Source organism: Oryzias latipes, chromosome 15 (assembly GCF_002234675.1).
Source record: "Oryzias latipes chromosome 15, ASM223467v1".
NCBI lineage: Eukaryota > Metazoa > Chordata > Actinopteri > Beloniformes > Adrianichthyidae > Oryzias > Oryzias latipes.
In genome coordinates this window covers 2031854-2320211 of record NC_019873.2, presented here as the reverse complement: position 1 = coordinate 2320211, position 288358 = coordinate 2031854, and the positions used below count along the sequence as shown (strand labels likewise).

At 44.4% G+C, this 288358-nt stretch overlaps 5 protein-coding genes across 8 annotated transcripts; 1 reads left to right on the top strand and 4 right to left on the bottom strand.

Moving 5' to 3' along the window:
• Positions 1–46673: 46673 nt before the first annotated feature.
• LOC111948807 lies at positions 46674–49365 on the bottom strand. Of its 3 annotated transcripts, XM_023963577.1 has the most exons (3): positions 47567–49365; positions 47419–47487; positions 46674–47116 (listed from the first exon to the last, which is right to left on the bottom strand). In XM_023963577.1, exon 1 carries the CDS (start codon positions 49018–49020, stop codon positions 47848–47850), a length of 1173 nt encoding a protein of 390 aa, XP_023819345.1. In that variant the 5' UTR covers positions 49021–49365; the 3' UTR covers positions 46674–47116; positions 47419–47487; positions 47567–47847. The 3 variants fall into 3 exon arrangements, with proteins under 3 accessions (XP_023819345.1, XP_023819344.1, XP_023819343.1); XM_023963576.1 differs by having other exon boundaries at positions 47419–49365; XM_023963575.1 differs by having other exon boundaries at positions 46674–47487.
• On the bottom strand, positions 49147–54823 carry LOC110016479 (retrovirus-related Pol polyprotein from transposon 412). The gene is made up of 2 exons (XM_023963470.1): positions 54511–54823; positions 49147–53707 (listed from the first exon to the last, which is right to left on the bottom strand). The coding sequence occupies exon 2, from the start codon at positions 51961–51963 to the stop codon at positions 49147–49149; it is 2817 nt and encodes a 938-aa protein (XP_023819238.1). The 5' UTR covers positions 51964–53707; positions 54511–54823.
• A 29518-nt stretch (positions 54824–84341) lies between these two features.
• valop (vertebrate ancient long opsin) lies at positions 84342–111681 on the bottom strand. Its single transcript, NM_001136515.1, is given in 5 exon segments — positions 84342–84578; positions 101224–101457; positions 103361–103478; positions 109391–109601; positions 111318–111681. Coding segments are annotated over 5 exon segments (1164 nt in total).
• Positions 111682–158803: 47122 nt separating this feature from the next.
• nkx6-2 (NK6 homeobox 2) lies at positions 158804–161431 on the top strand. Its single transcript, XM_023963802.1, has 3 exons — positions 158804–159525; positions 159939–160111; positions 160229–161431. The coding sequence occupies exons 1-3, from the start codon at positions 159096–159098 to the stop codon at positions 160478–160480; spliced, it is 855 nt and encodes a 284-aa protein (XP_023819570.1). The 5' UTR covers positions 158804–159095; the 3' UTR covers positions 160481–161431.
• Positions 161432–161981: 550 nt separating this feature from the next.
• inpp5a (inositol polyphosphate-5-phosphatase A) lies at positions 161982–276148 on the bottom strand. Of its 2 annotated transcripts, none has more exons than XM_011484012.3 (16): positions 275720–276148; positions 255674–255715; positions 238556–238656; positions 237636–237723; positions 214563–214626; positions 212357–212460; positions 207008–207060; positions 206245–206364; positions 196095–196179; positions 183887–183982; positions 182843–182917; positions 176164–176237; positions 168521–168632; positions 165290–165358; positions 163576–163663; positions 161982–163292 (listed from the first exon to the last, which is right to left on the bottom strand). In XM_011484012.3, exons 1-15 carry the CDS (start codon positions 275795–275797, stop codon positions 163583–163585), a joined length of 1242 nt encoding a protein of 413 aa, XP_011482314.2. In that variant the 5' UTR covers positions 275798–276148; the 3' UTR covers positions 161982–163292; positions 163576–163582. The 2 variants fall into 2 exon arrangements, with proteins under 2 accessions (XP_011482314.2, XP_020564898.2); XM_020709239.2 differs by having other exon boundaries at positions 163627–163663.
• Between the last annotated feature and the right edge of the window lie 12210 nt (positions 276149–288358).

Sequence of the window (288358 nt, the reverse complement as noted above, 5' to 3'; positions counted from 1 at the left end):
ACCTTTAGTCACTGTATGTTTGCAAGTAGGTCAGGGAGCTCCTCACTGCGCTGCAGATTCATCATTCTGTGGAGGCTGCAGACAAGCAAACAGAATTCAGGGTTTTCAGGCCTCTCATGAAACTTTACTGCAGAACATAGTTTCATAGCATTTTGGAGTTCTGACAAAGATTTAAATGCACAGGAAGAAGACAGTGAAAAGTATGCATTTATTGTTGGAAGTTGTTGAATTGTTGGTTAAAACCTCCATTTTTCCTGGGAGAAAGGCAGACATGTGAAGAAAATGCTCCAGATTCTTCTTGTTGAAAATATTAGGTTTATTCCTTTTTTTCTACAATTGTGTCGTTGAAGGAACAGATTGTAGATCTGAGCACTGAAACTTTGAAACCTACTCAAAGCTGTTTTGAAAGGTCTTTAGTGTTTAAAGGTGCAGGTTCCGACAGACCCCCCACCCCTCAGCAAGGCTATGCTAAATGAAAGTAGAGCTGGAAGTCTGACAGAAGCAAGGTTGATTGATGTACTGTAGCTCCATAAGTATCCACAGAAGGTCTGCTTCTTTATTCAAGGTCCACCAACCGCAGACCTGTGCTGAGACAACGCCGTGATGAACAGGCTCCTTCTGCAGCTTCCCTTCTCTTTATAAACCTGGTCATTGGAAAGAATCTGCAGGTTATTCAGATGGTTACAGACAGTTTGACCTCAGATGAAAGCATGATTTTGGAGTTTTGGACATGTACGTGAGGCATTTGTCTTATGAAAGTGAACAAATGTAAGAAAAATCATTTCATTTTTGCATTTCTGAGTATTTCTCCTTTCAATCCAATTGTTGCAAAGACGCTCGGTGTGAATCAATGAGCCGTTGTGATGTCACAATGTGCGTTGCACAAGCTCCCTGCTATCAGTTCAAGGCCAGCAGAAGAGAAGATGGCACATTGCTGCACAGCTCGCATGTATTTACATACATCCAATGCTGGATTTGATTGTTGGCCACACACATATTTCAAATTAAACGTAACGTTAAAGTCCCAAATGTGTTCTCCACATCTGTGTTTCTCTGACCGAGTTTGAAGGCTTGCTGTTAACCAGAGAGGAAAAAATAAAATCAGGGGACCTTTTTTATTATTGCCTCCATGACTAAGAAAACGATCATAAAGTTCAGGCTGCCTCCTCATCCTACAGCGGGTCTCTGTCTGGGCGCCAGCCGGCGTGGTGATCAGGATCGCTCCAGCTCCATGAACCCTGTGACAGACTATTCAGGATGTACGGGTACCAGATTGAACTGAAATCGCACTGCTGCTAGACCTTCCCGCCGTACCCGCCCCGCTGGACCTCAAATCCATTCTGTTGCATTGACTTGACATTGGCCGCGACTGCCGCGTGAATTGTGTAACTGTAACCCGTAATCCTAAACTTAACCCTTCCTCTGGGTCCGTGCGGCCCAAAAAAAATCTTCAGCACTGGCCGCACGTATTTGGAGAATTACGTGTGATATTAACTTTCTGGTATTCGTTTGATTTGCTGAGAGGGAATTCAACAATCTGCATGTGTTAGCATCACATCAGTTCTGAGCCACAGCAGTGCTGCTCCAATGTAGCCTCAGTTCTAATGTCATCAAAGTTCTTTTCGTGTGTTATTTTATCAAACAGCAGGGTCTGGAACACATTTGTTTTTGTTCAAAAATAATATGTCACTTTTCACAGTTTCTTTATCGCTAAAGATGTCATAACTTGAAGGATTGACAGACCCAGACGCTGAAACCCAGAATGACGACAAGGATTGGAGAAAGGTAAGTAATGAGTTTTATTTTCCTTCCAGGAAAGTTGGTGTGGCTTGGAGGGCAGCTGGAGAGGACAGCGGCTTGTGGCGTGGCTGGAGGTAATAGCGCGGCTTGGCAAAGCTTGAGGTTTCCACCGGACTGCTGGAGGACTCGGACTGACATCCACACTGGGGACACTTGGAGGCTGGAATCCTGAGACAGGGAGAGGCAAGTTAAACACGAGGCCAGACTTGAACATGGAAACATGAACTAGACTTGAGACCAGTTTTAGTCACCATAAAGGGCAACGAAATGACATTGGCTAATGGGTCTGGATCTCCTTAAGAGCAGAAGCTGATGATGAGGTGAATTGGTCCCAGCTGGTGGAGTCAGGAGCAGAGCAGGAGAGGGAGGGGGAGGAGACTGACAGGCACCATAACAAAAGAGAAACTTTAGAGAATAGAGACTGTCTGTCGTTGTTGTGCCCCCCCCTCTCATTTCTTTATTTATTTGTTTTTTTTAAATCATTTTTATTTAAGTAAGACAAAAGAAAAACTAAAATAAACACCAACAAACACTGGAAAAAAACATCTGACAAACACAGACAACTACCAATACTAACACATAAAGGCTGGAGATCAAAAAATAAAAAGGAAAGGTGTGTGTGTGTGTATGTGTTTGTGTGTGTGTGTGTGTGTTGTAAGGACAACGAGAGAGAATTCCATCCACAAGCTTGAACTAACCGTCATACATTCTGTTAACTATACATATTTAGGGATACATCATTAGAGAATCATATAGATAGACAGGAAAGGCTTGTGACATATATAACTATGCATATATTATATTCTTGACACTGGAAAAATCAATAGCGGTATCTATCCTGAAACCCACACTATAAATAGTTTCGAAAATAAATAAATACATAAAACAAACAAACAAACTTGAGAGTAATTACCCAAAACCATCAGACGCCTGCAAATGAAGTGAATAGGGCATTATAGAGAGAAAAAGGCGGGGACACAACACCCCATGGAGGCCAAGACAGTCACATATTTGATTCTCAGATGAAACTTCATGTTCGTTTAGGAACTCAATGAAAGCTGACCGTACAGGTAGTGGTTTGGTCGTTTCGGAGGGAGAAGGTAATAAGCTGGCTAAAGAAATGTATTCAAGAAATTAATTTTTCCATAAAGACAGGTTTATGGTGTTCTTTGATTTCCAGCTCGTTAAGATTGTTTTTTTTTTTAGCAACTGTCATTGCTACAAGAATGAATCTTATCTTAGACGGGTCAATATTCAAATGTGTTCATTCTGATAGGTCTCCTAATAGGCACAGTGAGGGTGATAAAGGGATGGGGCAAGGCAAGAAGTTAGATAAGGTTTGGGTAATTTCTTCCCAAAATTCTTTAACGGGTACAGCAGTCCCAAGTTGAATGAATAAATGTGTCGATCTCTGAATCAAATTCCATTCTTGACATTTTCTCTCTTGTGTAGTGAATTCTATGGAGGGTTTTGTATTGCATTAGTTGTAAGTTAGTGTAGAGGCTGTTGTTACTTTATAACATGGATGACTCTTGATAGATTGAGTTAGAAATGGGATGTCTGAGATTTGGAATTCTTTGCACAATTCTTTTTCACCGTCTAACCAGATGATGTCTGACTGACTCGGATGAAACCACTTATAAATATATTGCAGCTGGTTAGCTAGTGAGTAATAGTAAATGTTGGGAGCGTCTAAGCCTCCCTGAGATTTGGGTTTTTGTAAGGTGGCTCATTTTATTCGTGGCGTTTTATTTTTCCAATAGAATTTTGTGATTGTCTCATGGCTACAGAACAATAAAGACCCAGATGCTGAAACCCGGAAGAAGACACAGGACAGAACGGGCGAAAATAACGAAAGGATTTAATGATCAGGTAAGTAGGAAGGGCTGCAGGCTCCGAGGTGTCCACGGCGAGATAGGATGGTTCCTGTGGCGTCACTGGTGGATGCGTCCTTAGGATCCGTGGAGCGGCGGAGTTGGTGGAGGCTCGTGAAATGAGGATGATCGGCAGAGGCTTGGAGTGTGACCAGGTGGAGCAGACCGAGTGAGCTTTCCAGAAAGATCCAGGCTCAGGCGACCACTCGTGGCTATGAATTTCCTGGAGACAGGTAGCAAAAAGTTAGGTTCAGGCTTGAGGTAAAAGCGCAAACTAGAGCGAACCGTAACGACCAAATATGCACCATCAGGGGCAACGACTTGGCGTTGAATACTGGTCCTGGAGCTCCTTAAGAAGGCAGGCGGTGAGATGAGGTAAGTGGTTGCAGCTGAGATGAATTAAGAGTCAAGCAGAGAGAGGAGGGGGAGGAGTCTGACAGAGGCACTATAACAGATTGAGTCTAAAGATTTAAACCAGCTGTGAGGGGGCTGCACTGGAATAATTGAAAACAAATAATTTATTTTAGGAAGGATTGTCATTTTAATTACTGCTATTCTGCCCATGATGGAGATAGGTAGATTTACCCAGCGTTGCAGGTCATCCCTTACTGTTTTCAACAGAGTTGTAAAGTTGAGGCTAACCAGCTCTGAGGCCTCTGAAGAGATTTTAATACCTAAATAGGTGATGTGGTTTATGTATACTGGAATAGCTGAAGTATGGGCTGTATTTTCCCATTTAGTTTTATTCAGCGGAAGGATAGCTGATTTGTTGCAGTTAACCGAGTCATCTGCAATTTTTGAGAATTGATTAATTAATTGTATAACTTCTTGTAATGATGATGGAAGATTTTGTAGAAACAATAAAACATCATCAGCATATAAACTCATTTTATGGTGGGCTAAAGACGTCTGGATTTTGATTATGTTGAAGTTCTGTCGTATAGCTGCTGCTAATGGTTCAAAAAAGATAATAAATAAGGAAGGAGAGAGTGGGCATCCTTGTCAAGTTCCTCTGTGCAGCGTAAAGCTCTGTGATGTAATACCATTGGTGGTTATTGTGGCTGAGGTGCGTTGTAGAGAGTCTTAATCTGGTTAATGAATGACTCCCCAAAACCGAATTTTTCCATGACACTAAAGAGAAATGTCCAATTGACTTATCAAAGGCCTTTTCTGCATCTAAGGTAGCTACGATGGTGTTTTCTTGCTGTAAAGTAGAAAGATGTATTAAATTAAACAGTCTGCGTGTGTTGCTAGAGGAAAGTCTTCCTTTAATAAAGCCAGTTTGATCTGGGTGAATTATATGGGGGTTACTTTTTCAATCCTGTAAGCTAAAGCTCTGCTGATGATTTTTAAGTCTACATTAATAAGAGAGATTGGGCGATAATTTGATGGGCGGGTTGGGTCTTTATTAGGCTTTGGGAGCAGAGAGATGACTGCTGTATTCATGTGTTTCGGAAGTATCGAGGTTTGCTTTATTTCTGTAATTGCTCTGATGAACAATGGAGATATAATATTCCAAAATGCTTATAGAATTCAGCAGGGAAGCCATCCGGTCCTGGAGATTTATTATTTTCCATGCCATCAAGTGCAGCTACCAGTTCATTATCTGTTAAAGATTCGTCTAATTTGTCCGCTTGTTCTTTAGTGAGTTGAGGCAGCTCAATACTATTTAGAAATGAGTTGATGGCTTCTTGTCCAGTGTAATTAGTAGAGGCGTATACGTTTATATAATTTTCTCTGAATATTTCATTAATTTCTTGAGGTGAGGTTGTCAGCTTCCCAGTTGAGTTCCTTAAAGTAGACATCATTGTTCTTTCTTTATTTCGTTTGTTTAGCCAAATGTATCTACCTGATTTGTTTTCATGGTGAAATTTTTCTTGTCTTAATCTTTGAATTAAAAATTTTGTCCTTTTGTTTATTATAGTGTTTAATTGAACTCAATATTTTCTTGATTCCTTTTGTGTTTCTTCTGTTGGATTATTTGCATTCAATGATTCTTTAAAGAGCGATGTATTGAATCGCCATCTGACGCGGTGACTTTGTGTATTTAACGGGTTCCACTGAAATGTAACGGGAGCGTGATCACTGACTATGATTGAATGGATTTTTAAATCCAGAAGGGGGGGGGGGGTCTACTCAGCACAGAACCAACAGCCACGCCAATGTAGCAACAGAGTTTTCAGATAAAAATGAATATAACTTTTTAAGGCATTAAGGCTGTCGGATTTTGGTTAAAAACTTCATAACCATAATTAAAACACTACTGACAACTTTATTCATAAAAAAATAAAAAAATAAGGGGACTTTAAGGCCCACCAACAAATTTAGATTCCTCCTAGGGATTTTGATCTAACTCTTTGAGCATCATTGGGAAGCTACTTGGGGAGAAACTGGTGGAATAGGAAGTTGTAGTTTTTTACTGGCTTTAGCGTGGCAATTTCCCTGTTGTTTCCACATTTTCTACTGGAATATTGTGAAAATGTAAAACACGGATCCTTGGCTCAAGCTGAACAATATGATGGCGTAAATGGCATATACTTTTCTACCTACAAGGCCCAGGTCCGGATTCCCAGTGTTAAAACAAAACTGGACACCAGTGAAGACCATTTGTCTGATATGCTTCAGACAAATGGTCATACCATTTGTAATTACTGGTGAAAACACATTCATCTTCTAAACCCGTTTTGACCCTTTCGGGGGACCCCATCTCGGCCATTAATGGGCGAATGGTGAAAATACAATATTGATAATTTGCAGAAGCAGTACCAATAGTCTCCAATGTGCATTGCCTTGTGGCACAACATCTCTAAATATCAGTGGGACATTCCTTACCAAACAAAATGTCATGACTTGCTAGGCGAGACATACCCAGGCGCTGGAACCCGGAAGGTAAACACAGGTGAGTGATAAGGTAAGTAATAGAGTTTATTTTCTCCTGAATGCGGTAATTGGCGTGGCTTGGAGTCGTGGCTGGAGGTCTTGTCGTGGCTTGGAGTTCTCAGAATTTTCAGGGAGGATTAGAAAAGTGTGACTCAGGTGAACACTCGTGGTTTGAAGTCTTGTAGGCGAGGCATAAGACAAGATTAGCAAGGAGCAAAAGGAGCAAAAGAAGTAAACTCTAGTGACTAGGCTAAGCTCCATCAGGGGCAACAAACTGGTGATGAATGCTGGAACTGGATCTCCTTATGAAGGGCTGGTGGTTGATGAGGTGAGTGTCCACAGCTGGTCCAAATCAGGAAGCAGAGCAGAGAGGGGAGGGGGAGGAGAGGCTTCCAGAGGCACCATGACACAAAATGTTTGAATAGCATTTAGACCAATAGTATTGCATGTTTGGTCCAGGTTCATTCTGTTGGCAAAATTCTTCCATTCAAGATACCTGCAGTTGAATGAGTATATTCTTTCATTTGCCTCATTTTGGGATATGAATTTTTTAAATAATAATAATAATAAACTTTATTTGTATAGCACCTTTCAAGATAAAAATCACAAATTGCTTCACAGTAAAACACGGTAAAACACAGAATACAGAGAAAATTAAGAAAAAACTATTTTAAAAAGATAGGTTTTTAGCTGTTTTTTAAAAGAGTCTGCAGATCTGAGGCTGAGAGGAAGGGAGTTCCAGAGGGATGGAGCCACTGCTGCAAAGGCTCTGTCACCTTTAGTCTTTCACCGGGTTCTCTTAACGCCCAGCAGACCCTGGTCACATGATCTCAGGGACTTGCTTGGGGTGTACAGCTGCAAAAGGTCTTTTATGTAGTACTATTGAGAGCTGTGTATGTTAAAACCAGGATTTGAAAATGCACTCGGTAACGGATGGGGAGCCAGTGCAGCTGGATTAACAACAATGTGTAAAAACTTAGATGATTTAGTTAAAAGCCTTGCAGGGTTCTGGACAACCTGGAGCCGTTCTAAAGATTGTCCCAAAGCCAAATAGTAACTTTAAATCCACCTGCCCACACCCTCTAATACGTCGTGCATGATGTCGACAGCGTAATTGTCAGAGACATTCAAGTACTGCAGGTCATGATGCAAACACATTCGCTTCACACCGTATGAAAAGGACACAGTTAGGGCTTGGACATCATTGCAATCTGGAGCATGGAGTCCTTTCTTGCGCAGTGCTAAGTCTGGTTCATAATCAGTAAAAAGTATGTGACAGGTTTCTTTGTCTGCCAGACAAAAATGGCAAAAATAGGCGGCACCGAAGGATTCAACATATCAAAGTAATGTGTGCAAACCTAAATTGTCTTCAGTGACTTATGCCACTGTTCCGTAAACTGGGCCTTCGGAAAACAGGAGCTCAATTCCCAAGGACTCAAGGATTTTGAGATCATGTACCAGGGATTTCAAGATCATGTTTATGGCCTATTTTTTTAGTATCGTGACGGTGAAAAAGTAAAACAAGATAGATATTCATCAGAGCAGAATTCATTCATCAATTTCATAGCCCTGTTTCTAAGAACAAAGCAAATGCCTCCAATTTTATGGATTCCATGCTTAGACCCAAGGGGACTTGCAGTTTCAAACTCATCAAAGAAAATCTGAATTTGAAAAACATTTTTGTTCTTTGAGAAGAGGGGATGACTATTAAAATAATTGCCATCACAGAAGTCTTTGTAGAAACCATCCTGATCTGAGGGCTGAACAAATACGTCTTTGTTGGTAAAAATACATTTCAAAGTTTGCAATATGGGAATGTACACATTTTTTTGTTACTGGATCCTGGTCGTATGTACGAGAGGTTCAATTTCTTCGAGTCTCATACCGTATACCTAGAGCAATCTCAACAGGTTCTACTGACGCCCATTTCTCTGTAAAATGTTTGTTTCATTTTCTCTCTGCATAGATATTACTGAAAGGATTTTCATGGCTTTTAAAATAATCTTCCAATTGAACTTTCAAATTCTTATTGTGAGGACAAACATTTAGAACATCTTCTTTGATATATGTTTGAATTTCATCTACTAGCTCTTGCACGTTTTCCACAACTGACTTTTTCACATTAGTTGCTGCACCATATCCTAGGAGTTTTCCAATCAAGGATGCACACATCTCTTGAGTGTGTTGCCAATGTCTTACACTGCTCGTTGAACTCTGTGGTTGTTCTTTTGAACAAGGCTCAACTAAATGTTCAACTACTGGAAAAGAGTTAGGGGGTGTTTTCTCACTTTGATCTCCAATACTAGCTCTTTGTTTGCTTCGAAGATGTTTTCGAAAACCTGAAAATGTGCAAAATCTCTGAGAACATCCATCTATGTCACATAAAAGCTGAATTTCTTTACCAGGGGCCTCATTTATAAAACTTTGCGTAGGATTTGCGTCAGAAGTGGCGTACGGATGAAACATAGGATGTGCGTACGCACAGAAATATTCGGAGTTATAAAACCGTGCGCACGCACATCCTACGCATCTTTCCCTTAATAAATCACAACCAATTCTAAATGCTGCGCAGCTTTTGCGGCCTCGTGACACGCCTATAGTTGCCCATAAATAGTCCTTGAAACGCCCACAAATGAATATTCATTGATTGCGAAACCATACCAAACACGGAGAGAAAATCAAAAAAACGTCACTTCACTCAATGTGAAGTAGAAGTTATTGTTGGCGAGGTGGAAAAGAGGAGAATACTGTTGTTTGGAGGGCACAGTGTGGGCATTACTAATGCCAAAAAGGCACGTGAGTGGCAAACGGTGGCAGACGCCGTAAATGCTGTAGCCTCACAACCTCGGACCGTGGCCGAAATAAAGAAGGACTGGTCGGACATCAAAGTCGAGGCAAAAAAACGTCTAGCGCTGACCCCCCCCCCCACCCCCCACCTCCACACACACACACACACACCCGTGTCTGCCATGGGTGTGGGGGGGGGGACACCGGAGCTGACCCCTCCTGATGAGAGACTGGCGGCAATAATTGGGGAATCCCTCAGTGGAGTGGTGACTGAGGCGCAGGGGGACACCGACGAGCCAGATGCACCGGGTGACACCCCCCCAAAAGCCCGCAGAGGAAGTCGGAACCGGCTCATAAGCCACTCGTCCTCGTTTGCCAGCAAGTCTTCTTGCTGTCTAAAGATGCGTTCACTCCGAATTCTTCCATTTGCCACATCTTCTAAGAGCGCAAGATCAGCCATTGTGCGTCATTACGCATTGTGATGGGGCATTTTATTTCCTTCCATTTAATTACATCTGACAAGCTACAGATGTCGGGAATAATCGACGTGGAAATGGGAAATTGATCAGCGCAAATGTAATTTCTTGTTGCTTTCTGAATGGTCGAGACATACGCCATACATTGTTTCATCAAAAATAAAACAAACTAAAGGCATATGCATGAATAACATAATTCTGTAGCTTATGAAGAAATGTTTTACTATGAAAACAACTTTCCCTAGTGGACAATTAATGCATCTCTCTCGATCTATCCATCTGTCTGTCTGATTGCACCTCTATCTGCTCCGCCAGACGGACACATTGACGGGAATATCAGTTTTGTACATTATTTCGTTCTGTTAACTATATTATTTATGAGGATGAATTGCACAACATGCCAATATTGCAGAACATATTTCACTTTTCTTTTTGCAAATATGTGTTCATTTGAATTTCTGTTGTAATTTTCGTTTGATTTTTTTTTTGTTTGTTTCACTGCTGATCGATCAAACGGGTGTTGGTGTAGCTGTTAATTGTAAGACTTGCTTTGTGAAGTCTTCATGTTATTTCTGAGAGGCAGTATTGTCATTTTCACTTTTACGTGTTTCTTCCATCTGCTGACGGTGTCGCCGTTTCTCATTTCATCCGTTTTTGTGCGTACGCCTGAAGGACCGCACATTTTCCCGTCAAGTTTGCTTTTTATAAATCTCAACTATTGCGTAGAGAGTGGCGTACGCCTTCTTTTGTGCGTACGCAACGTTTATAAATGAGGCCCCAGGTCTGCACAAATGTATACATGTTCTGCATGGCATGGTTGTAGGAGATGCCAAACACATAGTGTGCTTTAAAAAGTAAATCCAAGGCAGAAAGTGAAGACTTCGCCTTGTAGAGGATAAGTTGACTGTCCACCACAGTGTAGAAGTCATTGATGCTGCCACATGATGTTCCAACAGCCAGAATGTAGGGCTGCCTGTCCTGGACTGAGTCTGTTACCTCATGGAGACTGTGACATGACTAAAACAAAAATTTAAATGGATAATGAAGATTTTCTTTTAAATTTGAACAACTTCACTTTGAATCACTAAAATCTCAGTAGGAGCCACTTACTCTGTGAAAATAGACAACACGATTTAAAGCTTCTTGAACAGTGATCTTTTCAGGTTTCTTCTTCCCACCAGGTGAAGCAAGAAGGAGACAAACCAACATTATACCATGGTCTGGGTGAATACTCGAGTCTGATTGGCTGCCGGGTGTGCATTAAAAAGTGATAACACACAGTGATATTTCTTAAAAAATAAGTTCCGGTCACCTAGCTGAAATGTTCTGTATCCCTGCGCTGGCTACTTTAAAACAAACTTTCATCTGGACAAGAACAAGCGGTTAGAGGTGAACTTTCTCTTTGAACTGATGCTTTATTCAACCCATCGGGATGACTAGCATATATATATCGCTTTCCTTTGCCGCTGCAGTCGAGATTGGAGCGCGTTGTCATGGTAAGATGTGAACCGCACAACAAATCGATCCAAACTGAAAAAAAAAAGAAGAATTGAGGACTAAAAACTGTTTGAATATTTCTTTCTTTTGTAAGTGACCATGGTATAAGCAGGTTAATGGCCTTCAAAGTGTGCATTATAAGGATTAATGCACTTGGTGGAAGCAACAGTCTGACGCAGTTTAGCGTTCCACATCATGATAATGATAATCCCCACTTCATCGGCCATTAACCCTTACAGTACGTAACAGTTCTACCATGTCATTGTCTCAAGCTGGAGCAATATAAATATAAATGGATTGCTTGAAACAAAGCTGGTCCTTTTTGTCATATATTCAACTAGTTAAGTTTTGATAAATAGCAACTTTGTGGAAAATGGTGTTAAAATTATAGGGCGTTTTCACTTCTGCACATTTATGGATGGCACGAATCAAACCACAACAAAAGAGGGAACAAAATGACCTAAGCTAGGGCTTACCTGATGATTTTTCATTTTCATCAGGGTTCTCCTCAGCAGACTGTGTCTGATTCTTTGATTACTTTCAGCTTCAATGAAGTTCCCATTTCTCCATGAGTTTTGAAGCGGTTTCCTCGCCAAACATCATTTGGATATCCTGTAACAGCTGAAATGAATCATAAAAATATAGACAATAAATCTTTACTTCAGCAGAACTTCAACAAATTGTGTATCAAAGACGCTGTGACAAAGGAAAGATTATCCTAAGTTTATTCATTGTTTTCACGTCTGTTGTTATCTTGAAGAGGAATTAGGAATAACTCACTCTATCACACTATAACCAACCATTCCACAACATCACAACACTCAAAGCTGACTCACAGTGTGTCTGTACTGCAAAGTTAGTTTTTTTTATTTTCATGAAGACCTGCCCTTCTTATCAAAAAGGATAAGGCCTCTATGCAGAGATCCCCATCCCACTGATGCTCTGCGGTCACAGGTTTCTCCAACCGTGGTCCTCTATTGCGTGATGAATCCCTGCCAGAGCTGCTGCTGCTCCTGCTGCCACTACTGAGTTCACGCTGCATGTGTTTAAGTTTCCACGCGATGTAGCCTTCATTACTCCTGACAAAAAAGTGCTCTTATGGAAACAGAAACTGTAGCTCATACTCCTCTAAAATTTATAGAGAACAGAAACAAATACTAACATATCCTTTCTCTGAGTATGGATCTTTCAGGCAAGGAAATAGGGTGACAATCCCTAAAGAAAAGCGTGTCCTTATATCCATTGGGGGGAGCCGTCCAAAGACGGAAAGGTGTGAAAATTAGTCATCTTTGATGGGAATATTTTTGTGTGTCACTGTAACAATAATTTTTACTTTGTCCATAATTAAAAAAAAGTTACTAAGTCATGATGCTCAGTCATAGCTGTCACAATTTTGTTGACTAGTTTCCGGCGTAATGCATCTGTAACCTCCCTTGTTTGTCTGTATTCTTTCAGATTTTTCTCTCTGCCTGACTTGGCTTCCAATAGTTTTTCAACAAACTTAAAAGGTGAGAAAAGACAAAAAACAAGTTTGTTCTTTTAATCATTTTCTATGTTGGTTATCAAGGATAGCCTTAACATGGTGTCAGTTGTTAATCAATCAGTCAATTTATTATTTGTATAGCACTAATAAAAACAGAGGCAACCAAAGTGCTTCACATAATATCAAATAAAATCAGAAACAATAAGACACAATAAAGATAAAATAAAACAATAAAAGCAATAAAAACAATAAAATAATAAAATCAACAAGCTGACCCACTAAATCTGTTCACTGGAGTTAAAAGCCTGAGCAAAAAGATGAGTTTTGAAAAAGTGTCTTAAAATCACTGACGGTTCTAGCAGACCTCACAAAAGAGGGGAGAGCAATCCAGTTTGGGAGCTGCTACTGAAAAGGTTCTGTCTCCCCGAGTCACCAGCCGAGTCCTGGGAACCATTGAAAGCATTTGATCTTCAGATCTTAGGCTTCGACGTGGACAATACACCTGTAACAGCTCAGAGAGATACAGTGGTGCCAGACCATTCAAACATGTAAAAACCAGAAGTATAACCCTAAAAATGATCCTAAAAGACATAGGCAGCCAGTGAAGAGAGCGTAAAAGTGGAGTAATATGCTCACGTCTGGTCCCCGTTAACAGGCCGCTGAATGTTGAACCAGCAGGAGACGGCGGAGCAATGGCTGGTTAATGCCACTGTAGAGAGAGTTACAGTAGTCCAGTCCGGACAATATCAAAGCATGGATCACTTGTTCCAGAGCTTGAGGAGGAAGATATGGCTTGACTTTGCTGATTAGCCTCAAGTTAAAACTAGACTGGACTACAGCATGACCTGCCTGTCAAATTTAAAATGCCTGTCAAGGTTTACCCCAAGATTCCTGAACAAAGGAGCATCTGAAGGGTCCAGGGGGCCAACAGCACTACAGCAACCTGTCAGCAGGTCAGTCTTTCCAAAAACAAACACCTCTATCTTGTTTACATTCAGACAGAGGAAGTTAAGCTCCATCCAAGATTTGATGTCTGCTAAGCACTTCTGCAAATTTTCGAGACACCCAGCTCCTCCAGATTTTAAGCAAAGATAGATCTGAATGTCATCAGCGTAGCAATGGAACGACCCATTATGCTTCCTAAAAATGGAACCCAGTGGCAGCAGGTAAAGCGAGAATAATAGTGGGCATAAAACTGAGCCCTGGGGTACACCACACTGTAAACTTAAACAGTTGTATTGGCTCATAACTGTTAAGGTTACACAACTTAAATGTCATTTTGTAGTTGATTCAACTATAAAGTATTAAGCTCTATTAACATTTATTCAAATTTAACAGAACAGTGCTCAACATTTTAAAGCTTATTTGTTTCTTTCACTCAAAAATTTTAGGAGCCTTGAAGTAGCGTCATGACATCAGCACATTCTGGTGGGAGGGTCTTTCATTTTCTCAACGTTAGCTCAGGTGGCCATGTTGGACTTGCCGAATGCGAGTATGCGACTGTTACGGTTTCTGTTTCTTTGCCCTTGTGGTTTGTTTCCTTTTGTTCTGTGATGTTTTGAGTTTCACTTCCTGTTTTATTTTGTAGTATTTCCTGTTCCGTTGTTTTGAGTTTGACCTTGCCCCATCAGTCCTGAGTGTTTCCACCTGTGTCTTGTTGCCTTGTATGTATTTATGTCCTGTCTTTCCCTTCCTCCTGTGCTGGTCCATATTGTATTGTTCCCCAGTTTCGAGTGTAATGTATTTCGAGTTTTCTAGCCTACCGTATGCAGTGGTTTTTGTTTTTGTAGTTTTGTTATTATTAAACCCCGTCCTCCTGCAACCTCCTGCCTCCTCTCCTCTCTGCGCCTGGGTACTCCCCTTTCCCCCCGTAACATTATGGACCAGCCTTACCAGTACCCAGCAGAGGGGACCTGTCTCTGGTGGACCCCTGGCTCTTCCCAGATCTACAGGGACTTCAAGGGGAGTCGCCTGGCCGTAAGGGGGGGTCGACCACATCACCACCGCCCCCATTCTAAGTCCTCCCCTGTTTCCTGGTTGGAGCAAGAGGTTCTCCGGCATCAGTCCTTCCTGGACCCTCTGGACCAGGACCTGTGGCTGTGGGAGGACCCTTACCTGGAGGAGGAGGGGGTAGAGTCCCAGTGGACTTTGGAGGGTCAGCTCCCCACCTCCTACTTCAACGGGAGTCGTCTGGCTGGAAGAGGGGGCCGCCGCCGTCATCGCCGCCGTCCTACTCGACGACCCGTCCTGGTTCCGGAGATGGACCTGGAGGCACCCCAACCCGGTCCTGCGTCCAGGAGGGCACCTGATGCACCCCAACCCGTTCCGGCTCCGAGGACGGTGCCGGACCCACCCCAACCCGTTCCGGCTCCGAGGACGGTGCCGGACCCACCCCAACCCGTTCCGGCTCCGAGGACTGTGCCGGACCCACCACGACCCGTTCCGGCTCCGAGGAGGTTGCCGGACGCCACACGTCCTGTTCCTGCTTCCAGGAGGGTCCTGGACAGGGGGAAGGCAGACCGGAGGGAACCGGAGACACCTCAACCCCGTCCTGCACCGGACGTCTGGCCCGAGCCCCCTGCACCGGACGTCTGGCCCGAGCCCCCTGCACCGGACGTCTGGCCCGAGCCCCCTGCACCGGACGTCTGGCCCGAGCCCCCTGCACCGGACGTCTGGCCCGAGCCCCCTGCACCGGACGTCTGGCCTGAGCCCGAGCCGCCTGCCGCGGACCCCGAACCCGAGCCGCCTGCCGCGGACCCCGAGCCCGAGCCGCCTGCCGCGGACCCCGAGCCCGGGCCGCCTGCCGCGGACCCCGAGCCCGGGCCGCCTGCCGCGGACCCCGAACCCGGGCCGCCTGCCGCGGACCCCGAACCCGGGCCGCCTGCCCCGGACCCAGAGCCCCCCGCCGCTGAGTCCGAGCCGCCAGTTCCTGACTGTGAACCCGAGTCACCAGCCGTTTGCTGGCCGGACCCGCCTCGCCGGACTGAATGGTCTCCCGGCCGCCCCCCGGACCCGCCTCGCCGGACTGAATGGTCTCCCAGCCGCCCCCCGGACCCGCCTCGCCGGAGTGAACGGTCTCCCGGCCGCCCCCCGGACCCGCCTCGCCGGACTGCACGGCCTCCCGGCCGCCCCCCGGACCCGCCTCGCTGGACTGAACGGCCTCCCGGCCGCCCCCCGGACTCTGCTGCATGTGGCAGTGTGTTCTCTGGACCCCCTCCTCGTGGGCTTCGTTGAGGAACCGCGGTGCGGTTCCTTGAGGGGGGGGGTGATGTTACGGTTTCTGTTTCTTTGCCCTTGTGGTTTGTTTCCATTTGTTCTGTGATGTTTTGAGTTTCACTTCCTGTTTTATTTTGTAGTATTTCCTGTTCCGTTGTTTCGAGTTTGACCTTGCCCCATCAGTCCTGAGTGTTTCCACCTGTGTCTTGTTGCCTTGTATGTATTTATGTCCTGTCTTTCCCTTCCTCCTGTGCTGGTCCATATTGTATTGTTCCCCAGTTTCGAGTGTAATGTATTTCGAGTTTTCTAGCCTACCGTATGCAGTGGTTTTTGTTTTTGTAGTTTTGTTATTATTAAACCCCGTCCTCCTGCCTCCTCTCCTCTCTGTGCCTGGGTACTCCCCTTTCCCCCCGTAACAGCGACGTTTGAAATTGAAAGTTGAGCATTTTATTTTTCTGCAATCCATTGCAATTTTGCCCCGCTTCAAGACACCCGAACCTTTTTTTTTTCCCCATCAGCCTCATCGCTGTTGTTTTCCTCAGTGGCGTCTTTTTTTTTTTTATTTACTTAAATTTTATTTTATTTTTTTAATAAGGTATAACACAAATGTACATGAAACAGGACAAGGACAAGGACATACCAGCAGCTGTTCCAGAAGTATAAACAAAAAGATTATGCAATGACCAAAAAGTTTTTATATGCAGTCCATCTGTCCCATTTTTCCTTGAATTTTCCTTCTCTCAGTCTTAAGGCAAAGGTAATCTTTTCCATGATGTAGATCTCCTCCACTTTTTCCGTCCAGTCTGTAATCAATGGTGGTTCTGGTTATTGCCTTTCTTGCTGCAACTAGCAATATTTTCACCAGAAACCGATCTTTGACTATGACCGTTTCGGAAATGTTACCCAGGTGTAGTACTAGCTGGTTGAAGGGAATTGTATAGTGCAGAATATTTGTTAAAGCAAGATGGATGGAATGCCAAAATGGCCTTATTTGTAAACAGCTCCAGAAAATATGGGAATGATTTGCATTTAATGTGTCACATTGTCTCCAACACGTCTGTGGATCTGCTGATTGTTTGCTTTTAATTGAAGGTGTAATAAAGAAGCGCATAAGATTTTTCCAGTTAAATTCCTTCCATTTCAGTGATGTGGTAGAAGACTGAGTTATTGCACACATTGAATACCATTCTTCTTTTGAAACAGTGATAGACATTTCCCTTTCCCACTTTTCTTTAACATATAAAGTTGTATTCTTCTGACATGAAATGAGGGTAGCGTACAGTTTTGAAATAATTTTAGATGTTTTCTGTTGGTATGCTCCAACCATTACCTCCAAGACTGAATTTTGTTCACTCCCTTCTTCTGATCTAACTTCTTTGTTAAAATATTCCCTCAGCTGGAGGTATCGAAAAAAATCCTGATTGGTGAGACCAAATTCCACCTTTAAGTCCTGAAAGCCCCTCATCTTGTTCTTTTTTATAATTGTGGCAAAGGCTGTAACCCCCTTGTGACTCCACTGCTTAAATGTGGAATCTTCTTTTGCTGGTTTGAAATCCTTATCAAGATGAATCCGTTTTAGTATTTTCCTTTCTTTTTTCAGCTTTAATTGCCGTGCTACTTTTGCCACATTTCTAAAGTAAATATTGTTACTGGATTTAATAGTAGGGTAATGTCCTTTGGTAAATGGTCCTCTCCTAGGAGAGTCTGAATTTGATATCTTGTTGTACATGTCTCAATCTCTTTCCATCTTGCATAATAATTAGAATCACACCAACAACAAACATAGCGCATCTGTGCTGCCAAAAAAAAAAAAAAATTAAATTGGGGAGGGACATACCCCCTTTCTCTTAGGGCAATTGTAATGTTGCATATCTGATCCTGGGTTTTTTCCCTTCCCATATAAATCTAGATATCATCCGATCCCATTCTATGAACTGCTTAGGTGGTATTTCTATTGGAAGTGACTGGAACAAGAAAAAGCCTTGGTAGGATATTCATTTTAACCACATTTATCCTATTTATTAAATCAAGAGGGTATGTTAACCACCTCTTAATATCCAGGTTTATGTTTAAATTAATTCCATTATAGTTTCCCTCTTACAGAAGTGAGGGATTTTTTGGTAAAAAGACTCCGAGGTACTTAATTTTTTACTGTCCCACTTAATGTTGTAGCTAGATGTGGTTTCTTTTGATGGGGAGTGATTGAAAAGCAGGATTTGAGTTTTAGAAATGTTTAGTTTGTATCCAGCAAGGGAGTTAAATTCATTCAGGAGTGTCATTAGTTTAGGCATGGACGTGTTGATATCTTTTAAAAACAACAATACATCATCTGCAAATAGTCCAATCTTTTGTTCCCTGCAATGAATTTTGATTCCTTCAAATTCCTCACACTGCTGAATAGCCTGGGCCAGTGGCTCAATGTAAAGGGCGAAAAGAGGAGGACTGATGCTGCAACCCTGTCTTGTTCCTCGTTTTAACTCGAATCGGTCTGTTAAGGAGCCATTTATTTTTATTCTTGCAGTAGGTTTGTCATAGATGGCTTTTATACAGTTTATTGAGTTATGTGTGAATCCAAATTTCTCTAAGGTTTGGTAGAGGAAATCCCAGTTCACCCTATCAAAAGCCTTTTCTGCATCAAGGCTGATTAGAGCTGCTTTTAGTTTGTTTCTAGTTATTGTGTGAATTATATGCAGGCTTCTTCTAATGTTATCCTGGGTTTGTCTGCCTCTCACAAAACCAGTTTGATCTTCATCAATTAGCTCACAAATGAATGTTTCAAATCTTTCAGTTAAAATTGATGTATAGATTTTGTAGTCCACGTTTAACATCGATATTGGCCTATAATTGGCACAATTCTGTATATCCTTATTTTCCTTGGGAATTAAAGTAATTATTGCTTCCTTCCATGATGGTGGGGTCCTACCTTCTTTGTGGATATAATTAAGAGCTCTTAGTAGAAGTGGCACTAGTTCCAGTTTAAATTTTCTGTACCACTCTATAGGGAAACCATCACTACCTGGAGCTTTATTGGTTTTAAATCTACCCATGGCCTTTTCAACTTCTTATTGTGTTATTTCCTTTGTTATTATTTTATTTTGGATTTCTCCTATACAAGGAAGATCTAATTTGTCTAAGAAGCTTTTAATTGCTCCCCTGTCAGTGGCGCCCTCTTGTGAGTACAAATTGCTATAATAACAGTAAAAAGTGTTTTTTATTCTTTGTGGGTCCGAATGGATTTCTTGGGAGACTGGGTCTTTAACCTTTGAAATTACCGAATCTACTTGCTGTTTACGTAGCTTTCTAGCCAACAATCTAGAATATTTTGGCCCAAGTTCATAATATGTCTGCTTCATGTATGGAGCTTGTTTTTCAATTTCATGATCTAAATATCTTTCAATTTGTATTTTCAATTTCTTGAGTTCCTTTTGGGATTCGTTGTTTTTATTTAATTTAAATTTATTTTCTTTGGATTTTAGATCATACATTAATTTATTGTATATTTCCAATATTTTCTTCTTTAGATATGTTGCCTTGGCGATCAGGTTCCCTCTCATCCCTGCTTTCAATGAGTCCCACAATATTGATGGATTTACGAGACCATTATTATTATCATCCTTAAATGTCTTAATTTCTTGTTTAACTTGGTCAACTATTGACTGATTATTAAGAAGACCCACATTTAGTCTCCAAACAGAGCTTTTCAATTTCCTTCCGAGATTTATAGTTAAATAAATTGCGCTGTGATCTGACACATCTGACATTCCAATTTTACAATCATTCACTCTATGATAATTTTCTTCCCCAATTAAAAAATAATCTATTCTGGAATGTACAGAGTGAGCTGCTGCATAGTATGTGTTGTCTCTATCTGTCTGGTGATGCCACCTCCAAACGTCTACCATCCCGATCTCCCTGAGTGTGGCATTAAGCCTTTTAGTCCCTTTTTTATTGCTTCTATTTATCGAGTTTTAAATCAAGAATTGCATTGAAATCAGCACCACATATACAGATTCCGTCAGCCTCTTTTGTTATTGTGTCAAATGTTGATTTATAAAAAGTCATGTCACTTTCAGGAGGTACATAAACATTGGCCAAAGTCACCATAGTGTTTTCAATACTTCCCTTAACAATAAAATATCGTCCTTCTTTGTCATTCACTTCTGAGTTTTTCTCGAATTTGATTGATTTAGATATAAGAATAGCAACTCCCCTTCTATGGCTCTGTGTGAATGAGCTATGGAATATATTCCTGTAACCAAATTTTGAAAGTTTCTCATGCTCTTTGGCAATTAGATGCGTTTCCTGTAGTAAAATAACATCAACATTGTCTTTTTTCAGCTTCTTCATGACTCTTGCTCTTGACAGGATTCTCTAGGCCATTAACATTAAGGGACATTACTTTTAACATTTGGCCATACATGTAATTTGGAAAAGCTTCTTTATTGGTTGGTTGCTGGTTATCATAAACAAACAATAAATTAAACTCTGAATAGAAAACAAAAACAAGTGTGAATGAATCACATTTAAGAACACCAAAAAGAAAAATAAAGACAAAAAACAAATTAAATCGACTCCCAAGGGTGGGTATTTTAAGTCCCCTATCTTAAACCCTTCTTCAGGTTTTGGAGAGCCTCTCTGAGAGAGAAATTGGCCCCCAACCAGAATCAGTGGTATTTCCCATCAGTTACCACCAATTCTACCCAAGGCAAGTTCCTAAAACAGGCATTATTAATTAAAGATGGGTGCTCATTGTTTATGGAGTTGAGAAAAGTCAACATTACTCACGATTGGAAATTTTAAACACTTTACACCGTCCTCTTTTTTTTTTGTTATTGCTTTTTTTTTTTTTTTTTTAAATCCAGCATCTTCCTCATGGTTTAAGCTTGCGCTGGAATTCCTGGAAGCGCCCCCGTGCTCGTGCTGCTGCATCTCTCTGACGACGCTGCAGGACGCGTTGCCATGGTGATGTCTGCTGAAGTTGAGGTTGCGATTGAGGATTGGGTTCGGCGGGTTGGTCCACCTCTGGCTGGTCCAGCAGCCCTCTCCGGCGCAGATCATTCTCGACCTCCTCCGCGCTGTTATACATCTGCGCTCCGTTCTCCCAGTGAACGCGCATGCGGGTAAACGGGGTCTGAAAGCGGATTCCTGTTTATTTCAGCACAGTTTTAACGTCTTTATACTCCTTGCGTTTCTGGGCCACTTCTGATATATAATCGTGGTCAAACGACAATATCTTGTCTCCCAGCTGGATTTTCTTCATCCATGCGTTCCTAATAATCGTTTCTTTCACTCTGTACTGAAGGAAAGTGATGATTATAGATCTCCGTGGCACTCCGGGGCCCGGTTTTGGGGCGAGAGAGTGGTGTGCTCGCTGAATTTGCAGATCCGTTCCCTCCTGAATCAGTCCTTCACTCATAATCAACGTTTCCACGAACTGAATCACCGAGCCCCCATCCGATCCTTCTGGCACTCCATAAATTCTCACGTTTGTTCTCCTGGATCTTGACTCCATATCATTAAGTTTTTCTTGCAGTCTCTGTTGTTCCTTCAGCATATGTTGAAACACTTCATTTGCCGCCGCAGACCAGGATTCCTGTTCATCAAGCCGGACTTCTGCCTCTTTTAGCTTCTGGCCATGCTCCTCTAGCATTAGCGACGTGTTGGCTAACTGCTGTTCCAGTTGAAGCTTGAACTGCATCAGCTCCTCTTTCAGCTCCGTTCGAAAATCTTCTTTGAATGTAGTCCACTTGGCAGTTAAATCCGATTTTAAGCCACTAATTTGTATACTTATTTCTCTCAAACTGTGCTGGTTTGAGTCTGTTAATTCACATCCCCGCTCTTCTTCGGTAGCATTAGCGTTAGCATCCATAGTGTATTTCGCAAAAGTTGACATCTGTGTATGTTTTTCAATCACCCGTTTGTTCTTTGATATAGTACCTCCACTCATCATTCGATTTTTTAAGCAAAAACTGGACAATGATTGTTGAGTTTAGGAGGGTTTTGACCACCTGTTTTAAGCAGCTCTCACTTCATGCATCCATCTCTGTCTGCTGCTACCGGAAGTGACGTCTTGTCTTCAGCCCCGATTAATTTTGATAAGTATCGTTCACATTTTATTTTGAATGAAATGCTTTAAAAATGCTCTTTTTTTTATCAACGTAAACGTGGTTTACTATTGTTTAAACATATGTGTTACCATCGTTTTAGAGCTTAATGTGACAAATGTACATTAGTTCGTCATAGCAGATGTATTGGTGGGCTGTTCAAACCCAAAAATGCATTTCTGCCCGTAAGTTACGACAGTGATGAGTTTTCAGACGTATAAATGATCTCAAATGCTGCAATCACACTAAACCTGATCCGTGTGTGAAATTAGCATTGGAGCCTTCTGTTTGTGGCTAAAGTTTGCTGCTGGACTTTTGCCCAACAATGTCTTCATGGACTCGATGCCCCTAACAGTTGTGTGGGAGGAGCTACCGCCAAAAGTTTTAAGCATGATTGCTTCATGGAAGCATTGAGTTGTGAATGCAGCTTTAAGCTTTATTTTTTTAAATCACTGATCTCTATTTTAATAGGTTTTTTGTAGAAAAAAATAAATAAATGTGCTCGTGTTGTGTTCAGGTACCGAACTACAGAGTGTTCAGTGTTTTACCGCCAATGATTTGTGATCTTCACTGGTGTCGATGGATTACATGAAATCTTTCCACCTTTATCCACCTTTGTCATGGTAGGGTGAACACGTCAATGTAAGGGGGGGGGTCATCTAAGATAGCACAAAGGTTAATAAAAATCATTGAGGAAGGATGCATTTGTTTATCTTCATATACTGTTTTAGACTGGATGGATTAAATAAAATAAACTCTATTGTGCTGTTTTACTTTTGCCTTGAACAGTATAGGCATCAACAAGGTTCCAGACAATGCCGGAATCCTCCCCCAGAAGATCACTAAACACGATCTTGTTAATCTCTGTCCCAGTTCCATCCACAACAAATATGTTTGTCTCAAGAGGGATCTCAAACTTCTCTTGGGCTGTGAATGAATAGAAACATTTATGGATACTGTTACTTTTTTCCAATTCCTGTTACTCATGTCAGAAGTCAGAACTCTGTCTCCCCCTCTGGTCACCATCTCCAGAGTTCCAGCCACCCTCCCTGAATGCTGCTCATCTGAATCTCATTCAGTCAATCAACCGCAGCTTACTGAAGCTCTGCACTGAGCTCTGCACTGAGCTGAGCTCAGTGTGAAGTATTGTTTGTGCCACTCGGCCTTCAAATTGAACTTCAACAATGGTCCCAAATGGATAAACAATGTATCAAGTTACTTCTTTAAATTTCAAATGATTGTTTTAGCTAGCAACCGATGTTAATGCAGCCTAGCTAGCTTAAAGGAAAATCAGGAAATACACTTCCAGTCAATCCGCGCCCAGGGCAGAGCAGAATGCCCTCCAGACCTGGGACACGGATTGTGGTCCCCGGTCGGATACAATGTCCTTGGGAATACCGTGGTGTCTAAAAACCTGGTGAACCAGGACGTCAGCCATCTCCGTCATGCTTGGTGCTGTGGACAGGCGCATCAGAAAATTCCTCAGACATGCTTTGCGCTGAATCTCCGCATGCATGGAACCTCATGTGCAAAGAACCGGGCCTCCTTTCAAAAGGGAGAGATCTCTGGAATTTGAGTAAGGATTTTTCTTTTTTTGTGATAGAGAAAGACGTTCATGGTAGGGACGTCCATAAGAAGTCCATAGTCTTTGGTGGCTACACAATGGGCTGACCATAGACGTACAAACCCCAGAGCCTTGATGACAATGTTGGTTAAAGCCAGAGCACGACAAAGCGTTGTTCCAGGTGGAGAACAGGGTGGAGGAGGGCTGTAAAAACGGGACTACAGAGAGATAAACAGATATAAATTTAATGTCATGATTGTTATTGGCTAAAAGGTTTAAAACTTAGCTATTGGTATAAAATGCCAGAAGGCAGTGTTGCATGGGAATGTCATATCCTGTGGCCAGAAAATTATTTTTCTATACATGTGAATGCATGTGAAAGACCCTGTATGCTTATAGGACATTTTAAACTGCAGATCCAGCACTGAAAAACTGGACAAATGCAGGATGAAGCACCAAGTAACAATCTCTTATTAATGCCAAAAAGCTGTTGCTGGAATAGCTTTTACCGCATTCACATTAATAATGAAAAACTGAAGATTCATCACAGATGAGAAAGGTAAAATCAATATAAGATCAAGCTTGCCGTGTCTACAGCCTCCGTGCCATCACATGAACAGACATCTCTGGGAGGAGGAATTTAGAGAGCATGTCTGCTCCATAAATGATAATTCACTCATCTCTTTCTTTATCAGCTTTGACATTTCAGTTGGCCAAACTGGCAGCATTGAAATATAATTATGATTTGCAAAAAGGGTGTGACTCACATCAGATGAAGACAGGATGACTAAGCATTTATTAGAAAGTTTAACAGGATGGGCAAAAAAAAAAACTATCACACATCCTTTTCCTAACCGGCTTTGAGCAAATCTTTTAACTTTTATACATTTAACAGATGAATGTCAACAGAGTTCTGGAGGGAGATTAGATTTTTTTTTTTTGTTATTTTGGAGCATGGAAGAACATTTTCTTTTGGTTTACAGAGATTTAACAGCTATTCTTAATCCAAGTCAGTCCTGGCCAGGCCGATCCAGGCAAAATGAATGCTGTCATATTTTAGGAACATTTTAATATATCCTACTTTTCTAAGCCTTTCAGAGTAAACTATATCCATATACAGTACAGACCAAAGGTTTGGACACACCTTCCCATTCATTTGAAAAAGATATTACCTTTGTCACACAAAAGAACAATTTTTAAATGAAATATCAGTTATTTTCACAGTTCATTTTCCAAGACGGCTCGATCTCTCAGGCTCCGCCTTTCTCTCCTTGTGGGTGCCGCCCATTTCATGACATCATCCTAGAGTCGGCCTCGGCAGTGTGTCTGCGTTTCTCCCACAAAAACAAACAACATCCAAACTTTTGTAATAGATGGATGTGCATAATATGCTTGTAAAATGAAAGTGTTTAGCTGATCACCTCTAGCTTAGTGGAGAAAGTGGGTGTGTGTTAGCCTGGGGGCGGGGCTGGCATGCAGACCCTTACTGGTTGGGGTTGTTCTCCCTGGTCTACGCCACAATCCGAGGACCTGCTCATTTATGTGGAATGGGAGGGGCTGGTTATTAGAGGTTTTTAGAGAAATACTCAGAAATGCATGAACGGATCAAAATACCACTTTGGCGTTTCTTTTTGGGAGGAATGAACATTTTAATACACGTAACCCTTGTGCTATCCTCGGCACTAACATTGGGAGTTGGGTCATCTAGACCCACTAGACAGTGCTCTGAACCTTTTTTCTTCAATGATTTGTGATCTTCACTGGTGTTCATGGATTACATGAAATCTTTTCACCTTTTTCCACCTTTGTCATGGTAGGGAGAACACGTCAATGGAAGGGAGGGGTCATAGAATAGGCTAAGGGTTGGAGCTACCAGGAAAGAGGACTACAGAAAGACCAAAGAGAAGGTTCTTGAATGTAGAGAAGGAGAATATGAGGAAGTTTAGTGTGAGTGAGGAAGATGAAGACGAGAGGGATAGATAGAGGTTGTGTTTCCCTGTAATGGAATTAATTATAAGATAAAGGCATTTTTTCTAGCCTTGGATGGATCTGTCAGATTAAATCAGCCTTTCACCGTTAAAGACAAACATCTGCAAAGAGTCAAAGTAAATTTTAAATTGAAGAAAAGTAAACATATAGTATAGACTGAAGACACACTGGATCAAGTTTAGAAAAGATCTAGAAAAAAATGTTAGATTTAAAACCTTTCCTTTCTCAGCTCTATTTTCCCATGAATCCCAACATGCATGATATTTAGAACATCCTGCAAAACGTAGCCATAACTGATAGATAAGAAATGCGCCATCAAATTCTCCTGAAAATAACTTAAACTCAGGCTCCGCTTTCTCAGAAAGAGATCTGCTTCCCTGGAAATTCTACTTATCAGCATATAGCATTCATTACAGAAGCTATCAGGAGAAAGCAAGCATGCTCCTGTGGCATTTCTACACATGGCGACTTATCGCTGCAGAGACGAGACCATCTCGTAGCATCTGCCTGGTGATGAGGCCCTGGGGCAGTGCTGACTGTCGGCCTGCATTAGTCTCACTGATTATCCAGCATCGTGTCAGTCATGGTGGAGGAGGAACAGCGTGTAATTGTGGTTGACACCGTGTGGATGGAGGACAAGCCCTCAGGCAAAGAGCTGCACTTGTGGCTTGCCTCTGGGGCTTTCAACTCCAGGTGCAGCCAAGCAAGCCACTGTCTTTCCACGAGCTCTAGTCACCGGCCCTCCTCCTGCCTCTCTGTGAGTGACGAATGGACAAAAAACTCCAGCTGCATGTAATCGCTGCCCAGGTCTGCCGTGAGAACCACCAAAAACCACATTCTCTGTCACCTGTCCTTGTTTTTGGACATATTTCTATGAAGAAGCAGGGAGGTTTGACAGTCGGAGTACAAATGCTCCATGGAATGTGCATTCTGGTGGGTTAAAGCATCTTTGAAAGCCTTCAACCTTTTTGGCTCTGTGACCCGCCTCTTTGGGGGGTAATACTAAAACAGATCTGCCACTGTTGTCTTTTTGCATTGTACCTAATACACTTAACTGTATTTCACAATTGTTTAGATTTATGAAGGACAGAGTCTTCTGAAGGAGCAAATGACTGAAAAATGACACGTCATAACAAGTAATGTCATTTAGAGCAGTGGTCCCCAACCCCCAGGCCGCCTGGAAATTTTGGCACCAGGACGCACAGAAAGAAAAAATAATTCCCATTTTACTGTTTGTTTTTTTTTACGAAAAAAACGTTTTATTTTGAAAAGTGACCGGATTCTCTCTGTTACATCCGTCACACTCAACGCACGTCAAAGTCGCGACACCAAACATCACGTAATACACCCCGCTATAATTAAACACACACACCGGTCCACGGTAAACGTGCCTTGCGTTGCACCTCAACCCCCCCCCCCAACCGGTCCGCGGTAAACGTGTCTTGCGTTGTACCGGTCCGCGGTGACAAAAAGGTTGAGGACCACTGATTTAGAGAAGCAATAAAACAAAAATTTATTCAACCAAGTCTACTATACTTTCAGTAAATGTATCTCTTTTTCATGCTGCTCTTTAGCCCCCTGTCACCAAAGGTTTTATTTGTGAGGTTTGTGGTGATTTCATTCCGTCTAGTTAGTTGCCACAGCTGTTCCCCAGATGTTTGATTACATGTGTTATCATGAGACTGTTTCTCATTTTGTTTCCACGTCTTCTTGTCACCTTTTGTCCCTGGTCATGGCTCATTTTACTGTTTTTGTATCTATTGTTTTTATCATCTGGTGCTGTTGTTGACTTGTTGATAGCGTTACATCCAGGCTCAGTGAGTGCAACATAAAAGACACAACCAAGGGCTTACGGTACAAAACAACCAGGTTTATTCCCACTAATGTGGAAACACTAACAACAAATATCTGAGAATTCAATTCAATTCAATTCAATTTTATTTGTATAGCCCAAAATCACAACAACAGTCGTCTCGATGGGCTTCGAAGTAAAACATGAACTGAAAAGGATCACGAATACAAAGAGTTCAATAGAAAAATACTAAAATGAACTAACAAACTGACTTAGCTATACTGGCATCCCTGCCCTTAGACCCCCCTTCGCGGTAAGGAAAAACTCCCAAAAAACCGGATTCCGGAAAAAACGAAGAAACCTCAGGGGTGCCCACATGAAGGAGGGATCCTCCCCCAGGACGGACAGGCGATTTACCAGAACTCTTAGAGAAGAATTAACTTATCTAAATCTACAACTACATATATAAAAGTCCAGCAGACGAGCTTCATCCAGCCGTGGTTGTGGGGACAGTCAAAGGCGCGAGTCGAGCCGGAGACAGGAACCACAGCCAGGTGTAGGAGCAGGAGCAGAGACGAGTTACTCGGTCAGGTACAGAGCAGAGACGAGCCAGAGACAGAAACCACAGCCAGGTGTAGGAGCAGGAGCAGAGACGAGGTACTCGGTCAGGTACAGAGCAGAGACGAGCCAGAGATGAGCCAGAGGCAGGATCCACAGCCAGGTGTAGGAGCGGGAGCAAAGGCGAGGTAAACGGTCAGGAACTGGAGCACGGATGAAACAACTGGAGTCTGGAAGCACTCCCACTCCCCAGGAGGGGAGAGGAAAAGAGGGACAATACATGAATCGCACTGCACCAAACAGAGGCATGGAGAACTAAATGATGAATAATGATCAAGAATAGAGGAGAGGAAGGGTAGAAGTAAAAACAGGAAAGAGGACAGAACCCCAGTGCACCATAGTTACCCCAGCTTCAACTTCTAGCAGCCTTTTAAAAGAAATAGTTATTATTAAGTTTAATTTAAACAAATTAACATTAAGTTAAATAATCTCTGAATACTAACTAGTCTGACAATAAGCCTGTCCAAAGAGGAATGTTTTCAGTCTAACTTTGAATGTAGAAACTGAGTCGGCCTCTCTTACATGAGCTGGGAGTTTATTCCATAAGACAGGGGCTTGGTGGCTAAACGCTCTACCTCCAACCGTACTTTTACTAATTCTAGGAACCACAAGCAGTCCTGCATTTTGCGAGCGAAGTGTTCTCATTGGATGGTAAGGGACTATGAGGTCCTTAATATAGGACGGGGCCATTCCATGTTAGGCCTTATAGGTTAACGGGAGGATCTTGAACTTGATTCTGCAATCAACTGGGAGCCAATGGAGCGAAACTAACACAGGAGTGATGTGATCTCTTCTGCTGGTTCCAGCTAACAATCTAGCTGCTGCGTTCTGAACAAGCTGGAGACTTCTTAAGGAACTCTTAGGACACGCTGCTAACAAGGAGTTACAGTAATCCAGCCTTGACGTAACAAATGCATGGATGAGTTTTTCAGCATCACTCTTAGAAAGTATATTTCTGATCTTAGCAATATTCCGCAGGTGAAAAAAGGCAGTTCTACACGCCTGAGATATGTGAGCCTTAAATGATAAATCCTGGTCAAGTAAAACCCCAAGGTTTCTAACTGTGGAATTGGGGGCTATACTTATGCCATCCAGGGAGACTATCTGAGCAGACAGAGCATCTCTGAGGTTTTTAGGACCAAGTATAATGACCTCAGTTTTTTCTGGGTTCAAGAGGAGGTAATTAATTGTCATCCAGGTCTTGATGTCACTGATGCAGGCGTTCAGTTTCTCTATCTGGTCATTCTGGTCAGGCTTCATGGATAAATACAACTGCGTATCGTCGGCATAACAATGAAAATTAATGCTGTGTTTCCTGATTATGTTTCCTAGGGGTAACATATAAAGCGTAAACAGGATCGGTCCCAAGACTGAGCCCTGTGGGACTCCATAGTTGACTCGAGTGCACTGAGAGGAATGGCCATTTACATTAACGAACTGATACCTATCGGACAGATAGGATTTAAACCACTGGAGAGCAGATCCTCTGATCCCTATGTCCTGCTCTAATCTATGGAGTAAAATACCGTGGTCGATAGTGTCAAAGGCTGCACTGAGGTCCAACAGGACCAGAATAGAAAGTAGTCCCTTTTCTGAGGCCAATAACAAGTCATTAGAGACTCTAACTAGTGCAGTTTCCGTACTGTGGTGAGGTCTAAACCCCGACTGAAAGTCTTCAAAGTGGCTGTTGTCCTGTAGGTGGCAGTAAAGCTGCTTAACTACAACTCTTTCTAGGATTTTAGAAATAAAAGGCAGGTTTGATATCGGTCTATAGTTGGCCAAGATGCTAGGATCCAAACTGGGCTTTTTCAGAAGAGGTTTAACAACTGCATATTTAAAAGACTGTGGCACATAACCCGTTTCCAGAGAGGTATTTATCACCGTTAATATGGGATCATTAATTAGGGGAAAAGTTTCTTTAAAAAGTCTAGTGGGAATTGGGTCTAACAGACACGTTGAGGATTTGGAGGACGTAATAATTGATGTTATTTCCGCTTGATCCACAGCAGTGAAGCAGTCTAATGTTACAGAGGTTTCTATGGAGGCCTCCACTTCTACCGCTTCAGCCTGTTCTGGGCTGATAGTAGGAATAACTTGATTTAACTTATGTCTAATATTTGAGATTTTACTATCGAAGAATGTAAGAAAATCATCAGAGCTGAGAGAAACAGGAACATGTGGTTCTACTGAGCTCTGACTGCGAGTTAATTTAGCTATAGTGCTAAAAAGAAATCTTGGATTGTTTCCATTCTCTGATATTAAGGTTGAATAGTACTGGCTTCTAGCTCTACGCAGAGCTTTTTTATCATTTAATAGGCTATGTTTCCAGATATCCAGAGACTGCTCTTAACCGGAGCGGCGCCATTCTCTTTCCAACTTACGGGTTTCTTGTTTAAGAGAACGAGTTTCAGCGTTAAACCACGGTGCTACTCGGTTTTGTCTGACGAACTTAGGTTTCAAGGGGGCAACAACATCGAGTGTACTCCTGAGGGCTTGTAAGGCATCATTAACAAAGTGGTCATTTATACTAGGACTGATACTATGGGAGCTGGTCTCAGAGTATTTTCTCAGAATATCACTAAGTACTGGCTGAACTGTGTGTTTAAACTCAGACACAGAACGGTCAGTTAAGGTTCTTCTAAGCTGTTTCTTATTCACTGGGGCAGAAGGATGTTCCAGTGTAAGCTGGAAGGTAATCATAAAGTGATCAGAAATGATGGGGTTAAGAGGAAGGACACTCAGCTGGCTGATCTCTATACCATGGGTTAGAACAAGATCCAGGGTGTGCTTATGACAGTGAGTGGGTTCATTCACACTTTGGGTGAAACCAACATCATCTAATAAAGCTGCAAAAGCATTTCCTAGACAGTCACTGGGGTCATCAACATGAATATTAAAATCCCCTAATATTATAGTTTGATCAGAATCTAAGACAATAGTCGATAGGAAGTCGGAAAACTCACTTAAAAATTCTGAATATGGGCCGGGGGGGTGATAAATAATTATGAGTAAAACAGGTTTTCGAGTTTTCCTGTTTGGGTGACTTAAAGACAATATGATGTTTTCAAATGAATTATAAGCATTTTTAACTTTAGGGCTGAGAAGTAAGCTAGACTGTGATATTACTGCCAAACCACCTCCTTTACCTGAAATCCTGGATTTCTGATAGTTAGCATAAGTGGGGGGGTTGCTTCATTCAATCTAACATAGTCATCCTGATGGAGCCAAGTTTCTGTTAAGGCTTAAGACTAAGGTTGTTATCAGTAATTAACTCGTTGACTGTGAGGGACTTGGAGGAAATGGATCGAATGTTTAATAAACCGCATTTAATTACATCATAATTCTGCTTGTGAGTACTGCTGTCTGTCACTGTAAGGTTTCTATGACGTGCTCCTTTCATTTGTCTTTCAGCACATAAGCTAAGGCTCGAACCTGCTTGACTTTCCCTGCATGGGTTTTGCACCAGCACTAACCCTAAGGGAGGCTCAGAGGAGCGTTTTACACTGCTGCTCTGTGCCCGGGTCTCGTCTCTGGATTGTCAGGTTAACAGACTAAGGCTAGCAGAAATGTTTCTAGAAAGAAGAGCGGCACCGTCCCGAGTGGGATGGACGCCGTCTCTCCGCATGAGACCGGGCTTCCCCCAAAACGCGCTCCAGTTATCCACAAAACCAACGCCGTTTTCTGGGCACCATCTAGAAAGCCAGCGGTTAAATGATGAAAAGCGGCTGTACATTTCATCACTGACTAAGTTCGGCAGGGGACCAGAGAAAATTACAGTGTCGGACATCGTCTTAGCCAGTTTACACACCGAAGCTACGTTTAACTTAACCACCTCTGACTGTCTCCGTTGGGCATCATTACCGCCTGCGTGAATCACGACTCGACGGAACCTGGACTTTCTCTGAGCTAACATCCTAAGGTTCCCCTCGATGTCACCAACTCTGGCCCCCGGATAACACCTGACTGTAGCCGCTGGGAGCTCCACGTTTCTAACTTCAGAAGAGCCTATAACCAGAGTTGAGTGGGAACCTTGAGAAGGGAAAAAGGCTGCTTTGTCAAGCATGAGTCATCCTGCTAGTGTGGCTGCCAGCCATGGGAGAAGGGGAGAAAGGGAGGAGCCAAAAAGGGCCTTTTAAACCCTCCTTAATCAGGTGCTTCTGGGGCAGGCTGGGAAACCTGGAGCTGGAATAAAGAAACTGAAAAGACAAGAAAATGGTCACATAACATCCCCTCCCATAAGCATGTTGGTCACCAACATGCACAACGTTTTCGGCTACTCATGACCTGGAAAGGGCATCCGCAAGGACATTATCATGTCCTCGAATATGGCGGATGTCCAAAACGAAACCTTGCCAAAACAGGCACCACCGCATCAGACGCTGATTAGAATTTTTTATGCGTTGCAGGGCAACCAGTGGATTGTGGTCTGTGTATACCACTACTGTTTGGGTGGAGGAAACGTAGACCTCAAAGTGTTCAAGAGCCAAAATCAGTGCAAGGGCTTCTTTTTCGTTTCGGGAGAAGTAGCAAACTGGATGCTCAACTCCTGATCGATCTTGAAGAAGGACAGCTCCAGCACCAACCTCACTGGCATCCACTGCAAGTTTAAATGGCAGGTTGAAGTCAGGAGCAACAAGAACAGGGGCACACGCCATCAATGATTTCAGGTTGCTAAAGGCCACTTGACAAGCCTCAAACCACTCAAAGGAAACCTTTGGGCTGACCAATGTGGTTAGCGGAGCAGCCACAATAGCAAAGTTTTTACAGAAACCCCTATAATAACCGGCCATGCCGAGAAAACGCCTGAGGTCACATCTTGTGCTAGGAACGAAGAAGTTCACAATGGCCTCAATCTTCGCTTCGACTGGACAGACCCGTCCACAACCAACCACTTTTCCCAAATAGGTGACCGTAGCTTGTCCAAACACACACTTAGCAAGATTCAGTGTTAGATTAGCCTTAGTCAACCTCAAAAATACATCACTGAGGTGTGACAAGTGATCAAGCCAACAAGAGCTGCAAACCACAACGTCATCCAGGTAAGCTTCACAACCTGATACACCCCTTAGGACTGTGTTTATCAGCCGTTGGAATGTCGCTGGCGCGTTTCTCATGCCAAAAGCCATGACCGTATACTGACAAAAATCATCAGGGGTAGCAAAAGCTGAAATCTCACAAGCCTTTAAGTAGGTCTAGTTTTGTGACATGAGCGGCAGATCCCACACGGTCAATGCAATCATCCAAGCGGGGCAAAGGAAAACAGTCTGGCTTAGTGAATGAATTAACCTTCCTAAAATTAGTACAAAAACGTGGTGACTTGTCAGACTTTTCAACTAGGAGACAAGGAGAGCTCCATGGACTGGAGCTATGCCGAGCAATCCCATGTTGTAACATGTACGATACCTCCTGTTGCATCATCCGACACTTCTCTAGGTTTATTCCATATGGATGTTGCTTTACAGGGAGAGCGTCACCAACATCTATGTCATGCTCTAGAACACTGGTGCAAGTTGGCACGTCCGAGAAAAGCTCAAGATACCTGTGAAGGATAGCAACAATGTCAGCTTGCTTTCACAGTCCTGGCAAGTTCACATGCCCTCAGAAGTTTGCACCTGAAACTACAGACATATTGCATTAAATCTGTCTTGCAAGTGGGCTCCTCCAACCACCTCTTTTTCAATAGTTTCAAAGGGCCCCGCACTGTATGTCCAAACACTAACTCAGCTGGACTGAAACCCAGAGACTCCTGAGTTACTTCCCTAGCTGCAAAAAGTAGCAATGGGACCCCATCATCCCATTCCTTCCCAAACTCCTGACAATAAACCCTCAGCATGGTCTTTAATGGTTACTGAAAACGCTCTAAGGCCCCTCAGGACTCGGGATGATAGGCTGAAGATGTGCAGTGCTTGATAGAAAACTGCTGCAACACCTGAGAAAAAACCCTGGACATAAAGTTTATCCCCTGGTCTGTTTGAATCACACGTGGGAGTCCAAACAGTGTAAAGAACTTGACAAGGGCCTTAGACACTGCAGTGGCTGTTATTGTCTTCGAGGGAACAGCCTCAGGGAAACGTGTTGCTGTGCACATCATAGTTAGGAGGTACTGATTTCCAGACTTGGTGCAAGGAAGCGGACCCACAGAATCAACCAAGACATGTTCGAAGGGCTCTCCAATAGCCGGAATGGGATGTAAAGGAGCCCTAGGAATGGTCTGATTAGGCTTCCCCACAACCTGGCAAACATGACAGGTTTTACAGTAGCGTGTCACATCAGATTTAACACCAGTCCAATAGAAATGCCTCGTCACCCTGTCTAAAGTCTTCCTCACACCCATATGACCTGCTAAACCATGATCATGGGCAAGGCGAAGAACCTCAGTACGAAAAATGACTGGGACCACAACCTGAAAGAAACTCCCCCAGCTGTCTTCACAGGTTAGCTCAGGGGGCGTCCAATTCCTCATCAGTACTCCATTGCTGATGAAATAAGCACGGGAGAGTTTGTCAACTTCGCCCTCCGGGACAACATTATCAAACAAAGAGGATAAACTTGTATCAGTAGCCTGGGCAGCTTTAAGGTCCTCATGAGAAGGAAAATAATCACCAAAACCAAACGTGTCACATTTAGCTGAGAAGGTGTCTGACAAATCAACATGGGAGTCCATATCTTTCTCTAAGGGCTTCTTAGACATGGCTCGAGTGACAGCACACACAGGGAAAACATCCGGGTACTCCTGCTCCAACTTATCTGGCCACTCCAGCTCTGTAGGGGTGGAAGTAACCACAGGAGCGGCTAACACTCTGTCCCCAGCCAAATTGTTACCTACAATCAGAGACACACCATTTGGGCATAGCTGGACAAACAGCCACAGAAACCTTCCCAGAGACTAAAACACTATTGAGATTGATTGAGTGCAATGGGAGTGTCATAAAACCCCAAAACCCCTGCACAATGGCACAGCACTTCAACTCAGACTGTTCAGAAAAGGGAGAATTACAAACTGAAAAGCGCCACTGTCTCTCCAGATTTTGATTGGACGACTAGCCTCTTGATTCGAGTCCGGACCAAGAGATACATACCCATCCATCCAAAAGGATGAAGTGCATTCAACCCCACCTTCTGTTGATGTCCCCTTACTCACTTTTTGGCCAAGGACTGTATGGAGAAGGCCAATAGGTTTAGGCTGCTTTCTACTCAAAACAGGGCAATCAGCAATAAACTGAACAGGCTTCCTGCAGTAGAAACAGACACGTTCAGTTGTTTCAAATGACCTTGTAGAGCTACTCATGCGGGGAGGTGAACTCTGTTGATGAGTCTCTGGTCTAGACTCTCCCGATGGTCTCTGAGAGTCAAACTTATGTATTAATATAAACTCATCAGACAAAACTGAGGCTCTAGACAGAGTGGTAACTTGTCGCTCATTCAGATAAGTGCATGTAGTTGGAGGAAGACAATTTTTGAATTCCTCGAGCAAAACAAGCTGTTTGAATTCCTCTAATGACTCCACTTTCTGGGATGTGCACCATCTATTGAAGAGTGTCTCCTTCTCCTTTGCAAACTCCACATAAGACTGGTTGCCCTGTTTAATTAGCCCCCGAAACCGTTGGCGATAGGCCTCAGGAACTAACTCATATGTTTTAAAGATGGTTTTTTTTTACAATTTCATAGTCCCCACTTTCTTCCACTGTTAGAGAGGAATAGGCTTCTTGAGCTTTCCCGACCAAAACACTTTGTAGAAGTAGTGTCCATGCTTGTTTGGGCCACTTAGACATGGTAGCCACACGCTCAAAGTGTGGAAAATACTTCTCCACATCTTTTTCAGCAAATGGGGGAACCAATCTAATATGTCGGGCCACGTCAAACTCTGATTGCTTCAAGCTAATGTGCATCGAAGCCCTCCTAAATTGTAAACCTGATAGAAAACGTTCATGTTCCAACAGAATTTGCTTTTCTTTTAGCTGTATCTCCCTTTCCTGCATACTTAATTCCCTGAGTCTCACCTCCAGAGCCAAATCTGTTTAAACTGTGTCAGGTGAAATTGAAGTAGTTTACTCCAACCTCCAGTGTCAATACCATAATGTGAGGCCAAACTCAACAACTGTTCTTTAGTAAACTTCTGAAGGAGCTCCTCAGAAGGCGACTCTATGAAGTCAGTGAGGGAAGCCATGCTACCTGCTATTAGCAAACAATCAGGATGCTTTAGCAAACAAAAAAACAGCAGGCCTACTTAGAAACCACGAGCAAACCTAAAGCCCAAACTGCCACAAGAAAACACGAGCACTAATTACTGATCTCACACAGCTTATTCTCCCTAAACAAACAAAGGGGCCCCTGGTACCTGCCTGATTAAAACTAAAGCCTAAACTATCTTCTGAGGCGTACCGGGCTTGAGGTGGCTTTAAAAGCAAAGCATCAGTGACTGCTAAGGTCCTGACTTGCTTACCCCTGACAGTGACAAAATCCCCACCCAGGATAACTTCAAAAATAAAAAAGGCAAAATAACAAATGAGTGAACCGATGGCAAGTCAAACCTGCTGGAACACTCCTTATTCTAACCAGGGAACTCAAACTAAACACCCCAAACAGATGCAGAAACCAAACCGGCAGCCTATCTCACACCAAATCCCACAATAACCAACAAGGCATCACAAACCTCACACCTGGGCCAAGAGGATCCCGGACGAGCGCCCATATGTTACATCCAGGCTCAGTGGGTGCAACATAAAAGACACAACCAAGGGCTTACGGTATAAAACAACCAGGTTTATTCCCACTAATGTGGAAACACTAACAACAAATATCTGAGAAGGGAAAAGGTTGCTGTGTCAAGCATGAGTCATCCTGCTAGTGTGGCTGCCAGCCATGGCAGAAGGGGGGGAAGGGAGGAGCCAAAAAGGGCCTTTTAAACCCTCCTCAATCAGGTGCTTCTGGGGTAGGCTGGGAAACCTGGACCTGGAATAAAGAAACTGAAAAGACAAGAAAATGGTCACAAAACAATAGAAACATAAAGAGTCTAAGATATACGCTTGAATGTGACCAAAAACCAAAGAAATAAAAGCTCAGATGTAAGAATTGAACTCAAAATTACCAATAAAGCAAGTAAATCTAACACAAGAGGCAGAATCTGAATGAAAAAATAAGAAAAAAAAAAGTTCTATAATGAAGTGGAAAAGACAAAAATAGTGAACACAAAGCGACATTTCTCAGTTCAAAAGTTTATTTCGTAAAAAGGTTTGTGCCACAAGAACAAATCTGAATCCAAATGCAGCAGGTTTATTAGCTCAGCTAAAATTCTGCAAAGCTGAATCAGGGTCAGGCGGGCAGGAGTTGATAACAGGCATAAGATCATCAGAGGAGAAACGGGACGGTCAAAATCCAGAAGAGGATCAGGACAGGCGGCAGGCAAAAAAAGTCAAGGTCAGAAGACAGAAGATCAGGTCCAGATATAACGCTCGGTAACAAAGGCGGCGTAGCACAAACAATACGTCAGCTCAGTGCAGAGGTTAAGTATGCTGTGATTGTGTGGCATCCAGGAGGTGTGCGCTGGGTGTGCCGGGAGATGAAGGGCTTTAGTACTCTGGAGACCGCCGGTGACCAGAGGGAGAGACAGAGCTCTGACTTCTGACAATTTAAATATGTTTGATTCATTTTCTGACCTCAAACTAGAAGAAAAAACACAGTTTATTTCTAATCCCAAAAAGCAAAATGTTTTGCTGTGGCTGTACAAATGTATTTTTTTCTTTAATTCTGCATAATTTTACAGGGAACACTGACCTTTTTTGCTTTGCTTGATGCAACAGCAAGTTGTTGCAGGAATGTCTGAAGATGTGAAGATTACAGAAAACAATTTGAAAGCTACCTGCTCTCCTCAGCCTCCAGCAAAGACTGAGACAGTGGATGCAATAAATGCACACAGACAACCCATTTGCCTGTTTAAGGGTTTAAAACATTTTTCTCTCAAAGCAGACTGCCACTTATGATGAAAAATGATCCCTATTTATAATTTTCTCTGTTTTTATTGTTTTCTCTGTTTTTATAGCTGTGAGTCTAACATACTCACTCTTTTCATTTAAAAGATGTTCTGTCACTTAGGTCATTGTACCTTGAGTTTTGGTTACAACTGTCCTTTCGCTTGGATACAGGGTGTCTGCAGGTGAAAATGGCAAACCCTACGGTGGCCCAGAAGGCTCACAACACAACACATTAACTTTACACACAACACATGAACTTTACACACAACACATTAACTTTACACACAACACATTAACTTTACACACAACACATTAACTTAACACACAACACATTAACTTAACACACAACACATTAACTTAACACACAACACATTAACTTTACACACAACACATTGACTTTACACACAACACATTAACTTTACACACAACACATTAACTTTACACACAACACATTACCTTTACACACAACACATTAACTCACAACACAACACATTAACTCACAACACAACACATTAACTCACAACACAACACATTAACTCACAACACAACACAATAACTCACAACACAACACAATAACTTACAACACAACACATTAACTCACAACACAACAACTCACAACACAACACATTAACTCACAACACATTAACTCACAACGGAAGTAAAGCTGCAATGGAAGTGCTTTTATTCTGAAATTTCCACTGGGCTGAGTGGCTAACTGCCTAACAGAAAGTAACGTCACAGTGAGCTGTGGAGGGAGCATGTTTCTTCTACAAGAGAAGCTAGCAGCAGCGTTGCCAGATTGGGCGGTTTTGGGTGTAAATTTGCGGTCAAAAATGCATAATTTGGGCGGTTTTAGGGTCGGTTCAGCGGGTTCTTTCCCACTCATGAATATATAATAGCGGCCTACGTTAGGCCGTGTGGCTTTTGGAGTTCTACTGAAGCTCCGTGTACGGCAGAGCTTAATGGACCGGGCTCTGGACCTGTTGTTGGGGGAGTGCAACGCCCAGCCTCTTAGAAATTGTGTTCATAAAAGCCTGACAGTGCGATCTCTCCACATTTGTCGTGTCAAGTGTTGGGGACCGCGTGCGTGTGTGAGAGGAAGAGGAAGAGGGAGCGGAAGAAAGGAGAGGAGCGCGTGCAGGGACTGGGAGGGTGTGTGGGTGGGTGGGGGGTGTTGGGGACCGAGTGAGTGTGAGAGGAGGGGGCTGAAGAAAGGAGAGGAGCGGAGCACGTGCAGCGACAGAGAGGGGTGTGAGTGCAGCACGGAGGAGTGTGCGTTAACATTGTGTAGCTTCTCTTGTAGAAGAAACATGCTCCCTCCACAGCTCACTGTGACATTACTTTCTGTTAGGCAGCCACTCAGCCCAGTGGAAATTTCAGAATAAAAGCACTTCCATGCAGCTTTACTTCCGTTGTGAGTTAATGTGTTGTGTTGTGAGTTAATGTGTTGTGTTGTGAGTTATTGTGTTGTGAGTTATTGTGTTGTGAGTTAATGTGTTGTGTTGTGAGTTAATGTGTTGTGTTGTGAGTTAATGTGTTGTGTTGTGAGTTAATGTGTTGTGTTGTGAGTTAATGTGTTGTGTTGTGAGTTAATGTGTTGTGTTGTGAGTTAATGTGTTGTGTTGTGAGTTAATGTGTTGTGTTGTGAGTTAATGTGTTGTGTTGTGAGTTAATGTGTTGTGTGTAAAGTTAATTTGTTGTGTTGTAAGTTAATGTGTTGTGTGTAAAGTTAATGTGTTGTGTTGTGACCCTTCTGGGCCACCGTACAAACCTCTACGGAGCACATCGGTGGCCTGCATGAAATATCCAGATCATAGACCACTCGGTGAAATCATGCGGACTGAGCAAGGGGGCCATGAGTGCACCACACGAGAGAACCGCATGCTCTTTGCATTGCAGCCTGACTGTTAGAAATGAGGAAATTAGACAATCAGAGCATAGTTTGTGTGGACATCCTACAGGTGTGCCATGGCCACTCCCATTTCTGTGCATTCAGTATAGGACCAGCACTCACACCTGGGGCATAAGGACACCATAGGAGAGTACATTATAAAGCGAGCAACTTACCATCCATCCATCCATCTTCCTCCGCTTATCCGGGACCGGGTGACGGTGGCAGCAGTCTAGATGCCCAGACTTCCCTCCCCCCAGCCACTTCCTCCAGCTCCTCTGGGGGGACCCCGAGGCGTTCCCAGGCCACCTGACAAATATAGTCTCTCCAGCGTGTCCCGGGTCTTCCCCGGGGCCTCCGCCCAGTGGGAGATGCCCGGAACACCTCTCCAGGGAGGCTCTACTCCGAGCTCTCCGTGGGTGAACCTGCTCCTCCCCCTATCTCTAAGGGAGCGCCCAGCCACCCTACAGAGGAAACTCATTTCAGCCGCTTGTATTTGGGACCTCGTGCTTTCGGTCATGACCCAGGGCTCATGATCGACCTGTAAATTGACAGCTTTGCTTTTTGGCTCAGCTCTTCTACATCACAACGGACCGATACAGCGTAGAGGTAAGATCTTAAGCCCGAGCCCGAGTCAGAACCCAACCCGACCCGAAATTCGGGCCGGGCTTCTCTCTCGCTGACTTTTTTAATAAATATATTTTAATGACTGCTTGGGTACGAGGGTTGTCTGTGCTGAGGAAGGATGAGCTCATTTTTTAAACATTCATCGGTTTCCTCTGGGAAAAGATCTCAGAGAAACAATTCAGGTGAAATGAACCACATCTTATAATCTATTTCAAATCCAGACTGCGAGGATCAGTTTTTTGGTTTAACTGCTCTCTCCACTGCTGTGCTCCCCACCTCTTTGTTCATCTCTATGGTTACATGGTTTTTTGGGACTCTTCTTTAGTTTCACTTTGTGAACCACGGACGGTGGTGAAAAGTCTGGAAACAGCTGCTTCCATGCTGATCAATGCCTGATAGTTTTTAAAACATCTGACACATAAACCCCTAGTCTGTCTCCATTTCTAAAGGTTTGTCTGTTATCTCAGCCAGTTCCACTGAAGTAAATGCTGATAGGTTATCTCGTCAGATATGTCTCCATTATTCAGGGCCTGCTGTTGTACCACGCAGATTCTTGTCTCCACAGTTTTGTTTCTTGTGCGATCAGAGCTGCTGCAGAAGGAAGTTGGATGACAACCATGGCAGCGCATTAACCAGAGCAGAAGAAGGGATCCGTGGACTGACTGAGATCTTGGAAAAGGAGCGATTCATCCGTCAGGTCTGCAGAGGATTTAGAGCTCCTGCTCTGTGTGCACCTCAGCGGATTATGCATGGCCCAAGGTCTCAGGGACTTTAATATGGCTGACTGAGGTTGTCTTTTCATTTCATGTTGTTGACCTTCCACATCAACTCCTGCACATAGTTAAAGCGCAGATGTTGCAGACAAGAAGTATTCAGACCGAACACAAGTTTTGCTGTATGCAAGTAAATCCAGTAAATACTGTGTCTTTGCTGGTTTTCATGTATTCATTATTGATGGTTGGTCTCTAAAAGTCTAAATCCTACATTAAATTGCTTCTGATTGATTTTTTTCATCATCTTAGGTGTTTGTATTTTATTAAAGCTTCTCTTATTGCATATCTTGTTAAATTTACTTGTATTTTGTATTTCAATGGAGGCAAATATCCTGGAAAACCTGGAATATTTGAAAACGTTCACGGATTTGAAGGACCAAAAGTCATAGGTGGAAAAAGCTGAAAGAGCTGAACATTCTAATAGTTAATAGTTGGGCAGGCCGTGGTGCAGCGGTAGGGCAGTCGACCCATGATCGTAAGATTGCAAGTTTGATTCCCGCTTTGCACGCCAATGAGTCGAAGTGTCCTTGGGCAAGACACTGAACCCCAGCTTGCCTCTGGTGGTAGGCGGGCGCCTGTGTTTGGCAGCAGAGCGGCCACCAGGGTGTGAATGTGTGTGTGACTGGGTGAATGCGTCTGTGACTGGAAAGCGCTTTGTCCTTGTAGGAAGAAAGGCGCTATATAAGTATACGCCATTTACCATTTAAATGGTTACAATAGCTGAGAAATTGTAGGAGATAAGCAGAAAAAAGTGGTAGAAATACTAGGGGAGATACTTGTGGAGCAGGAAGTAATAAAGATTAGTGAGGGTGAAATTGACGAGGATGAAGAGTGGAGAGGTACTTGGTTCTGATGATGTACCTATGGAGGTAAGTGTCTACGAGAGTAGGGAGTAGAGTTTTTGACTGGCTGGTTCAACAGGATCTTAGATGGTGAGAAGATGTCTGAGAAATTTTTGATTTGATTTTTTGATTTGAAATGGTTTATTTATTTAGGAATGAGGAGAACTGTGACGGTTCCCCTTTTTAAGAATAAGGGAAATGTGCAGAGTTGTTGAGAGGCTTTGAGGTGTTGAGGGATGCTGAAGCTCAACTGTCTACCTTTATTCTCTTTTCTTTTTGTTTTTTTTTCATCTCTTCTTGCAGCGATAGATAAACCTAAATCAGTGAGAGAGTTTGTTCTATCCTGACTTCTCTCTGACTCAAAGAAAACAGATTGTTGAGAGTTTTCACCCCAAGACTCCACGGACCCTTCCACGCTTCACACTTGGGTTTTATTTTAGTTTGTGGAGCACAAGTGTTTGTTGTAAAATACATTGGTGCAGTAAAAACAAGAACAGATGTGTGGCGATGCAGCATGATGTCGTTCTTGTAGGTTGAATTACAAATGTCATTTCCACACGTGACACATTCACATTTTGCAATGGATAGATCAAACAGTGTTTTTCAAAACATATTTACTGTCTGAAACCAAAAACCAAGAACCAGCATAAGCAGCATATAGATCCCGTGACTTCTGGGAAAGTATCTCTGATGGAGTTCAAGCAGATTCATGAAAAATGATTTTAAAAATGTTCCCAAAGGACTTTGTGTCAGCCTTTGCATTATCCATAATAAAGTATAGCCTTTAGACCTCCAAAGGCTTATCACAATATGACAGTGTCCTTAACTAGGGGTAAAATAATGTTCATTGGACCGTTTGTCTCCTCAATATTGCTTCTAGTCTTTTGACTAGATCCTAGAATTTTATTTGGGACAGAAAATTGTCATGAATGTTGATCCCTGCTGTATCTGTCTCAGCCACCTTTGAAATGACAACACAGTCTGAATCCTCCATGTTTCAAACATGTTTTTTATTCATTCATCTTCTGCTGTTTTTTTTCCTTTCGGGGTCACGGGGCTGCTGGAGCCTATCCCAGCCACTTGTGGGAGAAGGCAGGGGACACCCTGGACAGTTCGTCAGTCTGTCGCAGGGCCACAATCACACACCAGTTCACACTCACACCTATGGACAATTTACAGTTGCCAATTAACCTATGAAGCATGTTTTGGACAGTGGGAGGAAGCCAGAGTCCCTGGAGAAAACCCATGCATGCACGGAGAGAACATGCTTACTCCACACAGAAAGGCCCCAGTTCAAGTCCCCCAGCCGGGACCTGAACTGGGGCCTTCTTGCTGTGAGGCAAGAGCGCTGACCACTGTCCCACCGTGCAGCCCATCTGCACATTTTTAAACATCAATTCAATTCAATTTTATTTTTTATAGCCCAATTTCACAACAACAGTCGTCTCAATGGGCTTCGAACCGGTAATTGTAAAGTGAACATACAATCAAAAAGGACCATAAATGCATAGAATTCAATAGGATAATACTAAATTTTAACTAAACAGACTAAACTAAACTGGACATCCCTGCCCCTTAGACCCCCCTTCTCAGTAAGGAAAAACTTCTAAAAAAAAAAACGAAATCCAGAAGAAACCTCAGGGGAGTCCACATGAAGGAGGGATCCTCTGCCAGGATGGACAGGAGATTACCAGAACTCATTAATAAGAATTAACTTATCTAACATATATACAGGACATATATATATATACATATTTAAAGTCCAGCAAATGATCTTCATCCACTTGAAGTTGGGGGAAGGCTGGGGGCACGAGACAGGATCCACAGCCAGGTGTAGAAGCACTAGTAGAGGCAAACCAGAGACGAGGTACACGAGGGCTGCTGCTCTCCCTAATTACCTGGGATTCCAACACCTGGTTAATGTGTTCCTTCATAATCTGAAGGAGGGATGCGCCGGCAGCGTTGCCTAACCGGGACATCATCCAGCAGGGGAATCTGGTGGGTGATTAGCTCTGTACAGCCCAAAATCACCCTCATGTGCTGCAAAGACAGACGCATAGCGTCCCAGAAGCTCTGTGACCTTTCTCTGCTCCTCCGCAGATGGAGGGGATAGGTCAGGCTGATCCGGGGGTACCATTTCTGCATGCTGGGTGGCAACCTCGGACACCTCAGTGACTCCACTTGGTAAACTCACCACATTAGCTGGAACCAAGGTGCCCATTGCGGTGCGTGGATGAAGTCGCACCCCTGTGGATCCCACATTAATAATGGGGACATAGGCTGTTCCTCTCGCCACCTTGATTAACGCAGAGGACACCAGTAGGCCAGCAATCCAGAGGTTCGAGTAACATGGTGGGTTCTGCACACTGCTCAGAGCAAGTGGCAGCAACAAATTAATTTCATTGCCCCATCAAAAATCCAATGAGCCCTCTGGCAACGCACCCTGACCGTAAAATAGCGAACAAGTTCGCTTTTCAGGCAGCCAAACGCTACAGTCCCCCCCCCAGGGCGGTAGTTAATTAACTCACCTGTTCAGTGTTCTATTTAAGTCCAGGTGTGCAGCCGTTCATTCTCTTTCTTACCGCAGCGCTGCATTCGTCGCCCCACCCTCCTCCCTATCCGGCTTCCACCTGTGGGCTCCGTTCGGGGTTTTTTACCCCAAAGTTTATAATAATAATAATGGATTGGATTTATCTGCGCTTTATGGAAATTATCTCATGGAATTGTACGGAGCCTTATGCCAATCAAAGTTTATGAATGCCAACTAAGATGTAAATTAAGTATGTGAAAATAAATGTATTCTACTGCAAGAGTTTGTCTGATTGAAATGTTTTTGGAGGGCCCGGGTCATCCACCTGATGACACTGTAGCAATGCCACCACAATGGGATTTGGGGCTCCAGAAACCTCTGGTGATCCAAACAGGGCCTGGCCATGCTGACTGAAAACTGTAGCACCGGCAAATGATATTCATCCCTAGAATGCCTGAAGCCCTGGAACCACTATCCCCAGGAAGGTCCTTCACTACCAATACCCCACATTGTGGCATGGACTTGCCACAGAGCTTAACCTCCAGCTCTAAATAGCCAATGTAGGAGATTGAGAGTCCATTGGCAGCTCGTAACTGCAACCAATTGTACGATTGGAGCCTTTCAAGCCCCCAAGAACCAAAATGCTCCTGGAAAAGACCTTCAGTGATGGTGGACACCATTGAACCAGTATCCACTAAACAAGGCACAGAACTACCCCCATGATTACATTCAGGTAGGGGCAGGACGACATAAGTTTTGGCATCTCTACATGGTCACCTGAAGCCACACCTGAGCCACCCACTGCACCCCCTGAGTTTTGGCTCTGCAACTCGGCGGGCACTAGTTTTCCGCCCATGGACCAGATTGGGTCGGCCTATCCGGCTTCCAGACTGGCTTGACCACCCGGACAGCATCACAGTCCCGTGCGTAGTGTCCAAGCTGTTGACACTGCCTATACCTTACCTGGCTACGGGTTGAAGGGTGGGTGTTGTTGGAGTTCTGCAGGAGGGAGAGGTTTTGGGTGAGCTGACTGATCTGCTGTTGTTCCAGTTTCAACATCCCCATAATGTCATTTAATGCAGACTCCTTGGGCTGGTCTGGCACCATCTGGGTACTCCTGACACCATATTGGATAGACAGCCCTGAGGGGACAGAATGACTTCAGTTTCTTCTGTCACCTGGCAGCCCTTCACGCTCCCACCTGATTACCTCCCCCCTGACCTCCAGCATTGTAGTGGTGGGCTATCTCTGAGCGAACTGCTTCAGCTCCCGACGCAAGTTACCATCCAAAGCACGTTCGATAAATTGGTCACGCAACAAAACTTCTGCATTTGGAACTTCATTAGGTGCGCGTGCCTTAACAGAAGCCATCTGGCTTATTAGAGCCAAGAAAAATTCCTGCAGGGTTTCACCCTCCTGATGCCGTCGTGAGAAGAAAGCTTCCTGTAAAGCCACGTATGACTCTGTGCAGCCATAGAGTTAATGTCAGACGGCTAGAATTTTAACAGGATCCTCTCGCTCACAGCAGGGGCGGAACTTCATCTCCTCACGTGCTTCTCCTTCTAGGTGATCAGATAAGTCCAAGCATCGTGCCCTCATACAAGCCTGCACTTCTTCGAGCCATTCTGCTAGGCTTATGCCTGTTATCCCCCTAAACATGGGGCATTTCCTCTAGGAACATATCAACCTCTCCACTACAGAGGCAGAGGTGGGGGTCATTGGTGCCGCAGTTGAGGTGGATGCATTGCCAGGACCAGGCAAAGCTACATCTGGCTCCTGCCGCAACCTCTCATTTTCAACAGTTAAGTGGGCCACCAACTCCCTTAATTGTTGAAGCTGTTTGTAGCACCTTTGTCGCCGGAAGCTACCAATTGATATGAATAAGCAACTAAATGGCTAATGGGCTAGGGATCAGAAGTCTAGTTATCGTCTCAAGGAGGGAGGGGCAGGAGACTGGAATTGTTCATGGATTAGTAGCACCTTTAATGACTTGTACAGATGATTTACAGTGATAAATAGTGAAACATAGAATGGCCATTCAAACATATATATACAAAAGCACTTCAAGAAGTAAACACATCAGCATTACTATACTCTTGTTAAGATAGCCTTTGTCAGAGGGGAAGAGTCCAGTTTCTCTTTAACTGCACCACACAGGGAGAAAATGTTCAAAGAAGACTCGCCCACCGTTCAGAGGATATCCATAGCGGCTCAAGGAAGCCGTTGCGGTGGGGAGAGTCAAATGAAGGTCTGTCGAACCGTTCAGGGAAACAGCAGAAAACTGTGCTTTGACTTATGAGGGAAAGACAAGAAGAAACAAAAACCCTCTACCGGCCCGGAGGGAGGACGCGGCTCTTCTTAGTGTTCAGATTCCAAGGTCTAGCTCGCCACCTGGACCCGGCCTGGATAACAGGACCAAAGCCACAGGAAATCGCGTGTTAACACGTCAAAAACAATATAAAACATCATAACATATAGTGTGCACACAAAAATCATAAACACAGCACTAGCTGTGCTACATTCATGTAAAGACAAAGACAAAACATTAAACATATTAACATAACATATACCCATACTGAATGTACAATATTCGGGTCATACTATGAGTCATTATGCTTGGATATGATAGGTAACATTTAACGTTAACCACATCTGATACACAGTAGCAGCTAAAGCTACGTTAGCAAACAAATAGACAACTCACCAGATTCCGCCAACCACATATTACCAACGCTTTTATGTATGGTGGAACTGTGGACCGGATAGAGGGCTCCTATGACAACATTTTACCACATTAATCACTTAGCGGAAAATGGTGGTTAACGAGATGTAAATTCCGACCGATACCGTACCGCTCATGTAGCTTCCCCGCCGCGTCTTAAACCATTGATTCCCTGCACCCTAATAAGCGTACGCGACTGGTCGCGCCGTATCACGTGATGTCCTGATGACACGAGAAGCTTGGCCGTGATTGGCCAACTAGCCCACGTGAGGGAGTGACGTCGAAGGGGAAACAGAAGGTGACGAGAAATGCGCAGAAAGGAAACTAACAGACGGTTAAGGCAAAACAAAGTAGGTAAAACCACCTGGGCTACACCCACCCCCCTTAAAGTCCATGCCGCTCCGGTGCATGCTAGATGACGTCGACGTGGCCATAGGGGCTGGGCGCAGGTGTATGGAAAGCATCAGCCAGACTATGCAAAAGCGTCTGCACCACAGAAACAAGCGGCTGACCCAAAGCGGAATACTGCAAACGGGCAGGCTGGTGTCTGATCCTTGTGGGTCGCTGAACGGGCCCACTGGATGCCAGCCTGGCATCCTCACTTGTACTGTCTGGAACAGAGGCGGGAGCTATAGCTAAATCAGGCTCAGCAACTGCCGAAAAGGGTGATGTCCCTGCCAGGTGACCATCCTGGACAGAATCAGTGGGGCTTTCACTGGGTCCCGATTCCTCTTCAAGCTCCCCAGAGGCATTAGAGACATCCTCCTGCTCCCCCCCATGGAATGAAGGAGGTTCAAAGGCAACAGCCTCCTCAGGTGACCCTCTAACTGGCAAATCCCCCTCAGGTAGGAAGGCAGAGTCAGGCATTGCAGCATTACCGGTTGCTGGTGTGATCGGACGAGTGCCAGTGACATAAAATGTCTCAGGCTGGGGGGATGACACATAAGGAACTCTCCCCTCTTCCTCATCGCTTCGATACCCATCCATAACCCCATCAAACTTTCCCCGACTCCGGGTTCGGGGTCGGCTCACAACAGCAACAGGCGACACACATGGTTCCTCAGGTAAAAACCCACACGGAAGTAGGAGATCTCTGTGGAGGGTCCTGGTTCGACCTGAAGGATCCGTTTCAGGTCGCACAGTGTAGACAGGAAGATCTCCAACCTGATCCACAACAACATAAACACACTCCTCCCATACGTCCTTTAGCTTGTGTTTACCCCGAGAGCGCACATTTCGGACGAGCACTCGATCCCCCGCCTCAAGGAGAGATGGTCTGACCCGTCGATCAAAGCGGTCTTTGTTCCTAACAGCTGATTTTGCTGCTGATTTGGAGGCCAGCAGGTAACTCTCTTCGAGCCGAGAGCGCAGATTCTGCACATATTGGGAGTGCGAGGTTGATGGCGTGTCGCGAACGGGAAGGCCGAAGGCTAAGTCAATGGGCAACCGTGGAGAGCGACCAAACATGAGTTCATAAGGAGTGTAGCCAGTGACTTCATTTCTGGTGCAGTTGTAGGCATGCACCAGCGGCTTAACATACTCCTTCCACCTCCTCTTCTGCTCTGGCTCCAGAGTACCAAGCATGCTCAACAATGTCCGATTGAACCTCTCTACAGGGTTCCCACGAGGATGGTATGGCGTGGTCCGTGATTTCTCTATGCCAGCAATGACGCAGAGTTCTTTAATAAGGTGGGATTCAAAGTCTGGACCTTAATCAGTGTGCAGACGCTCTGGAACGCCGTAGTGCACAATAAAGTTCTCCCATAGACACTTAGCAACAGTCTTTGCTCTTTGATTAGCAGTTGGAATAGCTATGGCATACTTTGTGAAATGATCTGTTAGGACCAGAATGTCTTTGGTGTTACTTAGGTCCGGCTCAAGCGACAAAAAGTCCATGCACAATAGTTCTAACGGACGACTGGTTCTGATATTTACCAGAGGTGCGGCTCGTTCTGGTGGTGCCTTCCGTCGAATGCAGCGGTTGCAGGTCTTTATTTTCTGCTCCACATCGGCTGCCATTCGTGGCCAGAAGAATCGTGATCGCACTAGGTCAAGGGTCCTCTCGATCCCCGGATGGCCCATATCGTCATGGAGGCTGGTAAGGACCATGGGTCGCGACTCCTCCGGTAACACTAGCTGAAACGAGGCACGTTCTCCGTCCAGTCGTTTCCGGTACAGGAGGCCATCTTGGAGCTCGAGTCGGTTCCACTCCCTTAACAAAAGAGAAACGTCAGGCAATTCTTTTCGGACAGTAGGAGGAACTTTCTCACCAGTCTCGAGTTGGTGGATTATCTCTTGTAGGTTGGGATCTTCCCTCTGCTTCTCCCGGAGGTCAGAGTGGGACAGTGAAGACACAACTGGTAGCCCTAGAGGAAACTCGTCCACGTAGCTGTCAGGAATGGCTGTGATGGACGCGCTCAATGACTCAACCATGGTGACGCAGTTGGATGGAGAATCTCTCAACAGACTACTGTGACAAATAGCAGCCACAGCGTCTGAATCAAGCTGAACTGCAGTGCCTACATGGTCACGGGTGAACTGTTTGACCATGTCCCACTCTCTCTGGCCATACACATCAGATGGTTGCTGAAGGGGCTTACGGGAGAGAAAATCAGCATCTTTATTCCTATGCCCTGCTCGATACTGGAGCTTGAAATCATACGTAGACAGTGCAGCAAGCCATCTATGACTGGCTGCATCGAGCCTGGCAGACGTCAAGATGTATGTCAGGGGATTATTGTCCGTGATCACCATGAAGCTGGAGCCATACAAATAATCATGGAATTTTTCAGTGACGCTCCACTTCAACGCCAGAAATTCCAGTTTATGAGCTGGATATCGGGACTCACTTGCAGACAGCCCCCGGCTGGCATACGCTATAACGCGTAACTGTCCGTTTTGCTCCTGATATAGTGCAGCCCCAAGGCCTATGGTGCTGGCGTCGGTGTGCAGGACGTAGGTTTTCTTGGGATTGGCAAATCCAAGCACCGGTGCTGTTGTAAGTCGGTCAATCAGTGTTTCGAAGGCGTGTTGGCACTCAGATGTCCAACGTTCATTGAATGGTTGTTTAGCGTGACTAGGCGAAGGAGCGGATTCCTTAGGCTGATGGTGCTTCAAGCTATGGCCCCTAGTCAAGTCGTTTAGGGGTTTAGCAATAGCAGCATAGCCCTGGATAAATCTCCGATAATAACCAGCAAACCCTAGAAACGATCTTAATTCCTTTAATGTTTGCGGAATTGGCCAGGATTTGAGAGCATCTATCTTCTCTGGATCAGTCTCCACACCCCGCTCGGAAACAATATGACCGAGATAGCGCACAGAAGTTTGAAAGAGCTTGCACTTCTCAAGGGATAACTTCAGGCCATAATCTTTCAGGCGGTGAAGTACCCTCATGAGACGGTCTTCATGTTCTTCGAGGGTGTCGGAGAAGATGATAAGATCGTCCAGGAAAACGAGGACTTCTTTCAGGTGAAGGTCTCCCATACACCTCTCCATAAGCCGTTGGAACGTGCTGGGCGCATTGGTGACACCCTGCGGCATCCGGTTGAATTCCCAGAAGCCAAGTGGAGTCACAAAAGCCGTCTTAGGTTTATCTTCCTCCGCCATTTCGATCTGATAGTATCCTGACTTGAGGTCAAGGACACTGAACCAGCGGGAACCTGTGAGTGCTGAAAATGACTCTTCCAAATTTGGGAGTGCGTAAGCGTCTTTAATAGTGTGGAGGTTCAGCTTACGGTAATCAATACACAGCCTCACATCTCCGTTCTTCTTTCGGACTACCACAATGGGTGACGAAAAAGGGGATTCTGATTCTCTTATGACTCCTGCCTCCAACAGGTCACACAGATGGTTGCGGACAGCCTCGATGTCCCGAGGATGAATCGGTCTAGCCCGATGTTTAAATGGAGTCTCGTCGTGAAGGCGGATATGATGTTTGACTTTATCCGTTCGACCGAAGTCAAGGTCATGATGCGAGAATACCTCAGGAATCTGCTTCAGCTTAGCGATGACTCGGTCTTTCCACTCAGATGGTATTGGAGAATCTCCGAAATCAAATTTCAGCTGATCAGGTTCCTGGTTTACGTTGATGGAAACACGCTGAGACAGGACCAATGGAGATACGGTGAACTCTGCAAGGGTAGACAGTGGCATGAGTGTAATTGCTTTCTCTGATTCATTAGTAATTATAGTTGGAAGCTTGTAAGGTGAGTGAGTTGGTAATGTTACCAAACAGCTCTTCACACAAAGTCCTCCAGGTAGTGGTGTGGCTGGTTGCTCCAATAAAACGCTCTTACCAATGGGTGGAGGATAAGCACGGATAAGACCTTCCACAACCATGGTGTGGCCAGCTGGAATTAGGACGGGCGTCTTACCGGCCAATGTCACCACATTGTCGCTGGCCCCTTGAGTTCTCTGGCTCTGGAGCTGCAGTAACTCAAGCAGTGCTTTATAACCACTCTGAGATGGTGTGTAGTCTGAGTACTCACTCTTCCGATGCTGCTCGTAAAGCGGCTCCAAGGTGTTCATCCCTATCAGGATCTGGGAGTGACCCCCTGGTCTGACATCGGGAACGATCAAGGCAAGGGTGTGTACGCCAACATCTACACCAACAAAGTCTTTTGGAAAAACAACTGTTATCTCAATATACCCTAAATATGGTACCTCTTGTCCAGCAGCTCCCTCAACCTGTAGCAGTTCATGTATTGGTTTCACCGGCTGGGCTGAGAAATGCTGGTTATAACATGAGACAGGTATGGTCGTGACTTGGGATCCAGTGTCTAGCAAACACCAGAACGGGATACCAGCGATGGTAACTTGGGCTGTACATCTGGATCCAATCAACCCTCTCGGCAGACGAGTCTTTTCAGTTGAAGTGGAATGCGACGCTGTGCGGCATTTCACTTTAGACTGCTTATCGGGACATGGTTGGTCCTCCGCAGTTCCTGTTTGTCCCTCAACAGGAACTCGCACTAGTTTAAAGACGAGTTTCTGTGGGGTTTTTGCTGCCGCTTCTGCTTTTCTGAAAACTGTTTCTTTTTCATAGCCACGAGCGTTGGATTGGGATCGTTGTTGCAGTCGGGTCTTATATGTCCATCTTCACCGCAGTTGTAGCAGTAACCTGGCTTAGGCCCTGCGGATGATGATTTGTGGGGGGTGCGGATCGGCTTACTGTTTTTGGCAGGAATAGACTGGTAGGTTGCAGATTGGTTTCGGCTGGTTCGTCCGGCTGTAAGAGTCCGTAGCTGCTTCTGTATGTCAGCTAGTTGCTGGGCAAGCTGTTGCGTGATGTTGGTTAGTGCGTCAACCTTTTCTTCTTCAGGAGTGTGGGTGTAGGCGTATTGAGCAAGCGCCCCGGCCCTGGCTTTTGAACCGAGGTGCTGCTTCATACGCTGAGCTTTGGAAGCTTCTCTGTCTTCCTCAGTTCGGAGCAACAACAAGAAGTCAGAAAAAGATGGTGGACTAGACTTGCGTTGTTTTAATTGCAGTTCGGAAATAAGATTGTTGTCCCAACACCCACGACAAAACTGGTTAAGAAGGTGTCGATCCACATCAGTGGCTTTCACTCCTCCCCTCTTCAAAGCTGCAACGAGTGCAATTTGTAATCGTTGCAAATACGCAGATGGTTTCTCACCAGCGTCCTGAAACAGCTCCATGAACTTGGCATACAGCTCATCTCCATCCTGCACAGCTCCATAGGCAGAGTCCAGGATCTGCAAATAGACTTTGGGTAAGGTGTCTGGCTTTAGATGTTTTACCATGTCTGCCGCTGGTGGGAAAAGGCTTTCAACCAGTCTTCTGGATCTTTGCAGATCAGAAATTGCCGGATCCTGAAGAAGCAGATCGATACTGGAGCGCCATGTCTCATAGTCCGTTTCGTGTGGTGGTCTTGGAGCTCGGCCTGAGAAGGATCGAAGTCTCACAGCAGAGAGATGTATAGCGTTGTCATCATTTTTCATTATGTGTTCAACTACATAACGCTGAACTGTAGGGGGATTCAGATCAGGCATAGGTGGAGTTCCAGACAGCATACCATAATCAGAACGGCTCTGTGATGGTTCCTTCTTTACATCCTGCTTTTCTGCGACTGTTGCACCTTGTGGCCTGAAGGGGATGGTGTTGGGCACCTGCAATGATGCAGCAGCGGGAGGTGAAGATGTCGCACGATCACTTGCTTCTGGCTGGGGCTCCCCAGGTGGTGGTTGACTGAGCTCCCTGATGGACTGGCCTAGCAGAGACATCACCCCTCTGAGGACCTCTGCGTAGTCCTGTCCTGTAATTTTAGCCATATGTTGTAATTCATTCAAATACGTATGAGTCTTAACCGTCCCTTCTAATTCTGAACACTCCGCAGACAGATCACAAATGTCATATGTCACCCTTTCACCTTCACATCTGTGCGTATAAGTGTATGGCAAAATCTTTCTCAATTCGGTCAGTGCACTTCCTGACTCAAACTCAACAACAATTGTGTCTGAGAAAACGGAGTCAGGTTCAATAATGGGTTCAACCTTAGAAATTTTCCCATACTGGCCAAGAAAGTCAATGACCCCATCATCTGCTTCCGCACTCACACTATGTTTAACAACCACAGAGTTGGGAATCTTTAAGCCATGTTTCATCAGCACATCCATGTTTATGAAAGGGGGGGGGAAATTGAAATGCTACTTCACCATAAACAATACCCAGTCCTGCTCACACTGCCCTCCTAGCTAGCTCGCCAAATTATATGTAGCACCTTTGTCGCCGGAAGCTACCAATTGATATGAATAAGCAACTAAATGGCTAATGGGCTAGGGATCAGAAGTCTAGTTATCGTCTCAAGGAGGGAGGGGCAGGAGACTGGAATTGTTCATGGATTAGTAGCACCTTTAATGACTTGTACAGATGATTTACAGTGATAAATAGTGAAACATAGAATGGCCATTCAAACATATATATACAAAAGCACTTCAAGAAGTAAACACATCAGCATTACTATACTCTTGTTAAGATAGCCTTTGTCAGAGGGGAAGAGTCCAGTTTCTCTTTAACTGCACCACACAGGGAGAAAATGTTCAAAGAAGACTCGCCCACCGTTCAGAGGATATCCATAGCGGCTCAAGGAAGCCGTTGCGGTGGGGAGAGTCAAATGAAGGTCTGTCGAACCGTTCAGGGAAACAGCAGAAAACTGTGCTTTGACTTATGAGGGAAAGACAAGAAGAAACAAAAACCCTCTACCGGCCCGGAGGGAGGACGCGGCTCTTCTTAGTGTTCAGATTCCAAGGTCTAGCTCGCCACCTGGACCCGGCCTGGATAACAGGACCAAAGCCACAGGAAATCGCGTGTTAACACGTCAAAAACAATATAAAACATCATAACATATAGTGTGCACACAAAAATCATAAACACAGCATATTAACATAACATATACCCATACTGAATGTACAATATTCGGGTCATACTATGAGTCATTATGCTTGGATATGATAGGTAACATTTAACGTTAACCACATCTGATACACAGTAGCAGCTAAAGCTACGTTAGCAAACAAATAGACAACTCACCAGATTCCGCCAATCACATATTACCAACGCTTTTATGTATGGTGGAACTGTGGACCGGATAGAGGGCTCCTATGACAACATTTTACCACATTAATCACTTAGCGGAAAATGGTGGTTAACGAGATGTAAATTCCGACCGATACCGTACCGCTCATGTAGCTTCCCCGCCGCGTCTTAAACCATTGATTCCCTGCACCCTAATAAGCGTACGCGACTGGTCGCGCCGTATCACGTGATGTCCTGATGACACGAGAAGCTTGGCCGTGATTGGCCAACTAGCCCACGTGAGGGAGTGACGTCGAAGGGGAAACAGAAGGTGACGAGAAATGCGCAGAAAGGAAACTAACAGACGGTTAAGGCAAAACAAAGTAGGTAAAACCACCTGGGCTACATGTTCCTCCATCATACAAATACAAAAACAGTGTGAAACAGCAACCAGAGACCTTCAAAGTACAACACTAAAAATGACTGGGCAACCCTTAAGCCCACTCCTGCTTTGTTTGGCTTAAGTAAAAGAATAATAGAGAATAGACAGTTAAAACAATACAAAAAAAAAGCTAAAGTAAAACTTGGAACACACGTCTTGGCCAGACACTTTAAGGGATCCTGCCGACAACGCCACCTGTGCAAGTGGTTTGACAGACAAAAGGGATGCAACAACGCTACCCCGGGACAAGGTCTGAGGAACCTTAAGGCGCTTCAACCCAGACGCAAAGATTACTTTTCAAAATGAGGCCAAGACGTGGTACCAATTTGAACACAATTTTTTTTACACTAAAATGTCTTAAAAACAATGGACTCAATCATACTGGGGAGGGAGTAATGGGGGAGGAGACCCTCCAAGGGCCGAGGCTTACCAACGGAGCGCTGGGCGGACCCACATGGAGTAGATTGGCAACCAAATAAAAAAATAAAAATAAAAATAGCAAAGAGGGGTTGACATCACTCTGTTGGCTGCAGCAGAGGCTAAGAAGATGAATGTCCGGGCTCAGAGTGCGGCCTGAAGCCCACTGGCAGGAGCTGGAGAACCGAGGCCTAGACCTAGCAGCCCACTGGCTGAAGCAAGGTGCAACTGCTGAGTGATTAAAAATCAGGAAAGCCAAACAAAAACAGCAGTGTGCCTCTGCTGCCCCTGAGCAGTGAGGAGACACTCATCCACGTCTTAAGCTCACTGGGCGTCGTGGGGAGCCCCGGATGCCAGAGCTCTTTTCTTTTTCAGCTAAAGAACACAATTTGTTTAAAAAAAAACCCAAAGCAGATTCACCGGGAGACGGCACCACCACACTTACCAGGAAGCACAGAGGGTTAGCCACCAGGAAATGGGCGGGGTTTGAGCACCAGACACCAAGTGCTCAAGTGTTGGGCCAAACCATTATGAAACTGCTCCCAGGTAGTCAGGGGGATTGCCTGCAGCTGTGCAGCATCATCCTGCTACAGTAAGTTTAAAATAAGCAACATGCACAGGGAGAATATGCAAACTCCACACAGAAAGGTCCCCCATTGGTGTTCTGGTTCAGGTCCCCCATCTGGGACTTGAAGTTCAAAATGAGAAACTTAAAGTTTAGTTAGTGCATTCTGTCACTTTGATTTTAAAAAAACTCAAAAATGATCCATAAAATGAATGACCATGGGAGTGTTTCAGGTGGGCAACTCGAGCAGTGCGTTCACCTGGTTACTCCTCCCTTCTTTTTAATCAACTCACCTGTTCCACCTCCTAATTAAGTTCCAGGTGTGCGGTCCATTCCTTCTCTTCCATTTCCGTGAGCTCTGCGTTCGTCACCCCACCCTCTTCCCCGGTGTCCACCTGTGAGCTCTGTTAGGGGTAGTTTAATACCAAAAAGTTTTCTATGGAGATCTTTGTTTTATGTAACTGAACGGCGCCTTATGCCAACTAAAAGAAATTTGGAAATACATTTTCTTTACTGAATGAGTTGTCTGACTGAAACTATTTTTACAGTCCCCTTGACACTGAAACCTTTAATGTTTTGTTTGAAAACTGCAGCCAGCTGTACTTCTGAAGTGTTGTGTTGATGCTTTGCTGGTGGGGCTGCACATTTCCTGTCAGCCTCAGAAAAACAGACACCCATAATATTAGTGCTTTTCTGCTCCAGTTTTTAATAAATTGGACCTGATGTCAGAATGAAGCTTGTATAAGTGCACACTTGCAATTTTACTACTTAAATATGTTAGAGGCTGAAATAAAATAAAGTAAGGTCTCTGCATGAAATGCACTTTATTGTTTTTTCCAAAGTGATTTTGGGAAAATCTGCTATCTAATCCTTTCTGCCTTTTCCCTGGCTTACAAAGCTTAGATAACTTGGGCTTGTTTGATGGGGGGTTATTAGAATTGAGCAACAAACAGCAAAAATCCCTCCAAACATTCGGAACATCAGTTCAAATTACGTCCTCTCTCATGGAGGCCTTCTTTCAAACAGTAACCCTCACATCCAGGAGCCTGCAATTAGCAAAAAAGAACTGCACAAAGACAGAGAATACAAGGAACAATCAATCCATCTGTTCCGTCGTCCATCTATCCACTGACATTAAAAAGAGAAGGACTTTGCCACTGGATTCACATATTGGTTCAGTTAGAGACAAAGACTCAGGAGAACAATTAACTTCAATCTCAAATGTCTGCCTAACAGGTAATGATCGGTGAAAGGATTGGAACCTATCTGGTCATTGCTTTAACTTTAAGGTCCCTATCCAATCATGTTTTGATCTATTTTCAAAGGTTTCCCAGAGGTCTTCTACTTTTGATGAGGCTTTTTCCCCAAAATCTAAAAACTTTTTTCGTTTTCTCGGACATAGTTTATGCAGAGCGGCAGGAGTTTATTAGAAATTCACCTCTGAGTTGTTGTTGGGACTGTTGGTACACTCATTTCCCATGAGCTCTTTGTGTACACTTTCTACCACTACCTTACAGCCCCTAACAACCTCAAAAAAACATTTCAGTGCAATAAAAACTGGCGAGCACTATGGGAGCTGTCCAGCCGTACAGTTCAGATCCAGATTCCAAAGACGTACAGTACATGGATCTATTTGTCTGCAAGTGGATGAGTCAGAAAGGAGCGGAGCAGGAGCTTGTGGCTTGCCGATTATAACTTTCACATAATAGTCTGACATTTTCTTAAACTGCATTTTTTCATCTGCTCCTGATTCACAACAATTTCAATAAAGAAATATTCAGAAATGCAATTTTCATCTTAATTTTTTTTCCCTCTATCATGAGAAAATGCTACAAGACCATGTTAAAAACACCAAAAACATTATTTTCCTCAAAGTGAGTCTTTAAAAAAAATGTACGTTCAGTTAAAACACCACAATGTTACGCATACTGGATTTGTTTTAAAGATTTAAACTTCTGTCATTAAAAGTGAGAAAAACATAATTTATGTTTGAAATTGATTACTTGTGATTGAAGATGTTAATGGTTTTTATTTCAACCTTTATTTAAAAATTTAACAGTTCGAGCCGGTTTAGCTCGTGCTGGTTTGCGGCGCCTTCCGTCCGTGAAACCAGGGTTCGACTCCGGGCTGCTCCCTGTTCCCTTCTCTACCTCTGCCGGTTCCAAGCCCAGTTTGAGAAGGTTGCGTCAGGAAGGGCATCCGGCGTAAAACATTGCCAAATCTACCATGCGACTCGCTCGCTGTGGCGACCCCTGATGGGAGAAGCCGAAAGTGGAAGATTTAAAAATTTAACAGTTCAATTTATCACACAGCTCTTTCAATATTTAGTGGCAACGTTTTTGTCAGTCTTTTCTTCAGTTGTATGTTTTAAATCTACAAACTAGAAGTCCTTTGGCAGAAGTGGTTAACAAAAACACAAAATAGGACTGTGCAAGAGAAAACTAAAATATGTCTTATTTCTTTTTAACTCACACTGAAGGCATTTCATTTGTTTCCAGATTCACAGTCTTATGTTCACGTGTTGACTGCTTCCTATGTTTTCGAATACCTTTAATGATGTTGCTTAAAAAAAATTATGTTATTCAAATTTCTTTATCTCTTTTATGTTTCTTTTTACATTTATCTCCAGGCTGCACAATGCCACAGCGGTTAGCGCTCTCACTTCATGGTGAGAAGATCCCAGTTGGGTTCTTTCTGTGTGGAGTTTGCATGTTCTCTCCATTCATGTGTGGATTTTCTTCAGGCACTCGGGCTTACTGCCACCGTCCAAAAAGCATGCTGCATAGGTGAATTGGTGACTTTGAATTGTCCCTAGGTGTGAATGTGAGTGTGTGACCCCGAAACAGACGGGAAACCTTCAACACAATCTGGGTTAGGTCCACCAACCCTGTGATCATGAAGGGGATTCAGCAGGTTCTATGTACGGATGGACATTCAGTCTCATCAGATGCTTTTACAGTTTTTATCATCAGAGGCCATTACCATTTTTTCTTGGATTTTTATAGCTGTTTGTTATCAAATGCTTTGACATTTCTAGGATTGGAGGCTTCAGTTTATTTATTTATTTACACTTTTGAGGCATAAAGGCCTTGTCAGTACTGCAGGAAATGCAGTCAACACCCGATTTTGTGCAATCTCTGATTTTTAAACTCTTTATCTCTCAGTCAGACCATTCCATCAGTAGGACAGTAATAATTGGAACTGGTTTGTTATGATGAATGAAGATCCTGATGATGCAGGCGCCTGTCTAAAAGAGATGAACACAGGTTTTCCAATCTTACCACAAGATGACATAAACCACAAATCACACACTCCTTGTCCACGCCCATCTTTGAGCCAATCTTTGGAGATTTATCTGTGGAACTAGAATATGAGGGTGTCAGTAACTTGCAATGTGAGTTAGTGTGGATTTGTAGCATCAGGATGAGTGAGTCAAAGAGAGATTTTTAATTTAAAGTTTGAGTTTTAATGAGCGGTGCCTTGTTGAATTGACTGTGGTCCTGTTAATCCACATAAATTTACTGATGGAACTTATAGATACTGCTTCATTTGAGCTCTTACCAATAATTTATACTCAGCTGCTGCTGAAATTCTCATTCGTGCAGAAAGTCCTGCTGTGCTCTGGTAGTGTTCAGTCTTCTCATTTAACCCTTATGCTATCCTAGGCACTTTAACATTGGGAGTTGGGTCATCTAGACCCACTAGACAGTGCTCTGAACCTTTTTTCTTTAATGATTTGTGATCTTCACTGGTGTCCATGGATTACATGAAATCTTCCCACCTTTATCCACCTTTGTCATGGTAGGAAGAACACGTCAATGGAAGGGGGGGTCATCTAAGATAGCACAAGGGTTAAACACACACAAAAGGATATGAAAATTATCCAACTGCCGTTGGATTGTTCTGTTGTAGAATGTTCAGCAGATGCTTATAAGTGTATGAAGCACTAAATGTAAAAGTGAAATATTGTCATGGTCCCTCTGTCAGACTCCTCCCCCTCCCAGCTCTGCTCTGCTGCTCATTCATCTCAGCTGTGACTACTCAACTCATCAAGCCACCTGCTACATGAGGAGACTCAGCTTCATCATTCTTCGCCAGTTCGTTAACCCTGATGGTGCCTAGTCTCATTGAGATCCACGTCTGGCTCCCCTTGTCTCGTGCCTCGCTAATCTTGTCTTGTCTTTTCTTCTGTGCCTCAGGTTCATCTCATGCCACGAGAGTCACCTGAGTCCAACACCACCTCGAGCAGCAGCAGCCTCATTTCACTCAGGCTGACGCCTTCCACCTTCAAGAGCCACAGCCTCTGTGCTCCGCAAGAACTCCAGCCACGCCACTCACCAAGAACTCCAGCCTCGCCTCTCTCAAGACCCACAGCCACGCTCCTCCTCTAGAGCGCCAGCCACGCTCTGCGCCAGGATCTCCTGCCATGATCTACAGCCAAGTTTATCCACAGTCCTGCCTGGATAATTAAAAATAAATCATCTTACTTACCTACCACTTACCTGTCTCCTCCTTCCGGGTTTCAGCATCTGGGTCCATTTCGTGTTCTTATCATGACAAATATAAAGTTAACATACATTTAAACAGTAAAAGCCAATTAAATATACAAATGTTGTCTTCCAGACATCACCTGGATAAATGAGAACTTTCACTGTTAAATTGTTAAATCCAAATCTAAATAAAAATCTCAATGTTAAACCTAGTGGACTGCACAATGGTGTAGTGATAAGCGCCCCTTTCTGTCAAGAAACGATCACATCTGAGCCGGGGGTGTCTGTGTCCCTGAGGTGTGGGTTCTGGTCCTTGCCCCTGAGCGCTGGGCCTTTCCAAATTTACAACTGTGGAAGAGACTAGTCGGGCCATGTTTACAACACTTCCTGCAGACCCCCTCTTACCCTGGGTGTCCTCCTCCTGGACGGGGACGGCTGGCCCCTGCCTTGCTCCTTCCTGGACCAACTGTGGGCTGGTAGGGTGGCTGCCTGAAGCTCGGGGCGGGTCTCCCTTGGGGGGTCTTGGCTCGTACCTGGGGTTGGGGCGGGGGGATGCCCAGGACTCCTGGGTGGTGATGGGGTGCTCGTCTCGGGCTGTGGGCGTTCTTCTGGGGCGGGGCCCCGCGTTGGGCCCTCCCGGTGCGGCGGGGGGGGCTGCTCTCCTAGTTGAGCCAGAGCTGCACTCTCTGTCCCCCCGTGCCTTCCTTCTCTCTGGCTCTGGGGGTCTCGGGGCGGCCCTGCTGGCCCTGGCCTGTGTGGGGGATGTGATCACCCGGGAGGCGGTTGATCTCTATCTGCTACCGTGCGGGTGTTGGGGGGGTTCTGGCTGCCGCTGCTGCCGTGGCGGGGCTCTTGGTGTGGGGATGGCTGGGCACTTTCCCTCCTTCTTTTTACATTCCATCATCCATTTTAGAAGAACATAAACACTCATTAGAGCAGAGGTGTTAGCTCACCTAGTTTGCGTGACTGAAGGAAATATTTCACACTGGTTGGTTTGAAGGCATAAGTATGCGTGTCTGAACAGTATTTGTTTTGTGTACATGTTGACATGTGAACATTTTTTGAGCCAACAGGTGTGTTTATAACAATTGAGTGTGTGTGTGCCCTTATACACCTGTATTACATCTGAACTTCACCGTGTTGAGTATAACCATCCAGAAAACCTGTTGCTTCCTGCTGCTTCATGGTTTTACCCCATCTTACCATAATCACCCTTCTATCCCCCCCTCGCTAATATCCCTCTGTCTTCTTCCCTTCTTTCCTTTTGTGTCCGGTCCAACACCAAAGATTTTAAAATATGATTAAAATGAATAAAGTTTGGCCTCGATTACAAAAGGGGTTTATTCAGACATACCTCTGGTTTGTCAGAAGATTCATAACCCCTGTTGTTAACCCTTGTGCTATGTTAGATGACCCCCCCCCCCCTTACATTGACGTGTTCTCCCTACCATGACAAAGGTGGATAAAGGTGGAAAGATTTCATGTAATCCATGGACACCAGTGAAGATCACAAATCATTGAAGAAAAAAGGTTCAGAGCACTGTCTAGTGGGTCTAGATGACCCAACTCCCAATGTCATAGTGCCTAGGATAGCACAAGGGTTACAGTAAAATATGTCCAACACAAGAGGCCTTCAGCTCTCATCTGTATGCCCAGCTGTTGGACAGGACAAGTTAAAAAATAAGAAATAAGGAAAATAAACCGCAAAATAACTTTTGTTTGTTTAAAAAATATTGTTTTGTGTGCCAAAGGTACTATATTATCAAACACATGGGTATGGTTTACTATAAAAGGCTTTGGAATAGCATGGTACAGACCCTTTAAATTGTCTCTCAGCTGTGAGTGGCTGCATGTGTCTGTGTGGTATTACCCAACAGTAGGATAGGCTCCAGCATCCCAGTGACCCCAGTTAGCAGGTTCAGAAGATGGATGGACAGGAAGACAGCAGCAGTGTGCACTGTAGGGAGCTGTTGCAGAAACATTAACCCGTAAGCTCTGTTTTGTATTGTGTCACACTTATATCAAATTATTCAGTTACATCTCTGAAACACTGTAGGTATGTTCCAACTGTGCCTCAGTACTGCTGCTTTAAAAAAATGTCAGTGTCAAAGCAGGCAAAAGAGTCCAATATCTCTCCAGACTAATTATTTTACAGCCCAATTTAGCAAGCATTTAACTTCGTTAAATATTCTGGCTAAAATCTATCACTGACATTTAGATTTATTTTTAGGTTCTTTCATTTGAGGAGGAAACAACGCAGGAGATCCTCACTCAGGTCCATTTCATCAAGATCTGAAATGCTCTGCTGCTTTTTTTCTGTTGATCAAATATTAATGCTGAAGCCTTGACACAATGATATGTTATCAGTTAATGATAGGTTGAATAGTGGAGGGGGGAAAAAAAGCCCTAATATCCCTTTTGGTCATAGTACAAAATAAACGGGACATTGGGGCCAGTTAGAGCCACAGACTGGTGCTTGTTTGTTGTGGCTCTGCTTCCCTTTGGAGAATCGAACTTTTCAGGTAAAGATGACATCATGGGACTTCAGCTTTAACCCTTGTGCTATCCTATGACCCCACCCTTACACTGACCTGTTATCTCTACCATGACAAAGGTGGATAAAGGTGGAAAGATTTCATGTAATCCATGGACACCAGTGAAGATCACAAATCATTGAAGAAAAAAGGTTTCAAAGCACTGTCTAGTGGGTCTAGATGACCCAACTCCCAACGTTAAAATGCCTAGGATAGTACAAGGGTTACGGAAGGTTTAGGTAAAGCTAAAAAGGGTTATCAGGAACATCTGTAGCAGGCATTGATCTGCTTCCTGCAGTATAGTCTTTATGATCATGGAAAAATGTAGCAGAATAACAAAAATAGAATTTTAAAAAGTTGCATCACCAAATCTGACAGATATTGACTCTAAACAACATGTTTTTAACCTTAGTCTAACACAAACCAATGCTCATACTGAACATCGTTATAACATGGAAACTGTAACCCCTACTGATTGAATAATCCCTCACGTAAAGAAGAAACCCCTCCGTCTCCTTTAGGGGGAGCCAGGGCTGACTTTGTACCTTTTTTTGTTAAATCAAACTTATTTTTTATTTTAAAAAAAAGCGCCTCTCAAACATTGAGTAACTAGAAGCGCTTTTACCCTTGTGCTATTTTAGATGACCCCCCCTTACATTGACGTGTTCTTCCTACCATGACAAAGGTGGATAAAGGTGGAAAGATTTCATGTAATCCATGGACACCAGTGAAGATCACAAATCATTGAAGAAAAAAGGTTCAGAGCACTGTCTAGTGGGTCTAGATGACCCAACTCCCAATGTTAAGGTGCCTAGGATAGCACAAGGGTTAAAACAAAACAAACAAACAAAAAAACACACAATACTACAGTACAAACCTAAACCACCCTTCACCACCCGTTAACACATATGACCCATGACCCCGCACACAATGAATACTAATAAGAGTAACTACTGAAGGAAATGTAAGGCTTGGCTCTGCTGCTAGGAACCACTATTTAGGGATCCATTCATACCAGGAGCAGCTCGGCCATATAGGAGCATTGCCACAGTGCCCACCCAGACCGGGACAGCAACGGGGTCCACTCCACAGCCACAAGGCTGCAATGTTATACCTCAGCTGCCCCAGCAAGGGCAACAACCCCCACCAAGCCGGTAAGCCCTGGCATACAAGATCCCCACAAGAAACACTAGGGCTAAAATCATGATAAGATACTAAAATTAAATACATCAGATGTATGTAAAAACATAATATTAACAATAAGATGAAGTACATAAAATCAAATTAAATACCTAAAACAATATGTATTAAAACTAATAGAATAAATAAGCAGATAACATCAACTAAAAGCAAAATGATTGATAAAAAAAATTGTTTTGTTTGCATGAATCTGACAACTGTTCCTTCATTCAGTAGAGGTCTCATTTTCCTGGAGGTAAGAATCTGTTCAAGCGCTGCTTTGTCCTCGCCGCCAGCATTTAGGGGCACCTGTAGACACAGACACCAGTTAAGGGCAGAGCAGATGGGGGAAATGAAATCACCTCTACATGTCAGTAATGTGACCGTCTTGTACTAAATCATTCCAACATGACACACTTGGTCTCGCCTGGAGGTGAACCAGCTTTCTAGGAACTAAAGGGAGATTTTCTGAGAATGAACATTGCTCTAAAGAGAGGCTCTGGGCTCTTTCACAGCCTCTCAGACTTCTTCTTTCATACCTTTGACTATTTTCCTTCCAAGTCTTTGCAGGCTTGAGAACCTCGATTATAGAAAGCTTCATTGATGATCCATATCAGGCTGTCACTGTATCAGGAACTATGAATCTTTAGGCGGCCCCAACAGTTTCAGGACAGTTCTGGCAGTCCCTGAAGAGGTTTATCCTGACACCCCAGCCTTAAGGCCTGTTCACACCGGGACGAATTTCGCCCGCGCTTTTCGCCGACGTTTAACGCCTCATTACTAAACAAAGGGCACCAATGTGAGTGTGCACACCGACGCGAAAAAACGCCACGCGTCAAAGCGTCACTTTTTAAAAAACGCCTTGAAAACTATACGACCAATGAGAACAGCGCTTTTGCACACGTGTCTGGAGCTTCTGAAGTTACAGTAAAACACAACTTGGGGCCCTCAAACATCAAACTGCCTTGCTGAGCACACATACCAGCGAAGAAGATAGACGCCAAGTAGCGTCTACACTACCACGACGAAATAATGACGGACATTTTAAAATATCCCCGAACCAAGCACCAGTTGGAGCTACTGCTGCTTGAAATATTCATGTTTTCTTTGTATGATTCTGACAAGCGCGTAAATACTTGCGTGTGTACGGGCCTTTACTCTGTCATCCACCGGGAAAGCTTTATCCTACCGGCAGCAAAGGACTTGTGTGAGGTTTGACTTTCATTTGTTAGCAAACAAAGCCACATTGAGAGGTATAGAGTAGAGTCAAGTGAGAAGCTCATGAAAGTGTTCATCATTCAAGTAAAATGTGGGGAAGAAAGTTGATGTGAGTGATTAGCAACATTATTGAGTTCAATTACCCAGTGACCCCTCAGGCCAACTGCTAGGAGAATGATAGCACTTTTAGAGTTCCTGAATGCAGCTATCCAATGGTTGTTGAAGGAAAGCTCTGTAATTATTCAACCAGATAAACACAAATAGGCAGTGATCTTTCAGTTTTCCTCTGTAATTAAAATGTATTTAAATGTATTTTTTTAAGAAACCATTGACCTTTTCATCTTCAGAAGACGGTGGACTAATAAATAATCGTCAAAAATCGCTCATATTAATTATACTTTAACTTTGTGAAATTGATGACATCATATCCGCCGTTTAATAAAAAAATAAATAAAAAAAGTCGTGAGCATGGCGTCTGAATTGCTTTTAAGATTCAGGGCACTACAGCTCACCTTTGCACTAACAGTTTGTATGACTGAATGACTGAAATATTTCACACTAGTTGGTTTTAAGGCATAAGTAGGCGTGTGAACACTATCTGTTTTGTGTACATGTCGACAGGTGGACATTTTTGCAGCTAGCAGGTGTGTTTATAACATTTGAGTGTGTGTGGACAGGCTCCGCCCCCTTTTTTTGTTTTTTTTGTTTGTTTTTTGTTTTCTACATTTGAACCTTACCATAATGATTAACAACCAGTAAACTTGTTGCTTTATGCTGCTTCATGGTCTTATCCCCCTTCCCCTCCTATTATCACCCTCCTACCCCCCCCCCTCTCTAACATCCCTCTCTCTTCTTCCCCTCTTTCCTTTTCCGTCCGGTCCAACACCAAAGATTTTCAGACATGATTGAAATTAATAAAGTTTGGCCTCAATTACAAAAGGGGTTTATTCAGACATACCTCTGGTTTGTCTGAAGATTAATAACCCCTCTTGTTAAAGTAAAATATGTCCAACCCAAGAGGCCCTCAGCTCTCATCTGTCTGCCTAGCTGTTGGACAGGACAAGTTAAAAGAGAAAAAAAAAAAAAAAAAAAAAAAAAAGATTCAGGGCACTACAAAGGGCTGTACTATATAGTTTTTAGTATATAGGGGCTAGGGCAGGAATTCAGACACAACTTACTTAACTTACTGGTAACGCTTTCTTTTACAGTACAGTACTTACAATGTACTTAAGTGGTATTTACATTGATTCAATGAGGTTCATTGTGTCTATAAAATTATACTGCATATTTAAATTCTATAAAAGTTCTATAAAAACGTACCGTTTTTATAAAACAAACCAGTGTCTGATAAAAAAACAAAATTTAAATACGTGGTATTTACATTGTACTTATACTCTAACTACTTTAACACTAGAACGTCCAGGATTTTTCACTCCCCCTGCAGCGTCCAGAGCACAGCCAAATGGCTGTGCTCTGGACGCTGCTCGAGCCACCAAACTGCACGAGCAGTTTTGTCTTTCTATAATGTCATTCAAAGCACAAACACAAACGTCTCTACTTCCCTCCAAACCACTTGGTTTTTCTGTTATTTACACAACACATACTAGAAATCAGGGTTGAAGTTTCTCTGCAGGGGGATAAACAGTTACTGCAGCAAAAACAGGTTCTGCTGTTTTCTCTCGTCTTCATGCTCACCACTGTCATCCTCTGCACCAGCTGGAATCTCTAAACCTGTTCTAACAACATGGCTCTCCAGGAGGGACTTCTTCAAGCTCTCCCTCAGGGATGCCAGGCTAGACTTCTCAGTATGAGACCTGCCAACAGCACATCTGTCTTCAAATTTTAGAAGAACTTTGTAGACCTCACAGTGTGCTGGAAGTCCATTTACCCTTACTCAAGCAAAGTTTGTACGATCACGAAGAAAGTAAGAAGGACAAATATTTTTAAAAACCGGCACAGAATCTAGGCTTGCTGTCGACATCCGTTAGTGTCTCCCTCAGCCCAGGAAAAGCCATCAATGAGCAGAGGAACAAGAGTTCTGGCATTGTTGAAAAACATTAAAGTGCTTCACAGCAGAATGGCTGAACAGGAAAAATACATCCCACCTTCATTTGGTTTGCTTCTACAAACTCCACTCTTGCAGAGTGTGGAAAGGAACTTAACGAAAGCGTCAGAAAAAATCAATCACTTACAAACGCTGCTCGAATGGGGGCAGTCTCAGAAAAACAGATGAAACTTTGCCTCCTTACGGCACCGTGTTACCATTTATTCATTCAGCTGCACACATTCACAGGGACAGAACACCTATGAGGCCCCTTTTTTGGACTGTGGGAGGAAACCAGAGCATGAGGAAAACACACAGAAAGGTCCCAGCTGGGATTTGAACCATCCAGTGAGGCGAACAAGCCAACCACAACACAAGACCAGGGATTTAACTTGTCTGGAATTTTAAACCCACACACTGCTGCTATATTTTCTGCAGCCCTCCAGGGAAGGGCTTTTACAGATAAAGAATCACTTTTTGGGAGACCTGTTTAATGTGAGCATTAAAAAAACAGATCCTGGTCAAAGATGCTGAGGCCAAGCTTATGGCATTAAAAAGGGATTCAGTTGCTGTTATTAGTTTCTCTAGGGCCAAATTCCAAAACTTTCACAGCTATCCTTTTTTGAGAATTCAGTCTTAATAGTGTGCTTTACTGTGTGAAAAGCAATTCTGAGTGTATAAGGAGCATCATAGGAGCAGAGCCAGTGTCAGTAGGAATCAGGTTGTTTATGACTTTAATCAATGCAATTTCTGTTCTGTGCTCCACATCAGTCTGAAACTTCTCAAACGGTTTCTCTGGAAGTAAGAAAGAAGATGGTTAAAGTCCATAATTTCGGAACCATAATGAAAACTTGGATCTGTGGCAAACAGTCTGAAAAACAGTCTGAAGTTAGCTTAGGTACAGCAAGTTCTTTAAATTATGAAATTGATCCAATTTTTGGCGGTAGAATGTCTTTTAATACTTAAGGAAGAACTGAGCTCCACATAAAATGTTATTCCTGCCATCAGTTGAATCAATGCTGAAGAAAGAACTGAAGTAAGAACTATAAAAATGTATGAATTGCTCAAATACACAGAGAATAGTATGTGATGACCTCTTTTTCTTTGGTAGCCTTTTCGTGTTGCCTTTAGTTGCATTGTACTGGGGAGTCGACCTACTTTTCTCTAACGCTCTGTGAGAGAGTAAATGCTGTCGGGCTGAAGAGCTTTGAGCTGAATGACTTATTTGTAAGTGAAACATCCCATGAACAACATCTATTCAGAAACAGAACAAGATGAAAGCTGTTGAGTTTGTTTAAACTATGTTCTGAGAGGGACAATTGGGGCAGCATCCTGAAATCGAAAGCTTTGCTCCTAACCGGAAATTACAATTTTCAGTGTCTAGGCCTGACAGGAAGCAGCGGGGTCAAGGATGTGTGAAAGAGTAAATGAGTAAACTGTGTTGCTGTTTTGGTCACAGGGTTTAATTCTAATCAATGGTCCTTGGGTAGCACATGACCCCCATAAAAAAATAAAATCCGCTCCAAGTTGCTTTAACCATGAAGAACCCTAGAACAGTTTTCTTCTGGGCTTTCACAGAAAATGTGCTTTTTGTTTGTTCATTTGGGAAACAGCAGTAAACAACAACCAAAAACTGACTGCTAGATGAATATTTGATTTTATTAAAATTCTTGTTTTTACGTTAATGTCACTGGCAGGCACTGCTCTTCTTACCTCTCCAGTTTCATGGTTTGGATGTATTTGCCTTAGTTTTTGCTTCCTTTTGTTTCTGTCATGTTTGACTTCTGTTTCCTGTTTTATTTTTTTGAAGGTATCCTGTTTTGTCATTCTTTTTTAGTTTTGACTTCCCTGGTCCCCATCTCTCCTGATCGTTGTCACCTGTGTCTTGTCAGTCCTGTCTGTTTATAAGTCTTGTCTCTCCCTTCCTCTTGTGTTGGTCCATTACCCTCTCTTCCCTGGCTGTCATGTCCCTAACTGTCTTCTGCCATGTTTTCATGTTTAGGCCACAGTAAGTTTAGTTTTGTTTCCCTTCCCTGCAGCACATTTTTTATGTTAATAAACCCCTTGCCATGGAAGCGTGTAACTCCCGTCTCTGCATTTAAGGTCCTTTTGGGGCGGACAACTTGACCGACCTTGATGACTGGCCCGACCCGCTGGAGCCTGACGTCTGGCCCGACCCGCTGGACCTCAACGCCTGGCCCGACCCACCGGAGCTCGACGACTAGCCGAACCCTGACTTTGCCATGCCGGTCCAAGATTCCTTGCCTGTCCCATCAGCCAACTACTGGCCTTACCCGCCAGCCGATTGCTGGCCTGACACGCCAGCTGATTGTTGGCTTGACCCGCCTGCCCTCTTAAAGGCAGACTTTACCGACCCCAACGACTGGCCCAACACGCTGCCACCCGGGGACTGGCCCAACCTGCCGGTGCACCCTGACCTTGCCACGCCTGCCCCAGACTTCATGCATGACCCGCCTGCCCTGTGGACTGACGACTCAACCAACCCCGACGACTGGCCCAACCCGCAGGCGCCAAACTGCTGGTCCATACCGGGGTCTCTTCCCTGGCTGTCATGTCCCTGACTGTCTTCTGCCATGTTTTCATGTTTAGGCCACAGTAAGTTTAGTTTTGTTTCCCTGCTCTGCAGTGCTTTTTGTTAAGTTAACCCTTTTGATATCTTAGATGACCCCACCCTTACATTGACGTGTTCTCCCTACCATGACAAAGGTGGATAGAGGTGGAAAGATTTCATGTAATCCATGGACACCAGTGAAGATCCCAAATCATTGAAGACAAATTTTGATTTTCCTTTGGGTGGCAAAACCTCTTATGAGATGAGAACCACTAACGTTTATGATGTGAATAAGTTTTGGGTAATTTACATGTGCTCCCCTTTCCCCAACCTGTGCCCATATCTGGCCCCCCTAAAAATATTCTAGACCTGCTACTACCAAAAAGGAATACAGCAGGTTAAAAAAAAGGATGGAAGTTCATGAAGAGAACTGTCGGATCGATCAACTGTGTATTCTACCTGCTGTCACTGAAAATGTCTCATGCCCAAAGTTGAGTCCCTGATTAGTTGAAGCGGTGACCTCACCAGGGTTCTGAATTTTTAACTCGAGCTCCCCACGGAGAACTCATGGCTGCCTCCATAGGATGCAGATCAAGGTTCTGGAGTGGCCTGCCAGTCTCCAGACCTCAAGCCAAAAGAAAATCTTTGGAAGGAGCTCAAACTCTGTGTTTCCCAATGACAGCCCACAAACCTGACTGATCAAAAGGAGATATTTGTAGAGGAGTGGGCCAAAAAAACCCTGCCAGCAGTGTGTGCAAACCTGGTGACAAACTACGGGAAACATTTGAGTCACAAACAAAAGCTACTGTCCCAAATATTAACAAGGATTTTCTCCGGTGTTCTAATAGTGGTGGACAAAATTCTTGGTACCCCTCAGTTAAAGAAAGAAAGTCCACAATGCTCACTAAAATGACTTAAAACGTTCAAAAGTAACAATAAATTAAAAAGAATTGAAAATTCAATAATCAAAATCAGCCATTACTTTTGCGTTGTTGATTAACAGAATTATTTAAAAAACAAAACTAATGAAATAGGGCAGGACAAAAATGATGGTACCTCCAAAATAGACTTAGAACTGATTGCCCCGGGGGTCATGATGAACTCAGGTATGTCATTTAATTGACATCACAATTGTTTTCAAACCCATAATCAGTCAGTCTGCCTATTTAATCCTTGTACTATCTTAGACGACCCCACCCTTACTTTGACGTGTTTTTCCTACCATGACAAAAGTGGATAAAGGTGGAAAGATTTCATGTTATCCATGGACACCAGTGAGGTTCACAAATCATTGAAGAAAAAAGGTTCAAAGCACTGTCTAGTGGGTCAAGATGACCCCACTCCCAACGTTAAAGTGCCTAGGATAGCACAAGGGTTACAGTGAGACAAATAGTCACGTTGCTGTTTGGTGAAAAGGTGTGTACTACACTGAACATGGACAACAGAAAGCCAAGGAGAGAATTGTCCTGGGACAGAAACAAAATTATAGACAAACATTGTAAAGGTAAAGGTTATAAAACCATCTCTAAGCAGCGTGAAGTTCCTGTGACCACAGTGGCACATATTATTCACAAGTTTAAGACCCACGGGACAGTAGCCAACCTCCCTGGACGTGGCCGGAAGAAGAACACTGATGACAAATTGAGGAGACGGATAGTTGGAACTGTATCCAAAGGGCCCAGAACAACCTCCAAAGACATTAAAGGTGAACTCCTAGATCAAGGTACATCAGTGTCAGATCGCACCATTCGTGGTTGTTTAAGCCAGAGTGGACTTCATGGGAGACGACCAAGGAGGACACCACTGTTGAAAGGAATCATAAAAAAACCAGACTGGAATTTGGAAAAATGCATGTTGACAAGCCACAAAGCTTCTGGGAAAATGTCCTTTGGACAGATGAGACCAAACTGGAGCTTTTTGGTAAGGCACATCAGCTCTATGTTGGTAGACTCAAAAATGAAGCATCCAACCAAAAGAACACTGACCCTACTGTGAAACATGGAGGAGGCTCAGTTCTGTTTTGGGGCTGCTTTGCTGCATCTGACACAGGGTGTCTTGAAGTTGTACAAGATCAAATGAAATCTCCAGATTATCAAGGCATTCTGGGTAGAAATGTGCTGCCTAGTGTCAGAAAGCTTGGTCTCAGTGGGAGGTCATGGGTCTTCCAACAGGACAAAGATCCAAAACACACAGCCAAAAACCCCCAAGAATGGCTGAGAGAAAAGCGTTGGACTATTCTGAAGTGGCCTTCTATGAGCCCAGATCTGAATCCCATTGAACATCAGTGGAAGGAGCTGAAACATGCCATTTGGAGAAGACACCCGTCAAACCTGAGACAACTGGAGCAGTTTGCTCATGAGGAGTGGGCCAAAATACCTGTGGACAGGTGCAGAAGGCTCATTGACAAATACAGAAACTGTTTAATTGCAGCGATTGCCTCAAAAGGTTGTGCAACAAAATATTAAGTTATGGGTAGCATCATTTTTGTCCTGCCCTATTTCATTAGTTTATTTTTATTTTTGAATAATTCTGTTAATCAACAACTCAAAAGTAATGGCTGATTTTGATTATTTAATTTTCAATAAGTTATATTTCATTGTTACTTTTGAACATTTCAAGTCATTTCAGTGAGCATTGTGGACTTCCTTGTCTATAACTGAAGGGTACCAACAAATTTGTCCACCACTGTACTTACTGTATTTGCAGCAGTCGCATTCAAATAATTTTTTTAAAAATCATACAGTGGGATTTCCTCATTTTTAGATACATCTCAATTGGTTATGTACTAAGATGAAAATGTCAGACCCCTCCACGATTTCTATAAGTGGGAGAACTTGTAAAAATCACAGGGTGTTCAAATACGTCTTTGCCTGACTGTAAGTGCAGATGATTTTGCTTGTTTGATTTTGTTGGATTCCATCAGGTTTCATTACATCTGTTTTATCTCACAATACGATGGCGGTTATTGACCTGAAAGCGTTGTAGCTGTTCCTCAGCAACAGATGGGAGGAGAGCCAGCCTCTGATGCCCCAGACTCTTGAACAGATAAGACAGATGAGCTGAGAGTGCTGTCCAAATCTCTCACCTTCATCCTACCCACTGCATGTCACTGTATTCACACAGATGATGAACGGCCCCTGTCTGTGTTTGGATTAGATACGAATATAAGTACTTGCAGTGATTTATAAGCGTAGACGTTCCATATGTGTGACTTATAATGAGCTCTGAACGGAGCTGGTTGGGTTGTTAGCATTTCTTTGTGTGTTTAATGTGTCTCTATTTTTAGTCATAGCGTCATATTGGAGAGAAAAAATTATATTACCAAACTACAAATATGTTTTGTCAAGGAGGCTGTACTAAAATGACAACCACCCTCCCTCGTTTCTTCTGATTACCCAAAGATTTTCAACTAAAAAATGTAAACTAACCTAATTTATTTTTAAAGGTTGGCACAAGAATTCCTTAATCCAGAGGGCAGCTTGATGCGTTGCTTTTAAAAATCGTTGTGTGCTTGACCTTGACAGAAAAGCATGGTGTCCTATCGAGCGCATACCTGAAAGGCAGCAGCTGACCTCATTTTTCTTTTTGCAGTTCCTAATTTGGAGTTCTCACACCTCTTTTCGGACACATCATCTAAGATGAACTCTGGCATTGTTGTTGTCAGCTGTTGAATTATTTGTCAAAAATGTAAATGGTAGGTGCAGCAATGTCAGCAGAAAAGACCAATTTACGACTATTGTGGTTGAACAAGTTGTTTTGTAGAACAACGGATGGAGGCAGTAAGGAGCTATGAACACAACACCACTGAAAAAGATTATGGGGAGGTTAAATTGCCAATAAATTTTGAAAAGATTTTTTTTAAAGTGCTGTTTTCAAGGAAAGTCTACCTCCCCAGTCTATTGATACTGCTCTCATTGGTGCCCACAATATTGGAAGCAGCAGGAGGCTAAAACCTGAACATCTGCAGCAATAAATTGTGCTAGCTAAAAATATGGCTCCTTCTTGTGATCATGCACAGATGCAGATTATAAACCAGGACTCAGAGTGAGGAAAACATCTGTATATTCTTATAGCCTATCCTTTTTTCACCTTTACTGCAATGGTATCAACCTTCCCAACAGGAACATAACGTGTGATATAGCTGCCCTCAAAAAACCACGGATAAAATAAAAATGATGCTGTGTCTAACATCAGCCTTTGCCTTCAGGACAGTGAACTGGGCTGCTTTTGTGCCAACCTCCTCTCCTCTTCTTCGTCTTCAGCGGCTGGCACTTTCATCTCAGCTGTCAATGTGTTTTGACACTCCCTAAATATTTACTACTCCTTTTCGCATGATGGATATGGAGTCACTGGTGTCAGTGTTGCTTCAAAGAATGGATGGTATATTTTCAGTGGATGAAGGGGAATGGAAATAAAGCTAAAGAACTGCAGAGAAACTGCTCAATAAGGGCAAGATGCAGAATCTCAACTCTCCTCATACTACATTTGTTTATTTTTTTTTCAGAAAATATCCATTCTGTGTATGTTTCTTATTGATAGAAAAAGTTTGCACTTTATTCCATCAGTGAATAAAACAATGTCAAATGTTCTAGAACTATTTACCATCCGTCTGCGCTGGATAGGCTGCCCATCTGCATCTGGGGCTGGGATCACTCCTTCTCTGGCCCTGGTACGGTGAGGTCCACGGTTGCTCCGGGTGATACCTTCCATGGCTGCGGGGTTGGGGGTAGGGCTGGCCCTCTCCTGGGGGCTGTCTGTGGAAGGTGGGGCACTATAGGTATGGGACGTTGGAGGTTTGGCAGGTTAGGGTCTCCACTGAGGCAAACAGTGGGGGCCCTGACTTGTCCTGTCAGAGCCTGATCAGAGCTCTCACAGGGGCAGGGGTTGGGTGTGGGGGCCTGGGCTTGCCCCTGGGGCCAGCTATCGCTTGGCTCCACTCTCTGTTTGTGGGGGATGTGGGTATTAGTGTCGGGTCCCCACCTTTGCCAAATGGGGGGAGGGGGGGTCCGGCTAAATTGCCACACACAAAAAGATTCAGGAGCAGGGAAAGGGCACCACACAGAAAACTCAAGAAGGATAGAATAAAAACTTGCAACTGCAGCACGACAAAGTCAGAACTGTTAAACCAGAACATCTAAAACCCAACGTTTAAAAACATCATAAAATTGTCAAAGGGGAAACTCAAAAATATTGTTGAAAAGAAATAAAACGAAATGGTCCATGAAACACAACCCCCCCCCCCCCCCCCCAAAAAAAAAAAACTCCAATACAAAAGCATGCAAAGAAAAATCACACAGGGGAAAAGGTTTCACCTCACAACCATCGCGAATATCATCAGTGTTTGTTACTGACTCCTCCCAGACCCCGGTTATTTTGGGGTTGTCTTGGCTGCACTTAAATAATCCCCAAATCGACTGGTCGTCTACCCATATTGCTAAGTAGAGTACTTACTGCATGGCTAATTGTTTGCATTCCGATCTTCCGCCCACGCCCGTTGCTAGGCTGCCTGATATCATAGACATTGACTTGTCTAAGGTGCCGACCTGCTATCACGATCTTAAAACTATATTTAGTAAATCCAAGGCTAGTGCGCTGCCCCCTCATAGGCCCTAAGATTGCGCTATCGAACTTCTCAGTGGAGCCCCCCTGCCCAAAGGGAAATTATTCAATCTCTCTGGGCCCGAAAAACTTGTCATGGAGAGCTACATCCAGGAAGCGCTCTCCCTCGGCCACATCCGGCCCTCATCCTCGCCTGTCGGTGCTGGGTTTTTCTTCGTTGAGAAGATGGATAAGACCCTTAGACCCTGTATTGATTATCGCAAGCTCAATCAGATAACTGTAAAAGACAAGTACTCTCTTCCGCTTATAAACTCAGGTTTTGACTCCGTCCGGGGGGGCTGTATTTTGTAAGTTGGACCTTCGGAATGCTTACCATTTAGTTCGGGTCCGCGAGTGGGATGAATAGAAAACGGCTTTTAACACTCCCCTCTGACATTATTAATATCTAGTCATGCCCTTTGGCCTCACAAACACCCCCGCCGTGTTTCAACGTCTCGTTAATGACGTACTCCGGGATTTCCTCAACCGATTCGTATTCATCTAACTTGACGACATTCTCATCTATTCTAGCAACACTTCCGAGCATCAACACCACGTCCGCCTCGTTCTCTAGCGTCTATTAGAGAACAAACTCTTCGTAAAAGCTGGAAATTGTGATTTCCACGTCACCACAGTACCCTTTTTGGGTTACATCATAGAGGCTGATAAGATCAGACCCGATCCCCCTAAGATCCAAGCTGTTTCTGAATGGGAGGTTCCGGAATCTTGCAAGAAACTGCAGCAGTTTTTGGGGTTTGCAAACTTTTACAGAAGATTCATCTGGAACGATAGTAGCATCAAAGTCCCCCTCATGCAACTTTCTTCTGTCAAGACACCCTATGCCTGGAACCCTGCCGCAGATTCTGCCTTTAAAACAACTTCAAGAACTGTTTGTTTCCGCAAACAATTCATCATCGAGGTGGATGCTTCTGACTCCGGGGTTGGAGCTGTTTTATCCCAGCGTGAAACGTCCTCCGGGAAACTCAAACCATGTGCTTTCTTCTCCAGGAAACTCAGTCCCGCAGAACAGAACTATGATGTCGGCAACAGGGAATTAGTGGCCATCAAGCTCGCCCTAGAGGAATGGCGCCACTGGCTGGAAGCCGTGACAAGCCCGCTGTCTGTTTTTATCTACAGGTTTCAATTCACCATCACCTATCGCCCAGGAAGCAAAAACGGCAAACCTGATGCCCTCTCCTGGAAATAAAACACCACAGACGTTACCTGGTCTCCTTCCATCATTCCTGATTCATGTTTTGTGGGCAATCTCACGTGGGAAGTTGAGACCAAAGTGCAACAGGCTCAAGGTGGGAAGCCTCCTAATGTTACATGCCCTCCTGGAACTCTATTTGTTCCCAACCATCTCAAGTCAGACGTCATCACTTGGGGGCATACTTCTAAAATTGCCTGCCACGGAGGGGTCCACCGTACCCTACATCTACTCAAGCGACGGTTCTTTTGGCCCTCCATGGACAGAGACATACGCTAATACCCCTCCTGTGTACGATTCAAGTTACCGGCAGCCCTCAAAGTTCACCCCTCATTCCATGTCTCGCAAATTAAGCCCGTCTGTAAAAGCTCCCTTTGCCCGCCATCCGCTTCCCCTCCACCCGCCTGGATCATCGATGGCGCTCCAGCGTTTACTGTCAGTAGGGTGTTGGATGTTCGGCGCCGGGGTCGTGGTTTCCAGTACCTCGTGGATTGGGAGGGCTACGGTCCGGAGGAGTGTACATGGATTCCACGCTCCCTCATCCTGGACCGCTCCCTTATTGATGATTTCTTCCGCGACCACCCGGATAGGCACCCTGAACCGCCTGGAGGCGGTTGTTGAGGGGGGGGGGGTACTGTCATGGTGCCTCTGTCAGACTCCTCCCCCTCCTCAGTCCTCACCTGGCGCAACCATCTGTTCCCTCTCAACTCATCAACCTGCAGCCTCATAAGGAGATCCTGGATCAGTATTCGATGCCAGTTCGTTGTACTCCTACGGTGCTTAGTCTGGCCACTTCTAGTCTTCGCTCATGCCTGTTTTTCCTCTCGCTAATACCTTGTCCTTGTGCGCAATCTCAGGAATCCATTCCCACGAGAAGCTCACCTGGTTGCTGTCTGCCATCCAAACTCCTCGCCCAACAGCGTCTCTGGCTTCATCTCAGAAATCACGGTTGCTGCCGCCAAGCCCCTCCAGCCTCATCCTCTGGCCGCAGCAAGAGTCCTGGGATTCATCTCTATTCATTATTCCACTCTCGGCTGTGAAATTAAAATTATTTTGCACCTACCTCGCTGCCTGCAGAGTCTCCATCCGGGTTTCAGCATTTGGGTCTGTTAAGCCTCGCGAGATCATGACAGGTGGTAATATTTGAAGAGGCAGAAATAAAGGCGGATTAGATCTTCTGAAAATACAGGGCACATAGCATTAAAACTAGACTTAAAGCTTGGCTTAAGGAGTCAGTACTCAACCGCATAACGCAGATGGACTGATGTCAGCTGAAGGGTGGTGGTTCCTTATAAAGGTTGCAGGCTGATTAGAAGATGGGTGGCAGGTGCGGAGATGAGCCCAAGAGCCCAACAATAATGGTATTCTATAGGGAAAAAGCTGTAATGTTGCTTTTATTGAATTTTTACAAATCAGAACAACTTCTACAAATCAACTTTTTTCCTTCTCCAAATCCTTGTCATCTGCAAAAATAAAAAGTAAAACTACTTTTGTTTTTTTCCAAACTAAATTTCTTGTGTAGCATTTTAATGTGAAAAATAGGTTTTTCAGAAACTGGAAGCTAAAGAATCTTTCAGTGCAGTGCAGATTTCTGCACATGAGCCTCCACAAACCAACTTAGTCTTTCCTTTTTATTGCTTCACAGGACACAGGGGGGCGTGTGTGTTAGATTCTCTGAAGCAGCAGGACAGTCTTACGAGATCAATTAAACAAATGTCATACCATTTGGTGTCATCAGAAGCAAAAGACAAAAACTCATACCATCGTTGATGACGTTTACTGAAATTTGGCTCCTTTAATCGGTTTAATGTTTGGCAAGTACCCACGTTCCAATCATGAAGTTCTGAGTTTAAAGTACTAGCAACATTCTTTTAGTTGAGTTCCTGCTTCAAAAACAAACTAATTCTTTCAGACTAACCAGATTACAGGTTACATGGAAAAAATGCTACAGATATTGTTTCTCTGTCATATTTGTGCAGAATCCATGAAAAATGAACTGACCAGGAGGCTGGTTATTATTAACTTCTTCTACCCTTCCACATTTACCCTTCAACCAGTAAGTAAAAGACATTTTACCACTTTAAGGTTTCCAGGGATGATGTGTAGACGTGGCCGTTCCGCTGTGATAAAAGAAGAAATATTATGGAGCCCTTTCTGAAAAAGTTAAAGTCTCAGTTCCACCTCTGAACGTGGGAGGGGCAGTCACAGAAAACCTTAGTTGGGTTAACTCAAACCAAACTAATCAAAGCCTACGAAGGTTGTTCTCTTTTATTTATGTTTAAGAGAAGCTACAAAAGATTGCTCATGTTGACGTCTTCTGTTTTTACTGATGATCATTCTTCCGTTTCTAAAACAACAATTCTCATCATTCAAGATATAAGACATGTAACTAAATGTATATTTATCAGTTTCAAGCTCTTTAAACATCTGCTAACACAAGTTTTAACCATAGAAAGATAATCTGCTGAATGTCAGAAACCTGTCTTCACTAAAACATTAGAGAGACTGTTCAATTTTTTCATGTGTTAGCTTTCTTTAGATTCACTTTTATGTTACTGAAACTATTTGCTCTATGGCTTATGGATAATTTATCTGCAGTTGCACAGGTGGACCATCAGAACAAAAACTCAAGTCTGGACCAAACAGCCCAGCGGGAATGTGCCCTAAAAAACCTCAGATCCTTTGTGCTGTTTTTAATCTTTGCTGCTGCTTTCCTCACCCTCTTTACCTGTCTAATTTGAATCCGTTTGTAATACATGTACAGAAGTAGGAATTCCAAAAAGGAGCATTACTGCTTTTCCAAAAATATACTTTATTACACACATTTTGTAAACGGCGTGCATTTATGACCTGTAAACCCACTTCTATCCAGGACAGAGGTACTCATGACACAGAACATACAGCATAACAATTATTGACATGCTTTTTGTTTGTACAAGAAACCAGTGAAGTGTTTTGCTACTCCGCTTGGGAAGCAGGGAAATGAGTCAGTCCTCCCTGCCCTTGTTAGCATGCAGCCCAGTCCTTAACTCTTCCACCAAGTAGTCAGACTGGCAGGTATGTTTGATTTCTCCGTTGTCTGGTCTTGAAGGTAAAGTTGCTACACATCAGCGGTTTTAGCCGCTGTCCATGGCTCTGAGGGAGTCTGTGTGAGCAGCTCAGAGGCAGGAAAAACTCATCGGTAACAACAATATGTGCTGATTTAGAATATGAACAGCATACATTTCAAGGTACAACACTTGATCATCTAAAATTGTGTACATTTATGTTACTGTGCAGCACATTTTGCGGACATACTGTACTATTGTGGATCTCTAATCAGGCTTTTACCTAATCATCAAACTTTTGCTCAGACACTGCTAACAGTAACAACAACATTGACTTTAGTTAACAATTTCTACTAAAAATTAATTAAATGAGAGTTCACGGACTTTGTTTCTCTGGTTGGTAGTGTTTAGTTAGAAATATCACTGCATATGTCTACACCTAACAACAAACTATGACACCAACAGTGAATCGGGATGAGCTTAGGCTAGTAACCTGTACGATATCAGGTCCATCCATTACTAATCAGGTGAGAAGCTACAGCTAATGGACAATCGCTACTTTCAAGCTCAGTACTCTAGTGGCAGTGTCCACCCTGAGACTCTGATGTTGTGGGTTCAAATCCATTGTTCGGTATACCAAAGACTAAACTTGGAAACCAGTACCACCCTGCTTAATGCTCAATAAACTGGAGGTGGTGGTGGTGGTGGGGGGGTGTTGATCCACTAAACGTGCCCCAATGCAGCTGTCACCCCCCACCCCCCAACCCCCAAAACAACATCCACCACCACCCCAGGAACTGGTTCAATGCAGAGACTAATATTACACACCAAGTTCAGGCAAGTCGTTAACTTTAAAAACTAGCATACACATGTATTGGTATTGTAGTTGTAGAGGAGCGTGGCTCCAAGTACTTGATAAAAGTTCAAAATGCCACGATTGGAGACAGTTGATCGGTTTGAATTGACATTTGAAATAAAATCAGCTATGAAAACTAGCCTAAATAATTCCTACTGTTGTTACAAATGTCAAACATGTGACCACATGTGGTGGTGGTCATTTTCTTTGAGATGTACTTAAGCTCAGTATTGGGTTTTATTCTGCACACTCATAGACTGAGATAACCGAAAACTCAGAAGCTCCTTTCATCAGAAGTGGCCTGATAGTTTTACCCTTAAACCCTTCAGGCCATATGGCGCTAATTCACAGCATAACCTTTAAATACAGGGCTCCACTTGTATTATCATTGCCTTGAACAGAAAAAACACTGAGGAATATTTTTTGCATAATAGAAAATAAGGTTAGGCATGAAGGGGTTAAATAAAAGAAGGAAACAGGAAATTATTACAGATGTTGAAGATGGTTGAAGGGAGGAACGTCTATGGATTTGACAAATACACATAGAATTCTTGATCTTGTTGTGCTTTAAAAATCGAATCCAGTGGTATTCAAATCCAGGCTACCTGCTGCTTATTACGGAGATCGCATGTGTTCCCCAAATGAACAATTGCAATGAAAAGGTTATTGGAAAAGGAGCAGGACAGCAGCTCCCCAGGCCAAGACGTAGACAGCCATAATTTAATTCTAACTGAGTCACTGTCCTGCTTGTCCTGCAATTTGCAACAGCACATACTGCCCTACTTCAGCGCCTCATCCCATGGCCAAATGAGATTAAAAAAATGATTCTAGTTTTAAAGAGCAAGGAAGAAGTTTGATAATCAATTCATTACTTAAAAAAGCTTCACTTTAATCAAACCATGCTTTGTTTGCTTTCAAAGTTAGGTGGGCACACACAGTGACACTCTGACTATGAGCTGTGATGCATCACAAAACACTGATGTTTCATTTTGAGAGAAAAATAAGAGGAAGTATTGTTTTCTTTTAACTATGTGTCTCAGTGGTCTCGAACGTGGTCTGCTGCTCATATTGAGCTGATTATTTTTTTAAATTCACTCCTGATGTGGCATTCATCATTCATTCATATTCTTAACCGTTTATTCCCTTTCGGGGTCACGGGGCTGCCGGAGCCTATCCCGGCCACTTGGGCGAAGGCAGGGGACGCCCTGGACAGGTCGCCAGTCTGTCGCAGGGTAGAACATCCACAGTCACACACCCATTCACTCTCCTGATGTGGCATTTGTAGTTAAATTAGAAAGACATAAGATAGTTCCCTGTTTGATTTTCTGGGAATCAAAAGTTGTCCTACTTTGACCGCAACATGACAGACATTTCTGGTTTTTCTCATTAATTGTTGTTGGAGTGTGCTATCCTAGGCACCTTAACATTGGGAGTTGGGTCATCTAGACCCACTAGACAGTGCTCTGAACCTTTTTTCTTCAATGATTTGTGATCTTCACTGGTGTCCATGGATTACATGAAATCTTTCCACCTTTATCCACCTTTGTCATGGTAGGGAGAACACGTCAATGCAAGGGTGGGGTCATAGTATAGCACAAGGGTTAAATAGTTTGTTTCAGCTGACAAAAGTGCACACTTGGACTTGCTGAAAATACAACAGTCTACCACAGTATTGGGTATAAACCACCAAAAGATCTCACACCAAATTAGATTGTGGACTGTGTGCATTTCCAAATGGTTTAAGTGCTGCATGTGACCTAGGACTGCATCGTGTCCAGTCCAAGGATGGGAGACCAGCCTTTAGAGTGTGCATTTAATCTGGGTAACATCATTTTAAAATTTGTGTTGCGCTACACAAATTACCTGGTGGAAGTGTCAGTTTACCAAACTTGTTTGAATTCCACTGCATAGAAAACAGACACAGCACATAAAGAGATGTGTTCCACATGACAGTGTTTTGATTAATACCCAGTAACAATAAACAAACATGCACGACAAATTTCAAGTAAAAAGACATTTCAACAATCACTGCTATTGTAGCTTATGCCAAAGTGCTAATATTTGGGACATTATTCAGCTTAAATATTGCTAGTGAAGACTTGTGCGTGTGATGGAAACACCCATTGCTTTTACACATGGCTCATTAACAAGGCCACTCTTGTGCTGTTGGTGTTTATTGTTGCGTTATTTTATCGCCACAGTGACTTACTATAAAATCAGTATTAGGCTGAGATCTTTAAGTGTGTGTTGTGTGTGTGCTGCTTGTAAAGCCTTCTGCTTGTTTCTGTGGATCCCCAGCTGTCACTTCATAAATATGTTTTCCAGGGCTGGAGGCAGCAGGAGAATGGTGCTTCTAAATCAACTTGACTAAAACCTGAATGCTTTGACCCACTCCAGTATGTGCAGGAAACAACACACTGAAAATTCTAAATTCTAAGACCGCCTTTGACGCGCAAAGATGAATGAGCCTGCTGCCAAAAACAATACTGAAACAGCATTGGGAAGCAATGCATTCTCTGCAGGCGCCATTATGGGCCTCAACGAAGAAGGCTAGGACGACATGAAAGGCTGGATCCATAGTGGTACTTGAAAATACCGGCTAGACCTAAACTAACTGATGTAAAGGGTTGCAGTTTTTTGGCAGCTCTCCTTTTTCCCCCTACTGAGATTTAAGGGCAAACTCTGTTAAGCTGAATGGAGATAGAAGCCACCAAGCCATCAATGATGGGAGAAGAATATCAAAGAAATTCTCACACACCAGGAGAGAATATCCAGCAAAGAAATATTTACATGTTTTCCACCGGATAAACCTCTTCTGCCATTACAGCTCTTTTTCATCCAGAAACTAATCAAACATCTCTAGCCTCTACAACAAATAAGAAAAAGAAAAGAACTTACATGAGCTTTTCTTTATGCTTAGGGGTTGTTAAACATCCAGTGTGATACTGGATGACATTAACATGAACCTTTGAGGAGAAACAACACCTAGAGATTTATTCTAGTCAACTTTATCCAACCCCTGACAACAGCCACATTGCTGCCCAAGCAACAACTTCACGATGCAGTCCTAAAACAGATCAAGGATCTTATGACCAATGCTGTCTTGTCTCCGTTACCTGATTTAACCGACAGTATGGCATCTGTTTTGGCTCGGGATGAGTGTGACGTCATGTGCAGGAGCTGTGTTTGTCTGAGGTTTACAGCTACAGTGGACACACTTTGTTCTCTGGTATAGGAAGCTGTGCAAAGGAACCACAGTCAGTCTGGGAGTCATCAGATCTGGGTGACGTAGTGCCACCCATGGGGATGCGGGCGGCGATGGCAGACATTTCCCCCGTGTGACTCTCAGCCGTAATTCCTGGTCGCTCTGAAGTCTGGTTTAAGTTGCTCTCTGGGATGGTTCCCATTCCGGTGAAATGCTGAATCAGACACTTCCTGAACTGGAGAAAAGAAGAGAAAACCAATTATAAATTAAATTAATGTAAATATGTTTGCAAAAATAAAAAGACACACATTCCAGTTACTGTATCCATATAGCTGTAGGAGGATAGTTAAAAAAATGGCCTTAGTAGATCAATTAATGTCTACATTTGTTTCATTAAAGGTCTTCATGCAGATTTTTTCTCCTCTAAATCAGTTGTGTGCAGCACAAGAAACAAATCAAAGTGAGGGTGGATTTTGCCTCTCTTGAATGAACAGACTACCACAGGGCTGGCCAACGTTGGTCCTGCAGAGCCTCAACCCTGCTGGTTTTCCAGTCCTTCCTGACCAACTTGCTGCTGATTGGCTGACTCAAGTAATTCCACATCCTGATTGACTAAACACACCTGATTTAGGTAGTCAGCTTCAAGCAGTCCAGAGAGAGCTGGAAAACAGGCAGGGTTGTGGCCCTTGAGGACCAGGGTGGGCCAACCCTGCACTAACTGATCAAGTGTCTGCTAAAATTTCAGCCATAATGTTTCTTACTTTTTGTGTTGTGCTCTACACAACTGTCATTGTAAACTGATCCTTAAATAAAAACTGATCATTTGAATCAGGGGTGTCAAACTCCAGGCCTGGAGGCTGGCCTCCAGCTGGTTTTCCAAACATTCTGCCTCTGCTTCTGATTACCTGGATCAGGTGTGTTTAGCCATTAAGGAGCATCAATGGCAGGTTGGTTGGAAAGCATGAAAGACTCCGGCCCTCGAGGCCTGGATTTGGGACCCCTGAAGTAAATGATTGTAAAGAAGACAAAAACTGATAAAAACTAAATAAAGAATAAAAATTTAGTGTGGTCATCTCAATCAAAAATTTGTATTACTCATTCATTCATCTTCTAAACCTACTTTGTCCCTTTCAGCGTCAAAGGGCTGCTGGAGCCCAGCCACTTGGGCAAAGGCAGGGGACATCCTGGACAGGTCGCCAGTCTGTCGCAGGGCCACAATCCCACACCAATGCACTCTCACATTCACGACTAGGCACAATTCAGAGTCACCAATTAACCTATGAAGCATGTTCTTGGATGTTGGGAGGAAGCCGGAGTCCCCGGAGAAAACCCACGCATGCACGGGCAGAATATGCAAACTCCACACAGAAAGGTCCCCCAATGATGTTCTGGTTCAGCTCCCCCAGCCGGGCCTTGAACCGGGGACTTTCTTGCTCTGAGTCAAAATCGCTAACCACTGCGACACCGTGCAAAAATTTGTAATACACACTTTTTTAGTTCACTGGATGTCATCTTCTTGGCCAAATCTGAAAACACCCAGATGGTAACGGACTAACCTCTGTCCAACTGTTAGGCATGGGGGTGGATGAATCATGCTCTGGAGTTGTATTACAGCCAGCGGCACAGGGAATATTTCCCAAGTAGAATATAGAATGAATCCAACCAATTTTCAGCAGATTTGGACACTAACTTGATGGCATCTGTGAAAAATCTGAAGTTCAAGAAAGGATGGCTTTTTTACAAAAGGACAATGATCCTAAACACACCTGCAAATCCACGCTGGCACACATTAAGAAACTAAAGGTTTGGCCATGGTCTTCCCAAACAGCTGACCTTAACATCATTGAAAATATATGGCTAGACCTGAAAAAAGCCGTGTGTAACAGACATCCCAGAAGTCTGAAAGAACTGGAAGAATTTTGGAAAGAAGAATAGATAAACATACCTCAAACAAGAAGTGAAAGACTCTTGGCTGGCTACAAACATTTTTTACAAGCTGGAATACCTGCCAAGGGCAGCAATACAAGATACTAATTGCCCAAAACTTTAGCACACAATATTATTTTGTTGTTTGTTATTTTGAAAGGGTAAATGATGGAAATAAAGCCACATTTGTTGACATGTTATTAGAATGTCTCATCTGCAATCTGATGACTTTTCAAGATTTTTCCATTTTTAACCTTGGCTCCTTTATGCATAATAAAATAACATTTAATCTGGGGTTGCACTGTGTATATATGCAAAAAAAAATGAACCCCTCTCCCTATTCCATGGGTGGTTTCTCCTCCAAGTTCAGGGGCCTCATTTATAAGCGTTGCGTACGCACAAAAGAAGGCGTACGCCACTCTCTACGCAATAATTGAGATTTATAAAAAGCAAACTTGACGGGAAAATGTGCGGTCCTTCACGCAAGCTCTGACCCAGGCGTACGCACAAAAACGGGTGAAATGTGAAACGGCGACACCGTCGGCAGATGGAAGAAACACGTAAAAGTGAAAATGACAATACTGCCTCTCAGAAATAACATGAAGACTTCACAAAGCAAGTCTTACAATTAACAGCTACACCAACACCCGTTTGATCGATCAGCAGTGAAACAAACAAAAAAAAAATCAAACGAAAATTACAACAGAAATTCAAAGGAACACTTATTTGCAGAAAGAAAAGTGAAATATGTTCTGCAATATTGGCATGTTGTGCAATTCATCCTCATAAATAATATAGTTAACAGAAAAAATAATGTACAAAACTGATATTCTCGTTAATGTGTCCGTCTGGCGGAGCAGATATAGGTGCAATTAGACAGACAGACAGACAGGTTTTAGCACGGTTTTATAAATCCGAATATTTCTGTGCGTACGCACGTCCTATGTTTCATCCGTACGCCACTTCTGACGCAAATCCTACGCAAAGTTTTATAAATGAGGCCCCAGGTCCTCTACCAGAGGCCTGGGAGTTTGAGGTTCCTGCAGTATCTTAGCTGTTCCTAGCACTGCTCTTTTCTGGACTGAGAGGTCTGAGGTCTTTCCAGGTATCTGTTGTAGCCACTCCTCCAGCTTGGGGGTTACTGCCCCGAGTGCTCCAATTACCACAGGCACCACTGTCACCTTCACTTTCCAGGCTTTCTCCTGTTCTTCTCTGAGTCCCTGGTATTTCTCCAGTTTCTGATGTTCCCATCGCTTGGTACTGCCACATCCACCACAACGGCTTTCCTCTGTTCTTTATCCACCACTACAATGTCTGATTGGTTGTCCGTTACCATTCTATCAGTCTGGATCTGGAAGTCCCACAGGATCTTTGCCCTCTCATTCTCTACCACCTTCGGAGGTGTTTCCCATTTTGACCTTGGGGTTTCCAGTCCATATTCTGCACACATGTTCCTGTATATTATTCCAGCCACTTGATTGTGGCGCTCCATGTATGCTTTACCTGCCAGCATCTTACACCCTGAAGTCATGTGCTGGATTGTTTCAGGCACCTCTTTGCACAGCCTACACCTTGGGTCTTGTCTGTTGTGGTAGATCTACACCTTGGGTGTTGTCTGGTGTGGTAGATCTACACCTTGGGTCTTGTCTGGTGTGGTAGATCTGAGCCTCTATGGCTCTGGTGCTCAGGGCTTGTTCCTGAGCTGCCAGGATGAGTGTTTCAGTGCCGTCCTGTAGGCCAGCCCTTTCTAGCCATTGGTAGGACTTCTTGATATCAGCCACTTCAGTTATGGTCCGGTGGTACATCCCATGCAGGGGTTTGTCCTCCCATGAGGATCTTGTCCTCCAGCACTGTATCCTCTGTTCTCCATTGCCTGAGACATTCACTGAGCACACTGTCATTTGGGGCCTTGAGCTATGTATTCATGGATCTTGGATGTTTCATCCTGGATAGTGGCTTCTACGCTCACTAGTCCTCGGCCTCCTTCCTTGCGGCTAGCATACAGTCTCAGGGTGCTGGATTTGGGATGGAACCCTCCATGCATGGTGAGGAGCTTTCGTGTCTTAACATCTGTGGTCTGTATCACTTCCATCTTATTATTCCTGCAGGGTATCTGATAACTGGAAGTGCAGACTTCTTCACTGACTGCCTTCTCAGGACTTGCCTTACTTGTTGGAGGTATTTGGCTGTTGCAGCTTTCCTTGTTGCCTGTTCCAGGTTGCCAGTTGCCCGTGGAATTCTAAAGCCAGAATGACTACAAAATGTCAGTACTGTAGATCTTGGTGATGTGGATGGATGGATGGATGGATGGATGGATGGATGGATGGATGGATGGATGGATGGATGGATGGATGGATGGATGGATGGATGGATGGATGGAGAGACAGACAGACAGACAGACAGATAGACAGACAGATAGACTTTTTTCCTAAAACATTTTTAAAATGAATCTTTAGGTTTCAGATGTAGATTTTTAAGTTGATTTACAGATGAAAAACCCAAAAGAACTCTTCAGAAGGTACACACATTTGATTGTAAAAAGAGGAATCAAGTTTTGCTGATTTTTTTTAAGGTTCATCCGAATTTCCATAGCTAATAGCTTGTAAAGTGTGTCATAATTGCTTTTTTTCCTTTGGTCGCAGGGACTATAACATGTCATTAATGATTTTCTTGGGAAAAAATGTAATTTTTAACAGGTCCCAGATTGCTTCCCACTCATTGTTTTCCAGATGACAATCCCACTAAAAGTCTAATTGACCTTTTTCAATGTTTGTGCCTAGCCTTTGGAACCCCCCTGGGAGAAAGAAATTGATTCATGGCCCACAACAGCCTGCCTAATTTGACACATATACTTCCAAACTGCTTCAATCAAACTGGCAGTGCTGTTTGAGCTGCAGTAGTAACATCTCTTACTAACTCGCTGCTGTCCTGAACAGGAAATATGCTGATGCTTTGACTTATTTTCTGAAAAATTTGAAAAGCATTTTTTTTCAAGGCTTCAATGGGTTGCATTAGAACTATTAAAACAGAAAATTATTTTCCATGACAAAGTTTTTTCTATTGCATTAGATACAGTTTTGTCAGGTGTTAGATATAAAAGCAGTTATCTTCTCCAAATTAAAACTGGACAAAAATAAAATTTACATTCTTGCAATTTACCAAATAAATGTATCCCATGCATTTATTTATTCAGGGAAGCAGTTTGAGATGGTTCGGATGTGTTGAAAGGAGAGACAGTGATGATGTTAGTGAAAGGATGCTGAGGTTGGAGCTACCTGGAAAAAATCCTACAGGAAGACCAAAGAGGAGGTACATGAAGGTTGGCAAGGACTTGAGGGTGGTTGGTGTGGGGGAGAAAGATGCAGAGGAAAGGGTTACATGCATGGGGATGATTCACTATTGCAACCTTGAAAGGGAAACACAGAAAGCTGAAACTTATAATTGAAGTAAATTTAAATCTGAAGTGCAAAAGGAAAATCATAAATGAATCAATCAAACTTAACGCTGTGTCTTCTATTTTTCTTTGGTAGTTGTCAGAACTCCTGTTGCGCCTTCTCTGCAGCCTAAGCAGAGATGTCCAGACTTCTCTTCCAAACCTGCCAAGAGTCTCTCCAGTACATCTTGGGTCATGGTCAAGGCATCCTCCCAGTGTGATGTGCCCAAAATACCTCCTCATAGAAGCATCTAATAGATATCTGAGCAAGATACCCGAACCACCTCAACTTGCTTCTCCGACTGTGGAGGAGCAGCGGCTCTGTTTCAACCTTCTAACTCCATCTCCAAGAGGGTGCCCAGCCACACTGTAGATATAGCTAATTTCAGCCACTTGTACCAGGGATCTTACTGTTTCAGTCACGACCTAAAGTTCATCACCAACTTTTAGTCGAGGAACATGTGTTGATAAATAAATCCAGAGTTCTGTCTTTTTGGCCAAGATCTTCACTACAACGGATCAAAACAGAAACTGCAGTAATGCAGCTGTTTGCTGCTCCTATCTGCCAGTCCGTCTCATGCTCCATCCTTTCCTTACTCTGGTACAAGGCCCAAGATACTTGAATGCCCCCACATGGGCAGGAGCTCTTTACTGACCCAGAGAGGACAAAATCTCCTTCCTCCAATTAAGAGCCATGGCCTCCTTGGAGGACTAAATTCTAATTCCAGCTGCTTCATACCGTGTCCTGACATGGATAAAATAAAATATATCTCGTTCCCACAAATTAATATCTTGTTCCCACAAAATAATTAAGTTGTGCGAACGAAATAGTCTCTTGTTCCCACAAAATAATATTCTGTTGCCATAAATTAATTAATTTGTGCAAACGAAATAATTATTTACGTCATAAGTCATTCATAAACACGGATTGCTGCTTCGCCTACCCAACTTAGCTCCTAGCTTCATAAACACAGATGTGAACAACAATTGGATTTACAGCAGATATTTTCATATTTCTGTCTGTGTGTCTCATTACATTGCATGGAAGACACAGATGATGTTTAGAGATCAGATTTATGTATTGTAAAAAGCACAAAAGCATCGGTAATCACTATTTCATGTCTGGGTTCATTCACATCCCGGTATGGTCTCCATCCTGCTACAAAAGCCGCTTTCTGCCGCTACTTCCGTGTCTCTGTGACCCACATTCGTTCAAGAGGGGGAAAATAAAAACAAGAATGATCGATCTATAATTGTCTCGATGAAAACCTGAAAAATATCATAAGATTTTGGATACCCAAACTTCCTGCTTCAGCTACCGGACATAGCTCCTAGCTCCGCCGCAGACCTCTTTTGCTTGTCATGCTGGCATTTGGGCAGCTGGCTGGTAGACGGACAGCCAGCTGCGGTATGGGATATTGTAGTTTAGGGTCGAATAGGAATAATAATAACTAAGGACTTGTCTTTTATTAACATACTCGTTAGCAGTCGCTTAACATCTGAAGGCCAGTAGAACATGCTACTTATAACCTGAGACTGGACTTATGAGCGTCTCTGAGTTTCCCTGAAAATGTGAAACAAAGAGTAGCCCACTGCAGTTTTCCAGCCTGTATAGAGACTAATGAGCCGTGGATTGATTCTACTCTTGTTTTCATGGTTTTGTGTTTTTACTGAATAGCAGGGTTTCTTGTTTATTTATTACCAAGCTGTTTTCTGTTGACGGAGTATTCATTTTAAATAAGTGATGTCATTAACCATCTGTAGGCTAAATGTTTCAATGACTAAAATGTCAGGTTGAACCAGGAGAATTAAGGACTATTTGGTGTGCGCTTAAATGCAGGCTTGCAGAAAACTGGAAGAATTGTGATGAAATATTTTCAGCTCTTCTCCCACATTTGAGAGATGGGGGTTCTACGTGTGTAGAACCCCCATCTCTCATACTTTTGAGACGCAGCAGTCTAAAAGTGAAAGGTGTCTGTGTCCTTTAATGTTGTTTATCCAAAGACCCTCCTCTTGTTTTTCTTTTATATTAAGTTCATCATATATACAAATTCTTGGTTTTTAGTGCAAATCTACTTGTTTTTCTAGATTACCTTATATTTACATTTATTTTTTGCATATTTGTCTTGGAGAAACTAAAATAAAGTGATTTTAAACAATCTTAAATACAATCTTTTTTTATCGTACTAATGCTTTTGTCGTACTAATGCTACGGTCACAAATCCACCTGCCACTGCAGAATGGGGAGGGATCGGCAGAATCTTCAAGATCAGCTGCAGCTAACCAATTTTTTGGAAAATCTTTGGCGTGATCATGAATGCAGATGACGACAGTCTGGCAGCTGTCAGTCAGGCAAGGATGACGTCATCACGAAATCAAGCAGCAGCTGGGTGGCCACAGGGAGGGCACAGCCAGATTGTTTCCAGCAGCTCTGATTGGACGACGAGAAAATGTTTCCAGACGGCAGCTGTCCATATCAAGTGCCACCGACCGGCTGGCCGGTCGTATTTTATATGGACTTGTGCTGCAACCACGGCTTCATCCAACAACTCCTTTTTCTCCGCTCTTCTTGTGTGTGTTGCTCTTCTTTTATGAGTAGAGCACAAAGCACAATGTTCTGTCTCCTTCGTATTCTCCTCAGCACCATCTGCAATTTGTCAACACGCAGGTCTCTGAGTCGCTGTTCTATCAACACCATGAGGAGTTTTGTCCACCATCAATGTCGTCTCCCCATTTGGACCCAACAGCCATGATCGAGTGCCCGCACTGCTACAGAACGATTTCTAACAATCAGAAGGTGGCAGTGGGACGGCACCACGGGGATGGGTGCCGATGGGTGCCGATGGGTGCCGGGAATGGCAGTCTGAAATCGGCCGATCATCAGACGAAATTGGGGACCTTGGAGATCCTCCTATCAGTCAATTATCACGCTGCTGCCTTCATGCCATCCTGTCACTCACATGTTGGTTGCCAAGCGGTGGCAGTTTGGCATCTGTGACTGTAGTCTAAGTGCAAGCGAAAAATATAATTAAATTTAAAAATGTTTTAAGGACCCACTCCAAAGAAAACTGTGTTTTTTACTGCATTTTTCTTCTGATGGAGGATGTTTATAAAGAAATGTTTAACCACTGTATGCTTTGGCCTTTTGCACACACTTAAACTCAAAGGACAGGAAGTTATTAACATTTGGACATGGTTTAGTGAAAACCATGTTTTCCTGCATGCATGACTATCTAGTCTAAACTTTAAAGATCATTTTATTTCTGAATCTCTTTAGTCCACTGGATAACCCCATGTCATTGTGAGATCAAAGCTGTCAAAAGCTCACCTGAGATGCATTTTTAAAAACATATTTGAAGTAAAACATTGCAGCAGAAACCTTCTGACCTTTGAGATCACCAGAGGCTGTCTACCTCTAAAATTACAAGCAGAATTATTCATGCATCATAAAAATCCCCAGAGACTGTGTTCTTCCTAACCTTCTTATGCAACGCACAGAAACAAAGCCAAGCACTACAGGTCAGCTGAATTCAAATTAGCTCTGGTCATTTGTGTTACAGGTCCTGCTCTTAGGCTGGTGTTAGTAAAAACTGCTCTGACCCCTCGAAAGGGCTCGAAGGTACATGGATGCTCAGACTGCATGCAGATCCTCAACATCACACTATATGAGTCATTCTCATATTTCATATTCACTATGTCATTGAAATTCATCTTTGAAATGTTTACCACATTTACCAAAAATACATTTTCCGTCTTGTTGGATTTCTGCTTCTCATGAAATGTACTACAACATTTCTTCTTGGTTTATAATCCCTTTTCGCCCTCTTGCTGATTCAAAAGTCCCATTCATTTGAATGAGAAGGTGTGTCCAAACTTTTGGTCTGTACTGTACTTAATCAATCTCTTCTGTGCAGTTTCTCCTGTACAGAAATGTACAGAAATCTTTGATTGTGATCAGATCTTTGTTTTCATTATATAATACTGGACTGATTTTTCTAAGAACATTTCAACTTTCAGAGTTTAAACAAGAGACAAAAGTGTGAAAACTCTAAGAAAAGTGTTTCTTGCTGTAACACGTGTGTAGTGAGGAGTTTTACAGCCTTAAAACATCTGTAATCCTACTATGTAGATTTGGCCTTTTGCTGGGTATTTTTACAATGTAACTCCTGTAATAAATAAGGGATCACTGTCCATCGCTTACAGTCTTCTGTATATTTTGTGCTCTTGTCCAATGCTTGTCCAATGCTTTTTGCATTCAGACCAGTGACGTGCAGTCAGGGGAGGTAGAAATATAGCCCAAAAATACACAAGTTAACAAGATGAATTTACTTTTTCATTCAAATGAGAATAAAATATTATTTTTAGACATGTCTTTAGACATGGGTTAGAGCTTAGGGTTAGTGCTGGTGCAAAACCCATGCAGGGAAAGTCAAGCAGGTCCGAGCTTTAGCTTATGTGCTGAAAGACAAATGAAAGGAGCGCGTCACAGAAACCTCAAAGTGACAGACAGCAAAACTCACAAGCAGAATTATGATGTAATTAAATGCGGTTTATTAAACATTCGATCCATTTCCTCCAAGTCCCTCTCAGTCAATGAGTTAATTACTGATAACAACCTCAGTCTTTTAGCCTTAACAGAAACTTGGCTCCATCAGGATGACTATGTTAGATTGAATGAAGCAACCCCCCCCACTTATGCTAACTATCAGAAATCCAGGATTTCAGGTAAAGGAGGTGGTTTGGCAGTAATATCACAGTCTAGCTTACTTCTCAGCCCTAAAGTTAAAAATGCTTATAAGTCATTTAAAAACATCATATTGTCTTTAAGTAACCCAAACAGGAAAACTCGAAAACCTGTTTTACTCATAATTATTTATCCCCCCCCCCCCCCCCCCGGCCCATATTCAGAATTTTTAACTGAGTTTTCTGACTTCCTATCGCCTATTGTCTTAGATTCTGATCAAACTATAATATTAGGGAATTTTAATATTCATGTTGATGACCCCAGTGACTGCCTAGGAAAGGCTTTTGCAGCTTTATTAGATGATGTTGGTTTCACCCAAAGTGTGAATGAACCCACTCACTGTCATAAGCACACCTTGGACCTTGTTCTAACCCATGGTATAGAGATCAGCCAGCTGAGTGTCCTTCCTCTTAACCCCATCATTTCTGATCACTTTATGATTACCTTCCAGTTTACACTGGAACATCCTTCTGCCCCAGTGAATAAGAAACAGCTTAGAAGAACATTAACTGACCGTTCTGTGTCTGAGTTTAAACACACAGTTCAGGCAGTACTTAGTGATATTCTGAGAAAATACTCTGAGTCCAGCTCCCGTAGTATCAGTCCTAGTATAAATGACCACTTTGTTAATGATGCCTTACAAGCCCTCAGGAGTACAATCGATGTTGTTGCCCCCTTGAAACCTAAGTTCGTCAGACAAAACCGAGTTGCACCGTGGTTTAACGCTGAAACTCGTTCTCTTAAACAAGAAACCCGTAAGTTGGAAAGAGAATGGCGCCGCTCCGGTTCAGAGCAGTCTCTGGATATCTGGAAACATAGCCTATTAAATGATAAAAAAGCTCTGCGTAGAGCTAGAAGCCAGTACTATTCAACCTTAATATCAGAGAATGGAAACAACCCAAGATTTCTTTTTAGCACTATTGCTAAATTAACTCGCAGTCAGAGCTCAGTAGAACCACATGTTCCTGTTTCTCTCAGCTCTGATGATTTTCTTACATTTTTCGATAGTAAAATCTCAAATATTAGACATAAGTTAAATCAAGTTATTCCTACTATCAGCCCAGAACAGGCTGAAGCGGTAGAAATGGAGGCATCCATAGAAACCTCTGTAACATTGGACTGCTTCACTGCTGTGGATCAAGCGGAAATAACATCAATTATTACGTCCTCCAAATCCTCAACGTGTCTGTTAGACCCAATTCCCACTAGACTTTTTAAAGAAACTTTTCCCCTAATTAATGATCCCATATTAACAATGATAAATGCCTCTCTGGAAACGGGTTATGTGCCACAGTCTTTTAAATATGCAGTTGTTAAACCTCTTCTGAAAAAGCCCAGTTTGGATCCTAGCATCTTGGCCAACTATAGACCAATATCAAACCTGCCCTTTATTTCTAAAATCCTAGAAAGAGTTGTAGTTAAGCAGCTTTACTGCCACCTACAGGACAACAGCCACTTTGAAGACTTTCAGTCGGGGTTTAGACCCCACCACAGTACGGAAACTGCACTAGTTAGAGTCTCTAATGACTTGTTATTGGCCTCAGAAAAGGGACTACTTTCTATACTGGTCCTGTTGGACCTCAGTGCTGCCTTTGACACTATCGACCACAGTATTTTACTCCATAGATTAGAGCAGGACATAGGGATCAAGGGCCTCATTTATAAACGTTGCGTACGCACAAAAGAAAGCGTACGCCACTCTCTACGCAATAGTTGAGATTTATAAAAAGCAAACTTGACGGGAAAATGTGCGGTCCTTCACGCAAGCTCTGACCCAGGCGTACGCACAAAAACGGATGAAATGAGAAAAGGCGACGCCGTCGGCAGATGGAAGAAACACGTGAAAGTGAAAATGACAATACTGCCTCTCAGAAATAACATGAAGACTTCACAAAGCAAGTCTTACAATTAACAGCTACACCAACACCCGTTTGATCGATCAGCAGTGAAACAAACAAAAAAAAAAATCAAACGAAAATTACAACAGAAATTCAAATGAACACTTATTTGCAAAAAGAAAAGTGAAATATGTTCTGCAATATTGGCATGTTGTGCAATTCATCCTCATAAATAATATATTTAACAGAACGAAATAATGTACAAAACTGACATTCCCGTCAATGTGTCCGTCTGGCGAAGCAGATATAGGTGCAATTAGACAGACAGATGGATAGATAGAGAGAGATGCATTAATTGTCCACTGGGGAAAGTTGTTTTCATAGTAAAACATTTCTTCATAAGGTACGAAATTATGGTATTCATGCATATGCCTTTAGTTTGTTTTATTTTTCATAAAACAATGTATGGCGTATGTCTCGACCATTCAGAAAGCAACAAGAAATTACATTTGCGCTGATCAATTTCCCATTTCCACGTCGATTATTACCGACATCTGCAGCTTGTCAGATGTAATTAAATGGATGGAAATAAAATGCCCCATCACAATGCGTAATGACGCACTATGGCTGATCTTGCGCTCTTAGAAGATGTGGCAAATGGAAGAATTCGGAGTGAACGCATCTTTAGACAGCAAGGAGACTTGTTGGCAAACGAGGACGAGTGGCTTATGAGCCGGTTCCGACTTCCTCTGCGGGATTTTGGGGGTGTGTCACCCCGTGCATCTGGCGCGTCGGTGTCCCCCTGCGCCTCAGTCACCACTCCACTTAAAAGGGGTTCCCCAATTATTGCCGCCAGTATCTCATCAGGAGGGGTCAGCTCCGGTGCCCCCCCCCCCCCACACACCCGGGGCAGACACGTGTGTGTGTGTGTGTGGGGGGGGGGTGGGGTCAGCGCTAGACGTTTTTTTGCCTTGACTTTGATGTCCGACCTTTTCTTTTTTATTTCGGCCACGGTCCGAGGTTGTGAGGCTACAGCATTTACAGCGTCTGCCACCGTCTGCCACTCACGTGCCTTTTTGGCATTAGTAATGCCCACACTGTGCCCTCCAAACAACATTATTCTCCTCTTTTCCACCTCGCCAACGATAACTTCTACTTCACATTGAGTAAAGTTACGTTTTTTTGATTTTCTCTCCGTGTTTGGCACGGTTTCGCAAACCATGAATATTAATTTGTGGGCGTTTTACGGACTATTTATGGGCAACTATATTCGTGTCTTGAGGCCGCAAAAGCTGCGCAGCATTTAGAATTTGTTGTGATTTATTAAGAGAAAGATGCGTAGGATGTGCGTGCGCACGGTTTTATAACTCCGAATATTTCTGTGCGTACGCACATCCTATGTTTCATCCGTACGCCACTTCTGACGCAAATCCTACGCAAAGTTTTATAAATGAGGCCCCAGAGGATCTGCTCTCCAGTGGTTTAAATCCTATCTGTCCGATAGGTATCAGTTCGTTAATGTAAATGGCCATTCCTCTCAGTGCACTCGAGTCAACTATGGAGTCCCACAGGGCTCAGTCTTGGGACCGATCCTGTTTACGCTTTATATGCTACCCCTAGGAAACATAATCAGGAAACACAGCATTAATTTTCATTGTTATGCCGACGATACGCAGTTGTATTTATCCATGAAGCCTGACCAGAATGACAATATAGAGAAACTGAACGCCTGCATCAGTGACATCAAGACCTGGATGACAATTAATGACCTCCTCTTGAACCCAGAAAAAACTGAGGTCATTATACTTGGTCCTAAAAACCTCAGAGATGCTCTGTATGCTCAGATAGTCTCCCTGGATGGCATAAGTATAGCCCCCAATTCCACAGTTAGAAACCTTGGGGTTTTACTTGACCAGGATTTATCATTTAAGGCTCACATATCTCAGGCGTGTAGAACTGCCTTTTTTCACCTGCGGAATATTGCTAAGATCAGAAATATACTTTCTAAGAGTGAACTGCCTTTTTTCACCTGCAGAATATTGCTAAGATCAGAAATATACTTTCTAAGAGTGAACTGCCTTTTTTCACCTGCAGAATATTGCTAAGATCAGAAATATACTTTCTAAGAGTGAACTGCCTTTTTTCACCTGCGGAATATTGCTAAGATCAGAAATATACTTTCTAAGAGTGATGCTGAAAAACTCATCCATGCATTTGTTACGTCGAGGCTGGATTACTGTAACTCCTTGTTAGCAGCGTGTCCTAAGAGTTCCTTAAGAAGTCTCCAGCTTGTTCAGAACGCAGCAGCTAGATTGTTAGCAGGAACTAGCAGAAGAGATCACATCACTCCTGTGTTAGTTTCACTTCACTGGATCCCAGTTGATTCTAGAATCAAGTTCAAGATCCTCCTGTTAACCTATAAGGCCTTACATGGACTGGCCCCGTCCTATATTAAGGACCTCATAGTCCCTTACCATCCAATGAGAACACTTCGCTCGCAAAATGCAGGACTGCTTGTGGTTCCTAGAATTAGTAAAAGTACGGTTGGAGGTAGAGCGTTTAGCCACCACGCCCCTGTCTTATGGAATAAACTCCCAGCTCATGGAAGAGAGGCCGACTCAGTTTCTACATTCAAAGTTAGACTTAAAACATCCCTATTTGGACAGGCTTATTGTCAGACTAGTTAGTATTTAGAGATTATTTAACTTAATGTTAATTTGTTTAAATTAAACTTAATAATAACTATTTCTTTTAAAAGGCTGCTAGAAGTTGAAGCTGGGGTAACTATGGTGCACTGGGGTTCTGTCCTCTTTTCTTTTCTACTTCTACGCTTCCTCTCCTCTATTCTTGATCATAATTCATCATTTAGTTCTCCATGCCTCTGTTTGGTACAGTGCGATTCATGTATTGTCCCTCTTTCCCTCTCCCCTCCTGGGGAGTGGGAGTGCTTCCAGACTCCAGTTGGCTCATCCGTGCTCCAGTTCCTGACCGTTTACCTCGCCTTTGCTCCTGCTCCTACACCTGGCTGTGGTTCCTGTCTCCGGCTCGACTCGCGCCTTTGACTGTCCCGATAACCACGGCTGGATGAAGCTCGTCTGCTGGACTTTTATATATATATATATATATATATATATATATATATATATATATATATATATATATATATATATATATATATATATATATATATATATATATATATATTTATATTTATATTTATATATATATATATATATATATATATATATATATATATGTAGTTGTAGATTTAGATAAGTTAATTCTTCTCTAAGATTTCTGGTAAATCGCCTGTCCGTCCTGGAGGAGGATCCCTCCTTCATGTGGGCACCCCTGAGGTTTCTTCGTTTTTTCCGGAATCCGTTTTTTTTGGGAGTTTTTCCTTACCGCGAAGGGGGGTCTAAGGGCAGGGATGCCAGTATAGCTTAGTCAGTTTGTTATTTCATTTTAGTATTTTCCTATTGAACTCTTTGTATTCGTGATCCTTTTGAGTTCATGTTTTACTTCGAAGCCCATCGAGACGACTGTTGTTGTGATTTTGGGCTATACAAATAAAATTGAATTGAATTGAATTGAACATGAATACCTTTTTCTGTGGGGGTTTTCAATCTTTTTCTTTGTTTAAAAAGTTGCAAATTTACAAATTTCCTGTTCAAATACACGAGGAAGCGACAGGTGAGGCTAAATCTGACTGATGACATCAGTGTCTCACCAGCCGTGAACCTCACTGATTCAGGCTGTAACTGAACTCTACCAAACAGACCGAGCCCTTGTAGAATCTAGATGAGCTTTTATATCTGCAAACATGCAGACAGTGGGCTGGACCAGAAAGAAACGTTAGTCCAGACCAAACGGCCCTAGTGGGATTACTATTTGGTGATGTTCCTCCTTGACTGTTAGCATCTTTCACCCTGCAGCTTGCAGGTACCTTTGCACAGCTTTTATCTAAGATCCTGTCTCGTGTGGCAAATCCTAGCCTCTATTGAACTCGTACTGTTCTTTCAAGCTATGATCATTGTGTCTACGATGTTCAGTCTTTCCAAACCATGTCATTAGAAACTACTTCCGGTATCATTCACATCTATGATCTATTTAGGAAGCCAAGCACGCAACAGTTTGACCTGCCATAATGGATGAACTTTAAGGGGAGGACACTTCAAAAATGATCAGGTACCAACCATTTTGTTGTGAACTAATCTTCTCTATATTTTGGTGGCAACATCAAGCTTTTCTATTTTCAGCATTGATTCAGAATGCATCCAACCAAGAAAGACACCCCAGTCCAGGAACGTGAGGTCAGGGGAAGCATCATGAGATGTATCCTAATAATAAAACACATATTTGTCCAAGGATATGTGCTATAGATGCCATGGATTGCATTTATCTTTTTTATTCACCTGTATAACAAACATATACACCAAGCAACTCCACAGATTTAGTGGAAGTGATCCTTTACCTCAGACGTGCAGTCATGGTTTTGAAGAGAATTCGGCTGTCAAATGAGGAAACAACAAATGCTGCCTGCCAAATACATAAAACAGGAAAGATGTTTTTTCCAAGTGAAGGACTTTTTTTTTCTGATTAGATTTCAACAGATAGTGGAGTGGCTGACAATACAGAGCAACACACTTGACCAAGTCAATTCGGAAGCAGCATAAGAGCAGAGAGGAGGCAGTGGCTCAGAGGCCATACAAGATGAGATGGAGTGCAACAGCTCAAGGACAGAAACTAAAATTAATTGTCTACTGGTACTTTGGATGGCTTCAAAAGAAACGGAAAAGAACAGAATCCCATTGAAACAGTGTATACATTTCAATCATCCCACTTGTGTTAATATCATTGCCACCTGTGAAGATCTCACAAATGCTGCAGTTGGATCAATTTTATAAAGATATCTTCTAGATTATTTCTGACTGAGTACCTGTTTGTTCATGAAGACGTAGATGATAGGGTTGTAGACAGCAGCGGTCTTGGAGAAGAAAGCAGGGATGGATGCCAACCTCGGGTCAAGTTTGATGGTTGGATGAGCCGTGACCAATATGGAAAAGACAGCATAGGGCGTCCAGCCTACCATGAACGCCACAATCATCACCACGACCATACGGGTCACCTGTCGCTCAGGCTTCCTCGCCGTTGCAAGACGACCATGAGACACCTGGAGGAAAAAGAGAATATGACAGTTATAGCAAAGCAAGCACAACAATGAAATTCAATCACTGCTTTCTATTTTCATTGGCAATACCTAATCATACGTGAGCATCACAACACTAATGCAATGTTTCAAATTAAAAAAAAAAAACGTTGTTAATAAAAGATGATATAAAAGATAACCTCTAGCACTCTGGGTCTCATTTACATTCCTTTAGTAAAATAACTGCTTTAATAACAGTTACGATTCACTAAAGAAGACAAATAATTACAGTTTTTTCAGTGGCTTTAGTACAATTCTCAGATCAGAATGAAATTCCCAAAACTATTTGTTCAGTCTTCACATCATGATGTCACTTGTGCACATCATATAAGCAGTTTCTCACTTCTTTGAACAAGTTGCAATTGCTTTGGTACATCCATGCAAATGATTATGTACAATTCTCTGCTCTTTGCTAAATTATCAATTGTTTATGTCATGTGGATCAAAATGTATTATATAGTTCACTGTGCAATAGTCTTACTCCTCAAAACACCTAGTCATTAGTTCATGGTATAAGTCATAAACGGCAAAATGGTTGACCAAGTTGTCATAATGTGACAAAAATATATTTTGCTGCATTGCAAGAGAGGATATTTGCTGTGATGTGGATGAGAATTTGTGGCCTAACATACAGGAACGACAAGAGGTGTAGGAAGACCACACCAATTCCTACTGTACTGCCTGTACTGTTGTACAGAATATTGTCCTATCTTTTTTTTCCCTTTGTGTTACTGTTTGCAGTGGGTTTTTTCTATGTTGGTATGACATGGTCTGTCAACAAATTACAATATGAACAATAAAAGTGTAAATGGGAATCTTGTCCAGTCTCTTGCAATCAAACAAAAAAGGTGTTACTAACATTTTACAATAATTGTCATCAAAACTTTAGCGATAGTTTACATCAGAACATCCCTCTAAAGTACACAGTTATATTGACAACATGACTAAGTCATTTGAAAGATTTTGAGCAAGTTACAGGCTTTTGCAAGAAATCCATAGTGTTTTGCTGTTTGTACAAATTGTTTTGAGAAATGCACACAGATATTTGCAAACTTCAATTCTGATCTGAGAATTTTACTAAAGCGACTGAGAAAAACTGTAATACAAAATACATATATCATCATCATCGTCTAATAAAAATTCATTGAAAAAAAGCCAAATTGCCTAAAGTTTTCAGACCTTTCAGTAAAACTTTAAACATCTTAAATGTAATCAGACTGGACTTTTCCAGATCCAGCTGAAGGTAGCATGTTTATGTGTTTGGTCCATGGACTGTACAGGAGAACAGGACTGAGTGACTGCCCCCCCCGGCATTCCAAACAGGAAGTACCAGTTGGCTCAAAAAAGCCAAAATCCCATAGAGAACTAAACAGCTGTTACTCAATCATTCCATTGGTCAGAATAACAATTCTTGCTCTGATACCTTTTTCTTAACATATTTTTGATTATCCTCCTTTGTTCATGATATTTGTTCTGTAGTTCAACTTATTTAAGAAATTTGGACTCAGGTGGACTTGGAGCAATCATTGGTAACTGACGTCGTCTGGGTCCAACATGGCGGCATCCACGTTGCAAAACAATGGTGAGTGAGTTGACTTCATTTGGCTGGAGCTGGAAGTGAACCGTTTTCTATGGGGGACATCACACCACACTCCAGTTCTCTGATACAGTCAATGGTTTTGACATGGCTGAATATGAGGTTTTACTCTCAAGGAAACAATCACATGAACCTGTGTGCGTAGCAGCTTTAAAGGTTTGATTGCTGCTGACACTGGAAAACCTCTTAGGCACATTTTCGCTGCTCTGGTTGCTCATTTAGGCAAAATACTGAATAAACTCGTGTTTTAGTAGCACCATAACAGCTGACCTTTCTTAGTTTCCGCAGCAGTCTCCCATAGCAGTAGAATATCACCCCAAGAGGCAAAATGAAACAGGTGGCGAAGAAAGTGATGATGTAGCTGTGATCGCTCATGTTGGTTGAGTACCTGTTTATAGGTGGACAAAAAGGTTTTTATTCACTTTGAATTTTATTACACAGAAGTGCTCCAGTGAACAAGCATGTTAACTAAATCCCAGCTGAGCTGCTCTGAAACTCAGAGCTTTTATGTGACTCCAGAGGAAGACGGCATGTGTGCATCTCAAATGAGCTTCCGCTAAAAGAGAAATTTCACAGCTGAGACAAATCTGTGTGAATCACTTAGGAGCCCATAGGACACTAATTTAGTCTAATTAAATCTGTTCCCCAAGAACACCTACTACCCTCATATGAAACAAGCCTCAGATTAATGTCTAGGAATCCACCTGGCCCACACAGCTGACTGTGGGTGTGTGTGTGTGTGTGTGTGTGTGTTTGAGCACTTATAGCCATCCATCTTAATCTTTGTTGAAGAAAGAAAGTGCGGTTAGCTTCACATTTGGGATGGTACATTTCACACTTCATTCCTCATTAACTGTGTGGCACATGAAAGAAACCCTCTACAAAAACAGAGTCATGTGGAAGAGAAAACACAGTAACTACACACATCAAGATTTCCTTCATGGATCAGAGACTTCAGTTAACAAAAGCTTAAAAAAACACATGAAAACATGTTTTTTGAATAAGAAAAAAATGTTTTTTTTCAGTTATCTTATACCAGTGCTTCTCAATTATTATTTGCATGGCCCCCCCAGGAAAAAAAAAGACAATCCCCCCCCCCTCCCCCCAACACGCCGCAGAGGCTATAAATAACATCAGTGTCTTTGAAAATTGCATAAGTATACCTAAAATTTTATCTTTTAGCATTAACGAAAGAAAAAAGCAATATATATGAAGTTTTAACAAATACTAACTTTATTTTGCCACACAGAAACCCTGTAAGAGTCTAAGTCAGTCCCAATTTAAACTAGAAATATTTTTGACCAACTGAACCATTTGATGCTGAAAAAAATAATTCAATCCATAAATAATATTAAATGTAAATTGATCTGAAACATTAACACAGCAGCACCAATCTATGTAACGTTCTTAATCAGAAGAAATAAGCAAAAAAACATTGTGCTGATTATTTTCTGAGTCACATTAATGAAGTAATGATTAATGGCTACAGTGAGCACGATTTGCGGAGCACAGCTTTTAAAAGCGAGGTTTGAAGCATGATGGTGCTACTCTCAGCGTCTGCTCAATGTTCAGCTGGGAAAGCGGGAAGATTGTTGGCCGTACCCCCCACGTTCTTGCTGAAAAAAATCAAGCGGCTTGACAGCGTGTTGAGGATGTAATGTCTGTAGGTGACATCTTAATGGCTCCTGCCCGCTGTCAACATTTTCAGACACAGAACACAGTGAATCCAAGCGCTAGATAAGATTCCTCATATTTCCTCGTCTTAGCTTTTGGGAGACAATCATTGGTCTCTTTCCCTCCGTTTCTCTCTGCCTTTCTTTTCGTTACTGTTCCATATTTCTTCATGGTGTCTCTCGAGGGGTTTGTCGACAGCAAAGTTTTAAACTCCTGCGCAGACTTTGACAATAAGCGTGCAACTGCACCACCTGCTGCCGTGGACGAACAATTGCACTTTATCCCGCAAAAAGCAAAGCCTGTTGCTCGGGGTCATACCCCCCCCCCCCCCCCTTTCATCGCATTGCGCCGCCCCACTATACGAGAAGGACTGTCTTCTACTGATTTACTTTATAATGACCACTATTGTGTTTTCTAGTTTTATATGGTTTACAGTGGCTTTATATTCAAGAGAAGGTTTTCTCCTGTCTGAAACCAGCATCACAATTAAAGAAATGGAGCCACATCAGCTCAACAACTAACCATTAGGAGGCTTTTTGCTAAACCAAATCAAGCCCTTGATCACAGAAAAATAATTCATGGAATGGTCTATATCATGCTTTTCTTAAAGCTTTCCGAGTAAATGACTAATGTATATGTTAATATTACCTTTGGGGCACTAAATAACATTTTTTATGACATATAAGTTATTTTCACAGTTTAATTTCCTACCCAGTAGTAAGATGACTCGATCTCTGAGGCTCCGCCTTTCTCTCCCTGTGGGTAACGCCCATTTCATGACGTTAACCTAGAGTTGGCCTCGGTCTGCATTTCGCCCACGAAAACAAACAACATCCAAACTTTTCAAAGACAGATGTGCATATTGTGCATAGAAAAGGAAACCGTTTAACCGATCTCCAAAAAAAAGGATTCTGGAGGCAAGAGACCCACAACATTGCAGTTGGAGAAAGTGGGGGTGTGTCAGTCTGGGGGCAGGGCGGAAGTGCAGACTCTTCCTGGAAGGGGCTGTTCCTCACTTTGTGACATCACAGTGTGAGAGCCCACATGTTTTAGTAGATCTGAGGGGGGCTGGTGCTCAGAGTACTGGTTTTTAGAGGAATAATCAGAAATGCGTGAACAGATCAAAACACCGCTTTGGGAAAATAATTAGCATTTTTATACACTTAAACGCTAAAAAGATATTTTGCACGATAGGCCTTTTAAAAAACAACAGCATTACAAAACAAATAAACATAATTACATCTTGTTGTGTTTGACTTTCATTATTAGGTTTTTATTTTTAAATGAATATTTGAGATAAAATGTGGTTCAAACGAGGCTCAAGACTTTTGAATGGAAAACGACTTTTTTCCTTTTCATTTTTTCTCTACCAGAATTTGTTTTGGGAAGTCTGGGGTTTTGGAATTTCGTATTGAGACAAGGTGGTGAGAACCAACAACAAAAAAAAGACACTGACTTTAAACCTGCAAGTCAAACAACTCTGACAGTCCATCTCTTCCACAGTTACTGTTCACACTTCACACGTCTCAAAATATCTTGTTATCCTAACTTTCCACACTGCTCGATTTGGCAATATAGAAATGTTCAGAGGATCGCAGGGATGAAGCTCTTCAGGCACATAAATGTAACTAAAGCACAGACCAGCATAAACCAAACCTGCAGTTATCAATCAAAACATTATTGTCATTCAATGAGAGAAAATAAAAGCTGTGAACACAATTTATAAAACCCACGATCATAGACATCTGTTATGTTATTCTGTCCCGTCCCCCGATTCATTCATCTTTGTCTCTCTAATGCCACTTAAGAGCAACCTCACTTTAGCTTAATTGTGCCCTTACAGAGAGTCAACCCCCCTGCTCTTTGCATTTTCTAAGGTTTTTGTGCCCAGAGGGGAAGTTATGTTAAACTTACGGATAATTAGGTTAAAGCATCACAAGTTCTGTCTGCACTTATTATCAATTATTTGCAGCCTTTGGCTGCAGAAAGCAAGCTGAAACATGCCACTACAGTAATCCTGTTACTCATTTTAAATCTTCAATTCACAAAAGATTTCATTTAAAACAAATGTCTTAAATTAAATTAACCCCCCCCCCCAATATTCCCTGAAGGACTTGAGGTCAAAATAAACAGAATTAAAGCACAGCTGGACCGTGGTGCATTCACTGCCAGTGGGACCTTTTCAGGTAGCTTTTAATGTGTTTGCAGGTTAAAAACCCTTCTAGGAAAAGCTTCCCGTGACTTCATCCCAGCCTGCTGTAGACATGTGGTAGCTAAAGTTTGTCGCTATGAAAAGAGTCCGGGGAGCTCCAGCTCTTGGTGCAGAGAAATGAGCTTTACCTAAACCACATTTCACCGGTAAATGTAGCAGACTGAGCTGGGAGACCTGTTTAGAATATTTTGGCCTTTTTTTCTTCAGCACAATCTAACAGACTGGCCATAAATTACAAATAGTGAGGTGAACTAATGTTTGTGCAAATTGATGGCTGTACTGTACTGAGTGTGGACAGACATGATCCTTCTATTCAATTTCCTTTCTTCCTGCACTTTAATGAAAGCTTTAGCAGATTCTGTGGCGGTGCATGTTGAGCAGAAAGGTTGATATAACAAAAGACTGATGGAGCACAACAAGTACAATCCTCGAACTGTGTAATTGATGCAAAAAGCTCATCTTTGTGCTTAAAAAAGCAAATGCTGGATGAGAATCTTTCAATGACTTTTAGAAAAATCAAAAATTTAAAAACCAACTTGGAACACCAAAAAGTAAATTCATTTGAGCAGAGTGGAAGGTTACTAACTTTGCTCATGTGTAGCTTTTCCAGCAAACTCCATCTCCATGCCGTTGTAATACATGCCTCATACAATACCCAGAGATAACAATAAAGTTAATAAAGTTTTTAAAGAATTTAGGTATGGTTTGGTCATGCCTTTTCCTTCTGGACACTCCTCCGAACCTACCTGATGTTCAAAAGTCTGCCTGTGAAGTCTACGTGTTTGTGAGCACTAAAGCCTGCACATAAATGAGGCTCTTAAAATGCATCAGACGAGCTTGCTGCACAATCTGGGCCTCGCACACCTGTGCCGCTGCAGCTTCCTGCTGGCAACCAAACGTTTTCTGATGGAACTCATGCCGCGTGCGGCCGGGGGTCGCTCGGGTCATCTGAATGACAGGATTCTGCATCAGGAAACATCTTAATTGTGTCACGTGAGCCTTTTCTCCTCACATCCCTTCACGTCATCAGTGGTTCTCCTATAGCGACAAACGCTCAGCTCCGAATTGCCGTGTTTGATCCAAACAGCTAAGCAACATTACCCAGATGGTGCCCTGAGGGCCGGGATTATAGCAGACCTGCTCCTCTCATAAAACAAATACATGTGTGTTTAAACAGCCAGAGTGAAGGTCTGAGCTATACAGGTATGAGCCGTGTGGCTAGAGAAATTATTCAAAAGATGGTTGTGGGTTCAGGTCCTCTTGAAATTGTCATGGAAGGCGTTAAAGGAAACAGATGTAATGACGCCCACATTTTTGGTATCCAACGATTCAAGAGTTTTTCCTTCAAATAGAAATTAGTCATCAGCAGGAAATGTGCACAAGTCTGTGCCATCTCTCATCAACACTGCAGAGAGCAAGGCAGTTACAGCAGCTACTGCGGTGAGGATAAGTGCTTTACCTGATTAAACTCATTATCTCCTTTCAGCCTAAATACATTTGAAAAGGAACACATAAACAGAGTTTCTGTGATAAAAAAAGACCTCACACATTCTGTTTTTCAGCTCATGTCTGGCTTTGAAAAGCTGAGGTCTTGTCTTTTAAATCATCACCTTCAGAAAAGGCAGCTTTGATTTGATCCTCCTCTCTAGGTACTACAACAAAAAGACTTTTACTGCCAGCAACACAGACGTTCTGACCAGAACAGGATTCCAGCCGCACCCTGATCTCCTGCATCAAACCGAAGTAAATCGCGCTTCTGCTTAAAATTGTTGACTTATCGCCATATCCCTACAGGGGTCGCCGGGCGAATCAGTGAAAGCTTGGCAGACACTTTTGAACTGGAAAGCCTTCCTGACACAACCCTGTTATTTAGCAGAGGTGGAGACACTCAGTTACATAGTAGTGTGAAGGCTCTTGTCCAAGAGCACTGGATGAAGCTCAATACTTGGGAATTGACCCTGATTTCCCATGTGCCAGTCCTACACTTAACAAACTGAGCTATCTAGCCACCATGCGGTTCATTTGACTTCCTGATGGTCCAGAAAAACAAATTAACTGTGCTGTGACATACTAACCAACCTTTGTTAATAATTTATCAAATGCAGCTATTTATTTCCACATTGATTCATCACTGACTGTATATTTCCAAACATGAAAGAGTCACTTAACCCAAATCAGTCACATTCTGAAAAAAGACAAAGTTTTGGTCTGATATTGGAACAGACAGTCTGACCAGCCTTCACAGGGATGTCTTCACGTTTGGTTCTAACTGCAGCATCACAGCCCTGCTCAGGATTAAACTCTTTGTTTTGAGCATTTCTGTGAGCTGACCTTTGAAGGTGACATTTACTTTTCTTCCCAAACACTCACAGATCTTTTTGCGGTCCGCAGATAACAGAGTTCTCATTTCTCACCAGTCAGGCTCGCACGTGGTTCCAATCTTGCTCACAGTGTATCTGTTCCAGCCCAGCACGGGAGGGAACGTCCAGATGAAGGAGAACGTCCACACGAACAGCAGACCCAGCATGGCATGCTTGGACTGCAGCCGGATGTTCCCCAGCGGGCGGCAGATGACGAAAAAGCGCTCAAAGGAAAGAACAGCCAAGGACCACAGGGCCACGATCCCTGAGGAGAACAGCAGAGCAGCTGTCAACACCCCCTCACTGAAGGGTTTCTGCACCTCCTTCAGATCCTCCACTAACTGAAAGGCCATACGTTCCTTAAGAAGTTGAGGCTTTCAAACTGACAGATGAATTATTTTAGACAAACTCTCCTAATCTGTGTTTGAACGCATCAGTGGCTGCTCTCTCACTGAGAATATTTCTTTATTTCATTCTATTATGAGGCTTCTGACTGCGTCCTAATGGGCTAAAAAAAGAAGGCAGGCTTTAATTGTGGTAATAAGTCACTCTCAGAGTCTGCTTAATTACTTCTCACACAGCGAGGTGCTCATTATGTCTGCCTGCCACACTCAAAGGGAGGACAAAACTGCATGTGTGATTATCACACACGTGCTAACAAGTAAAAGTGAAGCCGTCAATGATGAAGCCGGGCGCGTTTTCAAACTGGGTCTTTTTCTGAAGTATCCATCTGTGGAGCAAAAACATGAAGAGCAGAGCCATCAAATAGGCAGCACAGAATATTAATCAAGACATCTATTATTCCACATTACATCAGAACTGAAAAAGCTTTCCCAAGCACACAAAACGTGAACATCAGGTCAGGAAATCACTGAAACAGCTGCTCAGATGTAATTAGATTTTTTTTATATCTAAAATCCCTTGATAGGACTTTGACTACATCGGCCCACAACAGTTTGCTCAGTTCCAGTTCTGCGTGTCAGCCTTCTTCAGTGATGAGTCGGCCCGAGAGTTAAATCTGTCAAACTCCTCAATTCTCCAACGTGTCAATCTGTGAGGATGGCGCTCACTCAGGGCCCAGCATGAAGGCTTTTTTCTCATTTTTCTCCCTTTGCATCCATGTAAAGAGGTTTATAGATTGTATTTGTAGTTGGTTGCAGGACCAAAGCTGTCCTAATAAAACAGTCTGAGTTCCTCATGATCAAAAAACGGTCGTCTGATGATTCCTATGTGAGGTTCATCCAGCTGTACTTTCCCTGGAATTCAGGGTTCTCCGTCTGCTTGTTTGTGATGAGGACATCTTCTCTTTTTCTCTGTAAAACCCGCCTGAGGAGGATCAAACACACCGGGCTCCTCGGGTCACTAGTGCTCGTGTGAAATGATCTCCACATTTTCACCACCTCGGTTGTAGAGCTTCTGCATGTCATCTTACAGAGTTTTGCTGCAGAACAACAGCCTACTGACTTACTTACATTGGTAGTCACAGTTCTCAGAAACTATTTATGACAAGTCATGCATGCAGTGAGACTGATCCTGTTCACGTTTATACATCTGCTGTGCACGTGCCTCGTTTGTGCTGTTCAGACTCTGAAGAGGCTTTCGACTGATCCCACTTCAGCCCAGCAGCACTTTTCTACAGATGTCATTGTGCATTAAACCAGAGACAAGATACACAATCAATTAATTTAAAACAAATGAAGTTTTAAAGTAAGTTCGGTTTGAAATGAAAAGCGTTTAAAGGCTGGAAATATCAAAAATCATTTTTTTCCAAAACTTTTTCTGTTGTTTTTTTTTATAGTAAATTCGTGGGGGGAAAACTCTTTAATCACAGTGCTAATATTGACATCTATATGACGAAATTGTTATTTCTGGAGCGTTCTTGTGAAACTATCTTTAAAAATCCACATTTGTTGGAGCTGATTTGACAAAAATGTTCAGAAACGGCGGTTATGACATAGAAGAAGTCAGAAAGAGAACATACCAAAGAAAGTTACAGCAAACCCCTCCAAGATGCAAGCCCACTTTCCGAGGAAGAAGTAGCCCCTGGCATTTGTCAGGAAACTTATCAGCCCCCCCGTGAGGGACACCAGGAAGTCCGCGATGGCCAGATTCACTATGATGTAATTGAGCGGCTGTCTGAGCTGCTTGAACTTAAAAGTGACAAACATGACCAGGAAGTTCTCGGTCAGAGACAGCGATGTGATCACGAACATGAGGACGGCCAGGACGGTGAAGTTCCACGGCGCGATGTTCTTGATGGGTCCAGTGAACGGGTCATCGGTGGAGAAGATCTCTGTCGCCACGGTGAAGGACACCGCGTTCACTGACAAGCTCAACGAATCCATTGTCCATGTCCAGAGAGGGGCTTCAGTGGAGGAAGACTCTTGTCTGCGCTCTTCTTCTCATGCTGTCAACTTCAGCTGGAGCCGCTCCGGTCTGGACAGGCGCGCCCGCGTCTGCGTTACAGGCGCTGCCTGCGCACCGCGTCCCGTGCGCGCTGCCGCTCGCGTCTCGCAAAGTTCTTGGGCGAAAATCCGCCACGGCAGACGCGCATGGTGAGGACAGAAACACGCCAGATGTGTTTGGTGGAGATGGTGGGTCACTGATAGGAAGCGCGTGAGCTGGAGCTGCGCGGCGCGAGAGCGCGAACGAGCGACCCGTGGCATCTTGGAGCGTCTTTTTATAGGCGGCTCAGCATCCGCGCGGCCCTGAGGAGAGGAGATGGGACCTATCCGGCAGCCCGTGCGCGCCTCTGCTCTGATGACAAGGAGAAAAAAAGAGAAGAAGAAAGGCTGCAGGCGGGTGTGATGAACTCCGGAGTTTGGAATTGACACAAACTATGTTGAAAACAGAGGAAAAAAGAAAGATCTGTTCGACTAACTTTTCCGAATTCCATTTTTGTCTTATTTCAGGTATAGATTTTGCTGCTGGGACAGAGCAGCATTTCATCGCTATAATCTGACCAGATGATTGATTCACTGTTCTGTCCTTTCAAACACCAGATTAGGAATGTGTCAGACGTGCAAACATTCCCATTTGTGAAGACTGAGCTCTTTGCTTTGGTTTGGTTTAGTCTGGTTTGGTGATGTGAATTCTGTTTTTTTGGAAGATGTTGTCAGGTGTTTTGTTTTCCTGCCTTTATAGTTCAATTCAATTCAATTAACTTGTCTGTTAGACCCAATTTCCATGAGACTTTTTAAAGAAACCTTTCCCCTAATTAATGATTCCATATTAACGAAAATAAATAACTCTCTGGAAACAGGTTATGTGCCACAGTCTTTTAAATATGCAGTTGTTAAACCTCTTCTGAAAAAGCCCAGTTTGGATCCTAGCATCTTGGCCAACTATAGACCAATATCAAACCTGCCCTTTATTTCTAAAATCCTAGAAAGAGTTGTAGTTAAGCAGCTTTACTGCCACCTACAGGACAACAGCCACTTTGAAGACTTTCAGTCGGGGTTTAGACCTCACCACAGTACGGAAACTGCACTAGTTAGAGTCTCTATTGACTTGTTATTGGCCTCATAACAACAATAGCAGTACGTCCCGTTTCCCAGCGTGCTTTGCTGCCAGGGGACACGGTGATTGGCCAGTGATTGGCAGCAAAGCACGCTGGGAAACGGGACGTACTGCTATTGTTGTTATGCTACAAGCTAAAGGTAAGTGCTTTAGGCGAAGCATCCAGCTTAATATGATATTTTTCAGATTTTCATCGAGAAAATAACAGATCGACCATTCTTGCTTTTATTTTTACCCCTATTGAATGCTCACAGAGACACGGAAGTAGCAGCAGGAAGCGGCTTTTGCAGCAAGATGACTGAGGGCGTAGCAGATGATGTGAACGTGAATACGATGGATGCTTCTGTGCTTTTTAAAATAAATAAATCTGTTCTCTAAACATCCTGCGTGTCTTCAATGCAATGTAATGAGACACACACAGACAGAAATGTGAAGGTATCTGCTGTAAATCTATGACGTAAATTAATAACAGGAAATGATCGGCTAGTCAGTTAGCATGTAGCCTAATAGCCTTCGAATGTAAAGATACTGACTGCTAAAGTTAATAAAAGACAAGTCCTGAATATTATTATTCCTATTCGACCCTAAACTACAATATCAGCTGTCTGACAACAGACCAGCCAGTTGCCCAAATGCCGGCATACATCAAAGAGCTCTGCGGCGGAGCTAGTAGTAGTAGCCTAGCAGAAGCTATCGTTTGACAAAGCAGCCTAGTTATCATAAATCTTTTGATATTTGTCTTATATTCATTGAGACGGTAATAAAGTGATCATTTTTGTTTTTCATGTTCCTTTTTTGAACGAATATGGGTCACAGAGACACGGAAGTTACCGCTGAAAGCGGCTTTTGCCGGCGTACAGAGAGCATAGCCGCGTGAATGACTTATGACGTGAATAATTATTGCGTTCGAACGGATTAATTATTGCGTTCGAACGACATAATTATTGCGTTCGCACGAGTTAATCATTTCGAGGGAACGGAATAGTATTTTGAGGGAACGGAATAGTATCTTGTGGGAACGGAATAGTATTTCGTGCGAACGACATAACCTGTGGGAACAAGATATTAATCTGTGGGAACAAGATATTTTTTTATATCTTAATGTCAGGACACGGGCTCCGTATTAATCATCTAAAATGAAATAAAAAAAATTTTGTTAAAGATTGTCTTTGATTAAGACAAGAGAAAAACTAATAAAACTTCAACATGTTCACTTTTTCTGTAGCTACAGAAAACAAAAAATATAATGTTAGTTTTTTTGTGTAAAATTTGTCAAACATATTGTGGTCACATAAATGTTCAAAATTACAGTTGCCTTACACAAACATTGAGGTAAATATATAAATAAATAAATCACTTTTTAGAAAAGATATATTTGTTGTTTTTTGTAAAGTTACATAAAATTGCATGTTAATAAACTGAAGGGAAAAAAACTACCAGGTTAAAATTTCAAATAATTTAGTTGAACATTATTACGGAAAAATAAACCTAACTTGTATTACAGCTTTTTCTGCCATAATTGTCACACAGTTCTTGTGACATTGCAGAGGGTCTGTACATCAACACAGACTATAGAGTTTCACCTTTTTTCATTCTTGGATGCTGGTTACCGCGGGATTTTTGTCAAGGATAAAGTGTGCCTTGGCTCAAAAAAGGTTGAAAAACACTAGACTAATGCATAATTAATGACCTAAACCTAAACCTAAGACTTGATTTATGCAGCATGATAACTCAGAAAACTGAAACCAGAGAATCACCAATCTACACAAAGGTAGAACGAACTGGCTCTTTCAGCATTGTTATGCCAAAATGCTGTTTGAGAACTTCCACTCTGGATATTATTGTCTTCATTTTGGGTGCCTTAAAATGATATGTGAGATAACACTGAGCATTTGCTATTTTCCATTTTATTTCCCATTTGACGTTATAATTGTACAACTGCCCAAGACAAGAAAGGATCCCCTTAAAATGTTATCACAAAGGAAGCCCCTCATAATGCATAGGATTTAATTTATGGACATTAAGACACACATTTAAATCCTATCCAAAATACTTAGGGACCCTTTAGGCACATTAGGGCTAAAATAAAGAAAGCCAAAAAAGAAGAGGAGAAGAAAGTGTCATATGTTGGAACAGAAATGCTCTCAGTTTGGATTTGAACTGGGAGATTGACAGCGAAGAAATGTGATCAAATGTGGCTCCACAGAGGCCCACAAGTGCTCACACTTACACAAAAGCTACTTTTAGCACACACATTGTATGTAGTTAACAGGGAGATTTTTTTGACACTGTTCTCTGTTGTCACACACAGCTTAGCTGAAAACATTTCCCACCACCTGAATATCCGCTCTGTGTTCATCAAACAGGCCAGGGTTGCCCACTGAGTAGCCAGGGATATGGAAGATAACAGATTTTTTTCTTTGTGTTTATTAATATTCAAGACATAATTTTGCTGCAACCTTGGCCAATTGCTCTAATTTTTTTGGAAAAGTTTGACCCCGTAACCCTTGTTCTATCCTAGGCACTTTACCATTGGGAGTTGAGTCATCTAGACCCACTAGACAGTGCTCTGAACCTTTTTTCTTCAATGATTTGTGATCTTCACTGGTGTCCATGGATTACATGAAATCTTTCCACCTTTATCCACCTTTGTCATGGTAGGGAGGACACGTCAATGCAAGGGTGGGGTCATCTAAGATAGCACAAGGGTTAAACTGTCTCCACCAATCCTTCTTGGAGGTTTAATCATATACATCACCAATCTAACCAATCAGCCGTGGTTAACGTCCTCACTTCCTTGTGTCAACAGGCTCATAAAGTCTCTCAGTTACAACATAAATGTCAGACCGTGGACAAAGTGCATAAAACATGAAGCCTGGAGACTTGAGTCTGTCTGGCATCAGTGCCACTGTTTTCGCACTACATTCCCATGATCCATTGGGTTAATGTTACAGCATCTGTGCTACTGTACTGTTAACTGTCATGAAGCACAACAAACGCAAACATCGAACTGTGTGTCCTAACAGTTTCTAAATGTTCTTAATTTTACAGTCTTTAGTTGAAAATTATTATTGAAAACCATCTAAACTTTTATCAAAACCTTTAAAAAAAACTTCAGCAACTTTAAAATTTTGGTGCCTCCACTGTTACAAAAAAAGGCACGCAAGATCTTGGAGGGACTGTACGTCAATAATACAGACCACAGAGTTTCTCTTTGTTCACATTTTGGTTGGTATTGTGTGCCTTGGGACTTTTGTCGAGGAAAAAGGTGGACCTAAGCTCAAAAAGGTTGAAAACACTGTTTAGAAATCTCCTGATTCAATTTCTGTTGTATTGATTCAACTCACTTAGATCGCTAAAACTCATGGTCAGCTTTCAGTTCACTGAAACATAGAAACACCTTAGAGGAAATGTGAGTCATAAGAGTTGGGCTGATTGTGTGATGGTTAAAAACACATCTACCACAGGTCTTCAGAATTTGAATACAAATGAAATATTCTGAATAAAATGGTATTCCTGAACAAGCTTGGAGTTTTAGGGATCACATTTGCATTTTTCATATAAAAATGACCTCTGGTGTCAAGAGTTCATGTGTTCATACAGAACAATTTGTAGACATCAAGCCGCTCAAACACACAGTTCTTCTGACCAATCAGGTTTGTTTTTCCACATTCCAGCTCTTTATCATCATAGATGTTGTAGTTTTGAGAGTGAAGTAGAAGAGAAAAAGATGGCTGCATTTAATTGTCTAAACAACCCTCCCCACAACATTTTAGCTTATTTGTCACATTTACACTACTCTGTATCCATCAATGGTGCCCCTGTGCCTATGTGGGTCCTTCAAAGGCGCAGGGCGTGTAGCTATGGGCTACAGGCCGCAGGCAGCAGGCATGTGCCGTTAATGTCCAACAGCCATTGAACTTCTTCTTCAGGATTTACACGTGTGGTAAAAGCTACAGTACATTTAGTTAACATGGACAACAGAGCTCTGAAAAGTATCCGTTTATCAGTGAAAAGAGATTTACAAGATGGGTGTTTCACAGTGTTTGTTGTGTAGTTAATCTGTTTGTCTTGACTGATGTCACTGTGATTCCTAAAGTGTCCTTTAGATGGACAGATGTGGTTTTTATCCAGTGGCATATCCTCAGGGCCTGCAATGCCTTCAGCAAAGGCCTAAAATAATCTAGGAAAAAGTATCTAAATCACAGAGAAATGTTTTATATTGGTCCGAAATATGTATTAGATCATTCCAATTGTTCTGTTAGCTTTCTCATGACTGCACTGCTTTCAGACATGTTTTTTCACATGATCGCTTCAAACCAAACATTTTGATTTGATTTATTGATTTATTTCAAGCATTGTAGTCAAAGCAATAAAGAATGTATACATTAATTAATTCATCTTCTTTCGTTTATTCCCTTTCGGGGTCACGGGTCTGGCGAAGCCTATCCCGGTCACTTGTGGGCGACGGCAGGGGCCATCCTGGACAGGTCGCCAGTCTGTCGCAGGGTCGCAAGGATGTACACAGATTTACAGAAATTATGAAGTGCATAGATAAAAAATTAAAAAAAAAAAAACAGAAAATAAAAGAAAGAAAAATACACTTAAATCACATTTGCTTAATTAAATACAGTGATCATTAACTAAAATCAAGTAGAGCTTTATTTATTGCTTGAAAAGGAGAGAGATGAAGCGAGTTTATATAATCTCACCCCTACTGAGTTCATTCAGTTTTTAGTTTTACATAATTTTTCTAAACCGGTTCTGATACGATAGATTCTTTTCAAGTAACAAAATCCAGTCCCGTTTGATAATTGAATATCTTCAGAAAACATTCATTTATGATTTCAGTGAACAGTAACGGTAACCATTATGAAATAATCATTGATTAGTATTAGAACACCTGATCACATTAAACCAGTAACTATAGAAGAATTATTTGTTATTATTTATTTATTATATATATTTATTTATAATTAGAATTATTCAAACACCTGTTAATCCTTAACTCTTAAATCAGTTTCTTTATACATTTTCTTAAGCCCTGACTTGTTTCTAGGTTCATAAAGTCTGCCTTTCGCCAACACAGTCAGTGCTTCCGTCTGCACATCCACTTTGGCAGGCCTCTTTCCATTAAAAAAAATACTGCTGATGAAACTCATTGAAGTTGATTCAACCAATCAGAATTGAGTGAGAGTATCTGGGAGTTCATGAAGGCCTTTAACCACCTAATCTCCTCTGGCTGGATATTCAAAGCTCGCACCACCAAGACCAGGCTATCTTCCTCTGTACCTTATTTTTGGCAGCAGCAGGACTTTTTTTTCTGTTCAAATAGTTAGCTGTTTTGCAATTAACAAGGGGGGGAGTTGATTTAGTCGCAGATTTATTGCGTACGCCATTCTCAAGACTGACTTTTCAGGAAAAATGGACATCGCAGAAAAAAGTCGCCCAACTCCAAAGATAGTGAGCCTATCTTAACAGGGAAACGGATTTGTCTGCCACTTTCAGCCCTACAGCTACGAGCAGCACAACCAGCTCACGGGCTCTGATTGTTGCGAATGCCTGTTGTTTGCAATGGATCAACAAGGTGTTTGGGTCACACTGGATTTGTAAATTTATCTTCTCTAACTATGGCAGCAACCAGACATCGAAGCACTGCAGAAAATATACAAACAGTGGTGCTCTCCAAAACCTTTAGGGAAACTATAGAGTGGGAACGAGCAAGTGTGCAGAGAACAACGGAAGGGTGAAGACGTTTTATTTCTATAGCCCAATATTACAACAATAGTCATCTCAATGGGCTTCATACTGGTAATTGTAGAAGAACAAGAAATCAGTCATAAAATTCAATTGGTAAATTGTAAACTAAACTAAACAGACTAAACTGGCATCCCTGCCCTTAGACCCATCTTCACGGAAAGGAAAACCTCCTTCCAAAAAAGAAAGAAGAAACCTCAGGGGTGCCCACATGAAGGAGGGATCCTCCCCCAGGACGGACAGGCAGTGTACCAGAACTCTTAGAGAAGACTTAGCTAATCTAACACTACAACTTAATAAATAAAAATAGTCCATCAGAGGGGCTTCATCCAGATGTAGTTGGGGGACGGCTGGGGGCGCAGGACGAGTGGCAGAGGCAGGAACCACAGCCTGGTGTAGGAGCACAGATCAGCCAAGTGGAATCCGAAATCACTCCCGCTCCCCAGGAGGGGAATGGGAAAGAGGGACGATACATGAAGCTGCACCAAACAGTGGCATGGAGAACTGAATGATAAATAAGGATCAAGAATAGAGGAGGGGAGAAGTAGACAAGAATAAAGGACAGAACCCCAGAGCACCATAGTTTACCCAGCTTCAAACTTCTAACTAACAACTAATTGTTATTGAATATTTATTCAAGCTTGTCGGGCATATATATACATATAATATTATATTATATTATATATACGTGGAGAGAGGGCCGCCCGGCCCAGGAAGCCAGCACCCAGGGAACACGGCCGCCGTTGCAAAGGGCCCAGTACCCCCTACCAGGGATGGGGTAGAGGACAGATGGTCCTAGGTCCTAGCTTCCTTGTGAAATGCGTGTGTGTGTTTGTGAGGGTGTGTGTGTGCATGGGTGTGTGTTTATGTTGTAATGTATATTTTGAGGAGTAAAGGGTGTGTGTACTAAAGGGGTGCAGTTAAAATTGGCAGGTAGGGCACTGAGAGGACATCTCCTGATTACTCACAGTGATGTCCCCTCACCCTCCCTACCAAGGGGCCCTAAATGTCTAAGGTGCGGTTAAAATTGGCGGGTAGGGTGCTGGGAGGACATCTGCTGCTTGCTGGCAGTGATGTCCAAGCACCACCCCTTACCAAGGGCCCTACATGTCTAAGATGCAAATAAAACCAAGAGGGGGGGGGGGGGGGGGGGTTATTCCATACGGCAACATAGGAGGGGGCCACTGCCAAGTAGCTCCTCCCCCCAACGTGCAACGCAGGCTGAACTACCCCCCCATCACCCTAATAACAGATTACATGAGGAAGGGGGTAAGTCGGGGACAGCTGGTTAACTGTCCCCCGGTAGTCAAACAGCCGTCCCCCAGCCCCCCCCCCAGCATAGCCCAGGTCCCCTCAGCCCAGGGGCCCCATCCCCCAAGGCGCTGACCCCCCAGGTCCCGCCACCACCCACCCCACACAGAGAGAGGAGCCAGAAAGCACCGCCCCCTCCGGAGCAAGTCCAGGCCCTGCCCCCAGGCGTTGCCCCTTGGGAAAGCTCTGGTGGAGGGGTTTCTTTTTCTTCTGTTTACCAGCGCATGTTCACCACCTACAGTTGGAAGGGGCTTGGTGTCAAAGTGGTGTAAATCTCATGAATCTTTCTTTAGGATTTTTCTTTTACACCTCTTTCAGATCTAGAAAAGACTTGGAGTCTTATAATGCCTGCTGGACACAAATTGCAATTATTAATTTCCTCCATGATCAATTTTCAAACGGTTGGCAACTATGTATGTTATAAGGGATGCCCTCGGATTTGGTAGTAAAGTATACCTCACTACCAAATCCCAAACCCTGATTGGTCAAAGTTAAACAGGCATAACTTTCAATGTGCATTCAATGGCTTCGCAGTTTGTACATGCAGCCCGAAAAGGGTCGAAAAAACTTGGGTAGCTACGCATGAACGCAAGATTTTTAAATAGAATATTTTTTGGAAGTGGTTGCTTGAACGCACGTTGTTACAGTGGTGTAGCATGGACAGGTCTACTTTATCCCTTGTGCGATCTTAGATGACCCCCCCTTACATTGATGTGTTCTCCCTACCATGACAAAGGTGGATAAAGGTGGAAGATTTCATGAGATCCATGGACACCAGTGAAGATCACAAATCATTGAAGAAAAAAGGTTCAGAGCACTGTCTAGTGGGTCTGGATGACCCAACTCCCAACGTTAACGTGCCTAGGATAGCACAAGGGTTATACAGTTCAGTGAATATTCCCAGCAGGGCTTGTGACATTACTAAATGTTACATATTCTGCAAAATGACTATCAAAGTTCCTGCACTCCTACATCAGAGATAAAAACGTTACTGAGCTCTTCTGAGAATTATGTAATGCAACACAACAATTTGGATTTAAAGTCTGCCTCTGATGAAAATCATGTTTATGGAGTTTTTGACATGTACGTGTGGCATTTTTATTATGAAAGAGAACAAATGTAATAATAATCATTTCATTTTTTGCATTTCTGAGTATTGTCGCAAAGACGCTCGGTTTGAATTAATGAGCTGTTGTGATGTCATAACGGCCCAGCAGCACATGCGCATTGCACAAGTTCCCTAATCTGAGTTCTTTTTGGTGTGTAATTTTATCAGACAGCAGGGTCTGGTACACACGATCCTTGTGTCATTCCACACATTGTTCAAAGAGTCTCGATTTGGAACCAAAAATGTGTCACTTTTCACAGATTCTTTAATCCTAAAGAGAAACTTTTGAGAATAGAGACTGTGAGTTGGTGTCATTTGTGCCCTTTTAGGTTGTGGGATTTTGGTTAAAATGTAATAATCCTAATTAAAACACTTCTGGGTACGTTTTTATAAATAAAAAAAATTGTCACAGGGGACTTTAAAGTTGGACAAAGATGACACTGTGATACAGGTTAAATGTTCTGCAATAAAAGAACTAACAACAAAGATATCTTCTCTGGTCAAACAACTGTCCCAAACAGTAAACCCTATTGATCTCAACCCCAATTAACTGCTTCAAATCCTGATGGACTCAGGGGCCCAAGAGACCACGGTAGGGAAAGCATGGACGGAAAGAGTTCTGTCCAACATTCAGATTCAGCCTCTCTATGGAAAGGCATTAGTGTTCCATCCGGGCTGATGCTGATGCAGATTCGCAGCCCGAACTATTGTCACATTACCGTTTAAGTGCCAATATTAATCTGTAAAATAGCCTTTACTGTCCCCTCTTAGGCAGTAATGGTATAACAGGTCATTGGAACAAACTATAAAGAAAAGCAGGAAAGTGATCTTGTTCCTTTACTTGAGGAGAATTAAGGTGTAAGTAACAGTCAAGTAAAAGAGTTGCTGTCTGTTCTCTAAATCTTTACATCTATTGAGAATTACAAGAAAGTACAAGTATTAAGAAAGGTGTACTCAACCCAGCAGGGCAGTCAAGAGCATGGTCAGGGAAAGGTGGATCATAGATGTCATATGAAGGCCTAGAATTTTCCCCTGCTGTACTTGGGACCTGAAGTAGAGTCAAAGAGTGTTCAAATCCCTATTCAAAATATGACATGGGCCTGGCTGTGGAGTAGAGGTAAAGCAGCCGAGTTCTGATTGCTCATGTGTCCTTGGGCAAGACATTGAGTCCCACATTGCTCTGGTGGTTTCAGGTTGGCACCATTGTGAGCCAGCAGAGCCGCCACCATGAATAGGTGTGTGCATGGGGCTGTGGCTGTACAGCACTTTGGTCAAGGTAGAAAGGCGCTATATAAGCATACGCCATTTACTATTTTAGGGTTTCTTGGTTATTATTGAAACTTCAGTGAGGATGTTTGAGGATTTCTAGACCGATGTTTAAGATAGTAAACGTTTTAATTTGTGCAGACAGACATTTCACTCAGTTACGTCCAGAGACCAGCTGAAGCACAAGAACGGTGGACAGTCATCATCAAAAGCTTTGGTACAGTGGACAACAGTATGCAGTAGTGCAGTATCTCCTCTTATTGATGTGTTAATTTTAATCACTCTTTTGTCCTTCTCACCAACAAATCAAATAAAGGTCAGATGAGAGCCATACTCAGTCAGCAGCATGAAAACAAACTGTGTTATTGCATATGGTTCCAGGACGCTGTTGCCTACTAAAAAGAACTATCTTCTCCATTTTGGCAAGCCTGGGTTTCTTGCTATTTCATTGAGTGGGTGAGTTATCTGGGTTACATTTCAAAACAAAATATAGACAAGAAAAATGCATATTAGATTCAGAAAACCCTCTCAAGTTATCCAGCCATCCTCAAAGACTGTCCTAGGCTACGTTCACACTGCAGGGCTTAATGCTCAATTCCGATTTTTTTCTGCAAGGCCGTTCACATTTCCAATTAAATGCGAATTTTTGTGATCTCCTGTGTGACCGTGGAATGACCCAGAAGTGACCCGCATGCGCAGAAGAGTACTTAACGGTGAACGACTTCACTTGTTGTTTGCAGAAGTAGCTAACGGTAACAATGGATGTCAACAACAGTGTTGTCAACAGTGGAGTTCTTTTTGCATTATTACATTTATTTTCACAAAGGAGCCAGTACAATTACAATCTTCTCATTTTAAGAAGGCAATGGAGCCAGGATCGTCTGGACCCACTGTTGTGGAATGGGGATGTGGATGTGTGTGTGTAAGAGAGAGGAGAGAGCGCGTGCAGCGAGGTAGAAAATGAGGGGGGCAGTGTGGGCGCGCATTCATGTTGTGTGTTATGGAGGAAGGAGAACGGTTATAAAAGAAGGCTCCCCCAGAATAAATGCTATTGACTCTTTATTAACCCGTTCTGGAGAATCTGAGGGTCCGAACGAGGCAGTGAACCCCGGAGGAGGAAGGTCTCCCCCGCGCTTCTGACCACGGTCGGAAAGGGTTAAAAAAATGTCATCACGGGGAAGGTTCAACACCACGCTCGGCCATTTAGCTGGAAATTTTTTCAAAAACCGCCCGGTTGCGATAAGAGCCCTGGAGTTTGGCCTGAATAGAGCTGTCACCCCAAATATGAATCCAATCGCTGACCTGGTTTCCCTTCCACTGACTGGTCTCAGCAGCATCGTCCACCATGGTTGATGTTTATGTTCTCGTTCCCGCTTACTTCAACGCAGAATTATGACTTTTGTAGCGTATCGATGACGTACGGGTCGGATACATGTGGCCTGGCCGGTCGCATTTCAAAAGATCTGATACGTATCGGATTCAGGACCACATCCCCAAGTGGCCTGGATGGCATTTCCAAAGATGGGATCTGTGTCGTTCAGACTGTCATGAAAAGATCAGATACAGGTCGCATAGGGGCAAAAAAATCGGAATTGGGTCGTTTCAGCCTGCAGTGTGAACGTAACCATTGGTCATGCCTCCAGAACTGGTCTCAGCAGTACGACGGGTTTATGAAGTTTATCAAAGATAAACAGAAATATGCCACTGCTATTTGTGAGCTGATCAACCTGAAAAAAGGGGATGGAACACAAAGATAAAGATAAAAACGGATGGGTTGAGAAATGACTTGTATGTGAAAGGAACAGAGTCACATTGGACAAGGGAGTATCATACAGGCAAACCAGAAAAGCAATTGGTTTACCAAGTAAGCTAAAGCTGACTGATGAGTCTATCAACTAGCAAGAAATATGTTTTACTGGTCGTATGTGCCGCAGGACATTGAAAATTGTGTAGCTTGTCTGTTTATCTGTGCCACACGTGAGCAGCCAAGCATTGCTCATGGAGCACTGAGGGCTCAACAAGAACAAGTGCCCCTTTGAGCTCATTTCTTCTGACTATCTTCCCCTTAAATCAAGACATGAGTACATTTTGGTTTATTTAATAATTTTACGGGCTGCACGGTGGCGCAGTGGTTAGCGCTCTTGCCTCACAGCAAGAAGGCCCTTGGTTCAAGTCCTGGCTGGGGGACCTGAACCAGAACATCAATGGGGGACCTTTCTGTGTGGAGTTTGCATGTTCTCCCCATGCATGCGTGGGTTTTCTCCGGGATCTCCGGCTTCCTCCCACCATCCAAAAACATGCTTCATAGGTTGATTGGCAACTCTAAATTGACCATAGGTGTGAGTGTGAGAGTGAATGGATGTGTGGTTGAGGATATTCTACCCTGCGACAGACTGGCGACCAGTCCAGGGCATCCCTTGCCTACGCCCAAGTGGCCGGGATAGGCTCCGGTGACCCCGAAAGGGAAAAACGGTCAAGAAGATGAATGAATGAATAATAATTTTACTCACTTTGCACAAGCTTACTCTACCAAGAACGAATCTGGTGAGTCTGCGGCAATTTCTTTTTTTTAATTCCAATTGAAAAAACTTTGGCTATGCCCGAATTTCCTCCCTACCCTCTAACTACAAAAAAACTGTGTACTGCAGGATTATCTAGTGTCCTGAGTTTTAAAAGCAATTGTTGTGGGACCAACCACTACTGTATTGTGAAGAACTGTTGTGAGAATTCACTGAGTGAAAAGTGTGTAAATGTTGGAGGTTTTATTCAAACGTAAGTGCAGAGCAGCAGAATCTGCGGCCATTTTCTGGAGCTGCTCTGATTGAGCTGAACCCTTCAAAAGTTTCTAAAGGCAAATAAAAATACATCTCTAAGGAAATGCAGCATTCATGCATCTCAGCTGTGATTTTCCCTAATCAGAAGAAATAAACTCTGGTGTGTCTCTCAGACAGTCTTAATGACATTTGAGCGTTCTTACACTGAACCTTAAAGTTGATTCTGGAGGTAATGATAGGGAGGGTGGTATGGAGTGATGATAGGGTGGGAACGGTTTTCCATTCACGTGTTTGTCAGGCACATCTCTGACTGGAAGGTGCAGCAATTTTTGAAGTGCAGATGAATCCCGTTTGTCCTGCAGTCTGAAGGAAAAGTCTCTGCACAGGAAACCTCCTTAATGGGGGAGGTGAAACTTTCCTGAAATGGGCAACACATGGAGAGACGGATTAATTCAGTGATGGAATTGTCTGGGTTCTTTCTTTATCAATGAGCAAAATTAAACCACACTACCAACAAGTTACTGTGGACACAGGAAATTAAATACAACAAGCAACAAGTCCTTGCAGTTAAACCACAAAACTCAAACTGGCATCTGCAAATACATTAGAATCCATTAAAGACAAAAACTTTCTTGGATCTCTGAGTGCCTAAAGTTTGTGGATTGTGTGGCACACAGAACTCACGCTTCTGTCTAACTGCTGCATGATAAATTACGCCTTTTGCTGCAGCTGAAAGGGGCAGGAAAAGGCCAACTTGATTATTTCACAGTGAACCCCATCACCCCAAAATGTGGCGGATAATCTGTCAAACATGAGAAACGCACAACACTTAAGCATCCTCAGAGTTACATGCCCTGACAGGTCAGCTCTCCTAAAACACAGTCATGGAACTTCACCTGAATCCTGGCTTCTGAAAAGCTCCATCATGACCTTCAAAAGGCTTAGAGGGAAAGTCAGATTTCTTCCAAAGCATTACAAATATGGCATTTCAGCTTCAGGTTCCACTTTCATGCTGACTCAGATGAAGAAGTCGAGGGTCAAACTGAGCAGAACTTTTTCCTCAGAAGTCTTTGACCTTCCCGCTGTATTTATCTTTGCCCCGTCTTTGATCTAGTTTCCTTTGGTGGAAGCCAGCCTGTCACACCTCAGTGACCATCCGGTAAATGAGGATTTATTGCCCGATCCGGCTGCCCAGCCCTCTGTATGAGGGCTTTTGTTTGGCAGGTGTTTCAAAAGCCCATTGCCAAGTTCAACCATGTGCCTTGCTCACGGAGTCAGAGAGCTGATCCAATTAGTTTAACTTTTGAAAAATTCTTTCCATGATTTTCTTCAAAAACAGGCGTACTTCTCGACCAATTCTCTGCTAAGAACTACAAGCTTTGGTCCAATAATTTACCTTCCCAGTTTTTTCTCCGTACTGTGAATCTGCAGCTTTGACCATCATTGCTGCAGGAAACAGCTCCACAAGATGAGCTGGAAAAAAGACAAACAACCAAACTGTGATGCATGTTAAGGATCTGCTGTCTGGTGAAGACTATGAGGATTTCATAAATGATTGTGTCTTCTCTAAGTGGTGGACAACAGCAGTGCTCGTTGTGAGCCTAAAACAAATTTAAAAGAGCCTCACAACCTCTCTTTTATCCGTACATCTTCTTTTCTGACCTTCCGTTGTCCTTTTTCACTATTTAAAACTGTTTCTGACATAATTATGATACAAACAGCATAAATACACAACATTCATGAATTATTAAAGAAGAGACCAATCTGAGTCACATGGTGGACTTTAATGCAAAAGGGTTAATCAAAGCAGCCAAAGCACTTTTGATTTATTCACAAACATACATTTGTATTCATGGACACGTATATTTGTTTGTGTATTTCTGTGCAATATCAGAACATCTACGCCAGACAGTAAGTATATTTTTTTCTGTACTACTCCTGGATATTTATTGAGAGTTTAAACCTTGGGAGAAGTTGCACTATCATAAATTTAGGATATTTAGAGTTAGAGGAAAAAGATAAGATCCAAGTTCATCTACAAATCGCACAAACTTTATGTTTCAAATGCTGGTTGCTTTTTCAGACCCACCTCAAAGAAGAGCTCAAAGCTCAAACCCAACAATACCTTTATTCCAGAAGTGTTTTATCTACTCGCTGTCTTTTGAAAAAATAAATGAAAAAGCAAATCTTTTGAAAGTCAAGGTTAAGTCTCCTGCACTAAGAAAACATCCTCTCATTTTCTTCTTTTTCATTAAGCAATATTTTCTTATTTATCATAATCTGATCCTTTCCTCTGTGTTTACATTCTTTAGCAGAAAATTAGGAACTTCAAAAAAAAAGTGATGTGCATAATGTGTGTGAAAGTTATGCAGCGGTAAAATACAGAGTCAGGATTCAGAGGAGATTCAAATGAAAAATGTTACTTACATCTTTGTTCTTGGGATTTTGCGTCTCCAAGTATTATAACTATCATGGCCCATTGACACACAACTGTAAGTTGAAGAATTCTAGCATTATCACATGTGCTTTTTTCAGTTTGAACAGTTGAATTGTGAGTTTTTTCTTCTCGAACAGAGAGCTTCCTTCTTCTTTATCCACCTTTGTACATCCTTGTGTTATCTACTGCTTGTCTGGACTGTGAAAAGAGAAACAGTTGAGTAATGGTTAATGAAAAAAAAACAAAAGTTTAGCATTAAAAGAGTTTTTTAATTGGGCTGGACATACTTTGGTTTAGCTAAATCCAGCAAACCAATCTAGAAGCGGCCCTTATATTCACTCCTCTGTTTGATTCAGTCCCTTTGAAAAAACACCGACTGACTGCCGGCCCTCTGCTTGTGAAGTACAGATGACCTATGACAGCGTGGAGTCATGTCTGCACCTTCAGCATCAGCAGACATTTAAGAGATCAAACAGGCGTGACATTGACTTTGTGCGTGTCTGTTCTGGGAGAGTTGGTGGGTGATGAAATTATGAAAAAGGATTTTGGTGGTGTGTTTTGATGAACCCGTTCTGGGACCTTTCTTCACATGCCTGTTTGCTGAATGGCATTACACTTTCTCTCTCAGTTCATTTGCCAGTGTTCTTATCTATCACATGAAAGGCCCAGACAACCCCCCATCAGGAGACGAATGATAATTGTCGATGCCTTTCCAGGAAGGCACAGGTAAAGGATGTGGACTGGCATTTATCCCTGCTGGTCAAGGTGGGAGCAAAGCCGCTGTCCGCTGGGCGTAATTAGATGATACCTCTCTTTAGGACCACAGAAACATAACCACAGCCTAAACAAATGTGTTTCCTTCGTGTATACGAAATAAAAAGTCAGTCTGGAAGCCATTCTCTAAACTGTTGAATTTCATGTTTGTAGTAATGTTTCTGAGGCAAACAGCAGGATGGGGCGAAAGTGAGTGTTCTTCTTAGTCACACGTGTGTCGTCAGGGAGTTAGACCTCAGCCTTTCCTCCTCCTGAAGTTATCTTAATCATGCTCGCCTGCCACACTTGGAACCTATATAAATGCTAATGACTCCTTTGAAATTGGACACAATGCTAACAGTTGTCTGCACATGTTAACAATATGCAACAGTAACATGAAGCTGCTGCAACCTTTATGATTGCATGGTTTAATGACTTTGGTGTTGTAACCTTTTAGCACTGGGCTGAAATGGAGAGGCATGTACAATGCAGTTCATTTTCTGCCGTGTCGCTCAACTCCAACCTGCAACCTGCTGTTGCTCCAGCTTGACCTTTCCGCGGCTTCCACGGTCGCTGTAAATGTTAAACTTTTGTTTGGAACAGGTGTGCTACATGTGACTATCAGCCAAACATCAATTCAAACTAAGTTAAAGTGTTTAAATGAACGAGAATTTGGAATGGCGGCTAATCTGCTTTCAGCGACACATGATGCAGGGTGTTACTTAACTTATCCGTACAGCACTAAAGACTGAAAAACACCTGTGCAAGCTGAGCTTGGCATGGTTCACTTAACTGTGCTGGAGTATAGAACAAAGCGATAGCAAGAAACAAACCTACTCCAGCTTTGGAATAAATGGAGTCATGCAGAATATCACGTGTGAGTAAAACATTCGTCCATTTTAGTTTTAGCAGCTCAACGATCATCCGAACTTCTTAAACAACCCAGTCCACCTTCTAGAGAAACCCTTTGTGGAAGAAACTACAGAAACTAGTGTGAGTCCAATGCAATTCACTGAATCACCACTGGGTTACATAAGCAATTCACTTAAAAGTAAAAAAACGTCGGACACCACAGTATCAACAAAGAAAATGTGTTCTTCCCCAAAGTCTTTTTCCACGTTTTTTTCTCTAAATTGGGCTTGACTAAAGCCCCGCTTGGAGGGGGCGGCGCTCTATTGAAAGTTGATAGTTCATTTTAATTTGAAATAGATGGATGAGCTCACCAATAACTTGTGTTTTAGACTGAAACCATTTTTACTCATTTCACACCTAAAAACAGTCTCAATGACAGTTGGGACATCTTTTGATGGACTATAGAATACCGACTTTACACCTAAAAACACAAAGGACTGTCGATGTGAAGAAGCTCGTCTGGGTCCCGTAGCTCACACATAGATCCATCACAAAGTTGAAGTAAATGAATTTTGTTTTCCAGACTCTCCGGCCAGGTCAGAACCAGACAGTAGAGGTGAAAACACTGATTAGATAAATGTTTGTTCCCCATGTGGCTCTGTGGAGTCTCTTGCTGTTGCTAAATGAGCGTACCCTGAGGTGAGCAGGGTGATGAAGCAGCTGGCTGTCTGTTGAGATCTTCAGTGCCGTTGAAACCCAGACTTGATGCCCCTGGTACATGTGTCAAGCTGCAGACACTTCAAAGACAGTCAACCTCCCCTGCCAAGTGCATTCAATATTTCCATTCCATGTTAGTGTGAATGTTAATCTGTCAATGTCCATTGGAGATAAATGTTGCTTAATGAACTGTTTTAGAATCCAAAGAAACAGCATGACGAATATCGCCTTAAGTTTTCACATCATTCCCAATACTTTTTAATGAATTTTTTCTGTTAGTTTCAAAACCGTCATGAACAGACCTTCTTGAAGCATTTCAGTGTCTTTGTGCCTTCAGGCCCCTTAGAAACAGTTGGAAGGGAGTATCTCCAAGGTCAATCCCCTTTCCTCCAACAAGCTGCAAATTCCAGATGAAGCACAAATCATGTCAAAGGGGCGGTGAGTGGGAGGGGCAAGGCAGGCAAAGACAGAGCTCCTCATATGAAGCCAGCCTCAGCTGTTTGCCTGGAGACTTGTGAAGGAAGATGTTGATCCGTCTGTGCTGAGAAAAACCACGTGCACCTCCGAATCTCAGCCCTCCACCCCCTTCATCCCACCGTGGCCACATGGGGCTGGGCAGATGCGATGTTCTTCAGCTTCTTCCTGAGTGTTACACAACCTGACCTAATTAGTTCAGGTCATTCAGATGAGTTTAAGACAGCACAGACTTTGAGAAACAATTCACTAAAACAAAAAGGAAAACGTATAAGAAAGTTCCTTTGGTTCCAAATGATGCTGTTATGGCTGTGGTCGTATTTGGTTTTGTCTGGTTCTGTTTTTTCTGTGTTTTGTGTATTATTTCTGTATGAGAGTGGGACTTGTGTTTTTTGTGGATCTTTATTTGTATGTCTGTGATTATTTGCAGGTGTGGTGCATGAAGGTGTGGCCTCCATTTGGACAAGCTGATGGAGGCCGCCTTAAAAGCACTACTTGGACCTCCAGTGTGTGAGAAGGGAGCCTTGCAGCAACAGTCTCCACTGCAGCTTGGCCCTCTTCTCAAATGTGTTTTGTAGTTCACCACCTGTTTAGTTGTGTTGCACTTTAGAGTTGTGTTTTAGTATTTTGTAGTTTTCATAGTTGTGTGCCCATGCTGTTTAGTCTTTTGGTGTGTAGTTATGTTAAGTGAAGCTGTAGGGGTGAACTGCCATTTTCTTCAGGTTTTCTCCTGTTTTTCTTAGTCTAGGGAGGTTATTGTTTGTCATTTGATTTTCCTTTTCTTTCATTTACAGGTAAGATTCCATATTTCAGGTAGGAGGGGGGGGGTGGTTTGTTGTTTTGGCCTGGGTTCACCCTGAAGCCTTTTTGCTTCACTTTTAGTTAATGTTGGTTTATTTGTAAATAAATTTGTTATATTTTGTACGGAGACAATTCGTTTTGTTTTTGTTGCAGTCAACTTACTAGCCAAAACTTTACTTTTTTATGTTATGCCGCCTCGGTGCCGCTAGACTCAGAAGGGGGCGTAACAGATGCCACTTCAGTTAATTGTGAAAATACAACATTGAATCAAGCAGATAACAGAAAATTTTGTCCTGTTTTCTTTAACAAGAATCATTTTCTTATCAGATGATCAATACATTTTGACCTGTCTGATCTACTGCTAGTTCCGTAATGGAGTCATTGGTCAGCACTGAGGAGCTCTAAAGCTGGGTTCACACCGAACGCAATTCGTTTTTCAAATTCGCGTTGACTGCCTCTCTTTTGTCGTGCAACAAATTCCCTGTCCGAATCTTTTTAGCCTGATCGCTACATGGAGCGGTGTCTGTGTTTATCTCATTTACAATACATGAAAGACACAGAGGATGCTGGGAAATCAGGTTTATTTATTTTGTTCTGCAAACCAATACTGGTAGTTTGCGTTCTGGGGATTTTCCTGGTTGTACCCAGGGTTCGTACCCTGAACCGCTCCTCGTTCTTTTTTATTCTGCTACCTATGACTGCAATGAGTTGCAGAAAACCTTGAAGTTGCGAACCTTGGTCTCCTTAGCTGACTTTAAGACATCTTTTTTTAGATGGGGTTTGTCATGAATGCAGATGTTAGATGTTTTATTGGGTCTCCTATCTTTTCCTTATAAACATTAACTTAGTGCCTCCTGTAGACCTTTTATTGTAAATATTCTGTGAATATGTCCTGTTTTATTTGTATGTGACTTGTATTACATCGTCATTCTGTTGTATTGCTGCTGGAAAATGACAAATTGTTCTCAATTGACCCTGGATAAATAACGATATAACTAACTAAGATTTTCCCACTACGGTAAGCTTCACCATCTACCGCCAGAGCTGTGTCTGAGTGACAGCCAGCTTCTGCTGTATTTCCGTGTCTCTCTGATCCAGTTTGAAGACTTGCTGTCCCGCATTAACCATTGCGTAGCAGCAGTAACACCTTTTTCCACCCATCTGGGACTGGGTCCCGGGGGCAGCAGTCTAAGCAAAGATGTCCAAACTTCCCTCTCCCCAGCCACCTCCTCTAGCTCCTCTGGGGGGACCCTGAGATGTTCCCTGGCCAACCGAGTGGTGTGGTCTCTCCAGCATGTCCTGGGTCATCTCTGGGGCCTCCGCCCAGTGGGACATGGGCAACATCATCTGCAAAGAGCAGGTCCCCAAACTAGACCCCCTCCAGCCCCTTGCTGTGCATAGTATTTCTGTCCTTAAAAACTATGAACAGAACCGGTGATAAAGGGGGAACCAAGTCCTCCTCCGGTCATACAGAGACCGGACAGCACTCAGTAAGGCTCCCCGGACCTCATGGGCACCCCAGTTTCACTGTCACCATTTTTTTCTCACTATAAATATTTTTTTATTACATTTCTTAAGAACGATTTAGAAAAACGTTTGTTGGTGTAACCCTTTCTGATGCTGACCCACTGTCTTTACTTTACCCCCCCTCCCCCTGTTTACATAGGTGTCATTCTCATGTTTTCCTTTAGTTTGTTACAGTTTCTTCCGGTTGGCATGAGATCATTCATGCATTGTCTCCCAATTTGTGTTCCTGGTTTCTTAAATCCTTTTGGAAAACAAAAACTAATCACTAAATATTTCTCTGATTGTTGGTTCATTGTAACTTGGTGGGTTAATCAGTTAGAGATATAAGATAGAAGATTAAAGATAGAAGATTACTTTTATCTGTAAGAAGCTGCAAGTCTGGACAAAAGAGTTTCAAAAAGGCTTTAGGAATCGAAACACATTTCAACAGACGGTCATGTGAGTTCCTGTGCCAAAATCTGGAGCAGCACAGGACCATCCTAAACGTCATGAGAAAACGCTGGCCAGGTGATGAAAGTTACCTGAAAGTATAACTTTAAATAAAGTCAAAGGTACTTTTGACTTTAATTTAACACCATAAAAAAGGTCTGGTTATAAAAACTGCTTTACAATTGCATGTGGATGTTCTTACATTTACTGTAATCTGCAAAGGAATGCTGTCCTATTTTTAAACCTCAGGTGTTAAACAGCAGGGCACACAAAAATTTTTTTTCCAAACGCAATTTCAGTTCTCTGTAAAACCAACGCAAAGTAATCCGGATACATGAGCAGTCAGAAGCCGAACAGATTGGTATGATGGGTGAATGTCCACTTTTGGAGTTTAAGAGAACAGCTTGAAGGCTAATCAGCCATTGAAGTGGAGATCCTGTAGAAAAATATGTCATGAGCTGCTCCTCCCTCAGCAAGTCGCTGAACAGAGATTTGACTTATTTCCACTTTTGAAACACAAACACCTTTCTTGGTATGTTTGGATTGATGAAGCAGATTAACCTGTTAAGAATCATATCATTAGGACAAGCTCATGTAAATCTTTCAGCTATGAAATTCTCTGTTACATAAATGAATTGAAGGGCCTGTTTTCTAAAACAGGCAAAAAGTGGCCAGTCATTCATCACTGCATGGCAGGATGAGGTCACATTTGTGACATAAATTTATTAAAAAAGATGCAGAGTTTCTTGCACATGTTCTATGTGCACTCAGCAGAGGATGTAACCTGTTTTGCAGGGACAACAGGAAGTCCACTGATACACCCGGCAGGCAGCTTGTCAATCTTTGACAGTACATGACACCATCAACACAGGGCTTGACTGGAGCCACAGGAAGTGTATCATGTTTACATCAACATAACATGAATATTTAAAAATGTTACGGGTCTACTAAGTTCAAGAACAATATCCATAATCAAGATATTAAAATGATCAGAAACAAATGGCCTTGAAACAAACTCAGTGCAACCTTTAGGACACATTTCTCTGAGGAGTTCAAAGACACAAACATTCAGCTTCAGAGCCTTTTGGAGTGGGCTGCCCCACACTTCCTTGTATGATTGCTCTTCCTGTTTTTCTGCCAAACTGCCCACAGAAAACATTATCAGGTGAAGTCGGTCACCGCATGGATGTAGGGGAGGGCCTCTCTCTTCACGCTGACAGCTGTCCTGGAGTGATTCACTAAATGAGCTCCAGAAGTGACAGCCTGCAGTGAAACACATCCACAGTTCCCCCAAGAGGGTCACCTGCATGAGATTATCCAATCTCATAGCTGTAGAACAGTAAAGCAGGAAAAGGGCCTCAGTATCAACCAAATCAGGAATCGTTATTGTCATTTTATCACAGTGATAAAACGGAATTAGGGCCTCTGGTCCTGTTCAGCCGTTTACAGTGAGAAAACAAGAATAAGTAAATATCAATATGATGTAGTATGATTCCTATTGAGTATTGCACAGTGGAGAATATATTACATTTTAAACATGGCTGCCTCCCAGAGAGGGAGAAAAAGCAGCTTCAGAGATTCGGCTTGGTTTCATTTATACCTTTCTGCTGTGGATTCTCATCTGATCTTCGCAGCTTCAGCATGTTAACAGTGAGCAGTGTTTCAAGTTCAATATGAATCGCTAATAAACTCTGAAAATCAAGTAAAATCATACACTACTAACTGTTTTGCCATGAAAACAAAGGATGTGTTCTAACCCTTGTGCTATCTTAGATGACCCCACCTTTGCATTGACGTGTTCTCCCTACCATGACAAAGGTGGATAAAGGTGGAAAGATTTCATGTAATCCATGGACACCAGTGAAGATCACAAATCATTAAAGAAAATGATTTCTTGTCTGCAATCATAAGCGGTGAGTCTAAGCTCCGCCCCCGCCTCTCTACCTGTTTATTGTTTTCCCCCGTGTGCAACACCCCCCCTCCCCCCACCATGTACTACACAGACAGCGAAACATACGGTCATCGTACCAGCAAGGTGACAGGATAGTAGGGGTGTCCTGACGCAAATTTAATTCATTTTTCGCGGAAATGGGTGGTTTTAGTCTAGGGGGACAAAAGGATTTCTGTTTTGGGGCGCTCACGTGTCCCCTACGAGATCGCCGATGAGTGTATTTTTAGAATAACTTTCCATTCCATTCCCCTCCGTGCATTCACGCTGCGCTCATTCTACCTGACGGTGTCAAAGGCACCACGGCAATCTGGGAACATGATCGTTATTTTACTAAAACACAGGGAGGAAAGAGCCGCATTTTGGACCGTTTAGCTCTTTCCGCCATCGCATATCTTTGGTAGCATTCGTGTGTGCGTGCGCCATGTACTGTCTGAACAACAGCCCCGCCCCCCGTGCACACAAATAGCCAGACAGACTTCTCCTCTTCAGCGAGAATAGCGAAATTAATATCATCATTAATTACAGTTTTTCTCAGTCACTTTAGTAAAATTCTCAGATAAGAATTGAAGTTTGCAAATATGTGTGTGCATTTCTCAAAACAATTCGTGCAAACAGCAAAACACTACGGATTTCTTGCTAAAGCCTGTAACTTGCTCAAAATCTTTAGTTCATCTCTCAAAACTAAGTCTTTATGTCATTGAACATGTCAGTGCCATCAGAATGTCAAGTCCTTGTGTCATTGTCTACGAACAAGACAGTCAAATGACTTAGTCATGTTGTCAATATAACTGTGTACTTTAGAGGGAGGTTCTGATGTAAACTATGGCTAAAGTTTGGATGACAATTATTGTAAAATGGAAGTTACACCTTTTTTGTTTGATTGCAAGAGACTGGACAAGATTCACATTTACACTTTTATTGTTCATATTGTAATTTGTTGACAGACCATGTCATACCAACATAAAAGAAATTCACTGCAAACAGTAACACAAAGGGAAAAAAAGATATGACAATATTCTGTCCAGCAGTGCAGTAGGAATTGGTGTAGTCTTCCTACACCTCTTGTCGTTCCTGTATGTTAGGACACAAATTCTCATCCACATCACAGCGAATATCCTCTCTTGCAATGCAGCGAAATATGTTTGTCACATTATGACAACTTGTTCAACCATTTTGTGTCAAGGAACGAAGACGTGGACACAAGATGCAGGACGACAGAAGTTGTGAAACACAAGGATTTTAATCCTGAGGAAGGCTCTGAGACTCGTACACTAGTAACCGTCATAAGAAAACGATCTGGTGATAAGTGAGGAGGAACACAAGGTATATATACACACACAACAGTGATTGACAACAGGTGAGTAAACAGGTGCTGGCAATGAAGAAGTCAAGGCAACAGAAGCACAACAGAACACCGAACCGGAACCTAACAAAATAAAAGCCCCAACCCGGAAGTGAAGGTGAACCTAACCGATCTAGCCCCCGGTACCCGACATTTTGCAGTTACTGACTTATACGATGAACTAATGACTACAGGTAGGTGTTTTGAGGAGTCAGACTATTGCACAGTGAACTATATAATACATTTTGATCAACATAAACAATTGATAATGTAGCAAAGAGCAGAGAATTGTACATAATCATTTGCATGGATGTACCAAAGCAATTGTAACTTGTTCAAAGAAGTGAGAAACTGCTTATATGATGTGCACAAGTGACATCATGATGTGAAGACTGAACAAATAGTTTTGAGAATTTCATTCTGATCTGAGAATTGTACTAAAGCGACTGAGAAAAACTGTAAAGGAGAATTGACTGACTTGGTGAGTTAAAAATGGCAGATAACGTTTTTATCTTGTGGGACACAAAAAAACTGGGACTTCTGGTTCCAGTTTTTTTATTTTAATTATTAGCGTGTAATTATTTTTGGTTCAGTTGAGGCCCGAAATGGCGTGGCTCAGAATTTGGAGTCTCTGTCTAACAATGTTTCTTCAAGCTGCAGAAATCTGGGGGTGATAGTTGACACTGATTTGAATTTGGAGACGCATCTTAAATCAGTAGTCAAATCTTGTTTCTGGCAACTACATAGGTTATACAGGATAACCCCTCTACTATCAAAAAAATGTCTAGAGATGGTGATTCACGCTTTTATTTTTTCCCGTTTGGACTATTGTAACGCACTCTACACATGCCTTTCACAGCAGAGTGTGTATCAACTCCAGTTAGTCCAAAATGCTGCCGCTGGACTCATAACCGGAACCACAATGAGAGACCACATCACTCCAGTTTTAGCGTCCCTGCACTGGCTCCCAGTCCGTTTTAGAATAAATTTTAAGATTTTAATGATTGCTTTTAAAGCAGTCGGTGGACTAGCCCCTTAATATATAGTCGATCTCCTCATTCCATATGTACCTGGTCGCAATCTTAGATCTTCGGCGAAAGACCTTTTAACAATCCCACAATCTAGATTGAAAACCAGGGGTGATAGGGCCTTTGCTGTAGGAGCCCCAACACTCTGGAACGGTCTCCCTGAAGAGATCAGGCTCGCTGAGTCCCTACCAGTATTTAAATCTCTTTTAAAAACTTACCTCTACAGGTGTGCTTTTAATGATTTTACTGGTTCTTAAATTTTAAACATATGATTTTATTGATTTTATTGTTTCTGTCGATTTCGTTGATTTCATTGATTTTTTATTTTATTGATTTTATTAATTTCGTGGATTTTATTGATTTTACTGATTTATCGATTTTATTGATTCTAACCACTATCACCGTTTCAGGTGTGTGCTGGGTTTTATTTCTCCATACTGGAAACTGTTTTTAATATTGATTTTCTCCCATATTTTTGTACAGCACTTTGTAATCTTGATTTTGAAAAGTCCTACATAAATAAAGTTTATTATTATTATTATTATTATATTCTCCAGTGCCGATAGCAGAACCGTTGAGGTCAGATCTTAACGATACTGCGGTTTTGAAGAATGTTGCACTAGGGCTCGTTCAATACCGGGGCTTGGTACCCATCCCTACTTGTCATTGGTCTGGTTATCTGTGGCTCCTTTTCTCATTTTAATTGGTCCGGATACGGCGATTCTCGTGTCGTCACCACCGCATGCTCAGCGTCTGGTTCTGCTCCACCCTTCCTCCCTTGGGGCCAGCTGGTTTGTGGACAGCCACCCCGCTCTGTGTTCCCCAAAGAGTCCAGCCCTGGGGCCTCATTTATAAACATTGCGTACGCACAAAAGAAGGCGTACACCTCTCTACGCAATAATTGATATTTATAAAAAGACTTGACGGGAAAATGTGCGGTCCTTCACGCAAGCTCTGACCCAGGCGTACGCACAAAAACGGGTGAAATGAGAAACGGCGACACCGTCGGCAGATGGAAGAAACACGTTAAAGTGAAAATGACAATACTGCTTCTCAGAAATAACATGAAGACTTCACAAAGCAAGTCTTACAATTAACAGCTACACCAACACCCGTTTGATCGATCAGCAGTGAAACAAACAAAAATATCAAACGAAAATTACAACAGAAATTCAAATGAACACTTACTTGCAAAAACAAAAGTGAAATATGTTCTGCAATGTTGGCATGTTGTGCAATTCATCCTCATAAATAATATAGTTAACAGAACGAAATAATGTACAAAACTGATATTCTCGTCAATGTGTCCGTCTGGCGGAGCAGATAGAGGTGCAATCAGACAGACAGACAGACAGACAGACAGATGTATTAAGTGTCTACTGGGGAAAGTTGTTTTCATAGTAAAACATTTCTTCATAAGCTACGGAATTATGGTATTCATGCATATGCCTTTAGTTTGGTTTATTTTTGATAAAACAATGTATGGCGTATGTTAGGCCTGCACAATATACCGCAAATTTATCGTTATCGCGACATCAAGCTGTGCAATATGCATACTGCAAAAGACGGCGAAAATCGCAATAAATGGTTACCTTGACCCTTGTGCTATCCTAGGCACTTTAACATTGAGAGTGGGGTCATCTAGACCCACTAGACAGTGCACTGAACCTTTTTTCTTCAATGATTTGTGATCTTCACTGGTGTCCATGGATTACATGAAATCTTTCCACCTTTATCCACCTTTGTCATGGTAGGAAGAACACGTCAAAGTAAGGGGGGCGGGGGGGTCATCTAAGATAGCACAAGGGTTAAATGTGCTAAAACAAACTCATGGCAGCTTGAAATATTGAATCAATGAAATAAATCCCTTTATGCATTTAACCAATCGGAAGGACCCGTTTACGTTGATCAGTCAGATGAGCCCTTTTATGTTTGATGGTTGCCTCCTATGTCGACAAGGGTCATTTGGAGTATAATTTTTATACTGTTGCATTGAAATGGAAATTATGTTTTTGGTTGGTTTGATATTTGTTTATATACCGCAAATTATATCGTTATCGCAATATTAATCGCCAATATCGCGAGTTTTCCTCATATCGTGCAGCCCTAGCGTATGTGTCAACCTTTCAGAAAGCAACAAGAAATTACATTTGCGCTGAACAATTTCCCATTTCCACGACGATTATTACTGACATCTGTAGCTTGTCAGATGCAATTAAATGGATGGAAATAAAATGCCCCATCACAATGCGTAATGACGCACAATCTTTAGACAGCAAGAAGACCTGCTGGCAAACGAGGACGAGTGGCTTATGAGCCGGTTCCGACTTGTTTGAGCCGTCCTGTTGGACCTCTGCGGACCTTTGGGGGTGTGTCACCCGGTGCATCTGGCGCGTCGGTGTCCCCCTCCGCCTCAGTCACCATTCCACTAAAGGGATTGCCAAATTATTGCCGCCAGTCTGTCATCAAGAGGGGTCAGCTCCGGTGACCCCCCCCCCCCCCCGTGGCAGACACACTCTGGCGATGCAGCGCCAGACGTCTTTTTTGCCTCGACTTTGATGTCCGACCATTTCTTTTTTATTTCGGCCACGGTCCGGGGTTGTGAGGCTACATCATTTACGGCGTCTGCCACCGTTTGCCACTCAAGTGCGTTTTTGGCATTAGTAATGCCCACGCTGTGCCCTCCAAACAACACTTTTATCCTCTTTTCCACCTCGCCAACGATAACTTCTACTTCACATTGAGTGAAGTTACGTTTTTTTGATTTCCTCTCTGTGTTTGCCATGATTTCGCAATCAATGAATATTAACTTGTGGGCGTTTCACGGACTATTTATGGGCAACTATGGGCGTGTCATGAAGCCGCAAAAGCTGTGCTACATTTAGAATTGGTTGTGATTTATTAAGGGAAAACCCCGTAGGATGTGCGTGCGCACGGCTTTATAAATCTGAATATTTTTGTGCGCACGTCCTATGTTTCATCCGTACGCCACTTCTGACGCAAATCATACGCAAAGTTTTATAAATGAGGCCCCAGGCCTTCGGGGAACTAACATCAGCCACCCTTGTGAATGAGTCAGCTTTGTATGCGGCCCCGCCTTCTCAACCTAACAGATTTTTTGTGATTCTCTCTCTTTTTCTTTTCACTGTATGCGCGTGTGATGCGAATTGTACATGTGTATAGTGACAATAAAGGCATTCTTTTCTATTCTATTCTATTCTCTTTTTGTGGTTCAGGAGTTTCCGGCTGGTTTGTACCTTCAAGCAGATGACGAGCAGCAGTCCATTTCTACATGAGATGTTGAACTTCATCATCTACGAATCTCCTTGGTCCTTGGATACCCTTCCCTTCGTCTGCTCCTCTATGTCCTTCTGAAGGTGCGTCCCTCCGGAAATGACAAAGGTTATTTCTCTATTACCATTTGTGCATATAAAAGTTTGGTGTTAAGATTAGATGCAGGTTCCATATTTCACTGTCGATTCTCTGTTGGAATCTGTGCTTCTGATGGTTTTCTAAGGTGCGATGAAAACACAAATAGAACCTTCTCTTTAAACTCACTACTTGATTCCACTTTCTCAGATTTGTTCTTTAACCCTTGTGCTATCTTAGATGACCCCACCGTTACATTGAGGTGTTCTCCCTACCATGACAAAGGTGGATAAAGGTGGAAAGATTTCATGTAATCCCCTTACCTGCCATCTTCCTCGACCCCTCCTCCCATATCACCCCTAATGCCCTCCTGAGAGGACCAGGCAGGTGAAGACCGGCCGCCCCCCCCCCGACCCCACCCATGTATGGTGGTGTGGGTGTACTGTGTGTGTGCTGCAGGTAGACTAGGAGGTCTCCAGTGTTGCAGGCCCTACCGTGTGTGTCTAAAGTGGAAGTTCAAATTGTGGGGCGGACCAGTGAAAGATGGGCACGGATGTTTCACCGTACCCCCCTCCATAAGACCATCCCCGCAAGGCCCTATATGAATCAAGGTGTCTAATATATGAGTAAAAGTGGAATGGAGGGTGGGCGCCAACATGACCCCAAAGAGAGACACCCCAAGTGAGCCCCACCATCATGTCCCACCCATCCAGTTCCCGGAGCCCTATGTGCCTGTGTGCAACGTTTGTTTGGGTGGGAGTGGGAGGAGCAGGCGGATGGGCACAACCGGCTCCCCGAAGGCTCCCCCCGAGCGACCGGTCCCCCAGCCCGCCACGGTAGGCCCCCCCCCTCCCATGCCAGCCGCAGACAAAGGACAGTCAGCAAGGAAGGGGCCCGGCGCCACCCCCGAGGGGCAGGAGGTCCAAAATAACCTAAACCTTAGCACCAAGAAACCTAGTAAATAAGTGAGAAAGAAAGAGAGAGAAAAAAAACAAGGGAACCCCTTAACCCCTTGCTGTGGATGCATTGCCCGGGGGCCAGGCCAAGCAACCGGCCACTGGCGAAACACCAGCCGTGGGCAGCCGACCTCAGGCCCCTGAATTTTTGGACATAAAGTAATCTATTCGCGGAGTAGTAGTCCCGGTAGTTTAGAAGGCTTGCTCTGTCTTTAGGTTTTTGAAAAGTTTTCAGACTGATCCACGGTGGTCTACCTCTCCATAGGAATTGGAAAATGAATGAGTCTAATGATTTGAACCAAGTGGTTGGAGGTTTGGAAGGAATCATTGAAAACAGATACTTAACTTTGGGAAGAATCATCATTTTTATGGTTGCAACTCTCTCTATTAGGGAAACGGGTTTGAGTTTTCAATCTAGTGTGATCAGCCTCAATTGTTTGGGTGTGGTTTAGCTTGAATAGATCAGAAAGCCTGGAGGAAATATTTATACCTAAGTACTTTATGTTGCCTGTTTGTAATTTAATGGAGGATGGATTTAAATAGTTGAATATAATTGGCAGAATTCTGCTTTTAGACCAGTTTATGGAGTATTCTGAAACCGAGGAAATGTATTAATTAGGGAGATGGTTTTGTATATGGAAGATTGTGAATTTGGACTAAATAGTAAAACATCATCTGCATAAAGGCTAATTATGTTCTAGATTTCTGGTTTGAATGCTTTCAATATTTTGACTTTGCCTAATTGCAGCAGCTAAAGGTTCAATATATGCAACTAAAGACGGAGATAGTGGACAGCCTTGTCTGGTTCCTCTTTGTAAGTTAAAGCTTGGAGATATTTGATCTTTGTTCTGACACGAGCATTAGGAGAGGCATATAATATTTTAATCCAGTTGATAAATGATTTTCCAAAGCCAAATTTATTCAAGGTGGCTATTAGAAATTTCCAGTTTACCCGATCAAATGCCTTTCCTTCATCCAGTGACACAATGGTTGTTTCTTGGTTATTGATAGTTAAGTACAATCTTTAAGGTTGATTAATCTGCGCATGTTAGTAGATGAATGTGTACCGTTTGGTCAGGATGTATTAGAGAGGGAACTACCTTCTCCAACCTTCCCGCCAAAGCTTTGCAGATTATTTTAAGATCTGCATTAATAAGCGATATGGGTCGATAGCTGGATGGTGATGTGGGATCTTTCCCAGGTTTCAGAAGTAAGGTAATATTAGCAGAATTCATATTTGGAGGTAGATTATTGTTTTCCTTAATTTCTATTGTCACTTTGAGTTTTGCCAAAACTCTTTATAAAATTCTGCTGGGAAGCCGTCTGGTCCTGGGGCTTTTTTACTAGGCATGTCGGTTAATGCTTTATGTAGCTCTTCTTCAGTAAGAGGGGACTCCAGGGCTGTGATTTGTTCCTCTGTTGGTCTAGGCAAATCTATGCTATTGAGAAAACTATTAATGTCATTGTCAGAAGGATCAATTTGGGATGAGTAGAGGGATTGGTAAAAGTTTTTAAAAACAGAATTTAATGCGGCTGGATCATGTGTTGCGTTTCCTGTAAGGTCTATGGCTGATGGAATAGTTGTCTTTTCTTTGTTTATTTTGAGTTGATTTGCCAAAAATTCCTCATATTTATTACTGTGATCAAACCTCTCCAAGCGTAATTTCTGTAATAAAAACTATGTTCTTTGATTAGTTATTGCATTTATTTCAATTCTGACTTTTCTTATTTGTTGCAGAGTTTTTTCATCCGGAGATTTGCTGTAGGTATCCTCTAGCAATCTAATTTTTTGCTCTAAATCCACTTGTTATTTTGCCTTTCATGACTGCTTTCCCGGCTTCCCATAAAAGGCATGAGGAAATTCCTAAGCGGTCATTAGGGATGTGTAGCGAGCCCCGGTATTGAACGAGCCCCGGGGCAACATTCTTCAACACCACAGTATCGGTAAGATCGAATCTCAACCGTTCTGCTATCGGTACTGGAGAAGTCGCTTTTTTGTGTCCCACAAAATATAAACGTTATCTGCCATATTTAACCCTTGTGCCATCCTAGGCACTTTAACATTGGGAGTTGGGTCATCTAGACCCACTAGACAGTGCTCTGAACCTTTTTTCTTCAATGATTTGTGATCTTCACTGGTGTCCATGGATTACATGAAATCTTTCCACCTTTATCCACCTTTGTCATGGTAGGAAGAACACGTCAATGGAAGGGGGGGGTCATCTAAGATCGCACAAGGGTTACAAGCAGTCTTTTATCTTCTTAAGCAGTTACATTCTTTCATTTTCTACCGTTTTATCCCTTTCGGGGTCATGGGGCTGCTGGAGCCTATCCCGGCCACTTATGGGCAAAGGCAGGGGACAACCTTGACAGGTCGCCAGGCTGTCCCTGGGTAAGTAGTTACATTTGTCATGATTTCATTGGTGTACAGTTAATATTCTTTTACTTTATTACTGTGGAGTTTGTTTTATTTGTACAGAACTGTTTAGAACAGTTATTTGTTACTTGTTTTTTGACACTTAGTGTAAACAGCAAAGTCAGAGTTTCATCTTACAGGAAAGCTTGTTTCCTCAATGAAAATGCTCAATTCACGCTTTGAATTGAGTTTTCTTTATTAAAAAAATATGATGTTGTTGTCTAGAATGTTTCAATGCTTCCCTTTGTATTTTTGGTGGAGTGGTTATTCTGTGATTATTCTTCTAATGGGGTTTGATAATCTCCGTGGGTGTCTGTTTTCTTTTTTTTCTTTTAAATTTGATTGTATTTCAGATATATTGTGCTTCTCTGGCGGTGCTGATTTGAATTGTAAAAAAAAAAAATGTAGTGACAAAGAAAATGCCAAAAGTAGGCAGGTTAGTCTCTGACAGTCCCTTGACCCCGAAAGGGATACTGACAATGGATGGATGGATGCTCATCAAAGTAATCACTTTTCAAAAGTTGAGTCTTAAATTCTCTCACAGCAGAAACAATAATGTGGAAAATACTTTTTCCTAGCATTATTTTGACGTCAATTTACTGACTCGTCTGCAGGAAAAGTAAGCAGGTAATTTCCACATATCTCTGCAGCAGAGAGGGAGGAGAAGGCAGACTAAGTATGTGATCGCTTCCTGGATCCTGAATGCATCAAAGTAATCCAGCAACAGAGGCGCCGTAATGACTGTTTCAGGAAGCTGCATTCTCTTGTTATTGTACTGTTCCTCTCAATGGTCAAAAGGTTCAATCTGAATGTAGATTTATTCCAATTGAGGGAGAAGCAGACCTGTAAAGGTGGAAAATGTTCTGAATCTGTTGCAGAAACCTTAAAACATTTTCTGCTGACAATTCCACATTTCCTCACATTCTCTTTAAAGTTGGGTGAATAATGAATGCAGCCTCTGAGCTTTTTTTAAGAAGATGCTCCTGTGCAAGCTGAGCTGAACAGTTCAGTCACGAGTTTGACTGGATCCAGTTTGGAACGCTTTTTGACAGTGCACATTATTCAAAGCCAAACTCAGTGAAAAGTCAAGCTTTCTGCTGCAGCAGGATCTGCAGGGAGGCAGGTCACTGTGGGGTCACCGTCTAATCCTGCTCCCATCTTCCATCACCTTTGCATGTGAGAGGCCAGTAATTAGTCTGAACCATTCTGAGAGCAAAACCGTCATTTGTCTGCACCTTTGTGATTGGATGTTTACCTGTCTGACGTGATGGATGTGGTCTAATTTCAGCTTCATCTGCGAACAAGTCGTCCTTTTCCAGGTTTTCTTTTACACAGTGAGATCACATAATCATCTCAAAGGGAGTGAGATGAGGTCGTGCTCCCGGCTGTCATCCTCTAAGGACCGTCAGCTGAAGTAGCCAATCACATCTGCAGCTTCCACTGGATTCAAGAGAAAAACAGTAAAGAGGGTTTTGATTTATATAAATTACTGAGGACAAAAATGCACCATGAACTTTAACAGCACAGAGATTCGACATGAGAAGTCTGATTTTCTCCTGCTAATACGTCTTCATTTGAAGGCTGACATGAGTTTTCTCTCAGGCAGCAGTTTTCTGTGACACTCTAATGTGCTGTGACACGCCTCGATCAATGTCATTTAATTCATTAGAGAGCGGATGGTTGGCTGTGTGCAGCCCTGTCCTCCTTCCTGCTGTCTCCTCAGCACCTCCTCTACCTGCAGCATGCTCTCTGTTAGCAGGCAAATGAGCTGTCGCGCTGCCTGCAGAAGCACTCTGACAAAGGAGGAACGTAGCTGGATCCCGCTGAGGCTGCACCCGTCACCCGAACACGGCGTTTCATTCTGCATGCAGATGCTGCTATCAATCATAAAAGCAGACACTGATTAGTTTTTAAAAAAGGAAAAATGAGGCTTTATAGGCCACTTAAAACTGCTGATGAAAGACTTTGTTCTGCCACTTTGCTCATTACAGATGGCTTGGGTAATGCCAGCAGGCATCGCTCATAACAAATCCCTTAAGTCTGAGTAATTGTAAATTCTGACCCAAAGGCATAGAAAACAGACAGTGCTCCCCGGCCGGGCCGCTCATTTGTCTTTATCTGGATAAACTCCTTATCCTTCATGCGCCTTCGGTCCTCTCACTTTTTATTTGCTTTGTCATCAATACAAACTCCAAAGCCGACTGGCTAGCAGCCAAAGAGAGCTGCCGTCCACAGCCCGACCCAGACGAACGTCCCAATAAAATGACCCAAAAAGTTCCGCTGATCCAGGAGAGTGGAGAAAATCCAAGCGGCAGAGACCTTCGGGGAGCGTCGGAGGCAGGACGGGCCCAGCAGCGCTGACCTTTGGGTGTCACAGCAATCAATCAGGCTGACCCTGCGGGTGCTGCAGCCCCCCTCCAACAGCTCAGACTCTACCCTTGATATCTGCCCAGAAGGAGGCGTTCCATTAATCTCCCCGATGACACTAGTTATGAGAGCCCCCCCCCCCCCCCCCCCCCCCCCAACTGACTGTGGCTGATCATGTTTCACCCTCTAAACTTCCTGTGGAAGGTAAAACTGAATTGTTTGAATGCTAATGTCGGGGGCGTTGTCCACTTCGACAAGCTGAGTACCTTTAGATCAATGAAACCCCACAGGGACAGGCGATGTCTTTCCTCCCGCTTGGTGGAAAATTGTGTCTCATCCAAAGGACACAGACATCATTTGCTGGAAATCACTGACAAATGAACTTTCAGGAAGCTTGAAACCACTTTTTTTTTCAAGGCAGTAACATTTTAGGAAAAGGTTAATCTTTCACAATCGACAGATATTTAATATCCAGTTTCAGTTCTATCAAAATCTCCAAAATCCAGGCAGTGTTTACTGAAGATCATCTGTCTGTGAAGACCAAATCCTCGCCTCATCACAGCTGTGAAAAGAGATGGAAATAATTACAGCTGCTTCACTTCAGATTTGTCCTTTTGTCTTTTCACTGAGCGCTTAGGTGTTACTCACATGCACCTGAACGGGGGTTGATCCATGCAGGTCCTGCAGGTACTTGGGTTGTCGGGTCTGTGGAGCGTTGAAGAGAGGGGTGACTGCCTAGGGGTTTCACTCCAATCATCTTTTGATCTATTTTGATCTATTTCCAAAGATCCTAGGGAACCGGTGTTGTTTTCTAGAAATTAATCTCTGAGTTGGGGGTGGGACTGATGGTTACAGATTAAAGCCAGTGCTCGTTTCCCATCATCCCTTATGTTACACTCTTTTACACTAGCTTACAGCCGCTTACCCCCCGCCCCCAACCTAACACTAGTGGTGCAACAAAAATGTCCATTAATATCAGATCAATGCATTCCTACAATTTCCAGATTCCGGCTCAGACGAGGAAAACAAAGACGTTCATGGATCTATTGGTCTGTAAGTGAATGCATCAGAATGGAGCAGAGCAGGAAGCTTGTAGCCTAAAAATTATGTTTTTTATCTAACAAATTCAAGCAGTATTTTTTCATCTCCTCCTGACCCACAACGATTTCAATAAAGAAATATTCAAAAACGCAGTATTAATCCTAAGTATCTTTATATGTGTCCTTCATTATGCAAACATGCAAAATTCTTCTAGAACATGTTAAAAACACAAAAAACACCTGTTCTGTGGGGAGTGGCTGCCTGGGAGAGGGGGAGGGTCCACTTTTGGTACGGGACCTTGTGATGTGATGGGTCGGGGTCTCCGCTGAGGCAATCGGCGATCGCCCCGGCTGGTTGGCTTTCTCGGTCCCGTCGAGGCCTGACCAGAGCTCTCCCAGGGGCGGCACCTGGGGGCAGGGGCCTGGACTGGCTGTGGGGGGGGTGGCGCTGTCTGGCTCCTCTCTCTCTGTGTGGGGTGGGTGGTGTGGGGCCTGGGGGGGTCTGTGCTTCAGGGGACGGCACCCCTGGGCTGAGGGGACTTGGGCCCTATGCTGGGGGGGGCTGGGGGGCGGCTGTTTGACCACCTGGGGACAGTCTACCAGCTGTCCCTTACTTACCCCCTTCCTCATATAATCTTATATTAGGGTGAGGGGGTGAGGGGTTTAGCCTGCGATGCACCTTGGGGAAAAGAGCTACTTGGCAGTGGTGCCCCTCCCATGGTTGCCATATGGAGTGGGCCCCCCCTCTCTCGGTTTTATTCGCACCTTAGACATGTAGAGCCCTTGGTAGGTGGGGTTCTTGGACATAACTGCTAGCAAGCAGCAGATGTCCTTTTAGTGCCCTACCCACCAATTTTAATTGCTCCCCCTTAGTATACACACCCTTTAGTCCTCCAAATGTACACTCCAACACACATACATGCACACACACACCCTCACAAACACACATGCATTTGGCAAGGAAGGTGGGACCTTGGACCATCTGTCCCCTACCCCATCCCTGGTAGGGGGTACTGGCCCTTGGCAACGGTGGCCGTGTCCCCTGGGTGCTGGTTTCCTGGTCCCGGCGGTGCTCTCCCCACGCAGGTAGAGGGATCCCTGAGCTTTCTGGCAAGACCAGAAGCCGGGGATCACATCACACCTGAGCCGGGGGCTGTCCGTGTCCCTGTGGTGTGGGTTCTGGTCCTGGCCTCGCCAAATTTCCAACTGTGGCTGAGCCTGGTCGGGCCATGTTTACAACACCTCTTGTGGACCCCCTTCTCTCCTGGGTACCCTCCTCCTGGGCGGGGGCGGCTGGCCCCTGCCTTGCTCCTTCCTGGACCAACCGTGGGCCGGGTGGCTGGCTGCCTGGAGCGCGGAGCGGGTCTCCCTTGGGGGTTCCTGGCTCGTACCTGGAGTTGGTGCGGGGGGATACCCAGAACTCCTGGGTGGTGATGAGGTGCTTGTCTGGGGCTGTGGGCGCTCCTCTCGGGCGGGGCCTGGCGTTGGGCCCTCTCGGCACGGCAGGGGAATGCTCTCCTCGTTGGGCCGGGCTGCGCTCTCTGTCCCCCCATGCCTCCCTGCTCTCTGTCTCTGGGGGCCGTGCGGGCGTTGGGGGGGGTTCTGTCTGTCGCTACTACTGCGGCGGGGGTCTTGGTGTGGGAATGGCTGGGCACTCTCCCTCCTTCTTTTCACATTCCATCATCCATTTTAGAAGAACTTAAAGACTCACTTAAGCACAGGTGTTAGCTCACCTTTACATAAATTGTTTGCGTGAGTGAATGAAATATTTCACACTAGTTGGTTTGAATGCATAAGTATGCGTGTGTGAACATTATTTGTATTGTGTATATGTTGACATGTGAACATTTTTGAGCGAACAGGTGTGTTTACAACATTTGAGTGTGTGTGTGGACAGGCCCCGCCCTTATAGACTTGTATTTCATCTGAACCTCACTGTAATCAGTATAATCATCCAAAAACTTGCTGCTTTACGCTGCTTCATGGTTTTACCCACCCCCCCATAATCACCCTCCTATCCCCCCCTCTCTCTAACGTCCCTCTCTCTTCTTCCCTTCTTTCCTTTTCCGTCCGGTCCAACACAAAAGAGTTTCAAATATGATTAAAATGAATAAAGTTTGGCCTTGATTACAAAAGGGGTTTATTCAGACATACCTCTGGTTTGTCAGAAGATTCATAACCCTGTTGTAAAAGTAAAATATGTCCAACACAAGAGGCCCTCAGCTCTCATCTGTTTGCCAAGCTGGACAAGTAAAAAAAAAAAACACAAAAAACCCCCACATTTTCATTGTAGTGGGTCTCTAAGAGGAGCACAGGTGTGTCTTGCAGATTCCTACGGCCACCTGAACAGACATCATTAAAATGGAAGTGTTGTGAAGTATTTGTAAGGATAATCCAAGTTACATGCACATATGACAGACAGCTGATGCTGTCATACGGTTTCCTAACGCAGCACTAGTTGGTAGTTAGGTGTGAGTACTGGCTCCTTACTGTACGCAAATGCTGCTCGCACGGGGTGTGCACGTGATATGCTCGTGTCCATAGGACGTCCAGGAGATATCCACACTAACTACACCCCAATTGTCTAGTCTCTTCATTTCTAATAGTCAGGCTGCAGCAATATATTCATATATAATTAGGCCACCTGCGTGCCCCGTAGCCTACGGTTTTGCCCATTTTTCACCTACAGACAGCCCATAACCACCTTTCAGTCAGACACTCTTGCAGTAAGGAATATTTATTTCACATACTTAATTTTCACATTCTTTAAGTTGGCATTCACATCTTTTCGTTTGGCATAAGGCTCCGTTCAATTCCATGAGATAATTTCCATAAAACTTTCGGGTTAACGGAGCCCACAGGTGGAAGTCGGGGAGGAGGGAGCGGCGAAGAATGAGCGCTGAAGGTAAGAAAGAGAATGAACAACTGCACACCTGGGCTTAAATAGGACGCTGAGCAGGTGAGTTAATTGACTGAACCGCCCTAGGGTAGTAACCTGTAAAACACTGCCGAGTGCCTGCCCGAAATACGACAAGTCGCCATGTAGGGGCAGTTGTGACTAAGGCTGTAATGTTCTGTTGCTAAAGTCTGTTTATTTGTCTGTCTTAAAGCTTCATTACTGCCTTTTTACTGCTACTAGTGTAAAACTGTTTGGTTATGGAACGTAGAGAAGTACCGCCAAAACAGAAAAAATGTGGGCAAAACTAAGTATTCCCATGGATGAGGTTTAGAGACAGAAACATACTAGTTGTGATCACCCTAAAAGTATGCATAAAGCATAATTTTTCTGTAGATTTTAGGCTAAAAAAGGCAAAAGGGAAAAAAAAAACAAGAAGCATGTTAGGCCTGGAAAAGCTGTCTGGGACATTGTTTTTTGACAAAATGACCTGAAACTCTATGAAGTGGTCGGGGGATCATCTGGTGTCTTACGTGCTCAGGCAGGGAGTCTTACAGTGACCGCACTGAAAACGTGTTGGGAGGGGGGGGGGGAGGGGAGGGAGGGTATAGACTCCATTATAACAACCCTTTTTTAGTTTTTACTGATATTTGCTCCTTCTTGTCACAGCTTCCTGCGTCATTGGCACACAACTTGAAATGTTTACAGTTCAGGTTTTGTGTGTGTAACTCGAATCTGGAGCTTCCAGATCCTCAGACTGAACCTTCGACTTTTAAATCCTGAAACTTCTCTTTTTCTAATTTCATTGCAGTGACATTTGTCCTGAACATGTTGTTGCACAATTACCATCATGCCGTTCTTCTCAGCAGCCAAACCATGTGAGACCAACCCCAACCCTCCAGCTGTTGAACAGCCAAAGGTCAGCCTGCTGTGGCTCCTCCCTCTGCTCTTCATCACCACCATTGTGTCTCATCCTGTCAACAGCAGAAGACATCACCTACGGTTTCAGAGCACAGCAGTTTAGGGGCAGGGGGGTTCCCAGACGCCATGCCCTGTGGAGCTGTTCTCCGTGCAATCTCATCCCAGGTGCAGGTGCTACAGGTGCTGCAGGTGCTGCAGGGGCTGCAGGTGATGCAGGTGCTGCAGGTACTGCAGGTACTGCAGGTGCTGCAGGTGCTGCCAGTCAAAGAGGAGGTGCAGAAATGCATGAGGAAGAATTTGAGTAGTATTCTATTATTCTGCAGGATGCATCACATGTTTACTGAAAGTGATGTGTGCAGAAAAACTCAACAACCCAGACAAGACTGACGCAACTCTGTTTGTTTGAAATTTTCATCAATATTGTTCAACTCTTTAACATCTGAGTCACCTAAATAACACCAATATCCACCGGGAGCAATGTGGGGTTTGTGTCTTGTCCAAGGACACTTCAACACATGGGCAGGCAGGGCAGAAACCGAACCTGTGATCCTCTGATCAGAGGTCGACCGCTCTACCTCATCATCATATTTGAAAGAGTGAGTTCATGATGAAGACAGGAGTCCAGCTGTTTTCTGCTGCCTTGCACACCGTCCACATGTCATACAGAGATGACAGTAACATGAACTCTTTACGCAGAACGCCAGACTCTCATTTTCATAGGAAAGCTGTCCCGTTTCTTTTCATGCTAGTCTGGAATGAGAGAAAGTTATCCATGCAGGCCTGAACCCGCTTTTCATGAGTTCTCAGCTGAAACAAGCATCACAACAAGAAATGTCCGCTGCAAACATGAGCAATGACATGATGCATCAAGGAGGCATGAAAAGATCAGTTTAGCTCAAAGTTCTCTGTTTCCAGAACTGTCCGTGTCCTGACTTCATGTGAGATGCTGAACATTCACATGTACGCTGCTGAAAGAACTCTGAGCAACAAACTAAAGCACCTGCATGAAGCACTTGTGGTGAATTCAGAAATGATCCTGCAAAATCCACAGGTACCCTCAACATCTCACAGCCCGGTTCAGGCCAAGAAATAAACCTGCAGAACCGGGCCAAGCACAACATTTATCTGAGCTTTCCAGGTGATTGCACTGAACCACCCAGCTCTTTCATTTCCCTCAGCTTATTGCTGCCTGATCTGTGCTGTAACACAGAGTTTTTATGACCAACTGAGAGGGAAACAGATGCTGGGTAAGATGCTTTCTCATCTCTGAGTCTGAGCCAGCAGCCCTCTGACCATTCATGATAAGGTTTGACCATTGCAGTTTGCACTAAAAGACTGTGCATGCAGACTAAGACATCTTCCAATGCTTTGGATTTTATGAAGAATTTAATATCTGCAGGTAAAAACTAAAATCATGTGAGAACAAAACCAATAAAAAGTTGTTTCAAATTGAAATTAATCAATTATCAATATTGGAAAATACCATTTAGATTGAGACATGGTAGATTTATTTTACTAAAAGATAAAAATGACCAAGTGCATCAGCGGACAACACACATGTGATGTCACGAACACGGATCAGTCCATCATTCCAGTCCAATGTGTGGACAGACTTTGAATAAAGTCATGTGACCATCCAGTGTCTAGAATGTTCTCAGAATGTTCCCTTTGGATTCTTTGGATGTGGAAAAACAACAGTGGTGAACTTTAGGAAACTAACATGTGAATGGATTTGACATTCATTCTAGTTTACTTGTTTGTTTGGACACAGATTTCATTTACATTTGATGATCTGGAAGAAATCCAAGAATCTGGAAAACTTCACTGTTCAGTAGCAGGAATTTCTGTCTGAGTCTCACTGCTGGAAGTTTGGATGAAGATGATCTGGATCCACTTTAGGTCAGAGAATCGGATTCATTTGGATCTTTCTCAGTAAACTGATACCCACCATGAATCGGATTGTCAACCAAAAATTATGATATGAATTGAATTGTTGTTAAAGTAAATGTTACACCCCTACTTTGCAGAATCTGTTATGCTTTTAAGTTTCCAAAAATTAACGACCTTGGGAGAATTTCCGGCAGGCAGCTCAGCAGTGTGTTTACCTGTGTACTCCTCCCCGTGGACGGTCAGCCTCACCTGTTCCGTGACCTACTTAAGGACCAGGTGTGCACTTTACGGCCTCTTCATCCTTTTCCATTAGAGCTGCGTTTGTCCCCCCACCCTCCTCCCCGGCTTCCACCTGTGAGCTCTGTTAGGGGTAGTTTTATACCCCACGTTTTCTATGGAGATCTTGTTTTATTGTGTCTGAACGAAGCCTTATGCCAAACTAAAAGAAAATCTGGAAAATAAAGCTGTCTGCACTGCATGAGTTGTCTGACTGAAATAGCTCTTATTTGTGTCCTCCAGTCTCCACAGCAAGTTTACAAATTTCTTCCGTCAATATCCTGCTGAAAATCCTTTTTTGATTTCGAGCAGCTTTCCTGTTTTCCATGAAAACAAATAGGAAGTATCTAGCAGGCTCACACATGCGGGATGAAGCTCCGTGTCGGGCCTGACATGCAGCTGTGGCCTCACAACCCACCATTCCCTCTGGGTTCTGACTCAGGCAGGATGTTGGGCTGAGGACGCCATCTGCTGTCCGATAGCGCAGCTTCTCTCTGTGAGGCTGATGCTCCTCAGGCCAGACTTTGGTCATTACAGCCAATGGTTGAAATGATCAAAGCTGACAGGTTGCTGGTTCCTAAAAGTTGAAGCCTGGAATGAACTTTTGGAGCAGGAACTGATGCTGACTCCTGGGCTTTCTGCTGTTTCACTTGAGGCACTTTGGATTTTCGTACAATGAGTTGCTTCGACTGCAGTAATATTAGCAATATTGTTAAACATTAAAGTTTACCAATGAAGCAGCAACAGGGTGACCTGACCCTGGACTCAGGACGGAGTCCAGCTGGACTACAGCTCCTTTGGTTCTGCTTAGGTTCAGCTTGCAGGTTCTGATCCCCTGGTCCTGCTGGGCTGTGTGACATCACTTGATCTTCCAGGCGAATGGGAAAGACTGATGTGTCAGGAATCTGCTGAGGAGGCGGGGCTTCTCCTCTGGGAATGAAACTGCGTGCGATGCATAAAGCATTCTGTAAATGCTGGTTGATGGAAAGTTTGATATCCTCTGGTGATTGGTGTCAGGTTCTTCTTAATCTCTCTGTTTCGTTCAGGATCCAGTATAACTTCAGGGAAATGTTATGACTGAAGTTTTTTTAACCCTTTCAAGCCTGAGACCTTTGAAGTCATGCTTTACAGTGATGCAATAGTTTTGTTTTAAAAATATGGAAAGATGAGGAATGTTTCCTTAAATCAAAGTGCTCACATCAGTGTTTCTGAACCACCTGGAGGTGTGGCGCTGGCATGTCGTCTGGTGGTTTGCTCGTTGCTGCCGTCATTGTTAAACGATGAACCGGTTTGGGGCTGGGCTGCAGGGACTTTGATGTCAGAAAAGAAGAAGCGCATGGAAAGCTGTGTTCAGCGTCTCGTGTTTGCCTCAGACTCCTGCTGGATCGGAACCATTCGGTGGTTGTTTTTTCTCTCCAGATGAGGATTCTAACACGATTCAGCAGATCCACTGGAAGTCACCTGCTCCGTGTCAGAGAGGAGTTTAAAGTTCTCAAGTCTTCACTGAAGATAAACCAACAGGAATGTTGCACCTTCTGTTTCTCTGAACAGGACAGTGAAGGTGTGGGTTTGCGATCCTGCAGCACTTGCTGCTGATCATAGATTTCCCTCCAAAAAGGGCTTCAGAGATGGCTGAGGACGCCGTGAGCGAGCTCTGCAGAGTCCTGATGGAGCACAGACCAGAGGATGGATCATCAATACTTCCTGTAAAGCTTTCTGCCCTCCAACTTGTTTTCAAACAGTAATTGCAAACTTTGCCATGACATCAGTCAATATTTTTTTGCATAACTTTATTGTACAAAACGGAAATACAGTACAAAACACAATTTTACAAAGTAAACTTCAAATATTCCAGGGGAGCATACATGCAGTATTACATGCATTTTACACAAAAACATTCAGGTTTCTACAACTTTCATACAAACATACAGTTTTCTGGTTAAGGCTTTTAGAGATGTTACTGAGATACATTTCAATTTGTTTGATTAACACAGGGAAAAATATCTTTAAACTATTGTTAAAAAGTGAAGATAAAGAAAATTAGCATTTATGATTATAAAATTTGCCAAATAGAATAATAAGATTAGTTATGAGTTTTTTTCCTTGAGTCCAAGTTTTTATTGTGAAAGGCAAAAAATTATATATTCAAATTTTAGAGTGAAGTTTGGGTGAATATGTTTTCTGATAAATTGTAAACACTTTATCAAAAGAATTCAAATTTCCGTATAATTCCAAAAAAGATGGTTAATTGTTTTTGGATGTTCTTTGCAAAAGGTACATTTAGGTTCAGATGTTTTGATATATCTCAGCATGAATTGATTGGTGGGGTAAATTTTGTGAATTAATTTAAAAGAAACTTCTTTCATTTGATTATTTATCAAGAATTTTTGGGTCACACTGTCCTCCAAACACTGTCAGGAAGAAAACGTCTCTAGTAGTTTTTGGTACACGGTACAGAAATGACATCCCTTTGAAACAACACACGTATTTTGTTGTTATTGTTCTTGTGGGTAGGAGTAAAGCAGATTTTTTTCTGTGGTGGTGTCAGTTGCATCCATAGAGGGCATTTCTTCATTCCTAACAGTTGTTTTAAACATTTGGCATATTTCTTTGGAAACAGCATCAAACACAACGGCATATTCTTTGGGAGTCACAACCAGACTGTATTTAGTGTTGAATTCAGTATACCTTAGTAAATGCCCGTTCAGTCAAAAAGTTGACCCACCAGTAAAAAAATTGTTCTCAAACCAATGTGGAAAAAACAAAGATTTGTTCTTGTATAATATATATTTGTTGTTCCAAATAAAAATTTATGGGGAGAGAAATCGTGTTTGTATAAAAGTGCTCATGCAAGAAGAGTTTGTTTGTGAAATACCGGTCGTTTAGCTGGTATTTTCTCAACATTGTAATGACAAAGGAGAAGAAAATTAAAACCGCCTGAATTATAAAATATGAAATGTGGAAATATATTCCAAATTGAAGTAGGATTTTTTTAGGTAAGTAGGTTTGATCCAGTTTATTTTAAATGTGTTATTTAGGGTTGTAAGATCAGGAAAGTTTAGTCCTCCATTCTCATACAAGGTCATTAAAACAGTTTTTCTTAGATAATGAATACGGTTTTCCCAGATAAAAATCAAATCGAATTTGGTCATGACATCAGTAAATACAGCAATGAAAAGAGTTGGTGTATGACGTCATGATTTTGATTCTTGAACTGTTTAAAATGTCTAACTGGTCCTAAAGACCATGGAGGCGTCCAGGCCTTCCATCCTTGTGTCCTCTCAGCACCAACTCCCTCACGAAGCGCCTCCAGAAAAGCAGAAGGGGGAGCCCTCACAGTATGTGTGCAGCCGCTAGATGGCGCTGTTTGTTTAGCTACGGAGCACAGCTGCTTTTCTGGGACAGATTCAGATCTGCGGTGAAGTTTCACGCCGTAATTCACGACGACGTGGACATATTTGTTGATGGATTCCTAAAGGAGAGATTCGTGTTTATATTTAAGGGTTTTTCTGTTCCTGCGTTGGAAACAAAGCTGCTGTCTGAGAATCAGGAGAGGCCTTTGAAGGACGTGCGCTTCTCTTTACAACGCGTTGGGAGCACTGAGGTGTCTGTAGGCCTGTAGTCTGAATTTAAAATGAAAATATATCTGCTCACGTGCAACAGATTTTTGCAAAGAGAAAACAATAATTCACCTGCATTTTAGTTGTATGTGATAATAGATCTGATTTAATTTGAAGACGTTTTAAATGTCCCTCTTTTGATCATTTAAAGCCAGGATGTGTGGGCGGCTCGTCGTCTTTTCTGCTGCAGTTCATCACACGCCAGGAGGAATTATTGTTGGGAATTCATTTGATAGATTTAACATTCATATTTTTGGCTAAGACTTTTTTTTAATAATGTAATCCCGGGCCACGTCCATGTCCGTAACAAATTTGAGTTTAAGGGTTTAAACTTTAAATTACCTGTGAATTTAGGAGATAAAAATCCCAATCATTCATTATGTTAAATTGCGATTAAGGTTTTGGGGTGACGGGCTGCTTGGCAGCTCTCATCTCTGGCTGCAGATGAGCTGGAAAAAGAGGCCAATCTTGCAGCCATCGATCAGCTGCGGGTGGATCCCCGCAGCAGCCGCTTCGGGACGCTCCCGCCTTTACCCCCCCCCCCCCCCCCCCCAACATCAGCCTGATCATCGCAGAAAGACTTTCAAAACAGGACGATAAAACAAACGCTCCTCATCAGAGGGAAACACGCGGGGATAAATTAGAAAAGGGGGCCCATTTGCAGAATTAGAAGGCGCGCGGTGCTGCGTCACTCCGGCGGGGTCTGGCGCGTGAATCACGGCCACGCAGAAACCCTTTTAAATCCCACAGCCCCCCCACTGAACAAATGAGACGCGGGCTGCATTTGCTGGAGCCTTTCAGGCGCTAACGCGCTCATATTTCACTCTTACAACCTCCTCACACCTCCATAAAATATTACAGCACTCAGAGTGATGAGCGCAGGCCCAACGCGCTCTCTCACACGCGCGCCCGCCGCGCGCCCTGCTAAAAAGCAGCCCGAACCTGCGCGTTCTGTCAGGACTTTGGTCTGTTTAATGAGCGGATTCGGCTCATCTGTCAGTTACAGAACACTCAGGAATCCCCAACGATCCGATTATTTTTCTGGAATAAAATAAAAAGAAAATAAAGAAATAAAAGCCAATTTGTTCAAATATATATATTTATAAATCCTAAATGAATCTATAAGAAAAGCAGAAATAAAGCAGTCAGAGCCCGACCCTCCTCTGACGTTGTCGCTGTTTGCCTTACAGATTTGAATGTAAATGTGTCTGCTAAACAGGCAAACACTGATTTGTGAGGTGCCACGTCACTCATTAACAACACCTCTCTTAATAGACAGGCTGCTGGTGCTTTCAGGCTCTCCTCTGGCTCCACATTCTGTCCGCTAAAGCCACATTTCTAGTTTCCACACAGGAAAAAGCACTGACGTCACACAAACAGCCAACATGTGAAGTCCTAATGTGAAAACGTGTTTTAGCAGCTTTTGGGATCCGTGTCTGCAATCTGGGTTTGATGTGAACTGGAGTTCTCAGCCTTTCGGGCCTGAGGTCCCGCGCCGGAATGCGTCCTGACAGCCACGTGTGGGTGGCCGTCATGAGTCGCTCCGAGCAGAAAATCCAATTTCCGACGGCACCTCAAAGCAGCATTCGTCGGCGTCTCCTCCAATCAGAGCGCGGCCTCACTCAGCCTCGTCCAATGAGAGGCGCGCGCCTGCAGGTGGCTGCGCTGTTATCAGAGCGTCCCGCCAGGCTCCCGCAGAGACAGACGAGTCTTTAATGGTCCCATCCGAACCCGCAGCACAGCGGCCCACTGCCAGCAGAACCCGCGCACTGGACCAATGCTGACGCACCGACACCGGCACGCGGACTCGCATTCGGGGCTTTGGCCGGACTCTTAACTTCGTTCGCTTCTCTCCCCGTCTCCGCCTCTCCGGGATCCCCGTGGGAAACGGGCGTCCCTCCGCCCCGCGCCTCCGTTCTCCCCGTTTCCAGCCCACGCGGGTCCGGCGGTTCATGTCCACCAATGTTAGCGGTGGGGCAGATGGAAGCTAACCGGCAGAGTGCTTTCGTTCTGGGCAGCACCCCGCTGGCGGCGCTGCACAACATGACCGAGATGAAGACGTCTCTGTTCCCGTACGCGCTGCAGCAGAGCCCCGCGGGCTTCAAGGCGCCGCCGCTGTCCGGCCTCAGCTCGCAGCTGTCCGGGGGAACCCCGCACGGAATAAGCGACATCCTGGGCAGACCCATCACCACCGCCGGCCAGCTGCTGTCGGGCTTCCCGCGGATAAACGGCCTGGCGACCACCGCGGCCGCCGCGGCGGCGGGGATGTACTTCAGCCCGGCGGTGTCGCGGTACCCGAAGCCGCTGGCCGAGTTGCCGGGGCGCGCGCCCATCTTCTGGCCCGGCGTGATGCAGGGCTCTCCGTGGCGGGACCCGCGGGTTCCGTGTCCCGGTGAGTCCGGTCTTCTTTCTGCATTTTCCTGCTGATGTTTCTCCACTTTAGTTCTCCTGTGTTTTTCACTTATTATTCTTATTATGAAACTTTGAATAAATACAATTTCGATCCCAAAATTTTATAATCACCCAGCATAAAACACCACAAAATAAATCTCTAATGCGAAATTCTGAAATAAAAAAAAAATCTCATTAAGCAAAACAAAAAAAATAGAATTTTAAAATGTCTTCTTTAGTGTAAACATTTTTTTAAATCTCGTGATTCCTAATGAGAGAATAAAAAAACGGAAACCACGTGTTGCATTTTACTAACATTTTTACGCTAATTCCTATTATTTATTATCATCATTATCCCCCCTGTTTTTGCTGAAGCACATGTGTGAGGGCGCCTGTGTTTCTCGTGGTTTGCAGCTCAGGCCAACATCATGCTGGACAAGGACGGGAAGAAGAAGCACTCCAGACCCACCTTCTCCGGACAGCAGATCTTCGCTCTGGAGAAAACCTTCGAGCAGACCAAATACCTGGCCGGGCCGGAGAGAGCCCGCCTGGCCTACTCCTTAGGAATGACCGAGAGTCAAGTTAAGGTAAACATTTCACAAGAGCCCGATCCCATCCAGGGACTCGCGCCGACGGCCCCCGGCCCGGACCGGCCCGCGCCCTGCGCAGGACCTGTTGAGCATCTCCTTCCTCTCTCTCCACAGGTTTGGTTCCAGAACCGGAGGACCAAGTGGCGGAAGAGGCACGCGGCGGAGATGGCCTCCGCCAAGAAGAAGCACGACTCGGAGACGGAGAAGATGAAGGAGAGCTCGGAGAACGAGGACGACGACGAGTACAACAAGCCTCTGGACCCGAACTCCGACGACGAGAAGATCACGAGACTGTTGAAAAAGCACAAGGCCAGCAGCAACCTGGCGCTGATCAGCCCCTGCAGCAACAGCTCGGACACTTTGTGATGCGCCGCCCGCAGCCGGACTCCCCCCTCCTGGGCTCGACCACATGCGTCTCTGCTCGGCGGAACCCGAACGGGCCTTTGGTTTTTTGTGCGCCAAGGAGGACTTTGGAGCAGAGACGCACATGAGGGCGCGCGGGCGGGCGCGCGCACCGGGCCTCTCCTCTGGAGCTCACAGAAACGGAAGGACATTCATTCCGGGAGGACTCTGCCTTTCAGCTGCTGAAAAACATGCGATCCTGTTCGGGCCGGATCAGCGAGTATCCGAATACATTTCCCTAAAGTAATGCCGTTATTCCACGCCACCTGTTGCGCGTGTCATTTGTCACCTGTAGACGCTTCAGGCGGACTGAGGATGTGTTCAGGGTGAAGGTCCGAGTCAGAGACGCATGTTGGGACCAGCAGGTGAAAAGCTCTAAAGCTCCGATTAACCAGGGTATCCGCCGTCCTCAAAGGTAACACAAGCACGGCATTTTGGCCGCGTGGGTTGGACACGAGCGGACTTCTGCTGACCTGCACGCGTGCACGCAGGTGAGGATGTGTGTATATATTTTCTACAGAATAAGTTATGATGTTTGGAAGCGGGAACGCGGCCCTCTTCCTCCCCGATGATGATGATGATGATGCGCTTAGTTTATTCTACATCCGAGCTGCTCGGATCTTCGTCCCGCAGAGCCACGCCACGCCACGCATCCCCTTTGATTCAACTGTCACATAAATGTAAAGCAGCCGAACTGAGTGTAAATAACCTTTGTAAAGAGTGAACATCCGCTTGTTTAACGTCATCGGCTCCGGTTCGTGCCTCACGTGCACGGTGGACGGCTCCCGCGCTGGGACAGAAAACAGGAGCTCCGTCCATGTCCGCCCAGAAAAGAGAATTATTGCTTCCCGGAAGGTTATAGGAAGAAAAAAAAGACTTTGTATAGTAAATAAATTATTTAACAAGCTTCTCTGATTTATTTTGAGCTTTCTTTAAATGTGTGAAGGATTTCATGAACTACATCAGTAATGATAATGACACTTAACATTAACCATTTATTTTATGATTTATTTTTAGATTTTCAATTAAAAAAATTCATTTAGCATTTTTACTAAACCAATGACTCGCAGTTTGGCCTTAATTAGTTTCTCACAGGATGTTTGCTATTTGTCAGTCATTTAATTCCTTTAATGGTTCAATTTAAATGTAAATATTTTATAAATATTCTAAATATATCCCCCCCCCCCTTCACTTTTGTGGTGCAATTTTATTTGAATGCAACAGAGTTGTCAGCCAATCAGAATCCCTCTTTCATGAACTCCTTTTGGGAAAGGTAACCTCCAGAAAAAGCTGAACCTCCCACTGCAGGAACATCACAGTCTCAGCTTCAACTTTAGTTTGTAGAAATTCATCAGAGGTTTTCGGAATAATTATCGCGCTCTCAGACGGTGGAAAGAGGCCGACACCAGAACATTTAGCAGATCTTAAGAGGAATCTGTGAATAAAAAAAAAAACGAGGACAAAGTTGAGCTCTAATGTTTTTATTGCTTGAGAAGTGCATCACCTAAAGACGGCAGGCCGTCCAGAGGGGGCTCCAAAAAATCTCTATTTGCTTTTGATGGAGTGGAGACAAAACAGGAGCTTTAAGCAAACTCAAAACTGTCCACATGGAAAAAAACCAAAATGTCCTTTATTTTGTTTGTTTTTTCCACTTCAACCTAAAGTCACCAAAGAAAAACCTAAAGGCTGCAAGAAGCACAGAAGACTTTCCAGCTGCAGAGATCATGGCGGCTTGGAACAGCCTGAATGCTGTAGTGTGGCCAAGGAAACCATGTGAAAACGGCGGAAAAGCAGAGGCTTTCTCCTCACATTTAGAGTTTCTCTTACAGCTGTAGAATCTACACCTTAAAGGATTGTTACACATCTCACGTCTGTGTGGGATACTTGGCACCGTAATGCAGAAAACAAACATGAAGAAAAAACAAAACCGTTTACATTTTTAGGACACCCAAACCTACCAAACATTCAGAACCAGAATCTTATAGAAATAAGTTAGAGTAATGGCATTAAGTGAGAGAGCTATATAGGAAAACTCCTCTTATATACTTTATATTTATATATATATATATATACTTGTATGCTCTATGGCACTGCTTAAAACATTGCTGAGAGTCCCAAATGTTTCCATCCCTCGGCTTCTTTCATCGCCTCAGCAGAAACATTTTGATAAGAATCATAAATTATCTTTTTAAAAGTAAAGCATATAAAAGACAAAGCCTCCACTGATGTGGCCGTGGTGCAGAGACCACAGTTTGGTCAGAGAACAGCACAGCCATAAAACCAACAACAATTCTATGTTATTCAAATGTACAAATAACCCTAACAATCTACAGACACAACCTTTTTTTGCATTGCACTCTTTTTTAAACACCTTAAATAATATCTGGAAAGTAGCTTCTATACACAGAGGCCTACCTAAAATGGGCAGTGTGGTCTTAGAAGTGTGTAGTACCACCTCCATTAGAGTTTTGTCGCTGAAGCTGTGGAGGGAGAAGACTGTCCGGTTCTTTTGTTTTCTCTGGGAATCGGGGTTGCGTGGCAACGGAGAGGCCAGCGATGCGTCTGTCCTGGAGCCGGGCCCTCAGGGGTCACCGAGTGTTGAGGACCGAAGGTTTAGCGAGGAGGGGTCTGCACGACTGCGACTGCGCAGCCTTGCTGTAGGAGTTTGGGCTTTCAGTGTAGGCTTGTGCAAATGGTGTATCTGTGTGTGTGCGTCTCTGATCTTCTCACAGAGGCGCTTCACGGAATATGTTCTCCCCCCTTTGGCAGCACCTCCCTGTGGAAGAGAAAACGCCGGGTTTGAGTGGACCGCGGCAGCCTGGCTCACAGCTGCAGGACGTTAGTTCAAGAACAGGAAAACAATGCTGCTCCAGCGGGTTAGTCTTAAAACGACTCTGGCATTTTAAGTGGTGAGGTGACAAGTTTTATTCTGCAATAAAACTCTTCAAACAGGGACTTCTGCCTTCAAGCATTTGTGAAAGGTCATGAGAGAACCAAGCAAATCAAAGCAAACATTTGCAAACAATGGGAAGAATTGGAATTAAAAAAATCATATTTACCACAAAATCACTGCACCACACAACACTTGTGCTTATTTGCATTAGGTTTACCTGCCCCCGCTGCTATTCGGAAGGACAGGAAGACGGGCTGGCAGAGAGACAGAAACAAACCACAGTGAGAAGGACCCCCGAACCCCCCCACGACACAAAGGTTAAACTCACAGTGCATTTTTGGGCCTGTGTGCTAACTACAGCGGGCCCTTTTCAAACAGAGGCAGCTGTGATTGTGGCGAGGCCGCCGCAGGTCTGAGTGCGCCCTCAGTCTGCGTCACGCCGCGCAGCATGGCTGAGGCGCCTCACACCGCCGCCCCAGATGCTTTCAGCACCTTTATATCAACATGAATAATTCCAATATAGTTGAAGTTAAACACAGGGGACTGCATCCAGAGCTGCATGCGACTCCTTTATGCCTCCATGGTGGCTCTTTGAAGAAAAATGCCAACAATTTCAGTAAATATTGAGTCAGTTATGTTTAGTGTTCTAATCTATGCTACACAACAGTGTCTAGTTGTTCAGAGGCAAAGCTCCTAAAGTAAATACATTCGCATTTACTTGTATAGATACAAAAACAGATTTTACACCAATGTTGACGGGTTTATTTTTGATAGTAAAGAGTAAAAAAGGAGGATGGAGCATCAAAGTTACAATAATTGCCTTTTTAATTCAAGTAAATCTGCAGCAGCAGCAGCAGGATCTAATCAGACACAGGGTGTGCTTTATTTTGAAAGGAACCTGCATGAGCGGCTGTCAACAGTAGAGATGCTGAGGTGTTTTTTTTTTATAGAAAAATGAAACACTTTTAAAATTCAGTTATTGTAAGCATTTAAAAGGTACATATTATAAATAAATGACCAGAAAAACATAAATAAAGTGTTTTTTTCTAAGAGTGGGACTTTGTGGCTCTTCCTGGGTTCTGATTCGTTAGAAACTGGACCAAACGGATCTTTTAGTGTTAACAGTTGCAGACCCCTGCTCTAACTGACACACAACTTCCTGTTTGCATTTCATATGAAATTTACTGTTTTAATCTCCAAAACTGGGATTAAAAATGCCAGAATTACTTCAGTTGAAATAAATACAGGTTTGAATTATTCTAAGTTTCTTCTTTTTGGCTTCATGTTGTCGATGGATGAAAGTTAAAAAGCTGCAGCAGAATGGATCAATAAAGATACAGGATTTACATCCATTCGTTGTTTCATCAGAAAAATCCTGTTTTTATTGTGAGATTTGTGTTTTATCAGGCCTCTGACTCCTTTAAACTTCCAACACCAGCATAGTAGTTCTTTGACTAGGAATGAATGACGTAAACATTCATTAGTTTAAATACACTGACATGGATTGAATGCATGCCAGCGTTTCTCTCACACACTTTAAAGGCTACAATGCCTCAGTTGGCCAGCAGGGGTCACTCTCTCAGGTTAAAGTGAAGCCTTGAAGCTTTGAATCTTTCAGCAAAGTTAGAGGTAAAACCCCGAGAACAGAGAAACATGCTGAAACAAACGCTGTGCATCTCTGATTACATGAAAACGTGAAACTGCTGGATGTTTGCTGAAGGTTTGACTGACAGCTGAACGTTAGCCGACATTCACCTTTTGAATATGTTTCGAATTTCTACAAGAAATTCAACAGATTAAGATGCTTTGGAGTTTATGTCCACGAGCGCAGGACCCTGAAATCATAAACAGTGGGTGTGTGGGCGGAGCCTCGGTGTTACCTTGTGGTCCCCCATGCAGACATTGGCTCCAATGTTATCATACGTTACAGACTTCTCTTCATTTTCCGGCTGCAGAGACACAAAACCAAACAGTGTGAGGAGTTTCATTTGTCACATTCAGACCAGCGGCGTTGAACACGGTCAGCCGTGTTTGTACAGTCCTGCTGCGTGTTTTATGGCACATGGGTGGAGGAGCGATCAATGCAGACGCTTCATTGAACTCAATTAGTAGGATGAAAATCAAACCTTTAACAGGAAAAGTCAAACAATCCTCTGAAAGTGGAGCAGCTAGATGATAAACAGCAGCTTCCTCTCACAAAGGGTCATCGTCACTCTGTAGGATTTTATGAAGTCATCAGCAACACTTGGAGCACAACAGCTGAAACACGGTGAGAGGAAAACCTGTGCATGAAGGGTCAGCAGAAACGTAAATGCTGACGGAGGATCGTCACAAATGTTCTTCTATTCATTCCATTCCTAAAGTGTCGCAGACGTTCACGATGAAGCAGCAGAATGTGAACCGCAGAGTTTGAAGCTACGTTCACCCCATCCTCGGCGATGCGCGTTCAAGCGTCCACTTCCAGAGAGTCTGTGTGAAGACGCGTGAATGTGCGTTGAGAGCTTCCAAGTTCAAAACTCTCAAAGGCAGGCGTCGCCTTTTGAGACCCTTTTCAGGCTCTACATACAAACGCGTGGTCATTGAACCCGTGTTGAAGATGAAACAAGTAGAACTTTGACCAATCAGGGACTTGGATTCGTTAGTGACGTATGGATGGCGTCCTTTTCAATTCACGGAAGCGCCAATCCTTAGAAAGTTGATCATGGAGGAGAGGTTAATGATTGCAGTTTATGACACCAAGTTGGCATTTGAAAGCATGCCTCTTCCATCTGTAGGGGAAGGACAGTGGTAAAAGAAGAAGAAGCCCCTCCCTGCTTGCCCAGTGTGAACAGCACATGCTGAAAGTGCGTACAAAAACGGGACTTTAGCACGTGGTTGAATGCGTGTCACACGCCCGGTGTGAACGTAGCGTGAGAATCCAGCACATTTTCTCCCATGCTCTAATTCCACTGCAATGGCCTGGAGAACTGTCCAGGAGGGCGAGCCCCCACAGGGACGCTCCAGCGCCCAACGTCCCTGTGAGTCTGGGAGGAAGAAGCCAGTTTGGAAGATGAATGAATGAAATCACTTTCCACGGCCTTTTCATCCCTCACACACACACACACCATAAACCAGTATTACTGTGGTTACTCTTAGATATTGCTGTCTTGTCAGAATTAAACAAAAAACATGTTTTGTTATTTACCCTCCACCCCCCAGACAGAAAAAACTGCAGTTTTAAAAGAAAAAATCGTGAAAGCAGCAGGAAATAAAGCCAGTATAACATAACCTGTGATGCATCTATTAAACACACCAACATTTACCAGGTCAAAGTGCTTTAACGGTAAGTGAGGTTTATTCCAGTCACCAGCTGTGATGCTCACGTCAACCACGAGGCTAAATGAAGCAGACCTCTGAGCAGAAAGGTGTGTCCTTCACCTGCTTGCTGTTCAGGCTTGTGTCGCTCACAGCAAAGTTGTTCTGATAGAAAGAACCAAATGTCTGTGCGTCTGGCATCGAACCGGAGTACATTTTTGACTTTCACCTCCTCCACGAGCCATGGAGAAAACTGAAGGTAGACTTCCGGCTTTGACAAACATTTTAACCTGGAATGCAGCAAACAGAGGCCTAAGTTACCCCCCACCCCATCATTCCCTCCAAAGGACAGCTGAGCTCCGGTCTGAGAGAATCCTGTTTCTCTATCCCGTTCTCGCACAGAGTCGCCGCTGCTCGCTCACATGAGTCTGCAGGCGGGAGTATAAATCACAAATGTCTGCTTGAACTAAAGATTTTTTAAACACTCCCACTCCGCCACACACACTCGTGCACCGGATCTGCTCTCCTGCTTCAGAAGAAAGAGACAAAGAGCCTGAGAATGAACCATAAAGTAAATTCTAAATTAACTTCAGACCAATCCAGCGGTGGAGGGGGTCAGCATAGCCGCGCCTCCACCTCACTACCTTTTCCACGCGCTGCCAACCCTCCATTCGTCTAGCGGGCGGCCCGCGCCGCTGCCTCCTGCAGCCCGCGATACATTCATCAAACACACACTTGATAATTTACAAAGGCGGCATAAAATTGTGGATTTTCGGGCTGCATAATCTTTAGACAGATAAACAAATTACCCGGGCCTTCTGGCAGGGGGGAGCGCTCGCTCGGCTAAACATTCATTACCGGCGCTCCCGGAGCTGGTGCTGCGCTGCACAGCCAGCGGGCAACCTTTGGCGTGTTAGGGCTCGGCAAGCAGAAAATAACATGATGGCAAGTTAACCGAGCGTGCCATGATAAATGACGCCACGCGCCGGGCTGTTTACAGGCCCATGTCTCAACAATCTGTAACGCTCCGAGCCAGAGAGCGCGCTCAGTGAATCATCAGCCAATCTGCAGAAGCACTAACTGTCCGGCTCCGTCCCTGCATCACCAGCAATTAGCCGCTACTTCAGGGGGGAAAGCAAACAATATAGTGTGTCTGTGTGACAAACACACCTTCATTGGATTGGATGCAACACACAAGCACCTCATTATGCTTCATTGAAAGTGCCGTTCTCCACGCTCTGATGCTTTGGTCGGCAAAGCTGGTTCGTCAGGAAGGAAAGTCTCATTTGCAGATGACAAAAGGAGCCTCACTTCCTGAGCAGTGGGGGCCGCCACTGTACACAACACAGCTGCATCTCTTTGCACACATTAACAGATGAAAGGCAGCAGGAAAAACAGGCACAACTTCAGAGAAAACTCAGACTCCAAGCAGTGAAGCCCTTGGATGGCGTTGCCTCATGGAAAACAACTCGTCTGCAATCCGGCGGGAGAAAGGTGAAAAGGCTGCAAACTGTGCAGAGACCGCCCTGAAAGAGACGGATCAGGACCAGGCCCGGATCGTGGCACATGAGGCGCCTCGTGAAGACAACAGGTCCAGGGGAAATCTGCTCTTTGGGTGGTGAGATTTTGACAGAAAAGTCATCCTTTCAGCTGAGAAAGAAAAGCGACGAAGATACGGAGTGTCACCCAAACACACACAGATGTCATGAACGTCTTTACATCCACCTGCTTCTTGGTGAAATTTAGGGCAGAAATGTTTGTGAGACATCAAACGTCCAAACGGAAGTGTTTTTGTGGCTTGTGATGGACCGGCTCACCTTAAAGAACTGGTCTCTGGCAGACGGAGACATGAGGATTCGGTCACACCAGGCAGGGCATCTGGTGTTCATGTACTCCTTCCCCTGGGTGCTGTCTTCACTGTAAGGATAACTGAAAACACAAAGGCAGAACGCTCAGCCAGGAGAGAGGGAACTATAATCATAATAATGATGGATTCGATTCATCTGCACTTGTCCAATCGCTCAAAGCGCTTACGATTTTAGTGGCATCAGAGACACTGAAGTTTAAATAGCAGAATGAGGGACTGCAGGAAGGAGGCAGAGAAATGTTGAATTAAAAAGGGGAGATGAGGAATAAATGTGAGATCTCAGACAGAGATCTAAATGTTTTCCCAAGAAAACAGGAGGTCCATTAATACGACCAATCATCTGAGTAATCTTTTGAATCAACATGCATGGATGGCTCTATGGCAGCCATGCTTTCCTGCCAGCCGTGCAGGCTGTGTGCACGCGGCAGAGGGAGAACATCAAACAGGAAGGAGTAGTGTGACTTAGATGAAGCGGGACATTCAGTTGCCCATATGCATAGCTACATCCCTACACGCTCATCAAAAACAGATTAGGTGTCGCAGCAAATGGCCATGAGAGATGGTATTCAGGAACAGCAGGGAACAATCGCATGATTTAAGCCGCAGCAGGGATGGATGCGGGCGGCGAGCCTTCCAGCCCATGCAGATTTACATTGTTGAGAATTCAATTTGCCCCTTCGGCTCTTCAAACTTCTTCAGATTTGCACGCCACCGATCCAATTTGTTTGTCTGTGCTCATCAGGATGTAACACCGGGCTTACATTCTGTAATACCAATCCAATTTGCTCCTTCAGTGCCACGCGTGCTAACTGTAGCAGCACACAAAGTGCCTCTTCTCTGAGGATGAGAGGCCCTAATGGCAAAATAAACACACACACACACACACACACACACACACACACTGGGCTTTTGATTCATCGCACTTGCCAAGCCCTGATAGCTTAATTGGACTTTATGCTACAGCAGATTACACATCTGATTGGTTTCTTTCACCGTTTGCACATTCACATCACTGTTCTCACAGACACTACAAACACATTTGTTCTTGTGGATCAGTATTGTATTTATGTCCTGCTGCACCTAATTACAGCTAATTTCATCTCCTTGGCCCCCACTGAGGGGCCTTTTGGGGAATATCAGCACAGTCTGCCGACTTTAGAGTTCTTTTAAGAGCAAGAATAAACACAATGTAGGTAAAAGAAAGTTCTCACCACATCAATCTATAAATATACATGTACAATGTGAAAGAAAAATGCTAATATTTGTGATTTTGTAATCAACAAAGAAGGCAATAAGAATGATCATTTTTCAAACAAACATCGTTTCTTTCTTGATAATTAAAAATATGAGAAAAAGTCATAATTCTGAGATTTTCATTATCAATATTTTTACAGAAAGATTAAAGTCCATTAAAAAATCTAAACATATTAGAATTAGGAAAGCCTAGATTCCATTGTGGAGGATAAAAAAATCCATATATTTACTTATAAGAGCTGTCCTCGTCAGAAAAACCTACAGTCAAAGTAATCAAACTATTTTGACCTTTTCTCTTCTGCAGCTGCAACGCCTTGATCAGTAAAACCTCCAGCTCTTTACCTTTGGATAGCATGTGTGAACATGTGTTCCGTGTAAACAGGAGTTACCCCGGGCTGTGGCACACAGACGTGACGCCATCACGTGTGCTGCTGATCCATCCGTTTTCTCATGTGGTGAAACGGAAATCAGTCACATCGCCAAAGCAGCCCAGAGACGGTGACCATCAGCGCGGTAAGTGAAATGATGAGGTGGTATATGCACACAGCACGCCCCTAACAGGTGTACAAATAGACCTGCAGAGAGCAACTCAAAGAAGGCTCCGCCTCCAATTAGCATAAATGGCCCTGAAGCCACAGGGAGAATGCATGAGTTTTGGTATGCTAACGGAGGCTGAAGAAGGATAGTGGGATAAAAGACGGCCTGAAGAATAGGGTGAGAGAAACAGAAACTCAGGGATGCAGAGAGAAGGGATAAAGACGGCAAACTGAGGGCAGAGAGAGAGCTTCAAAGAGCCGGGACCGCCGCTCAGCTTCAGGGTGGCCCGGGCGCTCCTGCCTCCTGGGAGACGGCAGGCTGGCAGCTCTCCTATCAGGGACTCAGATGGCTTTATTGACTAACAAGTGTGGGGTCATTTAAGTGTTAAAGAGATAGGGAGAAAAATCAAGCTTGCCTCCCCACACCTCCTTCAAACAATGAACTCTGGAGAGCAAACTTCCTCAGGCTCCTATGGAGGCACTTCTGATGACAGGCAGACGTCGTAAAGGCTGATTCAAGAAAACCCCAATGATCATTAAAGTCCCATTCCTGTGTGCGAGTAGAAGCTGCTCCCTTTCACCGCGCCCTCCGCTGGCTCCAATGCTGATAAGAGCATTGGAGCCGTTATCAGCATTGTTACATTCAGCTGCTGTTGAATGCAGCAGCTAAACGTCACAAACACGTTCATGGGCCATGGGGGGGGGCTGTAGGTTGGGAGTGCTGGCAAAGTTAGACTAATTGTTCTGATTATAAGTTCAAACCCATAACTGCAACAGTAGCATGCCTGGAGGTGGAGGGAGGGGGGTTACCTGATGCAGTCCTCCCTGTCAGAGACGATTTTTCCTTTTTCTTGCTGACCTCACTGTCCAGTTCCAGAGGAAACTTTCTTTGATTAGAAAATCCTTTTTTTGCATGCACCTGTACAGGTGTTGGGTGTTTTCTCTGGGCCCATAGAAGGTTGTAGAAAGGAGGGGCTGCATCTTAAGAGAAGTGCAGTTCCCTGAGGTTTGTGCGACCACCTCATGAAAATGGAACGTACCATTGTTGTGCACGCAGTGACTGTTTCGTGAAATATTTGTAAGGATAGTGTAACTTCCATGCACTTATGACACATGGGTGATGCTGTCACAGGGTGCCCTTTATACAACACTCCAGTCATTAGTGACGTGCGCTCACTGACTGCACTTAGGGCTGCATGCATGCATAGGGTGTGCATGTGATTCTGAGTGCCTGTACGATGCCTGCACAAACTACCTTCTGTCTAATTTCTTCATTTCAGACATCCAGGCTGCACGGAAGGGACATCCGAGGAGTGCGCACATTCCATGTGAACAGCACTAACGCGCCTGCGTTTCACTTGCCTGCAGCATGTCCGTAGAAAAAGTGAAGCGTACAGATTCGCCCATTTTTCCCCCACAGACAGCCTGTATCCACATGAGGACAGTTGTGACTAAGGCAGAGGTGTAATACTCCAGACCTCGAGGGCCGGCATCCTACTGGTTTTCAGAAACTTGACCCTACTTGCTGCAGATTTCCTGGAACAGGTAATCAATGAAAAGCTACAATAGTTGGAAAACATGCAGGGCACCAGCCCTTAACACCTTTATGTCGTTTCAAACTCCATGTAAAGGCAGGCAGCATGATAAAAGGACAGGGAGAACACTTCACTTCCTATTAGCTGTTGGAGTATTTAAAAAAGGCAACACAACCTGAGGATACAGGCAGGGCTGAAACCCAGAGGAGGCCTTATCAGGAGCGGATATTGCTGAACTGTGATTGGGTGAAAGTGTGTTTAGAAAAACTTTCCTAACATTTGCGTTTGCTTGCTGTTGTTGACGAAATAACAGAAAAAGGAGGGAGAAGCTCATGGGCCCAGCTACGCCAGTTTCTGCCTTTAGCTGCTCTAAATGAAGACGAGGCGACACAGATGGCATCCATTTAATCCGTTCAACACAAGATTGTGTTTGACGAGCCCCCCCTCCCCCCCCTCCCGCAGCATTGTCTCAGACAAGGAGCAACCACACATGACAGCAGCAAGTCCTCAGCTATCATTCCCACAGTCCTCTTCACTTTCACTGCTTCTCTGGGATGATGGATGCTGCTTGTAGGACAATGTTCCTGTTCAGCAGATCAGCTTGTAACGTTGGAACCAGCCCGAACATGCCCCCCCCCCAGCAACTCCAACTCAACATCCATCCTCAAACTGTGCCTCAGTGCGCCACAGATCCTCGTGGAGCCGTGAACAAGAAGCTTCCTTCACATATGAGGTACACAAAGGCTGCAGAACTAATGTACACACAATTAAATATACATACAGAGAGGGTGAGATCATTTGTGCAGGCCTTTAGAGAGCTGGGGGAGTGTTGTTCACAGAACAAGCAAGGCTACTGTCAACACAAGAGCCATCTGTGCGAGCACTTCCTATGAGGAATTTTCCACTGATCTGACAAATCCCTCATATTCTCTTATTAGCAGCTATTGAAAAACTGGCAGGTATCCATGTGTGCCTCTGTACTGCAAATCCCTGCTGGTCTGATGTGCTCAGCATCCGTCTTCAGGCCTCCACCAGTGTTGTTGGAGGCGTCAGACAGGTTCTGCCAGGCTCCAAAACCCCTCCTTGAAAAGTGGACAGGAGGTTCTGCCTCCTAACAGCCCTGAAACTGAACCTCCTGGCCTCTTCTGTGGGAATCTGACCTAGACAGGCAGGACTGAAGTCACCCTCTGACTCCCAGCTGGAAAAAGTGTCAAGGAGCCATACTGACCAAAAGTCTCCTAGCTTGGTCTAGTCTGCTCCCTCTTTATGCACACTAACATGGGGGGATAGGGGCGTCCCACAGAAACCACCAATGAAAGTCATTTAGTGACTTAATAATGTTGGTGTGGCGGTTAGAGCTGACTCACTGCAGAAGGCTCCTTCACTTCTTGGATAGGGTGGGTACAGATCACGTTTGTCTCAATAAAGGTTTTAAAATCCATACAAGTGAATGTCATGTTGTGCTGACGTTTACGTCGTTTCTGAAAGTGAAGTTCAAGCTAAACTGCTGAACTTTTTCCCTGCCTGGTAAATTTCAAAGCAAACATCTGTATCTCTGCTCTTTTTCTGTTCTGGCAGTTTTTTAAGGTTCTGGATCTTAAACCACGGCTTAGAACCGGAACTCCCTGCATGCTATTTCAAGTATTATTTCATGCAGTGAAGTGGATTTGGTAATTGGGTAAGGCAGGTGGTTGTCCTGGAATGAGTGAAGAAAGCGCGTCTGGATAGAAATCTAGACCAAACTATCATAAAATGTATTTGCAGATCTTTAATGCAGTCTTTACAGATTACAGCTAAAACTAAAACCCAGCAACAAGAGTCACGTTATCACTCAAACGTCTGTCAGTGTTCCCCAACAGCAGCCGCACATCGGTAAAGCTTAGATTTCTTCCAGCCTTTACTTTGCCAGGTGGCTGTAGCCATCCCTCCTTCTTCTGGCTTCAATCATTTTTCTTCCCACACCCTCTTCCTGCTCTGAAATCACTCATGATTTGGCCATTGATAGAGTTGTTCTGCTGCTCCGATGTCACTCAAAATCTCCCTCAAAGCCCATTTCAGTAACCATGTTACAGGCAGAATACATTCTCCATCCCTCCCCTCATCATCTACTGCATTTTTTCCAGAAGCCGGGGGTCTCGATTCAATTTTTGCATCGATCTGGTGCAAAAAAACAGAACGGAAATCAGATCAGAGTAGTACTAAAAGCTTTCCCTTAAATAAATCAAAATACATGAATAAGTTAGGGGTGCCTTCATGTGTTTTAGGGGATATAACCTAAGTTACGCCATGAAATAAAAAGGTACCATGATCTCCAGCAAAACTTACCATTACTTTCATTACTGGCTGTGCTGCAGTCAATGGCCTAATGGCTGCTTGCAGTTTTATGTATTACACATGATAGAGAAACGGTCTCTACTGCATATAATTGAATAAATAAAGTCATTTTTCTCTCTCAGATGTGCGATTAGAAAAGCCCAGAGTCACACATGCGCTCCTCTGTGTGAGCCGCTGGTGCACAGGAGCCAACTGGCTCCAGGTCCAACTGTGACAAGACCCGGGCAAATTCCTCACCCCGTGCCCAGGTACTTAGACATGTCACATCCAACCCTGACAGATGACTCCTTGAAAGTGAAGAGACATGTGCTTTACAGCCTGAGAGCTATGCAGCCCCGCAGAGAAGAATTCCTGCATTAAAGTCTGAGGAAGAGGAGGTTTGTTCCTTCCAGCACACTGACAATGCTTCAGCCAGACTTTTCCTGACACTGCAGAACTCTAAACCCTAACAAGTACATTTGTCTAATCTTGACAGGCGGTATGAGACACGGAACTTTTTGGTGTGTTGGAACGACCGTCAGTTCTTCAATGTAACACATGTGCTCTAAAGATGTAATAAATGGCTGTCAGGGATACTGTGTGTCCAGAACTTGCTTTGTGTTCTGATCTGCACTTGTTGCTCTGCAGGACGTCCCGCTTCCTTTAATCTCCCACTGAGCAACACGGGGATTAAACGCTCCTGATCGGTATTGATTTATGGATTGAAAGCAAAATGAGCCGTGTTTGTGGATGCATGTGTGAGGGTCTGATGACCTGCAGTCAATGGAGTAATAACCTCACAGATGGCGGGGGGCCGGTCCGGAGCAGGCAATGTGATGGAGGACCATTGTCAGAGCTTGATTGCTCAAGGAGGCAGAGCTGACATGGGGAGGGGTCCGACCACACCAGCATGTGTGGGTGAGGAGTGGGAGAACTAGCCTGTTTAAATTTAACTAGGCTGCCGCTGCTGCGTATCACCAGGCTGACAATGATGTGGTTTGTCGCACAGAAGGAGTCGATCAAATCAGATTTCATACGCTGTTCCCAGGTTTCATCAATTTGATTCCTCATTGCCTCAAGTATGTGGGAATCATTTGTATTCTTTCACTGCGGCGCGTTCAGCCGTCCCTGTGGAAAGATGATTCACTCTCATATGGATAGGTGCAGGAGTCAGCCAGCGTAAAAAGACAATAAATTCACCTGTCACTTATGTAAAGTGATGTAAATGGGCTCTCTGATTAAGACACAGAGTCGTTTAAAAAACAGGGACAGGCAGAACCTTGACACGTGTGCCCACCTCTCCCACTCAAAGTCATTCACATGCACACTTTGATCCTCCGATGTCTTCTTCTCCCTCACACACACACATGAACACACACCCCGTGCCTGCCACCAGAGCAGTTTATCAAGTAATTATTGTTTGATTACAGCGTTTCATTATCTGCACTGATTGAGTCAGAACCGACGGCAAAGGTCAAGCGTCATTAACGTGCTGCTCCCGGAACATATTTCCGCGCCCGGCCGCTTGTTTGCCCTCCCTCTCCTCTGAAAGGGCTAATTGCAAATGCATTTGTTTGAAGAGGAGCAGAGGACTGGCTCAGACCCCCCCCCTACACACACGCACCCACACCCACACACACACACACATCAGAAACCGCTGGAAGAGCCAGCATGCTAATGGCACACGTGATGCGTGAGACTGACAGCAGCCAAATGGATGCTGTGCTCTCCAAATAACTATTTATGAAAATGCCAAGGGGGGGGTAATGCAACTTTGTACGGGGCTGAATAAACATTCCTCCGGTGGGAGGGATTTCATAAAATATTCAAAGGGTTAAAGGATGCTTTGTAATGTGTGTGTATATTTTATGTGTGTGTTACATGTGCATGTCTTACACATTTTGCATGGTTAGTCCAGAAAAGTCAGCAATGAAATGGGGGGGATAGATTCATACCTGGGGGGGAAAGAGATCTCCAATTCAATCAGCCGATCCTTGAATGGTGTCAGTTCTTTATCAAACTCTAAAAGCTGCAGAAACACAAAAAGAACAGAGTGAGACACAGAAAATCCTCACAGTTACTTGAAGCTGCAGGACGCAGAGATTAACCCTCCATGTCTGCTGTTCACCTCCACAGGTGGATACGGTTGATTCTTGACCAGGAGAAGCGACCTGAGTGTCTGCATTGGCTTCCAATTTTTTGGATTCAGAGTTCAGTCTAACTCCTGAAGTCAGCTGAAGCTGGTCAATAGCCATCAATCAGGAGGCTGCAGCCTCGGTGAGGTGACGGGGCGTCAAACACATTTGATCAGGATCCCATCTTCAGGCTCATTCAGGCTCTTCCGCATGCCTGAGCGTGGAGCGGGACCCACAGCATGTGTGTGTGCGTGTGTGTGTGTGTGTGTGTGTGTCACCGCCCTGTCCTGCTGAGGTCCATCCGTCCACAACAACAGTACATCCACACACTCTTCATCAATCATGTCTCCTCACCCAGCTGTACTCACTCACTGGTGTGTATGCACACTCCCCCCTGCTGCGTCCCGCCTTCACAAAAGCCATAAATCATTAGTGAGAAGTGCAATTAGCGGCTCCTTGTACACATTAATTATCTTGGAGATGAACAGGTAACAGGGGCACCTGCATGACTGCCTCCCTGAGAGACTGATGGAGACGTTTCCCAGCAACCCTTGGAGGACCTCGCTGTGGCCCGCCTCCTTCTGTGGTGACAGAAACCCAAACACGTGGCTTTGCTGCTATACTGGGGAACGGCACACGCTGTGATGGAGACCCCAACGCAGCAGTAGCACGGGCAGCTCAATGACATGGCACGTGTATTACAGCGTGGATGGGTACATAATGAAAGCTCAGCAGAGATGACACGCCACACGAGCGTTTTATCTGGAAGGACGTCCTCATAAAGTAGAAACATTGATGCAGGAGAAGGGAGGCGGATGTCATTGGGGTATTATTCCATCAGCAGAACCTTCCATCTCAGCTGGCATATTTATGCTCTGAATATGTGACTGTTCAGCTATTGTGTGTCTTCACGTCACTGGTGAGTCCACATTTAGAGCCCCCCACCCCCACCCACTCGCCTGCATGTGTGTGATTATGTGCCAGTGGTGTAGAACAGCAGCCATTACTGGCAAGGGCCTCCCAGACTGAGTCTCAGTGGTTCAGAAGGGCAGATGTGCTGCATTCATCAAACTCACACCGCCGGGGTCACAGGAGAGACTCACTCACTGTGGATGAGGGATGGCAGAGTGGAGGATGCAGCCCTACGCTCCACTGTGCACCCCATCCCACCATACACCCACCGCCTCAGCCATGTTTTCACCGCCTGACCACCGCTGGCTCTTTCAGGCCCACGACAATAAGTCCAATTTCTACTTCACCATGGTAGGAATGTCAGAGCGATGCTGCTGTCAGTCTGGATGACGTTTTTACTGATGGGATAGAGAGCAATTAGCACCTGCTGACTGCTTCCTGTGTGCACAGAGGTGTTTGTGTCACGTTCAGAGAACATATGGCTGTGTGTATTCACAGCTTGTGTGCGTTCAGTGAATGCTGAGTAATTCGCGCAGGTGAACGGAAAACTCGCTGGCCACAAATTTCACACTACATTTCCTCTCAGGTCAATTAAGCATAATGCTCTGCTGCTCTGCCGGGTCAGCGCCTAAAAAAAACGGCTGATATGAGTTCAAGGCCTTGTGACATTATAGAGCCAGCAGTACTTTGTCAACCAGAAATGACCTTGGGAGGTGTGGAGGGGATGCTGTGGGATAATGCCGCCGCGGCAATAACACAGAGGTGAAAAAGGAGAGGAGTCTTGTGGGTAAAAACCGGCCTGTCACCGGCTCACATTTCTGACTTTGCTTGGATGATCAACACACTCCTAAATCAGACCGGTGGGGATAGCTCAGCAGAGGGGTAAAAAAAAACGAGCAAATCCACCATCTTTGGCCTCCGGCTGTCCCTCGGAGAGCGCCGGCCTTTTGTCCACCACCTGTAATTGTGCTTTGATTTACACATTGTCAAATATCACCTGTGACAACACTCGCTGCGATTGAAGCCAATCAATAAATGCTGGGGTGAAAGGTCATTTAATTTGATTTTTACACCTTGCACTTGGCTTTCATTGCTGGGACCATATTTTTCCTTCTTTTTATGGGATCTTCATTATTTTGTGCGGTAAAGCGATAAACAGGCTCTGACGGGGGGAGGGGGGGGTCAAGACCAACTTCAACAAAACAAGAGTTTGTTTCTCAGACAAGATGTTCTGTTTTTCCCCCCATTTGTACCTTATTATGCTGTCCATAAAATATAGAAATAAAGTGGACTGCACTGAAAGTGACTTCAGTCCTGTGATTTCTGTTTCCACATATGGTCTTTCATCTAAAATATGGATCCCAGCACGTCAGTGGTGGCTGTAGCTTATTGGTTGAGGGTCCAACTCCCGTCCTAACAGCCACAATGTCCTCAGACAAAACATGTAGCTCACCAGAGTCCCACAGGAAGGAAACATGAATACTTTGCAGAATGTAAAAGAAAACTTGAACTTTTGGCTGCAGATGCAGAGCTGCTCTCCACGCTGTGCTGTCTGTTCTTGTCATCCATGAATGCAGACGCTGCAGACACTAATGCTGTCTCTCTAACACAGTGTTTTTCAACCGGTGTGCCGCGGGAGATGGTCAGGTGTGCCATGGGAAATCACCCTCATTCACTAATCTAAAAACATTTCCCATCTCCAGGATATCAGCTCTGTGTTCATCCAAACAGGCCCTGATAAAACACTGAGTAGTTAGGAATATAAAAGATCGTAAAATACTTTTTCTTTGCGTTTATTTTATTTTATTAAAGACATTTTGATAAGAATGACGGAACCGCGATTTAGTCGTAGCTTCAGCTCTGTTTTCTGAAAAGTCCCGCCCCTTTAACTGTCTTCACCAATCATTCTTGGAGGCTTAATCACACGTCATCAGTCTGACCAATCAGTGGTTAAAGTCTTCACTTCCTTGTTCTGATTCTGCTCATAAAGTCTCTCAGTTTCAACAAAAATACCAGCTAAAGCTCGTCTTTAGCGGTGTAGCTTTCCACAGAATCCGGTGTCAGACCGTGGAACAAGTGAACAAAACAATGAAGCTCAGAGAAGAGAGTCTGTCTGCCCTCGGTGACTGTTTGCACTACATCTCCCATGATGCATTGGGCTAAAGTGACAGCGCCTCAGCGCACAGTCTTCCTTTGACATCTTGAAACCACAACGAACACACATCAAACAGTTTTTAAATCTTCTAACTTGACTTTTATTACATCTTTTAGAAAAAACAGCTGCAACTTCCAGCTTTTTCTGCCACAATTATCACAAAAATGCATGTGAGATCATGGAGGGACTGTAAATCAATACAGACCATGAGTTTCCCCTTCTTTTTTTTGTATGCTGGTGTGCCGCAGGATTTTTATCAAGGTTAAAGTGTGCCGTGGCTCAGAAAAGGTTGAAAAACACTGTAACAGATGCTCCAGTATTTGTGGCGTCTGGTTCCCGTGGGTGCTCCTCAGGACACGTTCCCCTGGCCATGTGCTTTCTTTCAGTTCATCTTTTCAGACCAGTGATTCCACTTTGTTCAGTAAAACAAAATCACTGCCATGACATTTTTCATTCTTCATAAAAGTTACAGATGAAGCATTAGAAGGAATGAATTGATTCAAACAATTTCTGTTTTCTTGCCTGAATTTATGTTTTTAAAGGGATGACCACTGGTTTTAAATCAGAGATGTCCATATCTTTAGCATGCCGGGCAGCTTTCAAACTACATTTTTGTTACTTTTTTTATATTGAAATTTTTGAGGAAAGTGATTAATACAACAAATTGAAACCCTTGACGCCGAAATTTTATTCCAGCCATGAAACACCAAATCACTGATGTTTTCAAATAGATGCTAAATTACAGTCACTTTGAAGCAGAAGAGTTTTGATGAGTGTTTGAGTCAATAGGGCTTAATTTCTTTACATAAAACTTGTTTCAATTGGTCAAAATTACCCAAACTTTCAAATTTGAATTGCAAGTTAAATAAAAACCGTCATAAAATAAAAGAAGCTTCAAAAAACCTCAAATGGCAAATAAAAGGCTAAATTAGCTTTAACAGTAAAATGATAGACAATGGCAAAATATTGCCTATTAAAAGTGCAAAAACAGTTTTTTCTAAATGTGATTAAAAATTAAACTTGTGTGAATTTTAGCCACAAGGTCGGAAAGTTTGTTGTTTTTCAGATATTTTCAAATATCACAGAAATAACTATTTCTTAACTGGATGTGGAAAAAAACTATTTGAATCTCAGAATTCAAAATGGCTGCTCCATATTAGCACCGCTCTGCTAACGCCGTTTCCCACATTATCACACAGCAAAACACTTCGGCAGAGTGTGGCATCTTTTGGTAAAATATAGAAAACCTTTATTTTTTTGGTGCTTTTCTGTTTTTGCTCCCATTAACACTGCTGGCAGCCATTCATTATGTTGTTAAAGGAGCTGTGATGCAGATTCAGGCTGACCACAGGCCGGCACACTTAAGTGCACCATGTCTGGATATGCCATCCTTTTTCCTGATTTGGGCTGAACTTTGTTTCTGTCGACAGTTTTTAACCCCCTTAATCCAGACTGAGACACATTTTCCTGGAGATGTTGTTCAATGAAGCTAACTTGCCTAGTGTGCTATGCTAACTACAGATGAAAGCCGTCTCTCCTCATCACATGAAATAGTCAGTCAGTTGTTGGGGCATCCAGAACTGGAGCTAAATAAAAAGACAAAGGCGACGTAAAATCCATTTAAATGAATACTGAAAGGCACTTAGGAGCTCGGACAGGTGAAATATGAAGGAAGTTTGGGGCTGAGGCAATATTTGTTCTATTTGTACGTCTTCCCCACTTTAAAACGTCTTTCAGCTTTTGAGTAATGCGCAGGAATACGGCAGAGGCAGGAGGAGCCCAGGCATGTCGGACAGAGAGGTTCATCACTTGCTAAAGCTCGTACACAAACATGTAGCGGCCCCCCCATCTGCCGACACCGCGCTGATAAAGTTGCAATAAAGAGATACTGAGACAAAATCAATGGAACGGAGGAGGGAGGCTGGCCTGTGTGTGTTGGTGTGCGAGACAGGGATGCACAGCACACACACGGCGGGTGCACCGCCAACACACACGCACACACACACCTCCTCCCATTTCTCCACCAGAGCAAGGCCCCCCGGTGCCCCTTGACGCCACAAGCGCCCGGAAAATTTAATCTTCCCAAATACTCATCAGGGCTCTCCATCGTCCCCCCGTGACAGCGGAGGGGATAATTAATTATACAATTTCGATGGGAATATCGACTAAACAAAGCTATTAATCATAGAAAAAGTCAATAGGCATGGACACATTCAATCATGTCCCGGCCAATGATTACTCCTCTCAAAATACAATAATTATTTTCAAGAGCTGCCTCGAATTAAATTTCTGTCAAGCTGGTACAAGTCTTGCAGTTGATGAAGGATGCAATGGATTTTTTTCTCCCCTCTCCCCCCGTGGAGGAGTGTGAGGAGGGACATTTATCCTTTTGGAAAGGTAGTTTGTTTTATAAGGATCATAAGACGGTGTGTTTAACTAGACCATGACCATCAGATTATCTCACATGCCTCCATTATGCCAATCAATCTTATGTGGCTTTGGAGGAGGTGGGGAGGGAAAACGCAAGGAGGAAAGGAGGGTGACGGGGTACGGGAGGCTCCTCACTCCCACTGTATAATTCAGGATCCCACAGTGGGATAAATCCACTCCAGAAGTTCACACACAGATTTTGACAACAGTCTTCAAAGGTACAAATCTATTGGGGAAAACGGATTCCAGTTCATTCATACACCTAAAACCAGGAGTGAACTCTTGAAAGTGTCAAATCCCAGAAACCCCCAAGCAAATGCACAAGTACAGGCACAGAAAAGTGCACAAAAGGGCATTTTTCACTTAGAGTCATGATTTGCCTGGGGTTCATTCACACAAACTCAATGCTCCAGAGGTGACAGCTTCTCCACCAGGATGATGCAGCAACTCCCCAAATCCAGCTCTGAGCAGGTCTTCTGTGTGTGTGTGTGTGTGTGTGTGTGTAAATGTGTATGTGCGTGTGGATTTTACAAGTTAGAACTTCGTCTCGCAGAACCGTATAAAATGATAAGTGACATTTACCAGTCAGCCCTTCCTCTGCACTGTCTTGTTAAAAGTTAAAGCCGCCCTGGTGTGCAAACTCCCACTTCCTGCAAGTGTTTCAGTCGCTGCTCTGGTTGGAGATCTTAGTTCTACTTTGGGACTTTGGGAGCTGTTGGTCCCACTTGAGCTGCAGGGCGGTTCATGGAGCTCCTGGTTGTTCCTCTGAATCTTTTTCTCCCTCATGCAGGAGCTTTTTGTTCTTTATGCACTTAACGTTATTGAAGAACATTTTACAGCTGACATGGATTTTTTCTGTTTTCTGAAGCTTCTTCTATTTCGCAGAGAATCAGTGTGTAACAATAAAAGTGAGACGACATATGTGAAGCAGACCAGCAGATCATCATGACAGGTCTGAAGTGGAGCAGATGTGAGGAGCTGCGATGCGAAGGGCTGACTTACCGAGGTCCCGTTGTTTTCCCGGAAAACGTCCTGGTTGACATAATTGAAAAGCTTCTTTTCAAGTTGAAGAACAACCTGGATCAGAGAAAAGAAGGAAATTAGCTCTGATTAATAATGGCAATGCTAATGAGAGGTGCAGAGCATAATGAGAGCTGTAATGACCGAAGAAGACTTTCTCTGCTGTTAATGTCATGAGCCAAAAGACAGATAAAAACCACGACATTGCTGTAAGTCGTCATGTAGGAACTCTATAGCAGTGGCCCTCAACCCAGGCCGACCGCTGGCCTGTGGAAGCCTTTAACTTTAAAGAACAAAGAAATCTGCATTTAACAGACAGAAAGCAGGAGTCTTTACTCCAAATATGGATTTATTACCACAGTTGTTCCCACACAACATAATAATGATACTAAACATTTAGCAACTGGCTGTCTAATGTTACAGAGAAGCTGCTAATTAAATAGTTTAAATGGTGGATTCCAGATTATCTTTTCATTTAGAAAATACCAGTTTTAGCCTTTTTTTAATGTATTTTTCTATCTGTCGCACTTAAAAAGTCAGACGAGGCTGAAGTTTGATTTTTTTGTTTCCACTTAGACAGTTATGGGTCGAGGCAAAATCTCCGTCACATTTTTATGGTTCCTACAGGAAATCTAGAGAACAAATAAAGTTTAAAGCAGCTGCAGATGTTTTGCAGAGGATGAAGATAAACTTCATCTGCAAATGTTAAAAGAAGCTGGATGCTGAAGAAAAAGAATAATTGGACGCCCACTTCAGCCTTGAACAGACCGCTCCATGAAAATGAAAAAGGTTGGAGACTACTGGTCTATTGAGTCCTGTCAAGAACGGTTTCCTTTGGAAAAAAACAACACAGTTTTCTTTCAAAAAGTATTAAATCAACCAGAAACTTAAAAAAAAAGAAAAAAAAAACTGAAAACTGTGAACAACCTGAGGTTGGGCTGGGAAATAAGCCTGGATGTATCCTAACGTTTCCTGGATGTTCAGTGAACTGTGGTCACTGCAGGAGTCATGTGACCAAACCCTCACCTTTTTGTCATTATCAATTTCTCTGAATATCAGCTTGTCAACTTCGTTGGTTTTGCCGGTTGTGACCGTCTGCATGGTGGCGGTGGAACAGACACTCTGAGGATGAGAAGAACAACAGCGATCAGCAGCAGCAAAGAAAACTAAAGCAAATGCAGAGACGGAGATGGACGGACGGCAGGCCAAAGCCCATGGAGAAGTGAATTCACCCACTAAAGTTAAAAAAGTTCAATGAAACCACAAACCTCTGATAAATGTTTAAAGACAAGATTACATCAGTGAAACGTGAAGGTGAGGACAGGAAGAGAGAAAAGCATTTGCCAACATTCAGCAGCTGGAACCCGGAATAAAACAGTTTGTTGTGGTTCTCACGGAGTCCTGAGCAGCCGAACAGAAACCAGGAGTCAAAGAGAAATGTTGCCCCCCAGCAGACGCCATGGCAGACGGTCACCGTCTAAAATCCTGAAATGTTTCTTCAGAATGACTGCTTCCACTCTAAACGTACAAAGTCTGAATACTTAGTTCATGTCGACACTGCAAAAACAGACTTCTTAGAAACAAGTCAAGACTTCTTACCCCTATTGGCATAAAGCATAAACTTCTGTCAGGAGGGTCAAAAAGGGTTTTATCAAGAAATCTTCCTTTAAGAAAACAATTCTGGTCATTCAGAAAATGGACTTTCTCAAACTAAGATTAATTTGCTTTTGAAAAACTTTCTTGATGTGAATATTTTTCTTACAAGACAGAAACCAAGGCAACCGTTTCATTTTTAGGTTTGGATCTTTGCTGTAAATCTTGAAAACACCAGAACTATGCGCCTCATCGTTTTAAAGGAATAAAAAGTGTCAGCTCACTATCAGTCCTCTTTATCAGGCTTTATGCGCTGACCCCGGCCGGCGTGCGTGGTTAAATTCCGCTCTGTGGACTCTCTTAACAATTAGTTAAACATTCGGCCATCTGTGTTTGAAGACGGCTGAATGAGGTTCCCATACCACACAGCGGAGACGAGCCCAGCCCATTGAAATTCAAAGCACAGATTAGATAATCGGGTCAAGCCAATATAGCCAGCAGAAAAAGCCCTCTTTGACTGAAATGTCACAAATCAGGGCTGCTTTGACCACGGAGAAGTGGCACGGCAGATTAGAACAAACACCGTGTCCTGAGAGAAAGTGGAACAGCTCCTCACAGCCGCCCCCCCAGCTCAGCCCCATCCCTGCATGATTATTCCTGCTCCCTAAAAGCAACTTTCTAAAGCCTCAGCAAACCGCTCCATCTTTCAGTCATTTAGGCCGTCCAAACACAGGGTCAATATGGTCCCCCGGCAGCCAAATGCTAATGCGCTTAAGTGTGCTTAAGCAGCTTTGTGTCATGAATGGGCCCAAGAAGGAGCTGCTGAGAGACACTTTCACTGTCAAAAAGTCATTTAGGAAAGACAACTGCACAAATTCCCTTTTCCAACCAGAAACCAGCTTTTCCTTAGCCAATCCCAAACGTTTCATCCTGCTCTCCTGTCACCAGGTGGACATCCAGCCGAAAGGTCGACTGTAGACAGTTTCTTACTCAGGACAGTAAAACATTTTGCAAAAAACTCTGCAAAGCCCTCAGCAGCAAATATGCATCAAAGCACTTTGATCCAAAATGATCCTAATTTAGCATCTACCTGAAAGCAAAAACATAAATCAGTGTTCTGTAGTTACTGAGATAAATTCAGGTCTCAAAGGTTTGAAAAGAGAAATAGATTCATATCAAACCCTTTTATTCTAAAATCTTTTTTTTTTCAGTCTTGTCTGCTTGACAAAAAGCTTTTCTTGTTTTTCCACTGTTTTCCATGTTGCTGTGTGCTGACAACTGAACAATCCACTGATGTGATCATTGACAGAACAATCAATCCCTGCAGCTGCAGCTTGATTTTAAGGATTGATCCTGCTTCCCTGCTGTCGTCTTAAAGGTACAACATTCATGGGCTCCTCCTGAAGCCGTCGTCATGAGACCAGCACCGCCGTGCGGAGAATTAAGGCCCACATGTCCGCAGAGCCCAGCTGGATCTCACAACAGTCTGCTGTTCCATCCAGACGGGTTTCCCACAAATGGACTCCTGATTGGCTGCTTGTTAAAAACAGGCCAATAAGTCTTTGGGAGAAAAAGATCAACAGGCCGCTGATGATGCTTCATCCCACCCTGAAAGTGATTCAGCATCACAGCTCTGCATTTTGGGTCACAGGTCAGTGGTGAGTGTTTATGCAGGGCCACTGGCCCTGGGGGGGTGGGGGGTGGGGTGGGGGGGCTGAGAGGCTGAGGTTTTGTGCATCAATGCAGGATAATCTCATGATTGTGGAGGAAGGAAGCGGCTGTATAAAGGAGCTGCTCCCTCAAGAAAAAAAAAGGTTAAAGCAATCTGTCCCACTTCAAAGCCCCAAAACAGAAACACATTCAGGCCTTCTGTCCGTGCTGCACCAACAGATGGAGGACATCCACTGCAGCCAGGTCAAAGCCTCATCCAAGCATGTGGACAGTTCCAGCTCAGAAAGAAGTCAGGTCATGATGCACAACCCTCACGCCAATGAAGAAGATGAACACTTTTAAGACGGATGCTCAACTTTATCTGATAGAAAAAAAAATGAAAACATTACAACTGAGAAATAGCTGCTTCTTCCTGGACCAGTGTTGTCTCAACACAGAGTGATCACCCAAACCACGACAGGAATCGTTTACCCGTCAATCCGGCTGAAGACGGCTGGGAGTGGGCGGGGCCAGCAGCAGGTGAGTTCCAATTCCCTCCCCGTCAAATCTGGCTGATGGAAACCGATTTCACACATCAGAACTCACTTATGAAAACAAGATGGATTTCAGCCCTGTGACCCCCCCCCCCCCCACCCCTTCCCCCTATCTGCCTGAACAGAAACCAGAGCGTCCCGCCGCCTCTGCTGCGGCAGGACGTCAGTCCAACATGGAGAACACCCACGACCCGTTGGTCTGCAGCCGACCCCCGTAAACCTGGCCTCACCCCCCCAACAGCTCACAGACCCACACCCCCATGAGCGCCATGAGGGCTGACATTGAGGGTGGGTCTGCACGTCGTAGGAGGTCCCAACGTGCCCCGCCCTCACCCAAAACTGCCCCACAGAGGAAGGTGGGCGTGCACGGTGGCGATAATACGCCCTATTTATCTTGCGCACTCCAACATCTGGGAAACTTCTCTAAAAACAATGGCTGCCATGGGGGGTTGGGGGGCATTCTGCTGTTACCTCCACTAACCCACCGAGAGCATTTGTCCCCGCAGAGTGGATAATGGACAGGTCACAAATCATTTGGGACAACAGAACAGTGTGTGAGAGGGGAAGAGTGTGTGTCATCATGTGTTGGTGCCCCCCTCCCGCTGTTTTTAACTCCTCTGCGGGCCATTCTGAGCCGCCCTGCAGGACAAATTGCCCTGCATGGCGGTCTTTGAGAGGCAGTGCTGCGTGCACAGGCAGGGACAGGGCTGAAACACAGGGAACAGGCCCATAAAAATTCATCACTTTGACCCCTGCAACCTCCCCCTCCTTCACCGGGGGGGGGGGGGGGGGGGGGTGCACCTCACATCCAAACACAAGCATTCACCGGCCAGCAGAGTTAAAGGACACATCACTCTAACAGGATCTTCCATATTTTGGTTTCAAACAAATCAATATGACAACAGAGTTTTATCCAAGGAAAAGTGCCCCCCCACCCCCAAAATCTGCCCGCTCCTCTCCGTTTACATGTGCTTCTGCACAAGCAGCAGACACAAAAGCCCCGGAGAAGCTTTCCACCCAGAATCAAGTCACCAGATGCTTCATTGTGTCTCTATGTAAAGAAGTAGCAGTAAGAAAAAAGGGGTGGGGATGGGGGGGGTATCCTGTAGCATATTAGCCCCAGTGAGAGGAGGACATTGTCCCACGCAAGGTTCTTGACACATCACTGCCACCTGTACAAAGAAAACCTAATGAGAGATTTAATCTGAACCTCCCAGTCCCTCCACCCATTTAGTCAGCACTCTGAAACCAGGCACAGCAGATGTCTGCAGGACTGTTTAAGGCAGCGCCCCCCCATCATGCTTCTGAGGACCAATCAATGCGTTTGGGACGTAAGAGAGTCCAGAAAGCGGATGAAGAACCCATCGCAGCACCGCGGTGGCGCTGCTCAAAGATCATCATTACCAGCAAACACCTGAGAAGCTCCACTCTGACCCAGTTTAGCTTCCTCCCCATCGACGCCGGCTGCAATCAATGCAAACAAATGGACAGACAGGCACTCTGTTGCCTCAGAGACAATTACGGACTATTGAAGAGTAAATTGGTGATCAGTGAGAGCGGCACAAGCGAGCAGGAGCTGTCAGCTTCATCATGTTGGTGTTCAATAGAAGCAGCATCAGGGAGATGAAGCCTCATTCAGAAGAACATAAGGACCTTCGCTCCTAAAGACTTTTGCCTCTCGGTTGCTTGGCTCACATCTCATTTACGCCGCTTCCTCTCATCGATGCCCCCTCCACCCCCATAGGGAGAGAGGTGCAGCTCAGCCAAGGAGAAGGGGGAAGTAAGGTGCAGCAAGGGGGAGGGGGTCCTGACAGCCAAGCATAGGGCGCTAGGCAACCATCTAGTGGGTGGGCTTTGTGATACATTTTACCAATTTTTCATGCCCATCCCTCTAGATGTGACCCCACTCAGGGTCTTTTATGCCCCTGACAACTCCGCGCAGGAAAACATGCTGCCGCTCTGATAGCATGAAATCAGGAACAAAGACCCCCAAGGAGAGGAAAAGGGGGCCACCGAGGCACGCAGTGCTCCAGTCCCGCCCGGCTCTGGACACAAACAGATGTTAGGCCAGCCCCGGCTCTCACTGCCCCCTGAAAGACAAGGCCCTTTCAGAGAAACCAGCCCGCACAAGCATTGTTTCGGCCCCCTCTAAGACAAAAAGCAGGGCCACTCCTTCTGAATGGACCCTGCAGTTTGACCGTCATAGATAAATCACGCAACAGAGGGCCCATGAATTCTAAATGTGCTGCTTAATAGGCCCTCTTAAATATGATGGGATATTTGTGCGCGGCTCTGAATGGAGCCTTGGACTTTTAAAGTCGCTTTAAAAGCCAACGGTGCCAGCGCCAAGTTTACAGCCGGTACAATGAGCCTTCCTGCAGCAGCATCGCTCTGGGAAACAGCAAAACTTTAAATGATCCTCGCACCGCCGCTTCTCCTTTCAATCTTTAAGAGGCTTTATCACCGCATCAAAAAAGAAAACACAAAACCATAAAAAAGCAATTAGCACAAATTAAGTTGCCTGATTTGAAAACAATGTGAGACTAAATTATTGAGCAGCCATGTGCAGCCGCTCCTGTGGGGCTGCTTTGCATACGCATGAGCACAAACTGCAAAGATTAGAATGCCAAAAACATTGTAGTGCATGTGCATTCTCGGACACGCTCCCCAGGGACGGTGGGGTTATCCACGCAGCAGTTTATCCTCCAGAGGCAAGAAGCAAAAATGATTGTGCTCTCTTTACAAAGGCAGCCGACTGCATTAGTCCCAAATAGACTGACATCACGCACACTATGTACCAGGCACAAAGAGATCACTATCCTTCACAGTTTATGCCAGATTCCATCTGCACTAAATAATAGCATCACTGTTAGCCGCCGCCGTCCCTCCCCGGGACTTCAAAGACGGGGTCCGGCTTCACTTACAGGAGGCCAAAGCCACTGTTAGCGCGGCCAAACACAGAGACCACTGGACTCTTCAGGACTCTTTAGGACTCTTTAGGACTCTATAGGACTCTATAGGACTCTTTAGGACTCTATAGGACTCTATAGGACTCTTTAGGACTCTATAGGACTCTATAGGACTCTATAGGACTCTTCAGGACTCTTCAGGACTCTATAGGACTCTTTAGGACTCCATAGGACTCTTTAGGACTCTTTAGGACTCTTCAGGACTCTTTAGAACTCTTCAGGACTCCTCAGGACTCCTCAGGACTCTTCAGGACTCTTTAGGACTCTTCAGGACTTCAGCAAGCTGATTCAAAAACCACTCAGACCATTTATAAATCAGATTAGATTTGATCAGGAATCATTGATATATAGATATTATTCCTAGAGATTTTCCAAAGATTGCAGCACTTGTAATTGTTTTCAACTTCATTTTCTGCATCAGTGTAACATATCCAACAGTAGCTGTCACATCACATTCTATCTGCTTTATCTGATTTCAACATTTAATGAAATGAGCAAAGGTTGACCTCTGCCTTCCTGCTGGTTCAAAGCAGCTTTTGATGACAGTTTACAGATAAAGATCTGGTTTATTTACTTCAACTAAGTTTAAATATTCAAACTGAATTCATCTGCAGAACAAAAGGTCCAGGTCTGTCAGATGATTGGGGGGTCTTTCTCAATGGTTCTCAGAGGATTTTAGTCAGCAGGTTTTATAAAATCTCAAACTGGGTCTGGTGGATGAACAACGTTATTGTTCAGTAAATGACATAAAGCTTTAGAGGGGTGTAAAAAGCCTTCCTTTTTTGATGCCCAGCAGATCAGAGCATAAAATAGGGGGAGGGGGCTACTTGGGGGTACTGCCGGCCACGCCCCGATCCACAGGCCGAGACCGACCCCGGGGTCCACGAAGCAGCATCCCCTCACAGAGCCTGTTGGTGCCAGGCTCTGTGCTCATCTTTGACTTGGACTGTCACGCCGTCCCACCGCTGGCTCGGAGCTCCAGCCCCACTGGCCCCTCCCCTCTGAGCACACAATGGCAGCAGCATGACTGGCGCCGGGCTCAAACGGCCTGTTGTTAATGAGCAGCACCAACAGAACCTGCGGCTTGTTCCTCATCTGCCAGCAGTTTAATTCTATGGACAGCCCTCCCATCAAAGCTGAAGCCCCGCCCCCATGGCGGAACTCTTCACGAGCAAAGAGAGCAAACAGAGAGAGAACAGGCCTGTTGTCTGAGGGAGCAGTGAGCCTCATATCCAGACCAGTTATCAGTGATATAATGGGCCCTCGTAGTGATGGATTGGACTCTTCTAGGCAGATAAAGGCTCTTTATTGTGCTGTTAGAAAATATCCGCTCAGGCGTCACCTGTGAGGCTGTAAACAGGCGGGGGTCACATAGTAGGCGCTAAAAACTCTGTTTTTACTCGTAGTAAATGCACAGGGTTTACTGCTTCAGGACAATTAAAACAATATCAGGTGGGGTGAGGTCCACAGAGAAGAATATTGATTTTGTTGGCCAGACGCACTATTTAAACGATTTGTCAATACGGTTTGGCCGAGCGGTAAAATAGTCAAACACCAGCTGCCGACAGCTCTGCTCTGAAGAGTTATGACATAAACTCGCTCATTTCAATAGGCCTCCGCTTCAGCCGCCGCGCACGTGAGCGTGTACATCTGCGTCTCTGGTGGTAAATGCACGAGTGTGTCCGGGAAGCCGGGGGGGGGCAGCCGGGGAGGGTCGTGGTCCCCGGTGTCAGGGGTTCCACAGAACAGAGTCCCAATCAGTGCTGGCCCGCTGGCTAATGGATGGATGGCCCCCAAAATTAATTAGCCTGACTAATGTAGTGTGTACTTAATTACACCAGCCGCTTTTTGATTTATAGCCGGCCAGACATCCACGCGCTCATCAACCGCCAGCTCAAACAGGAACCAGCCTGGGCTTTCCTGCTGAAGATGCTTCACCGGGACCAGGTTGAGCAGAAGGACTATCAACTGTCTGATGAAGTGCTGTCCCACCTCACGTGAGGAAGGTTAACGTCTCTGTTGCTGTTATTTTAAATATGAACCCTTAATTAATGATGAACCAACCGTCTGCGTGGAAAAGCGTTCCTGTCAGACAAGTCCCGTCTGACATATTGCTTATATCAGCTGCAATAAAAACACGGCATTCAAACATAAATGTATGTAATGCTCCCTAAAAAATTGCTTACATCTCTTTTTTGATTGATTGATTCCACTGTGAGAAAAATGCACGATCCATCATGCTGGTCTGTCATTAATAGGCTTTTTATATCATTTGGAGTTGGACAGTCTCAGGCTCCACCTTTAATTTCATGCTGCTCAAGCGAGTGAAAGGACACAGGACAAAAGAACGGAGATTGATGCCCGGACGGTTTGCTGCACCTCTCACTGAAGCAGACAGGAGGCGCTACACCCGCCAAAGGAAGGGCCAGCTGGTTTAATGAAATCTGTTCGTGTAGCAGCAGATCAGCCTCAATTAAAACAGCCCCACACCATGTCCGGGCGGCGGTAGATCAAGTCAGCAATTAACCCTCCCGTTGGCCTCGATCAATCCTGAAATTGGAGCAGGCCGGCCGGCTGGCCGGCAGCACACAATCTCTGCAGATATTAAATTTACATTCTATTAAGTTTAATTAGGAGGGTTTTTAAATATACTAAGAGATCAGGCACAGAGCCGCGAGCCTGTCATGGACACAGCTGATTCATGGCCACTTCACACACACACACACACACACACACACGTTAACTCTCAAACACACATCACTATAAACATCCATCTGAACACATGCACCAGGAAGATCCAGACATGTTTAAAGCTCTCACTGATGGAAGGTTGGTCCAAAATCTTACCAAGCATGGCCTCCTTCATCCTTTAAAAGGGATCAGTCATGGAGAGGGCACAAAAGCAGCCCCAAAGCATGATGTTGGAAAGGAACTCGGCATTCTTCCCTCCAAACAGGTGAGTGATTTTTGAACCAATGAGTTCTGGTCTCACATGGAATTCTCCAGTCTTTGTTTGGATCATCCAGATGGTCTCTGGAGAACTTTAGGTGGACCTGAACAAGTGCTAGTTCAAACAGAGAGACCTTTGGAGCTCTGTAGGATTTGAATCCATGGTGACATATTGTGCCACAAATAATAATAGTATGTTTCATTTAAAGTGCCTTCAAGACACTAAAGTTCAATGTTCAAAATAAAACCAACTAAAAAGGATATAAATACAAACAAAAACAAAAGTGAAATCATAAAGAGATGGTTACTTTCAACAGGTGAGTTTGGAGTTCAGATTTCAAACCAGCCACTGAGTCAATGTTCCTTCCTGATGTACGGGAACAGACTTCCAGAGTTTGGAAGTAGAGAGACTCAAAGCCAGCTCCCATGGTGCCGAGGCAGGCAGGTGGCAGAGGTGAATGGAGAAAGAGGGTTTGAGGTTCTAGAGAGTATTTGAAGGACATCTGAAAGAGATGGAGGAGGATGGTCATTGAGGATTTAGACAAGGAAAAGAAGGATTAACTGGGAGCCAGTGGAGTTGGTGTAGGTTGGTGGGGCTGTTCTTTACCGTTCTCCAGATCATTTGTACCCCACCAGGTGAGATCTTTCATGGGGTTCCAGGTGGAAGAAGGTTCTCAGTGATCTTCCATTTTGTAACATTTGCTCCAACAGTTCTTCTCTTCTCTCCAAGCTGTTTGTTTACTGTCGATTTCTCCATTCCAGTCTTGTTCAGGTCTACAATCTTGTCCCTGGTGTCCTTTGACAGGTCTTTAGTGGAGAGGGTGCAGTCTGACTGAGGCTGTGGACAGGAGTCCTTTATAAAGATAACCAGTTCAAATGGGTGAAGAAGTCCCTGGTCTGGGAGGAACAGAATTCTGGACTGTTTGTAGGAGATAAATCCTTATTTTCTGGTCCATTGTATAAATACATTCTTTAAATTATCTTAATTTACTGTAATTTTCCTCTTATAGTTGAATTGTTTCTATAGTTAAACATTACAGATCAAACTCAGCTTTTTATGTAGGACATTGAGAGAATCAGTAACTGACTACCGGCAATACTTTTGCTAGACTTTAATTCCCAACTATTTGCTAAAGCGTTTTCCAGCAACATCAATGTCCAATCGCTCAGACATTCTCTTCCTTCATTTATGAGGGAATTCTCTGCTCTGATACGGTTCTTCCCTGAAACGTTTCATGTTTTGAACCAGTTAATATCCGTGTGTGCTGCATCTTTAAGCTGCCCAACTCAACTGTTAAAAGAAATCTTTCTAGGACATTCAGCAGACACAATCTCCCAAAGACTTGCTCAGTGATTTCCTGTTTTCCAGCACCGATCCAGAGCGTGATCAAGCCACGGCGGGATCAGACCCATGGGGGGGAGGGGAGGAGCTGGGGGGCTTGGACCACCTCGGTCCAAGCATTAGTCTCCACGTGGCTGTGTCTTTTGTCTGCCAGTCAAAGGCCTCCTGAATGGGGGTCAATTGAACCAATTCCCTCTGTCGGACACAATTAATGGGGTTTCCCGGGCCGGGACGGAGGGGGTTGGCTGCAGGTCTGTGGTTACTGATCCTGCCGCTAAAGCATGCCAGGAATTTGCCACCTGGAATTTGGCTTCAGACAATAACAAACCCACTCTTTTTGGAACCCACAGATCCATCCCGAAACATGGCGGTCGCTCTCCAAACGTGGCGGTGTGACCCTGGTGTGGCCTGCGGTTGAGCACAGAGGAGAGGGAGAGGAGGCTGTTGCATTCGGTGTTCCTGTAATGAGTGAGTCGAGTTCGCCCATGTGCTTCTAACACGTCTCTGACGCTGCAGATCAGGTTGTGATTAGAAAGAAGCGAACTGCAGAAGACTCTTCCACACAGATGATGGTGAGAAAGAGCGGCGGCCTCCTCCAGTCTGAATCAATCTGAAGATAAGTATGGAGAATCGATCCCTCGGCAGCCCCGTCTACAGTTAAGCACTTCAGCTGATGTGCACTAATTGTCTTGTTGACATTAATTGTCATTAAAGGGCTAAAAAGGGCCTCTCAGCTGTGAGTTACTCCCTGATTCCAGGTCTCAGCCCATTTGTTTATTGGGACATCACAGACTGTCGGTCATGAATGCCCAGGCCCCCCTTCAAACCGGACAGGTTGATCACCGCGTGAGTTTATGAAGCCCCCCCCCCACAACCCATTTTGCACAGATGACATCAGCTGGTCTCGTTGGCCCATTAAATGTCCACGATGTCCCGTTCAGCCAGAGGAAAACCTGGAGACCTGTGTGTTTATGAGAGTGGTTTATGCCTCAGACCCAAGCTCTAATTTCCTGAGGGGGGAGTCTAAAAGCCAGCCAGCACCCCCCCCCCCCCTCTTCAGTTGCTGCCTCACCCCTAAATCACTCAGATCAGATGCATCTAACCTACCAGATTGGTGTTTGTGAAAGGGGCAAAGCAGCATAAGAAAGGAGAACGGGGGCAGAGATGGACACACATGGATGCAGGCCTAACACATCCCTGGAGAGGGGTCGCGACCCCGCCTGCACTCAAACAGCATCTCAGAGCATGAAGACATGAGGAAGATGTGTTTTTACCTACCACAGAGCAGCCAAAGCAGAGCAGCTTACGCTGCTGCTCACGGGACGGACAGCGCAGCTATCGACAAAATATCAATGTGACAACCTAATGCGTGCCAGGTGACGTGTAATTGCAGAAGATGCCTCCTGAATGGCCTCAGTGTCTGAACATCTGCTGCAGAGTCTCTTCTGTATTTATCATCGTGTTCATATGACCAGAGGGTCAATGTGATCCAATTACAGCTCCAAATCAAATGTACCGCACAAACGTCCAAGCAACTAATCAATGCCTCTGATAGATTTCTGAGTAAAAACATGTGATAGCCATGCAGCTGAGCTGCCCCTCGTAAGTTCCCGCCTTGTGGAAAGATGATGAACTTCCTGTGAGGTGCATCCAGGGAGCCTGTCCTCCTCTTCCCTGGCTCCTCCTTGGGGCCCCTGCTGACAGAACAATGGCCACACCTTGAGCGGGCCTACTGGTTCCAGGCCCATGGTGCCGGAAACGGATCGGCCAACAAGTGCCCCTCCCACCACCTTCCTACGGGACACGACTGTGTGCGGTGGGCTTTTATGACTCGCCGTGCCGCTAACCCCCCACCTTCTTATGGACAAAGCTGAATGACTGCACCGCTTTAGCCCTCCTTGGCCTCGGTGCAGCAGCAGGAGAGCAGAAAGAGGAAGGCAAAGGGGAAGGGGCAGTAAACGGCAGCAGAAGAAAACACTTGGAGGCTCTGTTGGCAAACACAGCTGGGGGAGCAACAGTGGAGCATTTAATGGTTCATAGCTCTAAGGAGACAGTGAGAACCAAACACACAAACCATGCTTTTGTTAAAAAAAACAGCAAATCAGATCCTTGCAGAAGCTTTTCACCAGTTTGATCATACAAGAAGAGAATAACACGGAGCTGCAGGAAACACTCACCTCAATAAATTGTTTTGAATCCAACCTGAAGTTAAAGTCCCCAAAAATAAAATATGGCACCTTTTCATACCGCTGGTCCGTAATCCTGCAAAACAGAAACCAAACACGCTGGATTATCAGCAGAAAATCCTCCTCTTCACAAAACCATCAGCTGCCCTGAAGCGCTGCTCTAACAGGGGGCATTTAGTTTGTGAGGGCCACAGCGCCATCTGCTGGTCCTCACTGAATGACTGGAAGCTCTGAGCGTCAGCAAGTTCAATCATTTTTACTTTTAGAAATGCATTTCAGAAAAACATCATGAGGAAATGAAAAATACAACCCAATTAAAATATTTTACACACTGAGTTTTACGGAGGAAAGTGTTTCAGAAAGAAAAAATGTGAGGGCATGAACAGCATCAAGACCAAGATTAAAGCCCTCAGCCTTGTAATTTCTTTAAGAAATCCAGTTCAAAGGGAAGCCCATCAGCCCCAGCACAGGCTAATTGTCTGCTCTGGGACCTGTCTGCAGTGCATTTCCCATACACGCGAGAGGCTGATGCTGAAACAAACTGCTAACGTTCAGCTGACTCTGCCATTCAAGCAATATTGAGTCAATAACACTGATAAGTTCCTTTGAAAGAGAAAATTCACTTTGGTGAGTCCATCAAAGAGAAAGAAAACAAGCCAAACTGGGTTCATTCTAAAGCACGGAAAGTTAAAGGAAACTTACCCTCAGAGCCTGCAGCAGGTCTGTTTCCCTCCAATTATTTTGGCTTTTTTTAAAAATGCATTATTTCCAGTATGGACTGGACCTGTCTTGAGTTTATATTTACTATGTTTTCCTTATATATCAGCATAAAGAACATTACATGTTCTTGTTACCTCGCATAAACAAAGACTTGTGCAAATTTTCTTTTAATTTCCTAAAATCTTTTACCAACTATGTTAAAAGGCAGCGATGGAGCAAAATAAAGTACATTTACAACCGAGCACATACATTCAAGCAGACACGGACATCTTCCAAACCTGCACAAATTCCCTGCAGAGCCAGCATCCCACTTAAAAAAATGCACCTAAGCGACATATAATGAACTTGTCACCTACTTAAAAGTGCTTTTTCTTGAGAGCAGAGGCAGGAAATGAAGGTGGATGTGGTGCTTGCTCTTGTGTAATTAATGAGTCAGGATGCTTGGCTCCCTATCTGCACTAATCGTGTGGATAAATTTCACTGTGGACTTCCCAGGCCCAGGAAACAATATATTCTTGAAGCCGTAAAGAAAGAAGAAGGTGGCTGTGCATCCATCTGATGCAGGACCCTTCAGCGAGCTGACAGAGGAGGCAGGAGGACGAGGACTCAAAAAAAAAAAAAAATATTGCACCGTAGTTACATTTGATTTAAATACATTCATTGTTTCAAAAAGATCTTTCTCACTATTTGTTGGTTTCTTTCAACACAAATTGACAGTTTTCTTGCCAACCAAATATTCAATCAATAAGCTGCAGTTAAATCAAGAATTATTTTTTCTATTGAGATCATCTTTAATTTGCCTGCTTAGGAACAAGCAGCAGTTTGATTCTCATCGTTTTAAAATTCCAATTTAAAGATGGATTTTTAAAAATCCACCAAAGCTTCTACTTTATTTCAAGATTATATATATATATATATATATATATATATATATATATATATATATATATATATATATATATATATACATATATATTTTTTTTTTTTACTCAAGGCCAAAAAAAAAGTTTTACTAAAGATTAACAAAATTACATTTAAAAGTAAAGAAATGTAAATAAGGTAGGAAATATTAAACATTACACATCTAATAAAAGGAAAAAGTGACAACTTCAGTTTGCAAAAAATATATAAGGAAGCACAGGGAATATGGTTTGATTTGCTGTTGTCTAAAAACCCTAAATGCAACAAAAAAAAGGGAAAATCTGGGGGGGACCCTAAGTGTCATGACAATCACCTTTAAAAATAATATGTTTTAATAAAATTTAATTTGTAAAATTAAAACTAGACTCTAAATTTAAAACATCCACATGAAGCACGATAACAAAAATATTTCATGCATTAAAATTCTTGGATTCTCTGCTGCATTAAATCAACATTTTAAAATTGTCTTAAAAATAAAAAATATAAAATAAAATAAAAACCATACACGTTTTTAAGTGCAACCATACAGAAATTAATTGTAATTAAAAGAATAAATGATATGCATGTATTAACAAATTAATGTATTGGGGTATGAGATTAAATAAAAACATCTAAATGTTTTTATGATAAATTGGTGTCATTTCAAGCTGTAATTGAGACATTTGAATGTGTATCCAGGCAGAGCTCAGATCCTGGATCTGTTCTAAAGCTCCCACTGACGGTAATCCTTCCTGAAACAAGCTTCTTCTCTCCAGAACTTGTCATATTAACGTCTGAGCAGGACCACTCCAATACTGACTGACTGTGTGTGTGAATGTTTTTGTGTGTGAGTGTGTGTGCTCGTTAGCAGACCCGCACTGATGTCATTAATGACCTCACGGCGTGCTGCTAAGAGACCTGCTGCGCTGAAGCTCTTCCTCCTGCTGGGCAGAGAGGTCGGCAGTAAAAAGCCTGAAAGACGGCGGCCCTGCAGGCCGTGGGAACTCCCGGAACCATCCGTTACCAAACTAAAACAAATACACACCGATCTTTGTCGCAGTTTGAACATGTGTCCCTGGACAACCAGCACTGATGGAATCACTGGAGTGATGAATGAGGAGCAGGAGACGAGGGGGTGTCCGCCCGTCATAGGAGACGAGGACAGAAAGTGTCTCCCTCGGTCTTTCTCCTGCTAACATGCATGTCTAACAGCCGCGGCCGGCGGTTTTGTCTGCTGCTGCGCGGTATCAGCCACAGGTCAGAAGGTAACACTCTGTTTACACGGCCGCTTCCTAAAGCACTCATGGTGACCCGCTGCCGTGAAAGTTGACTTTTCCTGGCCTTTGTGCAGCCGCAAAGAATTGCAACATTAGCTACAGCTACTGGGCGTGAAAGGGCCTGCGGGTGGGGGGTCCAGAGCTTGGAGGGGCCCCACTGGCTGCCCCTCTCCGTTGTCTGGGGCCCCATTAGACTGGTCATCATAGCTGCTCCAGGCAGACTGTAACAGTGTCCGTGACATTCTCCCACAAAGACACACTCCTTTATACAGTCTATAAACATGCTTTCGGCTGCCGCGACCCCCCTGAAGGAGCCTCTTCTCACTGGGGTTTGGGCTGGGGCCTTCCCCGGTTCTTCCGGGAGGGGCCACACAAAGACAGGGGTCAGACACTAATTTATGACATGGCCCCGGACTTTGCTCCCAGGCTCCTTAAGCGGCAGCACAAAGCCAGCACATTCTCTCCGTGGTTCTCTTCTACCCCCCCCCATGCAAACAAGCCGTTGAGGGGAACACGCAAAAAGCATCTCAGCCCAAAACGTCTTTCTCCACTGAAACTCAGAGCATCTCAATCTGAGATGACACACTTCCAGATCACTGCTGCATTCACACCAGCCCCCGAACCAGATTATAAAGTGTGATTGACAGCCAAACTCTGCCAGAAAAGACAGTCCACATGAGATTATGAGGGTGCAACGGGGGGGCCATGTCACAGTTACATTGACAAGATGACTTCCCGATACGTCGGCCGGTGGGATTCGACTTTGCACACAATAGCTGGTGGAAGAGGCGTCATCATGAAGGCAGAGAATTTGGGAGAATGTTAACATTGTGAAGAATCTGCTGCTGACGTGGTTCTGAATGGGACGGGGGTGGCCCCTAACGGGACCTTTGACACTGCTGGACAGCCTTGCCACCATCCCACTGCTCGCCTCCCATCTCCTTAGTAACACCATCCCTTAGTTAAAACGCTGCGCAGGAAAGTGGGGGGGCATGGCGGTCAAATGGAGGTTAGAGAAGGGAGTCCCGGCAGACCAAGCCTCTAGTCAACAAGACCTAATGTGGATGTGGGCCCCTGTGGGCAAAGCTGGGAACACCAGTGGGACTGTGTGAGAAAAGGTTTCCTAAAACACCGGAGCTCTGTCTGGAACCTCGTAAAGCCTGTAAATGCACGCTCCAGGCTTCCATGGTAAAAACCCTCGCAGTTACGTATCGCTACGCACGTTTGCTAGTCCAGTTTCGGGTTTTACGTACAAAACGCGTAGCCATTGAACGCACCTGAGAAGTTACAACAGTTGAACTTTGACCAATCGGGGACTTGGGTTCTGTAGTGACGAATGAATGGGGTCCTTTTCGATTCACAGAAGGGCCAAACCATTTGAAAATTGATCACAAAGGGGACATTTATAACTGCGGTTCAAAACCCACGACGCCACGTCTCTCATGTATGGGAATAGAGCTGTGAAGGAAAAATCCTGCAAAATGTACCAGATTTGCATAACTTTGACATTTTGCACCAAGCCTCTTCCAGCTGTAAGAACACGTGCCGGTATTGGGTAGCGACAGTCCCGTGTGAACACCAGATGCTACACTCGTGTTCAGGAACCTGTGTTCAGCCCATTCTTGTCAGGTGTGAACGGAGCATCACAGAGAAAGAAAATCTGTATTTAAGTACTGTAGTGGCTAGTGCTCTTTCCACACAGCAAAAAGTCCCTGGTTCAAATCCCAAACAGGAAGTGAGCCACGTCAGCAGGCAAATATAAAAGGTACATTTCAGAGTTTTGTTTAGGATAAACCCGTTAGCTGGTTCCCCACAGAGTGGAAAACTTTACTTTGATAAAGCAACACCTCAACACAAACAGAGGTTACACCTTCAACAAACCCAACCACCAGCTGAAAGGGCTTCAACACTTATTCTCGGAGTTTCTTCCGACTTTTCTTCCATAAAACCACAAAGAAAATTCTCTACAGCAGGGGTCTACAACTGAAATGTTAAGAGGTCCAGTTAGAAAAGAAGGTCCGGAAAAAAAAAGGTTTAAATATTCAGTGTGATACATTTTAAGTAGCTGAGGATTTGTGGCACATCTGCATGGAGTTAATGTCTAACTCTCACTTCAATTCAGTGGAAGAATGTACATTTGAACAAATGTTTAACGCTTCTCAGGGGTTTCATCAGGGTTTCATTTCAAAACTGGAAAATTCCTGCTTAATTCAGCCTTTCTGTAGAAAAATTCTTAAATGTTTCCTCGGTTCAGAAACATCTTCAGCAGGTTGGTAACCTTTTTGATTGAATCTTCATTCTCTGTCAAATATTTACAGCTGGGTTAAACTTAGACTTTGTGATGAAGATTTCCCCCTAATGTCAAAGTGGAGGCTAACAACCGGACTCTACCTTCAGCCACGTCCAACTTTTTAATGTGTGACGGATAAATAAATAAACCTGGTATTTTCTAAATATAATATAAACGTTAATCCATCGTGTCTGCATCTCTATCATTGTGAGATTATGAGAAACATTTGAGTCAGTCGACGCATTTTATGAAGAGCGACTTGGTCCATGGAAGCAACTGTCTCCGTAAATCCATACGTCGAGGAAGACTCCTGGTTTAGTCTGTAAACAGCAGCTTTATGTTGCTCTGAAGGTGAAGCTCTTCTTCGGTTTCCTGACTGACTCTTTTCTCCCCAAAGAAACTTTCTAAACACGTCTTTTTGTTTGGCTTTTGTTAACTTTCAGCTTCGGGCCTTAAGCTAAGCTAGTGCTCCGAGTGAGCAGCCGCTCTTTGTCACGCAACGAGTCACCACGGATGTGGTGAACAGAATCCAGTAGTTTTCCAAAATAAAACTTCCTTTTGAATCAGAAAATAAAAGGGCAGAAAGAATGAAAGTTAGTAAATGCATTTTATTTCCCTGTCTAGGGCCCGGTACCAAACAGCCCTCAGACTGTGGACCGGTACTGGTTCACGGCCCGGGGGTTGGTGACCACGTGGAAAAAAGACCAGTTGGGGACGCCTAAAAAAAATCAAAGGGGCCCGAAAATACGTCCCTTTATGACGAGTTGGGAGTGAGAATGTGTTGGTTGCAACAACAACAAGAGCTGCACCATTTAAATGGAGGCAGCCATTGTATTAGTTTTGCGTAAAGTTCGGATCCGGGTCTGGGTCTGCATGACCCAGCGTCTGGGTCCGGACCGCGGTCCGTTAGTTAGTGACCCCTGCTCTCCAGGATCTTTACTGTCTAGTCAAAATGGTTACTGCTCTGTCTGTTGCACTGCTCTTCTCTGTGGGGGATAAACAAAAGTTGGATCTGAACTGACGGTGGTTTGTAAGCGTGGTCTCAGGGTCATGTTCCAGTTATCTGCCTGTATCTCTGCCCCACAGCCCCTCAAATGTTTAAAGACATTTTAGAGACTCCCCCAAATTCTCTTAGCAACCAGCCACTGGCTGCAGTCAGAGGAACCGGTGATCACTGGAGAAGAACATCGGTGTCTTCAGCTCATGTCCAGGATGAGCAGAACGATGTGCACTGTAGGAAAACACAATCTGAGGCTGCGCTGCTGAAACGTTCTCCAATGATAAGGCTGCTTACTGCTAGGAGAAGGATTCTTTGTAAATCTGAGTCAATTGTGGTGTGTTCAGCAATCAGCTGTTCCTTCTGTTTGTCTCTGTGCTGTAGACGGTTCAAGGGGATTCTGATAACAGGAAAGTATCTGAAAATCCTATGGTGGGGTTTCATGCAGTGCTGCAGACCATGGTGGAAGAAATGAAGGTTTTCTGCAGTTCCTTTAGCCCATCTAACATTGCAGAAATCAGCCCACAACGCTCCACTGTCCTTTAAACAGATTTAAACTCAAGCCCAGAACTCACATGTTTGGGCTTGAGTTTCTTACTGTCACTGGCTTCAGACTGAGGCTCCTTCCAAAGTCTGCAGACGCTCATTAAGCCTCACTGGTCAGTTTGCAGATCTCATTAGCCGTTTACAATGACGAAGGAATCACACCGACCCCCACTTCAGCATCATTTTCATTCCAAATTTAACGTGAAGGTTTCAAAAGGTTTTCAGCTTTGAAAGTTTTGGTTTCAATTAAAAAAATGTAAATATTTGTGGCACTTGTTGGAATAAATCCTTGGAACTGTGAGAGGAGCTTTGTCTGGTTTTTCAGACATTTTTCACATTGTTTCCACCTAGTCCTTGCTATGTTTTTCGGATTTAGACATGTTTATTAGGTCTTTACTTGTTCGATCTTTTGTTGTAAAACATAAAAATGTGATTTTTGTTGTTAAAAAAGTCAACATTTACTACTTGGAATAACGTTTTTCCGGTTCTCTGTGAAATTATAGCGTAAATAATAAAAAATATCTGTAAAAAAGCTATGGTTATTCTTGATTGATATCAAGTATTGCCAAAAACTGTTTTAACTCTTGAGCTATGCTATGGGGTCCAGATGACCCCCCCCCCTTACATTGAGGTGTCCTCCCTACCATGACAAAGGTGGATGAAGGTGGAAAGATTTCATGTAATCCATGGACACCAGTGAAGATCACAAATCATTGAAGAAAAAAGGTTCAGAGCACTGTCTAGTGGGTCTAGATGACCCCACTCCCATCGTTAACGTGCCTTGGATAGCACAAGGGTTACAGATAAATTAAGAGTGCAAATGATTAAGTAGTAAAAAGAAAAGGTCAAGCTTTGGGACAAAACGTCATTCAGGTAAAGACTGAAAGTCTGAGGATTCATGCAAACGTTCCACCATCTGGAAACCAATCAGAAACTTCTCCTGGATGTTCTGGAGCTTGTCCTTTTCTTTCTTTTTTTTGCAGCGTCTTGCTGGCGTGCTCAGCACGGATGCTCAGTGGAGGATCTGCCGTGCTAATGTGGCCGTCCCTCTGGCAGCTCAGCGTCTCTATTGGTTGGAAGCTGGTGTGCCTCTGTGCTCTTTCACTTGTTGTTCTGGGAAAAGCCTGAAGGGAAACATTTAGATTGGAGGGCTCTTTGAGGCGCGCTGACAGTTGACTGATGACCCTCCATAAAACGACAAAGCATCGCTGTGTGGTGGCCAGTGCGGCCCACTGCCTCCCCATGGGAAACTAATTGCTTTGAATTGTTAAGGGCAACATTATTTTTCTGCCAATCACTGCTTTTCAATGCCGTGAAAATGAGCATGAAACAAGCCTTTTCAGCCAACAAAACAGTTAAATGTCCCCAATGTTGATCAAATTAACTTCAGCACTCTGACAATGGACTATATTTGTGTGAAAATAATGGGAAGCCACAAAAGAGGCCTTTATGGCAGGATTTCACAGTTGTAATGTAAAACTGTCCTCCCTGAAGCGGAGCGCACGATCTGAAAAGAGATTTGCAGGAGAAACAACCTCTAACACATTCAAGAGAATTCTTTAACAACTAGGAAAACTGCGTTTTTTATCTTGTGAAACGTTATGAAGACTCCTGCACGGATGAAGTTCTGGCTGCAGAAGCAGTATCCTGCAGGAGAAAGCAAAACGTTGGCTTCTTATGTCGAGCAGAGTGTGTGCGCGTTCAGAGCGAGCATCTCAGTCCAGAGCATCCAGCAGGTTTTTTCTCAGCATTGTTCCCCTGAGGCCCTGAAGCACTTTGGAGATAAACACTGTTTAGCTGTTAAAAGGCCTCAGAGGAAAAGGCTTATCAGACGTCTTCTCAATGGGCTGTAAGCTGCATTATTAAAGCAGATAAGGTGGAGGCTGCAGCTCCATGTCTCTCCTCCCCATGTGATCACTCTCCTCCACCGGCTGCTGGGGGGGGGGGGGGGGGGGGGGGGGCTCCAGCAGCTCCCAATGAGAGATTAGCCCAAAGAGAGGGAGGTGGAGCAGAGAGACGAGGAAGGGGAGGTGTGTGTGTGGGGGGGTGCTTTTAGGTCCTTTTCCTGCTTTGCTTCTGGGGGTAGGAGTCAGAGTCGGGACAAAAGCCAAAAAGATGGTTCCCAACCAGCCCTGAATGGGAGCACTGTTGGTGGCGGTGTTTCATTCAAAGCCTTGCCCGGGCACATTGTCCCCCCGGATCGGCTGAGGAGAATGGAGTTTGCTGGTGGCTGCCAAAAGGTTAGCAGCCCCCGTGAAAGGAGCGACCCATTATTCACTGGCCTTTGCAGAGCCCCAGCACCCTTTGTGCTCCTCCTCCGTCCCTGCTCACCGCCAGCTTTTCTCACTCCAGTGCGCCCGCCGGGTCCAAAAAAAGCTAGCTGCCATGCTCCCTCGCCCCTAATAGGATGCCCCCCCCCCGCCCATCTCTGTTTACACACCTGTCCCAAAAAACCTACAGTGACCATCGCTGAAGTGAATACAAGACTCAACTGCAGGCCTCCACATCTGTGACATTTAACGGTGAAAGATGCCCCCCCACACACACAGAGGATTACTTCACCTCAGGAGTATCGGAAAGCTTTGAGATGAGCTCCATCCACATGTGCATGTATGTGGCTGGTCATGAGGGAGGGGCTGAGAATCATGCATTCTACTTTTATCATTTTTTAACTGGGGGGGGGGGGGGGGGGGGGGGGGGGTTTATCTTGTATTCTGTAGCAGCAGGATCAGGTGGGGAAAATGGATCATTTGGAGCTCTCCATCATCGCGCTCTGCCTCAAATGGACGTCCCATAAATCATTTTAGCCAGACGGAAGGACGCAGAGACAAGAACACCTCATCTGTCCAGGTTCTTTCATTTACTGTTTATTTAAATGGTTCCTGTAATCCAGGCCATTGGCTGTTTGCTGATGTGAGGTTTGTGTGTGAAATGTGAGTATAAATAAAGTTTGATTTGATCAAAAAATATAAACAAGAAACCTGCAGAAATCAGGATTCGTCACTTTCTAAACCGTGTAATGATTTTGATCCAACGGAGTCTTGTTTTTAAGCGATCAGCAGAATGTTTCCTGTATGCATCAAAATGAGGAAGAATGACCCCCCCACCCACCCACCCCCCGCACTTAAAAGCCTGATACAAAAAGTGAGGATTAAACTGAAAAACAGGAGGAAAATGTTGAAAAGGAAGAAAGAGAGAGAGAGCAGATAAAAGAGACGTGGGAGTTGGCAGACCGTTAAAGACCCCCAACTTTTACAGACGGATGTAATCCCCCCCCCCTTTATCATAACACCAATGGTTAGCCGAACCCGACTGACCTGGATGTGCAGAACCACACGATTGTTGTCATAGTGATCAAATACAGTCAGCCCCCCCCCCCTCATCAAAGCTGAGGGGCAGCAGGACCAGTACCTGTCCAAAACGAAGCCCAGGGCCTTCTGCCTGGTGGTGGAGTAGACCGAGGGGCTGTTCTCCCAGGCAACAAGGTTGGAGGCGTCGTGGAAAAGGTGAATGTTGACCAGATCAAAGGTCCTGGGGAGGAATCACAGCAGTCAAAAACCACCAAGCCCCCCCCCCCCCGTTTGCTCCACTGCAAAAACGCTGGACATCTCAATGTGCAGAGATGAACACCTCCCTGACCTGACGGGTGTTTGGTTAGCGCGCCGCTCTAAGGGGGACCCAGAGGGATTGCTCTTATCTTGAGCTCTTTATTCTGCAGTGACATCCTGAAAAAATGGAACATGGATGGGGGGGGGGGGGACTCTGATCCGATCTCCTGCTCCTCAGCCGTCGCTCTCCCGGCCGCTCTTGTCAAACGTCATGCTCCAATTAAATGCTTACCGTTTCAGCTCTTTAGTTCTAATGTCATCCCTCTATTAGATTACCCCCCCCTCGCCCCCCCCCCCGCGTTTCTGCATGCTGGAAGCAGCATTTCTATTTATCCTGTACAGGTTCGATTGCATCTAATGTTTTTTGTCATCTGTCATATGCAGCTGCTTGACTAACGATATTACATCTAATCGAATCTCTGCATGCCACTGTGGGTCACCCCCCATGAGATACTCAGTCAGTCTGTGATCCCCCCCCCCTGCCTGCACGGAGAGGTGACACCTCAGTCTGCTGTCCCACTGATGGGGGGGGTCTGCTGCGGTAAAGATCACTCCATAAAACTCACCAGTCAGCCAGGGCCCATCGAGTCCTGATGAATCCCTTTCTGGACCACTTGCACTGCGGAAGAGAGAAGCTGGCTTTAGCATGACACACGTTTCAGCAGCAGCTGCATGCAGACGCCATGGTCCAGTCTGCTGAACATGCACCAAAGAGGATCTGCTAAACTCAACCTCAATACATATTTTTATTAAATTGGTTCATTTGTTCAAAGAGTCAGATGATGGAATAATAAATATAGAGTCATGGTTTTAAATCCTGAACACCTCTTATAGTTCCACCCTGACTGGCTTGACCTGGGAAGATGCTGGGGGTCATTACAGTAGATGATCCCATTTCCACTGCAGTCAGACAGCATGATCCACCGCATGCTAATCTTCAGTCATGGTTAGCTTTAACGTCTGTCCACATGTTCAAAAACAAAGTATACGCAAGATGCAGATGAAGGCAACCAAGAGAAAAGCTCAGCATCCATTACAATGGATTCTATCTATCGATCGATTGATCGATAGATAGATAGATAGATATGAACTTGTGGTCCAAACAATCTTTTGTGAAATTCTTCTATATCAACGTCAAAGAAGCAGAAATAGGAGCAGCACTTGTGTTCCCAGGCCTGACTCTGGTGTCCACATCAGTCTAACTGGTTTTTCTAATCCATTTAAGCAGCCTGAGGGTGAGCGCATGTGGGAAAACATGCCCAGGAGCCGTGCCTCAGACAAAAACACCTGGAAGAGTCTTGGCCTGATCAAACATCTTCTTCGTCCTCAAACAGCACAAGACCAGCGAGCGCGTGATCGTTCTGCAGCAGCACATGATTCAGCACCAAGCTGGTGATTAAATGAGGGACAGATGGATGTTTTCCGTCTCCTTCTCTCTGATGCTCCACACAGGGAGTTAACTACAGTGACAAATAAACTAATTACAGGCTAGGTCACATAATTACAAATTGATTAATTTTATTAAAAAAATAAAATCATGCAAATGAAAAGGCTAAGAGGTATTTGATCGTGCCTCACATCTTTCAATCTGCATTAGCACAAGATGAACTGTATCAAATTGAATTGCATTAGCATACTTGAATTAATCCAAACTGCCACCGCAGGATGTATGGACTTAATTATGCCCCTCTGCCCCGATACTGTGATCTTGAAAGGAGCAAATGGGATTAGATATGTGAAAAAGCAGATTGGATTTGAGCTCAGTCCATGTTTGTCTGTTACCAAGACAAAGATGAGCAACAGAGACGGGGGAACAAGTCTGATAATGACAGCAATCGCACGGCAGGTTCCCTGCAGAGCACCTTTAGGAAAGGAAGGATCAGAAGACGAGGAGGGACGGGATGGGGGGGCTGCACTGAAGCTAAGATCCAACCGCAGCCAAAGATGTTTAATCTGGATTTCATTTAAAGAGCCATTAACTACAATGGCAGCATTAAAATCCATCACTTTCTTGACACCTGGCCCCAGATCAGTCCATTCCCTCCACATGTGACTGATTGACCCCACTGCTGGTTTATAGACACACACACACACAAAGTAAACACACAAACCCTGCGTGCATCATGCACATTAGGTTGTTCATTCAAGTCAACACAGCTCAGCTCCTCTCTGACAGGACTCTGCTGCACAGCATTATCCCAAACAATCAGCACTAGCAGAAAAGCGCCTCGCCCCATTAGGTGACATGATGACATCACCAGCAGCTGATCAGAAAGATCTGAACGTGCATACTGACCACGCCGCAGACGCCACGGGGAAAAGGCGTGTTCGGATGGAAGTATGATTGCTTAATGCGTTTGACGGTCGAGTGGAGGGGGGTCGTGGTGAGGCGACCATAATCAGGGTGACATTGGTTGAACTTGTCCAGGTCAGCGGCAGCATCACCTCCCATGACAGTGATAAAGTGCGGTCGGGGGGGGGGGGGGGGGGGGGTCCTATGAGATGCTGATGCCTTCACACTAGAGGGACACAATGAATTTAAACTATCTGCTAATCCAGAAATGTCTTTGGTTTTGTTCCATCTGAGGTGCAGATGTTCATCCTTTTGCCTTTTTTATTACTTTGAACAAACTAGTTTAGAGGAATCTTTACATTTTCAAACAATAAATCGGATTGACTTCACTAAAAGGATGTAAATGGAAGCATCAGCTTTTTGAACTTTGATTTCAGTGTTTGAAACTGTGACCACTCTTTGTTCTTAAGAGGTTGCTTTTTGGTTGACAGCTGCGTGGTGTCTTATTTCAAAATTAAGAAAAACAGAAACGGAAGAAAAACTAAGAATTCCTCAAAATGTGAAATAGTTTTTTACTTTTGACAGATGCACGTAACACTTCCTTTCAAAATAAAAGCTAATAAACTCCTATGAAACAATTTAAGGCAGAATGGACATGTTCCTGTTTTTTGACCCTATTCCTGTTGAGGTCTGCAGGAATCTAAAAACATTTACCTAGTCAACTTACTTCTCAGTGCACCTCAGCCATAAATGATCAAATTTACTAATCTACAGTAAATAAATGCTCACTTATCTAGCTTTACTTTAAAAATCACTATTATTTCATCTTTCTTGAACCAGAGAGCCACTATGGAGTCACATGTGGCTCCGGAGCCTCAGGATGCAGACCCCTGCTCCAGGATTATGGGAAAGGCGTCTGTCGGTTAAACGAAAGCCATGCGGCACAAAAGCAGTCCGTCATAAGAAACCGACAAATGCCGGCTGATGTGAGTCCCACGTACGAGAGAAAACATCTGAAGCCTTTGCTGCAGCACGAGTGGACGAGGAAGCGCAGCTCTAAAAGTTCTTCTTGCAGTAAAGTTTCCTCCGTTTGCAGACGTGAACACAGAAAGTCTTCATTTAGCTTTCATCTCAACGTCTAGCCCTCATTTATGAGCTCCTCAGCCTCGTGGATCACACCTGTCACACAGACCTCCATCGGTGTCACAGGTGTCTTCCCCGCTGATAAATGCAGGGAGAATTTTACAAGCAGAGCTGCTTTAAATGACTTCATCTCCTTAACGTGGCCGTCACGTCTATGAATCACATCTGCTGTTAAATCAGAGGAGCAACAAACACGGAGGAAGTTAACTTTCATGGAGGGCAGAGCTTAAACGTAATGGTGTAAACTGCGGTGCCATAAGAAGGTATGAAATGCCAGAGCTCTTAAGGAAACCCTGATGTGCCAAACCAACGGCACAAACTCCTATGGATGTTGATCTACAGCCTGACGCCAGCTCCTTCTTTCCTTTTTTGTTCCGTCACTCGTGTAAAACAATCAATACTGGGGGCACATTAAGGTCTGGGTCGTATACTTTATTTATAAAAGGCAATAACAAATCCTTCTGATGCAGTGGCTTTTGGAGGCACGGAGCCCAAACCAATGCATTCATTACCACAGAAGGGTGGAGGGACTGACACGACAACAAGAGGTGACACAGTGTCACCAAATCCATCACTGGAACCGCTCAGAGGACCTCTCTGCTCACTCGCTCCAACATCCTCACACTTTGACACGGAAGTGAACATTTTCTTCTAAATTAGTCATTTACAAAGCCTAAAGCTGGAAAAACAACAAAACAACCTCCCTGACGGGCTGGAAGAGGAGGTGGAGTCATCAGGTCCAGTTTTTCCTTCTGAGAAACACAGATCAAAAGTTAAGAGAATTGACAGCACCAGTACTGTTCCTGCACTGGGAACCAGTCAGATAGAGAACTGCTTTGAAAGTGGCTGCTAATCTATGGAAACGTCAGATGTGATACTAGCAGCCCAGGTGCTAAAGGATCCTGCATCTCTGTAGTAAAAAGGTGCAAACACAGTAAAAAAACTCCCAATGACGTCCTGAGAAGAGACAGAAGAGAAAGGCCCATCCGTCTCTCTGGCCACCTGAGCTGTCAGAGCCTTCCAGGTTCCTCTCAATAACTTTTAATGACCCGTTTGTTTACTCTGCCTTATTTATAGCTCTAGCTGCCTGATCTGAAATCTAGCGTCTGCTTTTGGACTCCCAGTGGCGTTCTGCTCAGCCCAAGATCTGCAGGTAATAGGATTCCTCAAAGCTGCAGATAGATGGCAAATCTAGGCGGTTTCATCTACTAAAAGAGGGCATAAATCACGCGCAGAGGAAGCGGGGACGAGGCAGGGGTTATCACCAGTCTGCCTCCCTCATGAGAGCTTTGCATTAAAGCATTAGTGAAATTAATTCATCTTTCATAAGAGGTTTGAGCAGTATCTGTGATCTATGATAACAACCAATTTCTCACTACGGAGGGGCCGCAGGCAGAGCGAGGGAGGGGGGCAGGAAAAAAAATACTCTGCAAGCCTGATAGACTACACAAATCTGCTCTTTTTAAATGGGCTAACATTATGTGGAGTGCTGCTCTGTGGAGCATCATCTCAGATTCATATCCCGGCGGCAAAAGAGACATATATCACTAAGCAAAACTTTTCCCATCTGCCCCCCCCCCCCCATCACACACTACTGTCTCCATCAACCTTCTCACAGTCTGCTGTCGTGTTTGGCTGAACAACTCTTTGCTGCCGCACCTGAAATGCCGTTAATTTGCTTTCAATCATTTGTGGAATGGGTGGGGGTGTTTGTCTGTATGTGTGTGTGTATGGGGGGGGGGGGGGGGCAGCACTGTGTGAAAGAGACAGATATGAAAGGGAAGCATGTGAAGGAGCTGTATCATCTGTTCTGCATATATTTGTGGAGGCGGCTGCTGGAGCGTGGGTGACAGATGACTGGGGAGGGAAGGGATGACACACGGCCGGTCCTGCTCTTTATTACCAGATCAGCGCGGCCGCTACGCCCAAATAGAGGCAAGAGGGCCTGGCTGCAGACATCAACGTCCAGAACCAGAAGTCTTCCACCAGAACCGCTAGAAAAAAGCTTGACTTTGACTGTAGTTACAGCGTTTCCCATTATAAGCTTTCATAAAACTTTTTCTAGTTCAATAACGTTCATGGAGTCTGTATTATCTACTGACTTCTAAGGTTCGACTGTTATCAGTCTCTTTTCACGATTGTGTTCTTCGTCCACAACGACTCTGGCACACAATCATGAAAAAGAACACAATCGTGTCTGATAACAGGAAAGCCTTTTCCTACAACTCTGTACAGCTTTGGGTTAGGGTTAGGTTAAGGTTAGGGTAATTAGTATGATTTCCGCTTCTGGCCAATGATGTCAGGTGCCATCTTGTCTGCAGCAAGGTCCTTCTCAATAATGGCGCTCCTCACCTGAAACTGAAAGAGTGACAGCCAACACCAACATGTCTGGCCTGATCGGCCTTCAGAGCTTATGTCTGGGGCTTAGGGAAACCAAAGCAAGAACAAAAAAGTGAAGGTGTTTGTCTGTGGAACCCACCTGAGGATAGTAATCCTTGGGAAACTTTGCCTTCTCCAGCGAGGATCTGCTTTCCAGGGTCTCTGAGCACGTCTCCCTTCCCACCACCTTCTCGAATATCTTGGCTGAAGAGGAAAAAGAAAGAAAGGAGACAGAGTAAGAGAAGTGGATGAGAGAGGGGAGAAGTAAAAATAGATTCTGTCATAGGAACAGATGTATGCTGGCTCCCTCAGACAACTGCTCCACCTGCTGGCCTGAATGAAGGTGTGCAAGAGATCAGGGTCCTTTCATGTGGAGGAAGTGGACCAGATCCTTTTTCCAGCAGAATGTGTTTATAGATGTTTGAATAAACTCTTCTGCCAATATTTGCACATTTTCTTAATATAATGGTCCTCTCTTAAATTCTGCTGTGAGTGTGCCAGAGACCTGGGGAGGGGGCTGGCTGTTGAAATTCATGTCATCTACTTTACCTGCTCTATGTTTTGTGGGGTCATAGCTTGATGAACGATATGAAACTCCTTTAGAAAATTCTCAATCTCTTTAGTGTTTTTAATGTTCATGTTGCTACTCAGGTTCAGGCTGAACTTTGATGACATTTTAATTAAAACTGTAAAGTTTCATTCAAGATCAACATTTTGAGGGAGTGGGAGGGAGGTTACATAACGGACGCACTGCCCTGACACCCAACCATATCCGTCCACAGCAGACAAACCAGTCGAACTCGGGGTTCAGTCGCACTCAGGTTACCTGCTGCGAGAATGCCTTTCCTGAAAATAGGAACCAACAACAAGCAAATGAAGTGATTTGTCTCAGAGCATGCAGTTGCGTGGCTCTCAAATGACCTGAATAACAGGACCCAATGCATTAAACATGAAGGTCTCTGTTCTAAAATTGTAACTGTCCACAGGGAGGGGGGGGGGTGCCACAGGGCTCAGTTCTGGGCCCCCTACTATTTATTTTGTACATAAATGACTTGGTTAAAAAATTCTCTGATGCTAATCTGCATTTTTTTGCTGATGACATAGTTATTTACTGTTATGGATCATCTCCTGCTCGGGCCATTGCAGAAAGCTTTAGTTGCTGTCCAGCATTCACTTATTCAGTTACAATTAGTTCTCAATGCTAACAAGACATAACTAATGTTTTCAAACTCAAAGAAGGTCCCTGAAACAATTCCAATGGTATCCACCTTGGATGGAGATGTCACAGAGGCGGTTCATGAGTCCCTCACCTTTAAATCTCACATGGTAATACGTGTTAAAAAAAACCTAAAACTTAAACTTGGCTTTTTTACTTGACACGTGTCATGCTTCCCTGAGGTTCATTATCAACTGTAGATCTTTGACGCATCATTGTGACCTGTATTCCAGAGTACAATGGTCGTCTCTGGCCACTAGGAGGTAGGGACATTGGAACACTTTTATGTACAAGGCCTTGCTTGGATTACTGCCTCCCTACATTTGTTCTTTAATCATAAGGAGACGTGTGGAATCTCACTCCTTAAGATGTAAAGACCAGTTGTTGCTTTCTGTTCCATTTGCTGCACAGAGCTGGGGAAAAGCCCAATCTGCTCCTTTTGCTTGGAATATGCTGCAGAAAGACTGGAAACTAACTGAACTGGTATCTTTAAATCTTTTTAAGAACAAGCTCAAAGCATCAGAGACTGAAACAATAATGCAGCTGCCTTTCATGATTTGTGTGACTTTAATGATTGTTTCTTTGTATTTTTTGTGTTGAAATGTGCCGCCTCTTGGCCAGGACTCCATTGGAAAGAAGGTTTTTGATCTCAATGGGACTTTCTTAGTTAAATAAAGGTTAAATAAATAAATAAAGTCTCTTCTCTGGAACTCCTCCCCTGCCTGGCCCCGCCCCTCATGGGGGCAGCTGGTGCTAATCCTGACTCGGTGCGTAATAGAAAGCGAGGCACCTTCACATCTATATCTTTTATTTAATTAGCACGGTCCCTGGACCTGCGCACCCTCTGACTCCTCACGCTGATGAGACCGCTGGAACTGTCCAATAACTTGGCACACGTCATTACTGTAGGCCCGAAGTCGTATGAATTAAATGCCAATATTAATAAGCAGACCCACTGGGGCCTTTACATTACATCCAGAGCCAATCTCAGCTGGGTGGTGTTGATGGAGGCAGAAATAGCCTGTGGATGGTTGCAGATGTGAGGATGTCATTTCAGTGAGATGATGTGGAGCAGGGACCAGACACTCACCATTGAAATCAAACTGCTGGATGTTTTTCAAAGTCTCGTGGATAAAGTAGAAGCTTCCCAAAGCCTGCAAGAAGAGGAGATCTAATGAGACGTTTCATGGAAGCACTTCAGTGTTTTGTTCAGAGACTAGACAACAACAGGTGCTCGCTCTCCTTACAGTACGCTCAGCTCTAACATTCAGTCAACAATCGTCCACTTCAATCGGCTTAAAATCTTCATTTTCCCTGCAAACCATCAGGAAACTTTCCCAGTTGGCGGACGAGCCAATCAAAGTGTGTGAGAAAGAGTGGAGTGGTGCCGAGGGGGATTTGATGCGGTTCACAGTCCACTACACTGCTTTCTGTCTGCCTCTTTACATTTCAGGCAAACGGAGGCAAAGCTGGAGCTCAATCCGCTGTCTTTAGCATGCAGGCCTTTGGCTCAGGATAATTCCCGCTCTTTGTACTCGCCTCAGAAAATAATGCGGGACAGTTGAGGAACTTTCCCCAGAAAGACGGGGAAAGGTGGCGATTGCTTTCTGTAACAGGTTTTCTGTTTTGGGGGGCTGCTGCAGCGATTGGGCCGGCCTCTGCATTATTTATGAGGCTCGGCACATCTTTAGATTAAACATTTGCTGATTTGTCAAAAGCACAAACATGACGTCCATCTCCTTGACACAGACGCTCAAGAAAACGCCGTTTCACATCTAATTGATGAGGGCTGCAGCTAGTGACCAGCACCCTCGCCACAGTGCCCTCCCTTCCATCATTCCTTCACTTGGGGAGGCGGCAGAGGAGGGATGAGGTGGGTGGGGGTGCGATTACTGTGCCAGGCGAAGGCGGTGCTCAAGGTCACAGCTTCCCATCGAGGGAGGACGACTTCCAGGAAGGCCCTCGGTGTTTATTGGCGCTCGCTTCTCTTTGTGTCGTCTTTCACCTTAAAGTGCCGACAACAGACGAGGAGCAGAGCAAGGAGAGGAAAGTACCATTCATCAGTGGGGGGGGGGGGGGGGGGGGGGGGGCACAGCACTGCCACTCTCCACAGATATTCCTCCCAGAAACAGATTGAACTGCAGTGGATAAGTCTCCTGCCACGTCAAAGCACTACTGCCACCCAATTTACAAGAGAAGTGCTTTAAGGCTGCCAGGCGTGATCATCCTGAAGATGGAGAGAAACACTCTTAAAACCTCCAAGATGCATGCTGGTGTCCCCACTGGGGGGGGGGAAAGACTTCCCTGTTAGCTGTAGAAAAGAAATGACATTCTTGATTTAAAATACCAGTGAAGACAAAAAAAACCTCTACTACCAAAGAAGAGTTTGAAAACTGAAAAAAAGAATTGAATTGTTCTGAACCCAACCCAACTGAATTCTGGGATGGAGTCAGTCTGCTCTGAAATGTCCTTTTGAATTCAAAGAGTGCTGCTGGGAGCCAGCATAGGCTTCAGGTTAGCAGGTAAGCTGCAGGTTTCTACAGACTGAAGCTCTCCAATGTTCTGCAGACAGAACCTGCTTTGACCACAGCTGTCCCATCTTCTTCCTGAAACCCTCAAATGAAAAATCAGAAAATATGAAAAATGATGGAAGTATTTTTCGGACCGAAAATGAATAATGTCTAAACACCACTATTCACCTCAGCAAACAAACCTGCACGAATCGAGGATCAAAGATGGATGAATATGTGTGCACCCCCGCCCCCCACAGGCTTCATGAAGAGGCCCTCATATTAGCGGGTGCAATTAATGCGTTTGTCTCCTTACACGACGGCTGCAAACATTCATTAGGGCCGGCCTGCGCTGACAGGCCGTGCTTATCTCCTGGCAGGGGCTTCACAATGGCCCGTGTCACTCGTATGTTCGTCACGTCCCTCTTTATTGACTAGCTGCCAGATTCACTTGAAATAATTAAAAGTATATTTTACATATTTATAAACCCCGCTGCCATAGCGCCTACTTAATTTTCCATTAGGAAAATGCAGTCTATTAAGTGCAGCACGAGGGCTGCGGGGGAGGGAGGGGAACTCAGTAATCACTGTAATTGTAGACAGAAAGACAATAACTGTGCCATAAAAGCTGGGTTTATGACCCGTCCTGGCAAAGCCGTCTCTTATCACGACTCATGCGGCGCGAGCGCCGTGCAGATGACATTTCCAAAATCCCCGCAGACGCAGCCTGAACAAGTCCCAATAGACTGCCGGCCGAGGAAGACAGACTGAAAGCTGCAGTACATATCCTGCATACTGCGCTCTGCAGAATGCTTTATCGATACTGAGGGCTGCAGGAATGAGTCCGGCAGAGGAGCAGAGGCAGGAATCCTGTGACCTCTGCATAGATTTTTTCAGTTTAATGTGAAAAATGAGCCATAAAGCAAACATAAAAGTAATAATTTTTCTTCAAGGTCTCACCTCCAATCTGTGCTCTGAGAGCGGTTGGTCCCCGGAGGGCCGACACGTGCACACTCCACCACCCTGACAGTGGAACTGTGCAACTGTGCTCCGGTCCTCAGCACACTTATGGGCTCAGTTATGAGGCGTTACCATGACAACGCGTGGCCAACCAGAGTTCCACTAGGAGAACGGATGATGCTGTTTCTATAATCTGGTTTTCCTTACCAATAATAGTTATCACCTCACTCAAGGGTCACTGCAGTTCAGAAATCCCACATTAGCAGGCCTTTTGTCTGTTGGTCCAACTGTTGCACATGCAATCGCTCCTCTATGACCGTCTAAGAAAAGAAGGAAAATATCCCATTTAGCAACAGCAGGGAGGAAAACGTCAGATCCTCAAGAACCTGCTGATTAGCCGCCTTTTCAGGTACCTGGGAACCATTTCTCTCTCATGTGGAAGCAGTCAGCCTGGAACTCCTGACCGTTTTCATCCTGCCTCTCTAATGGATTGACCGTCTGTTTGTTTTAGTTTTATAATAATGAAAGGAACAGCGTCGAACTGCATCACGTCTGAAGGAGTTTACCGACAAACTGCTCAGGCAGAACAACGAGAACGTGATCTATCAATATGCAGAAACCCAGAAGAGACAAAGCTTGTTTCCTCTGAACTCTGAGGCAGAGCGCTGGACACCGACAGGTGGATCCCACCTTCCTGCTCTAACAGGACCGTTTGAAGCTGCAATCTGGGATCACCGCCATCACCAACGTGTAATTGTAAAAAGCAAGCAGCACCTTTGACCTGAAGGAAGCAAAGGTTTTTTGAATAGGAATTCATAAAGTCATGAATTCCATTCCCTTGCTGTAGCGCTCTTTTGGACAACTGGATCTGGATCGGATCAGACGGATCAGTCAAAGACTCACAGACAGAAGTCTGTTTTCATCAGCTGCTTGTTGAAAGATGAAAAAGGTGGGAGGGCAGCTCTCAATGAGTGTGACTGTTGTAAACACACAAAAATAATAACACAATGTGTCCGAAATAGAACTTGACATCAACCCCTCTGACCAACCCTCTAGGCATTCTGGGTAGTGTGATCATACAACATCAACTACAGAGCCGTTTCACAAATTTGGGAGAGAAATGGGATTTACATTTGGCAAATAATATGGATAATTGGAATGGATTGATCCATCACATAACCTTGTTTATTGACAGTCATGACTTTTGTACCGGAGCTTTTCCTCACTGCAGTTCTTCCAGAGAATGCAGAATCAAAGAGTTTGGTAGAAAACACGTCACTTTTGTTTCCACTAAAGAACACTCTCATTCATAAATGCATAAAACATTGAAAGGTTTCATTTTAGTCAGTTATGGACCAACATCAAAGGATTGTTTCTCTAAAGGGACAAAGCCACAAAATTAAAATGATATTCCACATGATTAAAAAGGAATATTTTAAGAAGCTGTTTTAAAAATAATGAACAGGTTTTTTAAAGCAAAATGAAATATTTTTAATAATAAAATGGCTAATTTAAAATCTGTCTGCAGGTTTTTTGTAATTTCATGATCTTTTTATATATTTATGAGAGATCTATTGGTTGATTGTGTGATTGCACAAGGTCAACTTTGGGGCTTCATACGTTTCTACTTAAATATTTTCAAAATCCCACAAATATACAGACCAAAAACTTGGTATGTATAGAATGTGGCAAAGGGGCAAATAGAAAAAAGGAAAAGGAAACGGACGATGTTAGATATCCACAAGTCTGGATTTACAGGAAATATACGTTTCAAAAATGATTTTTGAAAAAAAAAAAAAACAGCATTGAAAATTGATCCTCTAATCCAAAACTTCCAAAAGATGGTTTAATGAAATGTTTTTTTTTGGGTTTTTTTTGGGGGGGGGGGCATTATTTCTTCTTTAATGGGTTTAGAAGTGGTTGGCTGGGACTATAATGTACTGACAACAAAACCATGAAAGAGGAAACTTCATGATGACAAACCTCATGTCTGATGTCTGGAGACTGCTGCAGTGTGAGGAGGATTATGTGTGTGTGTGTGTTCTCCCCCCCCCCCCGCCTCTCTGTGGCATTTTAAACCCCCCCCCCCCCCCCCCCCCCCAGCAGGCTGCTCTCCAGTTTATCTCCCACTGATCAGAAATTCCTGAAGCTCCGGATCTGTCAAATCCCAAGTGATGGCGCCTCAAAACGCCACATTCAGACACCTGACGCAGAAAGGTCGATGAGACGGGCTGTCACGGAGGAACCCCCGCAGCCCTGCTGTGTCAGAGGAGCTTAAGGGGGGGCCGTGGATAAGCTTTGACTAATAGGGACATAATATCCCTATTAGTCAGTAAAGATCAGCGCTCACTCATGTAACCCTCTGCAAGCCACAGGGGACAGTCCAGCAGCAGATCTGACAGCTACCAAAAGCAGACTTTTCCCTTTCAGGAACCCCCCCCCATGTCCAACAGGGGACCCATCCATATCTGGCATCTGCCCACCACCCGCCCCGCAGGAAAAAAGCCTGTCCGTCACCCCAAAGAGAGCAGCTTCGATAGAGACGCCCCTGCATTTGGAGAGGCCTTGGTGTTTCTGCCCCTCCTGACCCAGAACCCCCCCAGCTCCCATGTGTGTGCCAAAGCCCCCGCCAAAGGCCATCGATTATTCAGAGTATTGAGCCGCAGTGTCTATGATTCATCGGCTGCCTGGAAGGCCTGACTGGATACACAGACAAAAGTCTCATTAAAACTTCCTCCATCACTTCCTGCGATCTGAAAGCGTCCCGAGTGTCGGAGCCATCCGTCACGTCCCGCAGCAGCGGGGGCTCTGGGCTGGGGGGGGGGGGGGGGGGGCTGCTGTGGTACTGGCAAACAGTCACACTGATGTATGGACATGGGAGTCATGTTACGTCCAAGCTTGTCCTCCTCAGGAGCTTCTACATGTCCAGTGAAAAATCCAAAAGGAGAAGGATTGAAAGCACATCCCAGATCACTTCTTCTGAAGCGGATCCAGAACGAGGGGGGGGTCCAGCCTCCGGAGCTCTGGAGTTCAGGCTGAATCTTACCGTTTCCTCTCAGATTTACAGCTTCATGCTCCCAATAAATTCAGGATTTCATCCCATTCAATAGTCTTTTTTTCCTTTTTCCCCAAATCAAGCATGTCTGATAGTTTTTATCTGCCGGGGCTTTGAAAGAGATGAGTTTTTATTTGAATTCTATCAAATGGGAAAATAAGTCTTGTTGGTAGATTTAAAAAAGTAATCCTGTGTTTTATAAATGAGGATCCATTCCAGCCTGGGATTAGGATTTTAGCTTTGAAATTTTACAGAATAGAATAGAATAGAATAGAATAGAATAGAATTTCTGTTTTAAAAAAAATCAGGAAAAAACATTAGACACATAAAAATCATAACCAGATAAAAAAAAGATGAAATAAAATGCAAACGACTAAAAAATCCAAACAAACAGGAAGTGAACTGAATTCCACAGCAGATCAGTTTGAAATGTGCAGAAACTGGCCTGAGGCTGTCTTTCTGTGTCCTTCCACCATTTCTGAAACAACCCTTCGTTCAGCTCTTCCTCATCCTCCTCTTCCTCCTCCAGTCGCTGGAGGTGCCCCGCCCCCCCCCCCCCCCCCGTTTGAGCTCTGCAAACTTCCAAAGCTTTCAGGTTCTGGCCCCAGCTTCATTACTCCAAAGTCTCCCAGAATGCTTTGCGCTCATGATGGACCTCAGAACGCGATTTTCCTTTCTTTTGAGGAAAACATTATGGATGGGTCTAAACAAGGCACAATAGGCCAAAGCGGCGGCAGCGCCTGACCTGCCAACAATCCCGCCCCCCCTCCCAGCGCCGGCTGCCTCTCTGGAAAATATTGTGCATTAATTTCATTTAGCCCCCCCAAACATTCAATGGTAGAAGTTAATTAAATTGCTTGTCCATTGTGTTCATCCACTTACAAAGTTAATGATATTGTGCCGGGGAATTAAAGAGCGTTTTATAAAGCGCGCGGGATGGGAGCTGGCAGGCACTACATTGCCCAGTTGAACCCTGTCAGTCGGCGGGCTTCGGGACGCCCTAATTAGCGGTGAAATGGATGCTTCCATCTGCCAATTTCCTGCCACGCTCATCAGTCGTGCCGCTGCTCCTCTAACCTGCCTAGCAGAGGGTATAAAGAAATAAAACCATCACAGCAATGACATTCAAGCCAGAAAAAAAGAAAGTGAATACGAGTGTAGATGGAACGACTTTAAAAGAGCTTCTGCCTCATCCAACTTTTTCCTCTGACCACAGGCTTTGCCTCCTTAGCATAATTCTGATGGACGATCTGCATAACTTTGTTAGAAGCGCTGGGCGCATACAGGAACTACATGTGGTTTCTGTGCAGAAAAGAGCTTTTCTCCTTAAAGCTTCTAAACCTGAATTTATGCTTTCTGCCCGGAGATTTCAGGAAGGTGAGCTTCTTCTCTCACTGAGACTGATTAATGCTCTCACTTATTCCACTCCTCTATTTACTAATACCACGCTGCTACTGCAGCAGCTTTTAACGAGGACATAAAAACTGGGACTGAGTAAATGGGATTACACCTGGGGGGCGGCGCCCTTCTTGACCTCCTAATGAGACGGGGCAAAGGCAGGAGCGTCTGTATGAACTCTCAGTTGAGGTAGATTAAATGGAGCTTTGCTGAAAAGCACCACAATGCGCTGCTTTTGGCTTTGAGAAGGGAGATGGTGTTGTTCTGCTCACCTGAGGCCCCCAGGTGAGGGAGGAGCAGACCAAACCGCGCTCTTCAACAGAAGCTGAGAATCAAGTCCTCAGCCGGACAAAGTTGAGGAAATCTGTCCGATTCCAACAAAAACGGAATCTTTCGGAAGTCAAAAGGCCGTGTTTCAAGAAAAAGTAGTACTTTTACTTTCTTGCAAGAAAAAGTTTCTTATCAGGAAAGTTCTTCAAAAGTAAAATAATCTTAGTTTGAGAAAAAGTATCAAACAACAGCTCTTTTTTATTTTATTTATTTGTTTGACTTATTTAAAGAAAATCTGCCAATGGGGGTAAGAATTTCTGACTAATATCTAGGAGGCCTGTTTTTGCATAGGCATAAAATGGTTTGGGGTGCAGCCAGGGTCTCTGGGGGGGGGGCAACACTCACAGAGCTTCGCAGCCGTAGTGCATAGGTAATCTAACCTTTCCAAAAAGCAGAAGCAGAGACACGTTCTGAGCCTGAACGGTTTGGAATATGACAGTTTGATAGATTTACCATTTTCCTGGAATCCAGACGAAGGTTTTGAAATCAACGCACAGGTCTGCTGCTCTTCTCTGCTGTGCTGTCCACACAGAAATGAGATTTAGATCGGTTCACGGAAACAAGCCTTTCAGGAATGTGCTTTAGAAAGTAGGTTTTCCTGAACAGAATCCACACTGAGGGTTTAGGGGGAAGCCTTGAAAGCTCTCACTTCATTGCTCGCACCACGTTGTGTTTGCTAAAGTTGGCTTTATCTGGAATGTGGCATAAAGATAAGCAAATCAAGGAGTTTTATGGGGACAGAGATCTTCTACAGTCACTCAAAGATTTACACACTACCATGATTGTGTTCTTTTGTAACCTCATAACTTCAAAAACACTAAATGATTTTGTCCTCAATTTAATCAAGACGCATTTTCTGGAATTCAACATTTGCTCATTTACTCGAGAGGAGACCAATTATAGTTTTGAAGAGAAATGTTTGCGGCATCTGCGTCTGCTAACAAGGGGATCTTGTGGACAGTAAGTGCAGCAGACATCTGCAGGCGGCCATAAAAGCAGCTTTCTTCCTTTAAGAGAAGGAAGAGAATCTGGAAAAACAATCTTCAAATGCTCCATTGATCCTCATGAAGAGTTCCTCTTTGAAGAACCGTGCTGTCTGCCTCCACAAAAATCATATTTTGAAAAAGGGATATGAAGATGATGCATATTTGCCTTATTAGATTGTTCCTCAGGATGAAAAATCCATTGGAACAATTGAGATCTCCATTGGTAATTAAAGTGGCATTACCTCCCCTCTGCTTCCTCGGCCGCTGCTGGCTCGCCAAAGCCATTATTCAATTGTTTCAGATGTCAGGGGATACTAGGTCTTTAATATACTTATGCTCATTAATGTAAATCATATTTGGCTATGGATGTCCAATAATCAGAAAGAATATTTCAGCTTGTAGTTCCCCATCTATGAAAGTCTTCCCATTAGAGGGGGGGCCGTGGAAACAACAGCTCCTTCAGCTCATTGATTTTTTTTTCCTCTTCTTTTTTTCATCCCTGCATTTTGGAAAGGCTGCTAATGCTGTCATGGACTGTTCATCAATCTATATTTTTATCTGATTCAATAATGTTCCTATTCATGCGGCCTCATTTGTGAAAGACCTGATTAAATTAGGATCATCTGCGCCACAGTGTCATTTTTACTGATTACTGAGTCCAATCAAGAAGTTGCAAAAGTTCACTGATCAAACGCACAGCCTGTTTACCCGCCTTGAGGGATTTTTCCCTTCATATTCAGCCGACTTTTAGAGCCCCCCCCCCCCACTCCCACTCCTCAGGCACGTAAAGAAGCACACAAGTTTTCTCCTTCTCTTCACTTTATCAAACACGTGATGAACATTTTACTGATATAGTATTGTTTCATTCATATGAATGACTTTTATAAGTAACATGATCTGCATATATTTTATATAACTGATCTGCAGTTGTCATGTTGATTTTTGAAATAGTTATTTATTACATAATAATTAAATAATACATCTTTGTCATGTGCTTTATCGACACCTTATGATTCTTAATTCTGTCTGATAAAAACCGGGAACCGGATATTGATAAATCCTGTAATAAAATGGTTACAGTATAACGGGGTGGGATTATATAAGTTCGCTTCCTCCCACTCCCTTTCAAGCAATATTTATTAATATGTCTAATTATCCTAAGTTTGATTAGTTACTGTATGAATGTATGACTGATGATTGTATTGCTTTTGTGTATTTTTTCTACTTTATTGCTTGAAATAAACCATTTCGAATCAAATAAAAAAAAAATTCAAATCAACATATCGGAAAGGTTCCCATTTCTCTGCTTACGGGCCCCCTCCTCCCCCCTCAACACAAGCACGACTCTTTCTGAATGAGGGTCGCATCGTCTCGATGGCGAGCGTCAAACATCAAACGATGCAGCCGCTGCTCCATCCGTTCCGCCTGACAGCGTCTCCAAGGACGTGGAGGTTTGAAGGTGAATCTCTGAACCTGCAGAAGAGGCTGGAGTTCAGAAACGAGTTTTTGGCCAGCGAAAAGCCAGCAGCTTTCGGTGCGGCGCTGTCTGGGTGTGAGCAGAGGCGTTCTTGGAGCACAACAGTGACCACAGGACCGTGAAGCTTAAGAGGAGAAACACACGCAGCAGCTCGTCTCAGGCTAAGACTCCGTCCGCTGCCTCTTTGTGGCCTTTTCTTTGTCTTTATGTAAAAACCAATGATGTGTTATGTAAAATTCCCAGAGGCTTGATTTAAACAGTTGGATATCCTCCATGCTAGCTTAGTTATACTCCAGTGCATCGCCGCTGCGAGCACACGGACGCTGCATGAAAAGCAAATGGAAATGCAGGACTCAGCTTCTTAGATAACAACAAATTATGTCGGGCCTTTTTTCTCTCTTATTGTATTATTCTAATAATAAATAAAAAAGAGGAGTTTTCACGCGCAGATGTTTCTTTTTACGCAGGCTACGAAGCATCCGGCCTCTCCTGCAGCCGGTGTGAGAGGAGGGGAAGCGGCGTGCCGTGCCAGGAGCCGGCGGACCCCGGCTGCTCTCCTGTACCCTTCACAGCCACAGTCGTGGGAAGAAAAGAGGATTTGGAGGGGCCCATGCAGGTCCTGCAGGAGGAGGCCGCCCCATTGACCGCTCAACAGATGACCAGGTGGTGCTGTGCTGTTCCTGAGTGCTGCCATTTGTCAAACCTTTGGGCTGAAGAGTGAAAACAACATTCAGGTCCCCAGCACTCTGAGAACCAGTCAGCCCAGGAGCTTCTTTGGGAAGTCTCTCTGCTCCTCTGATCAGAAATGTAATTAAGCTTTTAAAATGAAGAGCCTGAATTTAACAGTACGAGCATAACATCCAATCTAATTAGAGAATCCTTTAATGAGTGGCTAATTAGCTGCTGCGTGGTGCACACAGGAGGCTTTTGTGGCATGAACCCTTCTGACTGGGCCACTCTTTGTGTTAGATTAGTTCCCACTTGGGAGAGATTATTGACTAAAATATGGTTATGTTTTGCTTTATCCCTTTGTAGGCACCAATCGGACATGTTCACAGGGTCAGACAGAGGTTTGGACTCCTCGCCTGGGTTACCGGGCGACATTCAAGGTGGAGGCCAAAACATTCATGCTACGACCCCAGATGTTAGACTTTTTTCTTTGAACACTAAACCCACCGGTGACAGCTGAGGTTGGTGCCAGTGTGAGAGTGTGTGACTGTTTGTGTGCATGGGTGAATACAACAGAGATTGAAAAGTGCTTTGGGCCTTCTAAGAAAATAGTAAAGAAGGGCAGAAAGGATTCAATTTAACGTCGATTCAATAATTTGTGGTTGTCAATACAGTTCACAGTCCATATTTATTCATTTTAAAGAAATTCCTGCTACTGAACAGTGAAGTTTTCCAGATTGTTCCAGATCATCAAGTGGAAATGAAATCTGTGTCCAAAGAAACAAGTAAACTAGAATGAATGTCAAATCCATTCACATGTTAGTTTCCTAAAGTTCACCACTGTTGTTTTTCCACATCCAAAGAATCCAAAGGGAACATTCTGAGAACATTCTAGACACTGGATGGTCACATGACTTTATTCGAAGTCTGTCCACACATTGGACTGGAATGACGGACTGATCCGTGTTTGATGACATCACATGTGTTGTACGCTGATGCACTTGGTCGTTTTAACGCTATACTAAAATAAACCTATCATGCCTCAATCCAGATGGTATTTTCCAATATTGATTATAATTGATTGTTTTCATGATGATTAATTGCTACACCTATGTAGTAAAGCCCTGTATGAGTACACCCCATTTGACCGTTTGGGAGCATAAATGGGAGAGAAGATGAGCAGAAGCCCTTTGCACACAGAGCCTAAAAAGAGCAAAGGAGACTGGAAGAAGGGCTTCACATAAAACAGTCTTTTTCCATTTTCTTAGACGGCCACATTGGATAGAAATTTGCTCAGTAGTTTCCTCAAACAGGCTGGTAGTCACATGACTGCTCTTCCCGCTCCCTCAGCCCCGCCCCTCATCTGCTGAAGCCGGTCTTCCTCTGACCCCTGAACCTCACAGGAACTGCACTCATTTTCCTCACAAGAATCAATTGGGACGAGGAGAAAGGCCCAGATTACCACCCGGAGTGGGACACACCCCTTCGGAAGAGAGCGTGCGCTGTTTTTATAGGTAACAGTTAAACAGAGGTGGTTCTTCGGGGACAAAGACGTCTTCATGCTGCCTGACCCTCAGAATGAGTCATGCCAAAATGCACCATTTAATATTGTGAGAAAACGGAGGAGCTGGATGAGTTATCGTCCTCGTTCAACTTGAAGCATGTGAGGGCAATTTGTCTGAAAAGATGAATAAAAAGAGGCCAGCTTTGAAAAAGAACATGGCAGATTCAGTCAAGGGCGAGAGAGGGCATATGACGGCAAATTTCCAGCCATGTGGCTGTTTGGTTTTTTGGTTTCCTCTTCAGGGATCTATTTATACGCTGGCTAACCCGTTTGACTGGCCGGCATCCCCTAAAATCAGATTAGGAAGTTATGAGGCCTGTAATTAACCAGCTGTTTCACTTGAGGGCTTCCTATTTCCTAATGAAGAGCAAGTGAAAATGATTTAATAATCCAGCAAAAGTCCTTATGGGCAATTAATGTGTAGTATAGAACATAAACATGACAATAATGTCGGCTACGGATTTAAAGAGGTGGACAGCCTGTTGGGGGGGAGGGGGGTAATGACAGCTAAAGAGGAGAGGCGGGCTGTGATGCCATTATTCTGACAACAAACCAGGGATGGAGGTGGGAGCCGCAGTGAATGAGGCTGCGCCTTTTTAATGGCCTACGTGTTTGAAATGTGCTGCACAATACCTGCTAATTGGATTAGGTGCTACCGCAGTGTGTCCCTGTGGTTGTAGGCTGATGTGAATGGACGGCCGGTTGACTAAAGAATGCAACAGCATTAGAATAAGGTGATTGGATGACAGAGGGGAGCCGAGCCCGGCCGCCCTCGTCCGTGCCAAGTCCATTACGCGTATTGAAGGCATCTTGATATCACTCATGGGTCGTCAGCCAAGAGAAAGAGCATGATGCTGTTTTGTTTAGCCTTCATTGTCAGGATGGCGCCACTTTTCCATCCAGGTGTAAGTAATGCAATCAGTTAAGGAGCAGAAGACACCACCAGCACCACCACCTGCACAGCCTTAGGATGCTTCAGAATGCTGGAATACGACAAGCTCAAGGGCAAGATTCAAAACTTCCAAACAGGACTGTGTTTACATTTACAGTTACAGGCAACTTTACCAGATCAGGAGTGACAGGAAGAACTGCTTTCACAGCACACACCCACGTCTCAGCCTTTAGTATGTGCTATGCTTTTTCACAGAACGTGGCACAGGTGGGGGGTTAAGAGGAAAGGCTTGGAAATAAATCCTGTAAATGAGACAGAATGGACTGTCCCTCTTTTTTTTTTTTACTTGTCCTGTCCAGCAACGGAGCAAACAGGTGAGAGCAGAAGGCCTGTTGTGTTGGCCAGATGTTACGGTTACAACAGGGGTTGTGAATCTTCTGACACACTTTTGAGGTGTGTACTGTTCTGACAAATGTCAACATGAATGTGAACAAGTTTAAAATGTTTTCTACAGCTGAGCACCACTCCATTTACTGAAGATTATTATATTATATTACTAAAATCAGCAAACTAATGAAAACGTAAAAATATTGAATGTTTCATGCAATAACGGCCCCATCACAGAATGAACTTCCATCCGTTCCTCAGGCCCTGTGTCATAATGGAACAGAAGATGAATAAACCATGAACTTCTTTTTCATGTTAATGGCTGTGAAGTTCTTAGAAATATTGATGGTATTTTGTTCTGATGTGTCCAATCCTGTTGCTGTAGGTCTGACAAACCACAAATGCAGTACTTTTGGTTTCTAACAAACAGAGTTGCAGTACTATTTGAACTTTGACCTTCTGGAAGTTTATCATCATTACTGTCAGGTGTAAATGTTAGCATAAAGGGGGCGGAGCCTGTCCACACACACAAACACACACACACAGACACACACACACGTTACAAATATACCTGTTGGCTCCGAAAATCTTCACACACAAACACGTCATCATGTCTTCAATACAACAACAGCTTAGTGTGTGTTTGTAGGCAAATACTTGTGCACATACTTGTGCCTACAAACAAAATGCATACATACAAGATGTCAGGTATGCAGGTGTTCAACTCCCAGGTTATTCCAATGTAACCACAATGTCTGGATGGCGGGAGGAACCGGTACCCGAGTGGGCGTCGCCCATGAAGACCTTCTATCAGCATCACTTCAGTGTGAATAGCAGAGGACATCGTCACTACTTTGTATATTTCCCAGAAGTCACAGAAAAATACTTTGATGTAGATTCTGATGATGAAAGATTTGACCAGAGCTGACTACAACGGCTCAGTTAGCAGGAGGAAAGTAAAAGAGTAACACAGGAGGACATGAGGATCAAGATCAGAGGTGTCAAACTCCAGACCTGGGGGGCCCACCTCCTGCTAGATTTCCAGAAATCCTGCCTCATCTTCTGCTGGTTACCTGGATCAGGTGTGTTTAGCCAATAAGGAGCTTCACTGGCAGGTTGGTTTGGAAAACACCGGCCCTCCAGGCCTGGATTTGGGACCCGTGGATCAGATTATTGATACATATTGGATCCACACTCATTTGTTCAACGCCAAGACCCCCTGTAGTGCAGAAAACTGTGGAAATCCTGCCTTTTATTATACATGAGGAATAATGAAAAGCGAATCGTCTCCTCCAGTCCAATAACCGTCTTTAAAGGTCAAACATTGTATAACTGAGGGCCTGTGTTAATGTAAAGTTAAATGTTTATGGCCACTTCCTGCAAATGTACATTAACGCTCAATGTTTCCCATTTCTTCTTCGTGCTTTGTGGCCCCCACCCATCAGAAGAACTGTGTTCACCTGAGGCAGGTGTGAGGAGCTAATCACCCCGCAGCACAGTGCGGACTGCAGGAGCCTCTGGCTTTCTTTAAACTGGGGAGAAATTGCTTGGATTTATTGCCCCACCACGTCCCGCCCTCCCCCTGATATTAACCAGCTGTGCGTGACTCCAGGCTCAAGTGAGGAGATCAATCCCCCAGGAAAGTGCCATCCTCCTCAGACAGGCCGGTGAGGCGCGATGAGAGGAGAATCACGAACCGGCACTTCCGCCGCTCTCGCAGATGTTTGGATTAGGGGATCGTAGCAGACAGACCCCCCCGGCACACACACAACACCCCCCATTCGTACATGATACCAGGTATCAGGCAAGGCCACCCCAGAGGAGGGGGGGAGACATATAAATATATATATATATATATATATACACTTAGGCAGGAGAAAGGTCAGGCAGGCTGAATGTGGCAGGCAAACAGGCGGCGGGGGCCCGGGGGCCCAGGGATGAATCACAGGAGAATTGGTGCATGGCAGTGAATGAATAACCCGCCATGGCTCCCCAAACCCCATTATTTCCCTCCTTCTCCAGCAGGGCCTGAAATTCATGTCTGCGCATGCTGCCAGTTCATTAGGGGGGGATGTCATTCCTCTTCTGGCTGCAGCAGGACAGGCGAGCGGGCCCCCGGAGGACCCCGCGCTGTTTAATTCCACATCAAGCGCTCCACTGAGGGCCTTAATCTCTGCCTGTGTGATCAATACTATATCAGTGTAAATTAAAATGACAATTTTAAAGTAATTAAGCCTGTTAATGCTCGATTCAAATGTCATTATTTGCCTGGGGAGAAGCGGGGGCGCGGGGGGGGGGGGATTTTGGAGCAGGCCGGCTGAATCATGAGCCATGCCCACACTGACAGGTAAACTGCTTCACCCGCCGCAGCCCGCCGCCGCCACCAAACGGAGAGCTTAACAAAAGCAGATTAAGTGCCGCCCACGCCGGCCCACAGACCTCTCCAATTTCAGAAGAGCATAACCCAATTGTTCAAATGTGATTTGGACAACCAAACCCAATTATGGTCATATTAGATGAGAAGTGGGAGGGAGAGAACTCTTGTTGTGGGAGGCAGGAAAAACAGAGCGGACGGGCGGGGAGGGGGGACGCAAAAGAAAAAGAAAACCTTACGCAATAAAAATGCACTTAACTAGAGAATCAAGCTGGGGCGTAATTGTGTGATTGGATTATTTGTGGCTCTCAGTCTCCTCTGCTTTTGAAAGCCTATTTAGAGTCATTGTTGGAGAGAAATAAATGGGACCTCAGATTAACCTTGTCCCTGTGTGTGTGCTGTCCGACACACAGGCCATGTGTAAGTGAAAATGAAATGATCACATTGTTGGTTGGTATTATGACGAGCTCACAGCCCGACCCCCCCCCCTTCTCTCAGATCTCACACCCATCGTGGCGCTTAGACTGAGAACAGAGCAGAGACACCCAGAAGTCCATCACGGACACGTTCCACGCCACCAAACGGCGGGCTCAGGGTTCAGAGGCGGACCTCAAAGCCGGCAGCTCAGAGGTTTGGCATCAGGTGGAAGCCCCCCCCCCTCATGAATGCTGAACTGAAACCTGCAGGCCTGAAGGCAGAGAGGCGGCTGCATGATTATTAGGAGCGTGCTGATGGTGATCAGGCAGGTGTACAGGAGGACAACCTGTGGGGGCTAAAGGAACAGGGGGGGCTGCTATGCATCCCTGATCAAGCCCAGAAGTGGACACCACGGGGTGGGGGTACTTTTTGCTCTGCGGCCAGGCTGTCCGATCCATCACCCCCGCTGGTGCAAGCAGAAACAAGCCATATTAATTATCAGCTCATTTGGAGGGGAGGGATGTCGGGGGAAGGGGGGGGGGGTCCTCTTGATCAATGAAAGTGGTTCAACCAGAAGCTTCGCGGTGGGACGTCACATCCGCCGTTTGTTGGCTGGAAGAATAACTTCCACTGGATAAACTGGGATTCTTCAACGTCTTTACAGATGAACTGGATTGGGGGGGGGGGGGGGTGTTCACTAAAAAGCTGTGAAGGTAAAAATTAATTAATATTATTTTATTAGTGGACTGGATGGAAAATCTGTGGAAAATAAATCCATTTCTTTTTTGTCTGTTGAGGCGTTCAGGGCTCAGAGGCTTAAAGACAAACCCACCTTCTCTCACTCCACTCTCAACAATAGGGCCCCCATCCTTTTGGATCGTCATGGTAAATTTAAGCTGTGCAATACGCACATCGCAAAAGACCGTAAAAATTGCAATAAATGTTTCCATTAAATGTGCTAAAACGATCTTATGGCAGCTTAAAGTATTTAACGAATCAAATAAATCAATTTCTGCATTTGACCAATCAGATAGATTCCGTTTATGTAGATGAGGGTCATTTGGAGAATAATTGACGGTATTTTGGCTCTTATTTCAACTAAACTGCTGCAGTGAAATAGAAATGATTTGTTCACATCATCTTTGCAATACTGATCACTCATATCTGAAATGGCGTGTTTTCCTCATATCGTGCAGCCGTGGTCATGGTTACGGTTCTGTTCAAATCCGTTTCCACTGGGGTCGTCTCTGCAGAGAAACCCCCAGCTGGGAAACAAACTCCACCTGTCTTTAGATGATCCGATGGAAGCAGACGCAGAGATCCAGGCTGGATGGTCACGTCCTCACCTTGAATCTCTGATGAAATCTCCTGACATGAGAACACGTGAGCATCCCCCCAAAGGGTGTATGGATGCATTCAGAGCAATGAAACGTTTAGCTTCGCCAAAGTGAGCATTTACATCTAACGGAGCAGCTTTATAGAGCTCTATGTTTGTAATGACAATATAACCATCATAAGGGAGGACAGAGCCTCACAGTCTCTGACCTGCAGTGTGATTAATAAAGACAGACATTCTAATAACAACATTTGAAACCGACCAGGTGTGAAGGTGTGTGTGACTGTAAAGCGCTTTGGGTCTTAGAGGAAGGTAGAAAGGCGCCATCAAGTATACGCCATTTACCATTTAAGAGTGGAAAAAAACCGCAGAATCTCTGGAAGGATCAGAACATTTGGACCTTTAGAACCTTGAAACAGAAGCGGGGCGAGGGTCTCTCACATCTCACAGCTGAAGAAGCTCCTGACATCTGTTCATGTGCCAGAATGAAATGCTTGAGGGTGAGGGTCTCCTCTCTGCCCGTGGAGAGCGGCTGAGAGCTCTCTGTGGACAGAGGATTATGGAAATCAAAGATAAGAGATTAGCTAATGGGAAGATAATGGCCACCGACGACCCGGGTCAGCTGGGCCCCGCAAACCAGGAAACTACAGCTGGATGTGGAGGGAGAATCAATACCAACCGACCCAGTGCTGCCTGGAGATAGAGACATGCATGTGTGAGGCACGGAGCTGCGCACGTGCATGTGCGCACACACACACACACACACACACACAGAAGGCCTGAAGCCAAACAGAAGTGAGCTTTCAGCAGAGCAGACGGCTCAAGTGGGGAACAGGAGATATCGCCAGCCCCGCTCCCTCTCACTGATGTCAACAGGCAGCATGTGACCCCCCCCCCCTCATTCTCATCTTTACTGACAGCGAGATGCAGAACCCCGTCCCTCTCCATATCCATTCATCCCGCCTCGGCCCCCCAAAACACAACAAACGTCCTTGTGGACAATCAATAGAGCCGCGTCCAGGACAGCCAAGAACTGCAACAGCATCCAGACACTAAGTAGTTTATTTTCCTCCCTGACATCCTGCATTCGGAGGGGGGAGGCAGATATTAACCTTCTTCAGATGTATGAGAGAAAGTGGGCGGGGCGGGATGCAATTGAGAGGGACACATGAGGGTTTGATCCTCAGACTAAATGGAACATCTCCTCTCTTATTCATCAGAGCAGCAATCCGGAGCGTGTCAGAGAAATTTCTATTCCAGGTGGGGGCGGCAGGCCGGCCTCTGGCTGCTGGCCTCTCCCCTCTCATTTCCATTCCTGCCCGCTCCCGGCAGCCATTCATCAGGACCCGGGCAGAGGACACCTTCCGCCCGCTCACAAATGCACGGACAAGGCAATAAAATTAACCTTGTGGCAATTGTTTTCCCAGCCGTTTGATGGCCCGGTGTCGGCTCATCAGTAGGGAGGGGGATGGAGAAAAGGGAGGCAAGCTCTAAAAAATGATGACTTGTTGAGGGGAGGGGGGTCCGAGCTGAGTCACACCACAGAGTCAAAATTGAATCAATCCGTGTTGCAGCTAAAGGAGGGATTTGATTCTGATCACTGGGAATGTGTTCCCAAACATTCCCTGACCCGGACCGGAGCAAAGAGGAGGGAAAGAACTGGGGGGGGTTAAATCTTTCAGGGGGTGTTTATTTGCTCTCAAGACCTCCTGAGCGATCAATATTTTTAATTTGGGTCCGAGTTATTATTTTTCACATCACTGCGCCGTGGAGCAGAGTAAAGTGGCTCATATTTTAGCACTAAAAAGATCGATATGACAGGATCACCTTCACTCTGCCCCCTCGCCGGCTGGGAGGGGGGGGGGGGGTCACACATCGTAATGGACGGTGGCGAGGAACGCCCACCTCAGCTCGGGCCGGGATCACATCATTATCCAAGTCCAGAGACGCCCACCACAGCATCACTCCCCCAGCGCAGAACCACTGGCCCCAAACTGATTTACCCCGCTGGCTGTCCTTTATCAGCACAGGTAGGGGGGCTGGGGGGGGGGGTCACTCAGGTGAGGCCAGCAGGTTAGATCTGACTCCTGCCATAAACGCATCCATTTCTACACCTCTACACGCTGCCCCGTTGATTATATCCACATTTTTAAGCCCCAATATTCTCACAGAGGGAACGTCCGCCCCCACCCCGCCCCCCACCCCGCCCCCCGCCACATAACTCACACCTGATGGCAGATTCATTGATTGTCGTTCAACACATGTCCAGAGTGTGAGTGTGTGGCTGGTGTGTGTGCACTTATGTCTGCCTCTGCCTGAGTCTGAGTGATGGGGAGGGAGAGTTATGCAGCCCCCCTCCCCCGGCATCACACAGCTGACATTTACTCCATTCAAAGGCCTCCATGGCTGCTCGCCGTAAGAGCTCTCCTGGATTTACTCGGAAATATATTCAAACCGTTTAGGTGCAGCATCTTTAAAGCCCGTCTGTGAGGAGGAGGAGGAGGAGGAAGAGGAGGAGGAGGAAGAGGAGGAGGAGGAAGAGGAGGAGGAGGAAGAGGAGGAGCTCCACTTTCCACCTGCACAACAGTTAGGAAATAAGTGGAGCCAGATCAGTTCAGTGAGTAACCACTAGGGGACGTGTCACACAACCAAGTCTTTTCCCTTTTTAGCGTAATGTAAAAAGAGCAACAATAAACCCAAACTAGAGAACGGTGCAGCCATCTCTGCATCTCCTTCATGACTGTGACCAGGCATGTCCAAAGTCTGGCCACTGGGCCAAACGGGGCCTGCATTCATACGTCATAAAATCAATAAGAAGAACTTTCTAAGAACCATGTAGGATATCTCTAATGTCATCTGTCAGAAGCCGCTGTAAACCTGAGAAAACACAAACTTTAGAAAAACGACTTACATTTATTGATATCTATATTCATGAAGGGATCCTTCCAGCTTTGAGGCTCATGAGGTTCATGGGAACCATTTTCCATCAGTGCTGCACCAAAATAAAACAGCTAGAGGTCAGAATGAGGAAGAGACCCTGAAACTTTCATTTAAGCTGCTGATTGGATGAAGAGCAAATGATTGGTGCTGCTTTTCTGTCCTGATTCTTAGAGTTTCAGGTTCTCATGTGCGTTCATCATGAACTTCCACAGCTTTTATAATGTAACCTCCACAGTGAACCTGGAAACCCTGGTTTCGTAGGCCCTGATGTGGCGTGGACAGCGCGTGGCTGTGAAATCCTGTCAGAGCGCCGAGCCTGATTTATCCCCGTCCTGCTCCTGCAGACCGCAGACAAACGGGAAGCCTTTAATTTCCCATTAAAATGCCCCTGGAGGCGCGTGCGCACCGCCGCGGCGTGTCCGTGTGGAGAGCTTGATTACACGTGCGACGGGAAAAGGTTTGGACTCGGGCCGCCCCCGTTACGGCGGCGCAGGGGGGAGCCATAAATATTGATGACCGGGAATAAGTGGGTTGGGAGTTGAGTTTTCAGGGCGGGGCTTTCTAATTGACATTTTACCTGCTGTATACCTTAACGGCGCCGGGAAGCAGCGGGCCTGGGAGCAGCCGGGGATGTCAGTCAAGCTCCTCCTCCGAGGTTTTTCACCCCAACTATGGCAGCTTCACCTTTAGGATTCAGTTCTCTGACAAACTTCAGAAAGATCAGACGTCTGGAGAAGTGCGACCCAAACCTTCACGTCCACAACTCTGATGTTTCTGAGGAACCTCAGAGGAAGCAGAGGTCAAACGCTGCTGATCTGGACGTTTTCTGGACCATGGGAGTTTTTTTGAGACTTTAGATGACTTGTTTTCCGACATGAATCAATCATCTTCTTACTGTGCTCCATGCATGCACCTCCACCAGAGTTCTCCCCTCAGACCCCTGCGCGCCGCCGCCACAGCGCACTCCAATCGAAGGCTGAGAAAACACTCCTGATCCAGAGGCTAAATGCCACGCCCTGTGTGAGTCTCTCCATATTTATTGTTGCATCATCGAAAGCACATCAATTGTTTCTCTTTCCGCTGCTGCCGGCGGATGGAAATGAAAACACACCTAAAAAGGTTAATCTATAGAAAAACACCCGTACATAAACAGCTCTGCGCGCGCTCATGTGGGATAGCACTTAATTATATCTGTGAAAGGCCAATGTTTGCAGGATTCCTCTGAAAAGAGCAAAAGTGACTGCGCGGCGGCTGTGATTTATGACGCCTGTGCAGACGCAGCGTAGCGTGCCGAAGAAAACTCTGAAAACATACAGATTCATCTCCGTGATGAGGCTCTGTGTGCATCCGCCACGTCCTATAATCCCATCCGCTAGGGCCCCAACACACCTGCTGTACCGGAGGGGAGGGGCTGGCCTCAAACCCCTGAACACATCCATGGTGCTGGAGTCCAGGGCAGCAGCAGGCTTCTGATAAATGAGCATTTGGCGCCACCAAGAGGCCACAAATCAAACAGAAACAACAGTTCGGTTCCCTCCACCTTCATGCGCCTGGACTTCCTTGAAAGAAGCCCCCCCGCTTCTGACCTGTTTTTGCTTCTGCCCCCCTTCCCATCACCTATTTGTTTACACTCTGTCCTGCTAGCTTACAGCCCCTCACAACCCCAACCAGTCTGACAGTGGATGATCAGAATGGAGCAGAGCAGGAGCTATTGTGGCCTCACCCAGCATATGTTCTACATCACAAAACACGAGCAGACAAAACAAAACTTCCTTTTCTAATTACTTTTTTTTTGTCTGCTCCTGATTTACAATGATTCAAACTAAGAAACTCTCATAAATGAACATATGAGCTTAATTCTCTTCATACATGTCCTCCATCATCAGAAAAATGCTAAACACAGTTGTCATCAAAGTGGGTCTTTAAAAAGCTATAGGGGTTAAGGGTTAGACAACCGTGGTATTTCCATCCACAGTAATAACTGTGGTACGAGAGCAGACGTTTGTGGAGTGTTTTACATACCTGAAAACTTTATTCTACAATCCAAGAAAGAAAAGTGGACAAATCCTCACCTTCATGCTGCTGCAGCAACGAACTACTTCTGACTGTGTGCTGCCCCCCTGTGGTCGGTTAGTGCTATTGCATGAAAACTGATGTTTATCAACCTTCAGGAACTCCAAAGATCTTTCTTTCATGTCTTCACTAAAGCGAGAAATGAGTTACCGAAAACATCATTAGGTCTACTCAAAAGAACATTTGACGGACAGACAAGTGCTAGCACTGAACCAACAGTTCAAGTCCTCCTTTTACTGCTTTGTACTGTCATGATTTTTTTCTGCCTTGTCATGTGGGCTGTAAGTCTGAGTTTTATGTTCTGCAGAGCATCTGAAAAACATGTTTAAACCGTGTTAAGCCAGACTATTTTTAATCTTTTCCTGTTTAATAAATGACATTGAAACTGAAGATTGAATTTCTGACGTCAGAATTAGAGGTGAAATAAAATGACCGTTTTTCCTTAAATGCAGCAGCCCCTACAGTCAACCACTGGTCTCCTTTTTTTTTGCTTGTATGACATGTGAGCATGTGTTTGTGTTCCAACTTTCTGCATCATAGTGTGGAATGTCAGACCATGACTGTGTCTGATAAGAGAGGCTTCCTGTCTGACACTTCCTTCTGCATCATGACTTTGGGGTTTAAGAACCTCAAATGACAAAATTCAAGAAGTCAAAAGTGTGCACAGCATCAGCAAAGACACCAAAGAGGAATGTGTTTTTGCAAAGTCTGGCTCAAGTGCAACAAACTCACAACACATGTTCTAAGTTTACATGAAAACCCTCACAATCTCCCTCATGAAACCAAAGGACTTACTGTGAAATGCTCCTTGGATTTGTAGTCCTCATCCAGGTAGACGCGAGCTCTGTTGTACTCCATCAGGGCATCACTGGACAACAACTCTCTGAGGGACACAGAGGACATTTATCGTCCATCCACCAATTCACACATCCAGACATCCACCCTTAACACTCTTTGAAGGAAACAACCACAGTGGAGAGAGAGGCAGGTCCACCTGGAGCAGGTCTTCTGTCCATCATGGGGCCCCACAGAGAAAACGCTTTGAACTGAGGGAGAAAACCTCCACAGAAACTCAGATGAGTTTCTGGAACAGAAACAGCCGCCCTGCTGTTACTGTGGACTCAAAAGCAATAGAGTGGACACATAACCCCAGTGGGGCCAGCCCTCCTCCGGCTCCAGTTTAAAACTTCCTTCTAAGAGCCAGAGCTCCTCCAGCCCCCCAGCCTGCTGACCAGCAGCCCCTCCCTGTTCACGATTCGGCACCGGAGCACCAGGAGTCTGCTCTGGGGAACTACGGGACGCTCTCACACAGCCACCCAAACAGCAGAGCAGCTTCAGTCCATCTCTAAATCTCATTAAACCTTCTTCCAGTTCCTTGTTGTCATTTTAACAGACTTAATGCTCTCCACCCCTTCATCCATCCATTCTCTGAACCTGCTGTATCTTTTTGAGGGTAAAGGGGACAGTTCACTAGTCTGTCACTGGGCCACACACTCACACCTAGAGAAACTTTAGAGTAATCAATTAACCAATGAAGCGTGTTCTTGAACAGTGGAAAAGGTCGTGGAAATACTTGTGTAGATAAGAAACTGCGGGAAGCAAGAGCTTCTCTAGTTTTCTGTGCTGCTGTGCTGCGGCCAGCAGAGGGAGCAACACGCTCACTTTCAAACAGACCCACAGAGGATTCAAAGCACACCAAACTTTGACACACTTACTTGACAAAGCTGCCCACGTGGGACATGGATGCCTCGTAGTTCTTGCCGCCCACCTCTTGACAGTGCAACGCCAGGAAGTGAGGCTTGTGTGACTGAACGGTCTGAAGAGAGAAAGAAACAGCATGTGATCAACCTCCTGACCCCTCTGATCCTCATCCTCCTGATGAAGCTGAAGGCTCCTCTTCATCTCAGACCAGTGCTGGGGCTGCAGATGCTTCACGTTTACACTCCTGCATCTCGACACAACAGCCCCCGTCTGTTGGAAAATGACTACAGCACCCAACACCTGGGGGGCAGGCATGCAATGGTTGTGCTAGGCTGAGAGATGATGTGGGTGTGTGGACTGGGGGGGATTAAAGGTAAATGGAAATGAGATTGGGGAGGGGGGCATGTCTGTCCACGCGGTGGTGCAGAAGAAGAAGCCGTATTTGCACAGCAGGTGTTGACTCTCATAAACAGGATTCATGAGTGAGCAGGTCTCTGCCGGAGGATGTCAAACACGGCTGTTTAACATGCAGGCGGGGGCCCCGGGAGCTCTCCATTTCTCTAAATAAATGATCAGACAGGTGGAGGCGGGGACAGAGGAGCTGCTGAAATCACACAAACCAACTGTCGTCAACATGAAACTGCCGTCCAAACTTTTTTCACAGAGACAAGCCGGAGATCAGAAGCTGTTCAGGAGGATTGGTCCTTTTTGGTCAGCTAATGCTTCCCCGACCCGCGAAGTCTCCCGGTTCTCCACTGCAGAACAGCTCTGCAGAACCTTTGAACCCGCAGGATGAAACGGGACTGCTGTATATTAATGTAAGACAGAGTGGAAAAAAGGGTTTTGATAATACATAAAACCAAACCCACTTCAATCAAAGGACGCCTTTTCTATTCTAAAACTCATCCATTCAGTTCTTACCGTTTAAAATGAGGAAAATGTAGTAAAGAACCTTTTAAAGGACTGGCTGCAACCTGAGGATCTGGAACCGCAGGCGTCTTTCTTGTTCCTCTATATATTTTAAGGGCCTATACCATGCAAAATCAATGTTTTAAGGTTAAAGTGTGTTATAATGTTCATTCCTCACGGAAAAAAATCTGTATTTCTGAGTATTCCTCTAAAAACCTGCAGTCTGAGCACCAGCCCCTCTCAATCCATGAAAACTAGTGGGTTCTCACATTGTGAAATCACAAAGTGAGGAACCACCCCTTCCAGGAGGGGTCTTCACCGTCAGCACCGCTCCCAGACTAACACAAAGACCATCTTTCTCCATGGAGCTAGCGGTATCTAAAAAAAAACCTTTCATTTCATTTGCACAATATGCACAACCATCTTTGCAAAAGTTTAAAATTTAAAAAATTTGTTTTTTTGTGTCCCAAAAGTACTATATTATCATATCCATGGATAATATTTACTATGAAAGGTTTAGGGATAGCATGTATAAGCCCTTTAGAACTACTGTCAGAGTGGATTATTGTTAGAATATTTTTACGTTTTATAAGTGAATGGCTTAATGGCCTCAAAAACATAAATGAAGTGGATTTTGTGTTGCTCTCGCTCCCCTTTGGTGTTTAAGAAACTGGCCCTTTTGACCCTTATAGCACTAAAGGTTGCACACTTCTGCACTACAACAAGAATATATTCTGAAAAATCACTTCTCATGAATTGTAAGATATGATTATCTGCAGAGAGAACAGCTGAGTCAGTCAACTACGAAACTACTAAAAACACAAAGTTTAGCTCTGTTACTGAAGGAGTTGGAGGGTTTGCTGCATTTCTGGGCTGGGGGGTCAAATGTTAAATGCAGGGATTTTTCACTGTCTCTCCTTTTTCTTCCTTCCTCTGCATGTGCTTCCTGTGCTAGGTGACACCTGGTGTAGACCTGACAAGCTGTGCAATCAGGCCCCGGAGCCAGCCACCAGGCCATGGGGCGAGCCATTAGGTTCCAGGCCCAGCCATCAGGCCTTGTGACGAGTTGCCAGGCCTTGGGGCCAGCCACCAGGCCCTAAAGCCAGGCATCAGGGCCAGCCATCAGGCCAGCAAACAGGCCCCAGGGCCAGCCACCAGGCCCTAGAGCCAGCCACCAGGCCCAGCCATCAGGCCCCAGGGCCAGCCATCAGGCCCCAGGGCCAGCCATCAGGCCCCAGGGCCAGCCATCAGGCCCCAGGGCCAGCCATCAGGCCCCAGGGCCAGCCACTAGGCCTTGCACCAGCCACGAGGCCCCAAGGCCAGCCACCAGGCTCCGGAGCAAGCCACCAGGCTCCTGAGCAAGCCACCAGGCTCCAGGGCCAGCCACCAGGCCTTGGGCCAGCCACCAGGCCCAATAACCAGCCATCAGGCCCCCGGCCAGCCACCAGGCCCCAGGGCCAGCCACCAGGCCTTGGGCCAGCCACCAGGCCTTGGGCGAGCCATCGGCCCAATGACCAGCCATCAGGCCCAATGACCAGCCATCAGGCCAAGGGCCAGCCACCAGGGCATGGGCCAGCCACCAGGCCCCAGGGCCAGCCACCAGGCCCCAGGGCTAGCCATCACGCCATGGGCCAGCCACCAGGCCCCAGGGCCAGCCATCAGGCCATGGGCCAGCCACCAGGCCCTAGAGCCAGCCACCAGGCCCAGCCACCAGGCCCCAGGGCCAGCCATCAGGCCCCAGGGCCAGCCATCAGGCCCCAGGGCCAGCCACTAGGCCTTGCACCAGCCACGAGGCCCCAAGGCCAGCCACCAGGCTCCGGAGCAAGCCACCAGGCTCCGGAGCAAGCCACCAGGCTCCAGGGCCAGCCACCAGGCCTTGGGCCAGCCACCAGGCCCAATAACCAGCCATCAGGCCCCCGGCCAGCCACCAGGCCCCAGGGCCAGCCACCAGGCCTTGGGCCAGCCACCAGGCCTTGGGCCAGCCATCGGCCCAATGACCAGCCATCAGGCCCAATGACCAGCCATCAGGCCAAGGGCCAGCCACCAGGGCATGGGCCAGCCATCAGGCCATGGGCCAGCCACCAGGCCCTAGAGCCAGCCAGCAGGCTACGGAGCCAGCCATCAGGCCCCAGGGCCAGCCATCAGACCCCAGGGCCAGGCCCCAGGGCCAGCCAAGAGGCTCCGGAGCCAGCCACCAGGTTATTTGAGAGCAAAAACCCATAACAGATGATGATCTGAGGTGTGTGGGGGGAGTGATGGAGGAACATAATTCACAGTTTTTTATTGCATGCCGGTGGGGGTGTGGGTATGTGTTCTGCTTACGTGTAAAGCAGCTTGTAAAACAGCAGAATCCTGACTGCTGGACACAAGAAGCAGAGCCTCTGCTTTCTCTCATCACTTTTATCACCTCGTCAGTTTTTGCCATTTCAGAGGGAACTCAGCTTTACCTTCTGCTAGCAAGCTGCAAAAACCATTCCTGCCTTCAGGATTGAACTACATGAGCCGCTGAAGTTCAGCTTTTGAGTTTGGATTTCTTATGCTGGCTCACACGAAGGAGGAATTCCAGATTCCTGAAAACGTCCCGTCCTCTCTTCTCTCTTCCACACACCTGCAGGCACCTTCACCTGTCCAAACAGACTGAAATAAACACCTCCGGCTTTGTTTAGGCAGTTACGGAAAGGCCCTGTAAGACAACACAACCTTTACTAAAGCTACTAAAGTTACACATTAGTAAATTAAACAGAAGAGAAATGTTAGCGCTGCTATGGTGTGCTGTGGCGTCAGGACAGAGCTGTACTTCCTGAAGGAGTTCCCTCAGCAGCCAGTATCTGCAGCTCAGATCAGCACAGCTGAAACAGAGCGCTTGTGCTAATCCCCTTTCCTGCGCTGAAGTGGAGTGGCCACAGCAGAGGACACTCTAATGAGTTCAGTGTCCATCACTGCAACAGTTAGCGACCAAAGCGTAGACAAACGTCTGCGTCACACGCCGGGATGAGTATCTTTCTGCAGAGCTGCAGTCGCTTTGGAGAGGTCCAGAGTTCAGAGTCTGGCACTTGTTTCCATGACGTCAGCGGCTCAGCGCTGGCATGAGGCGACAGGCCTGCCTGCTCCACACAGGCGGGTCTGCCGGTGGTTCTGGGCAGCAAAAGCAGGATTAGGGGTTTCCCATCTAAGGCTTTGTTTGAGGGGCTTCAAAGTGTTTTGTTCCAAACCAAAGAGACTCTCCTGCAGAACAGCATGCTGGGCCTTTAGAGAGTCTGATTACTGCAACAACCGCAGCTATGGGAAACAGATAAGGTGGTGGAAACAAGTATTTGATCCTTTGCTGGTTTTGAAGTTTTGCCCACCTAAAAAGAAATCAACGGTCTGCCATCCTAATGGTAGGTTCATTTGAACTATTAGAACAGGGGTGGCAAACACACGGCTCTCAACCAATAAGCATACGGCTCGATACGTCTCATCATATTTTCTATATGCTGTGCCTCATTTTACAGTTTTCCCTCTTAAACCTCACTCAAATCCATCAGAGGGTATTAAAAATAACTAATAAATAATAATAAAAGTAATGTGTGCGTTTTGATGCTTCTCCTGACACATAAATGACTGCCAATCATTTGCACAGGTTACGCTCAATGTCGGAATAAATAAGTAAACATTTGATGTGTGTGCAGACCATTACCCTCGTGGTCAAAATGGCTTATTTTAGAGTATAAAGATAAACACAGGACGTTTCTGGAAAAATGGGAAGATTCTTACTTTTTTATTGAACAGAATACCAGGTCACTATGTTTATTATTATGAGCTTTTGGAAGCAGTAAAATAGGTCATGGCAGAAAAGAACTAAACGTATCCCGGAGAAAATGAAAAACTCTTCCTGAACTGACACAAATTGGTCTCCTTTATTAACAAGTTGAATCTTTTCAAAGTGCACATTCAAAACGGCCATCATGCCACTTTCCTTCTTTGTGGAGCTCACAGCAGAAAGCTGCAATCAGAATGAATAAAGCAGAACGTGACGCTGCTGGATAGAAACTTGACTTTGTGGTTTGAGGACCTGCAGCAGAAACGACGCAGATCACTTTTCTCATCCATCCTTTAATCCAGAGACTGACTGACTGAGATCCCCGTTTGTCACTGATGAGGCAGCGAGTGAACCGGAGATGATTGAGCGGAAATCTCTTTGAAAGAAGGCCCTGATACGTTTTGGAGAACAGAAGAATCCCCGTGTGTAAAAGAGCTGCTCTCAAGCTGCTGTGATGTTCTCCTCAATATATGTCTGTGAGTTTCTGTTTATTACCTTGAAACACGTGAAATCAAGGCATCAGTCCGTTCTGACCGACACTCACGTAAAGGAACTGATCAGAGAGGCTACAACTGAATATAAACCTGATCTGCAGAGGATTACTAGAAACAAGAGAAATCCCACTGAGATCATCATCCATCACTGCAGCAAGGTGAGAAATTCTGAGATGTAGTTTGGAAAACACACCTGACTAAGCATGCTGGTGTGAATAGTGTGGCAACCCAGGGGCTACGCCTTCCTGTTTGGCTGTTTGTGAGTGCATTCAAATAAATGGGCTCTGACGCCAGAATCGTGAGGCATGGAAAGCTCTTTAATGTATCCAGTTAATCGACAGCTCAGCTCTTGTTTCTCCGCTACAATGATGTACGCGCTGAGTCATTACAATACTTTAATTTTCCAGCAATTATCAGCTTTTCATGCAAAAAGTCAAACATTAAATTAAAAAAAAAAGCAAATTTTTTAATGAAGGTTGAAATTAGAGTTATGCTCTGATCTGAAATGTAATGCATTTAATGTGTTTATTGTGAATATGAATTATTCAGACACCAGAAGGATGCTCTGCCCAGATGTTTGTGTATTTGTTGATGTAAGGGTCATTGGAAGAGGAATGTTGAGATGCAAAGAATTACCAGTTAAATACTGTTGGATGAACGGTGAAATATTCAGTTTTATCATCAGAAATCTGACTTCAGAGGAGTCAGTGCCTCACCAGCCATCAACCTCACTGCACGTCACAGAGTAGTTGTGTGTGTCAGAGAGAGGCAGAGAAAAGACTGAGATAGAGTGGATGTGTGTGTGTGTGTGTGTGTGTGGAGGGGGGGGGGGGGTATCTGACCCCCAGGGTAGTAGCTGTGTTAACTCTGGCTAAGCTGCATTTGATGTGTGTATTGAGGGTGGACACTTTCCCTGAAATAAACACAAGTACAATACTAGCTGTTGTGTTGTAGGGACAGGAGTGTGCTATGGAAAATAATATGGCTTTAATTGCGTGTTTGTGTGTGTATGTCTGGGCAGGTCAGTGTGTGGTGTGGCTCTTTGACTCTCACACTGAAAAAATTTGGCTCTCGGTGTCAAACTTGTTCGCCCCCCTCAGGGCTCCAGACTAACTTTTTTCACTAGGAGCACAGTGGCCCCTAACTGAAAATTTTAGGGGCGCAACCAGAAAATTTAGGGGCGCATACCGTAAATCAACATTCTAATCAAATCTACTAATTTCCACTGTATTACTAATAAATACTTTAATAATAGATGCAGAAATTACAATGTGCTGTTTCTAATTCAGTGTCACATTTAATTCTTCACTTTTGAAAATGCAACAACAGGTAAACTGACAGCACCATCACTGTCATGACAGTACAAATAGTTAAGAAAACTGATGGAAATTTATCTTTGTGACACCAAATAGGTGCAGCCAAGATGCACAATAAGCGTGTTTCAGATCACCCAGGTGAACTCAACTCTGCGCAGATCACCTGGTGTGTGACATATATTTTTGTATTTGCTCCAACATCAACTGTCAATCATCACAAAAATATCGCGAGAAAGGGGTGGGAGCAAGGGGCAAACCTACCCGGACACAGCTGGAAACTGAACTGACTGAAAGCTGCCATGCAGACTACAAAACAATGCATTATGGGACATGTGTCCTGATGGTTTTTGTAGTGGAGTGATTAATTAAAACAATTTAAAATACCAATTCATTAAAAAAGGCTACATACATCACAAAACATTAAAATAATCATAAAATATATAATAACACAGATCATACTAAGGGGGGGAAGAATATTGAAACTAAATTGAATGTTAAGGACAACTCCAATTTCCTCTTCTCCTTCAGTCTTGCTGCAGATTCGCTTTCATCTCACAGCCGCCCCCCCCCCCCCCCCCCCGGTCTCCCCAACGATCCAGGCGAGGTGCCGGTTCATCTCAAACACGTCTATCGTTGCATTTTACCCACGTATTTTCAGTGAGTCTAAAACAAATGTTGTTTTTGCTCGAGCGTGTTTAAAGTTCAAGCCCCGTTAGCTGTCACGCATGTAGGTGTGGGACATTTATTATCCTCAGCTGACCCGACTCCCGCGGGAGCGGTGTGCTGCCGTAACGGCCGTGCATAAACCGTTTGATTAGAAAATTACGAGCGAATAGATACGTTCTAAAGGAAAGTAAGGAACTCCTTAGTGTGGTCCGGGGAGGGAGCTCTCAGGTGTCCTGCTTTCAAGCCCTGTCATTGTCCCGCCCCCAAGAGTCATTTACCCCACTGTGATTGGTTGGTCAGCTCCGCGCACAACAATGAAAAAGTGTCATTCATACAAACTGGCGGGCTGCAGTAACATTAAACCTTCATATTAAACATTAAACCTTCAAAATATCATCTTGGGGGCCGCAAATAGCCTGCGGGCCGCGAGTTTGAGACCCCTGCTGTACACTCTGGCACTGGTACACTAGCCGCAGGTCGGAAGAACGAATCAATAGTTCGCTTATTCATAGCTCAGACGCACATATCAGGTTGTGATGATTTGTCTCCGTTTCCTTCCCACAGACGTTAACGCGCACTCGATTATCTCTAGGCCCCTCCCCCTCCACGCATTTTAGCCACTCACAGTGGCTTTCCCTATTCTTCTCACACGCAGTGGCCGCCTCACAGACAGGCATCACGCGAGAGTGTACGTGTTCGCGTTTCATGAGTATGTGCGCGAGTGTGTGTGTCTGCCTGCGTCCGTGTGCGCTCGCGTCTCATTAATTATTTCATTGATCATTGACGTGCCCCTTCCACATTTAATGTATAAAAAAATACGAAGGGTGGGGGAGGCAAATTTACTGGTCGCGCATGTGCGACTGGATGTAAAATTCAGTCGCACACTCAAATTTTGGTCGCAAAATGCGGGGTGTGGGTGTGTGTGGGTGTGTGTGTGTGTGTGTGTACAGTTCCATGTGTTTTATGTTATGTAACATTAAATACTGTCCAAACATTTTTTAGAGTTAGATATTAATTCCATGCAGATGTGCCACAAATCCTCGGCTACTTAAAAATATGTTAGATTGAATATTTAGACAGCTTTTTTTGGGAACTTAACTTCAAGACATCTTTTCTAACTGGACCTCTTTAAATTTTAATTAAAGACCCCTGGTTTAGATAGAAGGAGCTGTGGTCAGAACAGACCAGAACTGAGCTCTTTGGCATCAACTCAACCCGTCGTGTTTGGAGGAAGAGAAATGCTGCCCATGACCCCAAGAACACCATCCCCACTGTCAAGCAGGGAGGTGGAAGCATTATGATTTGGGGGGTCTTTGTGCACAGGACTTCTTATCTGTGTGGATGGGAGGATGGGCGGAGCCATGTACCGTTAAATCCTGAGTTAGAACCTCCCTCCCTCCACCAGGAGGCTTAACATGGGTGGTGGATGGGTCCTCCAACGGGATCATGACCCAAACCAAAAAGCCAAGACAACCAAGGAACGACTGAAGAGGAAGTAGATCAAGATCATGGAGTGGTCCAGCCAGTCCCTGGACCTCAATCCTATAGAAAACCTATGGAGAGACTTGAAGCTCAGAGTTGCTAAGCAACAGCACCAAATCTGAATGATTTAGAAATCATTCATAAAGAAGAGTGGAGCAAAAATACTTCCTGATATGTGCAGAAACCTGCTCATCAACTACAAGAAACCTCCAACCTTGGTGCTGATTATGAGGGTTTTCATAAGAGTCTTTCTGGCAACAGGGTTCAAATACTTCTATCCCTCAATCAAATGCAAATAAATATTATTGTTGTTGTTTTTAAATTGATTTCTTGATTTTCTGTCACTTTTCAAAAGAACCTACCATTCGTGTGACAGACTTTCCTTTTAAGTGGTCAACCCGTCTATAACAAGCAGCAAGGGGTCAAATACATATTTCCTCCACATGTTAAAGTAAAAAGTTCATCTAAAGCCAAGCAAGGTTTGACAATGTGTTGCTGGACGATGATAGAAATCCGATAAGGAGCACAGACCGGCTGGATTGAGTTGGTCTTGGGTAGTTTGGTGGTGGACTCCCGCATTTCAAACCTTTTTAATAGGCTTTGTTTTTACACATCAGCATGGAGACATCACACAAACAAATTGTGACCAGTAAAAGAGAAACGGCGTGTCTCACCAGTCCTCCAAGAGTCGTGATCACCTCAAGGCTGATTCTTTGTCCTGGCACTAAAGCAGTTAACCAGTTTAGTGAACTTCTGAAGGGCCACTGACAGGAATCGGATTAGCTTGTTTAGTGATTTACCTGAATCAAAACCAGGAATTCTGAACACGCCAATTGTTTCTCTTTCATTTGAAGGATTCTTCCTTGCAGACCAGAAGAAGCAGATTTTTCAGCCTGTGATTACTCCTCCACATCATGTGAGAGAACATTGCAGCAGAGTTCTTCTATAATCAGATGCAGGTTTTGGTTTCTGTATGAAACTCAAAACTGGACTTCCTGCTGGACATCTTTCTGGATGTCTGGAAGGGAATGGACACCCTTCATGAGACTGGGCATTTCCACTGTGACATTTTGAACTCTGCACTGGTGTGTGTTGGATGAGCCAATGCAAACCTTCGTTCCACAGCAGCGTGTCTTCATCAAGGACAAAGCTGAAGACTTCTAAGGATTTCTACAATCTAGTCAGAAAGTCATGCTTCATCACTTAAAGTCAACATGCGCATTGTTCAGCCGGTGTCATGTATCTGCTTTACTTCAGTCATAACTGACATGTTCTGTTTGTTTTGTTTTTGGTTTTCGCTCTGATCTTGTGTGGGTATTCCAGGAAGCATGTTTAAACTAGCCTGACTTTAACCCTGAACTCTGGCTGAAATGCGCCTGAACTTGCTTACTCGGGGTATGTCGGTTCCAAAAGACCGGATATGAGTTAGCGTAATTACGCTCGACTTGGTAACCCTGGGTTAATGCACGTCAAGTGCATACACATTCTCTATCGATTTCCAGAGTCACCATGGAAACGCGTGGAAAAAAAAGAGAGCGCTATACTTCAGTGGGACGGAGTCAGAGATTAAATAAATAAATTATATATATATATATATATATATATATATATATATATATATATATATATATATCACTTGTCCAATTTAAATGAATTACCTTAATTGGTAACAAGTAATTAAGTTGCATTTATTCAACCTAATTTCTTACGTCTATCCAATTCAATAATTATTTTTACAACTCAAATTTACATATTTATCTTACTAAATGTCACATTACTCCAATTCAACTAAATGTTTTTCCGTATTAAATTATTGTACTTCTTGAACTCTCATATGTCTGAATTTGAACCTGCAGATATTCTCATTTTTATAACATTAAAATTAATGATATAGTGTGAATATGCAATATATCATTCATTCAGTCATCATGACTGTCACGTTAAGTTCAATTCTTCTGACTGTAATTAGCACTAGTAGTGCTTCATATCATCATCCTCTCACTAATGGCGCAGAAAGAATTAAACACAATGATAAGAAATACACATAACAGGATCAAATAACTCATCAAAACACAGTAAAACAGCTACAACTAAACAGATTTGGTCCAAATCCCACACTTAAACCCAAATCCGTCCAGACAGGCAAAAGGAATCGTATCCCACAATCCCTTGCGGTGCCGATCTAACAGCATCACCAAAGTTACACCTACTTAACTGAATTAATTTGAATGAAAGTAAAATAACTGTTTGAAAACTACGTGTTATTTTTAAGTTGACTGAACTCAAAAAAAGGATTTATCTTAACTGAAGCAAATAATTAAGTTCTATATATATATGTATATATAATTAAGTTATATATACATATATATATATATATATATATATATATATATATATATATATATATATATATATATATATATATATATATATATATATATATATATATATATATATATATATATATATATATATATATATACACATATATATATATATATATATATATAGGTGTGTATATGTGCACCAAGGTCACTATAAATTCAATTTCAGAGTTGACAATTTATAGAATATTTTTAGTCTAAAATGTTTATGTACTAATAATTTAAAAAACTGTAAGAGTACACCAATCTTTGTGGGAAGATAGCTTTGTCTTGTAAAATAATATTATGTTGCAGTAACCCATAATTAGAACAGATAAAACGTTTTATTAGGAAAACACATAGCAGTGACGATGGCGTTTCATGCTCTGCTGTAAACCGTGTAATGGGGACGGCCTCTGCTCTGTGGAGACGGCTCAGACGCTTCTGCTTGTGCACACTGGGAGTCTGACCCAGCCGTGGCAGGACGGCTGGATCAGACTGGACCTCTAAGACTCTATCCTGCAGGTTTCAAACAACGCTCCTGCAGGCTGGAGGGGTCCTCAGCCTGCGACCCGGCGCACAGCGGGGTTGGCTGTGCGCTGGGAGAGGAAAGAAAGAAAAAAAGAAAGTGCGCTCTAGTTAAACACAGGGATGTACAGTTGGGCAAAAAAGTATTTAGTCAGACACCAATTGGACAAGTTCTCCAACTTAAAAGATGAGAGAGGCCTGTAATTTTTATTATAGATAGACCTCAACTATGAGAGACAAAATGAGAAAAAAAATCCAGAAAATCACATTGTCTGATTTTTAAAGAATTTGTTTATAAATTATGGTGGAAAATAAGTATTTGGTCATCTACAAACAAAGATTTCTGACTTCACAGTCCTGTAACTTCTTCTGTAGAGGATCTTCTGTCCTCCACTGGTTACCTACATTAATGGCTCCTGTTTGAACTGGTTATATATATAAAAACATCTGTCTATAACCTCAAACAGTCACACTCTAAACCCCACTATGACCAAAGAGCTGTCTAAGGACACCAGAAACTAAATTGTTGACCTGCAGCAGACTAGAAGACTGAATCTACAACAGGTAAGCAGCTTGGTGAGAAGAAATTATTAGGAAATGGAAAACATACAAGACCACTGATTATCTCCCTCCATCTGGGGCTTCCCCCAGGATCTCACCCTGTGATCACAAGAACGGTGAAAAAAACTCCCAGAAGCACACGGGGGGACCTAGTGAATGACCTGCAGAGAGCTGGGACTCAAACCCTGCAGTTCCAGACGTGTCCCCCTGCTAAAGCCAGTACATGTGCAGGCCCGTCTAAAGTTTGCTAGAGAGCGTTTGGATGATCCAGAAGAGGATTGGGAGAATGTCCTATGGTCAGATGAAACCACAACAGAACTTTTTGGTGATAACTCTAACCATCGTGTTTGGAGGAGAAAGAATGCTGAGTTGCATCCGAAGATCACTAACTGTAAAGCATGGGGGTGGAAGCATCATAATTTGGGGCTGTTTTTCAGCAAAGGAACCAGGACGACTGATCCGTGTAAAGGAAAGAATGAATGAATGGGGCCATGTTTGGTCATCAGCATTGAAGATGAAACGTGACTGGGTCTTTCCGCGTGACAACCATCCCAAACTCACGTTGCTCGGGTAATGAAGGAGTGGCTTCACAACAAGCATTTCAAGGTCCTGGAGTGGCCTAGCCAGTCTCCAGGGGCCTCATTTATAAAACTTTGCGTAGGATTTGCGTCAGAAGTGGCGTACGGATGAAACATAGGACGTGCGTACGCACAGAAATATTCGGATTTATAAAACCGTGCGCACGCACATCCTACGCATATTTCCCTTAATAAATCACAACCGATTCTAAATGCAGCGCAGCTTTTGCGGCTTCATGACACGCCCATAGTTGCCCATAAATAGTCCGTGAAACGCCCACAAATGAATATTCATTGATTGGGAAACCATGCCAAACACGGAGAGAAAATCAAAAAAACGTAACTTCACTCAATGTGAAGTAGAATTTATCATTGGCGAGGTGGAAAAGAGGAGAAAAATGTTGTTTGGAGGGCACAGTGTGGACATTACTAATGCCAAAGAGGCACGTGGCAAACGGTGGCAGACGCCGAAAATGCTGTAGCCTCACAACCTCGGACCGTGGCCAAAATAAAAAAGAAATGGTCGGACATCAAAGTCGAGGCGAAAAAAACTTCTAAGCGCTCCATCGGGAGGGGGGGGGGGTGCACCGGAGCGCCAGATGCACCGGGTGACACGCGTAGTTCCTCCGAGTGCTCCTCTGTAACGCCGGGCCCAAAAGCCAGCAAAGGTCCAACAGGACAGCTGGAGGAAGTCGGAACCGGCTCATAAGCCACTCGTCCTCGTTTGCCAGCACGTCTTCTTGCTGTCTAAAGATGCGTTCACTCCGAATTCTTCCATTTGCCACATTTTCTAAGAGCGCAAGATCAGCAATTGTGCGTCATTACGCATTGTGATGGGGCATTTTATTTCCATCCATTTAATTACATCTGACAAGCTACAGATGTCGGTAATAATCGACGTGGAAATGGGAAATTGATCAGCGCAAATGTAATTTCTTGTTGCTTTCTGAATGGTTGAGACATACGCCATACATGGTTTTATCAAAAATAAAACAAACTAAAGGCATATGCATGAATACCATAATTACGTAGCTTATGAAGAAATGTTTTACTATGAAAACAACTTTCCCCAGTGGACAATTAGTACGTCTGTCCGTCCGTCCGCACGCCCGCACCTCTATCTGCTCCGCCAGACGGACACATTGACGAGAATATCAGTTTTGTACATTATTTCGTTCTGTTAACTATATTATTTATGAGGATGAATTGCACAACATACCAATATTGCAGAACATGTTTCACTTTTCTTTTTGCAAATATGTGTTCATTTGAATTTCTGTTGTAATTTTCGTTTGATTTTTTTTGTTTGTTTCACTGCTGATCGATCAAACGGGTGTTCCTGTAGGCTGTTAATTGTAAGACTTGCTTTGTGAAGTTTTCATGTTATTTATGAGAGGCAGTATTGTCATTTTCACTTTCACTTTTACGTGTTTCTTCCATCTGCCGACGGTGTTGCCGTTTCTCATTTCACCCGTTTTTGTGCGTACGCCTGGGTCAGAGCTTGCGTGAAGGACCGTAGAGAGTGGCGTACGCCTTCTTTTGTGCGTACGCAACGTTTATAAATGAGGCCCCAGATCTCAACCCCATAGAAAATCTTTGGAGGGAGTTGAAAGTCTGTGTTGCCCAGCAACAGTCCCAAAACATCACTGCTGTAGAGGAGATCTGCATGGAGGAATGGACCAAAATACCAGCAACAGTTTGTAAAAACTTACAGAAAACGTTTGACTGCTGTCGTTAAACACGAAGGGTACACAACAAAGTATTGAGTTGAACTTTAGTTATTAACCAAATATTTATTTTTCACCATAATTTAAAAATAAATTCTTTAAAAATCAGACAATGTGATTGGATTTTTTTTCTCATTTTGTCTCCCATAGTTGAGGCTTACCTATGATGAAAATTACAGCGTCTCTCATCTTTTTAAGTGGGACAACTTGCACAACTGGTGGCTGACTGAATACATTTTTGCCCAGCTGCATGTATCAGAATGTTTTCTTTTAGCCATTTTGCATGTCAACCAAGTGACATTACACAGTGAGGTTAATAATTCATTCATCATCTTCTTCCGTTTATCCCTAGGTGACTGGAATCTGTCCCGGCCACTTATGGGCGAAGGCAGGAGACACCCTGGACAAGTCGCCAGTCTGTCACAGGGTCACACATCTCACACACCCATTCACTCTCACACTTCTTGCTGTGAGGCAAGAGCGCTAACCACTGCGCCACCGTGCAGCCCTAGGTTGAAAATATGATGTCAAATATATACATATATATTTTTTGTTTATTTATTGATGATTTGATCTACCGTCACATCCGGTCGTGATCGACATAACAAGCACACCGGTGTAGAAATTCATAACAAGTCAATAACTTCTTAATATATTTTCTAACTTATAGTAATGATTACACACTCTGCCGTGCAAAAGCATTAAGGCCCGCCCACATGTCCAACGAGAGCTGGTGGACTTTAGAGCTGGACAGCATGGCCTGCGATTATTGTTGATTTTAATGACATTCCATCAAAATGACTCACAGGAAGTCAACATGGAAAACTGGTGAGAGCACTTTTTTTCCAAGATAAAAAAAACTGTTTAAATATCTCAGCTCCGATACCTGACCTATACGGAGCCCGTGTCCTGACATGAAAAAAATAAATATTTCTCGTTCCCACAAATTAATATCTTGTTCCCACGAAATAATATTCTGTTCCCACGAGTTAATATTCCCACGAAATATTATTTCGTTCCCTCGAAATAAATTAATTCGCTCGAACGAAATAATTATTCACGTCATAAGTCATTCATAAACACAGATATGCTCTCTGTCCGGCCGCAAAAGCCATTTTCAGCGCTAACTTCCGTGTTTCTGTGACCCACATTCATTCAAGAAAGGAAAAAGAAAAACAAGAATGATCAATTTATTATTGTCTCAATGAATATAAGAAAAATTTCATAAGATTTATGATACCATACGATTCACCGGATATAACTACTAGCTCCGCCGCGGAGCTCTGTTGCTTGTCATGCCAACATTCGGGCAGCAGGCTGGCCGGTAGACAGACATCCAGCTGATATTGTAGTTTAGCGTGGAATAGGAATATTAATATCCTTGTCTTTTATTAACATTCTCTTTAGCAGTCACTTAACATCCGAAGGCTAGTAGGCTACATGCTACGTAGCATATCATAGAATCATAGCACGTAGCATGTCCTATTGTCTCTGAAGGCATCACAGTTACAAGGCCATGGTGATTGGTCGAGATACATTATGGGATATGTGTGATGTATGATGGGATACGTAGCATGTAGCCTTCGGATGTTAAGTGACTGCTAACGAGTATGTTAATAAAACACAAGTCCTGAATATTATTATGTTTTTATTTTCCCCCTCTTGAACGAATCTGGGTCACAGAGACACGGAAGTAGCGGCAGAAAGCGGCTTTTGCAGCAAGATGGACAGAGATCGTACCGGGATGTGAATGAACCAAGACATGAAAACATGACTACCGATGCTTTCGTGCTTTTTAAAATAAATAAATGCGATCTCTTAATATGTAGCCTGCTAGCCTCCTATAATTCCTATTCGACTCTAAACTACAATGTCCCATACAGCAGCTGGCTGTCCGGTATACACCGGTCAGCTGCCCGAATGCCGGCAAGACAAGCTAAAAAGCTCTGCGGCGGAGCTAGCAGCTATGTCCGGTGAATCGCTATGGTATGGCGAAGCAGCAAGCTTGGGCATCCTAAATTTCATTCAAAACATTCATTGAGACAATAATAAAATGATCATTCTTGTTTTTCTTTGTCCTTTCTTAAACGAATGTGGTCAAAGAGACAAGGAAGCTACCGCTAAAAGCTGCTTTTGCGGCAGGACAGAGAGCATATCTGTGTTTATGAATGACATGAATAATTATTTCATTCGCAGAAATAATTTATTTCGAGGAAACGAAATAGTATTTCGTCGGAACAAGATATTAATTTGTGGGAACAAGATATATTTCATTTTTTCCATGTCAGGACACGGGCTCAGTAGACCTAAAAGTTAAAAAGAAAAAAAAATTCATTGAGGCCTTGGATTCAGTAAGGAAGTTTAAAAAGGGTTTCCAGCAGCACCTATAAAAAATGTTTCTTTTCTTCTTTGTCTGGTTTCAAAAACAGGAAAATATGAGAAATGTTTACAGACCGCGGCCAGTTTTTATGACAATGAAGCCAAGTTCATCAGAGCAAACCAAGCAAAAGGTGAGGCAGACAGCAGACCTTTCTATGAAACTCTGTATGCACATGACTGTGGCTGTGTGGGTGGGGGTGGGGGGGTGTCATGAGGGCTGCAGTAATGAGTTTAACTCATAAACAGTGTTGAGTCCTGCAGAACATCCATGCAGACCTGGACTCGTGCTTCGTGTTATAGGAGGCCTCCTCTGACTCCTATGCTCACCTGGTAAAACTCCCGCAGCCATGTCTTCTGCAGGTTCTCCGGCTGAAGACACACAAAAAGAAGTTGTTAGAATCCAGTTGGTTAAACCGGTCAAATTCAAATGGTTAAACTATTGAAAACAACTTTTAGCATTTGTGTTTCTGCAAACAGCTGTAAGCCTTCATCAAACAGTCAGCACTGTGTGTTTTGTCAGCACAACACTGTTGGAAAAACTATTACAAGTTGCAGCAGCTCTTGGGAAAAATGAGTCCTGAAAGTGTGCAGGCTCTGCATCTGCACTTCCTGCTCTCAGGTGAGATGTGAACATGAAAGCTCTCCGTGCCAAGCAGCTAGGCTGCTGAACAAGCACGTCTGCCTCATTAGCTGCATTACCTGCTCGGACCGGACACTGGACAGGGAATTAAACAGATTCAGAAAGATCTCATGCTTTTGCATTAGAAAGTCACTTCCCTTTGGGTAAGGGTCTGAGACCTCCATGATTTTCACCAGCCTCCCTTCCTTCTGCTGCCCTGCTCTTTAAAAGCTGTCCCAGACCTGGACTTCATTTGGGTCTGTGCTGTGGAGACGGACGGGGCTCTGGGCAGTCTACCATTTAAGGACAGACATCCCAGTGGCCATAGCTGGGTCTGACGTGAGTGGTGGTGGTGGGGGGGGGGGGGTCCTTCAGTGGTCTCCAACAGAAACTACCAAGAGATCCTCAAGCATTTTGAGCTACCTGAGAAAACCCCCATGAATGAAAAGAGCTGATGACCTCCTGCAGATCGGTGTATTGATCCACGCATGAACATGTTCCTGATTAAATCAGGAAGGATTGGTTTCCTCTGTTGTTCTACAAGCACCTAACCTGTTAATAGTGTGTCTAGTGTTTAAGAGGAATCTGTTGAAGACAATAAACTGGTGAAGGAGGTTTGGTAGAAGGAAAGGTTTCCTCTGGAAAATCATCATCAGCTCTAATGCTCAAAAGTCCCGAGAGACACATTAAAACCCATCTATCATCAAGATTCAAGCAAACTCCTTATGCAAGCAAGCCCCGATGACCAAAAGTGAAACCTTCAGTCTCATTTCTTAAGGAAGTTTCCAGAAGGTAAAATATCTGATCCAGATCTGTGACACAGGACTGTCTCTTTGTGTGGAACAAATCATTTAAAGGCTAAAGTCCTTATCTGGTGACATTTGAGCCGAGGTCTTAAAAGTAATATTGAAGAAAGCTAAAAATAAAAAAGCTGAATAAAGACAGAAAGAGTTGTATGCATATCTTCTCTTTATGCCTACGACTGCTGCAGCTCAAAGATCCAACCCTCACATTCCTGTGAGTGTTGACTCACTAAAGCTAGCGTTGCAGAGCGGCTGTGGGACTATTGGAAGCCAGCTTTAAGTGATCATTTGAAACTCTAGAAACACAAGCAAGGCCCTGCAGCTGACAGAAACTCTGTGCCTTCACAAACATCTGCAGACATCCTGGAAGGTATGTCATGAGCGGCATCAGAGCGTCTTTTCCTGCCTGTTGGACACAGACACCTTGGGTTGGAACGTCTTTAACTGGACGTATGTCCTCAGTAAGCGACTGTTTGAAAACTGCAGAGCTGGAAAAGTGTGTGTGCACCATTGTCGCGGCCTTCGCCGCATCACAGCACAGGTCTATATAAGGAAACGTGCAGCAGACCCCATCCTCAGTCACATGGAAGAGGCAAAAAAGAGTGAGACAGAAACAAACAACAGAAAGGGACCGAAAAGGTGGGATCAGAGCCGTTACCTTAGAAATCTTCCAGACATTCCTGTCTGTTGTCTTCAATAGGACTCTGAATGTCAGAGGTTCCCTATGCATGCTGAGGCCACTCAGGAGGAGGCTCCTTTGAAAAGTGGACTTTCTCTTAAACAGATACTTGAAGTTAAAGGAGTTAGTAAAGACGCAATAACGGCAAGCTTTGGACAGTTTCTAAACACATGTGTAAGTGTCCTCATGTCCTAGATCCTCGTGTGGAGAGGACACTTGAAAAGAAGCTGCTGGTGCAGCCATGTCAGAAATAACATTCAGGACTGTTATAGCCTGCTGAAAGGCTCAGATGATGCTCTGATGATGTTAGAGGCTTCTGGGGAACAGATGGGGGGCTGCTGGCCCTTGGGGGCCCTTGGAGAGAATGTGGGCCAAAAGCAGAGAAAGGCAGGTTGAACCAGGTCTAAATCTGTAGCTGGGCTCTCTGCGCCTCCCACCCTCTGCTCAGCACAAGTTAATTTGCAGTTAATTAGAAAGTAGGGTTATATACAAGCATTGAGGTAAAAATAACCCCCCCGCTCATCTCCTCTTCCTCCAGTGAAACATTGACTCACTTAGTTCTCTGCAGAACCTCCCTCGTTCTCAGCTGATGGCCTACTTTTCTGACAGAATGGAGGGCAGAGGCACCATAACACCCGACCCACCGGAAATGCAGATCTGAGGAGTCTGCCTCATCGACACACACTGCTGTGGTACAAAGAAGATCAGGATGGTTCATCGGTTCTCAGCCTAACCAGAGCTTCAGGACTGAGGGGACGCCTACCTGCAGGAAGACCGTCCCTGAGAAGTCTTTAAGACCAACATGCAAAACCTTTGAGCCTCGAAAGCAAATGTAGCCTCCGGCAAACTCCAGCAGGCTGCCAAATCACAAATCCAACTGGAACGATCATGTACAGGAGACTATGATGTCAGCCTCCTCTGTGTGTGTTTGTGTGTGTGTGTGTGGTGGGGGCGCTCTCAACTAAAGACTAAAGTGAAACTATGACTTGTTAGAAGTGACTTGATGCCGACATCAGGAGCTGATCCCAGCTGAGGCTCATGTGCTGCTGCATCTGCCAACAAACACAAACCGACTCAGCAGAGAGAAAGGGCTGAAAATAGCACGCTGAAGCTGGGGGGGGGGGGGGGGGGGGCACTGGCCTCCGCCCTTTTTAGGGGTGGAGACCTGAAGACCACACTCTTCCTTGGCGTGTTCACATCCACAAGCATAGCTCCGCGCTGAAGCAAGCTGCCTAAACGGAGGCCAACAATGGGCTCATTCCAGGCGGCGTGGAGATCTGCTGGGAGCACATGGACGCCACATGACTCTCATCCTGACCGGCCCCTGCCTGCCGCAGGCTCAAAGCCCCTCTCCGAAACACCCACTTCCTTTTTTATTCAGGCTGGAAGGGAGCAGGAACCTGGGTTTTTAAGGAAAACGTCTTCCTGCAGCATGTAAGCAGCGTCACAGCCTGACAACAGAAACCAAGACAACCAACCATGATGCACGCTCACAGACCCAACACACACCAAAGTACACACACACCTACTCAGAAATAGACACACATACAGAAATACACACACACACTATGAGGAAAACTCGTGATGTGCGATATTAGTGATCAATATTGCAATGATGATAGAACTTGCGATACATGAACAAACAGCAAAAGAAAAAACAGCTAATATATCATTTCCATGTCACCACATCAGTTTTATTTACATAAACGTCAACAGTAGTTAAACTCCAAATGACCCACGTCTACATGGGAGGCGGGCATCTAGCATGAAAGAGCTCCATCTGATTGGTCCATGGCATAAAGAGCTTTATTTGATTCCTTAAATACGTCAAGCTGCAATAAGTTTGTTTGCCAACTTTTACGGTAACCATTTATCACAGGTCTTTATCACACAGGCTGATATCACAATACTGATTAATTTATTATGTGATTTATTGTGCATGTCTAATGCACACACACATGTGTAAAAATACCCACTCTAATCTACACACACACACTCACACAAACACAGAAATACCCACACAGACTACACAGACAGAGCGATCACAAACCTTTATCTAAACCAATCTGACCCCGTCCCCAAAAAGGTCTATTTCATTTTGGGGGGGAAACAGATATTCAAACACACTGAAACATCTAAACTGGTTAAACAAATGAGCCATGGGAGAAATCTGAGTGGTTGGGTTTTGTGTTTTGCATCAGGAGGCAGAGCAGAGCACGTCACACGCAGCAGCGTGCAGTAAACCTCCGGGGTTTGAGGAGCAGAGGTCAACCTTCTCAAGCCTCTGTCTCCAAAGCCGTCAAGACAGAAGCTACAGTTTCCAGTGTTCAGTCTCCATCAGGAACCAGAGATCCAAGTCACGCTGGCACTCAGGCAAAACCAGAAACAGTAAAAACCTAGAGCCGTTTTTCCTGATCAGCTGTTCAAAGCGATGGACCAGCTCTGTGACCAGCTCCATCTGAAATCATGTCTGACCTGCTCAGAAATGTTTATGAACACAGAGCTCAGACGCCTCACTCCTGGCTTGCTTTTATACCCCATAACTTTCAAATCTTTACCACAGCTCTGAAAGTTTCAAGCTGAAAGCAGCTTTAGAGAAAAACTAAATCCTTCCTTGTAAAACCAAAACAGCTGCTGGTGATTTCTGAAGAAGTCAGGCCTCTTTTCGTTTCCTGATCCTTAATCAGAAAAAAACCTTTCTGCTGTTTCCTGGAGGGTTTTTTTTAACTGTGCAAATTGCACTCATCAATTCAGCCTCAGGAAATGTTGGAGAAGTAAGGAACAAGACCAGCCAATGATGCTGCTGCTTTCCTTCACCTTCCTGGTTTGGAGCCGTTGCATCTCTAAGTCTTTGGATGGCGTAACGTTCTGGATTCCCCCCATGCTCGCCAGTTTGTGACGGCTGATGTTCGGTTCTAAAGCAGGCTGTAGCTGTGTGCTTACATGATATTTGAAAACAAGCTTTAATCCCATTTTTATACCCAATACTAAAAGTAATTACTTTTCCACTGCTGCAGCCAGTCATGTTCAACAGCTAGCATTAGCGTTTTGCTCTGAGCTTTGTTCTTTGGTGTTCTAGGTTGTGTAAGGTGAGACATTCTCTACCAGCTAGACGTAATCCTGAATGAAGTCCAGCTCTGGATCTGGAGACTGGAACGGTTCTGCAGTTGCTGGAGACGGACCTACAGTTCACTAAACTGTTGCAGGCCTTTGGTCGGGTCGATTAAAAGAACTTGCTGGATCATAGAACATCTGCAGATGTGTGGATCTGTGGATCCCACTGAACCCGTAAATCACTGCAGACTCCTGCAGCCTTTTATGATCAGAACCGCTTTGTATTGGACCTCCTCTTCTGATCCATATTCTGGTTTTGTGAGACAAAAGGAAAAAAGGAGCTTTTCACTGAAGTCCGTCTGTTCTCAGTTGGTTCTAAAGCTGAGACATGAGGAGAACCAAATCAGTTTTTTTCATTTCCTAACCACCACGTTTGCCTTGCAAAGGTGGAGAATAAATGTGAGTGTGCTGTAACCAGCGCACAGGCGAAGGCAAACACAGAGGTAGTGGGTGAAGGAGGACGTGTGGAGCCTGTCACGTGTGCTGCAGCTCCTTCTGCAGGGAAAGCTGCTGTGTGTGTGTGTGTGTGGGGGGGGGGGGGGGGGGGTGTGCGCGTGTGTGTGTGTGTGTTGACTGTCTGAAAGGAGGTTACTGGCTTTCAGGGGAGCGAGCACCCAACTAAAAATATTCTGGCGCTTTTGGAGACGCAGGCCGCGAGCTGATTGGCTGGCCTGGAGTCATCCAACAGCTTTCCACTCAAACAGCTCTGCGGGGGCCAGAGGACGCAGAGGTATGTCCCCTCTGTGTTTTATGAAACTCCACATCAAAGAGGCTCGTTAAGAAATTAATTAGAGCGACCCCACGCCGAAAGTCTGAATTAGATCGAGGCTGGCTCCTCAGAGAGGTCTTCTTCCATCAGAGGACGAGCTTTGGAAGTATGGAGGGTGATGAGCTTCAGAAAACACCAGGTGACTCATATTAACAAAACAGACATTTAAACAAAGGAATAAAAACCGTCGAGGAATAAAACCGAGGAATTCTGAAAAGTTTGATTCCCACTTAGAAATGAAGGAGACGTTCATCCACAGCAGAGCTGCTTTCTTCTGGTGGTTTTTTGGATCTGCAGGTGTGAAGGTTCACCTGAACTTAAGAATGAGGCTCTGTTGTCTTGCAGATGAACTCTGGTGTGGTTCATTTACATGTGAATGTAGACAGAGTCTCCATGGTCCCACAGGAGAGCGTCTTGTTGGAAAACAAAGGCTCTCCATGAGCTCCTGGGCTGCCTCTGATTGGACGGGCCCTTAGAGTAAAGGCCCGTACACACCGGGACGAATTTCGCCCGCGATTTTCGCCGACGTTTAACGCCTCATGACTAAACAAAGGGCACCAATGAGAGTGTGCACACCGACGCAAAAAAACGGCACGCGTCAAAAAAAAAAACGCTACGGGTTCGTTTTTTTTTTTTTGACGCGTCGCGTCGAAATCTATTCGACCAATGAGAATGGCGCTTTTGCACACGTGTCTGGAGCTTCTGAAGTTACAGTAAACACACAACTTGGGGGCGCTCAAACACAAAACTGCCTTGCTGAGCACACATACCAGCGAAGAAGATAGACGCCGAGTTGCATCCACACAGCCGCGAAGAAATAATGACGGACATTCTAAAATATCCCCGAACCAAGCACCAGTTGGAGCTACTGATGCTTGAAATATTCATGTTTTCTTTGTTTGATTCTGACAAGCGCGTAAATACTTGCTCTCTTCTTCTGAGTGAAAAGCGACTTTAAGAAGCGTAAAGTTGCGCAGCGCCACCTTGTGTACAGGAGTATTTCTGTTTACATTAAGCGCCATCTAATGTCAGGGAATGAAATTGCATGTTCACTCGGCTCATCGTCAGCGAAAATCGCCTGGGTGTGAACACAAAAAACGTGTTGAAAAACGCTGGCGAATAACGCCTGGCGAATATTCCTCCCGGTGTGTACGGGCCTTAAGGTTGAGTTTGAACTGAGAAGTTCAAACACGGCCCATATGCCTTTCAGCTGAGGCCCACAGCACAGTTTTTTTAAACTCAGCTTAAGACTCAAACCTGTTTAATCGAGGCTCCACTGTATCTGTGATGTGTGGGAATGAGTCCCATCACAGAGCATGCTCAAGGATTATGGCTCCAACCCAGTTTTGATTTAAGGCTTCTTGATTCTCCAATGTTAGCAGCAAAGTCTGAAGCCCCTTCCTGTGGTCTGACACACAACACACACACAACAACATGAGGATGACAGTTTCCTCCGGGTTTGGTTTGCTCCTCATCAAAGCAGGTCTGTAGGGTAATCCAGGAGACTTGAGTTGTCATAGAAGAAAATTCTCAGGTTTGATCGCAGCACCCACAAAGTTCTGGAGTGTGATGTGCACGTCTAAATACTGAAGGAGGACGGAGACAGAGAGCTCGGGCAGACCGCGTCACAGCTGACTTATGAGAAAAACAGGAGCCCACCCAAAGGGAATCAGTCAGGACGTAACGGCACTCAAAACAACCACGGTTGTGCTACGATGGCATTTTCTTTACAGCACATGCTGCCAACACACCTGTCGTCTGGAGTCACTAAACTTCTATAAGTCAAAAGTCACGAAGCCAAACGCTTTTTCAGATTTCAGGTCAGCTCAGATAACCACAACTTTCCTACAACACCCGAGGAAACCTTTTTTTTTAAACAGGTTCCTGGGTCTGGTTCTGGAGACCTTTCCTCAAAACTAGTTGCGTTCCCTAAATCCTGAATCCTGTCAGTTTTGATTTCTATTCGAGATAAACAAAGTGCCGTGGCTTTTTAATTGACAGCTGATCTATACCGTCAGAATGGGCGTGTCCCATAACTGTCAGACATGCTTTCGTTTTGCCGTCGTTTGTAAAGTCCGGGGTTTGGTGGCATCAAGGCCAGCCAAGATATCAACCACTTTGGAGGAGAAAACAACAATACCCACGGCCCAGCACCGCCCTCCCCTGCTTGTTAGGTTTCCAGGTACTGACTTTAGACGCCACCACCAGCAACTACGAGTCTCAAATGTACTGCATATACGGTGAGAAGGCCTTCTGGTCACCCCCCCCCCCCCAACAGTCGCACAAATCTGTGGCTGGTGATGACAATACTGAACCTTTTTCCCTGCTAGAAAACACCGGCAGCTGCCTCTGTGTATCCCTGTCAGGCTCAGCTGCATCGTTAACAAAAATCTGTGTGAGATTCATTTAAAATGAGACAGAATGGAAGGCTTTGCCTGCTTTCATTCCATAGCACACTTGCAGACCAATTCATAATGTAGAGAAGTAGGAACAGTGAGAGAAGTGGGCTGTGACGGATTTCCCATTAAAAGCCTGCTCTACTTTCTCCGCTTTGAAGAGGAGCTCTGACGCCATCATCTCTGGAGGCATCTGCATTAAAAATATCTGATGTTTTTCCTGTCATATGTCACAGTCGGAAGGTCCAACTCTGTAACCGATATAAAAGATAGTGAGGCTACAAGCTTTCAATCATGGCGCTCAGACTGTTGTCCAGAAGTGACACCAGGATGTACAGCCTGCCTCTCTCTGAAAGCCTTCATCCTTCAAATCCAACTCTGATCATCTTTTGATCTATTGTAAAGCGTTCCCAGTGGTTGTTTCATTCTGATGATGCCGTTTTAGTCAAAATGTTAAAAATCTGTCTTATTTTCTAGGACATAGTTTCTGTAGAGCAGTAGGAGTCCATTGGAAATTCTCCTCTGAGTTGTGGGCAGGAATGTTTGCACGGAGTAGTCCTGCCTCTCTTCCCATCATCCATCTGTTTTTCCTGGTATATTACAGCCCCTCCCCCACCACCTAACATATCAATATCACAATATCAGATCTATCCAGTCATTCAGTTTAGATCCAGATTCCAGCTCAGATGAGGAAAACAAAGACGTTAATGGATCCATTTGTCTGACAGCGGATGCATCAGAATGGAGCAGAGCAGGAAGCTTGTGACTCGTCCAGTGTATTTTCTATGTCATAAATACGATTTTTTTTCCAACAGCATTTTTTCATCTGCTCCTGATTCACAACAATTTACATAAAGACATGATCACAAATGCAACTTTTAGCTTAATTTTCTTTATCTGTGTCCTCCATCATGAGAAAAATGCTAAAAGATCAAGTTCAAAACAGCAAAAACTCTATTTTCATCAGTGAGTCTTTGACTGATTTAATGTCATTGAAGTGTTTGTGGGTTTCTCAGAAAAGGCAGTGACAGAAACAATCAAAGCAGTGAAGACGGCCCTCATGGGGCCAAACATGTGTCAGGTCTGAGGTGACACGACCCACATTTGAATCCAGGATTAGAAACGGCCCAGTTCCAGATGAAATCAGCACAGCTGAACCACATTTCCATCAGGCAGCACCTGAAGAGACATTTTCCGCTTTTCTCAGTGATCTAGAGTACAATGTTTTTGAGTGACAGGAAGAAACAGGAAATGGTTAGAAGTAGGTGGAGACAGAGAGCAGTACGCTCTGCATTTCCTTCAGGTGGCGGGGCATGTACTTCCTGTTCAGGGTTTGAACTCTTGCGCTGATACTAGCGCGGCGGCTTTTCCCGGTCTCGGTGACCGATGGCCCCTGCGCCATCACTCTCTTAGATGTTTGTTCCTCTTTTTGTCCCAGCTCTGCACCGCAGGTTTTTTCGGGTGTCATTATCTCACGGCGCTGTCCTGCGTGCGGCATCCTGTTTGTGCCGAGCAGCACAACCTCCTGCCAAAGACATTTCACAGGCTATCACGTTTGCAGCCAGATATCTCTGTAATTGGGCTCTTCCTGCTGCTGGAGTGAGGCAATAAGAAAGGAAAGAAGTTAAATAAAGACAGGAAGATAGCAAGTAGTGCGAGGAGGAGGGGCCAGTTCTTATCAATCAAATGTCCCTAAGAGGCCCTACCCGTCAGTGTGTCTGAAGCCCAGCAGCTCAGGGATCTTTTCAGACAAAAATAGGTTAAAACATCTTCTAGAAAGTCCAAAATGGGACAAACCAAGTTATCGAAGCTGAGAATATACCCCCCTCCCAAGAGGTTTGTTCATGTGAGCGCTCCCCCCAGAAGTGACCTAAACCGGCTGCCAGGAAAGCAGACTTTCCAAGAGAAGGGGCCCAGAGTCCAGCACCAGTGAGAAACGTTCAGGGGCATGGTGAAACCCCCCCCCCCTCCCCCAACACGATAACCCACCATTCCCATACATCAGAACACCCCCACTGACGGAGGATGGGATCTGCACCCCCACCACTCTTCCTGAATTCCTTTCACAACATCTCCGGAGCTTTCTTTAGGAGTGACCTCACGCCTGTCGGGTGTCAGAGTCGGGGTGGGGGCCTCTCATGACGTGGAAATGCCGTCACGTGACCAGCCGTCACTGCGCAGGCCCGGGTCCCACCCAAAGGCCTTTTACAGCCGGTGAGGCTGCACTCTGAACACTGCTGTCGTCATGGTAACGCAGAAAGCAGGAAATTATCTTTACAGAGTTTGGGTTCAAGCCTCAGACCTGATCCAGTCCAGTGGACTGAGATGAAGCCGTTGTTTGTTTCCTATGATCTGCTGGAGTTTCTGAGAAACAAAGATCCACTCCGTCTCTGTAAAACCTTCATTCTCACCATGAAACCCTCTTAAATGGAACTGCTTTATAATCTCAATGAAAAGAGTTTCAGAATAAAAGTGTCCAAAAAAGAAAAACAACAGAAAGGGAGAGAAAAGGTTTATGAATAAATTCAAAGTTCATTTTTCAGTTTTTTCTGGATTCTTCCTTTTTGTTTGTTATTGTCTGAATGTCTCTTCTTTGTCCGGTTCTTTGAAGGCCTTCAAAGCATCCACCTCCTCCCTGCTGGTTCCTCATCTTCTGGATCTGTTGGATTTTCCTCCGCTGACTTTAAACCGACTGGATCCTCAGATCCTGCTAGAACCTGGATCCTGGTTGATCCTCCTGTACAATCCACAATCAGTTCCCGCCATCCTGGGTGTGGTTCAGTAAACCCCTTCTGGACCTGAACATCTGAGGCAGGTTCTGCTTTAGATCCAACACTAACCTGGAGGAATAAAGAGGAGGGGCCGCTGATCCACAGCCACAGCTCCCCCCATCAGTGCTGTTTGGGGGGGGCTTCATGTCAGTCACCAGAATCCCTGAATGTTCTCATGAGATGAAGGCCTTTAGCACAGAGTGACGTCTGAGTTAAGACTGTTTTCCTCTGTAGGTCAGAGTTTTGAACCGCCATCCCTCAGTTCACAAAGGGCTAACCGCAGAGCAACACGTGAACAGGTTCTGAACGTGTGGCGCTGCTCGGCTGGTCAGGTCCATTCTGACCCCATGGCGCCTGATTGCAGTTCTAAGCAGGAAAGATCTGCTTCAAACTAGAACTGTCCCCAGACCAGACGTCCATGACCTCCAGCTCAAAGAGTTACTGTAGCAGGACCAGGAGGTTTACCGTCTCCGTCATGTTGCTTATTCTCCGGATTCTTATCAGAGCCGCCGTCCCCCGCCCCCCAGCGCCTGATCACTTTCTCAACGCCTCAGCATCCCCTTCATGTCCGGTTAGCCTCTTCAGCAGGCGGCACACAGGATGGGTGCCGCAAGGTAAACAGGTGCAGAGTCAAACGCCGCTGGCGGACACGCTCCAACGCCTCACTGAAGGCCCCGTCTATTAAGATAAGAGAGAGAAGGAAGAAGAGCAAAAACACTCCTTCCACACGAGGAGCAAATGTTTGAGCTTCAAACCCGACTGTTCCAGAACCGCAGATCCAGAACTTATCCAAGCAGCAATCAGACTGTTTGGTTCATTCTGCAGGAATCTGAATGAAACTGATCAAACGGTGTCATAAAGGGCCACGGTGATGCGAGCAGAGTCTCTCTGTGTGGGGATCTGAGCAAACACGCAAAGAAAAACAGTCCAACGCCTGAAAAACGGACCACAGTACGCCCTCACAGCCTGCAAACAACTGCAGCTTCCGGCTCGACCACGGCTAATGGGGACGGCTCCTTCAGGAGCCACACTGTGTTTGGAGGTCTACTCACTGAAGGACTAAAGCCTCCTGACGGGCTGCTGGACAGATGGACGGCAGAAAGTCTTTGCTTGCCTCAGGTAATAAAGTCCACAGAGAGCAAACATCTCACTGCTGCTGAGCAGCAGCCCAGGACGCCGAGAGCAGACGGACATCCACCGCATCCAGGATGTGGGAATGGCAGACAGAATCCACTCCTGCTCTGCTCTGTCTCTGGTTAGGGCATGTGATGCCACATCAACAACCGTCAGCCTCCAGGGGGCGCTGCACTCAGAATGTTTGACTCACACACAGGCAAAGATTCATCTAAAACCTTCGATTTCTTTTTCCAAGAAACTGTATTTCAAACCCCTAAAGCCATCTGGGTGGAGGACTGGTCTACTCCACCCAGATGCACCCCCCCCCCCCCCCCCCCCCCCTAGAAGCCGGAGGGGGGTGTCTGCATTGTTCAAGCTGTTCACAGTGGAAACTAAACAGTCGGTTCCGGAAGTGATAACCTTCTGCCGAGGCCGGGGGGGGGGGGCACACTGATAAGGCAACAAGCACACAAACAACCACACTGGAAAAGTGTATGGACACAGCCCCCATCCACTGAAAGCTCAGGGGAAGGGAGGGGTCCAGGAATGGAGCTTCAGCTGCACATTACATCCCCTTTGAGTATTTCCCTGCAGTTCAGGCCTTTTCTCACATTGATGTTACAGCAGTGAAGCTTCAGAAACCTCCATGTGAGGAAACTCATCGTTCTCGGCCTGGAAGCAAATGCAGCCACACAGTCCAAGCTGTTTGAGCAGCAAACAGGGAAAAAGCCCCAAAAGTTCCTGCTCCTCCATCCTGGAGGTCTGTGAGGACGCTCTGCACTTCCTGCTTCAGACCCTGATCTGATGAAGATGAGCTGCAATTTTCCTCAGAAGTGGGAGGACTAATGATGCAGCTGTTAAAGCCAGCACCAGGCCCCCCCTCGCCGTGATGACTACCCTCTGCTGGAGCAAACAACAGCATGTGTGAGAGTGCTAAGTGCTGTGTGAGTCCTTCACGCATCGATTTGAGCGGCTCAAACGGGAAAGCCAAACACCGAAGTCCTGAAGACCGGAGACTCCTGCTGCAAAAGCCAAACCGCAGCAGCGATCAGCAGGGCAGGAGAACAGCCTGCAGGAGGCCACACATGGTTGATGACCTTTGCAGAAGAGCCACAGCCAAAAGCAACAGCAGAACAGAACCAGAACCAGCAGGTCAAAGGAGCAGATCAGCAGGTCTGCAAGGACTTTTGTTGGCTTGTTTAGATTTTAGGTCTTCAAAGGCAGAGAGCTGGATGCTGATGTCAGTTCTGTCCTCCCAGCTCCAGGGGGGGCGGGGTCAGAAGGTGGGGAAGGAAAAGTCATGCATTTTGAACTGAAAGAGCATTTGATGGAGACAGTGAGAAGCTAAAACACTTCCACTACACAAAAAACACTCAACCCCCAGGAGGTGATAGGGTTAAAACCCCACAATGCTTTGAACATACAACACGTGCAGTACCAGGAGGATCTCCGTCCACTGCGTCTGAGCGAAGGCGTGCGTGGAAACGGCGTGAAGCTTTACGACCGCACAGCTGGTTTTTGGTTGTGTTTGCCGTCACAGCGGCTGACATTTCTAAAGTCGTTAGTTCAGTTAGTTGAATAAAAACCAATCAAGGTCAGATTAAACCCAGACTACCTTTCTGTTCTGACAAATGTCAACATGAATGTGAACAAGTTTAAAATGTCTTCTACAGCTGAGCACCACTCCATTTACTGAGGGGGAAAAATGAAGATTATTATATTATATTACTAAAATGAGCAAACTAATGAAAAATTAAAAACATTGAATGTTTCATGCAATAACAGCCCCATCACAGAATGAACTTCCATCCGTTCCTCTGGCCCTGTGTCATAATGGAACAGAAGATGAATAAAACAAAAGCATGAACTTCTTTTTCATGTTAATGGCTGTGAAGATCTTAGAAATATTGATGGTATTTTGTTCTGATGTGTCCAATCCTGTTGCTGTAGGTCTGACAAACCACAAATGCAGTACTTATGGTTTCAAACAGAGATGCAGTATTATTTCAACTTTGACCTATTTTCTTTGTGCAATATTGTTATGAAAGCCCTTTTCTGAGTTAATGCCCAAATATGTTTAAAAAAGGGATTTGCTGCTGTTTGAGAATGAAATAGCAGATCTATTGGAAATGTTTCTGTATTTCTTTGCATTCTAGTTGGTGATGGTACAGTTGTTAAGGAGAACATTTGGGAATGGCCCTTTGTGTCTTCAACGTCGCTGACTCCTGATCTAAACTAAAAACGAACATAAACGGTGGACCAGGACAAAACTGAAAATCTACTCAACTAGAATAGAAAAATAGAAATGTTGCGTCTGTTTTCATTTCAAATTCAAAAAACACAATGATCTCCACTAATATCCCAACCACCAGGTCCTGACGCTGCATTCCTTCCACAGCCCACAAATCCGGAAGGTTTGATGAAGTTAGCATAAAAATGTGACCCTTCCAGTCCCATCAACAGAACTGGGCGGAGCCTTTCCCCTCCACCTTATTGAATCAGAGACGGCAGGACGAAAGCAACAGAAGTGGTCCGCTCAGGGGCCACATGCTGGACCGTCCACGCAGGCCGCTCCTCTGAAGCAGCTGCTGAAAGCAGCAACGTTTGCTGGAAAGTGGCGTCGACCCCCGTGAGCGTGGAGAAGTGGGCCGTGCCGTTTCCTGACGCCGTGTGTGCGCGTGCACGTGGCTGCAGCAGCGCACAGCATGCGGGCACCACCACAACAAACACGGCGGGAGTGCATGGAGCGGAGAGGCGGCCTGCTGTTGCTAAGCAAAGATCTTTAAAATAAACACTTTCTGTTTACGAAACTCAAGTGAGCCAAATTCCTTTAATAAACAAAGCAGAGTAGAGCTGCGCTTGAACCCTGATCACACGTCCAGGTGCAGACGCTTCACAGTTTCAAACTAAAGATCAGAAAGACAGTCGGACAGCTGGGAGCTCTGAGGCGTCAGAAGAACCTGGTCACGTTCTCCTGTAGCACATAGGAGAGCTTTACAGCCCAGCGCCGACCGTCCGCTGATCCACAGCTGACAAATGCTCTGCTCCTCTCAGCATCGCCTGGTAACGGTGCAATGTAGGTACCAGAAGGCGCGGCGGCTGCTGCAAGTGCTCATGGGCCGGGTGCAGAGACAACAGCGTCGAGCCAGAAGCTACAGCTGATGAAGAGGAGCCTGAGACCGAGATGAAGAGAGCTAAACCCAGCAGAGGTTTACCTTCAGACTCCTCCTCCTCCTGAGCCGTGCATCCACCGGGAAACCCACCCTCTCCCTCTATTCAACCCAGACCATGAAGCACAGCAAAGAGGTCAGATGGTCAAACATCAGCCTCTATTTATTCTGCACCAATAGATTCCAATCATTTAACACCTGCAGCAAAGTTCAGAATCTCTGGTTGATGGTTCCTTGATGTGGAGCCACACCTGATCTGACCCACCAGTCTCCTCACGTGTTCTATGACCTACAGCTCCACAACAGTGACACTGGTTGGTTCATAACAGAAGTGTTGCATGACGCGGTGCTGTGGTGGAGGCGCAGCAGCAGCTCCGTCAGCTGCTGCAGCTCCGTCAGCTGCTGCAGCTCCGTCAGCTGCTGCAGCTCCGTCAGCTGCTGCAGCTCCGTCAGCTGCTGCAGCTCCGTCAGCTGCTGCAGCTCCGTCAGCTGCTGCAGCTCCGTCAGCTGCTGCAGCTCCGTCAGCTGCTGCAGCTCCGTCAGCTGCTGCAGCTCCGTCAGCTGCTGCAGCTCCGTCAGCTGCTGCAGCTCCGTCAGCTGCTGCAGCTCCGTCAGCTGCTGCAGCTCCGTCAGCTGCTGCTGTGGTTTAGGAGACGCATTTCCAACGAGAGTAGAGGAATCCTGGGAGACGGAGCTTAGCTTGTATCTGAACTCCCGCCGGGCCCAGTGGGTGGGGGCGCTGCTGGTTGGAGAGTTTCACTATAGTCCTTGGCTTCGGCAGTGGGATACGGGGGAGCCGTCCCCTCCCTGGCTTTCCCAACTAGGATAATTATGGCTCTTGGAGCTAACCCAAACTTCCACACACTCCCACCCTTATCCCAGTTCCTTATCTGAGCCCAGCGGGCCGGGCTGCTCATTGTCCTGCACACACAAACACATGTAACCTCCTGACTGGGTTCAATGAATGCGCGGGGGGGGGGGCTCGGGGAAACGCCTGCAGAGTCGTGGATCACTGAAACTTCATGTCTTCTGAGCCCACGTGTGAGCAGGTAGAAGCCCACTCCACCCCCCCATCTGGTTCAGGGGGGAGGGGGGGGGGGCTGTTTGTCTGCCTGAGAGCTGCCAGCTGAGTACAGACCGTCCTCCACATCTGCAACATGATCGCCCGTCCGCCTCTGCAGGTTCGGGCTTGAAAGGCCTCCTAATGAGGGCAGGGTGTCCCCGTTCCGCAGCAGGAAGATGGAGCGCCATGCGTCACCCAGCGACGCACATCAGCTGACAGGCCTCAGTTTCCCCCCAAATCCTAACATCCCACTGCTTCCATGGAGGGAAAGCTGCAGCTTCCAGTGTCAGTGATGCATCACATGTGCAGCTTCAGTCAGAGCGTCGTTCACTGAAGGAAACTTTCACCAAAGAGAACTATTGCCTGATGACGCTCATTAACCAGGACATAAGAGCATGAAGTCACGCAATACCTTTGGAATTCTTCCATTTCTAAACCTGCTTGTTCCTGTTCCGGGTCACAGGGATGCTGGAACGGAGCCAGCACCGCCGACGGATGGCGGGCCTCATCCAATTCTTCATCCAGTCCTGGGCACTGAAATGCTCTGAAATGCTCTGAAATGCTCTTACGTTCCACATATTCTGCTGTTGGTCCTAATGAACCCACAGGGATGGGAAAGGGTTTCACATGCAGCCATGGAGTGACATGACCACACCCAGCCACAGGCTGCCCGCGTCTTTCCATTCCGTCTGCGCTCTGCGCTCACTGGGTTCAGCAGATGACCGGCTCTCCTGATTTGGATCAGCCCTCAGCCAGAACCACTGAAACCATCCCACTGAGGAATCTACGCCTACAGGCAGAAGTGCAGCACCTGCAGCGTGGATGACGGTGAGAAACAAAGCAGGCGGTTTACCGCAGCAAGGCAGAGAGCGGCAGCAGCTGGACCACAGTTCTGCTGGGTGCCGTGGACACACCCTCCCCACTTTGGCTTTCCACCCTGGGCGACAGAGTGGGAGGTTCTGTGCAGGAAAAGCTGCAGATGTCTGCTGCAGGAATCCCTTCTCAGCTCCAGACGCAGCTTTCATGCAAAAACGCATCACACAAGCAAAGTGTAACGTTTACTGCTGTTGGTCTGAACCAAACAACATTTGAATTCTGCGGAACATTCAAGTATGAATATTATATTGGATTCTCAGTTTGTGGCGTTTTCTCTCCAGAGACAAACCTCAGCATCACTGCTGTGGAGGTTTTTCCAGTTCAGCTCTGAAGAAAAGCATGTTTTTGGGGTTTTGGACATTAGTGTGGCATTTGTCTTATGAACGAGAACAAATGTCATTAAAAAAAAACCAATTCCTTTCTGAGTATTTTTCCTTTTAAATCGCTGGGAATCCCTAAACGTAACCCTTCCTCTGGGTCCGTGCAGCCAAAGAAAATGTTCAGCACTGGCCGCACATATTTGGAGAATATTAACTTTCTTTCTGGTATTCGTTTAATTTGCTGAGAGTGAATTCAACAATCTGCATGTGTTAGCATCACATCAGTTCTGAGCCACAGCAGTGCTGCTCCAATGTAGCCTCAGTTCTAATGTCCTCAAAGTTCTTTTCGTGTGTTATTTTGGATCTGGAACACATATGTTTTTGTTCAAAAATAATAAGTCACTTTTCACAGTTTCTTTATCGCTAAAGAGAAACTTTAGAGAATCGAGACTGTCAGTCTTTGTTGTGTCCCCCCCCCCCTTATGTCAAGCTCTTCACTCTCACTCATGCAAGACGCAGTTGTCATCATCAGAAGGGGGGGGGGGGGGGGGGTCAAGGGCGGGTCTACTCAGCTCAGCACTAACAGCCACGCCAATGTAGAAACAGAGTTTTCAGATGAAAATGAATGTAACTTTTTAAAGCATTAAGGTTCTGGGATTTTGGTTAAAAACTTCCTAATCCTAACTAAACCCCCCCCCTGGGAACGTTTTATTATCATAGAGGGACTTTAACCTTCCTGTCAGATGAACAAGGGCTGAAACGGCATCCTCTGATGCTCGTCCTGAAGCGTTCGAGCCCCTCAGAAGGACCAGCTTCAGGATTTCCTGAACCTGTTTAGCATTCACATCTGCATTTCCCTCCAAAAACACACAGCTGGATGAAGAGCAGTCCAGTCTGGAAATCTGCTTGCTGCTGCCAGCATTCACATGGGGGGGGGGGCTCCAACCACTCGGATAAAGGAACAGAGGTTCTGATCCGTGCTGGGGAGAACACAGGTTGACCCAGACGTTCTGAACTAAATGAAGCCTTCACCACACAAATGACCTTTATTCTGAAACTCTTGGGTTTGTCTATTCACGCTAGATCTCAGCTGTAACATTTCAAAACAAAAGCGTGAGCATCACAGCGCTGTTCTCTGGCAATACCCAAGTCCAAACAGGACAACACAGCACGGACCTGACACACAGCAACAGGGGCTCGCCATCGGCGCCGCATCTTCCTCCACAAATACGCAACAATCTCTGATGGATGAAGAGGAGCAGAGAAAATCAGCCCAACAGAAAACCACCGTGAAAATCAACAAGACCGTCTGACGGCTTCAGCAGATCACACGGCATGACAGGAAGCAGCAGGAGAGGTTCTGGTGTTCAGCGCCACACGGCTGACGGCGGGCGGCGAGTCCAACTTCTGCCTGTTGTCTGCAGTTCCACTGATGGAAAAGCTGAGGTCCAGAATTCACCTTTCACACGTAGAAACAACCTTCCCAAAAGTGACATTTTCACACAGGTATAATAGGTCATGCACAGGTTTTCTCTCATTCCTCATCAGAACGCAACAGAAATACAACAGCAATTTTGAAAGAGACGATAAGTTCTAATGATTCAATAAAGAGTCTAAACATTTGCAGCAGAAGATATTTTTGAAGAATGTTTCCAATGGGTTTCTCTCCAAGAACTAGAAAAATGCAGAGTTCCCATGTTGTCCCATTCATGCAGGGTCTGCACCCGTGCATCTCCACGTTTGTTTGGTGGATCCAATATTCTGCTTAAACAGTGAATACAGGAGAAACTTGACTCATAAAGAGCCTAGAAGTCAAGAACAGAAGAAAGTCTGGGCTAAAGAAGGAACATTGGAGCAGCATCACCGATCTGTGGAACTCAGCTCAAAGCTGTAAACCAGCAGAACGTTCTGGAGCAGAACTGAACCAGGAACAGACGCACTGATGGGGTTTTTTTCCTCCCAAGCAGCCGATGAGGAGGGAACACATGTCCTCACTTCTCACCTTCCTGCTACCGCTGACCCCCCAGGGGCAGCAGCACCCTCCTCCCCTCTGAGGTCAGAGCTGGTCTGGAGATGGAACCAACAGCAGGACCAGTGAAAGACCTCATTCAACCTGCAGCCATGGCTGGGGGGAGCAGGGGGGAGAGGGAGCATGCATCTGTGTGTGAGGAATGTCCTCAAGGAAGAAAAACACAAACATGCCCCCCCCTCCCCCCCCGCGCGGAGCTGGTGAGCAGCGTCTATTTTAGGCACTCTCAGCAGGAAGAAGCCCCCTGATGTTTGGGAGGAACCTTCTCACGGTGACAGTAGCTGCCCCCCCGCACCACCCTGACCAGGGGCAGAACCCACACCCCCTGCATCACCCCGCAGACATGAAGGACCTTTGCGATTTCAGGAGGATCTGCGTGACACGCCGCGTGACATGCTGCACAGATCTCCTATCCAGATGTTTGACGTAAACCAGGGGTTTTCCTGGAAGACCTTCCGGGGGGCAGCAGGAAGTTTCGGGCGTCGTCGGGACAACACTGAAGCACGCGGAATAACGACAGGACGCGCGCGCGCTACTATAACGGTTCAGAGGCTGCACGCGGACAGACGCTGGAGTCGTGACCAGCTGAGAGCTCGTTCAGCATCAGGTGAAGACAGGGGGAAGAGGGGGAGAGGGGGGAGCACTCACATCCTCGAACAGAGATCCAACGTTGGCTGTCACCAGCAGGATCCCGTAGCCCTGCGCGGCGGCCGGCTTCCCCGCCATCCCTCTGCCGGGGGGGTCGCGGAGCGAAGTTTGCGTGTGGCGGACGCGGAGGAGCCGCAGAGCGTGCGGGGCGTGCGGAGCCTGCGGGCTGTCTCTGGAGGATGTTTAGCAGGAGGAGGGCAGGCTGCGGCTGGAGGGGCTGCTGCGGCTCAGCTGGAGCATATTCTTCCGCGCGGAGCTTCAGCTGCGGCTTCCCGCGCTCAGAGCCACGGGGGGGGGGGGGCGGTTTAATCCACGGAGAGCCGCTTCATCGCTGCGTGTCCGTGTCTTTTGAGCGCCGTGAAACTCCCCCTCCCGAGGCAGGACGCTTTTCCAGGACCATCGCCTTCGCCGATGACAAGCGATAGGCTGGGGTTCTGCTGCGCTCTGTGACGTCACCGATGGAAACGCGGCTCTTCTTAAAGGACCCGCGCGCCGTGAGCAAAAGCACGCGCGTGTTCGTGTCCCCTCACTGTGGTTCAAAAATAAGACTATGACAATCTTTATTTTTATATACAAACCAAGTTAGGTTGAGCAAGCATTTGAAATGCGCAAGAAAAAAATAAAATAAAATAAAAACAGGTAAGGTAACAATGTAAAATAACGATAGTTTTGACATATTTTGAGACGTTACTGCAGTTTTTTTGCTTTTGTCTGCTATGGAGCATCTGAAGCCTTGACATTTAAAATGAAACTTTACATGCTAGCCTACTGAAGTCAGCAGGAATAAGGATGGATTTGTTTTTTGTTTTTTTCCATCTTTGAGGAATTACTTTTCCATTTTTGTACAGCATCTCCCCCTTGAGCTCCATGAAGAGCCCACAGGTCTCCGTGGAGCTTTTGGAGGACCACTGCTGTAAAACACATGTCAAACCTGCAAAATCCTCCAGCTTTTCACTTCTTTTGGCATCAAAACAAAATTTACTGGTTTCTAAACTGTTGGACGTCTTAAACCACTGAAGGCAACCCGGTAACATACTGAGAGGATAAAGAGCTTCAAAAGCTAAATACTTCACAATTTAGCTCCAACTTATTCAAAGACGAGTATGTTGGCCTTCACACAGATTCTCTTTTTTTGTTGATAATTCTGCTTCATTTTTAGTTTTTTTCTTTTTGCTTGTGTGGACACGCCAGTGTGGCCTCAGCTGCTTGTTTTCACGTCCTGTTTGAGCTTCTCAAGCCCAAACAGTTGCATGCAAACCCAGAGGCACAAAGTTGCATCCCTACGTAAATAAAGACGCTGTCCAAATTGACTCTGTCACTGACGGATTTCCTTCTGACAGGGATGAGAGGGCACAGATGAACCAACAAAGCAGCAAATAAAGCCTGTCAGAGAGTTTGCTCAAAATACATTCAGCGTCATCAGCCCATACTAGAAGAACCACACACAGTATTATTTCAGGTTCAGAAAAACCTCTGGATCGTTTCCCTTGGAAGGATGTGGGACATAACGATTTGGGTGACAGTGGCGCATCCTCTACAACTAGCAGTCCTTTTCAAAATTCTGAATTCTATGAACAAACAATTATTTAATGAATTCAGGTAATAATTGCAAATCCTGGGTCAGACACTAGGTCTTTCTTTTTGCCTCTTAAAATGACGTGCTTATCCAAAGACTGGCCTTTGCTCAGCACAGCTGTATGACAACCCAAGATGGTCATACAGGTGGGCAACCATGGAGCTCAGATACAACAAAACAATCCCCTGGATTCAAGGTTTGATTCGTCTCTCATGCCAACACATGTTTGTGTTTCAGAAAGCTGGGGGGTATTCCAGGAAGCAGGTTATGCTAGCTCCCACGGTAAGTTTGAGGCTAAGGAAGTTGATAACCTCAGCTTTCGGTTCCAGAAATGGAGGTATGTTTCAGGGTATGTCAAGTTGCCATAGCAACTCAAGCTCTGGGGGGTATTCCAGGAAGCAGGTTATGCTAGCTCCCACAGTAAGTTTGAGGCTAAGGAAGTTGATAACCTCAGTTTTCGGTTCCAGAAATGGAGGTATGTTTCAGGGTATGTCAAGTTGCCATAGCAACTCAAGCTCTGGGGGGTATTCCAGGAAGCAGGTTATGCTAGCTCCCACGGTAAGTTTGAGGCTAAGGAAGTTGATAACCTCAGCTTTCGGTTCCAGAAATGGAGGTATGTTTCAGGGTATGTCAAGTTGCCATAGCAACTCAAGCTCTGGGGGGTATTCCAGGAAGCAGGTTATGCTAGCTCCCACAGTAAGTTTGAGGCTAAGGAAGTTGATAACCTCAGTTTTCGGTTCCAGAAATGGAGGTATGTTTCAGGGTGTGTCAAGTTGCTATAGCAACTCATGCTCTGAACATAACCTGGTCCGGAGCAGGTTTAGTTGAAGGTTAGTTTGTTTACAGAGAAGTGAAGCAGCATGGCGTGTCCATTTGAAGATGATTTAGTGGATGAAGAAGCTCAGATAATACTTTTTCCACCATGAGAGGCTGATAAGACCACATATGGATGTTGGAAAATTCAACTTTTTCACTTTGATCTAACTTAGTTATTTGCTTCAGTTAAGATAAATTATTTGTTTGTTAAGTCAGTTTAAAAATAACACGTAGTTATCAGACAGTTATTTTACTTTCATTCAAATTAATTCAATTAAGTAGGTGTAACTTTGGTGCTGCTGTTAGATCGGCACCGCAAGGGATTGTGGGATACCATTTCCTTTGCCTGTCTGGAGGGATTTTGGTTTAAGTGTGGCTTTTTGACCAAATTTTTTTAGTTGTTTAGCTGTTTTACTGTGTTTTGCCATGTTTTGCTGAGTTATCTTGTCCTACTGTGCTTATGTCTCTGCACCATGAGTAAGAGTGAAGGAGAGGATAATGAGTTTATATAGTACCCCTACTAATTTATAAGGTAATGATAAAGATGGAAAATTCTTTAATGAATTTGAGCGCAAAGTGCATTTTTTCCTCGTCCTTTTTATTGTTGTAAAAATTAGCATATCTGCCGGCTCATACTTAGACATATGAGAGATCAAGAAATATAATTAATTAAGATGGAAAAAATATTAATTGAATTGGAGTAATATGACATTTAGTTAGATAAATACATAAATTTGAGTTGTATAAACAATTATTGAGTTTTATAGACGTAAGAAATTAGGTTGATTAAATTTAACTCAATTATTTGTTACCAATAGAAGTATTTCATTTAAGGTGGCAAAATTGGATAAGTTATATATATGTATGCGTCACAAGGAAAATGGAAATAAGATCAGAAACTTGTGCGTTTACTTTGTTCTTCTACTACAAGCAGAAACTCTTTCTTTTGACGATGCAGCTGTGTTACTTTTTTGATGGACGTATAATCTTCATACGCCGTCATTAAAATCTCAGACTCAGTCTCACTAAAGTATTGGGCTCTCTTTGGTTCTCCACGCGTTTCCATGGTGACTCCGGAAATCGGCGATCTATTGAGAATGTCTTTATGTACCTTCCGTGCACGAGCATTAACCCAGGGTTACCAAGTCGAGCGTAATTACGCCAACTCATATCCGGTCTTCTGCAACCGACATACCCAGAGTAAGCAAGTTCAGGCGGATTTCAGCCAGAGTTCAGGCTTAAAGTCAGGCTAGTTCAAACATGCTTCCTGGAATACCCCCCTGGTCCATTCGCTGTGTTTTGGGTCCTTGTCCTGATTTTAAGTTCCTGTCTTCCTGGTTTTGGGGACAAAGAATCCTGATTGCGGATCCCTGTCTTTGTTTTGCGTACCTGTCCTCTGTTTTGGGTCCCTGTTCTGGTTTTGGTTCCCTGTCTTTCTGGTTTTGGTTCTGTCCTGTTTTTTGAATCCCTATCCTGGTTTTGGGTTCCATGTACCTCATTTTAGGTTTTGGATCTGTGTCCGGGGTTTTGGTTCTTCTTGTGTGCAGGTTGCCTGTTTTTGTCAAAAAAAAACAACAGTTTTGTTTTTTACATCAGCTTGTTTTTCAGCTTTCATCATAGGTATAAGCACCAGGAGGAGTTACCGTAAATTCCGGACTACAAAGCGCACCCAATTACAAGCCACACCCACCCATTTTCACGTGTTTAACTACTTTTAAACATATACAAACCGCGTCGGAGTTAAAGCAGCATATATTAGGCAACATGGTAAACCTGACAAGCCAAATCTTGACTCCTAGAGTTAGTGTAATGCATTAGCACACTGTGGGAGGAGTCAGTCTTGCCTCAGACTCTCACATGTCAGTATACCCACATCTGCCAAACAGCATGGAACTCTATTCTGTTCACAAGTTCCTCAGTTATGGTTATTTTTTTTTTTGTGTGTGTTTTTTTGTTTTTTTTTTACTTATTGACAATCTAGGTATCATACATAAAATTACAAACAGTAACCATATAATCAACATTACATCCGTCAGTTATGATGAGGAAATTTACATCCGCGATCTCCCATTTCCCATGAGTCTTAGGGGCTAAAGGCGGGGCCAACGCCGGGCTCGCCACACTGTTGTACCTGTTTAAGAATGAGCAAGTATCAGCAGTGCATGGAGGGGTGAACGGGAACAGCTCTCCTTCCGCTTGTGTCGCGGCAGTGTTATGGGAGTAACGGGCTGGTTAAAAAAACACACCAGTAAAATAAAGCAGCGGCGACTGAAAAGCGCGCGCCTCAGCGCGGCCCGTGCGTCAGAAGTTTCCTTCCACAACAAACACTGTTGCTCCGCACTCACCCCGCGTGCTCCTTGACACCCCTTCCTATCTTCTCCGACACCTCTGGCTAAGGCGGCTCCAGGGAGGAGCAAATCGTGTCTGTGCAGAGCAATCGGACTTATTACTGTACATTTTGTGTATGAGGGGCGGATGCGTTGTTACGTGTGGGAGCCATCAGACTGCCATCGGCCCCGCAGCCCTATGTGAACGAGCAGCAGGAGAACATGTCTCCAGCTCACACGGAGGCTGTGAGCTTTTCAATACAAAATTCCGCTCAGTCCTTAAAACCCGTAAAAACAATCACGTGGATTTGTGTTTCCAGTCGTGTCCCGACAAAATAAAGGCTGATGTTATTCCCACATATCTACGTGCAGCCAGCCGAGTCACTATGACTCAGAGGTAAATTCACTCCTGAGCATGCGCTGTTCTCTCCGTCACGCAGCTAACCGGCTTTTCCAAACCCGTTGGTGATGGTGGATTTTTTCACGCTGCTTTGAACGATTGCTTTTAACTTGAAAGCTTCATCATATTGTAGCGGCGATCTGGTGCACGTTGGGTCTAATGGCACCAAAGGATTCTGGGATGCGGCCGGGCATGCGTGTTTCGTTTTGTTGAACCATGACTGAAGTGTCTAAGACCTGAAGTGAGGTCCATGCTGTTTGGCTGTGTAGTGTGTTGAAAACAAATGACTTGTGCTTGGTGTTAAATAAAGAATTCAAACCATTCACTGAGTCCGAAAGTATGTACATGGCCGCCGCCAATTAAATCCATTATTTAGCCGTGTCAGTGAATAAGCCGCAGGGCTGTAAGCGCAGGAAAAAAGTAGCAGCTTATAGTCTGGAAGTTACGGTACATTTGACAGTTGCATCAAGACTATTTCACATTTCAGCAAAGGCGTGAATCATCATCCCTCCACCTCCGTGCTTAACCCTTGTGCTATTGTAGGTACTTTAACATTGGGAGTTGGGTCATCTAGACCCACTAGACAGTGCTCTGAACCTTTTTTCTTCAATGATTTGTGATCTTCACTGGTGTCCATGGATTCCATGAAATCTTTGCACCTTTATCCACCTTTGTCATGGAAGGGAGAACACGTCAATGGAGGGGGGGGGTCATCTAAGATAGCACAAGGGTTACCAGTGGTTGTGAGCTTCAAACAGCTAAAAACAGCAGTTTCACTCTAAAACCATGTTTCTCCACTTTGGTTCCATCTGTTCATGTGACAGTGTTACAGCAGTAATGTGGTTTATTTAGATACAGATCTGCATTTTTTCTTATTTTTATGCCTGTCTGCTTTAAACAGAAAAGGCATTGTCATCACAAACTTTCAAAACAAGCCACACTTGTTCTGACTTTTCATAAATGTTCCATTTTGAACTTTAACGTTTAACATGGACATCCTGAACATCAGAGTTAGTGTTAGCGGGGATGTCCTCATCTATGGAAAATGGTTCACAAAAATAATGTTATTATTGTTTTAAGGTCAAATTTGAAAAATAATTTATCTTTTTTTGTGCAAGAAATAAACTTTTCAATGAATATTGTTTTTTTAATATGTTCTTGTGGCATTTTGCTGATGATGAAGGAAATATACAAAGAAAATAAAGCTTAAAATTGCATTCCTGAGTATTTTCTCATTTAAATCATTGTGAATCAAAAAAGGCCATTGGAAGAAACCTGTAGAAGTGGTGTAGGAGTTAGCGTTAGCCACAAAAGTCTTTGGTAGACGGTGGAACCGTTGCATGGGTGACAGGGAGGGACATCAGTCTCCATGGAGCTTCAGCATGTTTTTAATGTCTGCTGGAAATCTATGATTAGTCACAAGAGGATGATGAGAAAAACAGCTTCAATGTCAGCGCTGCTTTGTGTATAATCCAGGATCTGCACTAAGCACTAATTAACGAAGATAAAACCAGTTTAGAGGAAAATCCAAATTTAGTTGTTTCCTTTTTTTCTGATTATCGCCACTGTTTCTGTAATTTATGTAACATTTAAAGATGTGTGACACCTGTGAACTATTCTGGTGTTTTTATTGATTAACTGTATTTGTACCTGTTAAGAATAGTTAGAAACAGAATAGTTAGAAACTCCCTTTTATTTTTTATTATTACATTAATGGTTCAAACTTAATTCACTAAGTATGTGTTATCATCTCAAAATTATATTTCATTTGAAGAAAGCACAACCAAGACTATTTTCTCATAGCATTCCTCATCCTCCCTTTTTCCTTTTTGTGTGTGCTGGTGTTTGTGCTCTGGTAAATGTCTGTGAAAACATCAGAGGGATCTGACACTTGAAGCTTTGTGACCTTCGAGCATCTAGCCTGCAACAACCTGTGGGTGTGATTTTCACATCATTGTCCATCGGATCATCTTCTGAGTATGCAAATACAGGGTTTATATACCAAGCCCATCTCCCTGCTTTCGGTGTTCGGACTTTGAATGCAGCAGCCTGTTCATTTGTCTGTAACCCTTCGTACAATTTGATTTGAGGTTTTTGTACGGAGTAAAACTACCACTAAAGAAAAGTTTTGTCTCTGAGTCAATATTCATTTATTTCTGTGTGCAAGAAACTGAAAGGGTACGAACCTAACCTTTTATCAATTACAGTCCTATCTAGCAAAACCAGTGTCTTCACACTACCCACAATACTTTTGTAATGTGCATTACATTTTACACACCACTGATTTATGTAGTTGAAAATCTGAAGAAAAAGGACAATTAGGATAGAATTAGGGCTAAGAGAAAAATATGGATGAGTAGAATTGCTCTATTGAGATCAAAATCTGGTATTAGACAAGCAGGGGAAAAAAACCAAGTTGGAGACAAATGACTTGATGATCAGACGCCTCAAAGGGAACAGCCTGGAGAAGAAGGAGGAGGATGTACCCAGTTGTTTGCTCATTTTTAACACAGATATGTCACTTCCTACAACAAAAGGACAGTTAACCCTTGTGCTATCATATGGGGTCAAGATGACCATTGAAGTGTTCTCCCTACCATGACAAAGGTGGATAAAGGTGGAAAGATTTCATGTAATCCATGGACACCAGTGAAGATCACAAATCGTTGAAGAAAAAAGGTTCAGAGCACTGTCTAGTGGGTCTAGATGACCCACCTCCCAATGGTAAAGTGCCTAGGATAGTACAAGTGATAAGTGGTGTACAGATGATGAAGATTTCTCCAGGTACGGTGATGATGTTTGAAAGTTTCTTTGACCATCTTCAGAAAGGACAAATTCCCTCTAAATCCCCCATAAAGGATTTTGGCCACTTTTTTAAAAATGTGCCCACTGAATGTTATTATTATGCCTAAAACCGCCCAAAATACACCTGAAAGAAGTTCAAAGGAAAAAGCATCAGTGATTTTGTAACAACTGAAAAAAGAACTGATTCTTATGGACCCCTCATGTCTTCATGTATGTGAGACTGGGTGTGTCCACATGCAAGTTAACACATTAACATATGTGTGTTAGCACATGTTAATGTATGTGTGTGTCCATATGTGTGTGCATGTCAGTATGTGCGTGTGTTGTGTGTGAGTGGGAAACATTTGCAGCTCTGGTGAGGAGCCCCTGCAGCAAACATCCATCTTGATCTGAATTTGCAGCACAAAAAGAGGAGAGTTCTGGGATGCTGCCTTCAGACCGGCCTCAGAAACGCGCCTTCAAGCGGCCACTTCCAATGAAAAGCCTGTGTAAGCGCGGGTCAGTGTGCGCTCTGGGCTTACAGTCCAGTCCCTCGCATTCACGCATTGCTCTGCACATTTTTTAAGCCACTGTAATGCTTTAGGCGCGTTGAGAGTTAAATCGGGTCGATTCAGATTTGGTGGTGACGTACGGATGACGTCTCTTTTCCTTCACAGAAGTGCCAAACGTAGGAAAGCTAATCATGAAGGAGGAGTTGCTGTTTTGACATTTCACACCCGCCTTTTTCCAACTGGGGTGGCAGACATGCGCTACTAACCTGTAGAAGCAGCAGCAGAAGAAAAAGCTCTTCCTCTCTCTAAAATCCATGAGCTAAACTCCTGCTCAATAATGTGCATTTAGTGTGTTTTTGCCCTGTGTGAACATGGCTTCAGGGCTCCTGCTGTGTGAATTTCTGTTGTTTGGATCCAGAAAGAAGCAGCTCTGATTGCTTTAGGCTTTTAGCCTCTTTAGTTCTGACGTGCTGGTCTGAGGCTTCTTCCTAGTTTGAAGTTCTTTGACTGCAGGTGGACTCACCATCATGACTGGCCTCATCAAACGCAGAAACCAGAGAGATCCTTGCTCTCCACAGCACACAGGAGGAAGTTATCTGCCATTATTCACACCCCAGAATAAAAACACGGGTCTAGGAACATCACAGCAGTTTGGAGCAGAATCTTCCGAAGTGGTGTGTGAACCAGCTCTGGACCAAAGGTCAACTTCAATGTTGAACTGTGAAAACCAAACGGATCCTGCAGAGACTCAGCAGTTGAGCCACACTAGACCTCCACTCGTTCCTCAAACATCCTGAAGAAAAACCAGCAAACCTGTGCAGGTGTGTGATCAGATACCTGTACAGGTAATGTTTGGCAAAGCAATGGAGGGAGAAACCAAATTTGTGTGTCTACGGTCGATGAAGAAGCTGTGTAGTAAACCCCCCATCCCCCATGCTCTGTGTAATGGAAAAATTGTGTTGGAATTCAGACCGCCAGCAAGTATGTGCACTCTGACCCCCATCCCTCTGCTGCTTAAATTCACTTATCTAAAAATAGACAAACCTGGAAATAATCAGGCCCTCGTTTGTCTGTGGGTGGGGGTGGGGGCCCAGCCTTCAGTGTTGCAGGAAGGGGGGGGGGGTGAAATCAGACCAGATCTTTGCTTCCTGTTAACAAAAGAAAACTGCTTCATCACTAGAGACACGTGTGGCGTTTGCCTGAGTCACGGGAACGTTGTGCTGAACGTTTCTGAATCTGGAAAACACAGTTATAGAAACGTTAAGAGTTCAAAGTGACTGGTGTGAGTAACTGTGAGTTCTGAAAGGTCCTCTGAGCTCTACACGGAGAAAAAGAGCCGTAGGCAAACATTTGTAAACGTCTGCAGACTCACTGGCTCGACTGTTCTGAGGCCAAACTACAGGAGTCACTCTAGGTCACAGTTATGGCAAACAACGTCTGCTCTGAGGGGATCAAAAGCAGATTCTAGTGTGGCTATGCTCACAGCTTTTACACGTCTTTATGAGGAATGAAGCCATGAACCAGATAAACGGCACACGCCGCTACTCTATAGCAGCAACACTTTGTTTTTCAGACATAGTTTAGATAAATGATCTTCAGTTGTTGTTGGTCTTCAGCAGAGAAAAATCTTAAAAGTAGGAAGAGGTTGCTGAGTGGGCGTGGCTTCAGCCACCATGGTCACAGCTGTCTGTTGACGTAGCGCTGTTTGCTACTGCACTAAAGGTGGACTTAAAATCTACTTTTCTGTGCTGCTGCAGCCAAATGCCTCTGATTTTCAAAATAAGAGCATGTTTCTGCTTAGGTAACGACTGGTATTCTTGTCATTTAGCTGGGGAATCCTATATTAAATCCAGTTTGTTTCCCATTCGTCAGAATTTTACGGTCTGTTTTTATTCACACTGTAGGAAAATTGATTGAAATCCATTTTTTTTTGATAGAACTTTAATTGATACCAAAACCGGCGAATATGTACAGAAGAACGTTGGTTTAAATGTCCAAAAACAGCGGCCGGAACAGACATCATTCCTGGATACTGTGTCCAAAAGTAGGAAACACAACTCAAGACAGGAAAACTGATAACAAACAGAAAAAAGAAGAAAGAGCAGAAACAGACCAAGCAGCACCAATCAGAGGAAAAGGGTCAAGAAGACTTTGTCAGTCGGAAATTCCTTCTGCTTTGCTGTTTCTGGATTCGTTTGTTTTAGTGAGCATGGAAAAGCAGGTATGGACTCTCTGTTTAGTCTTTTTCTTAGCCAAATTGTTTCCATACATCTTGAAGGTCATGAGAAGGTTTTAAAATGTCCAGAGGGTGAATGTGGGTCAGTGCCCTGTCTGAAACACCGTCCCAGGCGGCCAAGTCCACAAATAGTCCTGAAACCTCGGCAGGAGTTCTCCCTCTTTTGGCCAGATTGGGCCCCGTTGTGAGGAAGTCCATTTCTGAGCTCCCACTGCACAGCACAGCACACCCCACCCCCCCACCCCCCCCGCCGAACCCTACCCCGCCAGTTCATTTAGAACAGCATTCTGCTGGGACAAAGGTGGGTTATTTTCTGAAGATGGCCTAAATCCGATTTAGCTCAGCGTCTGTGGCGGTCTCTGCTCCAGCTACAAGACATTTTCAGCTTCAGACTTGAACAAGCGTGCAGCGGAAGCACAATCTGTTTGGTTAGTTTGAGACCAGAAGACGACTCCTCCAACAGCCAGTCCGTGTGGGTCTGTGTGTGCGGTTGTTAGTGTGTGAAACTGTCCGTTTGTCTTTGTGCATGCGTTTGCCTGAGTGTGAGTGGGTACGTGTACTTTGTTTTTATTTCAGTCGGACAACAACACCATGATCCGTTAATGGACCATCGGAGCTGTGGATTTGGGTTTAACGTCCTAAATTACTGGCAGCCGGACATTCATAAACCTGTCTTCATTCATTTCCCCCCAAAACCAACGGAGGGCGCAGCCTCAGAAAACAAGTGGAGGGAGACCGAAGACCTGAAACAGTCATCGTCAAAACAAAAACCATTCCAAGCATCGAGAAAGAGAGACCAGAAACGCAAGACAGAAACATCCAGAACAACAGGAACATGGGGGTCCAGGGCTGAACTACACAGAACAAGAAAACAAGATGAACGGATGACCGTGGGGAATAATGCACAAAGCAAAATTCAGGTGACCAACAGTGACATAATCTTATTTATATAACCAAAGATTGAATAAACGATGTGCTGCACAAATGTGAGGGATTTCATAGTGGGCATAGAGGCCTGTATCAATGAACCAGAGATCCACGGCAGAAAATAAATCCAGATGGGCGGAAGAACAAACCTTTTTACTTAGATAAAGCGGAAACCTATTTGAAAACGAGTCGCGACCATGGAGTCGCAAAAGACCGGGGATAGAGTAAGAAAATCGACCCCAACTTACCCCCTTCCTCATATAACCTCATATTAGGGTGAGGGGTGGGGGGTCTAACCTGCGATGCGCCTTGGGGGGGGGCTACTTGGCAGTGGCCCCCCTCCTATGGTTGCCGTATGGAGTGGGCCCCCCTCTTTCGGTTTTATTTGCACCTTAGACATGTAGGGTCCTTGGTAGGGGGGGTGCTTGGACATCACTGCTAGCAAGCAGCAGATGTCCTCCTGGCACCCTACCCGCCAATTTTAACCGCACCTTAGACATTTAGGGCCCCTTGGTGTGGAGGGTGAGGGGACATCACTGTGAGTAATCAGGAGATGTCCCCTTAATGCCCTACTCACCAATTTTAACTGCACCCCCCTTAGTACACACACCCCTCCCCCTTCAATATATACATTCAAACATAAACACACACACATGCACACAAACACCCTCTCAAACACCCATACACGCACACACATTTTACAAGGAAGGTGGGACCTGGGTCCATCTGTCCCCTACCCCTTCCCTGGTGGGGGGTGCGGGCCTCTTGGCGATGGCGGCCGTGTCCCTTGGGTGCCGGCTCCCTGGGCCCGGCGGTGCTCTCTCCGCACGGTGGGGGGGTTCATATTACACCTGAGCCGGGGGTGTTCGTGTCCCTGGGGGGTGGGTCCTGGTCCTTGCCCCTGGGCGCTGGGCCCCGCCAAACTTCCAACATGGCCGAGCCTGGTCGGGCCATATTTACAACACCCCTTATGGGCCACCCTTTTTTCCCCGGGGTTCCCCCCTCCTGGGCGGGGGCGGCGGGCCCCTGCCTTGCTCCTACCTGGACCAACCGTGGGCCGG

What these genes read in the sequence shown, in the direction of transcription:
- LOC111948807 (XM_023963576.1), bottom strand. Translation starts at nt 49,020, where the DNA reads ATGCTTGGTACTCTGGAGCCAGAGCAGAAGAGGAGGTGGAAGGAGTAT.
- LOC110016479 (XM_023963470.1), bottom strand. Translation starts at nt 51,963, where the DNA reads ATGAACACCTTGGAGCCGCTTTACGAGCAGCATCGGAAGAGTGAGTAC.
- nkx6-2 (XM_023963802.1), top strand. Translation starts at nt 159,096, where the DNA reads ATGTTAGCGGTGGGGCAGATGGAAGCTAACCGGCAGAGTGCTTTCGTT. An exon ending in CCCGCGGGTTCCGTGTCCCG is followed by an intron (nt 159,526 to 159,938) that starts GTGAGTCCGGTC and finishes CGTGGTTTGCAG; the next exon opens with CTCAGGCCAACATCATGCTG. An exon ending in TGACCGAGAGTCAAGTTAAG is followed by an intron (nt 160,112 to 160,228) that starts GTAAACATTTCA and finishes CTCTCTCCACAG; the next exon opens with GTTTGGTTCCAGAACCGGAG.
- inpp5a (XM_020709239.2), bottom strand. Translation starts at nt 275,797, where the DNA reads ATGGCGGGGAAGCCGGCCGCCGCGCAGGGCTACGGGATCCTGCTGGTG. An exon ending in CGATGGGCCCTGGCTGACTG is followed by an intron (nt 206,365 to 207,007) that starts GTGAGTTTTATG and finishes ATTCCTCCCCAG; the next exon opens with GACCTTTGATCTGGTCAACA. An exon ending in CCAGAGACCAGTTCTTTAAG is followed by an intron (nt 165,359 to 168,520) that starts GTGAGCCGGTCC and finishes GTGTCTCTGCAG; the next exon opens with CCGGAAAATGAAGAGAAGTC.